Source organism: Copadichromis virginalis, linkage group LG15 (assembly GCF_057382275.1).
Source record: "Copadichromis virginalis isolate Kocher_CV1m ecotype Utaka linkage group LG15, C_Virginalis_male_GT1.1, whole genome shotgun sequence".
In the NCBI taxonomy this organism is placed as follows: Eukaryota; Metazoa; Chordata; class Actinopteri; order Cichliformes; family Cichlidae; genus Copadichromis; species Copadichromis virginalis.
This window is the reverse complement of record NC_140632.1, coordinates 8,394,596-8,625,225: the sequence shown is the minus strand read 5'-3', so window position 1 is coordinate 8,625,225 and position 230,630 is coordinate 8,394,596. Positions and strand designations below refer to the sequence as shown.

The 230,630-nt window shown below is 40.0% G+C and overlaps 11 protein-coding genes, 1 non-coding gene and 1 pseudogene across 18 annotated transcripts; 7 read left to right on the top strand and 6 right to left on the bottom strand.

Moving 5' to 3' along the window:
- Positions 1 to 5,194: 5,194 nt before the first annotated feature.
- fam167ab (family with sequence similarity 167 member Ab) lies at positions 5,195 to 11,260 on the bottom strand. Of its 2 annotated transcripts, none has more exons than XM_085431699.1 (3): positions 11,078 to 11,260; positions 8,434 to 8,963; positions 5,195 to 6,097 (listed from the first exon to the last, which is right to left on the bottom strand). In XM_085431699.1, exons 2-3 carry the CDS (start codon positions 8,776 to 8,778, stop codon positions 5,834 to 5,836), a joined length of 609 nt encoding a protein of 202 aa, XP_085287825.1. In that variant the 5' UTR covers positions 8,779 to 8,963; positions 11,078 to 11,260; the 3' UTR covers positions 5,195 to 5,833. The 2 variants fall into 2 exon arrangements, with proteins under 2 accessions (XP_085287825.1, XP_085287826.1); XM_085431700.1 differs by lacking the exon at positions 11,078 to 11,260 and adding an exon at positions 9,058 to 9,177.
- Positions 11,261 to 12,559: 1,299 nt separating this feature from the next.
- lca5 (lebercilin LCA5) lies at positions 12,560 to 18,274 on the bottom strand. The gene is made up of 9 exons (XM_085431698.1): positions 17,959 to 18,274; positions 16,282 to 16,687; positions 15,832 to 16,073; positions 15,353 to 15,658; positions 14,900 to 15,037; positions 14,667 to 14,763; positions 14,208 to 14,344; positions 13,941 to 14,115; positions 12,560 to 13,831 (listed from the first exon to the last, which is right to left on the bottom strand). Exons 2-9 carry the CDS (start codon positions 16,667 to 16,669, stop codon positions 12,927 to 12,929), a joined length of 2,388 nt encoding a protein of 795 aa, XP_085287824.1. The 5' UTR covers positions 16,670 to 16,687; positions 17,959 to 18,274; the 3' UTR covers positions 12,560 to 12,926.
- A 589-nt stretch (positions 18,275 to 18,863) lies between these two features.
- Positions 18,864 to 29,577, top strand: sh3bgrl2 (SH3 domain binding glutamate-rich protein like 2). The gene is made up of 4 exons (XM_085431697.1): positions 18,864 to 19,166; positions 23,125 to 23,310; positions 25,641 to 25,721; positions 26,438 to 29,577. The coding sequence occupies exons 1-4, from the start codon at positions 19,122 to 19,124 to the stop codon at positions 26,450 to 26,452; spliced, it is 327 nt and encodes a 108-aa protein (XP_085287823.1). The 5' UTR covers positions 18,864 to 19,121; the 3' UTR covers positions 26,453 to 29,577.
- Positions 29,578 to 31,683: 2,106 nt separating this feature from the next.
- Positions 31,684 to 87,050, top strand: LOC146691740 (scavenger receptor cysteine-rich type 1 protein M160-like). Of its 2 annotated transcripts, XM_085431693.1 has the most exons (27): positions 31,684 to 31,743; positions 31,924 to 32,001; positions 32,290 to 32,316; positions 32,440 to 32,751; positions 33,898 to 34,185; positions 34,301 to 34,615; positions 34,691 to 34,981; positions 38,581 to 38,871; positions 40,787 to 41,101; positions 43,264 to 43,578; positions 43,912 to 44,211; positions 45,113 to 45,418; positions 46,756 to 47,070; positions 52,170 to 52,484; positions 52,818 to 53,117; positions 54,026 to 54,331; positions 55,668 to 55,982; positions 65,451 to 65,765; positions 66,167 to 66,466; positions 67,699 to 68,004; positions 69,341 to 69,655; positions 71,926 to 72,240; positions 72,578 to 72,877; positions 73,781 to 74,086; positions 82,933 to 83,247; positions 85,964 to 86,272; positions 86,373 to 87,050. In XM_085431693.1, exons 2-27 carry the CDS (start codon positions 31,950 to 31,952, stop codon positions 86,378 to 86,380), a joined length of 7,152 nt encoding a protein of 2,383 aa, XP_085287819.1. In that variant the 5' UTR covers positions 31,684 to 31,743; positions 31,924 to 31,949; the 3' UTR covers positions 86,381 to 87,050. The 2 variants fall into 2 exon arrangements, with proteins under 2 accessions (XP_085287819.1, XP_085287820.1); XM_085431694.1 differs by lacking the exon at positions 31,684 to 31,743 and having other exon boundaries at positions 31,765 to 32,001.
- On the bottom strand, positions 56,881 to 58,591 carry LOC146691741 (uncharacterized; annotated as a pseudogene).
- Positions 87,051 to 96,472: 9,422 nt separating the features above from the next.
- Positions 96,473 to 108,659, top strand: LOC146691739 (scavenger receptor cysteine-rich domain-containing protein DMBT1-like). Of its 2 annotated transcripts, none has more exons than XM_085431696.1 (17): positions 96,473 to 96,564; positions 97,591 to 97,668; positions 97,984 to 98,010; positions 98,117 to 98,428; positions 99,821 to 100,111; positions 100,223 to 100,537; positions 100,618 to 100,908; positions 102,172 to 102,486; positions 102,699 to 102,998; positions 103,511 to 103,810; positions 104,517 to 104,831; positions 105,396 to 105,704; positions 105,799 to 106,092; positions 106,180 to 106,515; positions 106,607 to 106,714; positions 107,677 to 107,761; positions 107,884 to 108,659. In XM_085431696.1, exons 2-17 carry the CDS (start codon positions 97,617 to 97,619, stop codon positions 108,029 to 108,031), a joined length of 3,798 nt encoding a protein of 1,265 aa, XP_085287822.1. In that variant the 5' UTR covers positions 96,473 to 96,564; positions 97,591 to 97,616; the 3' UTR covers positions 108,032 to 108,659. The 2 variants fall into 2 exon arrangements, with proteins under 2 accessions (XP_085287822.1, XP_085287821.1); XM_085431695.1 differs by lacking the exon at positions 96,473 to 96,564 and adding an exon at positions 97,339 to 97,475.
- Positions 108,660 to 110,793: 2,134 nt separating this feature from the next.
- On the top strand, positions 110,794 to 113,185 carry LOC146691738 (SH3 domain-binding glutamic acid-rich-like protein 3). The gene is made up of 3 exons (XM_085431690.1): positions 110,794 to 110,981; positions 111,208 to 111,375; positions 112,933 to 113,185. The coding sequence occupies exons 1-3, from the start codon at positions 110,937 to 110,939 to the stop codon at positions 112,993 to 112,995; spliced, it is 276 nt and encodes a 91-aa protein (XP_085287816.1). The 5' UTR covers positions 110,794 to 110,936; the 3' UTR covers positions 112,996 to 113,185.
- LOC146691737 (scavenger receptor cysteine-rich domain-containing protein DMBT1-like) lies at positions 113,163 to 123,105 on the bottom strand. The gene is made up of 14 exons (XM_085431691.1): positions 122,996 to 123,105; positions 122,849 to 122,926; positions 122,543 to 122,569; positions 122,111 to 122,422; positions 119,986 to 120,276; positions 119,570 to 119,884; positions 119,202 to 119,489; positions 117,917 to 118,231; positions 117,378 to 117,677; positions 115,971 to 116,270; positions 115,463 to 115,777; positions 114,526 to 114,834; positions 114,134 to 114,427; positions 113,163 to 114,071 (listed from the first exon to the last, which is right to left on the bottom strand). Exons 2-14 carry the CDS (start codon positions 122,898 to 122,900, stop codon positions 113,734 to 113,736), a joined length of 3,456 nt encoding a protein of 1,151 aa, XP_085287817.1. The 5' UTR covers positions 122,901 to 122,926; positions 122,996 to 123,105; the 3' UTR covers positions 113,163 to 113,733.
- A 6,990-nt stretch (positions 123,106 to 130,095) lies between these two features.
- Positions 130,096 to 133,545, top strand: rps12 (ribosomal protein S12). The gene is made up of 6 exons (XM_085431689.1): positions 130,096 to 130,171; positions 130,296 to 130,342; positions 131,567 to 131,683; positions 131,812 to 131,914; positions 132,209 to 132,310; positions 133,458 to 133,545. Exons 2-6 carry the CDS (start codon positions 130,329 to 130,331, stop codon positions 133,518 to 133,520), a joined length of 399 nt encoding a protein of 132 aa, XP_085287815.1. The 5' UTR covers positions 130,096 to 130,171; positions 130,296 to 130,328; the 3' UTR covers positions 133,521 to 133,545.
- Positions 132,018 to 132,101, top strand: LOC146691736 (small nucleolar RNA SNORD100). The gene has a single exon (XR_014915425.1). It is a non-coding gene; the product is annotated as a small nucleolar RNA SNORD100 (small nucleolar RNA).
- Positions 133,546 to 135,985: 2,440 nt separating the features above from the next.
- eya4 (EYA transcriptional coactivator and phosphatase 4) lies at positions 135,986 to 186,029 on the bottom strand. 4 transcript variants are annotated; one of them, XM_085431686.1, is made up of 20 exons: positions 185,675 to 186,029; positions 181,934 to 181,994; positions 163,942 to 163,991; positions 161,130 to 161,251; positions 156,296 to 156,379; positions 155,516 to 155,593; positions 154,345 to 154,411; positions 154,047 to 154,189; positions 151,645 to 151,788; positions 151,478 to 151,560; positions 150,196 to 150,370; positions 148,833 to 148,969; positions 147,446 to 147,529; positions 143,555 to 143,644; positions 142,942 to 143,000; positions 142,501 to 142,661; positions 141,991 to 142,105; positions 141,666 to 141,787; positions 140,208 to 140,308; positions 135,986 to 136,890 (listed from the first exon to the last, which is right to left on the bottom strand). In XM_085431686.1, the coding sequence occupies exons 2-20, from the start codon at positions 181,964 to 181,966 to the stop codon at positions 136,810 to 136,812; spliced, it is 1,929 nt and encodes a 642-aa protein (XP_085287812.1). In that variant the 5' UTR covers positions 181,967 to 181,994; positions 185,675 to 186,029; the 3' UTR covers positions 135,986 to 136,809. The 4 variants fall into 4 exon arrangements, with proteins under 4 accessions (XP_085287812.1, XP_085287811.1, XP_085287813.1 ...); XM_085431685.1 differs by lacking the exon at positions 140,208 to 140,308 and adding an exon at positions 140,027 to 140,127 and having other exon boundaries at positions 185,675 to 186,028; XM_085431687.1 differs by lacking the exons at positions 140,208 to 140,308; positions 156,296 to 156,379 and adding an exon at positions 140,027 to 140,127 and having other exon boundaries at positions 185,675 to 186,028.
- A 7,253-nt stretch (positions 186,030 to 193,282) lies between these two features.
- On the top strand, positions 193,283 to 196,111 carry LOC146691733 (zinc-binding protein A33-like). The gene is made up of 6 exons (XM_085431684.1): positions 193,283 to 193,719; positions 193,854 to 193,949; positions 194,031 to 194,261; positions 194,373 to 194,395; positions 194,572 to 194,690; positions 194,819 to 196,111. Exons 1-6 carry the CDS (start codon positions 193,318 to 193,320, stop codon positions 195,319 to 195,321), a joined length of 1,374 nt encoding a protein of 457 aa, XP_085287810.1. The 5' UTR covers positions 193,283 to 193,317; the 3' UTR covers positions 195,322 to 196,111.
- A 20,165-nt stretch (positions 196,112 to 216,276) lies between these two features.
- On the bottom strand, positions 216,277 to 218,793 carry tcf21 (transcription factor 21). The gene is made up of 2 exons (XM_085433540.1): positions 218,268 to 218,793; positions 216,277 to 217,533 (listed from the first exon to the last, which is right to left on the bottom strand). The coding sequence occupies exons 1-2, from the start codon at positions 218,700 to 218,702 to the stop codon at positions 217,444 to 217,446; spliced, it is 525 nt and encodes a 174-aa protein (XP_085289666.1). The 5' UTR covers positions 218,703 to 218,793; the 3' UTR covers positions 216,277 to 217,443.
- Between the last annotated feature and the right edge of the window lie 11,837 nt (positions 218,794 to 230,630).

Genomic DNA, 230,630 nt, shown 5'->3' with positions numbered 1-230,630 from the left:
GCTCTTCATTTGACCTCTATACATAAGAACTGACACAAGGGGAAGTTTTGTAGTCCAAATATGATCATTTGCTTGGATGCACCTAAGCTGCAGTGGAATTTCATTCAGAGCTTCATCAAAGCAGCCAGGCTGGATGCTGCTGAATGCCCACAAAGTCAGGGATTAGTTTTGTGAGTCTTGGGGACGGGAAATTTTGAGGACAGCACGAGTTGAGCACATTCCGTTCCGTAAAAGCCCATCAGCAGACTTTAACTCGGCTTTTCTCACCCCTCAGTCCTTGAACCTGACCATTTTCACAGGAATATCTTTGTTCTTCAAGCTACTCAACACTGAGCCACAAATCCTTCAAGTGTAAAAAGGGATGCCCAACTCAAGGGATGAACCAGTATTGTCTCCACTTAACAAGTAACTTGCCAAAGAACCAACTATCTTTTAAATTGTTTCTTTAGACACTTTGCTACGAGCAGCCTGCCACAAAAACACAATTTGTTCACATTTCTTTAGTTGAATCAGTCATGGATTGGCCTCCCCAGAGCCTGGAACTCAACTTTATTGAAGCAGTGTTGGATCATCTTGACAGAGAATGTAACAAGAGATGGCCAACATCCAAAGAAGAGTTTTGAATGTCTCTGAATGTCTTTCCTTACTCACTTTATTTCCTTGCACGTTTCAATAAATTGCTGCACCTATTTCACATTTTCCCGTTAAAATGGCTAAAGATTTCTGCACCGTACTATGTTAATTTCTGGAGTCATTCTGTGTCATTTATGGTATTGGAGTAGAGGTACCCATAGTAAAACTACACTTTGGTTCAGATAACATCTTTGGCTTTAGACACTGTTTTCTTTGAACAAAAGAGGGATATAACAAGTACACATTCAGTCTTGTGTCCTAACAAGTGTTCGCTGTATAGCTGTGCTATGATGTCATGCAGAAAGGGAGTACATGCTGTTTTTTTACATCCCCTTTTGATGTAATTGAACTGTTTCCCGGCAGTACTTGGAGGAATACTAATTGGCCGCCAATTTGGACTGAGCAGCACCTCACTGAAGCAAGTAATTATTAAATAGATCAGTTGGACTAATTAAGTCATTAAGAGATCCCATGCTGTTTTATAAAGAGTTTACCAATTAACTGCACACAATGACAGAAGCTCCTGCAGTTCCTCATCAACACTGCATGAGTCACATATAGAAGATGAGATGTGTGCAGCTGCTTGTTTGTAGACAAGTCTCCTTCACTTTTCAGTTTGGGGCTGCTTGATCATTGAATATTTTTCTTTTCTTTTTAAAAATATTAATATATTAACGATTGATTAGCTCACTGAGTACTGATCCGAAACTTCGTGAATGCTTAAATCTAATCCAAAGAATAAAAAAACTTCCAAAATTGATATTTCACAAAGGAAACTGCTGAATGTTTAAGCTCCGGGTTATGTTTTACTCATACCTTAGTTCAAAATCCATTTTCCAAACACCAGCACAGTCAGAATCAGTTTAGCACTCCATGGATTTATTAGTGTGGTCAAACTTAAAACCTTTTGAATTCATCATGTGCCTTCTTACGCATCAAATCCACCTGCTTTAGATCTTATTTTGGAACCAGTTGATACTAAAAATGTCACTACTTGCTAGATATTTCCAGTAAATCTGTTAAAGAAAATTTTTTACAAAGAGTCAAAGTGACCGAGTAGGACTTGTTGTCATCACATTGTGTAAGTCAGCATCCAAGGACAGTCAATTTGATGGGTAACCCATCAATTTCCAAGACTATATGTCCTGTTAAAACTACATTCTTCTCCAAACTGTGGTGGTTTGAAACCATCTCACTCTAGCAGTAAATCTTTGAGATGAGATGTGCTCAGACACTCCTACACAAAGGCTCAGCATGAGATGCAGTCTGGGATCTGCGCCAGTCTCACCCTGTGGTTCACCTTGGTGAGATCTCTGTTAGCTGTTTGTGTTCGAGCGCGCAGTGCCGCTCTGTGGTGTTACATCTGTTACATCCATTTTTGCTAGATTAACTCCTCTTCAGTATGCAGTATACATAAAATCGAAGTGGAAGACAGTATCACAACTTTCTTGAAACAGAACGGAGATCAAACATCTCTCACTCTCTCTCTCCCAAAACACCAGATTATTTAACCCTCAGTGTGGCCTACTTTTTATTGCATACCACACTGGGCCTTTATTCTTGAGATTTTATGCTTCTCAAACTGACAGTGAATGACTGTATGCATGTCATTTTCAATTCAGTTCAATTCAATTTCAATTCATTTTTTAAAGATAGCACCAAATCACAACAACAGTTGCCTCAAGGCGCTTTTTGTCATGTAAATGAGATGGTTTAGGTATGAAATTATTAAAATAACCAACTCTAGGGACAGCTGTTGAACGGAGCGGGAATCCATCCATTTCCTTCCACATGTCCAGTCGAGGGTCATGGTTGGGATATAACCTATCCCAGTTGTTGAGGGCAAGAGGCAAGGTTGCACACTGATGCCCCATTTAACGTCACCTTTTTTAAATTGCTTTATTTTTAACATGCATGTCTTTGGACTATGGGTGGAAGCTGGAGTACTTGGGAGAACACGCAAACTCCAGAGTAAAAAGCTTCCACCAGCTGGTGGATTCAAACCCAAGACCTTCCTGCACTGATGCGATGCTGCTAGACTCCAACACTGGAATCTAAACCGTTTTTTAAAAATATCTGGCTCCAACTGCATTGATTTGTTTCCAGTATTTTACTTTAAAAACATAAAAAATCATGGTAACTACACCTTGATGGCCTGGAACGTTTTAGAAAATGCATGTAATGGCCCCACTGGCAGCCTTTCATGTAGAACGAGTTGTGGCTTTCATCTGCAATAATCCCAAATAAAGCTGGAGCTCATGCATGAAAATCCAGTCTCAGCATAATCATTCACGACTCAGGCCGCTTCAACTGCTTCATAAGGAGAGAGACACGGGGACCAGGAAACGGCGTAAATCAACTCTAGCATGCAAAGCTGACCGTTGTCTTCACATGCACTGTTAGGTGGCAGTTTCACTCGCTTGAAAGAAACAGAAATACATTTTCTGACAGTGATAGATGAGAAAGCGGATGCTATTCTCAAAGCAACCTGTTAGCACAAGCAGACGAATCAGCAGCCTGCCCCTTTTGGAAAGAAATTTTTACACCTCGTGAATGAACTAAATCAATCCAACATGTTAGATGAAGTAATGAGGTGAGAAGGCCTAATTTTCTCCACTTTCTCCCAACTGTTTTTTTAAGTATTTATTTTTTAATTAAGGCTTGATATGAGTAGGGTTGTATCAGAACAAAGAGTTCTGATATTGTCTTGAGTCAAGAACCAAACCCCTCCAACACACTTACCACTGGTGTTTAAATAAGAGCATTAGTGATGTAAACACCATCCTACCTCCATCTGGTTCACTGTGTTTGGGAGACAGGCTTTATAGGGAAAATATAAGATGCTACTGGTAATGATTTTCCTTTAAAGGCAGCAAATTAGACAGTGAGAAAGTAATTTAGTGCATTTAGTGCATCCATCTCTTGATGGACTACTTCTTTCCTTTACATCTTTTGAGAACACTGTTAAATGGGGCAAAGGCTAAGTATTAAGATAATCTAAGCTATAGTAGACACTGTGGTCTTTTTTATTATTTCAGAGGGTGTTACAGGAGGTAATCTGTTCTGCTAATACCACTGCTGAAAACAAATAAAATCCAAGGCATGTGGGAAAGCTTTAAATCTCTGATATTGCATTTGTTATATATCAAAACCATGAGACAAGCTCTTTTTCATTGTGCATTCATTTCCCTTGGACTAAACATGACTAAACAAATTCCATGCACTTATACAGTAATATGTAAAAGTCTTTGACCAACCCACATCTGTAACCTGGCTAGATGGATAGATGGAAATACAGTATAGTAGGAAAGAGCAGAGTTTGTACAATTCTAATGAGCATGAAAATCAATATTTGGTGTGACTCTTAGTCTTCAACACAGACTGAACTCTCTTATGCAAACATTTCTTTTAAGGAGTCTTCAGGAATAGTTCTCCAGGCATCTTGAATGACATTCAAAACTCCTCTTTGGTTGTTGGCTGCTATTTGTTCCATTCTTTCTAAAAATGATCCCACACTGCTTCAATAATGTTGGACTCCGGGTTCTGGGGAGGCCAATCCATGAAGGAGAGTAATCCATTGTGTGTTTTTCTATCCAGGTATGCTTTTACTGTATCTGCAGTGTTTTTTGGGATCATCATGCTCACAAATGAAGCTGCTGCCAATCAAACGCTTTCCAGAGGGTAATGCATAGTAGATCAAAATCTGGTGGTGCATTCAGAATTCCAGCAGTTTTAACAAGACCTCCAGCATCACTACCTGAAATGCAGCCCAAGACCTGCCTGTAGACACTCACTGTTGTACCTCTATCCTGACCTCCTCCATACATATTGATAACAACTGCTCAAACCAACTGAACCGAAAATTTTAATTTTGGATTAATCATTCCAGAAGACCTGTTTGGCACACAACGGCCTTTTCTTCATGTTTCCCTTCCTTAAGAGTAGCTTCTTGACAGCCACCCTTCCACTGAGACAATTTCTGATGGACAGTAGATGCAAAGGCCTAAGGGCCAGATTCATCTCTTACGTAGGTTTTGCGTCAGATCTTTGCTAGATTTGTTTTCCTATTTCTTAAGGACATGACTTTCAGAGACTGTTCATCAGCTGCTGATAATTTTTAGCCCTAAGACTTCTTTTGTCCTTCACTTGTCCAGTGTCCTAATTTTTTAAGAACACACTCCACACAATGCAGAGACACGCCAAGTTTTAGCTCTCTGGGAATCACCTTGTGGGCAAGGTACAAGGAGTTGGACAAAAAACACGTGAAAAAATCCAATGTCTAAAGAAAAACATCTGCACAGTACTGTACTATAGATGCAAACCCGAAGTCAGTGTCTTGTAAAGAAAAGGTTGCCTTCAATTATAGTCAATTATAACTGTGATTCCAGCATAAAAAAGGGGTCATAGCAAGACGCACATAATCATGTCAATGGGCGCTCACAGTGATCTACATGAGTTATAATTTAGTGTTCATCCGCGAAAACAAAGCATGTTTTTGTTTCAGACTGACAAGGGCAACTCACATGATTACTATTAGAGCAAAAGGCAAAGCTCCAGAGACTAAGCTCAGAAAGGAGTGTAATTTGACAATCATTACACCGAATAAACCATTATATCCATGATATTCTACAAACACAAATGAGCATACAGCGCTCAGTCTCTATAATATTAAGGCATCACTTTGAAAACAACAACAACAAAACTTACAAGGTAGAAACAAATCTACTAACTGTGATTGTCACTGAAAATGTCCTAAAGAGGTCTGAATGTGGTGAAAATATATATATAAACATTTAATCTGTGCGTGATAAAGTATGGCAGAAAGTAGATGGTAATACTTAAGGTAATCAGTACTAATATGGTTTAAAAAACAACAGAAGCATGCCTAACACTGCTTTTGCACTGATTCAAAAACTGCATGTACTCTGTTTCAAGTCGTGGAAGGCTAAAAGTATGAAATCTGCTCCAGGGCTGAGTTTAGTGGCAAAAACACCACACTTACTAAAACTCTTCCTAATCTCTTAAATCTCTCTCTTTGATTTCAGTGAGCATAAAAATGGGTGTGATGTGGTTTTATCTCTGAAAACAGAAAAGATCTGATCATTATCTAATCACTGCGGCTGGCCGGCTGCACTCAAGAGAAGTAAGTATATAAAGGGTCTTTTGTATTCAGGATTTTTTTCTTCTTCCGTCGTTACCACTAGCAGAGCGAGAATCGGCGAGAGTTAATGTTCATCTTGGTGACTCCGATCAGTCTCAGCGGGGCAGAGAGGCCGAGGCCCGGGGTGACCGGGCATTCACACAACAGGTCCGACAGCTCATCCCGTTCCTCGAGGCCAAAGGTGGCGTCGTTGAGCATTCGGCGATGCAGATGGCACGTCTGTTCAATCTTCAGCTTGTTGATGTCACTCCGAAGCCGCATGAGCTGCCTCGCCAGCTGCTGGTCCTGCAAGCGCATATCTGTCTGCAAAAGAGAAGACAAAGGTGTCGGGATGGAAGATGAATTTGTTCATTTTATACGAAGCCGAATGGACGCGTCAAAGTGTCATTTTCTAAAAGATTGAAAGCTAAAACTAATCTATTCTAAGCTTAATTATTCTTTTCATTTATGGAGGACTCAATCACACCAACATACTGTGTATAGTCCACCTGTGGAGCTTGACCAGAGGTGCTTCTGTGAGGTCCTTTTTTGTCAAAAGAAGACTCACGGTGGGATACCGTGGTGCTCTTCTTTGTTTGTGTCCAAACATCTACACAAAGATGACAATCATCTTTATTGTTTGTAGCCACGTACTGTGAGTCTGCCTTTTATCAGTGCTTCTTTGTGCGCACAGTCCAAGCATATGAGCTATGGCTGAATGTGCAGAGTACTTGAGCAGAGTAAAAATGATTACAGTTGCAGAAATTGCTCGCAACAAATGCCAGATTCTGCTGCCTGGGGTCACAATCAGTCTCACTCACCAATAAGAATGAATGGGATTCTTCTGCCTGGTGATTAAACATCGCGTGCACTGTTAAACTCTAATTAGCTAAGAAGCGTGAACTTTTCTACTTGAACTTTGAGTGTGGAACAATGCCTCCTAAATTACACAACCAAAAGAAAAATATAAGGAAAAATAAATCAATTGCAGTCATAATCATACAATTGAATTAATCCAAGTATAGTATAAGACTCTATCCTAACTGTACTGTACTAATTACAGGACAACAGAAAGCAGTAGGTACAAGGGAACAAGAACTATTCCCCCTTTATATGTAATCACGAGGACAAAGGGGAAGCATGCTGTATTTTCTGTTTTGTATAGGAATGAAAGTTCTGCACATCTTGGGACTGCTATGCTGATCAAACATGGTCACAAAGGGAGAATAATTACTACAATTCACACTACACTAATTTGTGGAACAAAATATTACTAGAACAAAAATGGCCTGTAAATGGTCTGTATTTGTATAGCGCTTTACTAGTCCCTAAGGACCCCAAAGCGCTTTACACATTCAGTCATCTACCCATTCACACACACATTCACACACTGGTGATGGCAAGCTACATTGTAGCCACAGCCACCCTGGGGCGCACTGACAGAGGCAAGGCTGCCGAACACTGGCGCCACCGGGCCCTCTGACCACCACCAGTAGGCAACAGGTGAAGTGTCTTGCCCAAGGACACAACGACCGAGCCTGTCCAAGCCGGGGCTTGAACCGGCAACCTTCCAATTACAAGGCAAACTCCCAACTCTTTGAATTAAATCAAGCAATAAGGGTGTGATTGAAGTGCAAGCTTTCATTCAATGGCTTTAACAAAAAATAAATAAATTTCAAATTAAAATTAATTTGACAATTAAATGCCCAGCATCTTCATGGTCAGGTGATTTTGACTGCCGAAGCAGACACAATATCTGAAGTTGATTCAGTGTGTTCTGTTTGTATTTTATAGCTTTTGATTGCAACATGACGTCTGAAGAAATGTCAGGCCAAGTCAGGGCTGCGTGATGGCAGAATTATTTCCATGGTAGAGGTCTATAATCAAGACACAACTTCATAAATGGAAATACAGATGCAACAAGAAGGTCAGATTAGACTTTGCTCATGGCGTAAAGCAGACTACAGCAGAATATAGATGGAGGCATTGCTATGGCATGGTTCATGGGCATGGTCCATACATGCCCATATTGCTAATGTGTCTACTGATAGAAGGAGCAGAATGCATCGTGAAGTGTACAGGGCTACACTCTCTGCTCAGATTCAGCCAAATGCTTCAGAACTGATCAGACAGCACTTCACAGTGCAACCAGATAATGACCCAAGGCAAACTGCTGAAGCAACCATTAGTTTCTCAAGAGAAAGAAATGAGATTGTTCAATGGCCAAGTCAACCAACTGATCTCAACTTAATAGAGCATGCTTTTCATGTTACTGAAGACAAACCTGAATGCAGAAAGACCCACAAATAAGCAGCGACTGAAGGTGGGTTCAGAATGGGGCTGACAGAGCACCTCATTGAGAGGAAACAAAGTGTGTGGTGATGTCCATGGGTTCTAGATTTCAGGCAATTACTGACTGCGAAGGATTTTCAACTAAGCAGCCTGAACTTATCAAAAGACCCATGTGTTCCTCTTTTGAACACGTGTAGCCAATATTAAATCCCTCATTATGGCCATGTTCCCTGTTTCCTTAATTCCTTTTATGAAGTGTTAGTACAAAAACATGCTGCAAGCTGTAACCCAAAACATTTCTGAAAATCTATGAGAAATTAGAACAAAATAAAGATTAGATGGTGGTGATAATTTAGACAGTGCCTCACCAGTTCTCTTCTGAGCCAGGTTAGAGCTTCATCAATGTTTTCAAATCCCTTAAGTTCACCTGATGGCAACTTGGGCTGACTCACATCTGGGTCCACTGAAGTCTCCTTGTGTCTAACTACTTTCCCTTTAGTCCCAGTTTCTGAGTCTCTGAAGCGATCTGCCTCAAGCCGGGCTTGCCACTCCAGGTAAGAGGGTCTCCTGGTCTCCAGTCTTAGTTTCTCTGTTAAGGCCTTCAAAGTCATCAGATGGTCATCTGTAGGCAAATCTACACCTTCCCCACAGTCTGCCTCGTCCTGGACATTTGTCCTGTTAACCACGATCTGTGGAGCTGAGTGCGAATTCATTTTTAACCTGTTAAATACAAAAACAAAACAAAAAAAAGCTATCTGGCCTCTTTCGTCGCTATAAGGCTATCAGGCTTCCATTCTGTCTGTCCAGCATTCACTTTTCTGCCCTTTATATTCTTCAGGAGACCCAGTCTTCAGTCTTTAGTGGAATCAGATGCTTCAAATGCAGAATATCTGTAGATCTGTAGAAGAAAAAAGACACAGGTTATGAAACATTTGCTGAGAATAACAAAGGACAAACCTAATGTGCCAACATAGAGAAAAAAATGAGATTACACTCTAGAAAGACCTTCATTGTATTTCTGTAAACTGATCTGGATGAAGCATGTGGCCTCTCTAATATCAGAAATTAGGGGACAGCACACAGAGGGGGATAAAACACCTCCTGGATTTTCATTTAACAGAAACAAACTGTTTCCATAGCAACAACAGAGGTGCTATAAATGAATCAGCAATTTCCGACCTCCTGTCCACGAGGCTTATTGCCTCAATAAACCCAAAGCCACAATGAATGTGAATGTGCTTTTTTAAAAAATAAAATAAATAAAATAAAAACCTTCTCAGGACCTGTTGAGTTGGAATGCAAGACCAGTTACAACTGGTAAAAGGGGCAGCAATAGCAAAAGCACTCTTACTGCTCAGTGTCTTCCTACTGAGTCCATAAGATCTCAATAAGTGGTTGGGGTGTGCTGTTATTCTATAATAGCAGCAGTGAAGTCCCTGCCCCTGGATCTAATGATACAGCCGGCTTGGCTGCTTTGCAATGGAAAATAGACTGTGATGAGTAGCTGACTTTTTAGTAGCCTGGGAATGGATGCTGTCTTCGTTATCTGCATGAATCAGTGCATTGCTGAAGTCCGCACTGTGTAGAGAGAGCATTAAAGCTGGAGGCAGGCATTTTTAACTTTGTAAGGACCGTTCGTGTACAGTGAGGAACTGGTTAGATTGTGAATAGGGACTGCTTATCCAGAACACTTAGAAAGGATGTGGAAAAGTGTGTCTGTATCACATAATGAGCTGTGATCACAATTATAAAGAAATAGAGAGGTTTTTGTTGTTGTTTTTTTTAAAACCCCTCTTTACTGGCTGGTCTGGTGAAGTCAGTGACTTTTTTGAATAGGCCAGCAGGAACTCTGCCTCTCTAGGAAGCCAAGTTTTACATCCTGAATATCAAATTCACCCAGGGCATATAAAAACACTGTCAAATGTTAGATGTCAGGGAGGGGGTGGCAGTGGGGGAAGTCCAGCTGTCCCTATCCAAATGTCCTAAGTGAATCAGCACACATCACCCATACATTCCTCTGGTTTAAACTCCAGTTGCCACACTAATAAAATATATTTTGTGGTGTTGGGACTTCTGTGAGATGCCAAAACCTGGTCTGGCTGAGCAGCTTAGGAAGTCTGGCTCTCCTATCTGGAACATGAGGTCATGTCTACGTAAGAAACACAACCACAGAGTAACTAAATGAAGCTTTAGCGTATAGTCCTCCAATCTATAATAGAACCTGACCCTGAGTAATTTGCAGGGATTTCAATTTCATCTTTGATACTGAGCATAACCGAAAGAAATTATCTCCAGGTTTGTGTTAGTAGTGTAAACACTGCTGCAGCGTATTGATTTTTTCCCCCGTGTTGTGGCAACAGAAGCCCAATAAAGCAGTCTGTAGTTCAAAGTGAACCAATCTTTGCATTTGTAACCCTAAAGTAGACATCGAAGCTCTACAGTTCTGACTGTATTCAGAAAAGAAGCGATTAACTTGATCATAACGCACAATGGAAGTGACAAAGACACTCTTGAGAGTTACAACATTTGAAATATATAGATCCATATAACAGTAATAGTAATAATAAAGGTAAAACAGTACTTGTTATTATATAACTTGAAGTCTTATCTGAAATGGAGAGAACCATTATGATTTTAAGTGCCATTTAGTTCTGACAGTGAAAGCGGGCATGTAATAAAAAAGTGTTTTTTAAATTAATTATTATTTTTTATTTATGAGAAAATAACATACTGATAGTTCTCACAGCATAAAAGAAACAATTGTGATTACTATTGCGCTCACTGGGGAACAAACACCATCTGTAAAGATAACATTTTTCCTTCTAAATCCCCTGGAACATCTTGCACGATGATTTATTTTGCATGTGATTCATTTCAGCCTATTCCTGCTTTTCTGGCAGCGTGCTGCAAGGTGATACCCTGAGGGGGGGGGATCACCTGAAAACTCGGCTACGCACGTAGACTACGACTTCGTTTACCTTTCAGGAACCTCCCAGCAGCGGTCCAACTTACCACGCTGAATCCTGGCAGCCACATCGGCGCAGACCATCACCGCCAGTCTCTCGCTCCCTGATAAGATCCCCTCTATGGCTCTGCGGTGCACTTATTTTTGAGCAGGGAGCTACCGGAGGAGGGGCGGGAAGGTTGCGTCAGGTTGTGGTTGCTTGGAGACGTCCAAGGAATCCGACTTCCCGCTAGATGAATATTACTGCAAGTGCGCCACAGTCTGATGACCAGGAGACAGCGTCACTATTGTACAAACCTTTAATTCATTCAACAATTTTAAACATTAGACGAAATGTAACTGGTTACATGTTTCATATTAAATAAGCTTCACAGAATAAATACAAAGAGTTTCACAAGTAAATAATAGGTATCAACTTTAGACTGAGGGCAGAGACAGCTTTGTGTCACATTTAAAAAGTGCTTTCTGAATGAAGCTCGAGTGTAATAACAAATGATTATTAAAATAAGAGCATTTTGTGTCTTCATTTCATTTCAATAAAGCCATCAGATTGCTTACTACAGGGCTGATTGCCTTTTTGAAAGTAAAGCGCTCCCATCACAAGACATTTAGTGCAGAAAGGAAAAGAGAGAAGGATCTGGCAACATTAGGCTGATGTTACATTTTCTGGTGCAGGGCATGGACTAAGCTGGTATTGGTGGGTTTAATACAGATCATTATTTACACAATCTTGTAGATTAGTGAACATAATGTAAAAAACAAAAAAACAACCAATTAAACAAAAATGGTAATGAGAACTGCTGTGGCTCTAGGGTTAGATGGAGGCTGGTGATTTGCTGTGGCAACCCCTAAATGGGTTGGGCGAAAGGAAGACCTGGGACTTACATGTGCTTAGAGTGCTGGTAAGATTACATATAAAATTGAAAACTCGTTTATCATACAGTAACAGTCAGATGTTGTACAGGCGATCTACACATGGTGTGATTGTCTTGTCATTTAGGGGTACATTTTTATGTCAAAATATCTGCAAAAGAATTAAAGGAGTGGGAAACATATTTTGGCACCACTGGAGAACACATCCCTTATGGCCTTCAAGTGGATTTTAATTCAAGTGATCTGAAAGGGAGAGACTCCTGCATCTCCACAAGGTATTGTTTAAAAATAAATTCAGTTGATGACTGAAAAAACTGGCCAATGACAGATCTAGTGGTTTATTTAAAACTAAATCAAATCTGTGTAGAAAGTGATGATTCAATGCCTTGAGCAGAGGACATTCACCTGATACAGTAGAGTTTAAATCCAGTGTGAAGCCATCTGGTAGGAGGCGTTTTGAACAGAGAAGGGGGAACTGTAGGAAGGGTGCTATTATGTACCATGCATTGTAATTTCTTCCTCCCTACTGCAGCCCTTTCAGATTATGGGAAAATCTATGATTACAAACTATCTGACAAAGACAAAAAATATCCCAAACTATACAAAACCCAGCAAAGCACTAAAATATCTAAATGGAGTAAGAGCTTCAGTCATAGTCTGTCAGAAAAGCTACTCTTTAATTTTCACAGGTGCTACAAATAAAAATCACTGTTATGAGAGTTAAGCTGGTTTTAAAGGAACGTCTAAGAAAAACAATGTAACAAATGTACAAATTGCACATTAACCCATTGATCCTTTTTCTTAACTGCTTGTCCACCTTAGGGGTGTTTTGAGTGACTGATCCAACTGGACAGAGGCAGTTAAAAAGGACTGATGGATGAAACAAATCAGTTTCTGCAAGTTTCGTCTTATTTTGATGTTCTCATATTTTTAATGCTGGGTTGTTCTTATATTTCATAAATAACCTCTCAGATTTGATGGTTTGCCATCAAAGACCCAGACTACTTTCAATCTAAATTAATTTCATAATGTGAGTTCCTCAATCTCGTCTTCGAAGGAGGTGATGGCACGGATGGCAGGTCTGCTATCTGCAACATGGAGGGTGCTAAAGGAGGCTGCTGGAGCAGTGAGAGATCCTGAGTTGAAGTTGAGCAGTCCATCCCTTCTTGAACGCACTCCATTGGTTGTTGGAGGACTATTAAGAAGCTCCAGTTTATTGGAGGTATTCGCACCATCACCAACAGCTGTGGCTTGGGGACCAAACAGCTGGTGCATTAGACTTAACTTCCTGTCCTTTCCCTGAGCTTTTTCTGTCTCCCTCTCCTCTGCCGCACTGATATTAAACACCCCTATTGCTTCTAACGCAGATTCCTTGTCCTCTTTGGGTGGAGGTGGAGGGAAGCCAGAGGAACCACGGAAAGTTGAATGTACAAATGAAGGTGCGTAACCTCCAAATGCCAAGTCATCGCTGGAGATTTGAGACCGGAGCGCTCTCCTCCCTATCCCTGCTGTAACTGCTCCACCCTCTGTGCCTAGTCTCCTCCTTCCACCTTCTTTGCTCCCAGGACGCAAATCATCCGGCTCCTCTGAATTAGTTAGGCTGAAAATCGAAGAGTTATGGTTCCTTTGCTCAGGAGGGCGTGGAGAAGAATGTTCACCGAGACCCTTATTGGACTCAGAAGGACTCGAGGCAAACAAGGAATCCTGGGCCCCCTGTTTCTGACTGTCTATTTCCCGCATCTTTGCCAGCAGCTGCTCTTTTTTGCGCCGCGCTTCTTCTGATGCTTGCTGACAGGCCAGCGCCTCCTGATTCCATCTCTCCACCTCTCCCTGGACATGACCGTGCTTCTTGTAGTTATCATCCCCATTCTGGTTGAACAGGAAACTCGTCCACTTTTGGCCCTCTTCATCCTTTTCTTTCTCCGAGCCTGTTGGGATAGCGTTCCTCAGATTAAAGTACAAACAATGCTGCTTCGACAAGCTTTTTATAAGTGAAGTATATGCTCTACAACTACTCTTAACTAATCTTTGGCTTACCGTTTCTTAAAAACTTTGCCTTAACTTCAAGCGCTTTCTGTTCCTGATCAAGGTACTTTTTGGCCTCTTTCTCTTCCTTCGCCAACTCCTTCTCCTCATGTCTTTCTCTACTCTTTTGTTCCCAGTTTGGTCCCCCGTCTTCTGCCTCTGCTTGATTGACCGCTCTGTTAAGCTCCTGATAGCAGAAATTTGAAAAGTGATGAATGACAACAATTAGTGGTAAAAGATGTGGACAAAGTAAGTACAAGGAAAGAGTAGACATAACACCTTAAGTGATAAATATTCATCAGGTGGATGTTCCCTGTACTCGCTGGCATCTGTGATAGCAGGGGGAGGTGTGGGAAAATCCAGACTCAGCATCCTGCCTTCAGTCTGTATCGCCTTAGAGCTGCTCCTGCTGGGAACTATGTGTGGGAAAAGTATAAAATCACTTTTACTCAACATATTTCTGACCATCCCATTACACAAAGCACTATCATTACTTATAAGCAATCCTGATTGCTTTTTAGCCACCATGCATATTTATTAGTATGGATTCAGACACAGCCAATGAAGTTACAGCAAAAACATGTATCAAATATCAATGTGGGAAAAAAATTCAGGCTTTCCAAAGGATTCTATCCGACACAAAAAGTGAATTTTGTGACTCATGATACCATCTGGCATCCACTTTTTGATATAAAGTCAAATGAACTACACAATAAGCCTCAGCAAGTTAATTGTTACCTTTGTGCTTTGTGTCACTTTCAGTCTCTTTTTTTTGTGAGGGTTTCACCATGCGATTGGCATAAATATTCTTCGCATCGAGTTCTCTCTCCTTTTCCTGAACATTTTAAGAAGAAATAAAAAAAAACAACAACAAAAAATACTGTTTTACACAATGAGCAATCTGCTTTTGATGCACAGTCCTGCTTTCGATGGCAGCGGCTACTTTTTAAGGTTATTTTTTGTACATGTACCTTGAGTTTATTGTTCAGTCGTTCAAGTTCCTCCTGGAGAGCCCTGATCTCTTCCTGGGTACTAAGTGTCTTCTTCTTCTCTGCGACAAGCTGTCTCTGATAACTGCTATTTCTTAGCTCCATGCTACGCTCCACCTCCTTCAAACACAAACACTCATTGAAAGTTGCTGCATTGAAAGGGAACCCATGGTTTAGGATAAAAACAATAAATGAGAATTACAATTTTGAGTGTTCACTGACAAGAGATTGCACATAAATGTGCATCAGTTTGTTATATTGTAAACCAGAAACCCAACATTCAACATGTTCCAGGTTAATCATTCATGCTACAAAGCAGTATGTGGGGCTCTAGAAATCAGGGTTAATAAGACTTAATTTCAGGTCAATAAGTATTTAATCGGAATCCAGAAGATCCAGAAGAAGGTTAGATCTTTTATTCCACTGTCTATTTACCTTAAGCTTACGTTCAGCTTCTTGGGCCCGCAACTTCTCTTCCTCTAGCCTGCGGCTGAGCTCCTCTCTGGCTCCTAAATCCCGCTGCTCGACCAGCTTCTTCAGCCGTGAAATGGTAGCTTGACCCCTCTGAAACCGCTCCTCGGTGTCCCTCAGCTGGCGCTCAGCTTTCCGTTCCCGTTCTTGGGTGCGCCTGAGACGTTCACGCAGCACGTGGATCTCGTTGGAGTGCCGGGATAAGAGCTGGGAGATTTCGCTTTCTGTATCATCGTACCGCTGCAGGGCTTTCTCTTGACGCACCTGAAGCTGAAGCATGGCAAAGGTTGCATTGAGAGTGGTGAAGAAGGAGGAGAATTGTAATTGATTTTCCTGTAAAAAAGTCTGTTTCTTTTTTACTACAAACATGAATAAAAGCCATAAAATTATTTAAGAACACTCTTCCTTCAAAGCATTTAAACCAAATATTGAAACAGGCCTACCTGTCGAAGAATTCGATTTTCTTTCTGCAGTTCGTCTGTGCGCTGCTGCAGCTCAGAAAGAGCATTGCGCAATTCATTGATTTTTAGGAGGCGGGCCGAGAGCATCCGCTTGGTCACCAGGTCCAGGTCTTTAGGTGGTGTGGACTCCTTGCTGTGAGAACGCACCCCCCTTTGATACTGCTGGGTCAGGGGGTGACCACCTGGTCGCTGTGGGCGAGACAAGCCCCGGCGCCCCAAACCACCTGCAAAGCAGAGAAAGACATATCATGTAAAATCTAAAAACATGATGACAAAAGCTCCTATGAAAAGATTTTTTCTAAGTCAATCAGGCAGTCAGAATGTGCCTTACACTGCCATTATCTAAACAGTCAATTTAATCGTCGAATGAATGAGATTTTAGCCTCATTCATCAGTTTAACTGTTTATCCACTTCGTTCCTTCTTCACATACCTGTCTTGTGGAGAGGGCTGCCAGAGATCCTCTTTGCCCGCACCCCTCTATGTGGGGTGGGTGAAGGAGTCCGGGACCGGGAGTACGGTGAGACAGAGCACTCTGAATGAGACTCGTTTTCATAATTCTCAGAATAAAATGACCCACCACTTTTGCTTCCCTCTCCTTCTGACATCCGATCCCGATCAGGATCTGAATGCCAAGTTCTGGTTATAGATCTGACATCACCTGAGTCAACTTTTGTATCCTCGCTGTGCATCTTGTCCCAGAAGTTCTGTTTGTGTTCCTGGACGGATGAAGCCCGAGAATCTTTCTTTGTACTACGGCAGGACTGGCGACTTAAATCCCGGTTGTCTTCATATGGGTGAGCTACTTTTTCAGATTCCATGTCGTCACTTAAGACATGCTGGATTTAAAAAACAAGAACAGAGAAACAAAACAGATTATGAAGTGTAGTGAATTTTGCTCTTTAAAATTTAGGTTGTTACCTTTGAACTGAGCTCTACATTTATAATGAGTAATGTTCAATCAAAAAGAATATTCTTAAAGCTAAAAGAAGCTAAGCTAACTGGTTTCGTTTAGGTTTTTAGTTTTATGTGTCTTGGTCACCAAGCAACAAGATGTGTGAGGCAGAATTTTCCATGAGACTGAATCCCGTATGATATGAGTGGTCTCTGCAGTAGAAAACTAAACGGTACATTGCCTCCATCTGCCCTGGTGACTTATTAACGACTGAATGTAGCACAGTGCACAAAGCTTATCAATTAAATAAATAAAAAAAGATAAAAGAAAAGAAAAAGTAGAATTAAAGTGATGTGAATAAGGGTATCCTTTATTCACACCTTTATTAAGAAGATGTGATTTTACATATTCACATATATTGTATATATAATATTCTCTTAGAAAATAAAATCTTGCTAAAATGTTGGAAAAGGAATATATTTCTGTGAAGAAAGTCAATATCGAGTAAAATTTAGGGACTTCTCACTGCTATTAAAGTATACTTGCTGACAGGACATTAAGAATCGCCAGAAAACAGAAGCAAGTATCTGTGAGGGTCACTTTATATATCAAATTCTAGTCGACTTTGTCCTCATGTCTTCATCGCATCTTTTGCCTCAGGAGGAACCTGGAGGAAATAGCAGCCCATCATTGCCATTTCCTCTAGATTCCTGGTCAGTCTAATAAAATCGAGTCTCAATATTAAGTGAAGAGAAAGGATGCCCTGGCTTACAGCAGCGGCACTGCCCTGCACTTTGTGGATCGAACTGACGGGATTAAAGTAAAGCGTGTGCTGTTCCAGGTACTCTGTTGTTGACAGATTGCCTGTCAATTAAAAACAACGAAATGTATCACCTGGACTTTATCACATAACTCACCGAACCCTCTGTTAGTTTATGTATCTTGCACATTTCAATTATGTGCAAGCAAAAGGCAAACGAAACTTTAAAAAGCTCTTCGACGACATAATATCAGTGTCACTGTAAAGCTAACGGTGCCGCTAGGTGAATAACAGCTAACAACAGCCACTTAATATTAGCATAGCAACACAAAATCACCACCATCATCAACAGGTGGAGTGTGCTGTAGCGTTCGGAATCTTTCAGCATTAAACTGCGCTAACTTACAAATGTATGTTAATGTTGCTCAGTTTCCGCCTGAATGTGCAACACTTACCCGTTTCTTGTTTTGATTGGATCGGCTACTGCAAGCTAAAGAGCTATTAGCAAGGTAGCTTGAACTTTAGCTAACTTAGCTGCCGTTAGATATAAAATAAAGACTATGGGTTGTACACCCGTTTTTGAAATAAACTGTCATGGCTGTCGCTTTATCAATAACAAGAGAAAAACAGCACGTCGTCGGCTAAAAGTAGTCCTTCTCTTTAGTGCCATAGAATTTCTAATAGCATTTTTTCCAGTCCACGCCTAGACGTTTGCTTCAGAGTAGCTGCTGACGCCGTACCATGGCAACCGCAGCTCTCACTGCAATACTACCCTACCACCAGAGTGGCGCTGTTGTACATGTTATGGATGGTCGTGATCATTAAAAATGACCGAAAAAGAACTATTAAGGATTTATCGCAGTTTTGTGTGTGTGTGTGTGTGTGTGTGTGTGTGCGCGCGCGCGCGCTGGGTTGGGGGGGGGGGGGGGGGGGGTTATTGAACAAAAACTATATGTGTTTTTATATGAATATAAAAACTTTTTTATTTGCAGGTGCGTGCATACCAGACGACAAAAGCACAAAACACGCCTAATTTAATCAAGAATTCTCTCAATTAACACAATATTATTTGCATTTTGAGTATTTGGGCCTATAGCTGCATAAAAAATGGTTTTAAAATGGAAATGCTCATAAAATATACTTGATCCATAAAAGCAATGCCTTCAACAGAAAAGTCCTGACCATTATAAAATAATAAATTTCTTTTATGGTGGATCCACCTCAATATGACTCGGGAGTATATTTACAAAAGATATACAAATCAAAAATACTTCGGTATTAACTTCAGTAACTTAACGACATGGTTGTTTTAATTTGAAAGTGAGACCGGAAATGGATGTTGTTTATATATTCCTTTTAATGTAATGACGTGCGTTGAGCTGAGCTGTGAGTGGTGTGGGTGTAACAGTCAGCAGAAGCGCACGCTGTGTTATTGTGATGGCTCAGTTTGAATATTGGAGCCTGGTGTCTTCGCTCATCTAAAGCACATTTGCATAGTTTTCACAAATTTAGCGTTTTTTGTTCTTTTTATTTATTTTTTTTTTGAAGGGTGGCAATAAACGAGGCTCGCTGCCACCAAACTGTTTTGCTGATCGTCTGACAGTAATTCGGGATTAAAATGGTCATCAAGGTTTACGTCGCCTCCTCAACTGGCTCTCTCGCGGTGAGTGTTTGCTAATGTGCCACAGAACTTGTTGACAGGTGCTTGGAAACAGTGCATTCAGAAACGCCGTGCGTAAATTTTCACTGCCACTTTATCGTTTGAACTCAATTATGTAATGGGACTAGGAGTGCGCCTGTTCGCGCTCAGCCACTTCAGACAGGCGCTGAAATCAGTCGGTATCATTTAGACAGGTGAGAAGGCTGCTCGGTAGTTAAGGTGCGCATTTCTGGTTAGGTGGACTTTGAAGTCTTCGTCTGTGCTGTGGACAGATCCTGTTAAAAGCTTTACTTATTTATTTATTCATTTTTAATTCTCTAAAAGCACTGTATATGCACTTGCATCTCAATTGTATTACAATTAGTCTGGCTTGTGGCCTCGTATGAGGTTTAAGGAACACAGCGAAGCTGAAACAAACAAGCCTGTCTCTTCTGTGGGCATAAACAAGCATGATGTTCCCGTTAGGCTTCCTCTAAATGTACTGACAAAATAACAGAAACACCCTACTTCTTATTCTTACGTTAACTATACCCTCAGAAATTCCTGTAAATATCTAGTTTTGTCTGATTGACCCAGCATAAATATAAAGGGCATTTAAGTCCATGTGATTAAGTGGCATCCCAGAATATATTAGAGCGGATATTAAAACTATTATCAGATCAGGTTGATGTATAAACACAAAGAACAGTCTGGTTTTTATGGGATAAACAAATAGTAGACCTGCTGGCAGCTAGAATGTGATTCTTCCCAGTGAGATGTTGAACTGTGGTTCTTCCCAGTGAGATGTTGAACTGTGGTTCATGTCCAGTGTAAGTTTAGTCGGAGTACTTTTTCAGTTTCTTTTTCCTCACAGTTTTCTATTGTAAATATGATTTGTTTCTAACATTTGACAGGTTTTCACAGATTTTTATTAGTCTGTAATGTAGTGCACAATCAGATGAACCAGATGCAGCTGCAGTCCTGCTGCCCCTTTTGGCAAACTGCAGTTGCTTGCCATAGAGAAAGTCCAGCTGATATTGAGTGTGGGCAGAAAAACCATCACACAACACTCCTGCAAGAATGCTAAAAGAGTTAGGTAATGGGACAAATGAGTAATATTTATGTTATCATGCTTCGTCTCTTGAAGAGGGCAGGCCAATCTTTGAGCGTTTACAAAGGAGTTATTTTTAACCCTATGACACATACATTCAAAACAGACAGACTCCCTTTTTTTTTCTCCCCCAGAGACAAGAAAGAGCCATGCTCGGTGGAATAGGTCCACCATTGAACCAGTATTGAGCTCATGTGAATCTAATCCACTTTGAATGCTCTTCAATTGAGTTACATGTGATTGAATAAAGATGAAAGGTGAGGCGTATGTGTGTGTGTGCTGGAAAAATATAGTAGATAATGGCAATGAAAGATGGAGATGGTGGAAGATGACATGAAAAGCTGCAGTTTTAATACATCTGGAGAACGCAAAATACAAATGCTTAGGAAAAACGGTGTGTGTGTCCTCATTGGGTGGGGGGTGCAGCTCATGGTTTAATCTCAGCAAATTAGTGGGGCGGAATCTAATGAGCACAGAATGAATGAGATGTAGATCAGGTTATCCCCCCCCACTCTTTAGTAGATGTGGTATGTGTTAAGTCTCACCCAAATGACCTACTATGATCATAGTTTCTATTAATTAAAACTCTTTGCATTATGTAGCCTAATAACTGTTGAAATGTTGGCTTTGGGCACGCATGGGCAACCATTCTCTTAGGAAAAATCATTGTGTGCCACATGATTTTAGGCATAGTGTGAAGGTTAAAAAAAATGCACATAACCTCCTGATCTTTATCTTAACCAAAAACACAAAACCTAAAACATGCATGTTTTTTTAGAATTAAAAAAATTTCCAATCCCCAACATAGGTGTAATTAATTATCAGTAGCAGTGCTTTTCTATCACATGTCATTTATATTCCCTGTTTGTGACTGAAGGATTAATTCTCTCTTAAACTAATCCCCATGTTTCATTAAGTCCTCTCAAACACAGCGCGTTTACTCTTGTGTGCTTGATTGTTTGTCTTAAATCCTACATGTATGCACGCACACACACAAAATCTGAACTCACCCATTCCACTGATGCACTCTTTCGCTCGCACTCACAGGGGGCACCTCTTTCATTATTTAGGCCCACGCTGCCTGTCTTTCACCTCAAAGGACGACCAACCGTCTCATATATGCCGTGCTGTTTACTAGCACTGTGACAAACTGTATGCTTTTAGGAGTAAAAGTGAAGTGAAGGTTAAACCTGTGACCTGGACAAAAAAACCCCAATTTGTCTCTTTTAAAGATTGCCAGTAACCATCATTTACTGTCCTATAAGTATCCTATCAGTCCAGATAAAGCTGTTTTATGACCACACACAGAGGAGCTTTTAGAGCGAGACAATAGATGACTTGAATCTTTGTTTGGGTGTATGTTTTTGACCAAGTGAGCAGAACAATCCCTTGCTATCTTTTAAGTTGGAACAAAAGGATCATTGTGGCTCCTTAATGTTGAGTAAATGTAAAAACACAGCAAAAATATTTTGCATTAAGACAGATTTTTTGGGGGGAAAAATAAGGAAATGGATAATTGATGGTACATTTGGTCACAAGAAAGCCAATTCATCGTTTTTTTTGTTGTTGTTTTTTTTAGGGGGGGGGGGGGGGGTCTTCTGCCCAAATTGTTTTAATTAATCTGTTTTTTATGATGATAATGAGTGCTCAAGCATGCAGTCCATTGTTATGCTTGCATAAACAACAATGGCCTGCATGAATGTATAAACAAATTGGAAGTGGCAAATAGAATTTAGTATTACATTACGATTGATGTTGCTACCTAAACGGCTTCAAACTCTGAATGATTGCATATTCTGAAACAAGAAAAGGCCGTCCATAAAGGATTGGAGGACAAAGAGACAAACACTCGCCAACAGTTGCGGGTCTGAGACATTTGGACCATGCATCTAAAGTGTGTTTATGACCAAGTGTGGGAGTGTTCTGTCTTCTAAAAATATCCTTGGACTTTTCTTTCCCACAATTCACAAACACACTCTGTCCCAGAGTACTTGGGTCACTACTATAGGGAGTAGTTGCATCCATCCTAGACCATAGCTGAAAAAGTTTGCTCCATAGGGCACTTTTAAGAATGGGGTAAAGTCCTGCATACAGCTGTAGTTGTAGCTTGCCTATATAATGTGAGTGTCGCTTTAAATGTACTTCCACAGTTAAACAGGCGAACATACTTTCTGTACTATCTGTTGCAGTAATGATTGAGTCGTGTCTAAATGATGAGAAATATTCAGATTTGTTACTTTAATAATGGAATAATAATGATTGTAACTGATAGGTTAATTGATGAATAATTATCCTTAAATCCAAATCTTGTAATTTGGCAATCGTATTGATATAAGACAAGACGTACAGTAGAAAAGGATGTTGCGTATTGGATTTCAAATGCAACGCCCTTTACTAATCTAATCAATAATCCTGCTTATTACCAACAAAGTTGATCTTCAGTTAATGCATACACTGTACTCCCTGTGTGTGTGTGTGTGTGTGTGTGTGTGTGTGTGTGTGTGTGTGTGTGTGTGTGTGTGTGTGTGAGAGAGAGAGAGGCAGAGAGCGCTCCACTCACTCTTACTGGTGTCAGTTTACCATTTGTCATTTCAGGACTGCATTAAATACCTGACTGCTTAGCCAGGTGCCAGTGCTCAGAGGCAATGGATATGAAACACACACATAGAAACTACCATTTCTAACTGTACTTAACAACACATATATGGGGCATTTTAACCATGGCAGAGGGAAAGTAGTGTAGTGTAGTTGAGCTTGAGCTTTTTGGTTTTATAAAATCCTCTATTCTTGTGACTTCTCTTTTTTGGATTCTTTTAAGAATTTTTCTATCTTTCTCTGCCCTTTTCTTTCTTTTTATCAATTGCCATCTAGGTAAAGAAACATCAGCAGGCAGTAGTTGGTTTCCTGGAGGCCAACCGAATCGACTTCCAGGAAGTAGACATTACGATGCTGGAGGAGCAACGGCTCTGGATGTACCGCAACATCCCCAGGGATAAGCAACCAGAGAAGTGCAACCCGCTGCCTCCGCAGATTTTCAACGATGATCGCTACTGTGGTGTACGTGGTGGTGATGGGGTTATGTTTATCACATTTTTATAACCAGACACATATTTTGACCACATTTTCCATTCCAGTGTTTAACAAGACTCTCAGTTGTATTTCTTTCCTGTTGTATCTGATAAACATTGGCAATGGTCTGATGATGACTTATCTTGGTTAGATATCTACTGATTACACTGGAATCACCTAAAAACTGCCCTCTGCCCCCAGAGGCATACTTGCATAATGCAGTATGGATTAATCTATGAAAATAATTATCTCCAGCTCAAGCCTTGAAATTATGCCTTGACCTTGTACTTTGCAGGTTGTGGTGGTGGGTGAGTTGTTCCAGGTTAAAAGCAAATGAAAGAAAATCTGCACTACAAAGCTTAGAGGACTGTTGCCCTCCATCTACAGATCAGTGAAACTCTCCTTTCTGTCCGTGTAAAGACATTTACCTGAACATTTAACCATGTCTTAATTAGGGAGGGGAATTGATTCCAATTGCGTTATTGATATCAGTGTTAGCAGCATAATGCAGTTTTGCTGTCTTGGACACAATTTCCATTTTTAAGAAAAAGAAGTGTAATTTCAACAGTACGTCTGAGTTGTTCAAGCATGATAGGTTCAGGTAGCTCATTGCTCATTATGCCCTTTAATTATAAAATAAAAAGTTTTCATTAATTCATTTTTAACAGTGAACCCACACTAGAAAACAGACATTTCTGTAGCAGGTTGTGCGAAATCTCTCATTTAACTGTTAATCTGTCACTTAATTACTTTTGTGTAGTATGAATGGCCATTTGGGGTTAGGTTTTTATCACTAGGAAAAGCTGTAAAACGTGTGAAAATACAGTCAAAAGTTCAAAATAGCTGAAATATCAAAAGGGAAATTTGGCTAGTTGAGTGCTTTGGCTTATATCTCAGAATCACCCAAAACACATGGCTTTTTCTTTCTCCTGTACTCAGTTTCAGATGAAACCTTTTATATAAATGAAGCAAGCAACTGCCAACAAAAGCAAATGATTTCACAGTTCAGTGTGTACTACTCCCTAAGTCTAAGTGAGAAATGGCTCTAATCAGAAAAGAATGAGAACTAGCTAAATTTGCCATTTGCCAGAGACAACCAATGCTTTGTGGGCTAGTATTCTGAAACCTCAAGAATAAAACATTATTCTTATTTTATATAAGTCATGGACAGCTTGACTCTACGTGGATCAGCAAACACAAAATGAATGTTCATAACATGATTTATGGTTCACCAGACTTTTTTTTTTATTACTTTTTATTTTGTATTTTTTCCAAGTTTATAGAACATACAAACAAACCATACTTTTATATCACCAAATCGTTAATAGCAGCCAATATATCGGCCCACAAATATAAATAAATAAATAAATAAATAAATAAATAAATAAATAAATAAATAAATAAATAAATAAATAAATAAATCTATCTATCTATCTATCTATCTATCTATCTATCTATCTATCTATCTATCTATCTATCTATCTATCTATCTATCTATCTATCTATCTATCTATCTATCTATCTATCTATCTATCTATCTATCTATCTATCTATCTATCTATCTATCTATCTATCTATCTATCTATCTATCTATCTATCTATCTATCTATCTATCTATCTATCTATCTATCTATCTATCTATCTATCTATCTATCTATCTATCTATCTATCTATCTATCTATCTATCTATCTATCTATCTATCTATCTATCTATCTATCTATCTATCTATCTATCTATCTATCTATCTATCTATCTATCTATCTATCTATCTATCTATCTATCTATCTATCTATCTATCTATCTATCTATCTATCTATCTATCTATCTATCTATCTATCTATCTATCTATCTATCTATCTATCTATCTATCTATCTATCTATCTATCTATCTATCTATCTATCTATCTATCTATCTATCTATCTATCTATCTATCTATCTCTGCTGAGGTATACTTACAGAATGCTTGATGCATGGATTTCGCCAATTTTAAGTGTATGCCATTAGTTTACACTGATATGTGTCAATACATCAATTTAAGCAATCTACATGATGGTGATTTTGATCAGTTGCCAGTTTACATCCTCCATTGAGATTGCAGGCTGCTCTGTAATCCTGTCGTAATCCGGTTTCACGGATGGGGCAGATTATCTGCTCTGCTTGACATCACTCTGACTGGCCAAGGCTCTCAACACTGATCTACAATGTCAAACAAATATTTTAAAAGGAGACTCAGAAGGCCTGGTTTTCAGGGAAGCGTATAACCACCTTTCAATCTTCCAATTGCTCAAAACCTAACATCCTCCTCTCCTCCAACAGGACTATGAAGACTTCTTCCTGTCTAAAGAGAACAACACTGTATTTGCATTCCTTGGGCTCAGTTCCCAACCCTCTGTTAAAGTAAGTGAATGTGCATACACACGAAGCACATTGTTCTAACTGTAACTCAAACCGCTGACATGGTTTCCAGTCACATTTAACCCCCGGTGTTACTGCTTCATCAGCATCTTTACTCTCTGCAAACTTTGGTTTGTCGCTTATGTACTACATACTTTTAATTTCATGCACATCAGCTTTTTTGAGGAGTTGAAAATAGAGAATTCAGAAAAATCATGAAATCCCGTAGTTGTGGATTCAGTGAGCATATCTCCTCTCCTCAATATTAATCTTTTATGTCTTTCACTTAGATATCCTCTTAGAATTTATTATGTAATGATAGTTCCAATGCTTCTTCAGAAAGAGTTAGCTTTTGTGCTAAGAGTTGCAAGAAAAGTCAGTCCTTACATACAAGACCAGCTATACTGGTTCTTTTGAAAGAATGCAGAATTACAGGACCTATGTATCAAATATGAAAGAGACCTATTTTGAAACCTCACTAAAAAGCATGTATTTGATTTCTCCAAGTCACACCCATCTCTGTTCCTCGCCTAGATCTTGATTGGATAACTGAGTTAGAAGTGATTTGATTAGACCAGCAGTTTTTTTTTTTTTTTTGTTTGTTTGTTTCTTTTGTCTGGTTTTGGAGTACAAAAAAACTGGTGCAGCAGATGTAAGAAATATTTTTTCACACTAAGCAAACTGACTATTGTGCTCTCTCTCTTTTTCCCCCCCAACAGGATTCAGAGTCATAGATCAGACTGCTGGTACTTGTCCAGAATTAGTATCTCTTCCTGGATCTTGCTGCCTCCTTTTCCACACTTCTCTTTACAGGATTTTGCCAAAAGCTGTTACATGTGGACTTACCTCGTGTGACCTCTTCTGACTTGAAAAACTCCTTAAACTCTTTTCCACCATCACCAAGTTTCCAAGTGTCTGACTCTGAAGAAGTCAGAGACTTACTCACTGACACAGGAGATTAGCTTGATGAATCAGTTTCTTTCCTTTTTGTTTAACACACTGTGGCGGCAAACACTGTTTCTGAATAAAGTAGCAAATATTCTGAGCTAGTAGACGATGTAGCAGCTTCTGCCCTTTGGATAACCTAAATGCAGTGAGTAGGGAAGGGAAAGATCATGTGCAGCAGTGTAAAACAGATCATCTGAATATACCGCTGCGGTGTGTCTTTGTGTTTCTGTCTCAATCAGCAGCTGTTAATGACAACCTGAAACAACCTAAGCCTGTGTGTACCTGTGAGAGTGATAGCAGCCATCTAAACAAAAGACTGCAGCTGACAACGTAGCAGATAAGACCCAAGAATCATAATACATAATAAGAATTAATAATAATTCTAAATATTTTTATGCTGAATCACCTTGATCTTGCTCTTATATTAATCCACTGCCAAAGTTTCTGCAAATAATTTGCCTGGTATTATTTTACTTGGCATTGTTTTAAAAAAAAATAAATCAAAATGACAAGTTTCTCAGTGCTTTGTGACCTCCCTACACTGTGTGACGCTCAGCTCCAGCAGTCTTCAGTTGTTGTACAAGTGTACGTATTCTTTTTTAAGCTGTTGATTAATAAACATTTGGTGCTAGTGAGTATTTACAGCAGGATGATGTGGGTTTTGTTAATCTGCAGTTCTGTGGCTCACCAGTGCATTTTTTAAAATAGTCATTAACACTAAAGTCCATATTAGACACAATTAAGCTGTGTCACAATCTGGATTAATTCTGTTCTTTAATCAAATTTTGCTATTGCTAAAACACAATTACCAATAACTGAGCCGTGACAGTGTGTATCATCCTATTACTACACAAGATTGATCATTGATCATCTAGTTATTGGTGAAAGTTTGAGAATTTGTAATGACAACCTGTGCCTCCCCTTCTTTCTATATTTATAAATGTGAAATGTGAGCAAACTACCCTCTGTGTGTTTAAATTTGATATATGTAGCGTTAGCGTATCAGGTCCAGCTCTTTGTCCTTTCCTATTCATCTATATTCTGTGTTACCGCTCCCCAACACCAACGCTGATTATATTATTTACATGACTCCCCCCAGTCAGATGGATTTGGATGGTAGCTGATTTTAGGTTTACAGATGAAGGAAAAACCAGACACGCCATTTTTTTCCCCTAAATGTTGTGCCATTGTGTGTAAAAGGATGTCTGAGTTGCACATATATCAGTCAAACGGCGTTGATCTTATACTTTCATCACTCATGACGATCACAACATTCCCGTTTTGCTGATTTATGTGAAAGAAAATTGTGAAGCTTGTAAATTTTTGTGAAGAATATGTTAAATAACAAAGTCACTGCATGTACTGTGTTTCAACTTTCCCTGCGACTGCTTGTAAGAAGCTTTTTAGATTTGTACTCATGTGACACATTACTGTAAAGCATATTTTGCACAACAATGCTGATTATAATATTGTCAGTTAATTTGCATCTCTGTTTTTCATATGCATGTTATTATTCTATTACAATTTAAAACAATTAAAATAAGAGAATTACCATAGAGTCAGTATTGATTTAAAAGCAAATCAAACTGAGAATAGCAAACTGACAACTGAAGAGAACATTTAGAAAATCCATTTTCAATGGCTCTGTATGTCTTTTCTTGTGTTATGCCAATAATGCAAATTGTATGAACTGCCCTTTGAATTCAGCTTTCTGCTGATAGGTATCAGAGATACATTTCCTGAAAGGTTTCTCAAACAGGAACTTAATGGAAATATAAGATGACATATTGCAAACTCAGGCAGAGAATGAATAGCACCAAGTTGGACCATGTTTGCCTTCAGAACTGCCTAAATTTGTCATAGCAAGGATTCAACAATGTGCTGGAAACATTCCTCTGAGATTCTGGCACATGTGACATGATAACATCACACAGTTCTGCAGACTTGTTGATTGACACCCAGAGGCCCAAAGCTAACTACAGAAAATCCCATACACGATTACACCACCAGCACCAGCCTTGATACAAGAATGGATCCATGCAGAGAACAACCACTCACTGGATATTTTTTCCAAAAATTCTAGAGATGGTTGTGTGAGAAAATTCCCAGAAAACCAACTTGTCTGACACCATTAACCATACCACATTTATAGTCCTTTAAATCATCTTTCTTCCCCATTCTGTTGCTTTTATCTTGTCTACATGCCTAAATGCACTGAGATATTGTCATGTTATTGGCTGATTGGACATTTGGATGGACCAGAAGCCGAACTGGTGTATCTAATGTAGTGGAGGGAAAGTTTATCTGGCTTTTTTTCAGTGGGGAAACAGGAGTGGCCACTAGTGGACCTGTGAAGAATGGCAGAACAATTCAAGCTGAAGCAGGGTGAACAGTTGGATGTTAAAAGTGTTGACGATACAGTGTTGTCTATAAAATATGTAAAAGAAATGGTCAAAATGCCTTAAATTAAAAACAGAAATGTATAAATTTGTGTCCACGGGTGAAGGGATGTTTGTAGGCCTAATTTCACAGCATCAAAGGTACCAGTTTCTCCAATTTCATTAAGTTGTGACTCCCACTATGTATTCCAATAAAGTACTTTTTTAAGGAAGAACAAAAGGCTAATGTTAGCACAAATATGAGCCAACAACATGATAATATACTGCTAGTGCTGAAATTGCTGTTGTAGTTGTAACCCTGGTATATACACGCCTTTCTACTTATTAGACTATTATCCTGTTTGTGACATGATCGGCCTGTTTTTCAGACCACCCACGGTGTTGTCAGGTAGGTTTGTGAGGTAATTTCCCATCAGAGAATCTCAGATTCTATAATGATTTACCCAGATGTCAATATGTGCAATATGTGCTTAACCTACTGTCCTTTCAAACTCCAGTATTCTCTAATGTTAGATCGATTCTCCCAATGATAAAATTTGGAAATAGAAAATTGCGTTGTTTACAATGTCTGGCTCCGTTTGGACACCCTAGACCACGAAGCCACAATCTTTGTGGCTGTGACCCATTTTAGTGAAAGATTGATTACAAGGACATCTTCACTGCATGTAAGATTTTAACAAATAAACCAAACAGCTTCTCAGAGGATTTTTTTTTTTTTTTAGATAAGCAATAAGACTTTGTAAGAAATAATATTAAATTAAGTGAACAGACAGTTTTATATATGCCAGGTCTCATAGAAATCTCTATGAGATTTTATTATCTGGATAAATAAAGGTCTGATGAATATATTATTTTCTTATTACATTATTCTCATGTAGCCAGTTCAAGATACTAAACTCTGGTTTCCTATTACTGTGCTTTATGGTGCTCTCTGTGCAACTAACCAGCAGATTAACTTTAGTTATGCCTGTTATAGATCAACCTGATATCATAGCAAAGCGTGTAATAGAGATGGCGTTCCAATATGTCCATTCCACACTTTGGATCTCTAAAGTGTGAAAATGGATGTTTCTTGAAGGTGTTTCACCTCTCATCCAAGAAGCTTCTTCAGTTCTAAAACCACATGGTGGAGAGTCCCAGGTATTTAATCCCTAGTGGAAGTTGTCCTTTAAGTTGTCCATTATTAATCATGTGTCTCACTACATGTAACTCATCTGTCTCGCCACCAGGGAAGGGATCTCAAAACTGTGTTGTAGGTGGTTGACAATTGGTGCGTAAGCCACCCTCTCTGTTCACGGATGGTCGTTCATAGTGTACATTGATGGCATCTTTCACTCCTTCAGTCTCAGATGCCATCTGAAGGTTTTGGGGCTGCAGTCTGCATTAGTAATGGCCTTAAAATGAAATTAAAGCTGATGTGAATGATAACTACAAGTAGGTTTAGCACAGAAGTAGGTCAGTCGCTAAGTTTACTGACTGATATTTCACAACAAGCAACCACAAAAGCATCCCTTTGACCTTGATTTCCCAATTATCTATGTTGTTGTGAGTAAATAATTACCTCTGCCAAAGGAGATATGTTCTTGGTAGCTGTTGCATGTGTGCATGTTTATGTGTGTCTCATTCTATCTATAAACATGACAGCTTGCAAAGTTTTGAATAAATTGTGCCAACATTTTGTAGGGGTGTAAAGTGGGGTCATCTTAACAATCAATATAAATTTACCTTACATTCAATACGATCTTCAAGGTTAACCTAATGAATGGCTATTGACAAAAACTTAACTGTGTATTGTTAGCATATAAAAAGTACCAAAAAGTACCAATACCAGAAGTAAGAGGTCACATTTGACCTTTGATCTCTCCTTCAAGGTCAAGTGATTGTTCTGAAGGTTATAGTAATGTATATAGAGATCTGACAATGTACTGACAATGTATGTTGTCAGTACATTGCTTGTACTGACAACATATAGGCATATAGGGAATGATATATAAGGATTCAAAACATTGCATTACTTCTTTCTGACCTCTTCTTCAAGGTCAGAAAATGTTAAAATTTCATTCAAAATTATTTTGTTGTTTTTATTGGCAACATTTCCAAAAATAAACATTTAAACAAATTTTATAAACAATGAAATGAATGCTACATATGTAGTATATTCACATAAAAAATGACAACTGTTTATTTTTAAAATTATGGTAAGTATATTAAAATGAGTTTCAAACAGGGCAAATAACGAAAACTTGCACTTTGATTTGTTTATGCTCCATAACATAGTACTCGTGTTTAAAAAGAACAAAGGCAACAAAGTTTTTTTTTTAATTTTATATACTGTACATAAGATATGCTATACAAATACTATTCCTTTCAAAGTAAAAACTGCCAGAGAATGAGCCACCTTGGTGGAGAGCTGCACTATCATTCTTGTTCTTATTGTCTTTCATTATCTTTTGCAACATCATGTAAAATGTTGCTTCTCTTTATGATGAATATGATAACTGTTTAAAAAAATAGTATATGTAGGCTTTAGTGAAAAACAAAATCCACTCATCAACTTGTCTTTAATGATTGATCAAAATGTCGATATCTCTCCAGTTTGCAATCCAAGTCCAGCTAGAGTTTGATTTATAGCAAGGAATTTGTTCATTGGGGTTTTTGTTCATCGGCTCACCCTTAGGGTGAGCAATTTATTACAAATACTGATTTCATTTTTAAAAGATTTCTAGTCGTTGTGAATTTAAAGAGGACTGTATTATCAGCTTTTGGTGAAAACAAAAAGATTAAACAAAGCTTTTCTAAAGACAGGGGGTTCGGAGAGATGTAAAGCCATTTTTCAAATTCACTGTTATGTTTTACAGCATTTGACCAACACTGAAGACACAATATGATCCTCATTTTGGATGAAAAACAACAATTTATTTTTCACTTGTCTCTTGGTGAGTTACTGGAGTTTTTTCTCAGTTTGACTTCATGTGGACATATTTTTTCTTGAGTGGAAACATGGTTTGGTTGTGTGTTAGTATCATGAGTGAGAAGTGGGAGTTTATTTACTGGATCAGTTTAAAACTATCCAGGATCCTTTTGTCTTCCATATTTATAATATATTTAACAAATCATAGGTCTGACTACAGTGTAGACTGTTAACACAGAGTTTTATTTTGTATCTAAGTTCACATCTCCTGTCAGATTTAATCAGACTACTTTGCTATATATTTCTGCTGCAGGCCTGTTGAGTTTGCTGCAGTTTACAGGTCAGTAAATAACCCATGAATATTAAGATAATTGGATTTCTCCATTAAAAAACTGCCTTTATGTTTTTAAGGTCTAGGTAAAACATTGAACATCCTTTGTGGTTTTGTTTTTCTCATATCCAGAATGTGAAAAAATTAGGCTGGTCGGACCTTCGCGTTGCTCTGGCAGAGTGGAGGTCTTCTACCAAGACAGTTGGGGAACTGTCTGTGATGATGAGTGGAGCATGGCCAATGCTGAGGTGGTGTGTCGAGAGCTAAACTGTGGGACAGCTATGGAGGCCAAAAACGATGCTTTCTTTGGACGTGGAAAGGATGAGATCTGGTTGGATGATGTACAGTGTGTTGGGAATGAGTCTTCCATCCTTCAGTGTCAGCACAAACCATTTGGGAAAAATAACTGTGGCCACAGTGAAGATGCAGGAGTGGTCTGTTCAGGTACGTCTAGATAATGTTTGACATATTTTGTTGTACATTACATGTACCCCATGCACAGGGTAAGATATGTATTCATTTATTTATTTTTGTTTATACACACATTTTAAGAACTTTGTCAGTCTAGTATAATATAATATTCTCTTAAGCTAGTGTCGGCAGGTAGAAGCTGAGACTTCTATAAGGATGTGTCAGCTGGAGTCGCAAAGACTGCTTAAACTGTTTTGACTAAAAATTGCTGTCTTGGTCGGTTTGAATAACTCTGGGCAGACCGAATGTTGAGAAAAATCTAAGCAGAGCCTTAGTTATGGTGGGAGCAGTGATCTTCCAAGAGGAATGGCTTCAGGAAAACAAGTTGCAGCACATGTGATTGTCAAGAGAAATTGACTACCAGCTTTTGACAATTGCAGCATAAGGGAGGATTCATTGATGCAGCCCTAACTATACGATTTAGCAAAAAGGAAAGTTTTTAATCTTAAAAGTAGAGATAGTGTCTGTCTCCTGAATCCAAACTGGAACATAACATAACATAACGTAACATAACATAACGTAACATAACGTAACGTAACGTAGCGTAACGTAACGTAGCGTAACGTAACGTAACGTAACGTAACGTAACGTAACCATATGTTTCGCCCCAAGAATAAAGAACTTAAGAATTTGAGCCAGTATATTAAAATGTAGTCAAATGTAATGGGAATTTCTTTATCTTTCCAGTCAACTTTAGTGACATTTCTTCAAACATTAACCCCATTCTTTTTTAATTAAAAAGGCTGCGAGTATAGAACTCTTGCTTTAAAAGTTTAATGTTGATTACAAACAATTATTTTGTGTATTTAATGTCAATTAAAAATACCAGTTTTGATGCTGGTCTTAATTAAACAGGTCCTGCCCAAATAAACCTAAAAATTATCAAAATAATATACTGAAAGACTAACTTCCCCTTAGAGAGGTATTCCCCTTAATTGGAACCAAAAACTGGAAAATATCACTTTTCATAACTGAATTCAGTTTTGCTATAAAATTAGCTATAAATGTTCTCCCTTGTCTATAGTCTTAAGGTTATTAGGAAATACATAGAGTGGATTTCATACTTTTTCACAGTGTTATTTGTCATAGACTAACCATTTAGTTTTATATATTTTATAGGACATGTGCGGCTTGTCAATGGAACTCGTTGCAATGGCAGAGTAGAAATTTACCACGAAGCTCAGTGGAAACGAGTTTGCAGTGATTTGGGCAAACAAGCAGCTCATGTTGTGTGCCAAGAAGCTGGTTGTGGCGATCCACCCACTCAGACTGAGACATTGTATTTTGGAGATGCACGTGCCCTGCCTGCAATCAAAACCATCTGCTCTGGAAATGAGACCTCTGTCTCACAGTGCTCACTTCTAAAAGTCAATGAAAGTTGTGATGATGCTACTGTTGTCTGTGGAAGTAAGTCACACGTGTGCTCACAAAACTATCAGTAATTAATTGTAAAAGTGACACTGTTAGAATCTGCCATTTCTGAAAAAACTTGCCCTTAATTTTTTTTTTTTTTAATTAACAGACAGTCAACCCATTCGGCTGGTGAATGGGACTAATCGCTGCTCTGGTAGAGTGGAAATCTACTATAGTTCACAATGGGGAACAGTCTGTGATGATAGATGGGGAATGCAAGAAGCAACTGTCGCATGTCGAGAGATGAACTGTGGGAATGCTCTCTCAGTCAAATATAAGACTTACTTTGGGAGAGGTCAAGATCAGATTTGGCTGGATAAGATGGAGTGCACTGGTCATGAGATGTTTCTTGCTGACTGCCCTCACAAAGGTTTTGGAGTATATGACTGTAACCACAGTGAATATGCTGGTCTCGTGTGCTCAGGTAAGACAGGATGTATTCTGAGTTTCAAACCTGAGTTTTAATGAAAATCCTAAAAACCCAAATTCTGCTTTGCAGAGACAGTCAGATTGATCAATGGAACTGACAGCTGTTCTGGCAGAGTGGAGGTTTTCCATGATGGCCGATGGGGGAAACTTTGTAGTAATAACTGGGGCCTTAAAGAAGCTGCAGTCCTATGTAAGGAGCTCAACTGTGGAGATCCAAAAAATTCCAAGGACATCTTTTACTTTGGTGACAGCTCACTGCAAGGGTTCACAAGTAGATGCTCTGATAATGTGAACTCTATCAGCCAGTGTCAACTGCAAGAACACAGAGGGTCATGTGAAGGTGTTTCTCTTGTATGTTCAGGTAAGAGACAAAAACTATAGATATGCTCCTCTAGTGCTTTCCAAGAATAACAAAGGTCATGTTTGCTCATTAAGAAAAGACTAGCCTATGTGCATTCTTTAGTTTTACCTTGTGATATGGCAATTATTTAATGCATGGTCACAGAGTTATTTCACTATTAAAATTACCAGCATTTAGCAAATACAACTTTAATGTGAGACAGCAGATAAATATTAACCACTTACAATGCTAAATTCTATTTCATTTGACAATGTACTAATATCAGCCAGCAAGGGTAATACAACCCCTTCGCTTTAACTACTTTTATTATCAACAAAAGTGAAAAATTGTGAAGCGGAAGGAGAAGAAAATATGTAAATGTCTACATCAATCAATCTAGGCTTAATTTTAAGCAGACTGATTATAGAATTCTGCAGACCACTTTGAGTGATAAGCATGTTGAAATTAACTCAATCAAAAGTAGCTGATTTTTTTATGCTAAATAAAACATAAAATAAAGAGCAAAAAAAAAAAAGGACAGCTTCTGTTTAGACCTCAGCCACACATTAAGTCATGAGGTCATATTCACAAACCAGTAGAGTTAGCAGTCAAACATTGTCAACACACTGTTAAATTCTTTTTTTCCTTCATGACTTACTTTGTAGCATTTTTGATACATAGAAGGGGGAACACAGGAGTCCCCTTTTATATGTGCACATTTATACTAACCACCACCATTAGGTTTAATGAAATTTAGAAGAAAAAGGGGGAAAAGGCGCCAGATAATAGACATGGCCTTATCCTTTTTAATAAACAAAATATTAAAGTTATTTTAATTTTTCATTCACAAACTTAACATTTGAGAATGGAAAGAAAAAATCTTGATATTAATATTAATGTTGTTTATTTTTTGTTTATGTTTCTTCATCTTTTGCTTCTTTGTTTTCTTTTTCTCCTTGTTTTTGAAACAATGGGGAGCCAATAGAGATGAGCAAGTTTGAGATCCCAGTCGCTACCAAACTATGCTGATTTTTGGCTTTATGTCTGTGTCATAAACTGTGTGCGGCAGGCAGGAAGGAGGACCGAAATGCAGACTCCAGGATGTGAAATGTAAACTCATAAACAGCTTTATTGCTGAAAAAGGAATGCCAACCAAGTCCAGAAATAAACAAAAACAGAGTTTAACCTCTTAGGACCTGGCACCCACATACGTGGACATCAGATTTTGGGTTGTCTAGACCAAAATATTAAATTTTGCTCTACAAGGGCCTGATATCCACTTACGAGGACATTATGCTGCCACTGTTCCATCAAAATTTTAAACAAATATCCTCATCCTCAGCTCTCATTTTTCTTAGGAACAAAAATCGGGTAAAAGAAAAAATCTGGTGATTCTTTGTTTTTACATTCATTGGGTCCCAATATGCCCAAATATCAAAGAGAAATTAAAAATGCATGCCGTGGAAGAGTTCGGGTCTTAGGAGGTTAAAACAAAAAATGCTGAAGTTTAGGAAAACAGAGTCCACAAAATCAAAATCCCAGCAGCAGAAGTCTAAAACAAAACCGAGGAGCTGGGTCAACCATGAATCCAAAGAGGCACTTTCTTTTCAGCTGGCGGTTGTCTGGAAGTGCTATATAAATAAATTGCTTGCTTGCTAAAGCCAAAAGAAGTTCTGGAAGCCGCAGGTGGTGGTGCGGGTGATGGATGTACGGGCTCACCAGAGGCGTCAGCGGACACAAGGAGATGTTTTTTATGTGCATTAAAGTTATATAAAAATTTAACAGTGCAAATGCAAATTCCTTGCTGACAGTTTAACCAAAAGGCATTTCCAGTGGAAATTGGCCGACATAACCATGTCTAATATCCACAAAACTTAAAAAGACGTTATACACACACAATACAGTAATATTATGTTGCAGCACAGTACGTATCACTCCGCGAGGCTCCTGCCTATGATAGCCGTAATGCTCCGACAATCCATCAAGCTTGTACTAAAACATTTGACAGATTTTCGAGCACCGTGTACCACATAAAATCGTTTCGAGGTCAGTAAACACAACCAGAATTCATACATAAGGCACATGGGATTATAGGGGGCACTGTCAACGATCCGCTTTCGCCCTTCTCATTCTCTGTCACCGCCATGCTTTTTCCACCATGTGCATATGAAAACAAAGGCACTGCGCATGCGCGTTTTACCCATATTCTATCGCGATATTTCATTTTCTTATCGTTGCCCAACATTATACCGGTATTACTGTGAACAGTATGATATGGCCCAGCCCTAGCTGGTTGGCCTTAGAAAATCTGCTGTTCTTAAGCTCTCCAGGTTAGAACTAGCAGTCTTGGGAGAAGTTATCTCAGGAAAGCTGAACTTAGTCTTTGAGGTGGCCTGCTCATGGCTATAAGCCTCCTTGGCTACCTTAACCATCGTTGCTACAGGAGGGTCTTTAGAATTACCACTACTGGTGGTAATTAGTACTTTGCAGTCTGGTTGTGTGTCAGTCAGTTTTATGCTTGATAGGCACACGAGTACAGTCATCACCTGGCACATTAGTGAGCCCTGAGACGCAAACCTCACTGGTTTCCAGGACAGGCACAAAATTACTCTCAGAAACTTCAAGCTTGGAAACACAGGAATCCCTGAAATTACAGTCACTCTCAGAAACACAGTCACAATAACCCTCCGGTGCAGATTTTACAAACTGTCCAGCACTGTTCAACCCATATGAGCTGGAGTCTAGGCATGCTGACTTAAAACTAGTGTTCAATGATGAGGCAGTGTTACTCACAGGACGTGGAGGCTCAGAAGAAAAAATTGTCTTTGGCTGAGACTTGGAACGGCGTGAACACCGCTTCCTCCTGGGAACTGTGCACAAGTGGCGGATGAGCTGGATGGTGCTGTTGAGGCAGAGGCGTTGACGGTGAGATCCTCCCTTTGGAGGGATGGAGGATCAAAACTAGCGGCAAGTGCTATTTTTTTTTTTTCTTTTTTTTTTTTTTTTTTCATTTTTATTTTATTTTATTTTTTTTCAGGTTTTTTTGCCAGGTTGGCTGGAGTCAGGAATGTACCAGGCTGCGGACCTCTTGCTGGCACTCTTCCTTCTCTCCCTCGTGGGTCGGAATGATCCACCGCCCCTGCAGAAAGATGATTTGGCATGCATACTCCTCAAAACTCCCGAACATTAAGTCTGCTGGGTCCATAGTGTGGTCATGATCTTCTGTCATAAACTGGGTGCGGCAGGCAGGAAGGGAGGACCCAAATGCAGACCCCAGGATAGGGCTGCGCTATATCATACCGTTCACAGTAATACCGGTGTAATGTTGGGCAATGATAGGAAAATGAAATATTGCGATAGAATATGGGTAAAACGCGCATGCGCAGTGGTACTATAGAGTAAACTTAAGACCAACAAAGCGGACTTAAATATAATACAAAATGACAAAAACACAAGAAAAACTCCAAACACTGGGTACATTAAACCAAGACCATGACAGTCTGTGTGATAAAAAGAAAAGAAAAGAAAAATTAATGTAATTAAAAAACAAAAGTTAGATTTAATGTATAGTAATATAATATAATAATATTTGTTACACTAATATAACAACTGATTTCCAGGTAATGCGAGATTAACCGGTGGATCCACTCATTGTGATGGAAGAGTAGAGTATTTCAATAAAGGCCAGTGGGGGACTGTGTGTGCTGAATCCTGGGACATGAATGATGCAACAGTGGTGTGCAGACAGTTGGACTGTGGGAAGCCTCATAAGCTTATTCAGCTTGGTCCTGGTACAGGAAACATCTGGACTGATCAAATTAATTGCAATGGAGAAGAGTCTACATTGACTCAGTGTCCAATAGAACCATCTCATTGCAACAACACTGTAGTGGCTGGTGTTTTCTGCACAGGTAAGAAAAACATGGAAACGCAAGTCTGAATTTTTTTTTATGCTGTGTAAAATATGAATAAAAACAGAATGTAATAATTTGGACATCTCATAAACCCATACTTGATTCACAATAGAACATAAAAATACCAAATCTGAAATTTTCTTGGGAAAACATGGAATCTGCGTCCTCCCAAATAAAGAGGAGAGGGATTTGTTATCAGCATTTAGTTCAATTTCTATTAGAAAACAAACTGCACCCTGTTTAGTTCATTATAGAATGAGCGTCAGTATCAATATGAATGCCTGAATGCATGAATGCCTATGAAACTGGCACATGTGGAAGTAGATCAAAAATGGTGAAATGTGTATATAGGTTTTACAGCAACAGGATCCTCCATTAGAGCAGCAGCCAAGGGAGATGGTCCTATAATGGCATGAATATTGTGATGCACGTATTGCCAATTTTACCTTATAAGAAGTATGGTTGAATCATTCCGGTGATGGACAGGAAACAGCAGAAACTCAGGAGGACATCTCCTAATAACTATTACCAATGCTAGTACCAATCCATGAAAAAAAAAAATGACAGAAAGTAGTAGAAATGCATGGAGAGCCATAATAAATAATCTAAAGTAAATGCACATGACTTGAAAGAAGGCAAAATGACTTGACGAAAGAGATTTAGATGGCCAAACAGGGGAGGAAGTTAAAGGATGGGGAGCCCGGAAATTTCAGCAGGATTTTATTATCTAAGATGCCTAAAGTGCCCAGAAACTTGCCACAAGGTGCACAAATTGATTTTTGATCTGAGAGGGGAAAGTTTGAGATGGCTTAAGATGAGTGAAAAGCCTGGATTTGGCTAGTAGAATCAGTAAGCAGACAATTGCCAGTCGCAGAGGCTTGTTAAACTAATGGAAAAGGTTGAGGGTTTTAATTATTAGCATTAGGAACGCTGGTTTGAGCGGGGAGTCAAGAAGACCTAAGGGTACATCTTTCACCATCTTACAATGCTATGATTGCAGCCATTCCCCACCTCTCTGTGAATGGCGCTCATGGCCTTTCATCAATGGTCTTTGATCAATGATCAACGGTCTTTGATCAGTGGTTGTTGATTAATGGTCATGACAATTTGCATACTAATGATCAAGTAACTGACCTCACAACCCATTGTTCTTTCGGTTGGCTAGTTTCAGTCATTGTGCAAATGTACTGTTTATAAGGTTGGGGAAACCTGCAGTCAGCTGAGACTGAAGAAGCCCCTTCAATGAGTGACAAAACGTTTCTCCCACTGAAAATGCCACATCCAGATGAACAGAATCAACCTTTTGGCATTTACTTACCTAGATTATTGAGCATGAATCAAGATGCGAGCATCTAATAGTGTGAACGTGACAAAGACATGGACACGATTGCACGAAGGAGACTGTAAAGGAGAGGTGCAATGAGATTTAAAGTATGCAGCATGAATGCCGACCGGCCTCGAGAAGGCTGGGGAAAAGGTGATCCAACTAGACTAGTGATGTCATGAAGCGCTTGACAGCATGGAAAAGTTGGAGTGATGTGAAGGTTAGATGTAGCTGGCAGCACCTGGGAGCGGAAAGATGTGAGACCATTGGTGTTTCTTATTGAACTTATCAATAAACTTCATTACAACAGCATAGATACTGTTGAATAACTGGCTTGCAATTCAGACAATTCACCAATTGAAAACATTTTAAGCATCACAAAACATGACACAGAAGACTCAGGACGTTTGGAAAGCCAAAACTCTAGCGGGTCCACCAGACCCATGAACACTGGCTGAGTAACAAAAATACGAACACCACACAAGGGTTAAATTCAAATAGTATACAATATACCTAAATACATCACAGTTGTTTGTTGGTCATTCTTCCATACCTGTGGCTACATATTTAGTTTATTTGCCTTCACAGAAAGCTTGGCGGTCCGCTTGGTTAACAGTAATGATGAGTGCTCTGGAAGAGTGGAGGTTCGTCATGATGACCAGTGGCACACAGTGTGTGACACGGACTGGACTCTAAGTAAAGCTGGAGCGGTGTGTGAGTCGCTGCAGTGTGGACGTGCCGTGAAAGCTCATGGTGGTGCTGTTTTTGGCCGTGGCAGTGGGTCAGTGGTGGAGGCTAGCAATTCATGTTTCGGCAGTGTGACATCTCTTCAGCAATGCTCAGTCGAAGGTTTTACAAGAGCAACCTGCGGGCATGAATATGATGCTGGTGTTCTCTGTGCAGGTAAATCCTTATTATTATGTTCAAAATTCAAACATAATTTTTTACGAGATCACAAACAGTATAAATTATTGCTGTGATGTGATGTCACCAACTGTGGTGGTGGGAGGATAACTGGTAAACTACACGCTTATTGGTTAATAATTACAAGTTGTTAGCCACTGATCATACTTTGAAACAGATAATGACTGAGATTTGTGCACTTTTTTTTCTCTTTGTTCCCAAGGGGTCACCAGAGCAGATGAATCTGTATTTTTGATTTGGTACTGACTTCAAAACAGATACTCTTTCAGATTTAACCCTGCCATTTAATCTGTCTTCAAACAGGCACTGGGATTACACTCACCTTCTCTCATTTTCATGGTTTCTGTTTTTTTCCCTAGTTTGGGTTTTTTTTTATGGGTTTATTATTTGGTGGGTTTCTTTCTACATTTTTAGCCTTTTGTGTCAATTAGTATTTTCAAGTGCGTCCTAGTTTAGTTATTCATATTTGTAGTTCTTAGTTCCTTGTCTAATTTTTTAGACATTTCCCTGTATGTAGTCTGTCTCTTCTCCACTTGTTTCCCTTTCTGTTTGTGTGTCTAGTCTGTCTCTCTCTATTCTGTACTTCCCGTCTTATTTTGTAGTCCCTCATCATGTGTGCTGTTTTCTGTCACTCTTTGTGTCCCATTCCCCCTGTGTCAATTCAATTGTCTACAATTGTGGTCGATTGAACATATGTATTTATGGTTTTTATTTTGGAATAGGCAGAACTTACTCTCTTCCTCGCTGACTCTACATCTGTCGTTATGTCACACATTGGCTCACTATTTCTTGCACCAAAACACACCACAAGTCCCACCACTACTAAATATTACATGTTATTGTGCAGCACACAAGACCGACAGTGCACAGTGTGCTTTGAGGTAGCAGCCAAGAAAGATATAGTTTGTCTGTGAGCACCCATGTGTACATGAAGCAGGCATGGAGGAGATCCAGGCCCCAAATATCTAGAGGCCCCCCAGAGCGCGAGAGCCCAAGGAAGACCATTGGAGGGGCAACTGCCCCACCCTCCTGGAAAGAACTGAGGAAAGCCCCAGATGTTGGGTCACCCAGCAGTCCTGGTGCGGAAGCCACGGGGGGCTGCAGTGATGTGCCCACGGGTTCTGCCTGAAACGCACCAACATCTGAGGGCATCAGCCACCGACAGGGAGCTTTGTGGGGGTGATAGGTCCCCACATCTGGGGGGGCCTGAGATATGTCCAGAGAGGTGGAGTCTAAGACCTGACATATAGACACAGACAAACAGGCACACACAGACACAAACATGCATTCCCACCCTCATGCAAACATATACAAATAATTGGCACTCACCCAATGTGGTGTAACGTTTGACCCGTTATGCATACACTGGACACGACTGTGATGACAGCAATACTTTTATTTACAACTGTGGTTTTCACTTTTCACTGGGACACAGACACCCCTTGCCTCTAGAGGGGTAATTTGCCCCTAGACCCAAGAGATGTTACCCTTTTTCCAGGGAGGTGCAGGGAGGCCCAGCATCCCTAGACCCCAATCAGATGGCTAACTCCTCCTCCCAGCCCCCTGCCCTGAGGAGGCACAGAGAACAGCGGTGTGAAGACCCCATACCTTTTTCCACACGCTCATATGTGGTGCTGCTGCGTGCTGTTCTAAAGTGCATTTAAAACACGGGAGGGCCATGGTGCTTTCTGCCAGAGAGCAGCAGATGTCAGCACGGCCCCTCACGAGAAGCTATTGAGTTCTTAATAAACTGCTTAATGGGATCTATTTGACAGCTTGTAATTTATATTGTTAATGCTTGAATGTTTTTCCTCAGTTAAATCAGCAGTAAATGGACCTGAGCTTTAGCACCAAAATTCCCTGGTTACATTTGGTGTAAGACTGTGTTTTGGGTTAAAATACACCTGTTGCTGAAGTTAACCACATTTTAAAGTTTCTTGGACATACGAACTGTCCAGTATGAGCTATTGTCTGAAAAGGGGGACAGCCATTAACATCTTTTGGTTGCATTTCAGATAATGATGGACACTCATCAGCATACAGCATGTTGAAGATATCCTTAAAAATCTGATAATACTGGATTTAAAAAAAGAGTAAGAGATTGAAATATTCATTGCTAATACTTTAACGTGTGCCCTCAGGTAAACCACCAATAAGGCTTGTGAACGGCATTGACCGATGCTCTGGCCGAGTGGAGATTCTGCATGACGGCCGGTGGGGAACAGTGTGTGATGATGACTGGAACTTCAGAGAGGCTGAGGTGGTGTGCAGAGCCATGGACTGTGGAACACCTCAGAGAGCAAAATCTAATGCCTTCTTTGGTGAAGGCCAAGGAGTGATCTGGTATTCTTCTGTCAACTGTTTGGGTAATGAGACGTCCCTTGGGCACTGCAGGTATCGCCCCTCTGGAAGATTTTCGTGCAGACACCGTGAAGATGCAGGAGTGATTTGTTCAGGTAAAAACTATTTTGTCATTAAATATTGTGTCTTTTTTTAATGTTTAGATATGACTTCCAGAGGTTGTTGTTTAAAGCCATCTTTATTATATGTGGCTGCAGCTCTCGGCTGCAACCACACTTACACCAACTTACAACACTGATTCCCCATGTTTTAACACAGATGCATTGCAGATGCCGTGCAGGTACATCTGCACAGCATCACAGTCCACGGCCCACCACAATTTATATCACAGTTATTTCCATGACATCAGTGAGAATATTGTATGGATTTCAACTAATGCAATTTTCAGGCACCAACTAATTGCTGATTTTGTCCTCTTTGCTTTGTAGCTACCATTCGACTCATCAATGGGACTGACATGTGCTCAGGAAGGGTGGAGGTCCACTATGGTGAACACTGGTCACCAGCATTTAATATTAACTGGGGAATGAATGAAGCCACAGTGGTGTGCAGAGAGATAAATTGTGGAGATCCTGTCAAGATTTCAAGGCCATTTGGTCAAGGTGAAGATCTGAGAGGACATGAGATCCACTGTAATGGTAGAGAGAGCTCTGTCACACAGTGCACATTTAGGAACTATACCAGATCTATCACCGAAGGTATTGAAGAGGCCTCTGTGGTATGCTCAGGTAAGACTTGATGTTATATTTCAAAAAGAAAATGAATCCATGAAGTTCTTTATCAAACAGATCAAGTATGATTTTTTCCAATTAAACTGTTGATGCAAACCATCAAATCAATATTTTTGTAGTCTAAACACGTGTTAATCAGGTACAACCCGAGTTATAAATTATGTCACTATCTTGTGTGCTATAGCAGTGCATATACAGAGAGAAGACCAATAGGATTAGGCCAGCCAAAGCACACACAGACTATTCACGAACACACAAAAGAATTGGACCATATAAGATGCTGTAAATAGGCTGTGCTTCAGTGCTGCACATGTTTCAGTCAGCTAGCTGGCCACTACGATTTAGCATGAAGCTGCATCTTTGAACCTTTGTTTTTATATTGTTTTCCTCTCTTCGTCACAGTTCCTTTACACAATTTTGCTATTGAATTGCTCTAAATTATTATTACACATAATTAATCCCTTTACTCATTGAGGTCAACTTGACCTTTTTGATACCTGTAAATGGACAGTCTACTTCTAGGTAGAACAAATGCAATATGGCAAATTATTTTATGCCTAACAAGTGATTTCACCATTACCAGCATTTAGCAAACACAATGTGAGACAACAGATGAATATTAACCACTTACAATGGTAAATGCTATTGATCTGATGATGCACTGATCACCCAGTGAGGGTAATATAGCCAAGGGTCAGCAACATTGAAACTATGAAAAGAGCAATTTCTGAGTCATTTTTGATGCTGTAAAATATATTCCATCTGTATGATGCAGAAATCATAGCTGATTAAGTCTAAAATGGTCTGTTGGTGATATGATTCATTTGTATTTTTTCTTTGCATTTTTCTTTGTATTTATAGATTTATGTTAGATTTATATAACAACTCTGCTTTCCAGGTAATGTGAGATTAGCCGGTGGATCCACTCGTTGTGATGGAAGAGTAGAGTATTTCAATAAAGGCCAGTGGGGGACTGTGTGTGCTGAATCCTGGGACATCGATGATGCAGCAGTGGTGTGCAGACAGTTGGACTGTGGGAGGCCCCATAAGCTTCTTCAGCTTGGCCCTGGTACAGGACAGACCTGGACAGATCAAATTGAATGCAATGGAAAAGAGTCTACATTGAATCAGTGTCAACAAAGACCATATCCATATCCAGACAGGACTTGCAACAACACTGTAGTGGCTGGTGTTTTCTGCACAGGTAAGAAAAACATACAAACCCAGTTCCAAAAACAAAACGTTTGGATCTTTTTAAAAATGTAAGTAAAGAATAAATGCAAAGATTTCCAAATCCATATTTGATTCACAATAGAACATCAAAAAGAATTTAACATCATCAAAAAGTGAAATTCTTTTTGGAAAACAAGCTGTGTCCTGTGAAGTAAAGAGGTGAGGGACCACACTGCTTATCAGTCTTTAGTTCAAGCAACAGCATCAGTATGAGGGTGCATTAATGCCCATGAAACTGCCAGCTTGAAAATCTGGCAAAACACCAAAAATGCTGAAATCCAGATACAAGTTTGAGAGAAACAGATGCTTCCAGCAAGAGGACATCTGTTTCCATGTATATTTCAGTGAGACAGTGCTAAACACCATACTACAGCTAATGTAGTATGCTATTCTTTTGCACATAAGCTTCATTGCTTCCTTCTTCTTCATTCCTTCATTTCTCTCCCAGAAGTCCAGCAACTGGTCTTCCTAGTTTGCAAATGTTTACAGACCGTTCATAGAAGACATGGCCTTGTTCCAACTTGCTCTAGAGTTGTAGTCAAATTTAAAATACACTTGGAATTTCTTAAAATGAGAACTGGTTGCAGGGGTCATTTTGAGCCCCTCCAGCATCAGCAGTAATAATGGTAAATAAATAGTCTTTTCAGTTCAGCTTTCTGTTGCTGAGATCAGCCAGAAACCCAGCCAGTTCTCCACACATTTGGGCACACACTCCCCTGCTCTGTACTATCCTGCTGTACCCTGGCTCTGCATCCCACAGGTGATATGTGGCTACAGGACCCTATATATTTATTTGTCAATCACATCTAGCTAGCTCTGTCTTAATTTAGCTTTCACGACAAAAAGTGTGTAAACAATCATGTTTTTAGACAAACCAGGTGCAGCAGTTGTGATTTTACATTAATTTCTATATGGTCAAAGTGACATCCTCAGCGGTTCCAGGTACTATTAGTACTTTTATTTGACATACTCCAAGTTCTCTACTAATAAAAATGTTTAGATTATAAGTTGTGATGTTAAAATTGTGCATTTTCTCAGGCTAAACATTTGATATTTTCAAGATTGTATTGTGAATAAAATATGAATTAATCACTGAATTCTGTTTTTACATAAATGTTTACAGAATTTTTATATGAAAAATGCCAAAGAGTAATATTGGCAGCTTAAATGTTCTTTATCATTTAAAAAAAAAGTTTAATATTGTCTTCTGAGTTTAACCGGTGTACAATATACCTAAATACATCACAGTTGTTTGTTGGTCATTCTTCCATACCTGTGGCTACATATTTAGTTTATTTGCCTTCACAGAAAGCTTGGCGGTGCGCTTGGTTAACAGTAATGATGAGTGCTCTGGAAGAGTGGAGGTTCGTCATGATGACCAGTGGCACACAGTGTGTGACACGGACTGGACTCTAAGTAAAGCTGGAGCGGTGTGTGAGTCGCTGCAGTGTGGACGTGCCGTGAAAGCTCATGGTGGTGCTGTTTTTGGCCGTGGCAGTGGGTCAGTGGTGGAGGCTAGCAATTCATGTTTCGGCAATGTGACATCTCTTCAGCAATGCTCAGTCAAAGGTTTTACAAGAGCAACCTGCGGGCATGAATATGATGCTGGTGTTCTCTGTGCAGGTAAGTCCTTATTATTATGTTCAAAATTCAAACATAATTTTTTACGAGATCACAAACAGTATAAATTATTGCTGTGATGTGATGTCACCAACTGTGGTGGTGGTGGGAGGGTAACTGGTAAACTACACGCTTATTGGTTAATAATTACAAGTTGTTAGCCACTGATCATACTTTGAAACAGATAATGACTGAGATTTATGCACTTAAATTTTTTTTCTCTTTTTTCCCAAGGGGTCACCAGAGCAGATGAATCTGTATTTTTGATTTGGTACTGACTTCAAAACAGATACTCTTTCACATTTAACCCTGCCATTTAATCTGTCTTCAAAAGGGCACTGGGATTACATTCACTTTCTCTCATTTTCATGGTTTCTGTTTTTTTTCCCTAGTTTGGGTTTTTTTTTTATGGGTTTATTATTTGGTGGGTTTCTTTCTACATTTTTAGCCTTTTGTGTCTATTAGTATTTTCAAGTGCGTCCTAGTTTAGTTATTCATATTTGTAGTTCTTAGTTCCTTGTCTAATTTTTTAGACATTTCCCTGTATGTAGTCTGTCTCTTCTCCATTTGTTTCCCTTTTTGTCTGTGTGTCTAGTCTGTCTCTCTCTATTCTGTACTTCCCGTCTTATTTTGTAGTCCCTCATCATGTGTGCTGTTTTCTGTCACTCTTTGTGTCCCCTTCCCCCTGTGTCAATTCAATTGTCTACGATTGTGGTCGATTGAACATATGTATTTATGTTTTTTATTTTGGAATAGGCAGAACTTGCTCTCTTCCTCGCTGACTCTACATCTGTCGTTATGTCACACATTGGCTCACTATTTCTTGTACCAAAACACACCACAAGTTCCACCACTACTAAATATTACATGTTATTGTGCAGCACACAAGACCGACAGTGCACAATGTGCTTTGAGGTAGCCAAGAAAGATACAGGGAGTGCAGAATTATTAGGCAAGTTGTATTTCTGAGGAATAATTCTATTATTGAACAACAACCATGTTCTCAATGAACCCAAAAAACTCATTAATATCAAAGCTGAATGTTTTTGGAAGTCGTTTTTTGTTTGTTTTTAGTTTTAGCTATTTTAGGGGGATATCTGTGTGTGCAGGTGACTATTACTGTGCATAATTATTAGGCAACTTAACAAAAAACAAATATATACCCATTTCAATTATTTATTTTTACCAGTGACACCAATATAACATCTCCACATTCACAAATATACATTTCTGACGTTCAAAAACAAAACAAAAACAAATCGGCGACCAATATAGCCACCTTTCTTTGCAAGGACACTCAAAAGCCTGCCATCCATGGATTCTGTCAGTGTTTTGATCTGTTCACCATCAACATTGCGTGCAGCAGCAACCACAGCCTCCCAGACACTGTTCAGAGAGGTGTACTGTTTTCCCTCCTTGTAAATCTCACATTTGATGATGGACCACAGGTTCTCAATGGGGTTCAGATCAGGTGAACAAGGAGGCCATGTCATTAGTTTTTCTTCTTTTATACCCTTTCTTGCCAGCCACGCTGTGGAGTACTTGGACGCATGTGATGGAGCATTGTCCTGCATGAAAATCATGTTTTTCTTGAAGGATGCAGACTTCTTCCTGTACCACTGCTTGAAGAAGGTGTCTTCCAGAAACTGGCAGTAGGACTGGGAGTTGAGCTTGACTCCATCCTCAACCCGAAAAGGCCCCACAAGCTCATCTTTGATGATACCAGCCCGAACCAGTACTCCACCTCCACCTTGCTGGCGTCTGAGTTGGACTGGAGCTCTCTGCCCTTTACCAATCCAGCCACGGGCCCATCCATCTGGCCCATCAAGACTCACTCTCATTTCATCAGTCCATAAAACCTTAGAAAAACCAGTCTTGAGATATTTCTTGGCCCAGTCTTGACGTTTCAGCTTGTGTGTCTTGTTCAGTGGTGGTCGTCTTTCAGCCTTTCTTACCTTGGCCATGTCTCTGAGTATTGCACACCTTGTGCTTTTGGGCACTCCAGTGATGTTGCAGCTCTGAAATATGGCCAAACTGGTGGCAAGTGGCATCTTGGCAGCTGCACGCTTGACTTTTCTCAGTTCATGGGCAGTTATTTTGCGCCTTGGTTTTTCCACACGCTTCTTGCGACCCTGTTGACTATTTTGAATGAAACGCTTGATTGTTCGATGATCACGCTTCAGAAGCTCTGCAAGATATCTCACTATTTTTGACTTTTCTGAACCTGTCAAGTCCTTCTTTTGACCCATTTTGCCAAAGGAAAGGACGTTGCCTAATAATTATGCACACCTGATATAGGGTGTTGATGTCATTAGACCACACCCCTTCTCATTACAGAGTTGCACATCACCTAATATGCTTAATTGGTAGTAGGCTTTCGAGCCTATACAGCTTGGAGTAAGACAACATGCATGAAGAGGATGATGTGGACAAAATACTCATTTGCCTAATAATTCTGCACTCCCTGTATAGTTTGTCTGTGAGCACCCGTGTGCAATGTTCCCTCTAATTTTTCATGTGTCTGAACGAACACACAAACTCCCTGAGCGGTCCCTTGGACCACTGTGAGCAACAGCAGACGTGAGCACTGTGGTCACGGCAGCATCGAATCCATCCAAGTTACATGGTTTATTAAAATAATCAAATTACAGCATTTACATTTATGTTAGACTACTTTTAATTAAGTGCTTTATCCCACTTACAATGAAAATTTAAAAAAAATTTCTTGTTCGTGACCCACTCCAAAAAATAATTTCTGTCCACTATGAGATAAAGGAGAACAACAGCCTGATACCTGCAGGCCTGACAACAGGAGATGTATCACTCCTGTAACACCTGTAACATTTAGCAGTCGCCTCATTGTTCTGACACACACAACAAAACTATTGACTACACTACACACTAACTACACAAGATTTGCGCTAAAGGTTGCAAATCTCTCACATCTCAACACCGCCGTCACTCCTAAAACTTCTTCCTGTTTCTTAAAAACTAAATGCCATGTCTTGATTGGGTGCCATGGTACATTTTTCGACCAATGGGAAAGGGTGGGGTGTTTTGGTTTCGTCTTTGCTCACAGGCTTTCGAGCGTTTTCCTTATAAAACGCAGTTTTTACTGTTTCTTTCCGCAGTAAATATAAACAACGACAGTATTCAGGAAGAAAACCAAATAGTGCAAATATTTTTATCATAACTCTGGTTTTACGTGGCTTATCAACACAATTTAAAAACTGGTATAAAGTCCACACTTTTTCCGTTAATTGTTCCGTCTGTCCTGCTCACATCTCCGATGGTTGTACACGTTGTCATTACTCCGCTTTGCTCGCTAAAACACCGGTGTCGGCACATATTTTCTTTAATTTCAATTCAGGTTAGAATTTTTCTTGTGTGCGCAAAGCAGATTTTCTGTGCGCAGAGACCGTCCCAACAGTGCGCAATTGCGCACGTGCGCAGCTTAGAGGGAACATTGCCCATGTGTACATGAAGCAGGCATGGAGGAGATCCAGGCCCCAAATATCTAGAGGCCCCCCACAGCCCGAGAACTCAAGGAGGACCATCGGAGGGGCAACCGCCCCACCCTCTGAAAGAACTGAAGAAAGCCCCAGATGTTGGGTCACCCAGCAGTCCTGGTGCGGAATCCACGGGGGGCTGCAGTGATGTGCCCACGGGTTCAGAACCCGTGCCAGAACGAACCGAACCCTGGGCCAACGGTCCGAGGGCCCCCCACCCGCCGAAGGGACCCTAACGAGCCACGAGCGGCAGGCCCTGCCAAGCAGCCACCAGGAATGAGCCGGTACATACCTGAGCGCCCAGCCCTGGACACCGAGAACCTGCCTGAAACGCACCAACATCTGAGGGCATCAGCCACCGACAGGGAGCGTTGTGGGGGTGATAGGTCCCCACACCTGGGGGGGCCTGAGATATGTCCAGAGAGGTGGAGTCTAAGACCTGACATATAGACACAGACAAACAGGCACACACAGACACAAACATGCATTCCCACCCTCATGCACACATATTTTAATTGGCACTCGCCCAATGTGGTGTAACGTTTGACCCATTATGCATACACTGGACACGACTGTGATGACAGCAATACTTTTATTTACAACTGTGGTTTTCGCTTTTCACTGGGACACAGACACTTCCTCTCTCTACTGTCAGGTCCGCTCTCCTCCTCCTCCGACTGTCACTGTGAACATATAAAGAGTCACAACCACATTCATATCCCAGCACACCTGTTCACCCTGCCCCTGCGCCACCCCAGGAGCTCACTGCGTCACCCCTACTCTGCAGCCGGCCAGAGATCACACCCACGCCACAGTGGAGACAAACAGAAATGGACACTGTACACACACACTCACACTCCCCAAGCATACTCTATACCCCAGGTCCAGGTACCCTTGCATCTAGAGGGGTAATTTGCCCCTAGACCCAAGAGATGTTACCCTTTTTCCAGGGAGGTGCAGGGAGGCCCAGCATCCCTAGACCCCAATCAGATGGCCAACTCCTCCTCCTAGCCCCCTGCCCCGAGGAGGTACAGAGAACAGCGGTGTGAAGACCCCATACCTTTCTCCACACGCTCATATGTGGTGCTGCTGCGTGCTGTTCTAAATAGCATTTAAAACACGGGAGGGCCATGGTGCTTTCTGCCAGAGAGCAGCAGGTGTCAGCACGGCCCCTCATGAGAAGCTATTGAGTTCTTAATAAACTGCTTAATGGGATCTATTTGACAGCTTGTAATTTTTATTGTTAATGCTTGAATGTTTTTCCTCAGTTAAATCAGCAGTAAATGGACCTGAGCTTTAGCACCAAAATTTCCTGGTTACATTTGGTGTAAGACTGTGTTTTGGGTTAAAATACACCTGTTGCTGAAGTTAACCACATTTTAAAGTTTCTTGGACATACGAACTGTCCAGTATGAGCTATTGTCTGAAAAGGGGGACAGCCATTAACATCTTTTGGTTGCATTTCAGATAATGATGGACACTCATCAGCATACAGCATGTTGAAGATATCCTTAAAAATCTGATAATACTGGATTTAAAAAAAGAGTAAGAGATTGAAATATTCATTGCTAATACTTTAACGTGTGCCCTCAGGTAAACCACCAATAAGGCTTGTGAACGGCATTGACCGATGCTCTGGCCGAGTGGAGATTCTGCATGACGGCCGGTGGGGAACAGTGTGTGATGATGGCTGGGACTTCAGAGAGGCTGAGGTGGTGTGCAGAGCCATGGACTGTGGAACACCTCAGAGAGCAAAATCTAATGCCTTCTTTGGTGAAGGCCAAGGAGTGGTCTGGTATTCTTCTGTCAACTGTTTGGGTAATGAGACGTCCCTTGGGCACTGCAGGTATCGCCCCTCTGAAAGCTTTTATTGCAGCCACCGTGAAGATGCAGGAGTGATTTGTTCAGGTAAAAACTATTTTGTCATTAAATATTGTGTCTTTTTTTAATGTTTAGATATGACTTCCAGAGGTTGTTGTTTAAAGCCATCTTTATTATATGTGGCTGCAGCTCTCGGCTGCAACCACACTTACACCAACTTACAACACTGATTCCCCATGTTTTAACACAGATGCATTGCAGATGCCGTGCAGGTACATCTGCACAGCATCACAGTCCACGGCCCACCACAATTTATATCACAGTTATTTCCATGACATCAGTGAGAATATTGTATGGATTTCAATTAATGCAATTTTCAGGCACCAACTAATTGCTGATTTTGTCCTCTTTGCTTTGTAGCTACCATTCGACTCATCAATGGGACTGACATGTGCTCAGGAAGGGTGGAGGTCCACTATGGTGAACACTGGTCACCAGCATTTAATATTAACTGGGGAATGAATGAAGCCACAGTGGTGTGCAGAGAGATAAATTGTGGAGATCCTGTCAAGATTTCAAGGCCATTTGGTCAAGGTGAAGATCTGAGAGGACATGAGATCCACTGTAATGGTAGAGAGAGCTCTGTCACACAGTGCACATTTAGGAACTATACCAGATCTATCACCGAAGGTATTGAAGAGGCCTCTGTGGTATGCTCAGGTAAGACTTGATGCTATATTTCAAAAAGAAAATGAATCCATGAAGTTCTTTATCAAACAGATCAAGTATGATTTTTTCCAATTAAACTGTTGATGCAAACCATCAAATCAATATTTTTGTAGTCTAAACACGTGTTAATCAGGTACAACCCGAGTTATAAATTATGTCACTATCTTCACATATGTGTGCTATAGCAGTGCATATACAGAGAGAAGACCAATAGGATTAGGCCAGCCAAAGCACACACAGACTATTCACAAACACACAAAAGAATTGGACCATATAAGATGCTGTAAATAGGCTGTGCTTCAGTGCTGCACATGTTTCAGTCAGCTAGCTGGCCACTACGATTTAGCATGAAGCTGCATCTTTGAACCTTTGTTTTTATATTGTTTTCCTCTCTTCGTCACCGTTCCTTTACACAATTTTGCTATTGAATTGCTCTAAATTATTATTACACATAATTAATCCCTTTACTCATTGAGGTCAACTTGACCTTTTTGATACCTGTAAATGGACAGTCTACTTCTAGGTAGAACAAATGCAATATGGCAAATTATTTTATGCCTAACAAGTGATTTCACCATTACCAGCATTTAGCAAACACAATATGAGACAACAGATGAATATTAACCACTTACAATGGTAAATGCTATTGATCTGATGATGCACTGATCACCCAGTGAGGGTAATATAGCCAAGGGTCAGCAACATTGAAACTATGAAGAGAGCAATTTCTGAGTCATTTTTGATGCTGTAAAACATATTCCATCTGTATGATGCAGAAATCATAGCTGATTAAGTCTAAAATGGTCTGTTGGTGTTATGATTCATTTGTATTTTTTCTTTGCATTTTTCTTTGTATTTATAGATTTATGTTAGATTTATATAACAACTCTGCTTTCCAGGTAATGTGAGATTAGCCGGTGGATCCACTCGTTGTGATGGAAGAGTAGAGTATTTCAATAAAGGCCAGTGGGGGACTGTGTGTGCTGAATCCTGGGACATGAATGATGCAACAGTGGTGTGCAGACAGTTGGACTGTGGGAGGCCCCATAAGCTTCTTCAGCTTGGCCCTGGTACAGGACAGACCTGGACAGATCAAATTGAATGCAATGGAAAAGAGTCTACATTGAATCAGTGTCAACAAAGACCATATCCATATCGAGACAGGACTTGCAACAACATTGTAGTGGCTGGTGTTTTCTGCACAGGTAAGAAAAACATACAAACCCAGTTCCAAAAACAAAACGTTTGGATCTTTTTAAAAATGTAAGTAAAGAATAAATGCAAAGATTTCCAAATCCATATTTGATTCACAATAGAACATCAAAAAGAATTTAACATCATCAAAAAGTGAAATTCTTTTTGGAAAACAAGCTGTGTCCTGTGAAGTAAAGAGGTGAGGGACCACACTGCTTATCAGTCTTTAGTTCAAGCAACAGCATCAGTATGAGGGTGCATTAATGCCCATGAAACTGCCAGCTTGAAAATCTGGCAAAACACCAAAAATGCTGAAATCCAGATACAAGTTTGAGAGAAACAGATGCTTCCAGCAAGATGACATCTGTTTCCATGTATATTTCAGTGAGACAGTGCTAAACACCATACTACAGCTAATGTAGTATGCTATTCTTTTGCACATAAGCTTCATTGCTTCCTTCTTCTTCGTTCCTTCATTTCTCTCCCAGAAGTCCAGCAACTGGTCTTCCTAGTTTGCAAATGTTTACAGACCGTTCATAGAAGACATGGCCTTGTTCCAACTTGCTCTAGAGTTGTAGTCAAATTTAAAATACACTTGGAATTTCTTAAAATGAGAACTGGTTGCAGGGGTCATTTTGAGCCCCTCCAGCATCAGCAGTAATAATGGTAAATAAATAGTCTTTTCAGTTCAGCTTTCTGTTGCTGAGATCAGCCAGAAACCCAGCCAGTTCTCCACACATTTGGGCACACACTCCCCTGCTCTGTACTATCCTGCTGTACCCTGGCTCTGCATCCCACAGGTGATATGTGGCTACAGGACCCTATATATTTATTTGTCAATCACATCTAGCTAGCTCTGTCTTAATTTAGCTTTCACGACAAAAAGTGTGTAAACAATCATGTTTTTAGACAAACCAGGTGCAGCAGTTGTGATTTTACATTAATTTCTATGTGGTCAAAGTGACATCCTCAGCGGTTCCAGGTACTATTAATACTTTTATTTGACATACTCCAAATTCTATACTAATAATAATTTAGATTACAAGTTGTGATGTCAAAATTGTGCATTTTCTCAGACTGAATATTTGATATTTTCAAGATTGTATTGTGAATAAAATATGAATTAATCACTGAATTCTGTTTTTACATAAATGTTTACAGAATTTTTATATGAAAAATGCCAAAGAGTAATATTGGCAGCTTAAATGTTCTTTATCATTTAAAAAAAAAAGTTTAATATTGTCTTCTGAGTTTAACCGGTGTACAATATACCTAAATACATCACAGTTGTTTGTTGGTCATTCTTCCATACCTGTGGCTACATATTTAGTTTATTTGCCTTCACAGAAAGCTTGGCGGTGCGCTTGGTTAACAGTACTGATGAGTGCTCTGGAAGAGTGGAGGTTCGTCATGATGACCAGTGGCACACAGTGTGTGACACGGACTGGACTCTAAGTAAAGCTGGAGTAGTGTGTGAGTCGCTGCAGTGTGGACGTGCCGTGAAAGCTCATGGTGGTGCTGTTTTTGGCCGTGGCAGTGGGTCAGTGGTGGAGGCTAGCAATTCATGTTTCGGCAATGTGACATCTCTTCAGCAATGCTCAGTCAAAGGTTTTACAAGAGAAACCTGCGGGCATGAATATGATGCTGGTGTTCTCTGTGCAGGTAAGTCCTTATTATTATGTTCAAAATTCAAACATAATTTTTTACGAGATCACAAACAGTATAAATTATTGCTGTGATGTGATGTCACCAACTGTGGTGGTGGTGGGAGGGTAACTGGTAAACTACACGCTTATTGGTTAATAATTACAAGTTGTTAGCCACTGATCATACTTTGAAACAGATAATGACTGAGATTTATGCACTTTTTTTCTCTTTTTTCCCAAGGGGTCACCAGAGCAGATGAATCTGTATTTTTGATTTGGTACTGACTTCAAAACAGATACTCTTTCAGATTTAACCCTGCCATTTAATCTGTCTTCAAAAGGGCACTGGGATTACACTCACTTCCTCTCATTTTCATGGTTTCTGTTTTTTCCTCTAGTTTTTTTTTTTTTTTGTGGGTTTATTATTTGGTGGGTTTCTTTCTACATTTTTAGCCTTTTGTGTCTATTAGTATTTTCTTTTTTTTCTTTTTTTTGTCCCGTTTGGATCTTTAGCCATCAGAATTGTTTTCTTAAGGCCAAGAAAGATGCCAAGCGGATTTATTTTACCAAGTGGATCATCATGGCCTTGCCATATTGGTCCATTTGATTGACCTTTATTATAATTATGTATTTATTTTATTTTATTTTCGGTTGCTACAAACGGGACAGACATGACTGGGGGATAGGACAGGGAGAAAGAATGAAAGAAAGAGAGGGAGAGAAAGAAAGAAAAACAGAGGGGAGAAGAGACAGTGAGGAAGGGGGGAAGAAAGAAAGAAAAACAAACAAAACATCTGGATCACCTGTATGGAGAAAAAAAAACAGAAGAGAAAACATACAAAAAAGAGCAAAATAATAAATACAGCACCATCACAATAAACTAGCTAGCAGTAGATAACAGTAGATACTAAATATTAAACGATATTGTGCAGCACACAAGATAGACAGCGCACAATGTGGTTTGAGGCAGCAGCCAAGAAAGGTGTAGTCCGCGTCTTTGAACACCTGTGTGCACACATGTGTGCACACCTGTGTGGATCAGCATGCTTGTATTCCAAAGGTTTCTCCATGTAATGGTCTGCTAGGGAGTGTGGGGAGCCATAGCCCCGTCCACAAGGGCATCATGAAGCAGGTATGGAGGAGATCCAGGCCCCAGACATCCAGAGGCCCCAGAGTACGAGGACCCGAGGAGGACCACCAAAGGGGGGAACCATGCCACCCTCCTGGGAAGAGCTGAGTAGAGCCCCAAACGAGAGGTCACCCAGCAGCTATGGAGCAGAGGCCAGAGGGGGTTGCAGTGGCGTGCCCGCGGGCTCTGTCAGCCAGCTTTGCCAGAGAGGACCGAGCTTCAGGCCCTGAGGCCAGAAGCCTGAGGGCACACCACCCCCCGGAAGGGGCCCAGCCGGGCCACAGGCGCCAGGCCCCGCCAATCGGCCACCAGGAGTGAGCCGTTACATACATGAGCGCCCAGCCCCAGACGACAAGGACCACCAACACACCAACGTCTGAGGGCATCAGCCACCGGCAGGGAGTGTGGTGAGGGGAGATAGGCCTCCGTTCTTTGGAGGGCCTGAGATGTACCCAGAGAGGTTGAGTCTAAGACCCAACCTGACATATAGACACAGACGAACAGGCGCACGTGGACACAAACGTGCATTCCCACCCCCATATACACAACCAAATACTCGGCACTCACCCAACGTGTAGACAGACACAAATAGACACTGCACAGACAGTCACACTCCCCAAACATGCTTTTTCTGCATCTAAAGAAAATATTATGGTTTCAATGTTTTTACTGCATGAGTAGTCTACGTGTCTAAGTAATCTACGTGTATTTGTTGATGAGTGACTACCTTTTATGAAACCAGTTTGGTCAGGATGAATTAAAAGGGGGGTTATTTTCTCTAATCTTTTTGAGAGAGCTTAGCAGATTATTTTAAGGTCTACATTAATAAGGGATATTGGACGATAGCTTGAAGGAAATACAGGGTCTTTGCCTGGTTTTAGTAAGAGACTGATATTTGCAGAGTTCATATTTGGTGGTAGTCTACCATTTTCTTTGATTTCCTGCAACATCCTGTGAAAAACTGGTGCCAGAATCGTCCAGAATTCTTTGTAAAAATCTGTTGGAAAGCTGTCTTGACCTGGAGCCTTATTATTGAGCATACTTATCAGAGCTTCCTGGAGTTCACCTGGCGTCAGTGGCGAATCCAGTGCCATTGCTTGGGTGTCTAATAATTTTGGAAGATGTAATTAATTAATTATGTTGTCGAGAAATTGATCAATTTCGTTTTTAGATGGGTTTATTTGTGGTGTATATAAAGTTTCATAGAAATCCCTAAAAATTTTGTTCATTTTTTAAGATCATATATTGTATTCCCAGATACATCTTTAACAGCACATATAGTTGTTTTTTCTTTATTGATTTTTAACTGGTTAGCAAGAAATTGTCCGGATTTGTTATCGTGTTCATAATTTTGCAGGTGAAGTCTTTGTAGTAAGAATTTAGTCTTTTTATTAATAATTTCATGGTCCGAGGCCTCCCCCCCCCCGCCGAAGGGGCCCAACCAAGCCACGAGCGGCAGGTCCTGCCAAGCAGCCACCAGGAATGAGCTGGTACATACCTGAGCGCCCAGCCCTGGACACCGAGAACCTGAAACACACCAACATCTGAGGGCATCAGCCAGTGACAGCTGGGGGGGGGGGGGGGGGGGGGGGGGGGGGGGGGGGGGCTGAGATATGTCCAGAGAGGTGGAGTCTAAGACCCGATCTGACATATAGACACAAGCGTGTCTCCCAAGATGTCGGCTGCATCCTCCGGAGGCCGCATTTGGAGTAGTGATGTGCGGATCGATCCTGAAATATAGATTCCTCCGATACCAATCATTTATGTTCTAGAATCGATTCTCACATTAAAATATTGATATTTTAGTAATTTAAGGTAAATTTGTAGTTTATCATTAACAAATGGCTTGCATTTGTATAGCGCTTTTCTAGTCCATAGGACCCCAAAGCGCTTTACACTACATTCAGTCATTCACCCATTCACACACACAAGAACACAGTGGAAAGAAACTATAACATTTGGATTATCTACATTCGAAGGAACTACTTCCTCTTCCGCCTTTCATACTCATGTGTGAAATACGGCTGTATAAATGTCTCGCAGCCCTGGCGTGCGCACTCACAACAATGGCTGAGCGTAATTGGAGTCATGTGCAGACATATTTTACCTCCACAAACAGCTGAGACGTGTTTTGCGACACATGTGGCAAAAAAGTGAAGTGTTGTGGCAACACCACTAACCTTGTCAAACACCTCAGAGTAAATCATATCACAGAATATGACGAGCGTATGTTGTGGTGAACTGAAGAAGAGGAGAGGGACAGGTGCTACTAGGGCGAGACAGACGTCTCTCACGGAGTCCTTTAGTGCTGGCAACGTGTTCAAATAGCGCAGAACTTCAGTTTTTTTATTTCTATATGATGAACTCTGCATTATTAAGTGATAAGAACAAGTAATCTGTTGTCCTGTAATCATTATGACGCTATAATTTGAGATACAATAAATAAAATAAGTGTTTGTACAAAGTATTGGTATCGGATCAGTATCGTCGATACCACCCTGAATTTTACTTGGTATCGGATCGGAAAGGAAATCAGTGGTATCGCACATCACTAATTTGAAGGCGGATTACGTCACAGCCAGGCAACGAAGGCTCTCTCAATTCGTCGACTCCTTCAAATGCTGATAAATGCATCCTTCATTTCCCCGAATTTGAATAGGGGTGGGTTTTAATAATCGATTCATCGATTAAAATCGATTCTGGCTTGGATAACGTGATATCGATTCATTAAAATCCTGAATCGATTTTTTATATAAATGTATTTTGCCCAAAATTCCAGAATCTCAGGTGAAACGTCACAAAATTTTGACAACCACCAAACATTTAAAACAGTAAATGAGAGCAGGTACACGGCTTCTGCACAAAGACGTAAACACAAAGCGCGGACCTGCAGATCAGAATCAGTGAGATGTCGCCTTTCTCACCCGACGGCACGGACACAGTCAGGGCTGAAAGCCGACAGCTCGCTGATTCTGATGTTTCGACGGGTCCGCGCTTTGTGTTTACGCCCTTTTTGTGCTGATTCTAAAGCTGTTAGTTTTATCTCTCTCCAAACAATATTGACCGAACCAGCAGCAAAAGAAGATCCAAACTAAGCTTCACATAAAGATCATCATGAACTCCCTCTTACTTTTGCTGTTTTGCTTCCACCACAATAAAATCACACTTCATGCACAGCCCTCTCTCTCTTTCTCAGTGTACTTCAAGAACAGTTTCCCGCCTATCCCCGAAATCAGTTTTCTGCATTCTTCGCTTGCTTGTTACGCACAAGACTACCGTTATTTACAGCGCTGTCGACCGATGTTTTTTTTCCTTTTACTTACTTCCGAAAAGAAAACCTAATTTCTGCCGTTCAATAGGCTTCTGAACAAATGTAAACTTTTTAAAATTATACAAAATGCAAAACGCTTAGCCGTGTCTCTAATAAAACCGCTGTAACTTCAGAGGTAATGTTCATAAGTTGATTAATGGTTTTCTTTCGTTTGTGATCTACTGCAGAATATTTTTATAAAATCCCAGGCCAGGAAAATCACCTTCATATTTTTTTGTGTTTTATCTTCAGCTACTTTGACAAAAAGGCATCTGCTGTGATGCTTACACCTTTGATAAAGTCTGGAAAATGTCAGCTTCCTTTTTATAGATACAAAAATATGTAAATGTACTGATCTGAATTATAATATTTCTGACTGTCTGAGGCAAAATTTCCCAGATTCAAATCGAATTGATTCGAATCGAATCGAATCGAAACGAATCAATTCAGGACCTTGTGAATCAGAATACAATCGATTCTAGAAATCAGTGACGATACCCAGCCCTAAATTTGAAGGATGGGTCGGGTGTGTCCTTCGTGGCCTACCATATCCCAAAATTCATAGCACGTTTCCGGCCCAGCCAAATTTCAGCTGCCAGCAAGATAGGCTACTACTAAGTTTTAAAATTACTCTATTAATCAAAGGAGCTTGCAAAGAAAAGCGTCTGGACTTCTTTAAGTTACTTGAAGACGTTTCACCTCTCATCCGAGAAGCTTCTTCAGTTCTAAGGTCAAATGGTGGAGAGTCCCAGATATAAACCTAGTGGGAGTAACCCCCCACAGAGGGACAAAAGGACCCCCTGATGATCCTCTAATCGCCTGAGCCAAGGTGTGAAACTGGGTGTGGGTCCCAATCAGCCAGAATTTCGGGTGAGTTCATTGTGAAACCTGGCCCCACCTTATCATGCGAATTCCTGAGATCAGATGGCCCAGGATGTGAGTGGGCGTTAAGGCGTCTGGGAAGGGATCTCAAAACTGGATTATAGATGGCAGACAGTTGGTGTCGTAAACCACCGCCTCTGTTCAAAGATGGTCGCTCACAGTGGACATAGATGGCTTCTTTCACTCCTCTTTCAAACCATCTGTCCTCTCTGTCCAAAATGTGAACATTGGCATCCTCGAAAGAGTGTCCTTTATCCTTAAGATGCAGATGGACTGCTGAGTCTTGTCCTGTGGAGGTGGCTCTTCTATGTTGTGCCATGCGCTTGTGAAGTGGCTGTTTGGTCTCTCCAATGTAGAGGTCTGAGCATTCCTCGCTGCACTGTACAGCATACACCACATTGTTAAGTCTGTGTTTTGGCGTTTTGTCTTTCGGGTGAACCAGTTTTTGTCTGAGCGTGTTGCTGGGTCTGAAATGCACCGGGATGTCATGCTTGGAGAAAACTCTCCTGAGTTTTTCTGATACACCGGCTACATAGGGGATGACAATGTTGTTGCGTCTGTCCTTCTTATCCTCCCTCGCTGGTGTCTGGTCTTCTTTTCTGTGCCTCTTTGCTGACTTTAAGAACGCCCATTTAGGATAGCCGCACGTTTTGAGTGCTTCCTTTACATGTGTGTGTTCCTTCTTTTTTCCTTCAGGCTTAGAGGGAACATGTTCTGCCCGGTGGTGTAGGGTCCTAATTACTCCAAGTTTGTGTTCCAGAGGGTGATGGGAGTCAAAGAGGAGGTACTGGTCGGTGTGTGTGGGCTTCCGGTAAACTTCGATGTTGAGGTTGCCGTTCTCTTCAATGTGCACAGCGCAGTCCAGGAAAGGCAAACAGTTGCCCTTTGTGTCTTCCCTGGTGAACTTGATGTTTTTATCCACAGCGTTAATGTGTGCAGTGAAGGATTCCACTTCTTGTGTCTTGATTTTGACCCAGGTGTCGTCCACATATCTGTACCAGTGGCTGGGTACTCTTCCTTTGAAAGAGCCAAGAGCCTTCCTTTCCACTTCCTCCATGTAAAGGTTGGCTACAATAGGTGACACGGGGGAGCCCATGGCACAGCCATGTTTTTGTCTGTAAAAGCCTTCGTTGTATTTGAAATATGTAGTGGTGAGGCAGAGGTCTAACAGTGTGCAGATCTGATCGGGTGTGAAGTTGGTCCTGTCCTCCAAGGAGCTGTCTTCTTGTAGTTGTTTTCTGACAGTCTCCACGGCCTCCGTGGTGGGTATGCAAGTGAAGAGAGAGACTACATCAAAGGACACCATGGTTTCATCTGGATCCAGGGTAAGTTTCTGGACCTTGTCGGTGAAGTCGGTGGAGTTCTTGATGTGGTGTGGGGTGTTCCCCACGAGAGGAGCAAGGATGGTAGCAAGGTGTTTAGCAATGTTATAAGTGGCTGAGTTTATGCTACTGACTATGGGTCTGAGTGGGACAGCTTCCTTGTGGATTTTAGGAAGTCCGTAAATGCAGGGTATGGCATCCCCTGGGTAAAGGTGGTGATATGTAAGGCGGTCAATAATTTTGTCCTTTTCAAAGTCTTGAAGGCAAGCTATAACTTTCTTTTTGTAGCTGCTTATGGGGTCTCGCTTTAAGGCTTCGTAGGTATTGTTGTCACTGAGGAGAGTAGTGATCTTTGTATGGTAATCTGTAGTGTTTAGGACTCTTATTAATCTTTCTGGGCCACAAAATAAACTTTAAACCTATTTTAAGTAGCTGTGTAAATTACAAATATCTGCTTGGTTTATCAAGACATCGCATATTTGCAAAAGTGTGCTGACGTTTTCGGAGAAGTTACACAACCGCTCAATAGCAAGCGGGGGGATTCAATGGTCACTCCAGCCGGCGGGAGCAGCGGACTCCCGGCTTCATCGTTTTCAGACCCCCACTCTTTCGCTACTCAGGTTAAACATGATATATAAGTCAGTCAGATAACTTAAAAATGTAATTGTTTGCCTTTTTCTGTGTTTTATTTGTTCCGGAGTAAATCGGTTTGGCTGAGATCAAAGTTATTAGATTAAATAAAACTTTATTAATCCATCAGGTGGGTTCCTCCGGGATTTTCACACAGCTGAATGAACGTTAAACAGTGTGAGACAGTCGAGAATTTACGCCAGTGTCCTGTTATATTTTAGATAGCAATGAGCAGACGGCCGAGTTTATTAAACTCCACCGACCGACACAGCGGTGACGCAAATCTGAAGACTAGACCTAGACACATATAAAACTAATTGGCACTTCCCCAATGTGGTATAATGTTTGACCCGTTATGCATACACTGGACACGACTGTGATGACAGCAATACTACAAACAGAAATGGACACTGTACACACACTCACACTCCCCAAGCATACTCTATACCCCAGGTCCAGGTACCCTTGCATCTAGAAGGGTAATTTGCCCCTAGACCCAAGAGATGTTGCCCTTTTTCCAGGGAGGTGCAGGGAGGCCCAGCATCCCTAGACCCCAATCAGATGGCCAACTCCTCCTTTCAGCCCACTCCCCGAGGAGGTACAGAGAACAGCGGTGTGAAGACCCCATACCTTTCTCCACACGGGCACGCTCCGTTTTGTGCAACTATTTTAAAATCCCGGTAGCAGTGCAACCACGTAAGCTAGCGCAATAATTTTTTTTGCATATGAAACCGGAGGAGTTGTACTTACATCTTATGCCATCAGCTTGTCACAGTTTCCTTCCACATATAGCTTTGCAAAAACTGCATAAAAAGCACTTGCAGCAACAAAAACATAATATTCCAGAAACAGGCTTTGCCAATCCGATCAGCTGTTTGTAACACTTCCTATGTCCATCAGCACGAACTATCGCATGTCCGCCATGTCCTGCCCGAAACCGGAAGTGACGTCATTTTGCGGAAATGTAGTTGTGAAATGCACTACACACAGGGACACACACGCACAGGTCTTTGTCTCCAGATGCCACATTTATTTATAGCGTCCTGCGTTATGACCGGCCACAGTCTGACAGCTGTTGGTCTCAGCTGATTTCCCGCTGTTCTCCGCTCCTCTCCCGTCTCACTATAAAAGGGAAGGAAACCATCATCAGTCCAAAACGCCATCAGCTGTTCTCACCTGCGTCTCCAGCACCGCCCCGTTGAGCTCACCGCACCACTCCTCCCCTGCAGCCGCGCCCGGGACCACACCTCCGCCACAGTAGTTTTTTTACCATCAGGGCCTTATGAGCCTATACTGTTGTTTTTAAAAGTAATGTTTGACTTTATGACTTTCTGTGTCATTTCTGGGACGCTTAGGACTCATATTGCACTGCTGGAAATAGTTTATTTTGATGCATATGCTGTTTTTTTGCAAATTTGCATTTATTTTAGTTTTTCCTGCAGTATATAAAGTTGGTGTATTTCAAAAATAAAACTATAAAGACACTTAAAATAAATTTCCTGTGGTGGGAAACTATTTTGTGCAACTTTTTTGTATTTACTGTTTTGGGGGATAAGCCTCTTAAATTTCTCTAACTAGAAATATATGTTAAAAAAACAAAAATATAAAGTTTTTTGTAGTTTATTGCACTTTTTTGCAATTTGTATAATTACTATGAACTTAATGCATACATATTATTAAAATTTGGGCTATAATGGTTGTATTGATGTATATCAACTTGAAATGCTCCCAAAAATGGCACTACAGAATGTAAAAAAATAATATAAGCTCTGGCGGACTTGGTTCTATGGTAGGTCTTAAAGGGTTAAGTTCTTAATAAACTGCTTAATGGGATCTATTTGACAGCTTGTAATTTTTATTGTTAATGCTTGAATGTTTTTCCTCAGTTAAATCAACAGTAAATGGACCTGAGCTTTAGCACCAAAATTTCCTGGTTACATTTGGTGTAAGACTGTGTTTTGGGTTAAAATACACCTGTTGCTGAAGTTAACCACATTTTAAAGTTTCTTGGACATACGAACTGTCCAGTATGAGCTATTGTCTGAAAAGGGGGACAGCCATTAACCTCTTTTGGTTGCATTTCAGATAATGATGGACACTCATCAGCATACAGCATGTTGAAGATATCCTTAAAAATCTGATAATACTGGATTTAAAAAAAGAGTAAGAGATTGAAATATTCATTGCTAATACTTTAACGTGTGCCCTCAGGTAAACCACCAATAAGGCTTGTGAACGGCATTGACCGATGCTCTGGCCGAGTGGAGATTCTGCATGATGGCCGGTGGGGAACAGTGTGTGATGATGACTGGGACTTAAAAGATGCTGCGGTGGTGTGCAGAGCCATGGACTGTGGAACACCTCAGAGAGCAAAATCTAATGCCTTCTTTGGTGAAGGCCAAGGAGTGGTCTGGTATTCTTCTGTCAACTGTTTGGGTAATGAGACGTCCCTTGGGCACTGCAGGTATCGCCCCTCTGAAAGCTTTTATTGCAGCCACCGTGAAGATGCAGGAGTGATTTGTTCAGGTAAAAACTATTTTGTCATTAAATATTTTGTCTTTTTTTAATCTTTAGATATGACTTTGGAATTTTTTTTCTGATCAGAATTTCTGTTTTATTTATGTGGCGTGATTGAGTCATGGCAGGTCCAGAGGTCGTTGTTTAGAGCCATCTTTATTATATGCGGCTGCAGCTCTCGGCTGCAACCACACTTACACCAACTTACAACACTGATTCCCCATGTTTTAACAAAGAGGGCGTGATTGCAGATGCCGTGCAGGCGCATCCGCACGGCACCGCAGTCCACGGCCCACCACAATTTATATCACAGTTATTTCCATGACATCAGTGAGAATATTGTATGGATTTCAATTAATGCAATTTTCAGGCACCAACTAATTGCTGATTTTGTGCTCTTTGCTTTGTAGCTACCATTCGACTCATCAATGGGACTGACATGTGCTCAGGAAGGGTGGAGGTCCACTATGGTGAACACTGGTCACCAGCATTTAATATTAACTGGGGAATGAATGAAGCTACAGTGGTGTGCAGAGAGATAAATTGCGGAGATCCTGTCAAGATTTCAAGGTCATTTGGTCAAGGTGAAGATCTGAGAGGACATGAGATCCACTGTAATGGTAGAGAGAGCTCTGTCACACAGTGTACATTTAGGAACTATACCAGATCTATCACCGAAGGTATTGAAGAGGCCTCTGTGGTATGCTCAGGTAAGACTTGATGTTATATTTCAAAAAGAAAATGAATCCATGAAGTTCTTTATCAAACAGATCAAGTATGATTTTTTCCAATTAAAGTGTTGATGCAAACCATCAAATCAATATTTTTGTAGTCTAAACACGTGTTAATCAGGTACAACCCGAGTTATAAATTATGTCACTATCTTCACATATGTGTGCTATAGCAGTGCATATACAGAGAGAAGACCAATAGGATTAGGCCAGCCAAAGCACACACAGACTATTCACAAACACACAAAAGAATTGGACCATATAAGATATAAGATGCTGTGCTTCAGTGCTGCACATGTTTCAGTCAGCTAGCTGGCCGCTACGATTTAGCATGAAGCTGCATCTTTGAACCTTTGTTTTTATATTGTTTTCCTCTATTCTTCACCCTTCCTTTACACAATTTTGCTATTCAATTGCTCTAAATTATTATTACACATAATAATAATAATGGATTGGATTTATATAGCGCTTTTCAAGGCACCCAAAGCGCTTTACAATGCCACTATTCATTCACTCTCGCATTCACACACTGGTGGAGGCAAGCTACGGTTGTAGCCACAGCTGCCCTGGGGAAGACTGACAGAAGCGAGGCTGCCATATCGCGCCATCGGCCCCTCTGGCCAACACCAGTAGGTAAAGTGTCTTGCCCAAGGACACAACGACAAGGACAGAGAATCAAGGACAGAGAATCGGGAATTGAACCGGCGACCTTCCAGTTACAAATACACTTCCCAACCCCCTGAACCACGGTCGCTCAGGGGGTCAAAGTAATTCCTTTACTCATTGAGGTCAACTTGACCTTTTTGATACCTTTAAATGGACAGTCTACTTCTAGGTAGAACAAATGCAATATGGCAAATTATTTTATGCCTAACAAGTGATTTCACCATTACCAGCATTTAGCAAACACAATGTGAGACAACAGATGAATATTAACCACTTACAATGGTAAATGCTATTGATCTGATGATGCACTGATCACCCAGTGAGGGTAATATAGCCAAGGGTCAGCAACATTGAAACTATGAAGAGAGCAATTTCTGAGTCATTTTTGATGCTGTAAAACATATTCCATCTGTATGATGCAGAAATCATAGCTGATTAAGTCTAAAATGGTCTGTTGGTGATATGATTCATTTGTATTTTTTCTTTGCATTTTTCTTTGTATTTATAGATTTATGTTAGATTTATATAACAACTCTGCTTTCCAGGTAATGTGAGATTAGCCGGTGGATCCACTCGTTGTGATGGAAGAGTAGAGTATTTCAATAAAGGCCAGTGGGGGACTGTGTGTGCTGAATCCTGGGACATCAATGATGCAGCAGTGGTGTGCAGACAGTTGGACTGTGGGAGGCCCCATAAGCTTCTTCAGCTTGGCCCTGGTACAGGACAGACCTGGACAGATCAAATTGAATGCAATGGAAAAGAGTCTACATTGAATCAGTGTCAACAAAGACCATATCCATATCCAGACAGGACTTGCAACAACACTGTAGTGGCTGGTGTTTTCTGCACAGGTAAGAAAAACATACAAACCCAGTTCCAAAAACAAAACGTTTGGATCTTTTTAAAAATGTAAGTAAAGAATAAATGCAAAGATTTCCAAATCCATATTTGATTCACAATAGAACATCAAAAAGAATTTAACATCATCAGTGAAATTCTTTTTGGAAAACAAGCTGTGTCCTGTGAAGTAAAGAGGTGAGGGACCACACTGCTTATCAGTCTTTAGTTCAAGCAACAGCATCAGTATGAGGGTGCATTAATGCCCATGAAACTGCCAGCTTGAAAATCTGGCAAAACACCAAAAATGCTGAAATCCAGATACAAGTTTGAGAGAAACAGATGCTTCCAGCAAGAGGACATCTGTTTCCATGTATATTTCAGTGAGACAGTGCTAAACACCATACTACAGCTAATGTAGTATGCTATTCTTTTGCACATAAGCTTCATTGCTTCCTTCTTCTTCATTCCTTCATTTCTCTCCCAGAAGGCCAGCAACTGGTCTTCCTAGTTTGCAAATGTTTACAGACCGTTCATAGAAGACATGGCCTTGTTCCAACTTGCTCTAGAGTTGTAGTCAAATTTAAAATACACTTGGAATTTCTTAAAATGAGAACTGGTTGCAGGGGTCATTTTGAGCCCCTCCAGCATCAGCAGTAATAATGGTAAATAAATAGTCTTTTCAGTTCAGCTTTCTGTTGCTGAGATCAGCCAGAAACCCAGCCAGTTCTCCACACATTTGGGCACACACTCCCCTGCTCTGTACTATCCTGCTGTACCCTGGCTCTGCATCCCACAGGTGATATGTGGCTACAGGACCCTATATATTTATTTGTCAATCACATCTAGCTAGCTCTGTCTTAATTTTGAGCAGCTTTCATGACAAAAAGTGTGTAAACAATCGTGTTGTTAGACAAACCAGGTGCAGCAGTTGTGATTTTACATTAATTTCTATGTGGTCAAAGTGACATCCTCAGCGGTTCCAGGTACTATTAGTACTTTTATTTGACATACTCCAAATTCTATACTAATAATAATTTAGATTACAAGTTGTGATGTCAAAATTGTGCATTTTCTCAGGCTGAATATTTGATATTTTCAAGATTGTATTGTGAATAAAATATGAATTAATCACTGAATTCTGTTTTTACATAAATTTTAAAAAAAAATTTATATGAAAAATGCCAAAGAGTAATATTGGCAGCTTAAATGTTCTTTATCATTTAAAAAAAAAGTTTAATATTGTCTTCTGAGTTTAACCGGTGTACAATATACCTAAATACATGACAGTTGTTTGTTGGTCATTCTTCCATACCTGTGGCTACATATTTAGTTTATTTGCCTTCACAGAAAGCTTGGCGGTGCGCTTGGTTAACAGTAATGATGAGTGCTCTGGAAGAGTGGAGGTTCGTCATGATGACCAGTGGCACACAGTGTGTGACACGGACTGGACTCTAAGTAAAGCTGGAGCGGTGTGTGAGTCGCTGCAGTGTGGACGTGCCGTGAAAGCTCATGGTGGTGCTGTTTTTGGCCGTGGCAGTGGGTCAGTGGTGGAGGCTAGCAATTCATGTTTCGGCAATGTGACATCTCTTCAGCAATGCTCAGTCGAAGGTTTTACAAGAGCAACCTGCGGGCATGAATATGATGCTGGTGTTCTCTGTGCAGGTAAATCCTTATTATTATGTTCAAAATTCAAACATAATTTTTTACGAGATCACAAACAGTATAAATTATTGCTGTGATGTGATGTCACCAACTGTGGTGGTGGTGGGAGGGTAACTGGTAAACTACACGCTTATTGGTTAATAATTACAAGTTGTTAGCCACTGATCATACTTTGAAACAGATAATGACTGAGATTTATGCACTTAATTTTTTTTCTCTTTTTTCCCAAGGGGTCACCAGAGCAGATGAATCTGTATTTTTGATTTGGTACTGACTTCAAAACAGATATTCTTTCACATTTAACCCTGCCATTTAATCTGTCTTCAAAAGGGCACTGGGATTACACTCACTTTCTCTCATTTTCATAGTTTCTGTTTTTTTCCCTAGTTTGGTTTTTTTTTTATGGGTTTATTATTTGGTGGGTTTCTTTCTACATTTTTAGCCTTTTGTGTCTATTAGTATTTTCAAGTGCGTCCTAGTTTAGTTATTCATATTTGTAGTTCTTAGTTCCTTGTCTAATTTTTTAGACATTTCCCTGTATGTAGTCTGTCTCTTCTCCATTTGTTTCCCTTTTTGTCTGTGTGTCTAGTCTGTCTCTCTCTATTCTGTACTTCCCGTCTTATTTTGTAGTCCCTCATCATGTGTGCTGTTTTCTGTCACTCTTTGTGTCCCCTTCCCCCTGTGTCAATTCCCTTGTCTACGATTGTGGTCGACTGAACATATGCATTTATGTTTTTTATTTTGGAATAGGCAGAACTTGCTCTCTTCCTCGCTGACTCTACATCTGTCGTTATGTCACACATTGACTCACTATTTCTTGCACCAAAACACACACACAATGCACAATGGGCTTTGAGGTAGCAGCCAAGAAAGATATAGTTTGTGTCTGTGAGCACCCATGTGTACACCTGTGTGCACATCTGTGTGCGTGAGTGTGCATGTATTCAAAATGTTTCTCCATTTAACGATCTGCTAGATGGTGTGGGGAGCCATATCCCCGTCCCAGAACAAGAAGCAGGCATGGAGGAGATCCAGGCCCCAAATATCTAGAGGCCCCCCAGAGTCCAAGAGCCCAGGGAGGACCATCGGAGGGGCAACCGCCCCACCCTCCTGGAAAGAACTGAGGAAAGCCACAGATGTTGGGTCACCCAGCAGTCCTGGTGCGGAATCCACAGGGGGCTGCAGTGATGTGTCCACGGGCTCCGCCGGCAGGCAGCCGCACAAGAATGAACCGAGCCCTGGGCCCACGGAACGAGCCCCCCCCCCACCCCTGCCGAAGGGGCCCAACTGAGCCACAAGCGGCAGGTCCTGCCAAGCAGCCACCAGGAATGAGCCGGTACATACCTGAGCGCCCAGCCCTGGACACCGAGAACCTGCCTGAAACGCACCAACATCTGAGGGCATCAGCCACCGACAGGGAGCGTTGTGGGGGTGATAGGTCCCCACACCTGGGGGGGCCTGAGATATGTCCAGAGAGGTGGAGTCTAAGACCTGACATATAGACACAGACAAACAGGCACACACAGACACAAACATGCATTCCCACCCTCATGCACACATATACAAATAATTGGCACTCGCCCAATGTGGTGTAACGTTTGACCCATTATGCATACACTGGACACGACTGTGATGACAGCAATACTTTTATTTACAACTGTGGTTTTCGCTTTTCACTGGGACACAGACACTCCCTCTCTCTACTGTCAGGTCCGCTCTCCTCCTCCTCCGACTGTCACTGTGAACATATAAAGAGTCACAACCACATTCATATCCCAGCACACCTGTTCACCCCGCCCCTGCGCCACCCCAGGATCTCACTGCGTCACCCCTCCTCTGCAGCCGGCCAGAGACCACACCCACGCCACAGTGGAGACAAACAGAAATGGACACTGTACACACACACTCACACTCCCCAAGCATACTCTATCTATGTTTTTCCTCAGTTAAATCAGCAGTAAATGGACCTGAGCTTTAGCACCAAAATTTCCTGGTTACATTTGGTGTAAGACTGTGTTTTGGGTTAAAATACACCTGTTGCTGAAGTTAACCACATTTTAAAGTTTCTTGGACATACGAACTGTCCAGTATGAGCTATTGCCTGAAAAGGGGGACAGCCATTAACATCTTTTGGTTGCATTTCAGATAATGATGGACACTCATCAGCATACAGCATGTTGAAGATATCCTTAAAAATCTGATAATACTGGATTTAAAAAAGAGTAAGAGATTGAAATATTCATTGCTAATACTTTAACGTGTGCCCTCAGGTAAACCACCAATAAGGCTTGTGAACGGCATTGACCGATGCTCTGGCCGAGTGGAGATTCTGCATGACGGCCGGTGGGGAACAGTGTGTGATGATGGCTGGGACTTCAGAGAGGCTGAGGTGGTGTGCAGAGCCATGGACTGTGGAACACCTCAGAGAGCAAAATCTAAGGCCTTCTTTGGTGAAGGCCAAGGAGTAATCTGGTATTCTTCTGTCAACTGTTTGGGTAATGAGACGTCCCTTGGGCACTGCAGGTATCGCCCCTCTGAAAGATTTTCGTGCAGCCACCGTGAAGATGCAGGAGTGATTTGTTCAGGTAAAAACTATTTTGTCATTAAATATTGTGTCTTTTTTTAATCTTTAGATATGACTTCCAGAGGTTGTTGTTTAAAGCCATCTTTATTATATGTGGCTGCAGCTCTCGGCTTCAACCACACTTACACCAACTTACAACACTGATTCCCCATGTTTTAACACAGAGGGCGTGATTGCAGATGACGTGCAGGCGCATCCGCACGGCACCGCAGTCCACGGCCCACCACAATTTATATCACAGTTATTTCCATGACATCAGTGAGAATATTGTATGGATTTCAATTAATGCAATTTTCAGGCACCAACTAATTGCTGATTTTGTCCTCTTTGCTTTGTAGCTACCATTCGACTCATCAATGGGACTGACATGTGCTCAGGAAGGGTGGAGGTCCACTATGGTGAACACTGGTCACCAGCATTTAATATTAACTGGGGAATGAATGAAGCCACAGTGGTGTGCAGAGAGATAAATTGTGGAGATCCTGTCAAGATTTCAAGGTCATTTGGTCAAGGTGAAGATCTGAGAGGACATGAGATCCACTGTAATGGTAGAGAGAGCTCTGTCACACAGTGCACATTTAGGAACTATACCAGATCTATCACCGAAGGTATTGAAGAGGCCTCTGTGGTATGCTCAGGTAAGACTTGATGTTATATTTCAAAAAGAAAATGAATCCATGAAGTTCTTTATCAAACAGATCAAGTATGATTTTTTCCATTTAAAATGTTGATGTAAACCATCAGATCAATATTTTTGTATTCTAAACACGTGTTAATCAGGTACAACCCAAGTTATAAATTATGTCACTATCTTCACATATGTGTGCTATAGCAGTGCATATACAGAGAGAAGACCAATAGGATTAGGCCAGCCAAAGCACACACAGGCTATTCACGAACACACAAAAGAATTGGACCATATAAGATGCTGTAAATAGGCTGTGCTTCAGTGCTGCACATGTTTCAGTCAGCTAGCTGGCCACTACGATTTAGCATGAAGCTGCATCTTTGAACCTTTGTTTTTATATTGTTTTCCTCTCTTCGTCACCGTTCCTTTACACAATTTTGCTATTCAATTGCTCTAAATTATTATTACACATAATTAATCCCTTTACTCATTGAGGTCAACTTTTTGATACCTTTAAATGGACAGTCTACTTCTAGGTAGAACAAATGCAATATGGCAAATTATTTTATGCCTAACAAGTGATTTCACCATTACCAGCATTTAGCAAACACAATGTGAGACCAACAGATGAATATTAACCACTTACAATGGTAAATGCTATTGATCTGATGATGCACTGATCACCCAGTGAGGGTAATATAGCCAAGGGTCAGCAACATTGAAACTATGAAGAGAGCAATTTCTGAGTCATTTTTGATGCTGTAAAACATATTCCATCTGTATGATGCAGAAATCATAGCTGATTAAGTCTAAAATGGTCTGTTGGTGATATGATTCATTTGTATTTTTTCTTTGCATTTTTCTTTGTATTTATAGATTTATGTTAGATTTATATAACAACTCTGCTTTCCAGGTAATGTGAGATTAGCCGGTGGATCCACTCGTTGTGATGGAAGAGTAGAGTATTTCAATAAAGGCCAGTGGGGGACTGTGTGTGCTGAATTCTGGGACATCAATGATGCAGCAGTGGTGTGCAGACAGTTGGACTGTGGGAGGCCCCATAAGCTTCTTCAGCTTGGCCCTGGTACAGGACAGACCTGGACAAATCAAATTGAATGCAATGGAAAAGAGTCTACATTGAATCAGTGTCAACAAAGACCATATCCATATCGAGACAGGACTTGCAACAACACTGTAGTGGCTGGTGTTTTCTGCACAGGTAAGAAAAACATACAAACCCAGTTCCAAAAACAAAACGTTTGGATCTCTCTTTTTTTTTTTTTTAATGTAAGTAAAGAATAAATGCAAAGATTTCCAAATCCATATTTGATTCACAATAGAACATCAAAAAGAATTTAACATCATCAAAAAGTGAAATTCTTTTTGGAAAACAAGCTGTGTCCTGTGAAGTAAAGAGGTGAGGGACCACACTGCTTATCAGTCTTTAGTTCAAGCAACAGCATCAGTATGAGGGTGCATTAATGCCCATGAAACTGCCAGCTTGAAAATCTGGCAAAACACCAAAAATGCTGAAATCCAGATACAAGTTTGAGAGAAACAGATGCTTCCAGCAAGATGACATCTGTTTCCATGTATATTTCAGTGAGACAGTGCTAAACACCATACTACAGCTAATGTAGTATGCTATTCTTTTGCAAATAAGCTTCATTGCTTCCTTCTTCTTCATTCCTTCATTTCTCTCCCAGAAGGCCAGCAACTGGTCTTCCTAGTTTGCAAATGTTTACAGACCGTTCATAGAAGACATGGCCTTGTTCCAACTTGCTCTAGAGTTGTAGTCAAATTTAAAATACACTTGGAATTTCTTAAAATGAGAACTGGTTGCAGGGGTCATTTTGAGCCCCTCCAGCATCAGCAGTAATAATGGTAAATAAATAGTCTTTTCAGTTCAGCTTTCTGTTGCTGAGATCAGCCAGAAACCCAGCCAGTTCTCCACACATTTGGGCACACACTCCCCTGCTCTGTACTATCCTGCTGTACCCTGGCTCTGCATCCCACAGGTGATATGTGGCTACAGGACCCTATATATTTATTTGTCAATCACATCTAGCTAGCTCTGTCTTAATTTAGCTCTCACGACAAAAAGTGTATAAACAATCGTGTTTTTAGACAAACTAGGTGCGCAGCAGTTGTGATTTTACATTAATATCTATATTGTAAAAGTGACATCCTCAGCAGTTCCAGGTACTATTAGTATTTTTATTTGATGCACTCCAGTTCCGTAGTCAAAGGAGCTTGCAAAGAAAGGCGTCTGGACTTCTTTAAGTTGCTTGAAGACGTTTCACTTCTCATCCGAGAAGCTTCTTCAGTTCTAAGGTCAAATGGTGGAGAGTCCCAGATATAAACCTAGTGGGAGTAACCCCCCACAGAGGGACAAAAGGACCCCCTGATGATCCTCTAATCGCCTGAGCCAAGGTATGAAACTGGGTGTGGGTCCCAATCAGCCAGAGTTTCGGGTGAGTTCATTGTGAAGCCTGGCCCCACCTTATCATGCGAATTCCTGAGATCAGATGGCCCAGGATGTGAGTGGGCGTTAAGGCGTCTTGGAAGGGATCTCAAAACTGGATTATAGAAGGCAGAGAGTTGGTGTCGTAAACCACCGCCTCTGTTCAAAGATGGTCGCTCACAGTGGACATAGATGGCTTCTTTCACTCCTCTTTCAAACCATCGCCTTACATATCACCGCCTTTACCCAGGGGATGCCATACCCTGCATCTATGGACTTCCTAAAATCCACAAGGAAGCTGTCCCACTCAGACCCATAGTCAGTAGCATAAACTCAGCCACTTATAACATTGCTAAACACCTTGCTACCATCCTTGCTCCTCTTGTGGGGAACACCCCACACCACATCAAGAACTCCACCGACTTCACCGACAAGGTCCAGAAACTTACCCTGGATCCAGATGAAACCATGGTGTCCTTTGATGTAATCAAATCAAATCAAATCACTTTTATTGTCACATCACATGTGCAGGTACATTGGTACTAGAGATGGCACGATACCACTTTTTTATGTCCGATACCGATACCGATATCATAAATTTGGATATCTGCCGATACCGATATGAATCCGATATAGTGTTTTTTAATCAACAAAACTGTTTTTTAAATATCTTGCTGCATTTTGTATAAGTTCATACTCAAGTTTAAAACAACAACTACACTAAAGCTATTCTGTTATACCTGTATGCAAAAAAAAATATTTCATAGTTCAGCAATACTGATCAATCTAATAAACTTAAACCTACACCATCCTCCCTATTCTGGTATTTTAAAGAGTACTTAGCATAAATATTAAGCAACCTAACTAATAGGGTTCCAACTCCCAGCAACAACAAAAATAAATAAATAAAAAATAGGGAACCACCCCTCACGCTCCACCTCATGATGCTTAATCGACGTAATCAACCTTAATTTGATGCAGTGTGAAAAAAAATGCACAGAAATCAATTATTTTTCAAGAAATATTAAATAGATTCAACATCTTTCTTCAACAAAATTGCAGACTGCACAGATGGTACCTTCCCAAAGGAAAAAGTACTATAGCTTACTAGGGTATATTAGACTTAACAGTTACTATATACAATAATTGACTTCTATACATTTTACATCAGATTAAAACTTTGGGTGTAAGATTCAGATAAATATTAAATAATTAAAAGCTCGACATTTTAAATGAGAATAAGAAAGAAAAGTATGTCTTTGTGCCCCCTTTTCCCTGTTAATGCCCTATCGGCCCCCCTGGCTAAACTTTGCTAGATCCGCCCCTGCACAGTTACCAGCCGTCAGCTACGTAGAAAAAGATCCTGGTGTAGAAAGTAATAATAAATAAATTCTAACAACAGCTGATCAAGCTTAAACGTGCTGCTGTTGTTCAGCCGCTGGTTTCCTCTGTCTGGTGCAAAGTGGGCCAAAAGCAAACAAGAGACACGGACTCGCGACAGAAAAGCCGATCAGCTGATCATTAAGCAGTTTCATGATTGAAGTAGCAGCCGGAGAGCGAGAGGCAGTCGCTCGTTAAGCTTGACGCAGGAATGCTTTACAGACATTCAGAGATGGACTTACACACTTGCGTTACTTCTCTCGGGGATAACTTTGTCGGAGATGAAATGCCGGGTTGCTAGCGAAGCTCCACATGCTATCCAGACCACCGACAGGTCCCGCATGCCACAGCCGCTCTATCACGTGATGCATACTGCTCCGACGTGCTAACGTTCTGAGGTGAGTTACAGCGTGTTGCAAGTTTTGTGAGGTGCTTTCGTGATATTTAATGGATCGGATTACATTTTTTTTTTCTCCGCTATCCGATCCAGTAATTTAGGTCAGTATCGGACCGATACCGATACGTAATATCGGATCGGTCCATCTCTAATTGGTACAGCACATGTGAGTGAAATTCTTGTGTGCGAGCTTCACAAGCAACAGAGTTGTGCAAAATACAATAATGTAAACAAGCAAAATACAAGAATGGCTACATCTGAAACTAATAAATAAATGTACAATATATAATAGTATATGCATTTCTGGATGTGTATACTAAATATTTTTCTACGTGTGTGTGTGTGTGTGTGTGTGTGTGTGTACACACATATTTTACAAATTAAATAGAGTAAACAATAAATAAAATATATAAAAATATACAGAGTTGAGACATGTGCAAAACAGTGGCATTACTGTACAGTATGGAGTGCATAATGTTAAAGTTCCAGTAGTGGAGGTGAGGTGTCTATGACGTGTTCAGCAGTCTGATGGCCTGGTGGAAGAAGCTGTCTCTCAGTCTGCTGGTATGGGACCGGATGCTGCAGAACCTCCTTCCTTCCGTACTACTCGCTGGAGAGCTTTGCAGTTGTAGGCGGTGCTGTTGCCATACCAGGTGGTGATGCATCCAGTGAGGATGCTCTCAATGGCACAGTGATAGAAGGTCCTGAGGATGCGGGGCTCATGCCGAATCTTTTCAGTCTCCTGAGAAAGAAGAGGTGCTGCTGCGCCTTCTTCACTGTTTTGTTTGTGTGTACTGACCACGTAAGATCCTCAGCCAGATGTACACCAAGGAACCGGAAGCTGCTCACTCTCTCCACAGCAGCGCCATTGATGGTGATGGGGGTGTGTACTTCTCTGCACCTCCGGAAGTCCACTATCAACTCCTTTGTCTTTGCGACGTTGAGGGTGAGATGGTTGTCTTGACACCAGTGGGTCAGGGCGCTGACCTCCTCCCTGTAAGCCGTCTCATCACCATTGGTGATAAGACCCACCACTGTAGTGTCGTCCGCAAACTTCACAATGATGTTGGAGTTGTTAGTGGCTGTGCAGTCGTAGGTGTAGAGTGAGTATAGGAGAGGGCTCAGTACACACCCCTGTGGAGCACCAGTGTTCAGTGTGATGGGGGATGAGGTGATGCTGCCCAGTCTGACCACTTGGCGTCTGTCAGACAGGAAGCTAAGGATCCAGCTGCAGAGGGAGCTGCTCAGTTCTAGATCCTGCAGTTTCCTGTCCAGCTTCGAGGGAACGATGGTATTGAATGCTGAGCTATAATCTACAAACAGCATTCTCACATACGTGTCACATGTAGTCTCTCTCTTCACTTGCATACCCACCACGGAGGCCGTGGAGACTGTCAGAAAACGACTACAAGAAGACAGCTCCTTGGAGGACAGGACCAACTTCACACCCGATCAGATTTGCACACTGTTAGACCTCTGCCTCACCACTACATATTTCAAATACAACGAAGGCTTTTACAGACAAAAACATGGCTGTGCCATGGGCTCCCCCGTGTCACCTATTGTAGCCAACCTTTACATGGAGGGAGTGGAAAGGAAGGCCCTTGGCTCTTTCAAAGGAAGAGTACCCAGCCACTGGTACAGATATGTGGACGACACCTGGGTCAAAATCAAAACACAAGAAGTGGAATCCTTCACTGCGCACATTAACGCTGTGGATAAAAACATCAAGTTCACCAGGGAAGACACAAAGGGCAACTGTTTGCCTTTCCTGGACTGCGCTGTGCACATTGAAGAGAACGGCAAACTCAACATCGAAGTTTACCGGAAGCCCACACACACCGACCAGTACCTCCTCTTTGACTCCCATCACCCTTTGGAACACAAACTTGGAGTAATTAGGACCCTACACCACCGGGCAGAACATGTTCCCTCTAAGCCTGAAGGAAAAAAGAAGGAACACACACATGTAAAGGAAGCACTCAAAACGTGCGGCTATCCTAAATGGGCGTTCTTAAAATCAGCAAAGAGGCACAGAAAAGAAGACCAGACACCAGCGAGGGAGGATAAGAAGGACAGACGCAACAACATTGTCATCCCCTATGTAGCCGGTGTATCAGAGAAACTCAGGAGAGTTTTCTCCAAGCATGACATCCCGGTGCATTTCAGACCCAGCAACACGCTCAGACAAAAACTGGTTCACCCGAAAGACAAAACGCCAAAACACAGACTTAACAATGTGGTGTATGCTGTACAGTGCAGCGAGGAATGCTCAGACCTCTACATTGGAGAGACCAAACAGCCACTTCACAAGCGCATGGCACAACACAGAAGAGCCACCTCCACAGGACAAGACTCAGCAGTCCATCTGCATCTTAAGGATAAAGGACACTCTTTCGAGGATGCCAATGTTCACATTTTGGACAGAGAGGACAGATGGTTTGAAAGAGGAGTGAAAGAAGCCATCTATGTCCACTGTGAGCGACCATCTTTGAACAGAGGCGGTGGTTTACGACACCAACTCTCTGCCATCTATAATCCAGTTTTGAGATCCCTTCCAAGACGCCTTAACACCCACTCACATCCTGGGCCATCTGACCTCAGGAATTCACATGATAAGGTGGGGCCAGGTTTCACAATGAACACACCCGAAACTCTGGCTGATTGGGACCCACACCCAGTTTCACACCTTGGCTCAGGCGATTAGAGGATCATCAGGGGGTCCTCTTGTCCCTCTGTGGGGGGTTACTCCCACTAGGTTTATATCTGGGACTCTCCACCATTTGACCTTAGAACTGAAGAAGCTTCTCGGATGAGAAGTGAAACGTCTTCAAGCAACTTAAAGAAGTCCAGACGCCTTTCTTTGCAAGCTCCTTTGACTACGATGACCTGGATGACTGAGAACCTTCACAGACACTCCAGTTCCGTATTAATAATAATGATTAGAAATTACAAGTTGTGATGTTAAAATTGTACATTTTCTCAGGTTGAACATTTGATATGTTCAAGATTGTATTGTGAAAAAAATATGAATTAATCAATGAATTCTGTTCTTGTGTGTAATTAATCAAATTCTGTTTTTTTTTCTTAACTGGATTCTGATTTTACAAAAATGTTTTACTGAATTTTTACATAAAATGCCAAAAAACAATGTTAAACAAATGTTCTTATTAATTTAAAAAAATATATTGTATCTGAATTCAAATAGTGTATAATATACCTAAATACTAGAGATGGCACAATACCACTTTTTTATGTCCAATACCGATACCATAAATTTGGATATCTGCCGATACCGATATGAATCCGATATAGTGTTTTTTAATCAACAAAACTGTTTTTTTAATATCTTGCTGCATTTTGTATAAGTTCATACTCAAGTTTAAAAGAACAACTACACTAAAGCTATTATGTTATACCTGTATGCAAAAAAAAGATTTCATAGTTCAGCAATACTAATCAATCTAATAAACTTAAACCTACACCATCCTCCCTATTCTGGTATTTTAAAGAGTACTTAGCATAAATATTAAGCAACCTAACTAATAGGGTTCCAACTCCCAGCAACAACAAAAATAAATAAATAAAAAATAGGGAACCACCCCTCACGCTCCACCTCATGATGCTTAATCGACGTAATCAACCTTAATTTGATGCAGTGTGAAAAAAAATGCACAGAAATCAATTATTTTTCAAGAAATATTAAATAGATTCAGCATCTTTCTTCAACAAAATTGCAGACTGCACAGATGGTACCTTCCCAAAGGAAAAAGTACTATAACTTACTAGGGTATATATATTAGACTTAAAAGTCACTATATACAGTAATTGACTTCTATTCATTTTAGATCAAATTAAAACTTTGGGTGTCAGATAATTATTTATTAAAAGCTCGACATTTTAAATGAGAATAAGAAAGAAAAGTATGTCTTTGTGCCCCCCCTTTTCCCTGTTAATGCCCTATCGGCCCCCCTGGCTAAACTTTGCTAGATCCGCCCCTGCACAGTTACCAGCGTCAGCTACGTAGAAAAAGATCCTGGTGTAGAAAGTAATATTAAATACATTCTAGCAACAGCTGATCAAGCTTAAACGTGCTGCTGTTATTCAGCCGCTGGTTTCCTCTTTCTGGTGCAAAGTGGGCCAAAAACAAACAAGAGAGACGGACTCGCGACAGAAAAGCCGATCAGCTGATCATTAAGCAGTTTCATGATTGAAGTAGCAGCAAGAAGAGGCAGTCGCTTGTTAAGCTTAGCAGGAATGCTTTACAAACATTCAGAGATGGACTTACACACTTGCTTTACTTCTCTCGGGGATAACTTTGTCGGAGATGAAATGCCGGGTTGCTAGCGAAGCTCCAAATGCTATCCAGACCACCGACAGGTCCCGCATGCCAGAGCCGCTAGTGATGTGCGGATCGATCCTGAAATATCGATTCCTCCGATACCAGTCATTTATGTTCTAGAATCGATTCTCACATTAAAATATCGATATTTTTAGTAATTTAGGGTTAATTTGTAGTTTATCATTAACAGCAACACAGTGGAAAGAAACTATAACATTCGGATTGTCTACATTCAAAGGAACTACTTCCTCTTCCGCCTTTCATAGTCATGTGCGAAATACGGCTGTATAAAGTTTAATTTAATTTAATCTAATCTAATAACTTTAATCTCAGCCAAACCGATTTACTCACGAACAAACAAAACACTGAAAAAGCCAAACAATAACATTTTTAAGTTATCAAAGTGACTTATATATCATGTTTAACCCGAGTAGTGAAAGCCCGCGGGGGTTTGAAGACGATGTGTCGATCGGCTCAGATATTTGAAGTTTACACAGCTACATTCTCACCTGAAAACATGTTAAAAGTTTGGGTTTTTTTGCGACCCACAAAGAGAAATAAGAGTAATATTAAAACTAAGTCGCTGCCGCCATTGTTGGAAACTAGAATTGGCTCGGCCGCGCTATGAATTCTGCAATATGGTTTTTCAATTTTGTTGTCCAGGTGGAAAATTGGGAGAATGGTGGCTCCGGGATTCTCCCGGAAAAATCGGGAGGGTTGGCATGTATGGTTGTGGCAACATCACTAACCTTGTCAAACACCTCAGAGTAAATCATATCACAGAATATGAGGCACGTATGTTGAGACGAACTGAAGAGGAGGAGAGGGACAGGTGCTGCTAGGGCGAGACACACTCTCTCACAGAGTCCTTTAGTGCTGCAGGCAGGCAAGGTATTCAAATAATAATAATAATAATAATGGATTGGATTTATATAGCGCTTTTCAAGGCACCCAAAGCGCTTTACAATACCACTATTCATTCACTGTCACATTCATACACTAGCGCACAACTTCAGTTTTTTTTATTTCTATGTGATGAACTCTGCATTATTAAGTGATAAGAACAAGTAATCTGATGTCCTGTAATCATTATGACGCTATAATTTGAGATACAATAAATAAAATATGTTTTTTTGTATAAAGTATCGGTATCGGATCAGTATCGTCGATACCACCCTGAAAAGTACTTGGTATCGGATCGGAAAGGAAATCAGTGGTATCGCACATCACTAAGAGCCGCTCTATCACGTGATGCATACTGCGCCGACGTGCTAACGTTCTGAGGCGAGTTACGGCGTGTTGCAAGTTTTGTGAGGTGCTTTCGTGATATTTAATGGATCGGATTACATTTTTTATTTTTCTCCGATATCCGATACGCAATATCAGATCGGTCCATCTCTACTAAATACATCACAGTTCTTGTATTTATGTTGTATTCTTCCATATCCTGTGGTTGCATGTGCTCTTTATTTGCCTTCACAGGAAGCTTGACTGTCCGGTTGGTTAACGGTACTCATAAGTGCTCTGGAAGAGTGGAAGTTCGTCATGATTCCCAGTGGCACACAGTGTGTGACACGGACTGGACTCTAAGTAAAGCTGGAGTGGTGTGCGAGACTCTGGAGTGTGGACGTTCCATGAATGCTCCTGGTGCTGCTTTTTACGGCCCAGGCAGTGGACCAGTGGTGGAGGCTAGCTCTTCATGCTTTGAGACTGTGACTTCTATTCAGCAATGCTCGGGCAAAGGTTTTACAAGAGCAACCTGCGGGCATGAACATGATGCTGGTGTTTTCTGTGCAGGTAAAGACTTTTATTATTATATGTTAAAAATTCTGGCACATTTTTTCTTAAGGTCATAGACATTATGAATGATGAGGGTAACCCTAACTTTCATCAACCGCTGCCCTGATGTTCTGTTATGGAGCTTTGAGATAAGTGTTTTCACCATCACCGTCTTGGTTCTTTGATACCCCCAGCGCTGGGTTACACTAACTTGTGACCTTGTTTTGCTGAGTTTGTTATGCGTACCACTCGCAAACTGGGAATATTTCACCTGTAAGGCAAATGTTTTTACCAGTATACCTGAATGACTGATACCATGAATTCAGAATGAAAGTTTTCATAGGCATCAAGTTAGAACTCATTTTCCCTCAAACTTTGGTAGGATAGGGGGCATTTTGCAAACCACAGATGTCACTTTCTGGTGGCTGTTAAAAAGCATGTAGGTTCATTTTTAAGAACCTGAAACTAATTTGATGTTTTGTTTTAACGTATGAGACAATACACAATATAGAGGAAATTCATCAGTATTTGATTCCACAAAAACTGAGGCATGAAAAATTGTGATTTCATTTGCACAATGCAAATAAATGCTTAGTTTGTTATTTTTTGAAAATACAATGTTTTTTACATTATCCTGAACAGATAAAAAAAAGTCTACAGCACTTTCATGCTTGTAAGTTAAGGAAGTAGGTAAAACCAAGAGCTGCTTGGTATAATTTGTTATAAATTGGTATATGTAAGCTGTAGAGGTGCTTACAGGTATGTTTTGTAAAAGCCAGGGTTGGCATTTCTTCCTTCACAGCTACCCTAATGTAGTTCATTATTTTATTATCTTACATACTATATACCTGAGTAGTATACACATTTAATGTTTCATTTTAAATAAAAGTGACTAAATGCTATATAATATCCAAGTAATATTACACGTAAGTAATTGTTATTCGTTGAAAATCGAAAGAGTCTGTTAGCTGCATCTAAGCTATATGATCTACATATTAATGTGAAAATATTGTACAATATATTGTGCGCACATGTACAGCACAGATGTCTTTTGAGAACTACAGTGGGGCAAAAAAGTATTTAGTCAGCCACCAATTGTGCAAGTTCCCCCACTTAAAATGATGACAGAGGTCAGTAATTTGCACCAGAGGTACACTTCAACTGTGAGAGACAGAATGTGAAAGAAAAATCCATGAATCCACATGGTAGGATTTGTAAAGAATTTATTCGTAAATCAGGGTGGAAAATAAGTATTTGGTCAATAACAAAAATACAACTCAATACTTTGTAACATAACCTTTGTTGGCAATAACAGAGGTCAAACGTTTACTATAGGTCTTTACCAGGTTTGCACACACAGTAGCTGGTATTTTGGCCCATTCCTCCATGCAGATCTTCTCGAGAGCAGTGATGTTTTGGGGCTGTCGCCGAGCAACACGGACTTTCAACTCCCGCCACAGATTTTCTATGGGGTTGAGGTCTGGAGACTGGCTAGGCCACTCCAGGACTTTCAAATGCTTCTTACGGAGCCACTCCTTTGTTGCCCGGGCGGTGTGTTTTGGATCATTGTCATGTTGGAAGACCCAGCCTCGTTTCATCTTCAAAGTTCTCACTGATGGAAGGAGGTTTTGGCTCAAAATCTCACGATACATGGCCCCATTCATTCTGTCCTTAACACGGATCAGTCGTCCTGTCCCCTTGGCAGAAAAACAGCCCCATAGCATGATGTTTCCACCCCCATGCTTCACAGTAGGTATGGTGTTCTTGGGATGCAACTCAGTATTCTTCTTCCTCCAAACACGACGAGTTGAGTTTATACCAAAAAGTTCTACTTTGGTTTCATCTGACCACATGACATTCTCCCAATCCTCTGCTGTATCATCCATGTGCTCTCTGGCAAACTTCAGACGGGCCTGGACATGCACTGGCTTCAGCAGCGGAACACGTCTGGCACTGCGGGATTTGATTCCCTGCCGTTGTAGTGTGTTACTGATGGTGACCTTTGTTACTTTGGTCCCAGCTCTCTGCAGGTCATTCACCAGGTCCCCCCGTGTGGTTCTGGGATCTTTGCTCACCGTTCTCATGATCATTTTGACCCCACGGGATGAGATCTTGCGTGGAGCCCCAGATCGAGGGAGATTATCAGTGGTCTTGTATGTCTTCCATTTTCTGATGATTGCTCCCACAGTTGATTTTTTCACACCAAGCTGCTTGCCTATTGTAGATTCACTCTTCCCAGTCTGGTGCAGGTCTACAATACTTTTCCTGGTGTCCTTCGAAAGCTCTTTGGTCTTGGCCATGGCGGAGTTTGGAGTCTGACTGTTTGAGGCTGTGGACAGGTGTCTTTTATACAGATGATGAGTTCAAACAGGTGCCATTCATACAGGTAACGAGTGGGGGACAGAAAAGCTTCTTACAGAAGACGTTACAGGTCTGTGAGAGCCAGAGATTTTCCTTGTTTGAGGTGACCAAATACTTATTTTCCACCCTAATTTACGAATAAATTCTTTACAAATCCTACCATGTGAATTCATGGATTTCTTTTTCACATTCTGTCTCTCACAGTTGAAGTGTACCTCTGGTGCAAATTACTGACCTCTGTCATCATTTTAAGTGGGGGAACTTGCACAATCGGTGGCTGACTAAATACTTTTTTGCCCCACTGTACATGTAGATGTTTGTTTTAAAGATGTCCCTTTGAATTTGTATTCACTCTTTCTGCTCTGTTATGCAGAACAAGTCCGGTTGGTGGGTGGCTCAGGTGAATGCTCCGGCAGAGTGGAGGTCTTCTATAAAGGACAGTGGGGAACTGTGTGTGATGACTTTTGGGAAATGAGAGATGCTGATGTGGTATGCAGACAGCTTGGATGCGGTCATGCCGTTTCAGCACCTGAAAGTGCTCATTTTGGTAGAGGCACTGGCCCTATATGGCTGGATAACGTAGCATGCTCAGGCCAAGAGTCTGCACTTTCACACTGTTCACATCCTGGTTTTGGACAAAATAACTGTGAGCATAATGAAGATGCCAGTGTTATCTGCTTAGGTAAGAGGCATAGCTCATTTTGAACTGACAAATTAGCTCACTGCTTGCCATTTGGTTAATACATAACAAACATTTAATTTCTGTTTCTGTTGCTCTACAGAAGCCTGAAATCACAATGAACCCTGCTCCAGAGGTAAACTGGAGTGACGGAAATGAAATTATCTACATTATAATAAGAGAACACATGTGTTTGATATTTCTCCCATAAATTCTCAGATCACAAATCTTCATCTTCCCTAAAGTAGATATTAGGTCATACTGCTGTGAATATCAAAAGAAAATGGAAATGGAAATCCTCATGGAAATGCTTCTGACTTATATTGACTATAAGTCGATATAAGTACTATAAGTACTATATACTATATTGACTATAGATCAGTAACTTTGTGCTTTGTTTGCTCAGTTTTGTATAATTGTTGATAAATTTAACTATTTCTGATATACATACCATGATAAACAACTTTTTTGCCTTACTGGAAAGGCCCAGCATCTCCCTGGTGTCACCTAGTACAATGGTGATCTAAAGTTGACACAATATCAGTCACTTGAGGCAGCACCTTCACTTGCCTCTGTTCATTTCATACCTGTGAGTTCTGTACAATAGAATATGACACCAAGGAGAGCAGATCTCTCTCTACAGTGTTAGCATCTCCAAAAAGTCCTTCTGTTCTTTTTCAGTTAGGACCCTCTATATCGCTGCAATATAAGCCATTTATTATAGACCTTAGGGTGACTTTTGTGATCTGGCATTATAAAAATAAAATGTAATTGAATTACATATGGTTGTCCTTCCTGATTTTCTTGCTGATGATCAGCCAATAAAGTGCATTTGATTGACTGATTAACATCTGGCTGCCTCTCACACTCTTAATTCCTATGGAAGCAGTAAGAATAAACTTGGAGGCTGCTTCTGCTGTTTGGGTTAGCTTTTGTTAAATAAACGGCACACAGTGTAATATGTCGTGTTCAGCTGAGGTTGAGCCTTCAAATGGAAAGAGAGTGTACTTTATTTTTCATGACTGTTTTTTCAATGCATGTGTGTGTACATACACACACATCATGTGTGTGTATGTACTCCATGAGATGACACAGTACTCATGGAGATTATTTCAGCAGGATGCACTGTGTCTCTGAGGCAAGTGGACAAAATTGAGGCACTTTTTATTATTTATAATAAACCAGATGCATCTTCTGTTCATGCAGCTAACAAAATAGAACAGCATATTAAGGGGGATGCTTTCTCGAAAACAAAGAAAACCAGTCATCCAGTATCAGAATATTCATTGTACTGTGTCCCTGTCCCTGAATCTCTGAGGGAGAGCCCAGCCATCCTTTGGAGGAAGCTCATTTCTGCTGCTTGCATGTAATTTCAAATGTTGCATTAGAAATTACCTGACAGTTAAAAAAGAACAAAACAAACATTGCTTCCTTTATGGTCACTCCTGTTCTGTAATGCTTATCAAATGTTATATGGTACCAAGGCCACAACTTAGGCACACGTGCACTTCTTCCGGACCGGCCCACTAACCAAGAGTAACGAACCTGTATTGAAGAGGAAAGAAGTAGAAAGTACAGATATTAATTTAAAAATGTAGAGAGTAAAAGTAGAAAGTTGTCAGAATAATAACTACTCATGTAAAGTACAGATATCTGTAAATTCCACTTTAGTTCAGTGATGAAGTGCAACCATATCACGGTTAGCCAGCAGTGTGCCCTATAGGTCAGGTCTGGGTGACCATATTTCAGTAATAGCTGCTACAATCATGGGGTTCAGAAATATGCTTCTGTGGGGAGAACTGAAGCCAGGTTTAGAACAATATATCTTTTAACTGACATTTCAAGTAACACGGTGTGATACCAAAGCTAACAGCAGCGAATAGATACATAGTTTTTATCGTAGATAACTCTACAACCTTATTCCAAGATGGATTAAAGTTTACTCAATCGAAAAGAGTAGAGGAGAAAAATCTATTTTTCCATTTTTTAATGGAATGAAAGTGTGTTCCTATTTGTTTTAGAATCATAAAATCAGTGATTGTCCATTTGAAGCTGATGCTCAGGTGTCTCAACCCCCCACCCAAAAAACCCACATTTGGTTCATCTGGTCAGAGTCACGTGAATCCCAGCTGTCTGTTTTAAGTTTTGAGTGTGTACTAAAATAAAAATAAGTATTCTAACATCTTACCGGTTTGTTTTTATTCAGGCATTACATGTATACTATTTTTATTAAGAGAAATTAAGCTTGTGTTTCTGTCACGTAGTGCTTGTGCTTAACTATGAAGCTTATTAGACGTTATGAAGCAGATGATGCGTAAAAGCGAATTTTGTCAGTGTTTAAGATACTTTTTTAAAATTATGTTTTTTCTTCCTTAAAGAAATCTACTGCATCACGTGTATTTTTTTTATATCATGTGTAATGTCCATTGCATTTATTAATCACAATTAAATTAAGAGGGGATGACAGTAAAAAACCCCGGCGAGAAGATGTCATCAAGTACACTGCCATTCGAATAATCGCGCTGCGTCCAGACTCCAGTGTGAACTTACGAAGTCCGGACTGGCGAGAATGCGAGCACGGATAAGGAAGTGATTGTTTGCGGGATTTGTGGTGTTTTGGTGTAAGAAATAGCAAACCAAGGTACGACACACACTGGTTTTTACATAATCACAATGAGGCAGGTACCTCATAGCACAAGCATTACGCCCAACCTATTCTAAGAGTGTAAATATACATTTAGAATTATTTTTTATTTAACTGTTTACAAATGTCAAGGAGTCAGAAACAAAGGGAGAACACAATGACAAATGATAAATTTGATGAATAAACAAATAGACAACATTTTTTTCACTCCAAAATAATACAGCACCACAATGGTAGCCCAGTATTTCACATAACTGTGTGATACTCATGCATTTATTACTTCCAGGCTGGACTACTGCAAATCATTATTATCAGGATGTCCAAAACACTCACTGAAAAGCCTTCAGCTAATCCAAAATGCTGCAGCAAGAGTCCTGACAGGGACTAGAAAGAGAGAGCATATTTCTCCTGTTTTGGCTTCCCTTCATTGGCTTCCTGTTAAATCCAGAATTGAATTCAAAATCTTGCTTTGAATTCAAAATCTTGCTCCTCACATACAAGGTCTTAAATAATCAGGCCCCATCTTATCTTAATGACCTTGTAGTACCATATCACCCTATTAGAGCACTTCGCTCTCGCACTGCAGAACTACTTGTTGTTCCTAGAGTATTTAAAAGTAGAATGGGAGGGAGAGCCTTCAGTTTTCAGGCCCCTCTTCTGTGGAACCAGCTTCCAGTTTGGATTCAGGAGACAGACACTATCTCTACTTTTAAGATTAGGCTTAAAACTTTCCTTTTTGCTAAAGCATATAGTTAGGGCTGGACCAGGTGACCCTGGATCCTCCCTTAGTTATGCTGCAATAGACGTAGGCTGCCGGGGGATTCCCATGATGCATGCACTTTCTCACTCACTATGTGTTGATAGACCTCTCTGCATTGAATCATATCTGTTATTAACCTCTGTATCTCTTCCACAGCATGTCTTTTATCCTGTCTTCCTTCTCTCACCCCAACCGGTTGCAGCAGATGGCCCCGCCCCTCCCTGAGCCTGGTTCCGCCGGAGGTTTCTTCCTGTTAAAAGGGAGTTTTTCCTTCCCACTGTTGCCAAAGTGCTTGCTCATAGGGGGTCATATGATTGTTGGGTTTTTCTCTGTATCTATAAAGCACCTTGAGGCGACTTTTGTTGTGATTTGGTGCTATATAAATAAAATTGAATTGAATTGAATTGAATTGAATTGAATTGAATTGAATAACTGTCACATGGTATTAAACAGAAGCTGTCAACTGAGCTCTTGAGTGGGAATTCATAATGAAGCAGTTTAATTTGTAGAATTAAGATGCTCTTCATGTTTTTGGCCACCAGATGCCACCAAAGAGGACTGTTGAAAACCGTTTAATAATTAACCCCTTTTCAATACAAGCTTCAATGCTTCAGAAAGCTTCATTTGCCCATCACTACTTAAAATGTGATATTGTATAATAGCCTAATCGAACAGAAGTGCTGTAGTTTGAACTTGCCCCCAACCACATCGCAAAGATGCTTGATTACATTACATTACTGAAACCAGTCATCAGAAGATGGGTACACTGAGGTCATAAGGGAATCGTTAGCAGCTACACTCAGGTATTCTTTGGTGTTTGAAAGCTGCACAACCGATGCTAAAGGTCCTAAAGTGTGCCAAAGTTCCCATATACCATTATACTACTAGCACCAGTCTGAACCGTTTATACAAGCAGGATGGATCTATGCAGTGATTTTCTCCTTTTCCCTATACCACATATTTTCCCTATACCACATATTTTCCCTATACCACATATTTTCCCTATACCACAGTAGGGTTTTGTTACAATCCCAGGAGATCAGCAGTTTCCGAAATAGTTAGACCATCCTGTCCGGCACCAACAACCATGTTCAAAGTCATTTAAATCCCCTTTCTTCCACATTCTGGTGCTTGGTTTGAACTTTGGGATGCATGTCTCTTTCCCTAAAATGCACTAAGATGCAGCCATGTCAAAGGCTGATTAGATATTTGGATTGACCAGCAGTTGAACTGGTGTAGCTAACATAGTGATTGGTAAGTGTATCTGACTTTATTTTCTGTGGGGAAACTGCAGTGGCCGCTATTGGACTTGCCAAAAATGTTAGAACAATTCAAGCTGAAGTAGAGTGAGCATTTGAAAGTTAAAAATAGTTGCTAACTGTACAGTATTTCCTTTAATACATAATTTAAGGTCTTCAAAGTATTTGTCTTAAGGAAGTGCAAGGTCCTTACAACAGTCTAATATTAACACAAATCCAAGCCAATAACAAGATAAAAGTACTCCTAGCGCTGCAATTGCTGTTCTAATTATAACTCTGGTATATACACGCATTTCTACTTATTAGACTATTATCTTGTTTGTGACATGACCAGCCTGTTTATCAGACTGCACACAGTGTCTTCTTTTTCAGGTAGCTTTGTGATGTAATTTCCTATCAGAGAACCTCAGATCCTGTAATAATTTACCCAAATGTCAATATGTGTTTAACCTGCTGTCCTTTCAAACTCCAGTATTCTCTAACACTAGTTTCAAATTCGGCCAAGACTCAGTTCAATTCATTGGGCCAGTTAGTACTTTCACGTTATTCACAGCCTCTGGTTGTGCTGGCTACAACCCTTTTTTTTTTTTCTTCAAACAGTCCCTATAAGGACATTTTCACTGCATGCAAGCTTTTAACAGATGAACCAAGTACTTCCCTCTGAGGACTGTTTTATGTGTTACCAAGTCTGAGGCAATAAGACTTTGTAACAAATAATATAAAACTGAATAGACAAACAAATGTATCTATTTTTTTCTATCACTTTATTCCCACACATCCGACTGAAGATGCTAAACTCTGGTTTTGAAGTATAAAGAAATGAATGGAGAGTGTTATAGAAATACACACATGAATTTTAAAGTAATAAACCTACTATGTGATTTCATTTTATGCAATATGTGAAAACATAAGCATAGACTTTGGCCACAAGTCTAAGCACAACCACAAACCAAACAAAGCTGAAATATTTGGCCAGTCATCCACCCATTTTCTTAGCTATCACCAGTCTGTTGCAAAACTAATTAAGAGAGACAGAAAACCATTCTCACAAACACACCTATAGTCAATTTACAATTAACAGTTAACTTAACATGCATGTCTTTGAACTGTGGGAGAAGACCAGAGTACCTCTAGAGAGGACACAAAGGAACATGCAAACTTCAAGATTCAAACCCATAAGTTTATTGCTGTGAGGGGACAATGATAACCTTTGCTAACCACATTGGATTTTTCTGTCTGACAAAAATTGATTCACAGTATATCATAGGATATACAAAAATAAGTCAGTGTGGAAAAGCTCACTGTAGCATCCACAAGTGCAGGTTAAAGCACTGCCATGCTAAGAAGAAGTCATCTATGAACAGTCTTATCTTGGTCAAAGCTCAATTAAAATAGACTAAGACAAAGTGGAATATTGGTCTTTGGTCAAAGGAATCAAAATTTTAAATTATTTTTGGAAAACATGGACAACACGTCCTCCAGACTAAAGAACAGAGGGACCATCCAGCTTGTTATGAACATTTAGTTCAAAAGCCCGCATCCCTGATGGTACAGGTTGCATTAGAGCCTATGGAATTGGCAGCTTGCAATGGAAACTCACCATCCGTGCAGTTAAAAGTAAACACTAGGTTTTAGAGCAACATATGCTCCCACCTAGACAATGTCTTTTTCAGGTAAGGCCTTGCATACAGTGGGGCAAAAAAGTATTTAGTCAGCCACCGATTGTGCAAGTTCCCCCACTTAAAATGATGACAGAGGTCAGTAATTTGCACCAGAGGTACACTTCAACTGTGAGAGACAGAATGTGAAAAAGAAATCCATGAATTCACATGGTAGGATTTGTAAAGAATTTATTCGTAAATTAGGGTGGAAAATAAGTATTTGGTCACCTCAAACAAGGAAAATCTCTGGCTCTCACAGACCTGTAACGCAGAGGTGGGACCAAGTCATTGTTTTGCAAGTCTCAAGTAAGTCTTAAGTCTTTATCCTCAAGTCTCAAGTCAAGTCTCAAGTAATGTCAGGCAAGTCAGAGTCGAGTCTCAAGTCACTGGTGTAAAAGTCCGAGTCAAGTCACAAGTCTGAAACTTTGAATTTCAAGTCCTTTCGAGTCTTTAAAAAAAACAAAACGAAAAAATAATGTTGCAGTTATGCTAAATGTAAATATTAGACCATGTAATTTTAAAATCTGTGTTTTTCTCAACACATGACAAAATAGTGAACTTAGAAAATATACACAAATTGTGAAATTGCACCTCTTTAAAATGCAGCTCAATTAAACCTAGCTCCAAGAATAATTTTCACCGACAGTTCTGAGATAAGCTGCATGTTATTCTTGGATGCGGTTGTAGGACCGGCTTTAAAATCGCATGACAAAAATATCATACACATTAAAAAAAACTGTATCACCAACGTAGCCTGGACAACATTTGCTAGTTAGATGAAGTCAGCTATCTCATCTTAGCATATTTATATGCATATTTATAATCATACGGTTCTTGGAGTGAGTACATACACTCATGAAGTTTAGTAACTTCAGGTCACTGCAACAAGCCCAGGTACAGTTTACCGACGGATGGGTGCAGGACCTTGAAATGCACCCATGTACCATAATAACAGAAGCGAAACGCAATATTGTTTCAGGACAATTCACTATTTATGCACAATAAACAAAGGAGCATAGCGCGACCATTTCTGTTCAGCGCCAGACTTGCTTGTAACCTATATCACCAATTATGTTATGAAAATGACGTATTAACTACTAAAAAACACTGACCTTCGTGTAAATGCTTGGAGCAGACTAACCTGTGAGCTGGAGTGTTCTGGGACGTTATATTTGATCTTTGAATGGCTGCAATCCAGGCCATCCGTCGCGTCTTTGTTACTTCGGAAACATGGCTAGAACAATTTCTCTTCAACGACGTAATCCGATAACAACCGATCTCTTTACCCGTCGGCTTCCCGTGGCTGTCATGCGACCGGCTATTGCAGTTAATAATACAACAGCTTCTTGACATTTTTGTGTTTCTTTTTATCGCTGTATAACTGATTTTAATTGAAAGTCTGCGTGCGCTAGTACCGCTTGCCACGAGTTCCCAGAATCCTTTGCGGTTCTACCCGTGAATGACGTCACATTTTCAATCTCTATATAATATGCATGTTAAATTTTATATTTGGGGTAAAATATCAAGTCTTTTCAAGTAAACCGGTTCAAGTCCAATTCAAGTCCCAAGTCATTGGTGTAAAAGTCCAAGTCAAGTCACAAGTCTTAGAACATTATTTCAAGTCAAGTCTAAAGTCATAAAATTAATGACTCGAGTCTGACTCGAGTCCAAGTCATGTGACTCGAGTCCACACCTCTGCTGTAACGTCTTCTGTAAGAAGCTTTTCTGTCCCCCACTCGTTACCTGTATGAATGGCACCTGTTTGAACTCATCATCTGTATAAAAGACACCTGTCCACAGCCTCAAACAGTCAGACTCCAAACTCCGCCATGGCCAAGACCAAAGAGCTTTCGAAGGACACCAGGAAAAGTATTGTAGACCTGCACCAGACTGGGAAGAGTGAATCTACAATAGGCAAGCAGCTTGGTGTGAAAAAATCAACTGTGGGAGCAATCATCAGAAAATGGAAGACATACAAGACCACTGATAATCTCCCTCGATCTGGGGCTCCACGCAAGATCTCATCCCGTGGGGTCAAAATGATCATGAGAACGGTGAGCAAAGATCCCAGAACCACACGGGGGGACCTGGTGAATGACCTGCAGAGAGCTGGGACCAAAGTAACAAAGGTCACCATCAGTAACACACTACAACGGCAGGGAATCAAATCCCGCAGTGCCAGACGTGTTCCGCTGCTGAAGCCAGTGCATGTCCAGGCCCGTCTGAAGTTTGCCAGAGAGCACATGGATGATACAGCAGAGGATTGGGAGAATGTCATGTGGTCAGATGAAACCAAAGTAGAACTTTTTGGTATAAACTCAACTCGTCGTGTTTGGAGGAAGAAGAATACTGAGTTGCATCCCAAGAACACCATACCTACTGTGAAGCATGGGGGTGGAAACATCATGCTATGGGGCTGTTTTTCTGCCAAGGGGACAGGACGACTGATCCGTGTTAAGGACAGAATGAATGGGGCCATGTATCGTGAGATTTTGAGCCAAAACCTCCTTCCATCAGTGAGAACTTTGAAGATGAAACGAGGCTGGGTCTTCCAACATGACAATGATCCAAAACACACCGCCTGGGCAACAAAGGAGTGGCTCCGTAAGAAGCATTTGAAAGTCCTGGAGTGGCCTAGCCAGTCTCCAGACCTCAACCCCATAGAAAATCTGTGGCGGGAGTTGAAAGTCCGTGTTACTCGGCGACAGCCCCAAAACATCACTGCTCTCGAGAAGATCTGCATGGAGGAATGGGCCAAAATACCAGCTACTGTGTGTGCAAACCTGGTAAAGACCTATAGTAAACGTTTGACCTCTGTTATTGCCAACAAAGGTTATGTTACAAAGTATTGAGTTGTATTTTTGTTATTGACCAAACACTTATTTTCCACCCTGATTTACGAATAAATTCTTTACAAATCCTACCATGTGGATTCATGGATTTTTTTTTTTCACATTCTGTCTCTCACAGTTGAAGTGTACCTCTGGTGCAAATTACTGACCTCTGTCATCATTTTAGGTGGGGGAACTTGCACAATCGGTGGCTGACTAAATACTTTTTTGCCCCACTGTATGCCAGTGAAACACTGCTAAACAGCACGCTGCAACTATTACAACAGCATTGCTTCACTGCAGAAGAGTCCACATGCTGAACTACCTTTCACTACCTGAAAACATTTGAAACACACCATGAAATGAAAACTATAAAGATGACTCATGATTGTTGAGCAGCTATAATCCTATCAGACAAGAATGGGACAACTACTCATCTCCTCTTATTGCTCAATAGTTGCTCACGTCTCAAAAAAGCAGATAGGGCCATTTTTTTGTAGGATCCCCTCTTCTTTGAACAAAAGTATGTAAATGGCAACCCACTGGAAACAAACCATTAACTTTCTTCTCAATATTTGACATTTTCCTTGTTAAAATGTTGTTTTCTTTCAGGAAAGCAAATATGAAGGAAAAGTAAGGAATACATTGAGAAACATAGGCTGGAAAAAGAGGAAGTTAAGATAATGTGACGGAAATTGCTCTGTGTGACTACAGATAACAAAATCAGCCAAAATCAACTTAAATGCTGAATGGACAAATTAATTAGGAAATAGCAAGTAAAGAATGAACACAGCGTTCTTAGAAAACAACAAAACATTTTATCGAAAGGTCATTTTAAAGCAATGATTAGTCATCAATTTCTTATTAATCTGACTAACTAAAGTAATATATGCTTTTAGTATTTACAACAAAAGAAGAACAGATTTATAAGACTGACTGAGACTCAGAGTTTCACAACAGGAAGTGCTTTGCATACCCAATCCCAGATGAGAACGCCTTGAATAATAAAATACAGGACAAGAACTGGGTCTGAACAGTTTAGTGAAGGAACAAACTTCAGCAAGTTGAGATCTGGTATCTCAAACCAGAGTTATTCTTCATTATACTGATGAACAAAACCTACAATAATCTATTTTAAAGGTAAGAACATTATTTGCAAAATATATTCAAATAGCTTATTTAAAGTTTAAAGTTTGGTTCATCTAACATAACAAAATACTTCTTTCTTATGCTGTGTTAGATGTACAGAGAGGAGAATAGAGATATCCTGCACAATAATCCAGGTTCAGAATATCACACTGTAAGCACAAAGTGCCAAATCAGCATTAATATATGATATATATGAAAATTGAAATTCCACTAACATGTGTAAAAGTTATTGTGATACTGAAAACAACTATAATTAAGCTGTGTATTCAAGTCAAATATCTGAAATCAGCTTTTGTCTTGAGGCTTCCTAAGAGAATCTGTGATGTAGAATTTTTTATTTTGTTTTATTAAAAAAAAAGGTTGTATGCACATGAGTTCATCCTGCTTAGTGGAATTAAATAAAAGGATTGTTGCAACATGTACAAATGAAAGATGAAAGCACTGCTGTGAATGATAACCAGAGGTGGGAGGAGGCAGGTAAAGAGGGTGGTCAGTGGTCAAGTTCACCAATCGATATTTCACAAAAATCGTCCCTGTGATCTCTATTTCCCAATTATCTATGTTGCGTGCAAAAATAATTCTTACTGTTATAATTCTTTTCCAGCATAATGTTAAATTGTTGTTTCTCTTTCTGCTCAATTTCACACCTGTTTTTTTTTTAAATAGTAATGTAGGCATTGTGTAAAAAACAAAATCCCCTCTCATCATCTCCCCTTTAATGATTGATCAAAATGTCAACATGGATCCAGTTTGCAGTCCAAGTCCAGGTGGTCCCTTTTGATTCATAACAATTACTGGATATGTTCATGGGGCTTTTATCCTTAGGGTATTTCAAACATGAGCAAGTTCGTTTAAATTTTGATTTCATTTTAACAGTGTTCTAGACATTGTGAATTTAAAAGGTAAGAGGACTATATGATCACCTTCTGGATAAAAACAAAAGGGCTTTAAAAAGCTTTTCTAAACACAGGAGGAGACGTAAAGCCACTGTTTTAATTTTACAAAAATATTTTACAGCATTTGATCAACACTGAAGACCAAATATGATCCTCATTTCGGATGAAAAACGACATTTTGTTTTTTACTTGTCTCTTGGTAAGTTACTGGAGGTTTTTTCTCAGTCTGACTTCTTGTGTTTTTTCTTGAGTGGACATAGTTTGATTGCTTGTTAACATCATAAGTGACCAATGGGAGTTTTAGTGTCTGCACTGAAATACTCCTGGATGACTGAACGTGTTAAATATGCTTTACTGGATCAATTAGAAAATATCCCCGACTGTTCCATATTTATAATATATTTCACATATTATAGCTATGACTGCAGTATAGGCTGTTAACTGAAGGATATATCTAGATTTACATATCAGGCCTGTCAGGCTTAATCACATCATTTTGCTATTTCTGCTGCAGGCCTCTTGAGTTTTCTACAGTTTACTGGTCAGTAAGTAACACACAAATATTAAAAAAAAAAATAATTGTAATGGCTTTATGGCCAAGGCGACACATTGTGCATCCTTTGTGGTTTTGTTTTTCTCATATCCAGAATGTGAGAAAATGAGGCTGGTCGGACCTTCGCGTTGCTCTGGTAGAGTGGAGATCTTCTACCAAGACAGTTGGGGAACTGTCTGTGATGATCAGTGGAGCATGGCCAATGCTGAGGTGGTGTGTCGAGAGCTAAGCTGTGGGGCAGCTATGGAGGCCAAAAAAGGTGCTTTCTTTGGACAAGGAAAAGATGAGATCTGGTTGGATGATGTACAGTGTGTTGGCCATGAGTCTTCCATCCTTAAGTGTCAACACAGACCTTTTGGGCAAAATAACTGTGGCCATAGTGAAGATGCAGGAGTGGTCTGTTCAGGTAAGCCTAAATAATGTTTGACTTCAGATGTGAGGTTTAACTTTATCAAATAGCATTTTCTCAAAGAAGATGTTTGTGTATTTGTTTTTCCTTATACACATGTATTAAGAACTTTACTTTAGCTTCAAAAATAATATCGTTTTGATGAATTCAACATGTTTACATATGATTTTTTTAAAGATGAAACAAGCAACACATGAAATGTTACACTAGTTGAGAAGGTGGATTTTGTCATTCTCGGACAATCTGGCTGTTTCCACTATTCTCTGATTTTTCTGCTAAGCTAAGCAAGCACTGTACTAACCATTATCATTACCACTGACTGCAGTCACGTAGAATTCCTTCATATGAGCAAGGTTTCAGCTCAGCAAAACCCCCAAATGTCCCTCTCCATGAAATGTGGAACTGTAGTTGAAATTGAGAAATACTGCACAACTAAAAAAACAGCTAACACAGCACTTATGTTAGTCTGCGGCATTATAGTATCTCCTGTTTTAAGTTCCTCTGTGATTATATTTCTGTGAAACAAAAATATAACTGATAAAACTGAATTTTACATATTGCTGTAGAAACCATCATAACCCTGTATAAATTGTAACATGCAATCATGTGTTCATGTGTTTGGTATTGAAATACAGACAGCTATCTGTGTATATTATAGAGAAGATTCATTTATTTGCACAAAATATGAGTACAGATTTTATCACACAATCACAAACATCCATTTTTAGTCTTTTGTTCTTGCCATGTCCAACTAAAGAGGTAATAATGTTTTCCTCCAATTTTTTGGACTACTGAAGTAGTTCACACCAGGAATTTGATATTTAATAGATTTATTATGTGTTGATACTTGCTATAAAGATTTAAAGGTTGTGAAGGCCTACATTTAAAGCATATTTTACAGTGTGCAATGTAACATGTACAATATATGCATTCATATACACAAGACTATAATGATATATAATAATAATAATAATAGTACTAATAATAACATATACATTAATATAAACAAAATAAATATTTCTAATCTTTATTACAAACATTTATTTTTGCCCTTAATGTCTAGTGAAAGTGTCAAATGAAAACAGGTAAATTAACAATTTGGCTTACTGGGAAGTACACGTATACCTATTACTGATCACTGATTACTAAGCAAATCAGCTTAAACAAACAAGATAAACCTGTCTGATGGTGATAGCTGACTCCAGTTTTGATTCTGGCCTTAACCAACCAGCTCCTGGCCAAGAAGGCTTTAAAATTAGCAAGCTAACTTAACAAAAAAACTTCCATCCATCCATCCATCCATCATATTATTTAACACCAACTTACCTCTTAGTTTTATATTTAAGAGATATTCGTTATTACATTTTTTTTTATTAACATCATTTACAGAAAATGTGCGGTTTACAAATGGAACCACTCGTTGTAATGGCAGAGCGGAAGTCTACCATGAAGGTCAGTGGAAAAAAGTTTGCAGTGACTGGGGCAAAGAAGCAGCTCAGGTGGTGTGCCGAGAGGGCGGCTGCGGTGATCCTCTCCCTCAGACCGAAACACCCTATTTTGGAGAAGCACGTGACCTCACCGCAGTCAAAACCATCTGCTCTGGAAATGAGACCTCTGTCTCACAGTGCTCAGTTCTAAAAGTCAATGAAAGTTGTGAAGATGCTACTGTTGTCTGTGGAAGTAAGTCACACTTGTGCCCACAAAACTATCACTAATTTGTTGTAAACTGACACTGTTAGACTGTCCCCTTGCTGAATAAACTTACCCTCAACATTTTTTTTAACCCAACAGACAGTCAACCCATTCGGCTTGTGAATGGGACTAATCGCTGCTCTGGTAGAGTGGAAATCTACTATAATTCACAATGGGGAACAGTCTGTGATGACAGATGGGGGATGCAAGAAGCAACTGTGGCATGTCGAGAGATGAACTGTGGCAATGCTCTCGCAGTCAAGTACAAGGCTTACTTCGGGAGAGGCCAGGATCAGGTTTGGTTGGATGATATTGAGTGCACTGGTCATGAGAAGTCCCTTGCTCAATGTCCTCACAGAGGTTTTGGTGAACATGACTGTGACCACAATGAAGATGCTGGTCTCGTGTGCTCAGGTAACACAGGCTCTATTCTGTTTGTTGCTCAAAACTGAGTTTTAAAGAAATTCTTAACAACACCAAATTTTGCTTTGCAGAAACAGTCAGATTGATAAATGGGACTGATGGTTGTTCTGGCAGACTGGAAGTTTTCCATGACGGCCGATGGGGGAAACTTTGTAATAATAACTGGAGCCTTAAAGAAGCTACAGTTGTGTGTAAGGAGCTCAACTGTGGAGTGCCAATAAAATCCCAAAACAACTTCTTTTTTGGTGACAGCTCACTGCGAGGGTTCAGAAGTACATGCACTGGTAATGTGAGCACTATCAGCCAATGTCAACTGCAAGAACACATGGGATCATGTGCAGGTGTTTCTCTCGCATGTGCAGGTAAGAGACTAAAGATACAGATAAATTGTGCCACCATTTTCCAAGGATAGCAAGCCTCATGTTTGATTATTTAAGAAGAATAGCTTTTGTCCATTATCTTTTTTTTACTAATTGTTTACCAGTAAATTAAATTAAAGGTTCGAGGCTCATCAGAAATAATAAATCTACCAACCCAGTGGTAGACACTGACAAGTTAAAGATAACATAATGGTTTCTAGTTATGCATTTAGTAATTTATAAAGGCAAAGGTCATTTGTATTATAAGAAAATATTGAGTGAATAAGAATAGTAGGGAACAGTATAAATGTGGACGTGGCCCAGGTGGATACAAAGTATAACTTTGGATGGATACAAAGTTATACTTTGTATCCATCCAAAGTATAACTTTGTATCCACCTGGGCCACATCCACGTTACATCAAAGTTTCAGGAATTGCTCAGCGATGGAAGTTCATGCCATGAAGCTCCTAGCACACAGTTGTTGTGCTGACTTTAATGCTAGAGGTCTGGAACAGTTATTAAGTCAGCAGAACACATTAAACTATCCTACAACACTATCCTAGCTAATATAACCCTTGGGGTTCATGTGTGGACACTCAGCAAACCTACAGTGGGCTGCCTACATGGGACCACACTGTGGTCAGAACATGTGCCATGTCTCCTCCCATGCCCAAACCAGGAATATTTGCTTTTTAGCAAAACATATAAACCACTACCCTTTGGCGTCACTTGCTCTCAAAGAGAAAAAAGTTCAGATCCTATCAAACAAGTTTGTCTGTCTCTATAAACACATCTAGAGTGAAAAGAAGTGAGTGAAGAAGAAATGGTCAATGCATTATGGGCAACTTCCAGCAGCCCAGGTCTACTGCAACATAACTAAAGAGCATTTAGGCTTACCTGATCTATAACTTTTAACAAAATAGGAAAGCTTTTAGTCCAATCTTAAAAACAGATAGGGTGTCTGTCTCTTGAATCCAAACTGGGAGCTGGTTCCACAGGAGAAAGGGGGCAGAAAGCTGAAGACTCTGCCTCCCATTCTACTTTTAAATATCCTGGAAATCGCAAATAAGCCAGTAGTCTGAGGGAGAAGTGCTTTATTGGGCGGGTATTGTACTATGAGGTCTTTAACATAAGAGGGTCCCTCATTATTCAAAATGAATAATGAGTCTGTTTTTTACAATATGCATGTAACTGCATGTAGCTTAATAGAATCAATTTGAAAGTTTGTAATATTTATTGGTAATGCCTTAATGTGTGCCCTCAGGTCAACCACCACTAAGGCTTGTGAACGGCACTGACCGATGCTCTGGCCGAGTGGAGATTCTGCATGACGGCCAGTGGGGAACAGTGTGTGATGATGAATGGGACTTCAGAGATGCTGAGGTGGTGTGCAGAGCCATGGACTGTGGAACACCTCAGACTGCCAAATCCAGTGCCTTCTTTGGTGAAGGCCAAGGAGTGATCTGGCTTGATGATGTCAACTGTCTAGGTAACGAGACGTCACTTGTGCACTGCAGACGTTCCTCCTTTGGAGAAAATAACTGCGGTCATGGTGAAGATGCAGGAGTGATTTGTTCAGGTACAAACTGTTGATGTTTCATTTCATACAATGCCTTCTTTTTACTTTTAGATGTTACTTTGTTTTGTTTTTTCTGATTAGCATTTTATTATAAATTATACTGTAGTTATTTCTACAACACTAATAAGAATATCACATGGATTTCAATGAATTCACTTTTTCTTTCATATGAACACCAGCTCATTGCTGATTTTCTCCTCTTTGCTTTGTAGCTACCATTCGACTAATCAATGGGACTGACATGTGCTCAGGAAGGGTGGAGGTCCACCATGGTGAACACTGGTCACCAGCACTTAATGTCAACTGGGGGAGGAATGAAGCTACAGTGGTGTGCAGAGAGATGAACTGTGGAGATCCTGTCAAGATGTCAGGGTCATTTGGTCAAGGTGGAGATCTGAGAGGGTACGAGATCCATTGTAATGGTAGAGAGACCTCTCTCACACAGTGCTCATTTAGAGACTATAGCAGATCTGCCACGAACCGTGTTGAAGAAGCCTCTGTGGTATGCTCAGGTAAGACTTTATGTCAAATTAAATTAGAGTTTCAAAATGTAAGTGAATCAATGATAGCCTTCTTAAAAAATATTAAATATAAGTGGTTCCAATTAATGTGTTGATGCAAACAACCAGACAGATATTTTTTCATAGTTGAAACCCATGTGTTGATGCATCTGGTACCAATACCAAAAACATGGTCGCTATGTTCAGACATGTGAGCTATGCCTGAGCATGTACTCTAAGAAGGTCACTAGGATCAGGCAAGCCAACGTACACACAGATGTATAAGCACACAAAATAATTAGCCTGCAACTTTGTAAAGCAACAATGAAATACATAGTTATCTCATCTGTTCAGATGATTAACCTCCTCTTCAAACAGCAGGTGTAAGTATCATGAATTCAGACGCACAGACACTGAAACTTAACAAAGGCTAAGAAAATGTAAACAGGATTTAGTGTTTCTGTTTCTGACCTGGCCCCTAAGTTGGATTTCACGTACATTAATTTGAAAACAATGATTTTCAGGTAACGTGAGATTAAATGGTGGATCCACTCGTTGCGATGGAAGAGTAGAATATTTTGATCAAAACCAGTGGGGGACTGTGTGTGCTGAATCCTGGGACATGAATGATGCAACAGTGGTGTGCAAACAGTTGGATTGTGGGAGGCCCCATAAGCTTCTTCAGCTTGGCCCTGGTACAGGACAGACCTGGAATGATCAAATTGAATGCAATGGAAGAGAGTCTACATTGACTCAGTGTCCACAAAGACCATATCCAGACAGGACTTGCAACAACACTGTATTGGCTGGTGTTTTCTGCACAGGTAAGAGAAAAGCATACAATAAAGGCTGTGAAACTATGTGAAATGTCAATAAAAACAGAATTCAGTAATGTGAGAATCTTATAAATCCATGGTTGATTCACAATAGAACCTAGAAAACACCAAAATTTGACATTCTTCTGGAAAAGCATTGATGACTATGAAATTAGCAGCTTACAAATCTGGAAAGAATCAAAATGCTGCATATAAGTTTTAAAGCAACATGTGTTTCCATGCAAGATGATGTTTATATCTGGGAACGCTTTGAGCAGTTGGAAATATAGCAAATATTTTTCTTACATTTTGTCAGTTGAAATATTAGATTTTTTTTTTCCATGGTTCTATTGTGAATAAAATATTTTCTTACTGAATTCTGTTTTCACTTAGATTTTAAACAGTGTCCCAACTTTTTAGGAATTAGATTTGTACAAAAAATGCGAGAATGTAATGTCGGCAGCTCTTCTGAATTTAAATAATGTACAATATATCCCAAAAGGCTGATTCTGTTCATTTGCACGTAGCGTTTTCAGTGGGAGAAACATTTTGTCACTCATCCAAGTGACTTCTTCAGTCTCAGCAGACTTCAGGTCTCCTCAGCCTTATAAACAGAACATGATGAGGTCCATTCCTTGATCATTAATATGATCAATTGATCATTGATTATTCTTCCACACCTGTGGCTACATTTTTGGTTTACTTGACTTCACAGGAAGCTTGGCTATCCGGGTGGCTAACAGTAACGATGAGTGCTCTGGAAGAGTGGAGGTACGTCATGGCGAGCAGTGGCACACAGTGTGTGACACGGACTGGACTCTAAGTAAAGCTCAAGCAGTTTGCGAGACGCTGGAGTGTGGACGTGCCATGAATGCTCCTGGTGCTGCTTTTCACGGCCCAGGCAGTGGACCAGTGGTGGAGGCTAGCTCTTCATGCTTTGATAATGTGACATCTCTTCAGCAATGCTCAGTCAAAGGTTTTACAAGAGCAACCTGCGGGCATGAACATGATGCTGGTGTTCTCTGTGCAGGTAAAGACTTTTATCATTGTGTGTTCAAAATTCTCAGATATTTTTTCCTAACATCAAAGACAGTATAAAAGATGAATGTAGCTCCAAGTGTCACCAACTGGTTTGTGAAGTCCTATTATGGAGCCTTGAGATTACTCTTTTTTCGTAGTCACCATCTTGGTGTTTTAAACTAGAGGTGATGAGAAACAGGCTGTTTGAACTGGGAAACCACATGCTAATGACATAATTGTAGCTAATGTAATTACCGGATTTGACCAAGTAATGTGTTACATTACCGCGTTACTGGGAAATGTAATGTGATTACAGTTATTTTGAAACCCGTTAAATGAACAGCACTGCTTATCTTACTCTATAGATTAAAAAGCAAAATGTAAAACATATTAAAATGTTAAAGTGACTAATAAACTAATAAACTATATAATATAAGTAATATTATACTTCAGTATTTTGTTATTAGTTGCAAAAGTCTGTATATGAGCTATATGATTCATGTATTAATACAAAAATATTATTTTAAGGACTTTCCTTTGCACTTGTATTCACTCTTTCTGCTCTGTTATGCAGCACAAGTCCAGTTGGTGGGTGGCTCAGGTGAATGCTCCGGCAGAGTGGAGGTCTTCTATAAAGGACAGTGGGGAACTGTGTGTGATGACGATTGGGAAATGAGCGATGCCGATGTAGTATGCAGACAGCTTGGTTGCGGTCATGCCGTTTCAGCACCTGCAAGTGCCCATTTTGGTAGAGGCAGTGGCCCTATATGGCTGGATAACGTGGAATGCTCAGGCCAAGAGTCTGCACTTTCACACTGTTCACATCCTGGTTTTGGACAAAATAACTGTGGGCATGGTGAAGATGCCAGTGTTATCTGCTTAGGTAAGAGACATAGCTCATTTTGAACTAACAAATGATCTCATTGCTTGTAAGAATACCGTGTTGGCAGTTACACAACATTAATTTTCTCTTTTAGGTGCTCTGCAGAAGCCTGAAATCACGATCAACCCTGGGGTAGAGGTAAACTGGGGTGACAAAGTTGAAATTACCTGCACGCTAGTAACAGAACACATGGGCGGTACATTTCTCCTGAAAAAAACCCAAGGGTCATTTCAAATGGAGAAATTCTCAGATCAAGCTTCTGCAACCTTTGTCTTCCCTAAAGTGGACTTTAGTCAGAAGGGTTCATACTACTGTGAATATCAAAAGAAAATGGCCAATCAAATCATCTACTATCCTCAAGGAATTCCTGCTGACCTCTCTGTTGTAGGTCAGTGAATATCATGCACAGTTTTTGTATACTTGTTGGAAATTTGACTTTTTCTAATATATATTTATATATTTATATTGTTTGCAGTTAAACTGGAAAAACCCAGCATCTCCCTGGTGTCCCCCCATGCAATGGTGGTCTACAGTCCCGACAAAGTATCAGTCACCCGAGGCAGCACCTTCTCCGTCACTTGTTCTATTCATTCCATTTACTCTAGAGGTTTCTTCAGTTTGACAAATTTAAACACGAACAATACTGAAACAATGTCAGCATTTGGCTACTCAGTCTTATACCTGGCCACTTTTGAGCTCCCTTCAGTAGATTTTAAAGACCAAGGATCGTACACGTGTCACTACAGCGTTAACATCTCTGCAATGTCCTTCTCTTCTGCTCCTTCAAGGAACCTTTATATCTCCGTTACCTGTAAGATCTGAAATTGAAAACAATAAATATATATTACTTTATATAGTATTTATATGGTTATTGTTGTGTCTAACTCTTTTTATTCTTACAGCAAGCTCATCTTCTTCAGTTGTCGCAGCTGTTGTGGGTGTGCTAGTAGTTTTGCTACTCCTCGTGGTTATTATTTTCCTGGTCTGGAGAAGGAAGTGGGGGGTTTCTGGTAAGAAACAGTTTTTATAACTCCATTATCCTCTTTTTTATGATACATATTGTCTTTGAAAGTGCTCTAAACTATTTTGATGTTATCAATGGATAAATCTACTATGCATAACGTATGAGGTGGCACTTGTAGAGATGAATGTACTCATTATTATTTAGGTATTTTAAAGCAACTTTGGAGTCCTTGTTTTGATTTTATAAACACCAGCATTATTCTCTGGTAAACCCACTGAAATCTTTCAATTGAGCAGTGCTCAGTCACATCAAACTGGTTAAGGAACTACTTTACTACTAAACCTTTTCAACTTTATTTCAGAAAATTCACTAAATTGTACCTTTGGGATTAATAACTCGTAAAAAGTTATAATATCAACAATACCTTCACTTTTCTCAATCACATCTTTAAGGCAGAAAACTGTGAGAAGAGTACGCAAAGTGAAACACTGAAAAGACACAATACACACACAGCTTACTTTTTGTGATTTAAATATCGACATGGCTTAACATGACATATTTTGTAGTTTAGCTGAGGTTGTAGTTAGATCATTTTAAGATCTGATAAAGACTGGATTATTTCCATTATGTCTTGACAAGTAAAACCTTTGAACTAAAAGAAGGTGCACTTTCTTTTTCACATGACTGTAAGTGGCAATATGTTGGCTGTCTCACCTTCATCATTTGTTAGAGATATTTATATTTACCGTACTTTCCAGACCAGTTGGTGTGATATGCATAACTCCTGAGAGTGAATTTACACTGAAACAACAGAATCTCATAACCAGTGCATTGTTGCTCACTGTCTTCTTGAGGTGTAACTGAGCAACTGATTACACTGTTATCAACTTTATTTCTTTATAATGTCAGTGTTGATCCTCAGCAGCACCTTGAATCAGTTCATTGGTTCACTCCAATGTTTAAAAAAAAGGACTGCTAACGTTATGGTGATGTTTGCTCCAATTTCAGAAGTCATTGTTCAGTTTAGTAACAGATTTGGAGCAGCAATAAAACAAGAAATGGAGGACAAAACCACTGTAGCCCTTGATGAAAGGTAAGGGGAAAAAATGAAACATGCATTTCAAACATGCACAAATATTTTGAATTTAAGAAAGTTTAAAAAATATATGATATGATTATAATTGCCAATTTTGTGCTCTTTGTTCTCTCCTTCAGAGAGAGGAATAACCAACTGTATGAGCCATGCACTCCCGGCCCAGAACAGAGTAAAACTGATGCAGATACTGATAGCAATGCTGAGAGAGCACCCGAAGACCTGGCTGGAAAAGTGTGTTATGAGCTTGAACCTCTTGTTGTTTCATGATAACATGTATGAAAACATAACCTCAGTAATGTGGTTTTAGTAAATATAAAGAGGAGTATAACAGTAGGCTAAAAAGCAGACCTTTAGTGAAATATTTGCAAAAAGTTTCATTTCTCTTTTGACATCTAAACCACATCCATAGTGATGTTGCAATGACCTACTCTGAACCATAGTTTTCAACGCAACAGCAAAGTGACTACCAAACTATTTCAGATCAGCAAAATAAACACTTTCATTCTGTGTGAAGTTGCTCTTTAGGACTGTTTAAGGATTGTCGGTTTTTTAAATTCTTTTTTCAACAAATAATTCATAAATCTTCAGACTTTGTTTCATTAAACCTGAGCTGTTTCCAGTCTTTTAAGAGAACTTTAAATGATTTGTTTAAAATAACATGTATGCTTATCCTGTCAGAGTATTCCTCTTTCATGCAAAAGTCTTTTTCACGTGTTTTTATTTGGTAATTTTTGTCTGCACTGAGTGATTCTCACACTTCAAGGTTCAAGGACTTTTACGAAGATGCCTATTATGAATATCTTGTTTGACTTTAACACTGACTATATTTCATGATGAGTTGCTTTTTCTTCTTAATCTTTTCTGGTATAAGAATAAATATGTACTTCATATACAACATGGGTCATTTGTTATACATGGTCCATTTGCACATCATAATTTAATTATCATAATCACAGATTAAATATATACGTTATAGAGGTCCTTCAAGTATCAAAGAGTATCAAAACTGACTATATCAATAGCATATCATTAGTCGATACTGGAAAAATATATAACTTACACATTTCATTAAATATAAATATTTAGGTTGTACATAACTTTTGTGTAAAATTCTCATTGTAATTTAAAAATATCTCAGTAGACCTTTGGTCAAAATACATTTGTAGATTAAATAAGCTACATAAAGTACAATATATTTAGATTAACAAAATTTAAAGTGTCAAATGGAGAAGTCTGAAGAAGTCAGTTTGATAAGTGACGAAATGTTTCTCCCACTGAAAATGCCTCGGTATTTACTGGGATTTACTTACCTGGATGATTGAGCATGCATCAAGACATTTTGGATTTTAGTTTTTAAAGAACATTTTTTTTATTTTGCAATTTTTTTAATGGTGTTTATTCCTGTTTTCCTTCTCTGGGAATAAACCTTTACTGATTGGACCTGCTGAGTCTGTGCCCTGGGTTCTGATTCGCTTGCTCCCCCTTGTGTTAAAGAACCTCCTGGTGTGACATTTAGGCCCACCAGCTTTAGTGTCTACGTACACACTGTACTGCCAAGTATTCAGTCACCTGTCCAAATCATTGAATTCAGGTGTTTCAAACACTTCCATGGCCAGAGGTGAATAAAATCAAGCACCTAGGAATGCACATTGCTTCTACAAAGATTTGTGAAAGAATGGGTGTGAATGAGCTCGGTGCAACAAGTCCATTCATGGAATTTCCTCACTACTAAATATTCCATTCAACTGCTAGTGGTATTATAACAAAGTGGAAGTGATTACAGCAATTAAATTAGGCCATATAAAATCAGAGAGTGGGGTCAGTGGATGCTGAAGTGCACAGAGGTCCCCATTTTTCTGCAGAGTCAATCACTACAGACCTCCAAAGTTCATGTGGCCTTGAGATTAGATCAAGAACATTGCTTAGAAAGTCCCATGGCGTGGGTTTCCATGGTCGAGCTGCACCCACGCTACATATCACCAAGTGAAATGCAAAGCGTCGGTTGCAGTGGTTTAAAGCAGGTCACCGTTGAACTCTAGATCAGTGGAGATGTGTTCTCTGGAGGGACACTTCTACGTCTGGCAAACCAATGGACGAGTCTGGGTTTGACACTTCCCAGGAGAATGGTACTTGTCAAATTGTGCCGAGTGTAAGTTTTGTTGAGTGGGGTTGTTGGTCGAGTTGGTTGGCTCCTTAGTTCCAGTGAAAGGAACTCCTAATGCTTCAGCAAACCAAGACATTTTGGGACTGTGTAATCCTCCCAACTTTGAGGAAAAAGTTTGTGGATGGCCTCTTCCTGTTCCAACATGACTGCACACCAGTGCACAAAGCAAGGTCCGTAAAGACATGGATGAGTAAGTATATGAAGTCAAAGGCTTCATATGTGTGTATAGTTTTCTAGTTGATTAACAATTGTTTTGGGTAAACTCACAAGTGTCCTAGTGACAACCAAGGTGAGCATGCATACAGGGCTAAATGAAATCCTGGCAACTTTTTGTCTGTTATTTAGTGCTTTTACTTTACAAGCCAAAATTTGTCTGTAACACAACTTACGCAGTTGTGTAAAAGGTACAATAGTTACCTGTGAACTTTGATGAAATGAAAGTGCCTAAGGAAATGTAGCAATGTGGTTATCTATCAATCTATGTGTGTGTATACATGTTTAGACATCTTTATGAGGACGGGAAATTGGCTTGCCACTATACTTGTAGGGGGACAAAATGCCTGTCAGTTTGAAGGCATTTTTGAGGCTCAAAATGTAGCTTTAGTGTCAGGGTTACAATTAGTTTATTGTTAGGTTTAGGCTAAGGGTTAGGGCAACACATTCATTCTTGATGGTTACGGTTAGGGTAACCGGCTAGGGAAAGCATTATGTTAAATAGATGTCCTCACTAAGATATGAAATAGAGTGTGTGTGTTTGTGTACTTGACTGGTTTCACAACTGAAGTAGACAGGCCACAACTCGAAGTGCACTCAGTCCTGTAGGTGTGTCCTTGCAGACAGGTAAGAGTTGTCCAAACCTGTTTACTTTGTGTGTGGTTGCACCAGCAGTGCCTGCATATCTAGCACAGGATCACTCTGTGACTTTCCACTTCTCTCTGCGCTTCTGTCATTCCCACTCTGTCATTCAGTGTTTTTCTGTATTGGACTATTCCTGTTAATATAGCAGAAATGCCAGTCAAAGTGTTTTTTACAAGTGTGAGTGGTTCTACACAGGTACAGTACACAATCTTACTTGTCTTGTTCTTTTATTTTTAGCCAGTGATTAATATATATCACTGATACTATCAAAATATTGTGAGATGTGTGTAAAGTATTTACTTTTATAGACAATCTTACTGCTCTCTATGCACAACTCAGCAACTTTTATTATACAAGAAAACTTTTTATAACAAGTCACACAGCTATTAGTCTTGATAACGGATTAAATATGCCTTTTCAGATTAAGAAGAACCAAGAGAGAGTCTTTTCTATCTTAAACGCCAAGAAGATCCCCTTTCAACCTGTGGACATTTCTCAGAGTTCTGATGATAAGGATTTAATGAGGCAGGGAGCAGGAGATCCGACCGCGCTTCCTCCACAAATATTCAATGGAGACGTCTACTGTGGAGTAAGTCTCATAGAATAACTAATAATAAGCTGAACCTGCGATTCAAAACTTAAAATTATGATCAGATGTGTTTTATTTACACGCTTGCTGATGTCGTCACACAAAAAAAGAATAGAAACCATGTGGTTAGTCTAAGGCGTGGACACAGTTTTAAAATCAATATTTACACTGTATGCTAACTACTGGTTGTTCACACAGTTAAGCCAGGGGACAGAAATACATGGAGAAATGCATACATACCAATACTTTGACTTGTACACTCCCTGTTCATTCAATCACTCATCAGATTTCAGCCTTCCAGTTAGACTTAGTGAGACAAACTATTTGCTTGCAGAGTATTCCTTTCATCCTTCCAACTTACAAATGGTATATATACAGTTATATCAGAAAACTGAAAGATAGGAGGAAAGAACCTGATTGGCAGCTTTTGATACAGACATTTATGTACCCACAAGTAATGAAGCATGTTAACGTTTTGCCATAGCAAACTTTAGTTTGTGTAATACTTTAGTTAAGGACCGAATATCTCCAAAACATTGAAACCTTTTAACTGCACTATAGACTGTGTTCAATTTACTTTTTATAACAGATAAAGACTACAAGCATGCAAACAATGAATATTGCCAAAAATACCTGAAGACCCAACCCATCAAAAATAGCCAGAAAATTAAGATTTTTTTGGAACTGAGATGTTTATTAACCCATATAACAAAGGCAATTTTTTTTCCTATGTCATGTTGTGTATGATATATTTTTTTATTATATATTTATTATATATTTTCTGAATCACATTTGATACATTGGCAACTTTTTGTTAACAACAATGTTACTTTTAGTTAAAAAAAAAGAGTTTTGTCCATAATATTTTGAAATTATGGCAAGTATTGATCGTGTTGATGAGATAGAGGTCTCAGACACTCATGAATCGAATATAATACCAAGGGCATTATAGGGTTAAAGCTCAAAAAATGCTGTGGTACAAAGACAACATCAGAAAGAGGTGTGAAACAGTCCAGATAGTCTTTCCCAAAGATATTAATTATTTGACAGCAGTAAGCCAATCAGCCACAGCAGAAGCTGTTTTAAGATTTCAACTTTTTCCTGCCACAAAGCATCTTAATATTGTTTGTTTTTCTCATTCTCTTAAATCTGCCATTTTTTCCTTTTTTATTATCCAGTGCAAGAACAAATTCAACTGAAAGAATTGGGCTATAAAGAAATGCAAAGAAAGATAAAACAAGAAACCCTTATTGGATTAAAAAATGCGTACCCAACAGTAGGGTGCTGTTTTGCGTGTTCATGTGCAGTTGAGTTGTGTTTTTAATGGTTTGTGTCTTTTTGTGGGTTGTGAACATGAACATATGCTTACCCCAGTAAGCATAACTGTAGCTAATGGTGATCTCAGTTATCTGAATGTCTGGCTTGTTGTGTTGTATCATATTGGACAAATGTACAGTACACAGTGCAATATTTTTAAATAGGTTAATAATGCCTTTGTACTAATAGTGTTTTCACTCTGTTTCTCGGAATCCATCATGCATGTCTTCTCTTTTACAGGACATCAGTGCATTTGACAATGCAATAGAGATGGAACAATTGGAGGACTTCCTTAAGCTCTGAAAGGAACAGTGACAACAACTACATTGCCATAACCAACTAAACCTGTTAAAGAGGTGTTTTTTGTTCTTTTTCTTACTTTGTTTTTACCCACACTTGTGTGATAATATATCATGTATTCAAGTTTCCTCAGAGCTAGTCCTAGAAATGCAGTTTTTTTTTAATAAAAAAATGCTCAGAATAGAATTGCAAATGGCCTTCAGTGACATTTTTTATTTGTGAAGTTTATGTGAGACCACATCCTCTGTTCTCTTCGTGTAACACCTTCTGTGGGATTACTTGCATAGTAGCATTCAAGCTGTTGGTGTCCACTTATGCCTTCTTGTTCCAGTAGCCCACTATTGTGTGCTGTGCAGATGCCTCTGATGCTATGCTGGTCCTCATCCCCACAACACATGACCAGCACACCCTCTTTTTACGCATAAAGACACGATGATAAAAACAATCCTCTGGTTCTTGACAGGTCTTTGATAAACACAACCTTGGCTGAACAACTATACATGGCATATTACAATGTGTTTCATTTATTTAACAGGAGCTAACCTTCCAATGTGGCTGAATTAAAACAAGTTTGAAAGAAGAGTGGACCAAAATGGCTCCACAGTAAAGTGAAACACTCATCACCAGTGAGTGATGCAGAAGCAGTGTCCACAACTTACTGCTTCCATGTGGTGCTAATCAAATGCACTTGATTAACTTATTATCAGCAAGAAAAGAAGAAATAACAACGATATAAATGGTTTATATTACATTGATATTAAGAGTCTTTGAAGGAACTGAATTGAAGGATTTTTTGGCGATGCTAACGCTGTAGAGACAGGCATACTCTCCGTGCTGTTCATGACTTATTGCAGCGAGCTCAAAATTGGCCAGGTAGAAGGCTGAGTGGCCAAATGCTGACTTTGATTCAGTAGTGTTTGTGTTTAAATGTGTGAAATAGAAGACGCCTCTAGGGTATATAGAATGAACAGAGCAAGTGACAGTGAGGGTGCTGCCTCGAGAGACAGAAATTGTGTCAGGATTGGTGAGTTCCATTGCATTGGGGGACATCAGGGAGATGTTGGGTTTTTCCACTTTAACTGCAAACAACAATTTCCGATAATTGTGCAAAACAGAGGAAACAATGCACAAAATTACTGACCTACAACGGAAAGGTCAGCAGGATTTCCTTGAGGATAGTAGATGACTTCACTGGCCAACACCTTTTGATATTCACAGTAGTATGAACCCTTCTGACTAAAGTCCACTTTAGGGAAGACAAAGGTTGCAGATGCATGATCTGAGAATTTTTCCATTTGAAATGACCCTTGGGTTTTTTTCAGGAGAAATCTCCCACCCATGCGTTCTGTTACTAGCGTGCAGGTAATTTCAACTTTGTCACCCCACTTAACCTCTGCAGCAGGACTTATTGTGATTTTGGGCTTCTGTTGACCACCTGAAGCAGATAATAAATGGTTTTTGTGTAACAGCCAAAACAACTTTCTCAGGAGCAATGAGATAATTTGTCAGTTCAAAATGAGCTATATCTCTTACCTAAGCAGATAACGCTGGCATCTTCATCGTGCCCACAGTTATTTTCTCCAAATCCATCGTGTGAACAATGAGTAAGTGCAGACTCTTGGCCTGAGCATGCCACATTATCCAGCCATACTGGACCAGAGCCTCTACCAAAATGGGCACTTAGAGGTGCTGAAATGGCATGACCGCAATCAAGCTGTCTGCATACCACATCAGCATCGCTCATTTCCCAATCGTCATCACACACAGTTCCCCACTGTCCTTTATAGAAGACCTCCACTCTGCCGGAGCATTCAACTGAGCCATCCACCAACCGGACTTGTGCTGCATAACAGAGCAGAAAGAGTGAATACAAGTACAATGGAAAGTCCTTAAAACAACCAAAAAGAAGACAAAACTATAAAAGGACTTGAAAGGATTCTTCTCTATATATTTTACAAAATGTTTGTATTAATGCATAAAAAACAAATACCAAAATATAATATTAATTGGATATTATATCGTTTATTAGTCCATTATGTTAGGCAAAAGGAGTATTGCAACAACTGTTTCAAGTCATGGGAAATATGACGTTTTCGCTTTTTAATGGATGAAGTCCATACTACTCAAGTCTATGTAAGATAAATAACTAGTAAGCTAGCTGAGCTTAGCTTAGCTATAAAGAAAGCATTACCTAGACTGGCTTTGTCTAACAGTGGCCTCTACAGCTTTCTGTTTGGCAATACGTAGCAAGCAATAGGCAAAACAGTTGCTGGCTAATCCTACTCCCTAAGCCAGATAGGTGTAAAAAAAAATGTACATTTTCTAAAGAAAAAAAACAAAAACGCGAAAAGAAAATAATTTTGTTAAACATTAATCTGCACATGGCTGACCAAATTAAATACGACAGTTTTACAATCCAGTGTTATAATTTGGAAATTTATGAAACCAACTTTGATATAAAAGGCCTTACCAGCACAGAGAACACCGGCATCATGTTCATGCCCACAGTCTTCTCTTGTAAAACCCTTCACCGAGCATTCTTGAAGAGAAGTCACGCTGTGGAAACAAGAAGTGCTAGCCTCCACCACTGACCCACTGCCTTGGCCAAAAAAAGCAGCACCAGGAGCATTCACGGCGCGTCCACACTCCAGCAGCTCGCACACCACTCCAGCTTTACTTAGAGTCCAGTCTGTGTCACATACTGCGTGCCACTGCTCGCCGTGACGTACCTCCACTCTCCCAGAGCACTCATCAGTACTGTTAACCAACCGCACTGCCAAGCTCCCTGTGAAGTAAACAAAAAATATAGCCACAGGTATATAAGAATATTCTTTTTTAAACTGTGACGTACTTAGTTATATTATACATTATTTAAATTCAGAAGACAATATCTTAAAAAGTAAGCAAAAGAAGAAGAAGAAGCAGAAGAAGAAGCTGCCAAAATTACATTTTGGCATTTTATTTTTGCTTCTTCTTACCTGTGCAGGAAACACCGGCAACTACAATTGTGTCACAGGTTCTGTCCAGACCTGGTCTTTGTGGACACTGATTCAATGTAGGCTCCTTTCCATTGCATTCAATTTGATCATTCCAGGTCTGTCCTGTACCAGGGCCAAGTTGAATAAGCTTATGAGGACTCCCACAGTCCAACTGTCTGCACACCACTGCTGCATCATTCATGTCCCAGGATTCAGCACACACAGTCCCCCACTGGCCTTTGTCATAAATCTCTACTCTTCCATCACAACGAGTGGATCCACCGGTTAATCTCACGTTTCCTGGAAATGATAGCTGTTATATTAATGTACATGAAATACAACTTGACCCACACTGTATATAGTGCACTGTATGACTTTTTTTTGGTTTTGAACTAGGGATGTACTGCTGACTGATTAAGTGGTTAATATTTTTGTGTTGCATCACATTAATTTTGTGCTGGATCCAAACAGCAGTGGACAGTCGAAGCACGTAAAACATCTTTTATGTTGAAAATGTAGCCATACTGTAATATATCGACATGTATGTGATATCTGTAGAAGTTGGTCCAATGGAAATGACAGTTGAGAGAGGAACTCTATGAATGAGTGTGCTTGTTTGATACAAGGAGGACCTGTGGTTACTGGGCTTCTATGTTTTCATTCATGTTTACAGACATTACAGTTATCGTTATGCTTGGCTAGCAAGGCTAAATCCTTTTTTTGGTTTGTGGTTGCCATGCTGAGGAAGATGATCAAATTTGAAGCTTGGAGAAATGTTTCCATTCTTCTGACTGGTGGTTGTCAATAAAGCCAGTCAAAAGCCAGAGTGATGCTATTGGTATTATTGATATATGACGTTAGTTTTGTATATACACAGTGTCTTAGTGTTTGATTATTTTTAGTGACTGTGCTTGTGAAATCTTGATACTTTTGCTTCATGTCTGAGTAGGATGAATTTTTGTGTGGTATGTCGGGACTAAGCCTACTGAGCTTTTGACAGTATACGCAAAAACATAGCACACCTTAAAAACTCAGTATATAAGACTCTTGGAAAGTCTTCAGTTTTTGTGCCTTCTAATCTAACCTTTTAGTTGAATATAGTTTCCATATTTATTCTAGATACTCCATATCTAGATTGGTACCTGACAAATCACTGCTTGGGGTTTCATTGCATAATTATAAATCGGGTGTTTTGCATGAACACGGTGTTTCACTAAATCACTGGTCTTTTTTCTAAAGTTAGTCCAGTTTTCTGCATTTGTTCATGTAACTTGAAGCCCTTCTACCAATATTTAAAGGTTGTGTGAAAGGGCCAGAAACAATTTCCATCTTAGTTTTTTTAAAGAAGAATATAATGGATTCATTTTCTTTTTGAAAGTCTAATTTCAATTTGACATCAGACTTTACCTGAGCATACCACAGAGGCATCTTCAGTACCATCGGTGATAGATCTGGTATGGTCTCTAAACGTGCACTGCGTGAGAGAACTCTCTCTGCCGTTACAGCGAATCTCGTACCCTCTCAGATCTCGACCTTTACCAAATGACTCTGAGATCTTGACAGGATCTCCACAGTTCATCTCTCTGCACACCACAGCAGCTTCATTCATTCCCCAGTTAACATTAAATGCTTGTGACCAGTGTTCCCCATGGTGGACCTCCACTCTTCCTGAGCACAGGTCAGTCCCATTGATTAGTCGAATGGCAGCTACAAAGCACAGTAGAGAAAAAATATCAGCAATTCGTTGGTGTTCATCTGAAAGAATTGTATTAATTGAAGCTTCATCTGATATTGGTGTTGCAGAAATAACTGCTATGTAATCAATAACTGAACATTTTTTGGAGTACAAATATCCAAAGAAAATGCTACATCCAGAACTTTTTGGGATCTAAAGGTAAAAAAAAAAAAAAAGACACTTTGTGAAATGAAACATCAATAGTTTGTACCTGAACAAATCACTCCTGCATCTTCATCATGACCACAGTTATTCTCTCCAAAGGAGCGATGACTGCATTGCCCAAGAGACGTCTCATTACCCAGACAGTTGACATTATCCAGCCAGATCACTCCTTGTCCTTCACCAAAGAAGGCACCAGGTTTAACTCTCTGAGGTGTTCCACAGTCCATGGCTCTGCACACCACCTCAGCCTCTCTTAAGTCCCAGTCATCATCACACACTGTTCCCCACTGGCCGTCATGCAGAATCTCCACTCGGCCAGAGCATCGGTCAATGCCGTTCACAAGCCTTAGCGGTGGTTGACCTGAGGGCACACGTTAAACAAATAACAATAAATATTATAAGCTGTTGCTTTTCTTTGTTTTTTTTTAAGGTTGTCATCAATTTTAAAATTTGTTGTAACAGATTTTTGTCTTGGGGACAGCAGAAACTAGCTTTACAGCAGCATGTTGTGTAGCTTCATATCTATCCATCACACATGAGCAGACTACATGGCTGAGAGCCTGATTCAGAAATCAGTGTTGGCAATGGGAGTAGAACTCAAAGATTAAGAAGTGTTGCCCAATACTTTTCGCCATTTAGTGTATATCATGTAACAATCAGAGTTTGTGGATATAAATAAGACGTTAATGTCTTGAAAGATAATGCTTTTATAACAAGCTCTAGGTGCATAAAGGCAAAAAACAGGTCATTTTAGTCCATTGCTAGTTGGTTCCAGCCTGATGGTGTCATAATGTCAGGAGTAACTGAGATTGTGTAGATATAAATTACGTATTACTGTGGTGAAATAAAACTATACCTGTTGCAGGCAGGCAAACATTAAAAATAGGTCATTTTAACATGTTGCTAGGTGGTTGCCAGGCTACATAGTGATATAATAATATCTGATATAGATAAGAAACTTCAAAGTCTTAAGCTATGCCACGTTTAGTTGCTCAGCTCCTAATTGTAAAGAAGTAGTTGGTGGACAACAAAACAGACAGAAACACAGAGAATGCAGAAATGGCTTTATGAAGCCTTTATAAAAAAAAGTTAAAGTGCAAAACTGTAACCCATTCTATTGTCTTTGACTTGTGAGTGTCTGTCAGTAGACTGAGCCTTCAGGATTTTAGTTTAAATGCTTTTGATGAGCCTCAGACCTTTAAACACATTCACAAGTACATATTAAGTAAAAGAAATACTCCACATGAGCCAACCTTTTCTTTTAAAAGTTGTCCAAACATGACATTTGCTATTTTTGGAAAGCAGGATTGCAGCATGTCTGTATCTTTTACCTGCACATGCGAGAGATACACCTTCACATGACCCTCTGTGTTCTTGCAGTTGACACTGGCTGATAGAGTTCACATTATCAGAGCATCTACTTGTGAGCCCTCGCAGTGAGCTGTCACCAAAGTAGGTGTCTTTGGAATTTTTTGGAGCTCCACAGTCGAGCTCCTTGCATATGACTGTAGCTTCTTTAAGACCCCGGTTATTACTACAAAGTTTCCCCCATTGGCCATCATGGAAAACCTCCACTCTGCCAGAACAAGTGTCACTCCCATTTATCAATCTGACTGTCTCTGCAAAGCAAAATTTGGCATCATTGGGATTGTCATTAAAACTCAGTTTTGAGAAACAAACAGAACAGAGCCTGTGTTACCTGAGCACACAAGACCAGCATCTTCATTGTGGTCACAGACATGTTCTTCAAAATCTTTGTGAGGGCAGTCAGCGAGTAACATTTCATGACCAGTGCACTCCATCTCATCCAACCAAACCTGACCCTGGCCTCTCCCAAAGTAAGCCTTGTACTTGACTGAGAGAGCATTCCCACAGTTCATCTCTTGACAAGCTACAGCTGCATCTTGCATCCCCCATTTGTCATCACAAACTGTTCCCCATTGTCCTTTATAGTAGATTTCCACTCTACCAGAGCAGCGATTAGTCCCATTCACCAGCCGAATGGGTTGACTGTCTGTTAAGAAAAAAAAAAAAAGTTAGGGGCATGGTTTTTCTTTCAGAAAGGGACAATCTAACAGTGTCAGTTTTACTGGCCATGTACCATGGCCAACTTACTTGCACAGACAACAGTAGCATCAACACAGCTTTCTCTGAAATCTTTAAGTTTGCACTGTGAGATTGAGTTCTCATTTCCAGAGCAAGTGGTTTTGATGGCAGACAGTTCATGTGCTTCTCCAAAATATGGTGTTTCATTCTGACCGAGAGGATCGCCGCAGCCGGCTTCTCTGCATGCCACCTGAGCTGCTTCCTTGCCCCAGTCATTGCAAACTCTTTTCCACTGACCCTTGTGGTAGACTTCCACTCTGCCATTACAACGAGTGGTTCCTTTCTCAAACCGCACATGTTCTGCAAATGATGTGGATATTAAACGTAATAAAATAATAATGTGTTTCATAAATAATAATACAATCAGCCAGTGTGTCTGTATTTCCCATAGTCTATATACAATAATACTACTAATTCTAGTGAAGATTTTAACTTTGTCAGAACCAAATTGGAAGAAACTGGCATCTAAAGCATATTACCAAAAGAAAACAAAAGAATGCCTTGGTGCATGCTTAATCATCCGTAAGTAAGTAAATCCCAAAAGGTTTATTCTGTTCATCTGGACGTAACGTTTTCAGTGGGAGAAACGTTTCCTCACTAATCGAAGTGACTTCTTCAGTCTCAGCTGACTGCAGGTCTCCCCAACCTTATAAACAGTATATTTGAACAATAACTGAAACCAGCCTACTGAATGAACAATGGGCTGTGAGGTCAGTTCTTTGATCATTAATATGCAAATTGTCATGATCATTGATCAACAACAACTGGTCAAAGACAACTGATCAATGGCCATAAGTAGCATTCACAGAGAGTTGGGGAATGGCTGCAATCACAGTGCTTTAAGATGGTGAAAGATGCACCCTTAGGCCCCCACCTCGATTCAGAGATGGTCTTTCCCTTTTCACGTAAATGGACTCCTTGACTCCTCGCTCCAATCAGCGTTCCTCCACGATGTGTACATCCTCATCATTGAAAGAGTGTCCACTGGCCTGCAGCGAACTGAGACTGAAGAGGTCACTTGGATGAGTGACAAAACATTTCTCCCACTAAAAACGCTACGTGCAGATGAACAAAATCAACGTTTTGGGAAAGCAAAAGAATGTTAAAGGTCAATTGGAGAAATTAATACTGCTCTCATAAGTATCTGCTGATACCCTCAAGACTAGGAGAATGCTCTTGCCAGTAAAAAAAAAATCTGTCTTCCACTATCTCAAAAGCTCAAGTTTACTTCTCGAGAAGCCAAACTGTTAATTTACCTGTTTTTAATTGATATTAAATTCTTGATAATGCACAAAATAATTGTTTGTAATCAAAGCTAAACTTTTAATGTATCAAGAGTCATACACTGCAAATTGTTTTCAACAGGACTGTGTGCGTAATGTTTGATCAAAATGTTTTTTAGTGTCTGGGCAAGATAAACATACTAATTAATATATCTTAGCACAGTTTAAATACACTTTTTAAATATACTGACTCATGCATAAAAGTATGTGACATCATTTTTCTTTCCACAATAGAAGGAGCAAAAACGAAATTAAATCATAAGACATGTACGTTATCTTTAAATGCTATATGTATAGCACATTTTCTTCTTGCTTCTTTCAAGAAGAACAAATGTGACTCCATGATGGCTGTTCTCAAAGCCTAACAATTGTGGAAATGTTGCAGCAATGAGAAACCTAAACCACATAACATGGTGAGCTAACATAATTGCTGTGTTAGCTGGTTTTCTCTTAGGTTTTTTTTTTTTTTTTTTTTTGGTTTTCTTTGGTTTTCTCTTAGGTTGTACAGGATTTCTCAACTTCAACAACAGTTCCACATTTTACGAAAAGGAGCAGTTTTGACATCTTGCTGATGTGAATGAATTCTGCCTGACTTCTGATAACTTTAACTGTTAATGCAGTGCTAGCTTAGCTTGGCAGAAAGACTGGAAAATGGTAGAATGTGACAAAAAAATCCACCTACCTAACCTAAACATGTTGCATTTGTTAAAGTGATATTATATTGGACTGAGAAAGCTGTTAACATGTGGCAGCAAAAAAATAAATGTCTTAGCACATTTTCTCGAAGAAAAGGTTTTCTATGAAGGTTTGTGAGGGAAAACAAAAATATGTCAAACATCATTGGGGCTTACCTGAGCAGACCACTCCTGCATCTTCATTGTGGCCACAGTTATTTACCCCAAACGGTTTGTGCTGACACTGAAGGATGGAAGACTCGTGCCCAGTACACTGTACGTCATCCAACCAGATCTCATCCTTTCCCTGTCCAAAGAAGGCGTCTTTTTTAGCCTCGATAGCTGTCCCACAGCTTAACTCTCGACACACCACCTCAGCGTTAGCAATGCTCCACTGATCGTGACAGACAGTTCCCCAACTGCCTTTGTGGAAGACCTCCACTCTGCCAGAGCAACGCGAAGGTCCGACCAGCCTAATATTCTCACATTCTGGATATGAAAAAAACAAAACCACAAAGGATGCACAATGTGTAACCTTGTCCTCAACCACATTTCACAATTTTTATCTTTTTAATGTAGAAATCAAAGTCTCATGAGTTACTTACTGACCTGTAAACTGCAGGAAACTCAACAGGCCTGCAGCAAAAATACATATCGCAAAAGTGATCTGATTAAGCCTGACAGCCCAGAGGTTTAGATATAAAACAGCATTCTTAAGTTAAAAGCCTTCACTGTAGTCAATAATTTGTCAAATATTTTACAAATCGGGAACATAAGAGGGTCCCGGATAATTTTAAATTCATCCGTTAAAAAATGTTTAACACTTTTCAATCATCTAAGAATATATCTCACTACACTCAAGAAAACACACGTCCACATGAAGTCAAACTGAGACAAAAGCCTCCAGTAACTCACCAAGAGACAAGTGAAAAAGAAAATGTCGTTTTTCATCAAAAATGAGGATCATATTGTGTCTTCAGTGTTGGCCAGTCACTGTAAAATAATACCATAATACCTTAGTCATTTTGTTTTCACCAAAAGGTGTTTATATAGGCCTCTTACCTTTTTAAATCCTGCAAGACTGCTGCGCTAACAGAAGGACCTCAGAGTCTTTAATAAAAACGTTCTCATGTTCCCCAAGAACAGATCCAGTAACTATTTTAAATGAAAAGGTCCACCTGTATTGGACTGCAACCTGGACACATGTTGACTTTTTGATCAATCATTAAAGATGAGACGATGAGAGGGTTTTATCTTTTTTTTTCCACAACGCCTGTGGAAATATTTAAAAGAAAAAGAAAACATTTAACTTAACTTATTAATGGAAGAAGATTGATGTCATTTTAGTAGAAAACCCCCCCAAATTGGGCCATGAGTTTTCTTCAGAATTCATGCTGTTTTTCTCAAAACGGGATGTTTTGAGAAAAGTCTAGCAGAGATCCTGTATGAATAATATGACCACTTCTGCTTTTCCTCTTGTTACATGTCAGGAAGAAAGAAAAGCCTTTAAGAGAAAGCTACTCTTTTTTGGGTTTTAGATGGTTTACATTTTATGTATTTGTGTAACAGTAAAATTTAAAATAACTTATTATGACATTTGGCAAATCAGACCATTTATTCTTCTTGCAGTGAGCATATGTCCGCATATGAAACTATGCTGTATTTCCTTATGTTTCTATATTGTATATTATTTTAACACACAGTGATACTACACTTCAAAACTGAGCATGTTCAATAGGCTTATGGGATTGAATTAATAGGAAATAAAAACAAAGTTGTTAATTTATCCAACTTTCTAATATTGTATCATCAGCAAGGTATCTATGGAACTCCAGTGTTCAAAATTAAATAAATAAATAGGTCAAGATGAAATAAATAACTATGTGAATAAATAAGACACAGATATGTAATGTGAGAATGATATTGTGAAATCATGGAACACATTTTGAAAACAATGCTCATTATTGTGAAATACATTACATTCTGCTATATAAATGTACTTATTATTGTGAAATATTATTTCATGGTCATTATTTTTCACAATAACAGAGATTATTCCTGAGGCATTTTATTTATTTCCAGCGGTTTATATTCCAAAATGACCTTTTTTCAAAGTCAGTCTTTATTTCAAAATCCCGTTTTTCCCGATGGTCTATTTATTTCATAATGCGACTTTTCAGCAGAAGGACTTTGTCTGTCAATCAATGTAAGTGGGCTGGACCTTTGCACCTATTGGCTTATCGTTTACCATCGACTAGTTTTCCTGGATACAGGTGTTGTGCCAAAAAGTGATTGTCTGCCAGAAACTGATTGCCGTCCGCGGGAGCGCGCGCAGCCGCTTAAAGCTGCAGCGCCCGGATTACTTGCGTTGCCAGCTACTTCCGTGCAACTGATATAACGCGGGGGAAAAAACCCCAAACACATTTATGCCTTTGTTATTAGGCAAAGGTATGCATTTATGGAGCTTTAACGTTTCTTGTAACCGAATTATGACGCTTATCAGAAGGTTGCTTTCAGTGTGTAGCGCAGTCACGAATGACTACACGCATCACGATGGAATAATTAATGCCTACAGGTTTAGTATGTCTACTCTCGTTGTTCATATTTGTTATAAGACTGTCGAATAGTAGTTAAAACAATAAAGACCTATTGTGCCAGTATCACCATGACTCTTTCTTGTTTGTTCAAAATAACGACTGAGAACATGGCATTTTAGCGCTACCAAAAAGTGATTGTGGCCTATAACTTGTCACTGAAACAATATTTCGGCTTCAAACTTGTTGGATATATTCCAGAAGGGTTACATGTGATATATTATATCCCAAAAACTCTCCAAGAACTGCTGAATAACTTGTACAGGAACAATAAGACTGATAATATGCCATTTTCAAGCTGCCAAAAAGTGATTGTGGACTATAACTTGTCACTGAAACAATATTTCTGCTTCAAACTTGGCGGATGTCAATTAGAAGGGTCATATGTCAAATATTACATCTCAAACAGTCCCTTAGAACTGCTGGATAACCTGTAAAGGAACATTAACATTGATAATATGCCATTTTCAGCCTGCCAAAAAGTGATTGTGGCCTATATCTTGTCACTGAAACAATGTTTCTGCTTCAAACTTGGTGGATGTCATTCAGAAGGGTCCTATGTGACATATTATATCTCAAACACCTTCCAAGAACTGCTGAAAAACTTTTAAAATAACATTAATACCGATAATATGTCATTTTCAACCTGCCAAAAAGTGATTGCCACCTATATCTTGTCACTGAAACAATGTTTCTGCTTCAAAATTTTTGGATATCATCCAGAAGGGTCATATGTCAAATATTACATCTCAAACAGTCCCTCAGAACTGCTCAATTACCATTAAGGGAACAATAAAACTGACAATATGCAATTTTCAACCTGCCAAAAAGTGATTGTGGCCTATATCTTGTCACTGAAATACTATTTCTGCTTCAAACTTGCTGCATGTCATTCAGATGGGTAATTTGTCAAATATTATATCTCAAACAGTCCCTTAGAACTGCTGAATAACTTGTACAAGAACAATAACACTGATAATATGCAATTTTCAAGCTGCCAAAAAGTGATTGTGGCCTATAACTTGTCACTGAAACAATATTTCTGCTTCAAACTTGTTGGATATATTCCAGAAGGGTTACATGTGATATATTATATCCCAAAAACTCTCCAAGAGCTGCTGAATAACTTTTAAAAGAACATTAATAACGATAATATGTCATTTTCAACCTGTGCATAAAAAGTCAAATTTCAAAAATGTTAAAAATAATACAAAAAAAGGATAATGGCCAAATGGAAACAGGTGGGAGGAGATCTGCTTAAACACATTAAGAACACCAAGTAATAGGAAAGACAAAACAAACGGTAATAAAAATGTCATTCCAATACAGCACTTATTAATTGAAACGAAAACCAAAAACAAATAACAATTACATCCAATTAAAGAAGAAACCACCAGTTAAAATTTCAAAATGTGTTCCATGATTTCACAATATCATTCTCACATTACATATCTGTGTCTTATTAATTCACATAGTTATTTATTTCATCTTGACCTATTTATTTATTTAATTTTGAACACTTTGGAGTTCCATAGGGTATCATCTTAGGTACACCTTGCTAGTACATGGTTAGACCCCATTTTGCCTTCTGAACTGCCTTAATTCTGTGTGACACATATTCATCTGACATTTTGTCCATGTTGACATGACAGCATCACACAGTTGCTGCAGATTTGTTGGCTGCACAGCCACAATGTGAATCTCCCCATCCTAAAAGTGCACTGCTGGATTGAGATCTGGTGACTGTTGAGGGCATTTAAGGACAGTGAACTGAGTGTCATGTTTGAAGAAACCAGTTTGTGATGATTTGTGCTTTGAGGAATGGAATGGTGCTTTGTCCTGCTGGAAGCAGCCATCAGTACACATCTGCACACTGTGGGATGGACACTGTCAACTGCATTACTCAGGCAGGCTGCGTTCAACTGATCTTCTACCGATGTGGAACTACACTCAAAGGCATCTGGCCCTAACGCTTAACACATTCAATGCCACTTAAATCACCTGTCGTCCCCATTCTGACGCTCAGTTTGAACTTAATGAGGTTGTCTTAGCCATGTCTACCCTACTAAATGCATTGAATTGCTGCCACGTGATTGGTTGATTAGATATTTGAGTGAATGAACAATTGAACAGGTGTACTTTATGAAGTGGCTGGTAGGTATATTTCACTTGCGTGTTAAAGAGTCTTATTACTTTGGAGGCCAGAGGGTCTGAACATTATGAAAACACTTCCTGGCCCGTTGTATTAAATATTGCCTTTTTTCTAACATTAGTGAATATCAGTAACAGAACTAGAAAAGAGAATTAGAGAATACTTATGTTTGTAATGGACAACAAGTTAAGCACATATTGACATCTGGGTAAATCATTGCAGGATTTGAAATTCTCTGATGGGAAATTAGATCACATCTTTATTTGAACAAGAAGGCAACACGCGTGACCTGATAAACAGGGTGATTATGTCACAAGCAGGATAATAGTCTAACAAGTAGATAGGCATAGAAATAGTGTCATTGCATTGCTAGGAACACAGTTATCAGTTAATGCGCAGCTGTTGTGACCTTATGTTCTTGCTTTAAAGCAGTACATATCTAAACTTAGTGGCATTATTAAAAGCGTTTACTTTAATGCATCACTTCTCATGAATGACTAAATTATTTTGACCAACCTTTATTTAAATATTGCATTAATATAATTAAAATTGTGTCTAAGCACTTAAATGTGAGTCTGTCCTTAAGATGTACTTGTTTAAGTTACTGTGTTCGTCTCTGCAAGATATAGTGTGAGGGTAAACTATGATGTTATTTTTGTCATGTTTCGGCTGTGTGCAGGCAGGAGAGGACCCAAACTCACGGGGAATAAACTCAAAAGCACTGCTTTATTGCAGACTCGAGGAAAAGATACAGAATTAAACTATACTGGGAAAATACAAACTAAACTTCACAGTGAGGCACACAAGGGAACGCACAGCATGAGGGACAACGCAACATGGAACAAAGCGAGACTCTGACATAAATACACAGAAGGTAATGAGGGAAGTGGAAGCACATGGGGAACACAGCTGTGTCATGATCCTGGGCCATGTTGGCCCAGTATTCTTAGTTTCATGTATTTTGTTCCTTATTTAGGCCATGTTTCCTGGGTTGCTCTGTTACGTTGTTCCCTAAGTGTTTTCCCCTTGTGAATCTTACCCCCTGTGTGCCCCTCTGTGTATTTGTGAGCCCTAGTCTCTCCTTGTGTTTATTCCATGTTTTCCCCAGCCTGTTATGTCTGTTCTCCCTGTGCTCTCTCTCCTCCTGTCTGAACCTCCGTGTACTTCCTGTTTTACTTTGATAATCTCTCGTCTGTATGCGTCATGTTATGTTCACTCCTGCCCTGTCTCGTTATGGTTATCTGTGTCAGCTGTGTTCCCCGTGTGTTAACCCTCTGTGTATTTATGTCTGCGTCTCCCTCGGTTCGGTGTCGCGTTCTCCCTCATGACTGTGTGCCCCTCCGTGTGTTTCCTTGTAAGTCCGTTCCTTAGTTCTTCCCAGTTTAGTTTCATGTTATTTTGTATCGTTGTCATCTTTATCAGCAATAAAGCTGTATTTTGAGTTCAGCCCTGTTTTCCGTGAGTGTGCGTTTGGGTCCTATTTCCTGCCTGCCACACAGCCAGATCATGACAAGCTGAGGACAATTACACATGACAGCGCGTAGAGGACATGAAACTGAAAATGCTGACACCAAGACACGGACCTTAAACATAACACAGAGAGTACACAGAGAGAACATGACGGAAAGAGGAAAACACAGAACATGAGGAGTATGAACAAAGCACAATAACTCACACCACTATATACACGGTCACACAGAGGGAGACAAAGGGGGATAAAGACATGAGGGGAAATCTAGTAAATTAACCTGAACAACTTAGGACCCATAGAATAACAAATTAACTTAAAATGACACAGGAACACAGGAAAACTAAGAACGCTAGGTAAAATGACCCAGGATCCTGGCAATTTTGCTATCTTGTTTACTTTTTCCCCCTGTCTGAATCCGGAATGACTACATCCCGTACAGAACAGGTGTAAAAAGTATTTTGATTTGTTGTAGTAAAATGAAGAATGGAAACTCACTAACAAATTTCTAAACTAATCATTTATGCGAAATGAAAATTGGTGTGAATTTGAGAGAAAAAGATTCAAAAGACAAATTCAAATTCAAATTTTATTTGTCACGTACACAGTCATACACAGTACGATATGCAGTGAAATGCTTGGACAACTGCTCGTGACCTAAAGAAAACAAAAAAAGGAAAAGGCTATGCATAAGATAGGAAATAAATATGAAAAATTAAAAAGGGTAAATTTTACTAGGAAGGAATAAAATATAAATTAAGGTTAAAAAGGAAATAACTGTACAACACAAATTAGAATGAAGGGTAAATTTAACTGGGAAGGAATAAGATAAAATATATAAATTAAAGTTGAAAACAAAATACACAATATAGAACTATATAAGAATGTATGAAGAAATATAAATAAATATATACACAATAACAGCAGCTGTACAAGTATTAACTGGAAATGAAGAATATAATGTCCAGTGTTGTGCAATCCACATCATGTCTTCTGCAGTGCAAATATGCTTAAATCCAGGCAATTCTTTTTGACTTTAAAGCTGAAATGATAAAATCAGTGTCTAATGTTAAAGCAACAGAGCTCCAATGAAGCTCAAGTACAATAAAATGTGATGCAGTCTTAAATCATGCATTATAAAGTTCTCTGCAGAGCAATTTATTGCTGTAAGTAGACTTTAGAGATGCATAGGGCCCCCGCAGCCACTAGGGGGCAATTTTTTCCACTTCACTAAAAAGCCAGGAAGTAGCACGGTCACGGTTTAATGTGGCTCCTTTAAAAATACAGCATCACTCTTCCTATGAATTTGCTCTGATTATCTACACATCAAAGAAGATGCTTATTTATTGTATTGTATGCTGTTTTGTTTTCTACTCATCTCATGTTGTTGTTTCCATATTCATGTGAGAGCTGGTTAAATGTATTTATTTATTTATTAGTTGGTAGGGGAGATCATATTTTATGTTATTATGTTTTCTATTGAAAAAATCTATTCCCTAAAATTAAAAAAAACAACACATTTCTGAGGAAAATTATGCATCTTTTGCATTTATGGATTATTATTTACGTTTTATCTTTTTTTTTAACGTTTTCTTAAAGTTTAAACTTCTTTGGTTTGCTTGTTTTCCTCTAAACATGTAAAGGAAGAAAATTCCAGTAAGATCAAAATCCACTGTTTCTGAGGAGGATCAGTGTTTACACTGTGAAAATGTCCAATGGGAAATGTTGAATGACATTAAGAAGTACCCCATATGACGAGTTTATCTAACGACATGAATAAATGTGCATCTGTCCTTGAGATGTATTTGTCTGAATTGTGTCTGTGGGTCATAAAACGTGTTTTTCGCCGGTATTGGCAGGCCTGAATAATATCTAGGAGGCAACTTGTAGTTTCAGCTGTTAACTAAAGCTACAACAGGCAACTTAGCTGGCGCCACAGTGAGGCGCAGATGGGGCCTGCTGGTGTTAAATTCGCGTCGCGGGCTTATGACGTCCTCTTTACTCGCTGCTTATCTGCAGGAAAGGTGCGTTCCCTCAACTCCTGACACAATCGTCTGGATTAATCAAACATCCTAAGTTGTACATTCATAAGAGTTGGCGCTTTACAATGGATAATAACTTTTATATCACATTTCTTCTTCATTGCAGAACTTTTAGTTCACCATCCATCGCAAATCTACAATGGCCGAGGAAGGGTGAGCAAGACATTTCTGTATGATGACTTGATAATAAAAGTTACTTAAACGAGCCGTAGTTAAACTACAGCTGAAATTTGTTTAGGAGAGGATAGTGACCTTGTAAACATAAGCTTTTTGGTAACAGTGTGCTTTATAGCATAAAAGAGAATATTTCACATGAGACAAGTTGCTAGCTTAGCAGGGATAGAGGTTCAGTTATACTACCCCCACGCATGTAGCAATTTACTATAAAATTGAATTGAATAGCCCTTTATTGTCATTGTACATGTACAACGCAATTGTACAACACCAACTGTGTAGGAATAAAATGTAACAGGTCACCAGCCAGATAAATTGCAAACAGGAGAAATGTATACAGTCACAAGAAATGTGTGCAAAAATGAGAGAAAGGCACATAATAGAAAGCTCATAGATAAGTCATGTCCATAGTCCGGTCCAGGGGGCTAATGTTTAACAGGTTTATACAATCACACAATAGTAAATCTAGTTTAAAATTAACCTGAGATACTGATATGCGGCAGCTTCACTGACGTTTACAATTCCTCTTCCCTTTAATGATCACTAGTGTAATCACCTTGATCTTTGTTATATTGCTCTTCATATGTGAATACAGTCAAAGGGTTTAGAAGTAGTAGTCCTGCCTTTAGTGCAGCTATGTATGAAAAATATATGTGGAGTCTTAAACAGGCATGTTTTTCAGTAACTTGAAGTCTTCTCACTGATCTGAAGTATTTAAGGGCTTTGACATGCTAGCAGTAACTTATTTGAAACCTAGTGACAGTGTTGTGTAGAACACTGACTCAGTTGGCCTTTCTTCAGCTCAGATTTAAATGATTGAGAAGCCAAACATGTACACCTTGATGGAATATATCATGTCGTCAGCAGTCTGGCTGCAGTATTTACAACTAATTGTAACTTGGCAAGAGAGGAGTTCCAAACCGTCGTAGTCCAGTTTAGATGCAGGAAGGCTTGATAAACCTGGTATAGATTTAGGTTTTTAGTCTGGATATTATTCTGAAATTTCATTATTGTGTTTTTCTGCCAGCTGAGCTTTTGTGCATGACTGATGATCCCATCTTTTGTCGGATACCCCTTCACTCTACAATGAGTGAGACGCTCGCCGCTCTGACATATGCCAAAAGCTCAGCTGAAGAGGCCCCAATTTCTTGTGCTCATCTTCCTCAAAATTTTAAGATTTTTTTTTTATCTTACTTCCAACAGCAGTCCTGCCGGAGGTGTGATGGATGTCAACACCGCTCTCCCTGAAGTGCTCAAGACCGCACTCATCCACGATGGCCTAGCCCGCGGTATCCGTGAGGCTGCCAAGGCTCTGGACAAGTAAGTCTTAAACCTTTTAGAGAGCTTTAACTTAAAACGTCTGAGCCATCCTATCAGTTTAAAGTGTGAATGGTATAATGTAGTAGCCTTTTAATGTGAGTTCTTTTTTTCCCCCTGTTCTTTCATAGACGTCAGGCCCATCTCTGCGTCCTTGCTGCCAACTGCGATGAGCCCATGTACGTCAAGCTGGTGGAGGCCCTCTGCGCCGAGCATCAGATCAATCTCATCAAGGTACTGAATTTGCTTGGGTTTGGTTTGATGTTCATGGACAGTTGGACTGCGTTCTTCTATTTATTTTTTTTAAACCAGTTGCATAAAGTGAATGTAGCACTGCTGTATCGCTGATGACAATTTGGCTCCCTCTACTGAACACTGTGAGGAGATTGCCAATTGTTACCCAATTTCTGTCTGAGATACAGTTGAGCTTGGACTATAATGCACTATTCTACCCGTGCTTATTATTATTTTTACTGTGTTGACTTAAATTCATTCATGAAGTTGAAGTGACCTTTTAAACTCTGGCAGGTTGATGACAACAAGAAGCTTGGTGAGTGGGTTGGTCTGTGCAAGATCGACCGCGAGGGTAAACCACGCAAGGTGGTTGGCTGCAGCTGCGTCGTTGTTAAGGTAATTATGTTGCTTTCTTTCTTTGGCTAGTCTGAATTCACTTGATTAGCCTTTTGATCTATATAGGAAACCTTAAATGGGAATTCAATGAGATCCCTCTAACATAACAGCGAAAGAAACAGAGTTATGAGTTAGGACTATATTTGCCAGTCAAGTGCAGTTGCTGTGCCTCATGCCATGCAGCTGTTTAACTCCTGGCTAGAGAGGAGCCAGCGTACAAGCCCCGTCATCTGCCTGTGGTGTCCGGGGTCCCTAAGGATGGCTACATAGAGTACCAAATGACAGTAGGCAAAAAAGGTGCTATAAAGGCAATCCATGCAATTCCTCTTCCCTTTAATGATCACAATACAACTTTATTTGTCTAGCACATTTAAAACCAGAGGTAGCCAAAGTGCTTCACATCATCCAATAAAACAGTAGTAAAGTACAAAAGCAGATAGCAGAGAAGCTAGCAGGTGGAAGGCATTGATTAACCAAGTATACAAGTACGCAGATAAGCAAGCAAGACTTAACGATAAAAACAATAAAACAATATAGGCAAAGAAAGTGAAGGGCAAGAAAGTACACTTAAAAGGCATGCTGTAGGAGGCCGGGAAGGCTAAGCTAAAAAGGTGGGGTTTCAATTGAGACTTGAAGGTCTGGATTGAATCAGACGTGTGAATAGTATGATAGTATTATAAGTAAGCAGTAGGATTTTGAAATCAATGCAGTGTTTAATTGGAGGCCAGTGAGAAATGGGGTGATAGACTCAAACCTACGATTACCAGTTAGAAGGCGAGCCACGGTGTCATCACTAGTGTAGTTATAAAATCAGGGTTGGTGTATTTAACTCAGTCTAAGCAGCATACCTATACCACAGCTGCAGTAAACATGTGTGCCTGAACTAAATGAAATTCAGAGGTGAGTTGTGTTGACACGGTGTAACAAGCTGATCACCTCCACACTGCATTGAGCCATAATTTATGACAAAGACTGAAACAAGTAGTGTTTAAATATATCTGGAGACATGTTAATTATAGCTCGTTATGTTTCCCTTGCGTAATAAACTTACATTTATTTCCAAATGGCTGTTTAATGTTTGCAGGCATACATGTCTGTGATGTTGGGCTCAGTTGACCTTAATTTTATTTATTTATCCCCCCTACAGGATTATGGCAAGGAGTCCCAGGCCAAGGATGTGATTGAGGAATACTTCAAGTCCAAGAAATGAAGTGTCAATAAAACAATGAAATGAAGCTCTGGAGTGTGTTATTGATTTGAGTTGCTTGGTTGGATATTGAGCATTATTTTACTGTGTACCAATCTTGTTGCTTGGTTAGTGCATCATTTCATGAGCTCTTTCTCCAAATTGAGAATTTCAGATTTATTTATTTATTTATTTTTAATTTTGAAAAAGCTCTTTGCCCTCTGGATAACATTGTTACTGCTTAGCCAGAAAACGTTGATGGTCAAGCAGCATGGATCCCAAATTTGTGAGTATGAACGAGTGAAACTTGAACCGTGCAATGCGCAGTTTTGAAATTCACACCATTGGAGCATCTAGTAAAAGTTCAAATCCTGGTGACCTTAACTTGACCTCAAGTTGAGTCCACTTACTATGATTTAGGCTCCATGGAGTGTTGCTGTCTCTTAGCTGGTTTGACTGAAAACTAAAAAGCCAGTCAGATAATGAACATTGTTGAAGCTTTCAAAACATCTTTAAAAACTTATATAAGTGTAATACTGAATGCCTCCCAATGTATTACATTGAACAGAGCTTTGAAATGTTAAAACGCAAACATCAAATGAACACTTAAATGGAACATTATCCAAGAAAGAATATAAAGGAATAACAGTTACGTAATTGGAGAGAAATGAAATAGTTGAGATGAATACCATCGAAGTAATTGGTTTTCTAGATTGTTCTATTTGCTATAGTACTAGTGTCAAAAAATGACATGAAAACCAGTTCTAATAAACAGCGCTTATGTATTATTATTTATTTATTTTTTACATAAAATGATGCATGTGAAATCCTTTTGCACGAGAAGCTTACCATTTACCTTGTGCAGCTTGGCAGGTTTGCATACGTTTCCTCAGGTTACAATCGAGTACACCAAAAAGCCAGACTATCACGAGTTTGTTGCATAATTCTTTTATCAAGTATGACTTGAAATATTTCAATCCTTTGATTTTGGAATTAATTATAATGGGTTATAACTCAAGGAAATCATACATCAAACCTGATAATTAGAATATTTCCTAAGATCATTAATTTATAATACAGAAATGCCCAGCTTCATTTAAATGGAACTCAATGGAGTCTCCTTTGCCTCAAATTACTGCATCAGTTTGTGGCCTTGCTGAGTTGATAATCAAAGTCCAGTTTGCTTTGACAGCAGCCTTCAGATTGTCTGTATTTTGGAGTCAGATTATTTTTCCATCTCTACAGAGAACACGTGTTCATGTTAGATTCAGTTGGGAAGGTTTGGTATTGCAAGCAGGAGCCAGGTTTTGCTGGAAAAAGGAAATTGGCATCTCTATAAAGATTGTAAGCAAATGGATGCATGAAGTGCTTTAAAATCTCCTGGTAAATGGTTGTATTGACTTTGGACTTGATAAAACATAATGGACCGACTACCATCAACACTAGTATTTGACATGAAAATCCAAATCATCAGACTGAAAAAACTTCACTGGGTGAATCTCCACTCTTCCTCCAGACTCGGGGACCTTAATTTTCAAACGAAAATCCCAAATTTACTTTAATCTGAAAAGATGACTTGAGACCACAGAGCAGCAGTCCATTTCTTTTCCTCCTCAGCTCAAGTAAGATGCCCCTCGCATTTCTGGTTCAGCAGTGGTTTGACATGAGGAATGTGACATTTGTAGCCTCTTTCCATCTGGTGTCTCCTGCACTGACACCAGCCTCGGTCCACTCCTTGTGATGCTCACCCAAGTTGTTGACAATGCCCTCAAGGCAGCGGGCATCCCCATTGCTTGTGCACCTTTTCCTACGACAACTTTCCTTTCCAGTCAGTTTTCCATGAATATCTGTTGATACAGCACTGTGAACCAGCCTTTCAACAGTGACTTTCTGTGGCTTACCCTTCTTATGGAAGGTGTTAATGATCATGACCCGGAGAACTGTCAAGTCAGCCGTCTTCCTTAAGGTTGTGGGTACTTGAGCAGACCAAAAGAGTGTTTATACTGCTTGAAATCAAGTATTCTGATGGTTTTTATGAGCTATAAATAAACCGTAATCAAATTAAAACAAAGGCCTAGAATTCTCCAATGTACATAAAATGGATATTGAATATGGCACAGTTATTATTCTGAATTTAGAAAAAAAAATCAAAATATTCTATTGTTTGTATCTCTCTCAGTACATCAGCAGAATAGGAAATCGTACCTGTGTGGTGTGTGTGTTTGTTTTTTGGGTTTTCATGTTTTTTTAAGCAAAAACCATGAAAATAACCTTAAGAGGAGTCAGGTATGCAGTATAAGGTTCAAAGGCAATCTGTTCAGGTAGAGCACAATTGGGATGTTAAACTCTTTAGGCTCAGTGTGCTCACTAACAGATTGCTCTCCCTTCTTATTATAGCCCTGTCATTTTGTGACTTTAGTTTCAGAGTATCACAGGTTGTGCTAAGGATCTTGTTTCTTTTATGAAAGAAGATGCATAGGTCATGTGGATAAGTTTTCTCCTTTATATCTACATACATAGACATTTCTGAATAAAGAAAAGACATTCAAACACATTAAGGCACAACACATCATGACGCACATCTTCAAGCCCCACCCACCAGAAAGAAAACAAAATACAAAAACCAGAAGGAAAAAACAAAAGAGCCTCAAAATTTCCAATTATTTGACCAAAAAGAAAAAGAAAAACAACCCCAAAACCCTACCACTGTCATGTAAGTTTATTGTAAATAATTTACACAAATTTCTACCACAGACTGCATTCTTTTGTCGTGATTATTATACCACTGGGAACAAAACCCTTACAAAAAAAGCTGTTATCCCAGTATACATGATATGGTCTGTACAGAGAAGCCTTCAAATTAATGCATAGCCAATGATCTTCCCCCCCAAGTGATGCCACAAGTCCTCATTTCCACCTGGGTGCTCTGACCACAAACTAGATCTCAAGGGAAAAAAAATATCCTCCCAGTCCAAGGAAGGTCTTAAGCCTTGACAGTTTTAGCCTGCTACAGCTGCAAGAACAGCAGACTGGATTTTCAGAGGTCTGTCCCCAGCATCAGGACCAGGGGGGCTGAGCAAGGATGTGTCGGATAGCCTTTTCCTAATCCCACTTTCCTCTTCTTTACCTCCTTTAACCTCTTAAGACCGTTACGAGTTTGTAAATCCAGACATTCAAAAACAAGACAGGAAACGAAAGTAATCACAGAAACACTTGCAGTGTCGTGTGTTCTTAAATAGTTATACAAAAGAAAGGGGCTGCCTGGCTGACCGTGTCCATGTGACAATGCAATGAGTCCATATTGCTATAATAGTTACAGGTACTCAAACTCCAGTGCTTGGTGTAATGCCAGCAGGTCAGAGTGACTTGATATCCTCCAGAAAGGCATGTTGTGCTGCGGAGTGGACACACATCATTAAAATCAGACGTACAATTATCACTGTTGCACACCACCACCGCCTAACCACATGCAAGCTACACTACTGTAGCTTGTAGCTGCACTGCAAACAAAAATCCATGCATTTCTAAGGCTTTAAGACAAAGGGTGGCATTTTGGGAATTATGCTTATCCTTCTGTTCAGAAGGTTACATCAGATGACATAATTTATATCACTCATCTCTCCCCTCTTGGTGAAGCTACAGCCAGCGGTTCGTCAGTTTAGCTTAGCATAAAAATTTTAAAAATAGGTACCTTAGCCTTAAAAAAAGCACAAAAATCTACAAAGGGCAATTCTCAATATCACCAACTTAATTGTAACATATATGTATCAGCAATAATATGTACAAAGAACTTTAAAAAATGTATGAAGGATAACAAGATTTGTGCTGATGATGTTAGCCTCTACTTTGACTGATGCTAGCCTCTACTTTGAAACACTCATATAACCCATAGAAAATCCCTGCAGCTGTTGTTTTTGACTTTTGTTTTCATTATAATAAAATCAACAAGATATAACTAAATTGGTGAGCTGTAAAGACTAAGAAATTTTTACTTTTTAAAACACCAGTTTCCCCAATGTTTCCAGCCTTTATGCTAAGGTAATTTAACTTTTTGCTGACTGTAGCTTGAAGTCAATAGTTTCCTAAAAAGCTTTAACAGTAGTGCCAAAATTGTATGTGGGAAGTTTTTACATCCTGTTCTACATTTTATTATGTTTTAGACTAATCTTGAAATGAATTCAGTTTTTTTCTAAACACAGTCTACACATAATACTCCACAATAACAAAACAGAGTTTTCAGAGTCCTGTGATACACATTGTCTTCATGCGTAACCCCAAAAAACTGTTGGGTCACTCTGTGGAATGTGAATAAAAACAGAATGCAATGATTTGCAAATCTCATAAACCCATATTTTAATAAAGATATTAAACTGAGAAAATATACCATTTTATGAGAAATGTTGGCTTATTTGAAGGTGACGGCAGCGGAATATCACAAAAAAGTTTGGATGGGGACAAGAAAAGCCTAAAAGTGGTGCTAAAACAAATATCTAGATGAAGAGTTTGCTACTTATCAGGTTAACTTGAGGCAGGCCATTAAGATGATTGGGTATGAAAAGAGCATCAGGTTGAATTCAGTTTTATTTATAAAGCACCAAATCACAGCAACAGTTGCCTCAAGGTGCTTTTTATTGTACAATATTTAATATGTGCATTGAAGGAGACATCCTGGTCAAAAAAGACTCCAAGACTCATCCCAGTGTTACTGGAGGCCAAGGTAAAGCCATCCAGAGTAAGCATCTGGTTAGACACTGTATCTTTAAGATTTTTAGTACAATAACCTCAGTTTTGGAAGTGGAAAACTGTTCTGCAGTCAGATGAATCAAAATTTTGGTAAAATGGATTTAAGAGTGTTCAGTTCGAAAGCCTGCATTTCTGATGCTATGACACTGGACTGTGTGAAAGGAACAACATTCCTTTCCCAAAGGTCCAGGAGCTGGTTTCCTCAGTTCCCAGACATTTACAGACTGTCGTTAAAAGAAAAGGGGATGCTACAGAGGTAAACATGACCCCTGTGTTGTGAATAGACTGATGACCCAGTGTCAGATAAGTGGCAGAAGATTGATGGATGGATGAATGGATGGATGATAACAAACCTGTTGTTATGACACTCACAGTTGTGGCGCTTCCTACTTTTATTAAATGTTCTCCTTGTTTCAGCCAAACTCCGTAACTGGGACGGAGGCCATGTAACTAAGAACCCAGTAGTCACTATGAATAAAATCCTTTGTAGGGATGGGAGAAACATTCATTAAGACAGTAATCCAATCTGATCTAAAATAAAGACAGACGCATGGAGGAAACTAGGCACTGGGCATCACCTCATTAATTCCAATCCTACAGTCAAAGACAGAGGTGGCAGCATTATGCTCCATCAGTAATTTTCTGTCAAGTACTGGGAAACCAGTAAGGATAGAGGGAATGATGAAGGCAGAAAATATAGAGAAATCCTGAGTGAAAACCTTTGTCAGAGTGCTCAGGATTATATTTCAGCAGGAAAAAAAGGCCCTAGTGCAATGCCAAAAAAGCACAGGAGTGGCTCTGGGAAAACTCCTGGACTGACCCAGCCAGAGTCCAGACCTAAACACCTCTGGAGAGTCCTGAAAATGTCTGACTGAGCTGGCTGATGTTTAACAATTTTGCTAAGGAGAACTGGAGAAATCTTCAAATGAAAGCTTGAAGGTTCATTTCCGCTCGCTGCTGCCAAAGGAGCTTTAACACAAGTGAAGGGTAGTCATGCAAATGGGTTATTCCAGGTTTTTATTCTTAATAACTTGATAAAACACTTCAAAATCCTATTATACTAGGTTCTTGTGGAGTATTGTGTGTAGACTGATGGGGGCCAGGAGGGGGACTGAACCAATTTTAAGATGATGCTAATGTTGAAAACCATCCAAATCCAATGTATTTAGTGCTCAGTAAGAAAGTTAAAAAAAAAAAGAGTATATCCCAAAATGCAAAGCCATCTTTTAACAACCCCAGCACCCAGCACGATGAATGAAACCCAAAGCTGTAGAAGAGAGGATTAAGAAAATATTCTGGTGTAGCAAACTTAAAATAGATCACTACTTATCTCCCTTTTTTTTGTTATACAACTACAACATCAGTTAAAAACACATAACAGGAGACACGTCACAGGATACGGCAGGATCATTGCTCTGAACAAATGAGGCCGTTCACAGCCCAGTCAGCGTGTACATTTACACAGCCATTCATTACACAATTGCAGATGCCAATGTCAATCTAATAAAAATCTGTTATTGACACAAATTTGGAATAGCTGACGCTGAAAAAGCTGGTGCAAAAATATCCATCAGCAGCTGAGGCTCATTCTCAAATTTTCACTCTGACGGCTGCAAAAGTCTCCTGTCACCCCATGAAAAAAACAAAACAAAAACCAAAGCAAGTAGACCAGAAAAAGTAAAGGACCAACACAAAACTGCAGCAGCAAAGAAAGGCGGGCTTCGTCCAATCAGAGCACACGCTGTGCTGAGTAGGCGGGGGTCACGGTGAGGTTGCGGGTCCATTACCTTTTTGGCCGCCTGTTCCTCTTCCACACCGTCCCCAATTACAACATACACTACTTTCCTGCCAAACCTTTGCATTATGCGTTCAAAGCAACTCTCTTTTCCTGCAAAAAACAAATAAACAAGGGGGAGGAAGGAGGGTCACATGGTCAGAGGGGTCAAAGTTCAGGTGTCATTTGTTTACCTGGCTGGCGGCATGCTCTTCATCCTTTCCATCGCCAATCACAACATATGTAATGTTTGTGCCAAAGCGGGAGACTATACGCTCAAAACAGCTTTCTTTGCCTGGAGACAAACAAATGGCTTTCACAGGTTTTTCCTTTGTTTAGATTGAAATAAAACACAGGAAGAGGTAGAGCTGTGCGTACTAGGGTGAAGTGAACACACACACAAACACACAAGATGGTGTCTAGTGATTTAATAGTTAAAAATAGCGTACCCAGAAGTGGCGTGGCATCTGACCTTAAACACTAGTTTTTAAAGATATCAGATTGTTACATCTGTTTGAATCAAGGCATATCACATAGTGACACACACATACATTTCCTGAGTGTTGTATCTTTCTACCCAAACCCCAGTCTGAGTTGTTTTGTTTCCACTCTTCAATAAGTCAGCACTGGCCATGGTTGCGGTACACTGTCACAACCAGCTGAGGTTAGAGTCCGTTCAGAGTGTAGACGTGCAGCCTGAGCGACATGTGTGTCGAGGCCAGATCGGGAACGCACGAGCTGAGTGCGGATATAATGCTGGAAGAATACTGTAAGTGTGGGGATAAGTAAGTCATACTAAAGACACTCAACACCCACACAGGTGACTTCGCCTAATGTGGCAAATGAAACATCTGCTGGGTGGAGCTGTGTTTCGGATTGTGTGACGTCATCCACCTCAAAAAGATCATCTTCCCTTTCAATCAAAATCATTGACATTAGTAGTATAAGAGCACACGTTTAAATTAGTCTTGAGTCACCCCTTACTTGCTTCTATCTATCCAGATTATCTTGCAGTTTGTTTAGCAATGGTCTCGATATTTATTTATTTTTTGCAGCTTTTTCATCATTTTCAGTCGAGTTCTTATATCTGATCATTTTCACAGGGATGATTTTTTTGCTTGTTAAGCCATTTAACATCTTAACACTGACCTATGAGTCATTCAAGCATAAAAAAAGGAAAGGATGCAGTAAAAGCATACCTGGATTTAAAACACCCACACACACACACACTCTATTGACGGAGAGGGGGAGATTTGAATGTCTTTAAGAAGCCTGGAGAACTATTCCTGATGACTGCTCAAGGAATCTACCAGAAAGCCTAAATAAGAGAGTCCAGGCTGTGTATAAAAGTGGTCATATTAAACACTGACTTTCAAACTTGTGTGAATTGTACAAATGGACTGTTTTCCCGTGTGTGTTTACGCATGTTTTAATAAATCATTGCACCTATTTCCCATTTTCCTAGAAAAACAAAGATATGAGGAGTGACTCAAGTCTTTTGCACAGTACTGTATCTATCCAGTTACTATTTTATGACTTCTATTCCACAATATATTGTATTATTTAATTCAGTCCATGAATGAAATCATTAATTTAGTCTTTGTTTTAAATTCATGGACTGTGTACAGATGCGTGTGTTTACGTGTGCTTACCTATTTTTGTTGCACTGTAAATGTTCTCAATAGGAAAAACAGATCCCAGACTATATAAGAGAACTTTGGCCAGCGCTGGTATGAGCTGTGTTGTGGTCACCAACACATTTACACAGTTACTCCTGATGGACAAAGAGAAAGAATAGGCCATATTATGCACAGTGGAGGTGGGTAGGTAAATGCATGAATAGATTCCCGAGTGCCTCTAGTGTCCACTGGTGCTCAGGTCCAACCCTAACTCTTAACCACGGAAATCAAAGGAAGAGAGGACTAGAAGAGACATTGCCATCTGTGTAAATCGTGGAAATAAAATGGAAAGTGGCACCTGGAGCTGATTATGGACAGGGACTTGAGTGCGTGGGTGAGCCAGGAGTCAGTCAGAGCTTCCACCTCAGCTCTGAGCTGCAGCCAGGCGTCTCTCTTAGCAGGACCCAGCAGACCTAAAACACAGCACCAACTTCTTTACTCTATAAGCACTCTACAATGCACTCCAATTTTGTTTGAGCATTAAAAAATAAGCTGTATTTGCTGTATTTGTATCTGTGTCTATACTGTTCCACTATTTCATTGCACAGTGTTCCCTGTGACAGCAAGGGACTATTCTATTCTTCTATTCTGTTATTAATTAACTTTAATATTTAAATAGTCCTATACAAAGTTAACCCCCCCCAAAACAAAACGGTTTTTTAACATCTAATAGATGATCAGGACTGAATGCTCCCCCCTTTCCCAGACAGAGTGTGAATATAATTTTAGAACATTTCAACTCCTGTAGAGTTTAACTAAAGTAAAACTCATTTTCAACTCCGTTCTGAGTCTATTCTGATTGGCTTACCCCCCACATTGTTTTTGTACGTGCTATACAACTCTTTGACTCGTCGGTAGCGGAAGGCCAGTTTCCTCATCCAGTCGACTCCACCGCGGACGCCCGTAGCCAGGCACAGGTTTGCGCTGGTTGCAGCTGCATGGAAGCCATCAGTTGCAAAACTGTAAGTACTGTCAATAATAATAATATGTTTTATTTGGAAATCTGCTCTGGTAGAAAAAAAAACAAGATGGTTATTTGTATTTTGGTATTGGTATCACAAACACAACGGCAAGCATTTATTTGTAAGAATGCAGTTAAGTATCATCTACATACTTTTAAAATTTTAGTCATCAAGTTAATATTAAAACACAAACTGGACAAATGTTGTTAATGTTTATCTGAATATATGATCTACAGAAATGAATGAATACTACAACTTTACACAAAAGTTAATTTTTAAATAATCACCTTAAGTCCTGGCCATTGTCATCTGATGACACGTCATCAATATGCACCTGATCACATTCCTGTATACAGATACACATAAAAATAACAATTATTGCAAGCACAATGTGCCGAAGATAGAATATAGACATGTTGTGACATTTACAGTATGTTAACTTCATTTTCACCACAAGAGGGCAGCAGTTGTATCTAACTGGGTAATGGTTTGGACCTCAGGCTTCCTCCCACAGCCCAAAGTCATTATGTTAATTCAATTCAGTTCTATTCAGATTTTATTCCTATAGCACATTTAAAAGCAACAGAGTTGACCAAAGTGCTTCACAATTAGTTAAGAACAAGAGAAAACAATAGAGAAACAAATACAGATAAACGAGAAGACGATGTATTAACTTAAAAGTCAAAAGTTAAGATAACTGTTGATTGGAAATTGGCTTTAGATGTGACTGTGAGCACGAATTTTGACAGTGGTGTCCCCTACCGTTTGCTCAGTCCAAGCTGGTGTATGATAAGGTGTGTATATCAAATCAGTGGAACAATGACATTCTCAACATTACGCTTTGTGCAAAAGCTAAAGACGGAGCAAAAACTGTTGACAATGTTAACAGCTGTGACTCACCTCCAGGTCATTAAAAAATAAGTGTGTGTCAGCCAAGTTGAAGATCATCTCTTCCATCCTCAGACCCAGTGTTACCGCCATGGGAGGGTCCTAAGAGAAGAGGAAGATAACATCATCATGACATCAACATGACAACAAATTTCCAGAGTTAATACTTACTTCCACCTCAAAAACCATTTTAGACCCCCCACCCTCAACAAACCCCTATTTGTATACTTGGTACGTTCCGCTCATCACTGCAGACGCTGACAGACAGGTTGCACTTGTTCTGTCCCATCAGCATTCCTTACGTTTTGAGGGGGGGGAGAGAGCAAGATTGTGTCCCTCCATGTGTGTGTGTTGCAAATTGTAGGTGCCCTCAAAGGGAGATGCCTGGAGTGTATGTGGTGTGTGAATGGTTTGTGTGTGTCTATGTGTGTGTGTGTGTGTGTGTGTGTGTGTGTGTGTGTGCGGGCGTTCTGGAGAACGCGGCCTGCACTGCCAGGCTAGCGCTCAGCTGCAAAAACTATCATCTGTGATAGGTCAGCAAGGGTCGACAGCTTGCCGCACGATTCGCTGACGCTGTCAGACGACCAGAATAGAAAGAAACTAACAGGAAGGAGAGCGAAAGTGAGCAGGCGAGGTGCTCAGGCACGGAAAGCGAGAGAAACTGGCGGCATTCATGAATGTCAGAAAGTGCAAAAGGATGTGCATCTTAAATCAGAAATTTGCTAACGGTGAGGAAGACTGAGGACGATCGCCTAAAGTCTTTTTCATTTAATCAAAACTGTCACCACATATACTTATGAGTTCTGTACCATAACAACACATGTTACTGAAATTTGTTATCTCTGACACACAGTGAACGACAGAGATTGAAGAGCATCTGTTAAATCTCCACTATGACTCATCACTGGCTATATTCTACGCACATACAAAAGTCAATAACTCCTACTTGTTATTGCTAAATAACTATTATAATATTACTGCACAAAAATCCAGATGGACTCTTCACCTTCGCTGGTATCACTTAAGCTCTGGAAACTCAACACTTCCTCATGATGTGAGCAGCATACTAAGTATAGTAAGAAACAGAGAGTGAGATTGGCTTGTGCGATAAAGACGTCTATGCTTGTATTGACAAAAAGGCAAAACATCATTTGGAGCAGCTGTATCCTCAAAGCTCCATGAGAGGGGCACTTAGGTCTTGTGGTTTCTATGTTAATAGTGTAAACACTATTTTGGGTGAGGTGTGAACAGACACAGCTGCTGCTATATTTCTCAAGGGCAGCGGCAGAAAACGAGGTGAAAAAAATTCTCTCGCAAATATTTTCAGGCAAATATTAGGAGGCATATCCTTTTTTTTTTTAATGCCGATGATTTGCCAGTTGTCATGAGCCATGCGGGTAATCTGACGTGGCGTGCTATGAGAGGGTACATTAAACCCCGATTTGAGTTCTTGGAAACATCTAATTCACTAGTTTGCAAGTCAAGACAAATGCAAAACCTCACTTCTTGATATTACCATTCAATTCAGTGCTTCTCTACAGAAAATACAACACAAAGAGGCTGAATTATCCATCAAGACCACGTGTGCCCTCGCTCTAAACATGGCATTTTACAACTCACCAGGGCCTGTCTTATGCCCATTAAATCCCAATTGCCAAACCTTAAAGTCCACAAATGCAGAACAACTAGGAAGCACATCAATGCCTGCAAACCCTATTTGTAAAAAGCCTGGGCTCCTATGGCTCAATGCAAGTCGGGCTCCAAATTGTGCGTACGCTGTGCCAGCTTTTGTTCGACTGCCAAACAGCAATATCAGAACGGATTTATGATGCAAAGTCCGTACAGGCGGGCTGGTGGCCACGCAGGTGCCCACAGGAAACGACATCACCCAATAAAAATCTGCAGCCTTGGCTACGCGGGACGACCACAGATCAGTTCCAAGAACATTTTTTATTAAAATAAAGGGAACTATAAACAGGGATGCTGTTATGGGAGAAGGAGAGACCACCAAATAAGTTCACAGAGAAAAGCGGAATAAACATCAGCCCAAGTAAGAAATTAGCACATTACATTATCATTCAATTAAAGAAAGCATTGGCAATTTAAAGACTTGTTTTATAATCCATTAGATTATCATCCCAAATTGACCGTAACATTCCTGAAGTGGCTGATGTCATTTTGAAAAATCTACAGAGACAAATGAAGCTTATTCACTTTGCGTGCTCATTGTGAAAATCAAAGTAAGGATGGAAACTCTGGTTTCAGAGATGGTGTATGAAGGTGGAGTATTGGTCCCTAAAAATCTGCTTCACTGATAGATCCTCACTACATTATATAATTTACCAATTTATGGTAACTTACCAATTTTAATCTATGTTGATTGTATCTTTTCAAGAAAACATTAACTTTCAAAGCTAAAATTTAACCTAGCATTTAACGTTATTTTCCACCTGTAAATAAGAAGAGGTGGGATGTGTTTTCAGAATGTGGCCATGTACCACCAAAAAAAAGCTCCACACCTCACTACACCACAGGGCACAGTAGCCTGAACAGTAAACCACCACCATATATTTTCTTCAAGAGAGTAAGTATACCCTTGATTAACTATGCAGCAAGTGTGAGCGCCCTTATAACAGCAGGAATTTTAGCTGTTTAATAGTGCAGATCATTCAGGTGTGCCCAAATCTCCCCAGCAAATTCACCTTAAAGTTATACCGTGAAATGTTCAGACAAATAGCCAAAACCCCAAGAGCTACATCTTAGACTTTACAGGTCTGTGGTAGCATACTAAATGCTCATGACAATGCAATTAGAAAAAATACTGAACAAGAATTGCTAGCTTGGAAGTGTTACCAGAAGAAAGGCTCCCGGGCAGGGTGAACATGGAGGCAGAATTTAGGGATGTAAAGTTGCTTCTGAACAAACCACAGGAACTTTTAGAACAATGTCCTTTGAACAGACGAGACCAAAGTGGAGATGTGTGGCCATAATGTGTGATGTTTAGAGAAAATCAAACACAGAATATCAGCACAAATGCCTCATACCAACTGTCTGCCACAGCGGTTACACAAGGTGATGATTTGGGTTTGTTTTGCAGCTACAGGACCTCGGCACCTTGCAATCATCGAGTTGACCATGAACCGCTCTGTATACTAAAGTGTTCTGGAGTAAAATTTGAGGCCATGTGTCTAGCAGCTAAAGCTGGCCCAAATTGGGTCACAAAAAGGACAATGACCTCAAGCACAGCAGCAAATCGACAACAGAATGACAGAAAAAGGAAAAAGAAAAAACAAACAAACAAACAAGGCAATCAAAGTCCAGATCTAAACGCCACTTAAGTGCTGTGGACATCAAACAATTTAACAAGTTATTGCTGCTAAAGCTAGCTGCACAAACTATCGAATCATTTGGTGTACTTAGGGCTGCGTTACATAGCTGAGGTGCAGCTTAGCAGACAGCTGCTGGGTGCAGCTGCTGGTGTCAGCACCAACACGCCACACCTCTAATAATGCGTAACATTAGGCGTCATCACTTAACTGGGTGAGTTTACCTCCTGTTGTACTGTAACAATTTTCGTTTTCTTTCTGTACCAGATTTTTTAAATGAGTATCCACATGAATAGACTCACTTGGGGAGTTGAAGGTTCAAGAAACAACACTGGCTTTATTTTCATGCCCACCTTTTGTAAAGTTCAAGATTAGGCCCTCCTCTCGATGGCTCAGTTATTATGGATGATCTATTATGAGTTGTGTTAGTAGTCAAACTGATGCTTAAGCTTTAAATCTGGCACGATGTGAAGGTTCATTGCTCGTGAATCCAATGGGCAGTCAAGCGTAGATACATATAGAAGCTTTACGAACAGTAAACTTAACGTAGCAAGTAAACACAGTAAAACAGTCTTACCTTGCCATATTTTTGTGCATAGGAGCCTGTGAGCAGAGAATGGAAGACAATAATCGTCTCATCCAGATCCCAAACAAACACCCTCTGCACATCACAACAAAAAAGACACAATGCAAGAAATTTGAGTCTATTCTTCTGATTTTACAAATGGCCCTTATTTAATAAGTACATTTATTTATTAAGTACAAATGTTCTGATTTATCAACATTTTCATTCCTGAATTTACTTACACTTCATGAACAAATGTAGAAGTGAATCTGTACATGAAAATATTATGATTGTCTAGGTGGAGTTAGGAAACAGACAAACATAGGCTACATCATTATAGTAAGATGATAGCATGATTATTATACTACTATTATTGCCTATTGGTTATTATTTACTGCTTTCAAAAACACCATAAATCAATAAAATGCTCAGAATTACAGTCGGATTTAACCTAAAATTAAATTGTATGTAAAGAAAACAAAGTAGGAGATATAAAGATGCAGACTTTAAAGTGTTTACTTAAACATATCCCAGCATTCCTTTTCTCTTATCTTAAAATATCTGGTCTTCCATTAAAAATGACTTCTATTATTGCTGGATGTCATCACCTACAGTCTAATATCTTGGCACTATCCCACTGGTGCTTTTTATTTATTTTTAATGAGTTTCTCATCACAGGCTGACAGATCATGTTCTCCTTGTCGTCCATCTGTTTTCTTCTTTTTCTTATATTCTGTTAGCCTTTTTTTCACATCAGCTTTGATGTCCAAACCTGAGCCACAGTGAGCGTTCTCAGGAGAAACAATATTCTAAACCTCTGTTATTTCAGCCGGAGCCTCGCTTTATGAAGAGGGCGCCTTTTCTGTCCCCGTCTTTGGACGCGATTGTTTCAGTTTCTTCAGTCTGTCTCCTGCTTTCTTGCTTTAGAGATGCAAGCTCAACTCTCACAACGCTGTCACCACTTCTTTCTTTTTCCCCCCTGCCATCTAATCTAATTCCATCTAACGGTAAATGCTTCCTTATATAGAGAAACTGGGACGGAGCAGGATGCAGATTGCACAACCCTGCTGTTTCACAGTTTGATTTACTAATATAATGCGCAGTAGTACAAATAAAATAGTCCGGTGTACAGATTTTATAAATCTGCTGTTAATATAGCATCTACACTTTTTTGTTTTGTTTTACATATATGCATATTAGCAAATAAGGGCCAATATATACATTCAGGCCTGTATTGACAATGACAATGACTCTAATAGCTTCTGCTTGATTGAATTTGGAGACTAAAGTAAAGAAAATGGACAAAGATCAAAGAAAATACCATGTGTCCATGGAGAATTGAAGGGAGCATTCATTCAGTAATCTCGGTGCTCTCAGTGTATGTTTTCTAGTCTCTTACCTCCAGGTCACTATCAGGAGGAGGGGAGGGGTTGTTCTTGCGGCCCCTGCCCCGAGACTTAGACCCCCCACTCCGGCAGGCTCTGTCATCCAGCTCTTTGATGGGTGTGGAAGGGCTCTGCACTGTATCAAAGTCCCCTGAGAGTGTATATAAACACACACAGGGCTTTTGAAACATTTTAAATTTACATGTGATCAAATATCTGTCTTAAACTGCACAAGCAATCACAAACTAAAGTCACTCCATTAAAAGCAGCACTAATGATGTGGTTTGAGGTGATCCCACAGGTGCTCTGGAGTTGTAGCCACTTCAGGAAAAGCAATAATTCAAACCCTGTACAGTAATAAGCCATGTTGTCAGGTTTAATAATTCAAGGTAATTGGCATGACGGATCAACTTAAAGGCTACCAAGAAACCTAAACAAAAGTACCACCGGTATTCTGACTGATTCATGACAGCGTGCACATGCAAAGATTTAACAGGGGAGTGGGAAGATTGAAGTGTGCAATAAATTAGTTAGGTTAGGTAATGTGATGCTTCTTGCTAAGATACAGTACATACAATTTTCTTGAGGAGAATACATGGGAATGCTCCCAAAGGCTCAAACACACACACACGCACACTTTCCTAACGCCATATGCTCCCACTGCTGCGCGGTAACTAGAACCAGACTCTGAGCTTCGGCTCGCATATTATTATGTCTCAATCAGGGAGAAAAAGGGAGGGGGGGTGGAGAGAGTGAAAGGGGGGGTGGGGGGGGGTGGATAAAGATACTCACACACAAGAAAAAGTTGGTGATAAAATAAAAAAAGACACTCCTGGACAAAGAGCGAAAGAGAAAAAGTGAGAAAGCCAGCGGAAGAAAAAGAGCTAGTGACAGGAAGAATGATAAGCTCCTTTAATCAGGCTTCCTGAATTACAGCCAAAATAAACCAAATAATAATATGGAAAAAACGAAAAGCCGAACACGAATCCATATTCCTGAGCACAAGTGTGCAGTTTAAGTCCTTCTTGCTTCCCACTTTCTCCTCCGGCTTGCCCACCAAAGTGCAATATTTAACGTGACTTGTCTCTAATCAAAGTCTCGGACGTTAATGTAAACACATGTCGATTCTCCAATTAGCCAGCGCAATGCCAGGTAACTATGGCTACAGTCTAAAGTTACTTCCTGTGCTTCATCATCGTAGAAAGAGGGCTTTGAACTCGGTTAACTTAAAACTGTGGAAACAGGATTATGAAACCGCAATCAGAAGTGGTGAAAAATTCTTTTGACATTTGTTTGCATATTTATGAAGTTAGAGCCGGGGTGTGGTGTTGGTAATTCGACTGCTTCTTTCTAAACTATGCCCATGTTAACACAAACCTGGGTGAAGTTCAGCAGCCTGTCCGGTTATGGCGGGGGTGGGATCTTGCAGCTGGTAGGCTGCTGTGGAACCGGTGCCATCCACATTGTTGGAGGTCATGTACGTCCCGTAAGGGGAGGTGGAATAATACTGAGCATACTGGTTTTGGCCAAATGTCGTATATGAGGGATAATCCTGCGGAAAATAACAAGAATTATGAGCACGCAAAGACATACCAAGCAAACAAAAAGAAACAGGGAGACGGAGAGGTTTTCCTGAAAGGACCAGTCTGACTTCTGAGGATAGATTTTACAAGTGTTCCCTCTCATGTCTCTAATCTTTTGTTCCTGCCTTTCTGTATTTTATATCTCTGAAACAATTAAAACCTCGTGCTGCTGCTTTTTACAGACCCAGTGGAGATGGACGTTTTTTATGAGTCAGCTCTCTAAACCTGTCACTACATCCATCTCCAGAAGTCCTTAAACAAAGCCACACACAATAAGAAGGCACAGTTGGTGTGTAGTCATACAGTGCAACACTTGTGCGCACGCTCTGAAGTATCAAAAGGGGTAAAGGAAAAATGTAAACGCAACAGAGTCATAGAAAGTAAGCTTGTTTCTACATAGAGATTTTTACTTTGACTTGCATTTGTTTCCCGGAGACTAACCATGACTTCGACTTTACTTTGCTTACCCAACAAGATTAACCCTAACCTTAAACCAACTTAAATGTTGCAATTCATGCAACTGGATCTTGCTTCTTTGTCCCCAAAAGAGAGGCAGGTCCCCACAGTGTGACTGTTTAAAAAGATTTATGTCCCCACAACATGAGTAATACAAGTACACACACATACGCACACACTATATTCCCCCTTAATCCACCCACATGGGCCAAACCTTGACTTTCTTCCTGTAAACAGCCACATCTATCATAGTGAGACATTAAAATCCCCCTTTAAGCATTTTTACTACCACAATGCAATTCATCATATGGACATAGAGAAATATTCAGACCATAACACTCTTTCACAAAGACTAATTGTCTGTTTCTCTCCCAGAATTTCCCCTGTTGCAAGGTTGCATTGTGATGATGAAAACTGCGTGGGAGCATGCCTGGAAAACCATTTCTGGTCTGAAATCCTAATGCAACTAATATGAAATTCGGATCCTTTTTTCCCTTTCTTTCTGTCTTTCTGCTTTGGAGACAGCATTATAAGATAATCACATTAAATGACAACAAAGAGCTAACACATTAGCTTCGTATGATAGACCAACCTGTGTTCACAAATGCATGCGGTCGTACCTGCTGTGTGGCAGTGTAGTTGGCGGGGTTGGACACTGAGTTGTTGGTGGTGTAGAGGCCTGAGGAAGGAGTGAAACTGGAACCTGTTCAGAAATTAACCCCCCTTTAGCAAGAACTTAAAAACCAAAAATGTTTAAGTTAAATAAAAGGCTGTGTTATAAACAGACCTGGCATTGGATAGGGGGAGTAGGCAGTCTGTCCAGGCTGAGGTGTGGTAAAGCCGGGGCTGTAGCTGAGGCCTGTCTGCAGAGGAGACTGACTCTGGGCTAGGCCGCTTTCTGTTTTTATGCCGGGAAGCATTACACCGAGGTCTATGGCAATTGAAAAAAAAATAATGATATTAAATGTTTCAGCTTTAATTTGCAGAGTTTAACAAAAGTCTCTTCTTCCTCAGAAGACTTGGAGACTTCCACCTGCTACTGAGGGTGCTTAAGAACTTCTGCTCCTGCACCATCAAGAGCGTCCTGACGGGAAACATCTGCACCTGGTTTGGGAACGGCACCAAGCAGGACAGACAAGATCTGCAAAGAGTGGTGCGCTCGGCTGAACTCATCATTCAATCAGAGCTTCCTGACCTGCTGTCCATCTACACCAAGCAGTGCAAGACTAAAGCCAGGAAGATTATGATGGACCTCTCCCATCCCAACAATGGACTCCTCTCATTTCTTTTTATTCATAATTTCTTACGTAAACTGTTATTTGCACATTTTAACTGTAAATTTCTAAGTTAAAATCTGCAAATTTTGTAGTAATCTGTAAATCATTTAATGGTCGGGCATTGCACAGCAATAAGCATTTCACCACGTGTCGTACTGTGTATGGTTGTGTGTGTGACAAATAAAATTTGAATTTGAAAAGTATTGCATTAACTATTTACATATACATTGTCCCCAGTTTTAGAGACTCGAAATAAACTGAACAAACTAACGTAATTTTAATTATAAGGATTATTTTTATAACAATAATCCTTTGCAGTTAATGACTGACTGAAGTCAAGATACTATGGGCATTACTATATGCTCCTTCCATGCTTGAGATGCTCTGCCAGGCCTTTACTTCCACCACCTTCAGTTGCTGCTTGTTTGAGGTTCTCGGTGCATTCAGTTTTGTCATCAGTAACTGCAAAGCATGCTCTGATTGGCTGTGATCAGGTGACTGAAAAGCATATCCCATCAGAAAGAGTCTATTTTTCTTGCTTTCAGAAACTCTAGGTTGCTTTTGCAGTTCGTTTTGGGTCATTAACGTTTGCACTGTGAAGTGCTGTCCAATCAGTTTTGCAGCTGAATCTGAGCAGAGAGTAAAGCCCATAATACTTCACAATTCATCCTGCTACTTCTATCAGCAGTCACATCATCAATAAACACTAGTGACCCAGCTCCACTGGCACCCATACACATTAATCTCAGTTCCATGTGTCCAAAATTTTTTGTCAGAACTGTGCAGACTCTTTTAGATGTTTTCTGGCAAAGTCCACTCTGGCCTTCTTGTTCTTGAGTGTAACCAGCGGTCTGCACTTTGCTGGTCTGCATTTCCATTCATGAAGGTGTTGCTTGATTGTAGGCCTTGACAATGAAACACCTATCTCTGTGAAAGTGTTCCCGACGTGTTTAAATGTTCTGAAGTTGTTTTTCTTAACCACGGAAATAGTTCTGTCCTCATCCACTTTAGTTAGCCTCTGTGTTCTTTCAAGACTTTTGGTGTTGCTGAGATGGGCAGTAACGCCGTAGATTTTTAAGAGTCTACCAGTGATTTGGCCACTGTCTCTCTGATAGCTTTATTTGGGCTTCCCTCACTTACATCAACATCTCTTTAGACCTCATTTTGACAGTTTTAATGAAGAATAACCAAAATGTAATATAAAAACACTTTGAATCAACTCCACATTTTCATCTGCTTAATTTTTCATTGAATAACAAATGAATAGGCCTTACTGGGACACGAAACTGAACAAAAGTCAACTACGCAATTAATTTTGAGCCTCTAAAAATGGGGAGACTGGTATGAAAATGGCTGTAATTTCTAAACAGTTAATACAATACTTTTGTTAATTCAATTTAATTAAAGCTGGAAGTCTGCTCTTCAATCACATCTTGATTGCTTGTTTTAAAATCCAGTGTGGTGGTGTAAAACAGGAAAAGTTACAAGAGATTGTTTCATCGCCTACATACTTATGGATCTAACTGCATATTGTCCTCATTCTGCTACGAGTTCACTTTCAGTTCAGTTTATTCGAATCTTTGGCTGTACCCAGTTGCAATGATTGAATGGGTGAAAATATTTAATTTCTCCCCAAATAGAATACAGCATAATGAGTTTACTTCTAGTTTTTAAAGGGCATCCAAACCAGTCACTCAGCACAAACACATCAACCCAGTTGCATGGGAAAACTTAGGTTTGAGTTTGAACAATGTCTCCTACCACAAAATAATACCATATAAATAAGATTCCTTCTTTCACACAACACTTGCAGTTTAGTTTGTAAATCTTCGAAAAATAATTTTTCTGCAGTTTTTGTATGGAGATGTGTGGGTAGAACTATGTGGCTTATTCAGCGTGTGTTGGTTCACACCATAGGTAGACAATCCGTAGGCCTGGCCTGTCTGCGAATAAGCAGTATAGACGGTTGATTGCTGCATGCTGCTGAACTGAGGTTGGCCGGTGTACGTCGGCATGGAAGGAGCTGCCGGCGTGGAGAGGATGTGAGGGTAGGGCCTATAAGAGAGAGGAAAGTGACAGTGGGAGTAGGTAAATTAGCCACTTGGTATATTATAGCATTTAGGAGTTATTTCGTTGAGTAAAATTCAACTTTAGCTAACCTTACAGAATGTAAACAAAGATGCCTGTTCAGTTTTAAAACTTGGACTTACTTGGATGGGTAGAGAGGGGGAGAGTACTGGTGGGCTGAACGAGGGCTGTAGCCGCTGCTGGTGATTACTAAAAACAGCAAAATAATCAAATACAACAAGGCAAAAACATGTTACGGATGGTGTCAACTCAAATCTGCTGTTTTTCTGAGCATTTACCAAAACCACTCCTGAGCAGGACAATTCGGGGCCTCCAGCTTATTTGAGCCGAGATGCCGTTCCAGTAAACATAATTTGAAGCATTTTGAATGGAGGGGAGCCAAGTTCTTCCTTTAGAGATCACCGCAGTCCCTGAAACCCTTACAGTGGGCCTCATAGCAAAACACAATGTCTGTTTGTGGTCATTGAGATGTCAGAGCTCAGTACTGACAAACACCCTGCTGGGTTTAAACCCCTCTCTCTGTTTTGTAGAATGGCTTTGTGTGTGTGTTACAGTGTGAAAGAGAATGGGGGACGTGTGTGAGTCCAAAAAAAAAAAGAAAAAAGACAAATGTAAAATGTCTCTGCCCCTCTCTTATCCCTCTGCCAGCCTTTGATGATGCAATCCAAGGACAGGCAATATTTCACTGGATTAAAGCTTTCAGCAGGTCTACCAGTGAGCTCAAATGGATGATGGTGATTGTGTGACTTCTGTGCGTCTGAACAAAAACAGACAAGCGGAGACCAGAAGGCATTTATATTTCTGCGTCTATCTATGGCTGATTCAGTTGTCAACTCACTGTACTTTTTTTCCCCATCTACAGTCTTACAGCAACTCCGAGTGCAGAGGGATTTGATTTTTTCAAACCTACACTGTTTTTAAAAAGCAGTGTATTCACCTGAATCACAGAATGTATATTATATATTGATCAGCTTTCTGACCACTATCACAGCTACTTATACAACTACTACATAAAGACAGTCAAAAGGTTAAACTCAAGCCTGCAAATTTAAAATTAGCAATAGCTGTTTTGGGGAAGCAAGTTAAAAACTAACTATAATCTATGCAAAATACACTTCTTCTGGTTTTGTCACAAGTCCACACGCCATTATCCTGCCCATGATGCTTTGCAAATTCCTAGTCTTCCTTTTGGATTCTTAATGCTAGATTAATGAATAAACTCTGACTGACAGGTATGGATTTTGGTGATATTTCTGAATTGTGTGCATATTTATCCAAGGGTCTGTGCTTTACCTGAGCCTGCATATGTATCCAGGGCTGTGTCCCCTGTCGTAGTAACTGTATCGCTGTTGTTCAACGGCTCTGTTTTCACTTAAAGGAAAAGGAAAAGGTCAGTATTAGGGTAAAGCAGTAAAGACTTCCCGCAACACACAGACAGAAACAAACCTTAGTGGGTAAGAGCAGAAAACGTCCATGCAATTCCAGCATGTCAACTTAATGCTGCGTGCAGGGTTCCCATTGCAAGCACTATTTAATTTCACAGTCTTTAAATGGCTCTCTATAACCACTATGCTTGAAGCTTTTTACTTCGTCATTGTTTTCTGATGCTATTTTTAAGATATGGATGACTTTGAAAACTATAAAATGTAAGTAACACATTCAAAAATGAATTAATGCAAAGTGATCCTTAGCAAATGTTTGCGATTTATTGCCCTCCCCCTGCAAATTTATCAAATTCCCCTCTTTTCAGAGGGTCTTTGGTAGGAACCCTGTAAATATACTATAAAAATAAAAAAATAAAAAAGAGAGAAAGAAACTTCACACACAGTAATAAACTGGGATGCAGAAAAACAATGAAGATTCAGAAAGCAGAGAAAAAATTCACAGCAAACCAAAAATCAGTCAGAGCAACTCTGGCAAGAACCAACAAACAAAACCCAAAATAAAAAAAACACAACTAACAACAAGTCAACAACCGTGGCTAGCTAAAACTAAAGAAAGTTCAACGGCTATGCTTTTGCTGTATTGCTGTAAAATCTTTGCTCTGGGATTCACACACATGCACCTCTGTACCATATTCCTTGGAGCCTGTGGCAGGGGATGGGCTGCTGCAGCCCAACAGCCAATCAGCCGTGTTAAGAACGGTCATGCTTTCACCTATAGGGGTGCAAGGTGGGAAGGTGATGAGGATACGACCCACTGAAAACCAGATGCAGGTCAAAGGTATACGGGGTCACATGGTACTGATCTTTTCGTAGACATTTGCGTTGAATATAAAAGAAAAACAAACATTCCCGAAATAGTTATATTGTGGGAATATTTAAAGACTTGTGTTTTTTTCCCCATCGTCTTGCTTTCATGTTTTCTTGCCAAGTTATTAAGACGGTCAGTAACAATTTTGTCTCTATGCTAAATATGAAGCTAGAGTAAGGAAATGGTTAGCTTATAAAACTGGTAGAACAGCTGCTTCCCAGCGCTCCAAAAGCTTAGAAACAAGATGTCAGTAAAGGCATATATAACCCCCAACCTGCTGATTTTTTGTACAGATTAAAACAAACTGATTTCAGAACTCTAGAGGTGCTGGTAGGTGGATTTTGTTACCCTTGGACAAAGCCAGACGTAATTTTCCCACCTGTTAAGTCTAGTTTGAGTCTTAAATCAAAGGTAATATATCCATTTGGGTGTAGGTCAAAATAACCCTTATGTATCTCACACTGGATTTTGGTAAGCCCTTCAAATCATTCTCTGTCTGAATAATTTTCCCTTTAAGTCACCCCATTTATGCAAACATTCTTGTAATTGGCTGCCCCTTAGGGAAAAAGAGAAAAGAAAAATAGCTGGGTGAGTCAATGTGGTGCAAATGGTTGTCTGTCTCTATGTGCTTTCCCCCGCGACAGACTGATGACCTGTCCGGGGTGTACCCTGCCTCTCACCCTAAGACAGCTGAGATAGGCTCCAGCCCACCAGCAACCCTGAATTGGATAAACTGAAGAGAACGGATGGATTGGGCTCCTGTGCTCACATCCATAACCAGAAGGCTGTGATGACCATATTAAGGATATCCCTTCTTTATGATATCAAAGATCCAATAAAAAAACTTTCTGAAACTGAGCATGTTTCAGAAGAAAGAACTGATGCTGCCTCAATTGGTCACACAAAGTCACACAGCAACCCATGTAGTGAGTCTTCATGTCACTTCGGAGGAATTTTGGCCCACTCTTCTTTGCAGAATAGTTTCAATTCAACAACATTAAAGGGTTTTTAAGCATGATCGTCCTGTCATGCCAAAGAATCTCAATCAGAAATCCAGACTATAACTAGGCCACTCCAAAACCTTTTTTCTCTGAGCCATTCAGAGGTGGAATGCTGGTGTTTCAAATTATTGTCCTGCTTGAATATCAGGGCATGAACTGATGGCCGGACATTCTCCTCATTCTCCAGAATTTTCTGGTAGAGAGCAGAATTTATGGTTCCATCAGTTATGGCAAGTCGTCCAGGTCCTGAAACAGCAAAGCAGCCACAAACCATCCCACTACCACCACCATGTTTGAATATTGGTTTTGTATTTTTATGAAATACTGTGTTAGTTTTATGCCAGATAAAACAGAACTCAGATCTTCCCAAAAGTTCAAGTGTTGTCTCATCAGTCCAGAGAATATTTTCCCAGAAGTCTTGGGCATCATCAAGTTTTTTGGCAAATGTGAATCTTTGTGTTCTTTTTGGTCATCAGCGGTTTTCTCCTTGGAACTCTCCAAAGGGTGCCATTTTTGCCCAGTCTTTGTTATTGTTGAATCATGAACACTGACCATAACTGAAGGAACGTATGGCCTTTTAGTTCTTTAGATGTTATTCTCAGTTCTTTTGTGACCTCCTGAATGAATTGTCGATGTGCTCTTGGAGTAATTTTGGTAGCTTGACCGCTCCGGAGAAGGTTCACCATGGTTCCACTTTTTCTCCATTTGTGGAAAATAGCTCTCACCATGCAGTCCCAATGCCTTAGAAATGGCAGTTTCCAACCAGTGACTTTAACCGATTCTAAACAGGTCTTACATTTCTATAGATGGTGGCATGATCTGGGACTTTTTGAGGTCTATAAGCCTATTTCACTTTGTCATACAGATTCTGTTTCAATAAGTTCTTGATTCAACAGGTCTGGTAGTAGCCAGGACTGGTTGTAGCTAATGAAACTGAACTGAATTTTGGTTAAACACATTTAATCCCTGATTCATCCACAAAAAGGCACATTTAGATAGCTTGAGTTAGAGTGAGAAATATAAATACATATACATTCTGGGGACATGTGAGACTAACATTAATATGTCAAAGTAGAAGGATATGCGACTTTTAAGACAGAGCTATTTTATTATAATACATGACAACTGTATCTGCTTTAACAAACAGCTATTAGATTAATCTCCTGATATTTCTGTCTCTACAAATATGTTCTTGCTAAAGTCTCGAGCTATTCTTCTAATTAGCAGCTCATCTATCATCACATGATTGCGCTTTTTAAAAGAAGAGGACACCTGTTAATCAGTTTATCATTCTACATAATGTGTTTCAGGGGCTTCTTTTCTCAAACGCCCATCACTAGCAACCATCTGAAAACTCAATTGAGTTCAGGACAACTTCATTAATCCCCTAAGGGAACAATACAATCCACTGGACAAGCTGTAATGAAGACAAATGAATTGCTATGGAGATGGCCTTTGGGCCTGAGCGTTCGCTGATGTCAGGTGAGGGGAATGTTGAGTATGTAGATTGTTTTGGCTCTCTGTGAAGCCCGAGCTCTGTCTGCTTAAATCATTAACTGTGAGCTCATCAAAAATGATTTAATGTGCTCTAATACAGTCTCGGTGTGCTGTTAGCCCACACTGAGCATGTGTGACTGCGAGTATGTTAACACATCAAAATGACTAAAATACAGCATCTCACTTTTTCCATGACATTATTATTATTATTAGAAGTGGTTTCCACCGCCTGGTAAATCAGCAATAGATCAAACGATGGCCCTCAACAAAAGTACCATGTCCAGGGCTATATCATCAAACTGTCCTGACAGAAATGGTTCCAGAGGACAGAGCATGAGAAAGTGGGAAGATCAAGGGTGAGAGGAGAAAAAAAAGATTAATAGAAAGAAGGAGAAACGCATACGGACTCAGAGTAAAGAAAAAGAAGAAAAAGAGAGGAGCGGGCTCACTGGTGTTGACATATAAGAGGGCAGTGATGCTTTAATGCTCTTGTAGAGGAAATAGTTTCCAGTGGGATTTTGAGCTTGCTCTCCAACACACACATACAGACACTTTGCCAAGCCGTTAGCGGAGGAGTGCAGAAGTGCTTCGCCGTGTGTTTACACACATTCTCCGGTGGTTTATTCAAGAACTCATGCCAGCTTGGAAGTGTGTATGCATGCATTTGTATGTGCGTGTGTCCCCCCATCTCCACAAATTCCTCAAAAAGTATTTATCTCTACATGCTGAAAGGATTTCTGACTGATGATTTTGCAATAAATTTCATTGCATTACATTTTTCTCATCAAATGCTCTTGCCTTAAGTGACTTTCAACATGTGCATTGGACCTCCTTTGGCATTAAGATTATATTAAAAAAAGGAATAAAAGACAATGAGTATTCTGAATGGAGGAGTTTAGACTTTCAACTACATTTTATACAACGTAAAAAAAATAGAAATCAGTAAATTCACTGTTCCTGCATCAATGGCTCTCTCCTTTCTTCAAAGAAATAATTCACCCTTTAACTTTAATACATCATGGACCTTTATGCAGCATTTCAAGTAAACGTACATACTGGCAAATTTGTTTTCTAGCTTAGAGTTAGAAAGGACTAAGAGGGTCAGATTAGTTAGCCTTGAAACACATGAAACTGTTGGCTTTTTCCTGTCCAAATGTAACCAATCTGGCTTACCAGCACCTTTTTAAGCTTAAAAATGAACAAATCTTGTTTGTTTAGTTCAAAAGGGAAACATATAGGTTTTATTTATTTATTTCTTATATAGTATATTTGATATTTATGTATCTGACATACCCCATGTTGGTGTTGTTCCTGGATAAACATTGCATCTGACGGATGATGTTGTCTGAGCAATCAGTTAGCATTAGCCAAGAGGTTAGCTAATGCTATAAAGAAACTATCACTTGTAGCAAAGCAACATTGGTAACCTAAATTTAAATCTAAATGTAACCCAAACAATATTTATCATATTGTATAAATGAATAAAGAAAATGCTTGAAATGCTTAGCATTTGTTCCAGAAGAGAATTTTATACTAACAAAAGCCCCCCCACCCCAACATTACAAAGCTATGACATCACAACATTATTGGTCAGCTGTAACACTCATTCTGGACCAACATTAATATGACGATGTGGGAAAAGCATCCACACAGGGATATTAGGTCATGCCTTTGACTACAGTTGGCCATAGTCAGACAGTGGTTTTGTGACACAGTGGGCAGTCAATAATGCAAAGATCTATTGCAGCAGCATATCGAATGTCCTTTTTCATGGAAGAAGATTGCAAACAAAGAAAGATTCATATAATTTAACGTCAACCTTTATTTTGGAAAAATAAAACTTAATTTTTAAAATTCTTAGTTCTTTTTTTGTGCTTTACTTAAACTGGCATCTTAGAGTGGGAGGGAGCTGATCAGCTACTTGAAAGTAATGTGGGGATGGTGGAGTAGCATTGGGGTTGCCATGAACCCATAAGCCCACTTTTTCTCAGAAAACAACTAAATCTATGCATTTGCCATCATATTGACTTCGTCTGGGAATGTGTGCAGATTTATTAAGCAGTCGAACACATTTTTTTCTTTGAGTTTCAGATACACAGCTGAGTACAAAATACTGGAGCCCCTAAGAAAACCTCCTAAAAATCCCATCTTCTCACCTCCTGTTCCATTGGTGGTGATAGACGGGCTGCCAAGGTTGTTCTTGTCCAGCTTGGAGCCTGTCGAATCTCCACCTCCCACTCGGTTATGAGGACTGGCTAGGTCCTGCATTTCCATAGACCTATTTGGGGAGAGAAGATGGCAAGGAAAAAGAGGTAAACTCTCTTCTACTGTTATGTGCTGTATGTGCTATTTAATGAATAGCAGATCAATGCCAATATGTTCTCACAGGTGGGAATTTACATCGACCATACATTATGTTAAGATCCCACTGTACTGTAGATCCTCACAGTCATAAACTTCATACTTCTCAGCACCAGTTAGCTTACATGAGCATGTGTTCAGAGGGGCTACACCTTGTATGTGGGCCTGCTGGCTCTTTTATGGTGTGGCGGTATGTGTGTGTGTGTGTGTGTGTGTGTGTGTGTGTGTGTATATATATAAATTCTGGGCTCCAATACAAACCCACAGCCTGCCAGCGTGCTTTAGTTTTACAATGTGTTCCACATGCATGACTGGGACGAACCAGCACACAAGGTGGTAATGGTAAAGTGAGAGTGTGTCTGCGTGTGTGCGCGGATGACTGGAAGTGGAAGTAAGTAAGACATGAACAGAGTGCAGATGCACATAGTGGAATAAAAGTCTGCCTTTTGTGTATTACAGTTTATTGTGGCAACAACTGCTCTCTCTATAGGCTCTATAACCCCTAACTAAGAGGTAAAAATCCTATTAATACATTTTTATAGTTCTAGATTTCAAGCAAATGTATATTAAATACTTTATTCAGACTTTTCACCACTGTTACCACAAACCCAGATTTCAGTACATTCGGACCAAGACTATAGTTTCATGTTGAATGGGTCTGTGTGTGGACAATACTTCTTACGAATGTGTGTGTGTGCATATTTCTGAGCACTGACTCATGCAGCCCGCAGGTTGGTCACACTTGTGCTCTTGTGTGAGACATCAAAGCCAGAAATGACAGAGATGGAAGAAGAATAAAACAAATGCGGGCCGCTGCTGCTCGGTGTGTGTTTATGCGCGCACGTGTGTGTGTGTACGAAAAGAGAGCGTGTGCATCTGTGTGGCGGTCTGGCAGAAGGCCATCTCAATGCTATGGGCAGATAGTATCTCCACACATGACTGCAACCCACAGTCGGACTGACGGGTATAAACATATAGCTTTCAGCAAACGAGAAAGACCCTGCTAAACGGTGCAAAATGGGGAATGCGTGAAAGATAAACACTCTAAATCAGCTCTCTCCATTTCGGTCAACTCTTCTTTTTGTTTCCTTATTTACGGCTAAACACTCATTTTGTTCTCCCGTTCATTGCATGGACGTCAACGACAGTTTACGGCGGACAAAATAAACGAGCCAAGTCCTACCTTCAAACAAAGGCCTTAAGTGTATCTGCTACACAAGGGAAAAGTTAAGAACTTTCACAGATTATGTTGCCGCCACCACTTCGTTTCCCACCCCCAACCCGCATTTTTTTTTTCTCTCCATCATGTGCTTAAACCCCTTCATCCATCCTTTTCTTTTGTCTTTCAACAGCAGGAAATGATTCTGTCTCCCCTTCTTGTTTTTTCCTCTTTTCCCTCTGTTTCACTCCTCTCGGGAGGCGATGGCAAGAGTTGTGGTGTTTCATAAACTCTTCTCTGGTTTTCACATCATGGCTCGGTCATTGAAAAAATATGCTCTATATTACCGAGATGCACGGCGCGTTTTGTTAAATTAGCAGATTTAGGCCTGTAGCTGGTTGTTTTTGATTTATCCACTCCTTTCCCCCCTCTTAACTGAATAAGTTGCAGTATATAAACAGAAGCCCATTTCAGAGGATTTTTTTATGCAAGAAAGTGCCTTCTTGTCAATTCCTTCTGAAGGCAAAAAAAAGAAGAAGAAGAAAAAGAAAAATAGTTAGGAGCTGCAATGCAGCTGTTAAGAAGTATAAACTGCTTCATCAATAAGCTACCAAAGGGGGACAAAAGGGGAAAACAGGTAGTAAGAGAAGAATGGCAAAGCTACAGGATCCTGGCATGCAGTAAGTCAAATCTCCAAATTGTCAGGTTGCAGCTACTCTGTTTCTGCAATTTAAGCTATTTCAGACTAGGATAAGTAGTTAAAGTGGATAATTAAAAAAACAAAAACAAAACTGTCTACATTTGCCAGCACTTCAGGCTATCAACAGCTAACTAGACGCAGCATGCTACAGCAGTCTTTTGACACTGTAAAATTTTTTGACTCTCGATGAAGCTCCCAGCGCACAGTTTTTGTGCTGATGTTAATGCCTAAAGCTTTCAGCTGATCGTAGAATTCCCAAGAGGGGAGGAATTCCACAAACTGGAGGGGGCATCGTAGTACAGAGACAGACAGACTGCACTAAGGGTGCTTGATTTTCCTGAATTCAAAGATTCAAAGGTGTAGCATTTTAGTGCATGTAGTTGATTTCCTAATTTGACTAATTGATGTACTGACTGTGTGTAAAGCACATTCCCTTTTTATTGTCTGTTTGATCAAATCAGTACATCTTTTCCTCTTTGTGTGTGTGTGTGTGTGTGTGTGTGTGTGTGTGTGTGTGTGTGTGTGTGTGTGTGTGTGTGTGTGTGTGTGTAGGTGTGCAGTTTTAGGACACAGAGGTCTTGGGGAAGTGTTGATGACCTCATCACTGCTTGCAACTGCAGTGAAACCTCACCTCTCTGCACCATGACTAATGAACTAGGACGGACACACACACACACACACACACACACAGAGTTCTGAAAAAGCACATTCTGTATCTCACATTATGCAAACAGACACATGAGCGTACCTGACGTCTGAAGGGTCTGGAACATGAGATTCAGTGTGTGATTTCTTTACCTGCCGAGACAACAGAGGAAAGGAAATGTTATTAAACACACACACACACACACACACACACACACACACATACAGTTCATGAGAAAACGCATTTAGTGTGTCATAAACAAACCTCATAAATCAGTTTGTAAACAGGACAGATTATATTAGTATTAACACCGAAGTGGCTAACACATTTAACTAACAAATTAAGGTTTGCCAGTTCGATCCTGGGGGGAGACACAAATCCTTTCGGGCTTGCGTTTGGGAAGGGCATGCCGCTTAAAAATCTGTCAATTCCAACATGTGCCACTACCGACCATGTTAATACGTGAGCAGCTGAACACAGATCTTTTTTTCATATACTAGAATCATCACATTTTGAACAACACCAAATACAGAGAAAATTCTGCCAAGTAGGCATTAAAAACCCAAATCGCATCATCAGTTACCTCAACGGGAAATTACATCACATCAAATGTGACTTACAAATGTTCTCATTTTCAAATGTTAAATGTTTAAAAAGAAATAAATCAGGATGTGGTGTCAGTAGCTGTAGCCGCCACTGTGACAGAAGTACTAACTGGCATCTAAGTGACAGATATTAATTTTCCCTTGTTCACCCGTGACCCCACTCCAGCTCACGCTCAAGCCTCATTTTCAACCCTTAAAGAGTTGAAAGGTCACGGCGGGGTCATGTTAGGTCAAAGCACGGGGTTTAGTCTTCGCCGTTAAACAGGTCACCACAGACACTAAAACAAGCCTTAACTTTTTTTGTGTGGGTGGGGGGACATTTGGCCATGTCAGTTAGTGCGCTGGAACTTTTTACTTCTTCACTGATGTAGGGAAGAAAAAAGAATCAAGAAAACACTCTTCAGCCGCAAACTTTCTCCTTGTGCTCACACGCAGGCTGTTGCTGTGTGTGAGGGTATGTGCAGCTAGACTGCAGACCAGTGGTTCTCTATTAAAATTCCTCTGTCTTATTTGCAACAGGAACTAATTAGAACAGTAAATGCAGGGCGGAGCCAGGGCCAATGTGTACCAGCTGCCCTATAATCACTGTGTCAACACACTGCTGAGGTGTAGGGCACGTGTGGGGTGCCAAAGACACACACCCGTACATGGAAATTCGCATACAGACGCACACCCACACCAAATTCAAGCAGTCATTTGCACATTATCGCAATCACAGGTAAGTATACAGAGAAAGTGCATGGCTAAGCAGACTCTGAACTGCAGGTATGTAGACATTTTAATATTTATGTGTGTGTGTGTGTGTGTGTGTGTGTGTGTGTGTGTGTGTGTGTGTGTGTGTGTGTGTGTGTGTGTGTGTGTGGAGAACACACTGTGCTGTTATGGTTCTGATTAGAGGGTCCTGCTGTGAGTGAATAAGAAGCAGCACTTAGCTGTTTAAGACGGGGTTCAAAGGTTAGCCGGTGCCCTAGTATGGATCACTTTACACACGCACACACACACACACACACACACACACACACACACACACACACACACACACAAGCCACTTTCATGTCACGTTTCATGCTTTAGTGAAATTTAACAAGGCTGTCACTCACGACATCAGCGTCATGGCCGTGAGAAACTGCAATGCACATGTAACGTACACATAGGGCTACATACAGCACGCAGGTGTACACACAGCTCTCGTGCGTATACACACACACACACACACACTTGAAAATACACAAGCCGGACTGTTTCTGTCCCGGCATGATCTGTGAAAGCACACGCGGGCTTTGATCCTGAAAAGCTTTTATCGTCGTGCTTTATCCCCGCGCACGCTTTCCCTCCGCGTCAACCGCGGTCTAGAGGCTCTCACCTCTCTTAACATCTCGCCACTTTTATCTTTTTCAGTCGGATCGAGGACAACTAGTTTCACATTTAAACAGATTCCACATATTGATTTTACTCAACTCTCTTACTGATCTAATCACATCACAATTTCTTTTTAACATAATAAAACAATCAAAAGCATTATTTTTCCTGTTTCATCCAGCTTTCATTTGTTCCACTTGTTTTGGCTTTGATCAATACAGACTTTAGCCATTTTCATCGACTATATTATTAAACTACATTATTGATGTCAACTTGCAGCACATTAAAAAAAGCTGCAAATAAATGATGACTAAGCCCCGCATTTAGATAGTCTATGCTATTCTTCCTTTATTTTGTAGTACAATGCACCAATTTTCATTTCTAATACTGAAACGACACACCTCTGAGTCCACTCTTTGGTGGCCACTATGCTCGAAGACCCCAATTGTGTCACCTGAGCCATTTAAATAGGTGACCTTTGACCTGGTTGGCCAGGTGACCGGTCTAGAACACTACCTAGGCAGCCCGAGCACTCCCTACGGGAAAAATACAAGTGCTACAGGTAATTAGAACTAATAACAATGATTTATTAAAGGGAATTATACACTGCTGTGTTTGTGTAACTAATGATGTTTGTTCAATCCAATGGATGTAATAATAACGTGAGGCCTTCTTTGGCCTTAAGAAGCATTAACGCGTATGTGAGAGTCAGAAATAAGCAGAAGCTGCCCTTGGTCTAGTCAGAGTTGTGTTTCCTTCTCTTGCTTGTTCTTCTAAAAAGAAAAGTTCACTACAGAATCCAAAAGTGTTCATAAAAATGGTGCTTGAACGAGTTTTTTGTTATTTTCTTTGATACATTATGGAAGTTCAGTGCAGGAAGACAAAACAGGGATGGAGAATGAAGAACAACACATAATCCAGCACATCAGCAATGAGTGAGTTACACACACACTTAATATTTGATGGTTTTAAAAAACACAATTTCTAAATTTGTCTACAAATAAGATTTTATGGTTCACAATTTTTTAAAAAAAGTTTTTTTTTGTCAATTTCTGTCGCTATCCTACTTTGATCAAAATTGTAATTTTTTTTTAACTTTTTTAAAAACTGGAAAATACAGATGAGGTTATATTTTCTACATTAACATTTAAAAAAACAAGTGGAATATTTTTCAGTATATGTGAAAACAGTACTATGAAGAATAAAACACGCCTTGTATTAAAAGCACAAAGAAAAATGTATTTACACAGAATTACGGTAAAAGCGTGTCTTATTTAAGTAAAACAAATGTTAATCCAGTAACACTGCTGTCACCATACATTTAAAAATTCTCTGAGTGCTGTGTCAAATGATGTCCAACTTACATTTGTTCACAAATGAGCAAACTATGTAAGAATATAGAAAATATCTCAGTTGCTTGAATAAAAATAACTAGCATTACTCTGAGCGTGAAACACACTCACGTCCATACAGACCGAGAGATCCTTTTCTTACCTCAGGGTGTAATCGGGTCCGTTAGCAGTCCTTTACTTCCACAAAGCATTACAGAGCTGTACGATCCACCAGCTTCCCCTTCACAGGCAGGCTCGCTGGTCTCTCACACACTATCGGAAAACACACTGAGCGCTCGTCTCTGTCTACCTGCCTCTCCTCACTTTGCGCTCCAGGTGTTACGTTTATCTAGTTTCTGCTTTAAGGGAGCAAATGACGACTTTTTTCCTGCTTCCTTTTGTGACGCTCCCTTTCACTCAGAAGAAATATCTAGGGGCTAGAAAATGACGACCGCACAAAAACCAAGCGTTTTCTCTTCCTCTCTGTCTCTAAGGTCAATCCATGCTCAGCTTCTGTCTTCTCGACTCCAGTAATGGGGAACATTTCACTCGTCCCATTTCCCTCCTCCTTTGCCTCCACCCCCTCTTTTTCTCTTCTCCTCTTCCTCCTCCTCCTCCTCCTCCTCTCTCCCTCCCTCTCCCTCTCTCAGCTGTCACTCATTACAGGCTCACTCAAGCTTACGTTTAAACCCAAAGAACTTTTTAAATGTAACAGATGTCATTTTTTTTTATGTGTGGGTCCAATCCTAACATAGGCACCGTTAAACTTAATTCCCTAACTCGATTGTGAATGAAAACATAAAAGGAAGAGAATTTAAATGAAAAACAGAAGTAACTAAGTTAGGAAACATCTGAGCTGTACACACGTTTTTAGGATGTTTCCTAAAATCAAAGACATCCACGTATATAAATCCTGCTGATGGCAGCTCTGCCGTGATTACTTCCATGAAGCTGAAATGGTGTGGACGCAGTGTCAATATCTTGCTGTGCAGTAGAAAGTACAGGCCAGACCATAAACTTCACACCATGCAGGAGACCCCCCCCCCCCCACACACACACACCACTACCCCCACACACCCTCCCCCATCTCACCCACTGACTCACATGTGCACCTGAGCACACACGCACACACATACTTTCAATCTGTGTTAACTGGAAACACACGGCTGCACATCTGTCTCATATGTGAAGTCTAACAGAGCTAGCGCAATGGGCTGAGTGTAATATCAAATCACACTCACACACAGACACACAAGCGGCCAGTTTCCTCAGTCTGAAGATGGCACCCTTTCACAACAACAGGGGTCAAAGTGGGCTCGGAATGATCTGGACCGGCGTTCCGGCGCTGTCAACTAACGAGCAATTAACTCCAAAAAGGCATCTTAAGACGTGTTACCGTCAAACGAGTTAATGCTTCATGGAGATACTTGCTCAGTAACAAGAAAATAAAGACATCCCACAGCCTACTTAAACCCTCCACACATCCTTTCCTCTCATCCGTGTGATGCGTTCAAGGTGTAGATATAAACTGCTTCTCAACTAGCTAGAGGCACTGAATGGAGCTATAAGCAGTAACTTTTTTGTCTTTACTTGGGAGATAAATTAAGATGCATCTTTGTGAGCCTCTGAACAAATATCAGCAAGTACACAAACAGGAATATGTTTGTCACAAAATAGAGAAAAATGTAAGAAAGAGGACAGGAGGTACGGAATGCTCAACAAAGCATTGTAGAGCAGGCTAAACAGGTTGGCTTGTGCTATTATGGTGAAGTTCACAGTGATACACTATATGCTGGACTGGTACACAGGAGACACGGCATTCAAGATCAGTGTTAGGTTACATCAAAAGGTAACAAAAATCTGTTTATATTTAAGGTAAAGATGCTGATTAGAATCACTCACTGAATTCTACCTTTTATATTAGCTTCACAGTGTTTATCATACTGGAAAATCAGCCATGGCTCATGAAACATTTGCTTATATCTTGTAGAACCCACAGAGAGCCATAAATCAGGGTAGCAGCTTGGGTCAGCTGATCACAGCTTCACAAGTAATTCTTTTACCCATGCGGTGCCTTTACAACCAATCTTAGGGTTCCCCAACATGCCAAATCCCACTTTAACCCCTGGAGACAGACTCAAACACACATTTGCACACTCACTAGGAGTTAAGCAAACAAAAGTGAATGATTTCACACTCATACATGCGCCTAAACTAGGCCACTGCAAATTTCTGACACTCACTTCTTTACCTAAACGTCACCATAGAACCAATACTGGGATCAGATCGCCCACATTACAAAACTGGCTTTTTTACTTTTCTGTATCAGCACAGGATCATGCGTATAGTTTTGAGATAAATGTTTCTGAGATTTCCCAGTAAACACAAGACGAATGCTATTCTATTTATACTGCTATGGTTAAAATGGGAAAAAAAAATAGAGATCATTACTTTTTTCCCCATGATTTGAAAAAAAAAAAAATCAGAGTTTTAAAGCTGAAAGGACCTAAAAAAAACAACAAAAACACATTTAACACAAAAGCACTTGAGGAGAAAAATATTTCATGAAGCAAACTCTTGACATCTGACTCCCTCAGCACATTTTGGAGAGACGTGGCCCAATTTTAGTCCTGTTTAACCCAGAGGGGAAGAAAATTCAGTGCTCTTCACTAACTTTATATTACATGAAGGTGCCTTGTGAAAAAAATTAATGAATTTAGGCACAACAAAACTCCTCCTGTTTACATTTTAGACCTCATATTGTTGCATATTGCTGGGGAAACCAGTGGATCTTGACTCTTTTAGATTTATGCACACAAAGCATCACATTTCTAAAGTTACTATTAACATTTTAGTTTTAGTTATTGTAATTTTTGCTGTTTCAATATGTGTGTGGATGGGTTTTAATGTCAAAGCACTTAAAATTCTGGAAAATATGAGATGTAAAACATGATGTGTAGGCTTTTTATGCTGGTGATGCCACTTTAAATAGACCAATCAAGAATGAATTGACTGTTAATAGTTGCAAATGGTGGCTAGATACGATTATAACTAAATAGAATTTAATTGGCATGAATGATCCTTCAACAACATTCAGAACATTTTGAATGTTGCTGTGTGTGTACACGGCAATAGAAAATAGCTAAGGGAGCAGTAACAAATCTATACAGGCCTGGAGACCAATCTGGAACAGAGCCACTGTCTCCAACTGTGCTCCAGCCACCTTTAGCTCGCTCACCATAGTGACAGCATGCGGCCCCGTCCCAAAGCATTTATCCCCGGCCCCAATAAACTCCGTGATTGATAGACTGTCTAGAGGACCTGTGTGCACAGATCGTGGCGAATGTCTGTTGAAAGTGTGTTATATGTGGATGCCGACATATAACACACTTGTGTGTGTGTGTACTGGACGTTTGAGAGTGAATGTGGAGGACTGGCTGTCAGAACAGATTAGGGTGTTGCCGAAGCGCTTGACAACTCAAGCACTTTATTATTAGCCAGGCTAGACCCGATCGGGGGGCGGGGGGTCGTCCAAAAACATCCCCGATGAAATATTTTCACAGCAAGTGGAGAAGGGAGCAGGGGAGGCGTCCCAAAACACGCCTGATGAAATGCACTTGCACACACACACACACATACAAAAAGAAAAAAAAAAAACAGGAGTGGGGCATGGGCACATCTGAGCAGTGAACTGAGCAGAGGAAGAGGGCATTATATTAATACAGTCAAATAGCTGCACTTACTTTTGGTTTTTGTTGACTTTAGGAGTGTTTTCAAAGGGCCTGTTGGAGGTGGCTCATTCAATTTGAAGAGGCCCTTGAGAATAACTGTGTTCTTCAAGTGGAACAACAGCAGTTTATCTCTTCACCTCCAACAGGAGGGCTGACTAAGACAGACCCTGCTCCTTTTTTATCTAGCTTTTCATGATTTACTTATATTTTTTTAGCTCCATCATCACACTTTAAAAATCCACTTCTGAGCACTTTGATGTTGATCTAACAAATTTAGAATTGATTTATTAAATCTGGCCTAAGCATAGGCTCATTCACTTCATCAGTTAAAGTTAGACAAGAAGATCAAGTCAAGTCAGATCAAATGTGTTTTATTCATATGGCACATTTAAATCAACAGAAGTTGCACTAAAATGCTTTCCAGACAAAAGCATTAACATTCCAGATCTCCAAAAACCTCATTTCAAGACACAACATTGCACCAGAATTCCCAGTTAAGGCCAGTGTTTGGCTAGGTTTAGTAAGCTAACCTTAGTGGTGTTAAAAGTATTCACATTCTTTATATCCTTAGCACGTCCTTTTACAGAACTAAAGTACCACTACTTTAAAACAGCCCTTACAGGACATTTTAGTTAAAAACACAATGATCCAGGTGGTGCTGTGAGTGAGCAGCTAGCAACAATGGAGAAAAAAACTAAATAAAAACACCCTCCTTTTAACCTGAAAGAGCCAGACCCAAGGAATGTATTACAGAGGGGTGACCAGCTTAATTATGGACTTTTTTCTTCTTCTTTTTCATATGCCTGATTATATGATTTGGATAAAATTCTAAAAAGGGTGAAAAAAAAATAGTCACAACTGCTCTAAATAGTTACTGATGATAATCCTAAAACTTGAAAACTGTAAATGTAAATGGACACTAAATGTTTTTCTGTATTAAATAAATCCTATAGTTTTAATTTAATTGCATTTAAAAAGGCTAAAAAAAACATCAGGATCAGAAAAAGAATGTAGCTGTGTAGTCTTTAGTTGTGTAGTTAATGGGACACAGAGGGACAGTCGTTGCACACGCGCACAAACACGGGCATGCACGCATACACCTGTGCAACACGATCACCCAACCATCCCTGCCTGCGCCATCGGCTGGTGTGTCGACCACAAAACATTCATGAAGAATGTTGCTCACCACACAAACACAAGCTTCATCTCGATCTATACTCTGCATTTTCCCCTCGTGCACGCATATGCACACACACAGAGTCACCCGTTTACCTGTCCCCTGCTCAAAGCTCTCTGCTCTCCACATTTGTATGAGTGGTTATCGGGATGGTAACTCTATCCCCTTCCTTTCATGTAAAATACATTGTGCCGAGCCTCCACCCTCCAGCCCTCCCTCCTCCTACACCCCACAGTTCCCCAAGCCTGGGGAGGTGTAAATCTATCCCTCTCTTTATGCCTCCAAAAATGCCCCTTTTTCAGGTGTAGTAGGAAGCTATAAAGGAGGGGAAAAAAGTGAGGGAGTGAAAGGAGAGAACAGTTTGTGGAGCAGGGAGAAGGAGGAGGTGTTTGGGTGAAATAGGTACTCTCCGAAAACCTCTCTCACTCTCTCTCCCTCCATGTCTTTCTAGCCAGGTATACTTCGCTTCACCTGGCCATGCTTACATAAATTTGCCAGCCTGGTGATGTTCACAACTTTTACTACATAGAAAGAGAGCCTAACTCACAACACCGAGTGACTTGCGATGTCTTCAGCAAACCATGCCAGGAGAATATATTTGTACTAATATGATGAAGTTGGACAGCATAACTAATCGCAGTGAAAGATTTCACCAAATAAATAGTTATTGTTACAACAAGCAGTAGCTACATTATGCTAATCAATTAAAGACATTTAAAAATATAAACAGTTAAATACAAATAAAAATGAAGCCAGCAAAATGTTGCACAATACTGTGTTCTAAGCTGTTCTGTTATCAGCGTCTCCAAAGGTAAACTGGGACTTTTTTAAAATATAAAAATACATAAAAAACAAGTTGTTTTTTTTTTTTTATTATTTCTCCTTTCTAACAAGCTTGCTGACAAAGGTCAGAATGAGCCACTAAAGGCTAAGTGGGCTGCCTACAAGGAATCAATGACTATCGCCCGCCTCGTGGATCTAGTTTTTGTTCCATTCGGCTCGCTGATAAAAGTCACACTTTTACAGTAAAACTGTTTTTCTTTTTCCATTTAAGTCTTATCACAGTATAAATTCTGGGCGTTTATGTTTAAGCAAAACCGCAGATATCATTAGTGCATCTTACTAATCCTGAAGTCCCAAGCGTTTGTTTTTCTTCAGTCGAACTGCGGTAGTAAATCCACGTGTTTGGGGGAGGAAGAGCTACAGAGGGGAACAGACCAATCTCCATGCTGCTCACCGTGCTGGTGGTCTTCATGTCGCCTATTTAAATTGGCTCCTCATTGTCTAAGGGAGTGACGGATCACAGACACGATTTAATGCAGCTTTACTCAGTGGAGACAAATGAAAAGTCAGTGATGGATGTGTGTGTGTGTGTGTGTGTGTGTGTGTGTGTGTGTGTACACTGGTTCTGGGTTGTTAATAGTGCGTTTGGCCTCAACTGGCCCTGCTCAGCTAATCTGATGAGAGTGATTAAAAAAACAACTGGGAGAAACTTAAACCACTCCATGGCTGACTGCGTGCACGGACACACACACATACTGAGCACATCACTCAACTACTTAGTGGTATAGAACCACACTCCAGAACAAACACCTTAATATGAAGTTCTTGAAAGTCTGACAGTAGGTCAGATGAGTGGACAATGAACTGGAAGGATCAGTATAATTTAAAATGCTATTTAATCGACTGTTGGTTAACCTTTTTCAGACATAATGATTAATCAGTGACCCTTAATTGATCTAAATGACAACATAACGTATGCGTCATTAAGTGACTCCCATATCTGCGCTGCATTGCGATTTAGTATGCTGTTTAAAGGACCAATGTTAAATTTTATTAAAAGAAAATTCAGCACAATGGCAAACTAATTTGCAAATTTCCCTGCATGCAAGGTAATATAAGTAATTTTCATGCAATAATTTTTCTTTTGTCATCTTTTCCCCACCTGCATTAGCTTTATCCCCATAAATCGCTGGTTTAGACCCCACGATGCAGTCGTAAAAATTATGACTACAATATATGAAACTCCTGGGAAGTGTGATATGAATGTAAAAGCCTTGAGGTGAAAGAGAAGGAATATGAGTTTTCACAGATTAAGCTTAAAAGTAAGTGAGAAGACTTTTCTGGACCGTGGTGTTATAAGCTGTTCTAAAAGCCTTGATCAAGCAATCTGCCTAACTTGGAACCATTTTACCTGGCCAATATTCCACTTTTACATTTTTTTAATGGTGTTCTATTTAAACATACTGGTGATCCTTTCTCTCGCGTCATGACCTTGGACAGATAGATTGAATTTTAATTATAAATTACATTTTAAACAGAAAATAAAAAGAGGTTTTTAAAGGGCAGAGGTCTTCGGAGTTTTTATTATCTGAACAACATGTGATTGCGGCCCAAGTCATCTAGACTTGGTCGAACCGGGACAACCATCCCGAGGCTTTACTGAGAATGGCCCAATAAAGAGAAAATATCCAGTGAGTTACAGATGTTCGGGTGAAAATGTCTTGTTGATGCCAGAGGTCAGAGGAGAATGCCTTGGAACTTAACTAGTCATTACAACCATGCATAAAAACATCTGTGAATGGACAACATGATAAAGCAGATAGACTACAGTAATAAAAGACCCCACTCCTGACAGCAAAGAACAGGAAACGGAGCCTACTTTTCACACTGGCTCATGAAAATTGGACAACTGAAGATTAGAAAAACTTTGCCCGGTCTGATGAATCTCATTTTCTGCTGCAACGTTCGGATGTTAGGCTCAGAATTTGGGGTACACAACGTGAAAGCATGGATCCATCCTGTCTTGTACCAGAAGTTCAGGGTGGTGCTGGTGTAATAGTGTGGGGGATATTTTCTTAGCACACTGAGCCTTCTAGTACCAACTGAGCATGATCACAGCCTAGCTGATATTTTAGCTGACTGTTATTTTTGCTCTCTTTATAACTACAGTGTACCCATCTTCTCATGGCTACTTGCAGCAGGATAACACACCACGTCACAAAGTTCAAAGAATTTCAAATTCATTTCTTGAACATGACATTGAGTTCACTGCACTCAAATGGCCTCCACAGTCACCGGATCGCAATCCAATAGAGCGCCTTTGGGATGTGGAAGAACAGGAGAATCACATCATGGATGTGAGGTTGATAAATCTGCAGCAATTGTTTGATGCTCTCATATCAACATGACGTAAATCTCTGAGAAATGTTTCCAACACCTTTTTGAATCTATTTCATGAGGAATTATGGCCATCCTGAAAACATTTGGTGGTCCAACCTGACACTAGCAAGGTGTACCTAATAGTGTTCTTCAACGATTAATAAAGGCGACACCAGATCCTTGTTAAAGTTAAAAAGGTTTGGCCTGCTATGATAAGCTACAGCCAGAGTGGAAGAAAATGCTGTCTGGGTCTGGTTCTATACTAATGTTTCATAGTGTGACATGAAGTAAGTTGTTATCACAAGCCATACAAAATATTACCTTCTGCCCAGGCTACAGTATGAAAACCAAGGACTTAACAGAATGGATCCAAAATAAATCCACTGATATGTATGAAAGCGATGAAACTAAGGGGAAAAAAATAAAGCAGCAAGTTCTCTGCTGGTGTGCGAGACCTAAAGAAACTCAACACCAGCCTCAAGCAACACCCCCATCGCCAACCTGACCACAGCTACCGCACCCCCTGCTTGGTCTTCATACCGTAGCCCCCCCCCTCCAAAGCACCTTGACATCCCAAAGGGAAACAAATATCAATGGGATGTGCGTGGGTCTGGGAAGACATCAGGTAGGGAAGAAAAGAACTGAAAAGCAAAAAAAATGTGCATGCAACTACTTGTGTTAAGGCTGAAAGACTAGACGGTCTAAATATCTGTGGTGGTCATCACTGGAGGTGGTGTGTGTGTGGGGCAGCAGCAGCAGCGGCATCAATAATTAAAGCTAATCTCATTAGGCCTCAGATCCCTTTCAGACGCTTTTAATTAAATGATGAATGGCCTCCCAGCTGCCTGTTAAATAATGCTGCTCATGACATCACAGTGTGCATGCATGCGAGAGGTACAACATAAGGTAGATATCCTTAAAAAAAAAAGGGACACAAGGAAAGACTTTCAGTGCAGAGAAAGGTATGGTCTCTCTCGCACACACCCACACATGCAAACACCATCTGCTCGTGGATTCTTTATGCGGCTGATTATTAGAAGTTACGGCTGGCCTATGCACCACGGAGAGCGAACAGGAGTTAAATGTCTCAGAAGTGGCAAGCTGTTCCATCATACCAGGCCTTGAAACACTTCATATCAACTTCCTAATAAAATCACTCACAATACCAGATGTCTACAAAAAAGGAAGACAGATTGAGGGGAGAGAGAGTATGTAAGTGTAAAAAAAAAAAAAAAAAAAAGATGGTCAAGGAGCTTAAAAAAAAGAAAAAAGAAAAAAAGGTCAGTGAGGAGTTCGGTGGGTGTGAGGAGGATAAAGATAAAGGAAAACAAAGAAGGAGAGACACGTAGACTACAGAGTGAACTTGGAGAATGAGAGCAACAGGTAAAGAAGAGGACAGGTAAGGGTGCCAAACCGCCTAGGGCTCGCAATAGCACGGACGCCGCTACGAGAACACCCATAATCCTGTTTCTCATCCCCCCCTGCTCTCTCCCTCTCTCTATCCTTCCATCCACCCCCTCCTCCCTCCCCCCCCACCCTCGCTCTTGGGCTTGCTCTGTATCGGATTGCTGACTTCACAATAGGGCCTGAATCATCACTCTGTAGCCAGAGAGACACAGAGAGAGACGAAGAGGCGGGAAGGCCGGCGGGGAAAGAGAAGGTGGGACAGACAGTCAGTCAGACAGATCGAAGAAAAGGAAAAAAAAATCAAGGACATGGAGCAAAAAAAAAAAAAAGAAGAAGAAGAAGAAGAAGAAGAAGAAGAAGAAGAAGAAGAAAAACACGACAAAACCAAAAACAACAACAACAACAAAAAAAAAGACTTCATTTTTCCAATTCCAAACTGTCAGATTCGATGAAAAACTGAAGATCTTTTGGTTTTAAATGGATTTTTTAAAATATGTGACTTGGCCATGCTCATGACTATGAACACTAATAATATAAGGCATTAATCTCTGCTTAAAACAAGAAACAAAGTGGCAGATAATGAAAACAGCCATTAGTTGTAGCAATAGTCAAGTCAGCACAGAGACACAGGTCACAGCCTCGCCAACCCCTCTCTCCCACCTTTCTGATTCTGCGCTGCTGCAGAGAAAGAAATCCAATCTCCCAGCAGAGCAACAGAGGAAGTTCTTGCGGCAGGCGAGGCAGAAGGTTCCTCCGTTACCAAAGCACAATTGTTGCAATTTCATTTCCTTCCCAGCAAAATGAGGAAATATGCTCCTCTTTTTGGAACCAATGGCAGATGAGCATTAGCCAGAAGTTGGGGCCGAACAAAAGGTGGGCTATATCGACGGCTCTATTTATGGAAGTTACTGCAAACAAAGAAGAAAATGTTTTACTATTTTAATAATGACTTCTTCTTGGGGTTATGCTTTTACATTTTAAACGTGTTTTATCTTTACGGAGCAAATTCAAAGCATCAGTTCAGCACGTCAGTTACAAAAAAAAGAAAAGAAAGAAATAATAACCAACTATGTTAAAATGTCACATCTGGCAATATAGGGATTTTCTTGAGAAGTCTCAGAGTAATCAATAAAGTGATGAGTCTTGGCAAGAAATACATAGCCCTGATTGACTTCCATTAAACAAGCATGGCCACAGTATTAGACAGTCTCCACTCAGATGACCTCAGCCAACCCACACCACAGAGAGTATATGCGTATAACAGAGAAAGAAACACCTACACACTCGTACTCTCACACACCAGACACTAAAGCACACATATCATGTGGTTTCCTGTCTGGTGTGTTCTTCTAGAAAACCCACGCCACTTGCTCTGGCTTCTAGATGGATTCTCCAGTCTGTTTTGGGGGCTTTGACTCTGTCAGGCTTTGAGTGGCTCAGGGACTGTCTGTGACCCGCTGACCTCACACCTAGCTGCCTTTCTCTGGCCAGACAGACTCTCACTCTATTCTCATATACGAGTTATAAATTATCTGTACCAAAGCATGGACTGAAGGGCTTTTGGCGAAAGACAGATGTTTTGGTTGTTTCACACATCTTAAATAATAACAATGTGCAGCACCAGGACGATTCATGTTATGGATGCACTAAGCCAAGGAAAAACACTGTGCTGTGCACTTCCCTACATCTTTATTACAGTAACGCGCAACTATGCATCGCCACATGGGTGGAGCTGTTGGGAATCTGTTGTGAGTCTTATCCATTGTTGCACCAGTGCAACAACAGGTTTAGCTTATTTAGCGGTTCAGGTGCTGATGGGTGATTTAGTGACTGGGGAAAGAAGTCCTTTAGAGATGAAACATGTGTCCAACTGTTTAACACACTTTTCAGTGAATTTTTCCCCCCCACACGCACCATTTAGATCAAACGGTGTTGCCATGGTAAGCCCAATTTAACTCATTGGCCAAAAACTAGCATTTCCCACTAAAATTGTAAGCACTTACCATATTGGGCTCATGCTAAAGTTTGTAGCTTTAACAATATAATGTTTAGTCAACCTGAATACTACATTAATATAAACTTTGGGATGGAGGCTCAGAGTTTGTCGGTCCTTGAAAGGCATTCCTTTAATTAAATATATGTACATATTGAAATTCTGAGCATTCTTCTGCATGCAATCTTAAAACTATCATAACTCCTGCTATTATGCTATGATTTTCTAAATCTGCTCTCATTTGCTTGGTTTTCTTGTCACGGTTTCTCTGCAACTGCATGCAGTTTAATATCATTTAGCATTTATTGTCTACATTGTGCATGCCATATTTCATATCCTGCTCTCCCTACTCCTCTGCCTTCTCCTGTGCTGATCAAAATAATCTGCAGCGTTTCTTGCACAGAGAGAGAAGACTCACTCAGCAACACTCAGCTGTCAGCTACACATAAATCTTACGAGAAGCACTGTACACCAAGCTGAAATTGAAGTGCCCCTCGGTGCCCCAGCTAGGATGCCAGCCTACCAGAGGGATGCCAGTGGGGTAGCTGTTACACTCTACACTTCAGTGATCTGTCCCGTTGCCGGGCAGATTTTGAAACGGCCATCTATGACGCCAGTGCAATCTTAGCAATCAGGGTTGGGCTGTAGTCATATTAAGCTACTGCTGCTGCATGTAAGTTTGTGTGAATGTGTCTGTATGGGGTTGTAGGGGTGAAAGAGGGGTGCAACCTGACCCCTTTCCTTCTCCTACTTGGTCTCTCGCTCTGTGTCTCACGCACATGCACACACACTAGGACAGCTGCCATACTAGGGGCCTCTCCCAGTGCACCAGAGGAAAAGGCTAAAGCTAAAAGAACCCTTTCCCCTCATGTTTCAGACGCTTTTTCTTTCTTCTCCATCTCTCTTACTTTTTTTCCCTTCAGGTGGCTCAACATTTTAAATCCTGCAAAGCTCCCTGGGGTCAACAAATGCTCCTGCTCCCCCATCTCTCACTGCTTCCACCTCCACCAAGCCAAAGACTGGAGACTTCAATCGGAGGTCTGTTGGATCAGGAGCTCTTGAGACTGTGTGTGGAGTTTGCATGCGTTTTCTGTTTTCTGTGTGTGCACTGAATGACTGACGCTGATCTGTCAATCCAATCTCCTTAATGTTCACAGCTGAATTCAAATACAAATCGTTGTATTCGTCGACATCATCTCACAGAGCATCACCTAAAAACAACAGCTTTTCTCCAAAGCGAAACAAAATATGCGACAACAGGTGAAGCGAAACACCTCAAGAAGCTGTAAGCAGCGCTTCGGAGCGAACCATTGCAAGCGCCATCTCAGGCTCCTTTCTAGCGCTCCCAGAGGACCCCAGACGGCAGGCTGGCTCTCGACAGGCAGGCGGCCAGAGAGGACGCCTGACCATAACCCAGATGACGTGCGATGGATGTGGTGGGAAAAGGGCGGGGTGGAGGAAGTAAGGGTACTTTAAAGGGTAAAGAGGAGGAGTGGGGGTATTAAATATCAACAGACAACTCCCCGAAACCTTGTGTGTGAGGTCTGAGTTGTTTTCTTAGTCACCCGAGACACGCCTATTTCAATGAAGGAGTGCGGGGAAAGAATTAGCCAATTTCAGTTTAAAGACTAAAACCAAAAGGAAAGCTTGAAAATTTTTTTACAAGTATAGGATAAGTTTATAATTTAAAATGTTCAGTCAGATGTTAAAGCTGTCATTCATACTTAGAATCAAAGGTTTAAAGGTTCAGCTGTAATCAGACTGAAACAATACGAGCAAAGCTGCAAATTAAATTTCCATTTAAAGCCTTGAAAAAGAGGTTGAATGTATTTGAGGTTGACATATTTTGAACCGTTTTTAAAAGGAAAAAATGGCATATGTCAGCTGTTTTAACAGTTTCAGATGAAACTGCAGTTTTCTTTATCTTTTTGATAAACCTTTGAAATTAGACTGCAGTTCAAAGTTTAGCCATATATCTGAAAACAGTGGCCACCTTATAGTAATTCAGTCTCAGTCCTTAAGTACAGTTACAGCATACTGTCGGGTGTTAGAACTGGAACTAATGACCCCAAATATCACTCAATTTTGCCAATAACTGAAAGTAGTGTTAGTGCAGGGCTATTATATTGACCTGTATTGATTTTAGCTATGTCCACATGTGAAAACCAACACACCTGAATTCTCCGGTTGTCCAAGTTACAAAGTAAGCTTTGGCCCCTTTACAGAAAATGCTGAGCCTGAACATTTTAGAAGTCACAAATCTGAGCCTATAAAACCATCGAACTAATAAAAATCTCTGTCCTTGCTCCGATATCTCATTTCCAACACGAACAATTAATCAATGTCTTTGAGCCGCAGCTCAAATTCACTTATAGATGATATCACTGCCCTATTTAAAGTAGGTGAAGTAACTGTGGAATATGCACATCAATATTTGATGTCGCGATAGCGGCAAGACAAGATGGATGTTTTTCTCTGTTCTCTCTTTATTTCTGTGTTTTTGTGTTCTTTAGTGTGCGTGTCTGTGCGTGTGTGCGCGTGCATTTTATGTATGAGTGACATGTACTCCGCTGGGGTCCGCCTGTAATCCAACCTGAAGTGAGGCTAACAGAGCAGCACAAAAAGTCGGGGGGGAAAAAAAAAAAACAACATACTTCGTGGGCTCTGTCCCACTTTGCGCTATTATTACTGTCGAGGCTGGCAGGTCAGAGAGAGGGAGGGAGAGAGAACGCTGCTTCATGGAGGAGGAGAAGAAGATGAAATTACACCTGTTCTGGTGGCTGACTAACGACTTTGAAATGCGAGTGGCCCTCGCTCGCCGCCAAAATCATTTTCCCAACAATACGGCCTGATCTTTAAACAAGCAGAACTGGGACGCTGCGCTGACGTGACGCAGAGATGGCCCGCTGTCCTGGGACGCTCACAAACCCTCGGGCTCAAGTGTGGTGTGTGTGTGTGTGTGTGCGTTTGTGTGTCTGTGTCAGTGTGTGACTGAAATGTAAAAGATAAAGATAAAAATTACCTCCTTTTTCAATTTAATGAGTGATTTGAATTGCGTTACACACTTCGGCTCACAAAATTCACACACATGATTGTTAAATTGACATCTATGCCCAACATTGTTTCTCCTGAAGTCTCATTCACTCTGACTGGTGCCATATGGTTACTGTACGCTCACTGAAACACAGCTGCTGTGTATTAGCCTGGACACACACACACACACACAATGTATGTCTCTAATGCACCCATTCCTCACACTTGTGTGGCCGATACAAGGTATACTTACTCGCTCAGCCACACACACTTACATACAGTAGCCTTTAACTCACCATCTGTTCGCTGAGGTCCTGTGAGGCCTCCATGGCTCCTCTGGCTTTGATCTGCCACACACTTGAAAGCCAAAAAAGAAAATAGGGAAATAAAATAGATGTCAGAAGCCTAAAAGTGACGCTTTGTTTACTTAAAAGTAAACAAGATCATCTGATAGACTGAGATGTTTTCCACCAAAATCCCAGCAAAAACAAACCACTCTTCTGGGAGTTTCATGGCTTATATCGTGAATGAAATCGCGCACGGTTCAGCATTTAAGTTACTTTGTACGTGTGTGTGCATCTGTCGGTTAGCCCTTCAGTCACTGCGTTTATGTGTGAGCAACAGGAGAGCGAAGGAGGGAAGCGACAGCGTTAACTTCAGCATATCATCTTCAGCCGAGGGTGAAGTGGAGAGATAATTGCAGAAGTAAATATCAACAATGAAAATGGAGAAGTGTAAGTGATAGGGCCGCTTGGCTGCCTCTGGACCACAGACACAGTGGCTGGCTAGCGCACGAAGATAGTGAGTGACCCTATTAATACTAGACAGGAGACAGGTTGGCGGAGGAGTTCGGAGAAGCCTGAGGTGATTGTCTACAAGTTAAGCGAAGATGAGGCGTTGCGATCAGCCAGATGAGGACAGAAGCTACAATGCGTCCTCGTCTTGTTGTCGCTACTGTCATGCACGGAGTGACGCGGCAACAAAGGACTGCAAAAAAACAAAACAAAACAATGGAAAAAGGTGCCATTATCCCAACAGGGTGACACTGAATGGCTCCTTTCTGGTATGTTGCGCAAAAGGCGTCAGAAAAAAGAATAAGCTGCAAAAACACACACACACAACCTGCAAACACAAAGGTCCTCCCCGTCATTAGATCTGTTGTTCCCAGCAATGTGGTAAAGAGTGCCACTAACTGTACCTATCTCAAGTTCTCCATCAAAATACACTTTTTATTTTACTGTAACACTTTTTGACTGTAATCGTGAATACTACAATGTGCATACAAGTGTGTTGCTCTTTCTAAAAGACAGATACAAGGGATTTGTTTACTTTTACCACAAAGACTGATCAGGGTCTAAAATGTTTTTCCCAAAATATGGACAGGTATGAGCACAAAATTGGGGCACTCCCAGTTGTTCTTCAGTCTGCGCAGTGTTTTGTTGCCGAGTGTGTTTGCATGTGTGTGCACTGTGGAGTTTTCTGGCTCGATCCTTTAAACTAACTGGCATCCTTTTAATTTTTCATAGCGCTCAGCTCCTCCTAGCCTGAAACCGAAGACAATAATGCGTCTCTCAGGTGAATTGATTTGTGCCCAAGCCTCCCTGCTTCCCTCAACCCCCACCCTCTCCCTCCCTCCCGCCCTCTCTCTCTCACCTTTGTGGAGGACATAATCAGCCTTCTATTCGAGCTGGCTGGGTTTCACCCTTCCCTTCATGATTTATTCTTCTTTAGCGGAAACGTGATGGGCAGTAAACCCACAAAGAGCAAAGTTTACTTCATGCTTGTAATGGAGCATTTGTCTTAGTTTTCCTTAGTTGTTGTTTTTTTTTATATTAAAGTATAGCACAAATAAGCCACAAGGAGTTTTGCTGATTAAAAGGGGATCTTTTTTTTTTTTTATGTCAGAACTAATTCTTATTAAATGATGCTGTCTATCTGCCCCAGCTGCCCTGCACGGCCCTAAAACCCACCCAGCAGTTACCTGACACTAAACAGGGAATCAATAGTGCCTGCCATTTCCTTCGGCGTCCCAGAAGAGAGAATTATATTTCTCACTATGGCTATTGACAGCGACATAAGAAACACATATGGGACGGCAGAGGGTTAGAAAGTGGACCAAATAGCTACACCGCGGTAATTTCACGCTATAAAAGCCGAAGGAAGGAGAATGTTGAACAAACCGCAGACTGCTGCTGGTCGGAGTGGCTGCAGGGAAAAATCATATGTTAAATTTGAGTTTAACCTCGCTGTCTTAGCAATCGCTTATATGCAGCTATCGATCTTTAAATGACACGAGCAGTTTCCAAGATTACCAGTTAAGGATTAGTCTGTGCAAAATTTAAACTGTTTACACCCCCCCCCAAAAAAAACCCCTAAGGCCTCTGACGTTTAAATGGTCAATATTTACATTTGCTTTTAACCTAAAAAGTTAAAATAAACAAATAAATAAAAATACAATATTTTATTCTGATATGAAGACTCAAATCTTCATATCAGAATAAAATATTTTATGCTAGGCAGGTTTAGGCCTAACGCAACATTTCTATAAACAATGCGATATGCATATACGAGTTCATTTTTTTAAGTACAAAAAAAGATTTGGAAAATGTAAGAGTGCGATGCTGTTCTTTATTCTGGTCATTTTAAAAGGGATAAAACAGTGTGTTTTGCAGCCCTTCCCGTTTCGGGTCAGGGTTAAACAACATAAAACAGTTTCCAGATAATGAAACGGATACTCTTAGAGTTCTCCCACTAGAGGAAAAATAAAATGAATAAATAGAAACAAATGTGACGTGTTAAATACAGTTTATATACGGGATTATTTAATGCCTTAAGGTGGCCTCTAATTAACCGATATTACAAAGAACCAAAAAAACATTTAAACAAAAAATGTAAATATACTAGCAAACGCCAACACCCACTAAAAATCCCCTTTGGCTGCATTAAAATATTTAATCCTAAATATTTCACATTTCTGGTGGGATTATCATCCTTAGACCGAGCCGTAATGTAAAATGAGATAGAAGGCCAGTGCAGGAGTTTACAATTTTCCAAAAATTCTCCACACTCTAAATCTTGCGCATTAATGCGCGTTGTTTAAGTATGAGCCCTTAATGTGAAATTTAATCTGTATGGATTACGGCGCAGTAGGCCCCTATCAGATTTTGAGTCGGCGTGTAACTTGTCATGTTGTTAGAGGCAGGCCAATAGCCGGGGGCCATTCAAGCCCTGAGAGCCCGGCAGTGGTATAAGATTCCCATTTCCTACATATCAAATATAAACACAAACTCCACGTGGGATGAGAGCCGAGATGGAGAGAAAAAGCCATGGACACGCGGAGGGATGAAGACTGAGAACTGAGGGGACACCAAGGGGACTAAACTCCTTCACGTGTCCACAAACTGAGAGGGGAAAAAAGGATGGACCGCACTGACCTGCAGTTAAAGACTGATGTGTGACCAATAACCACCAAAAAATAATCACTGTAATTTTATCATTCTTTTCTTTTTAATAAGAAAACCCTTTTGCACAACTATTCAGTTTTACGGGGAAGGATCTGACGTAATTGTCTGTTCATTTATTGCCATGTTTCAGCAAAAAATTACAGCAACCACTAAATCTTTATTATTATTATTTTTTGTCCACTTGTTTAAGATCAGGTAATCTATCGGTGTGCCGTGATTCCGGGGCTGGGATGAAGTCGGAGAACACACACTTAACACATCAGCGTTATTAACAGGCATGCACTGGCCTTACAACAACAATAACGTAAGGTAAAGACTTATATTAATAATAATATTATAGAAAACTGGACAGAGTCTATCACTCTTTGATGGAGGATAATTCATTTTAATGTTACTGATACATTTTACTGAATTGTTGTTGTTTTTCTTTCATATAAATGTTTTTAAATCGGAATTAATCAAACTCAACAAAACTATAACAGTTTTCTCGCTTCTGCCACCTGACCTACAATTTAAGTGTCTAATAATAAAGCCACAGCCGTCTGGGGAAAACACAAACTAGTTTAAACATACCTGTGTTAAACCTATTGTCGTCCCAGCGAGAAATCAGCTCCCAGATTCTCTTCACTTCTTGCGAGCGCTCATAATCAAGTACTGCGTGATCGCCACACAGCTCTCCCTGCCGTCTGCAGGCTGTCACTGACCGGGATCAAAACACTCAGCTACTGCTTGCCATTATCAGCAAGAGTCCAAAAACAAGCCGATGAGTTATTCAGAGTCCTTAAAACAATTTTACAAACTCAAACACGAGTCCCGAGGCTCGCTTTCGGTGACCGGAACGCTCGCCCCCGCGGGAAACAACATTATTTTCAGTCCGCGTCCAAGTTTGAGCACCAGGCAGTTCAGAGGCATGGGACATTATTGAAGATTGCTCCTGCGCATGCGTCCAGCTGCCATGCGGATACTACCGGGCAAGAGTCCAAAGAAGTAATGGGGTTCAGAGTAGGTTGGGGTGGAGGGGACCAAAATGATTTCTTATTAATAGTTTGGCCCAAATGATGTGCTCACAGTTTTATATATCCCACAGGAGCAAAAACATCTAGCTATCAATCTATCTATCTGGTCTCCAATTAGTCCATTAATCCAGTATTATAAAGGATTCAGAAAAAAATTTGTATAGCAAAAGTATATATAGACTTTTTACTGTATTTTTATATTCAAAAACAACATCCATAGAAAGCCAGCTTTTTAAAAATACACAGTACATATGTAAACATGAAAGGCAAAAATGCAAACTTATGCAAACACGTCAAAGGAAAATGTGGTGGTTAATCTGTATACAGTTACAAGTAGGGGATCAGACAGAGGACAACGATGCCAGAAAACACGCTGGAGATGCAACGAAAAAACAAACAGAAAACAGCATGAGAGTAAAGTCAGACAGGACTGTTTTGGAGACGCCCCAGAAAGATGACAGGCTTGGCCATGGGGTCTGTTTATTTGAAATATTGTTTGTTATGGCTTATAGATTCTCCGACTGTTGGGCCCCGCTGGCTTCGGATCAGCGCTCTTTTACCATGCTGTCATTTATTTAAGATCGTGATGTCAGCGACCACTCTGACTGATCGCTGATTGTTGCTTTAGAGATCCTGTTAATGTTCACACACGCATGCCCACACACACACACACACACACACACACACACACACACACACACACACACACACACAGATACAAGAAAGTGAAAAATGCTTTCCACTACTTTCTTTTACTATCCCTCGCATACACACACTCACAAACACACAATTTTTGTTTATGTGCAAAGTTTTCTTGGTAATATTATGTAAGATGAAAAGAGCCAAAGTTTCTGTGGTTTCAAATGCTTTGCACAAACACTAAAAAACAAAAAAAAATTTCCTTGTTGGACTGGCTGGCAGTTTAACTGGCAATCCCAGAGACAAAAAGTCAAGTCGCCCTAAAGAAAAGGCAGGAAAGTGGGAGCAGCCCTTTACCAAAACTATACCTTCTAATGGAAGTAAATATCTTTCTTTGTGTTTGTGGGTAAGAAAGGAAAGACGTATCTCACATTAAGTTTCATAGCCGCTTTCACGATGTTCATTTTTTACAGTGATCACCAAATGACAGGGCACAGAAATGAGGTCTGTCATCTTCCAAAGTCACACTACTGCACAATTTAACTTTTTCATCATTTATCACATGGAATTGGACAGGATAAGTAGTGCAAAGTCATTTGATGCCATTTGTAGCTGGCATGACATCGCATCATGACTGATATGTGTGTTTTGGCACCGCATTGGGCGGGTCAAATTCAAACCCTTGGCATGGCTTGTGTACAGGAACTTGCATGGCAAATGGTACCCTGATGGCAGAAGAAAGAGAAAGCTGTAGTTGCATTTTCTCTCAAATACACAGCAATTAGAAAAAAATGCTTTATAAAATAGACTTAGAGTGTTATCTTGAAAGGAGGTGAAGCACAGTGCTCTGTGACTAGTACCCCCACTCTCTTTTAATATAAACACTTGGAAATATCAGTCTCATTTTCTTATTTGTCACCTAGTTTAAACTATGTAAACAGCCAACTTGTTGTTGTGCACGTGTCAGTCTGTTTTACCTGTGCTACCCCCTCGCCCCCTCTAACACCCCACCTCTGAAGAAAGTCTATGAATAGCACAGTTTAGCTGAATCCTTGTTTGACTCCTTTAATAAGGCCTAGCCTGTTGTGCCTTCCTGCTTCTCAGTCCAGCAGCAGAACCCGGGCCTGGACCCCGCCGCTAAGTGATTGACACATTCTGGCAGAATGAATTAAAACCTCGTGCTGTGACACATCCCAGAATAGCAAGAAGCTGTTGCTGAACTGCAGTCTCTAGTGCCGCATGTCAGCAAGCTTAAAAAACTTGGCAGAACATTCTGCACAAAGGAAGCATGTACAGGTGTTTGTGTGTTCCTCTTGGTGTGTGTGAGACTGCCTGTGCGTATGAGCCGACATGCGCTGACGTACGGTATGTTAATGCTTCAGCTACATCAGCAGTCTAAAGAGTTAATCCAACAGGCGGCCTAAAGCAGAGCCGCAGTGCCGATATTTGTCATGTTTTACACGATTTTGTGAAGCCCGATTGACGCTTTTTCAATTAAACTGAGACCACTTTGGAATTTGAAGGCAGTGGCAGATGGATCTATTTTTTTGGCCAGCTGTTCTCTGGAGGGTGACGCTGGGGTGGGGTGCGGGGGGGCTAAGCCCCAAGATGTTTCGTGGCGTAGGACTGTGAGTCTGTGTGCCAAGTCACAGAGCTCCCGGTTCTTGCCAAGCAGGGGGTGGGTTGAGAGAAAATGCCATTTAGCTGGCTGGTATTTATAGATATGTGAGGAACTTGTGCTCAGTCCTGGCCGAGGTGCTGACGACGTAAAACGAGAGGACGATTCCAGAAGTCGAGTGTCAGGGCACACAGATAAAAATACCCAGTGAAAGATGGGTCCGGTCATTAGTGGTGCAGTGTGGCATGTGACATGGCAGCATTTCAGAGGTGATTTATGGTTATTACTACAGCTAACCTATACCTCTCCCTTTCCTGCCCCCACCCTACATCTCAAATTGGTTTGCAAAATGGAATGGCAAATGGAGTTTATTTCAGGGGCCGAGTGCCCAGAAAAAAACAGAAGAAGTGTGGAGCAATTTAGACTTTGGCAAGGTGCCACGGCTCGGTGTAAGATTTTACCACAATACTGGGAAAACATGATGATAAATTACACTTCTAACAGCTATTTAAGGTGGAAACGCAGAAGGCAAAAGCTACTTTCATGTTACCACCAACCCCGTGTTACTGCAAGAGCTGATAAAGAGCATATGAAAAGTTTTCCTGCGTCAATCATATCATACTGGACAAAAATGATGTGGGCTGATGATAGGTTGTGGGGGTAATGATCTCACTTCAGGTCACTGCCTTCTGTAATTGCCCGGAGCAAGCTGCCACAGGGAGGAACAAAGGAAACATTTCACACGTCGTAAATTCATGTAATGCCCTGCTGCAGAGCTGCTCCTCTGGTTACATTGCTCCTCAAAATTTCTTTTTGTTTTGTTTTAACTTAGTTAATCATTAAAAAAATAACAGTTTGCATTCAGACAGTGAAAGTTTCTGACACATTTATCTTAAGAATATTTACAGTTATTAAACTCACCTTCTTAATGTGAGTCAAGTCTTTTCTCCCATCTTTCTCTGCTCTTTTCCCCCCTCCTCCCCAACTGGTCATTGCACATGTTGTTCCTCCCTGGTCTTGTTTTATCTGATGTTTCTTCCTCTTAAAAAGGAGTTTTTCTTTCCCACTGTCGCCAAGTGTTTATTCATTTTTGGTCATCTAAAAAGTTTTCTCTTTATTTTTGTTGAGTCTCTACCCTGCAATAATAAAGCACCTTGAGGTGAGTTTTATTGTGCATTGAACAGAAGAAGAAGATATATCCAGGGAGAAAATTTGCACTTGAAAGAAATGTAGTGTGTGATTTGCATGGCCAGGCAGGAGGGGATGGACATGAGGTCTTTTCTCTCCTCTGACCCACCAGAACGGTGCCCTAGCTGGGTTACAGACTTCCTGATTTACTAATAAGGCACTGATAAGGCCTTACTAATAAGGCCCTCTCCCGCTTAACAAAACACACACTTCAGCAGTGTAGCCCACCCCTTTGTCACAAGAGAACTTGTGAGTAGGGTTTACAGAGGCGAGGAATCCATGTTAATGGATTTGCGGATTCTAAATGAGGTCAGTTTACAGTTACACCTTTTTGCATGCATGAAGGTCTAACGTCTAATTATGTCATTTTAATGAGCTGAGATGAGCTTTAGAGGTCTAAAAAAATGCTTTGAGATTTTGTAATATATATATGTATACTGTATCAAAAATGTTCTCCAAAGTCTCCAAACACATTTCAAATATCATACAACACTTTTCTCCAACACTTGGTGTCTCACTGAACTACTTCCCAGTATTTAGTCTTTTGTCCCTGGAGGCAGATGATGGAGCATATGCCTTACTCGCTGAGATGGAGATCAAGTGTGTGTTAGAGCAGCTGAGAAGCAAGATGGAAAGAGCAGGAAAGTGTGTGATTTCGTCCTACATTCAGAGGCTCGAGAGGCTACTCTCATGTGTGAAAGCACAGTGCAGTGTCTGTGTTTCACTTAGAAGCATGTGGTTTGTGTGTGTGTATGTGTGTGTATTGGGTAGGGGTATCAGGCCAACAAAATTAGTTTACCATCAGCTGTGCTCTCGTTCAGTCCCGGCCACCATCCAGTATTTCTTCCAACTCTCTCCATCTAATTGTGGCTCTGGACGGCTTTACAGCACCACCCTTGGGATGCTACTGTGGCCAGATCCAGAACACTAGGCTTTATGTAGATTGAATGTTTTATGGTTATGGACATAATATTTAAGTATAGAAACAGTCGCACCACAGCACCCTGCTCTAATAATTATGCCAGCCTGTAGGTAAGTGGGAAAAGCTGTGTAACTGACCTCACACTGCGTAGTGTGAGAGATGTAGATAACCCAACAGTTGAATCAAATCAATGCCATGTCTCAAGTTGGTTACATTAAGCGGGAGGGGACAGACTCCACATTTTTTTTAAAGTAGAGCGGGGAGAGCGGGAACTGTAGTAGCCACATGGTGGTGAGTGCTGTCATGTTAAAACAGTTAGCCTTTGATAGCTGCTGCAGTGGTCAGAGGACAAATCATTAGAAATTTTCACTGTCTAGAATCTGATGGATGTAGCTTATGTGTGTGCCTTCACGCAAATGCATGGCCATGAGAAAAACGATTGGTGGGGGGAAGAGAATGGAAGAAAAATGATTGGTGGTGTGCTTTTGCTTGTAACAGTGACTTGATGTAAGTTAATCGTCAATTTGGAAAATACGTGATCTCAGATTCTACGTAGCCATACATGACTTTTACCCAGTATGTATCTGCTTCAGAATTTCTAATGTTAAATCACTTCAGTTTTTATATATGTACCACCAAACTGGATCAAGAATCACCTCAAGGCACTTTACATGGCACATGACTTACAATATGAAATAAGTATAAATAAAATGTGGAAGCAAGACAGCGTAGGTAAGGCAAAATTCATGACAGTGTCTTCTTTTGCTCCTGGTTCTGTGAAATTTGCTTAGTAAGGAAACCTGCACTTTTGGAATCTGTGAGATGTCTGCTTGCAGCTCCTGATGGCATGTTCATTGGGTGAAAGATACATGTTTTTTGTTTACATCTTTTGGTGGAATCGGGTTACCTGCTCTTCAATTATTTTAGCTGTTTGGTGGTTGTTGAAATGTTTTAGCCTGGTACCGGGGGTATTAGGGTTCAACAGGTTTTAACTGCTTATTACTTAATTATTTTGTGTAGTATGAATGGAGGTTTTTATCAGTATGAAAAACTCTAAAACAATTAAAAGTCCAAAAAGTCCTTGTGCTTGTTTGTGGTGAGCAGCAGATCAAACAAGTTAAGAATTAGAGACGGATTTAAGTGCCCATTCAGGCCTACAGGTTTTCTCTTAGCCATTGACTAAGCGAAAACCTGTAGTGATCCCGTATGTGTCAGGATTATCGGAGCAGTTGAGACGCATCTTTTCTAAACACCGGGTCTCGGTGGCTTTCAAACCCCAAAACACGCTGCACCAAAAATTGGTCCACCCCAAGGATCGCGTCCCCCGACACAAACAGACTAACATAGTGTACACTGTTAAGTGCCAGGAGGATTGCCAGGATTTATACACCGGAGAAACCAAACAACCTCTGGCGAAGTGGATGGCACAACACAGAAGAGCTACCTTGTCAAGCCAGGACTCTGCAGTCTATCTAAACCTACAGGCCAGTGGACACTCTTTCAATGATGAGGATGTACACATCCTGGACAGGGAGGAACGCTGGTTTGAGTGCAGAGTCAAGGAGGCCATTTACTTGAAAAGGGAAAGACCATCTTTGAATTGAGGAGGGGGCCTAAGGGTACATCTTTCACCATCTTATAATGCTGTGATTGCAGCCATTCCGCAACTCTCTGTGAATGGAATTTGCATAATCATGATGAAGTAACTGACTTCCCAGCCCATTGTTCCCTCAGTGGGCTAGTTTCAGTCATTATGCGAATGTACTGTTTATAAGATTGGGGAAACCTGCAGTCAGCTGAGACTGAAGAAGTCACTTGGATGAGTGACGAAACGTTTCTCCCACTGAAAACGCTACATTCAGATGAACAGAATCAACTTTTGGAGAACACAGATCTCCTTCCTTCTTTCACATAATGGTATGAGCCAACTCTTTCTTTGCATGTGATTGGCCACATGGTGTGCCCCCCATCCCTACCTGCATAGATTCTCAGCAGAGCCAATAACAATTGGGCAATTAACAATTGACATTATTAACTGCCGTATGTGGCCTGCAGGCTGGAAGTCTGGCACCCCTGTTGTAAAATACTTTTTTTTAAAGAAACTCAGGGGAGCGTTATTGTAATACAAGCCTTAAGTGTAGTCTCTCTGTCCCCCTCTCTGTCTTTGCTTAACAGAAACCAACCAGGAAGAAAGTTGTGAGAAGCATTTCACACACACACACACACACACACACACACACACACACACACACACACACACACACAGTTCTTTACTGTCAGGTGCCACGTTTATTTTTAGCTTTCATTTATTGTGACAGTCCGTAATCTGGACAGCTCCGGTCTCAGCTGATCCCCGCTCCCCCTCCGCTCCTATCCTCTCACTAAAAAAGGGGAAGGAAACCGTCATCAGCCCAAACGCCATCAGCTGTTCTCACCTGAGTCTCTAGCACCGCCCCGTTGAGCTCACTGCACCACTCCTCCCCTGCAGCCGCGCCCGGGACCACACCTCCGCTACAAAAGTATTTCCTCCTTCTAGTGCAAATCATGTGATTGTCTCACAGGGTCAAAGAAAGCTCCTCCCCCAGTGTTTTTTTCTTCTTAGTGGACAGGAAGAAAGAAATGACATCTGCACCCACAGCTGTCCTGTATGTAGATTTTCAAAAGAATAACAGGATAGATAATCCATAAAAGATAATCCATTAAATAGTTGTTAAGGTCAGTTAATAAGAGTTTTTGAAGCTGCTTCAACCGTGAGTACTAAATTTGAGCAAACTGGAGTGACTCTTTGAAAGTGAAAGTGAAAGTAAAGCTGCTTAAGGAAAAAAACGACAAAATGGCTTCTAATGTATCACAGTCTGAGCTGGACTGCACCTGCCCTGTTTGTTGTGATATATTTAAGGATCCTGTTATCTTGCTGTGTGGTCACAGCTTCTGTAAGTACTGTCTTGAGGAGTGGTGGAGGCAGAGTAGCCTTCAGGCTTGCCCGGTCTGTAAAGAAATATTTCCTATGTCTCGGGCACCACGTAACCTGGCACTGAAAAATCTCTCTGACAACCTGAGAAGAGAGAGGAGTCAGGCTGCATTAGCATCTAAGGAGCTCTGCAGTCTGCACAAGGAGAAACTCAGACTCTTCTGTCAGGATGACCAGCAGCTCATCTGTGTGGTTTGCAGGGATGCAAAACAACATAAGAAACACAACTGTGTCCCCATCAACGAAGCAGCAGAAGAGCACAGAGTAAGCAGTGCATGGATATTTGTTTTTAATTTGGTAGTTAACAAAAGTTAACAAATGTTTTTTAAATAATCTAAGTGAAACCTAACTAAGTGATCCCCCGTATACTATGTAATAATTATTCACTTTATTTATAGACTAAAATCAAGATTGAGGTGATGCACTTAAAGAGCAAACTGGGGACGTTTGAAGCAGAAAAACTCAGATATGATAAAATGGCTAACCACATTAAGGTAAGTTACAGACATATAATGCTATTGAAGCTAAAGCAAACATTGTATCTTGTCTTCCATCAGAATTGTGTTTCTCCTCAGCTCCAGGCCCAGGATACAGAGAAGACCATCAAAGGAGAGTTTCAGAAGCTTTACCAGTTCCTGAGAGCAGAGGAAGCTGGGAGGATAGATGCAGTGAGGAGGGAGGCAGGACTCAAGAGTCAGACAATGAACCTGAAGATCGTAAACATGACTGCTGAGATCTCCTCACTTAGAGACAAAATCAAAACCTTAGAGGGGGAGATGAAAGCTGGAGACATGGCATTTATGATGGTATGTGTGGTAATCAATACTTTTGATTTAAATTTTGCCATCTAACAAAATCTGAAGCACAGATTTTTAAAAATAATAATTTTATTATAATAATTCCTCTTTATTTGATAGAACATCAAATCCACTATGGAGCGGTAAGTACAAGAAACTGCTGGTTAATGATGTATTCAAGTTTGAAAATCCGTCCATCATAACCACTCACTTCTCTTTGAGTGACTACATGTGAACAAAAAGGCAAAATAAATCACATAAAAATCAACGGCGGTGCATTTGATTTGTTTTGTTTAGTTTTGTTTGGCCATTCTTTTAGATCTCAGTGCACACTCTCAGATCCAGTCACTCCATCAGGAGCTCTGATCGATGGGGCCAAACACCTTGGGAAACTGCTCTTCTCAGTCTGGATAAAAATGACGACTCTAATCCAATACAGTAAGCAAAATATTGTTGTTTCTGACTCACCTTTTTGACCTTATATCTGAAGTTCCCTTTGAACATTTTCATTAAATAAAAGAACAGGGTGTTGTACTAACACCTTCTATTTCTGTTTTTTCCCAAAGCTCCTGTAGTTATGGATCCCAACACTTGCTCCCAGGGAATGACTGTATCAGAACATTTGACTTGTTTAGCATCATGCGATTCTACATTATTTCCTCAAAACCCTGAAAGGCTGCATCAATCAGATATTCTTGGATATGAAAGCTTTAGTTCTGGAAAGCACAGCTGGGATGTAGAGGTAGATGGTTACTGGGCTGTTGGTGTGGCTGCTCAAACCAGTGTTTCTGAAAAGATCTGGGGCATCTATGTGTGTGTTTGCACTAACATTCTGCGTGAACTTACACCAGAAGGTGATTCCAAAGAGGCAATGGAAAGTTCACCTCCCCAAAAGGTCAGAGTGAACTTAAATTATGACAAAGGAATACTATCATTTTTTGACCTTGGCCGGAAAGTGCCCATACATATTATCAGATACACTTTTACCGAAAAACTCTTTCCATACTTTCGCGGTAAGACAAAAATTCTTCCACCTGAATTGTCAGTAGGGATAACACAAGTAAAATAGACATTCTGCAAAACTACAAAGTCCTCATAAAATAAGGACTCATTTGAAACTCTCTTTTTTGTAATGTTGTGGATATTTACAATGTAACCAAAATTTTCAGTGATTGAATGTAATAGATATACAGTATTTCCACAATGCCCCATATTGTGGCTAATATCGGTCTACATGTATACAGAGTACATGAATGAATGGTTATGAGGTAATACCACATGACAATAGTGTACGACAATCTCGCTCTCTTTTTCAGTCTTTTCACCACTAAAACACTCCCATGTATGAATCCACAGCCGTGCTGATACTGAATCTCGGTGGTATTACAGCTGGAATGCCTGCTATGTTTTTTCAACTAATGAAAGAATGAAGAAAAACAAACAGAGGGGCCAAATTAAAAGAGAAAAGGGATCGAGAGAAGAAAACACTGAGGGAGAAAAGGGAAGAATGGAAGAACGGGGCATACGGCTTCATTTAGTCTGGACTCCTCTGCATGTTTTACACGAGTGTGAGTCTGCTTTTGGCAGAGCTAATGAAGGTTCGAGATGGAGAATGACTGACAAGCCTGCTTAACTGTGGTTGTGAGGGAATTATGTTTGAATTACTTTAATTTGAGAAACGTGTATTTTTCAGATTTATATGAAGGGAATTTTGCTTTTGCTATTTTGAAAGTTGTTTTAATCATCAGTATATTGTTCATATTTACTGAGTTAAAATTGATTTGTAAATGTACAAACCTTACTGCAAACTCAATTGTGTCAAATTTCAATTTCTGGAATAAAAATGTGTTTCCTCTATGGTTTGTTGTTGTTGTTGTTGTTGTTGTTTACTCACACTGTTTTCCCTACACAGTCAATTTCTTTAAAAGTGTAGCAACTGTTTTTCTCTCTCAAAATCCCCTTTAAATAATCAATCATTTGATATTTGAACAGAGAACTGAGCCACTGAGCAGAATATGTCAAATGTTATTTTAAATGAATTTCTCTTTAAATCAAATCTGAGAACTTTCAAAGCTCAAGCCGTTGTTTTTGTAAGTTCGTGGACATTAGTGTTGTCCCAAAACATTACAGAGAAAATCAATAATTTTTTTTAGCACCAGTTAATTTCCTTAAATAAATTAAGAGGGACATAAATATAATCGTTGTGTGTATATTGTACATGGGATTCAAACATGTAGGTACTTTATGTGAGTGTGCTGTTCATAAATCACTGCGCACAGGTCAGAGGTAAAGAAGCACCGAACTAATGAAGCAGGACAAAGATATCAAAAGTGGAGCAATGATGTTTATGAGATTGACAACACGGCTCCGAGCAGGAGTGGTAACAGTAAGCAGGTCACAAGTTTAGATGGGAATAGAAAGAAAACAAACGAGACGAGCAAAGGGAGGGGAGAGATGTGCCAACTGCCCTGAGGTTGGAGACATAAGATCTATAGTACTTCGGACCAGCGCCTCTGTAGTCACACTTGGCTTGGCTTCTGAGGAGATGACAGTGTATCTCAGTGTATGTGCTCAGTTGGTGATGAAAGTGTTGCAAATGTGCAATACTGTGCCAATTTTCTAAAGAGCCCTTGTGGAGATTTAGATTATTTATCATGTAATACCATCAGGTATCATTTGAGTGACCTCAGATTCAGTCTGCAACATGGAAATGACCTCAAACATGCAGGTTGGTCCTGAATACACTATATGAATAAAATGCCTTATGAAAGTATTGAAAAGTACTAGGCCACACCTCTTGATCTTTGAATCCTGGTCCTAATGCCACAACATCAAGCACCTAACCATACACTGTGCCTTTACAAATATTTGCAAAAGAATGGGTCATTCTAAAGAGCTCAGCAAATACAAGAGTGATACTGTAATATGATGCTAATATTGCCCGTAGATAATCCATTATCAAGTATCAAGTCGTATTAGTGCAAACTCAGCAACAAAGTTACAGAGCGGGTATTGTTATCAGCATAAAAACTGTGCACTGGGAGCTTCATGGCATGGATTCCATGGCTAGGCAGTTCCTATAAGTGCAATGTAAGTGGTCCACTACTTTTGCCCTTGTAGTGTAGCTTGAGCGACAAGAAGAAGTTCAGCAACAGACAGTATGGTCTCCACAGAGCCGTGTGTAGTCCCAGACTCACTGAGTCAGGCTCAAACTACACAAAGAGAACTAAGACACATAGAAAAAGCCACAGAACAGCTTAATTATATGCACTATAAATGGGAGCAAATATCTGTTTTTCTAATTTTTTCACAGTATTATTAAAACCTGACTTTTTTTTTCATTAAGAGCTTGCAAACCTTTGCTCAGTGTGCACAAATGGATAGATGATGGACATACAAATCAGTTAAAATAAGTGGTGGAATAAGAAAAACAGCTATACGCACAACAACCTGTATGCACACGCTACAGTTACTGAAAACACCACAGCAGTCAGTGTACATAAAGTAATATATAGATAAATGAGCATGAGCATGGAAACACACGTGTGCACTCTTATGCGGTTGTTTTTCCATCTGCTCCTTGTTTTCAGGTCCTTCTTGGTCACTTTTTACTCTTGTTATTGTGGTCTGGATATCTTCAAGAAACAAGACTCCGAGTATAGGATGTTGTCATCTCTCTCTCTCTCCTGCATTATGTTTCGTTTGGAGGCAATCACCGAGAAGAATCTGAGCAGTACGTGTCCTCAGCAATCATAATCATGAACTCCCCACTGGTCTGATACACACACACACACACACACACACACACACACACACACACACACACACACACACACACACACACACACACACACACAGGCCTGATTGCTCCTCAGTCTGGTCTGTATAATGTTATAGATGCAGATTGAACATGCCAGTCAGGACCTCACAGGAGGACACTGGGAGGAAAAGTGATGCAAGAGAGGAAAGTAATAATTTATTAGAAAATCTGAGTAAAATGTAGCAATGAAAGAAAGTTAGTGCCAAATAAAATCTTTCTCTGACTAAAACGATGCTAGACTTTAAGAGACTGGACTTTCACCCCGTAATAAATGATTAACAAACTGTTTTGCAAATGTTGCTTCTTCCTATCTGTAACATAAAGGCGCACACTAATACACACACTTAACGCTCGTTGAGCTGCGATATTCAAGTGCTCTGATAAAGTGCTGTCTGGTGTTCTCTCACTCTCTAAGCCCCCTGAGACTAGATCAATACTCACTCAGCGTCAAGTTACTGCTAATGTCTTCATGTTTTTAACCAGGCAGTGTGTGCGTGTGGTTAGTGAACCTATGTGTGTGTGTGTGTGTGTGTGTGTGTGTATGTCCCCCTGATGTGACCCAAGTTATAATTATCATTAGATGTCAATGAAAGTGAAAGGAAGAGTTAGACTCTCCAAAAAATCCCCAAAGTCCTGACCCACAGCGCCCCCTAAGGACAAGTATTGGAAGCTGCAGCTTTCCTGAAAGATTGATTTACTTCTGTGAGAGGAAAGAAGCTCAGTTAACTTATGAGAAATTCAATGGTTGACTTATATTTGAGAATACCCTTATCTCTTCCATAATTAGCCTACATTCATACCTATAAATTACAGGGTCATACAGAAGAATATTGTAGCAATATATGTCCTGAATCAACAGGTATACATTAGCTCCAACATCCAATATAGTGTGGTTTGCAGGATTTTAAATAAAAGGATGCTCTGTTTGATTAGGTGTCTGCACATCAGACAGGAAACAAATAGAAAAACTTATCAAGAATCCTGGCTATGTAGTCAGGTCTGAAGAGAAGAGAGTCCAGCAGTTTATGGAGAGATGAATGCTCTAGGAGCTGAAATCAGTTATGACCTCCCCTGCACATCTACTTCATACCCTTCAGGTTGTCAACAGTAGCATTTTCAGTCGAAGACTGCAACTCTGAGCATCCCAGGAGGTCCTTCATACCCACTGTGATAAGACTGTTTATAGAAAAATAATTATATATTTTTATCTGCATATTTCCCTGCTGGCAAATATTAGTGATTGACAGTTTTATTCATTTATATGTTACAAACTTTATTGGGAATTTATATTGTTCTGCTGTTTGGGATATGTGGTGTTATGTCCGTGTTGTAGTTGCTGTGGCAATGTAATTTCCTGCAAATGATTAATGAAGGATCGATCTATCTAACGGGCAGAGAAAGCACAATATGCATTCTTACATATCAGGAATAATTTTACATTGCAGTCGAAAGCCACAGAGCAGTAAGCTTGGTAAGTTAGTAATCCTGTGTCCTATAGGTTGCATCTTGTTTACCTACTACAAAGATTACTTTAACAGTATTTCCAGTCCAGGAAGTAGACATAAAGCAATAAAAATGCTTTGGTTCTTTTAAGAGAGATCACTGTGAAGTCAAATGTGAAGCCAAATGTTTAGAAGAATTGACAGAAATGGACAACCTGGATAAAAAATAGAATTAAATTGGGTCGTCGGAGATTGATCAAAACCTCTGTAATGGTCTGATTTTTTTCTAGATTTCAGGAAGTTGGTTGCAAATAATGGCCAAAACAGAAAAAATAATGGCAGGTTGAATGAAAAAGACTGAATATACACTTTCAATCATATTCAGAAGGCAGGTGGAAGTCCTGTACATATACAAGCTTTGACTGTTATAATAAAAAGAAGTGTTTTTCCACATTCAGCCATTCTCTGATCTCACCTCCACCTCTCTTTATCCGTCCCCTCATCTCTTCATCCCAATCAATCTCTCTCTCTCTCTCTCTCTCCCTCTCACTAATGCACTCTTTCATGTGCTCTCCTATTTCTCTCTCTCACTGCTGCCCTCTTTCCCTCACCCTGATGTCTCATGGCTCTTTTGTAGGCCCTCTACATTTTTGGGGGTAATGTGATCTCCCCTATTCCTCCCCAGGGTGGTCCACTCCTCTCATTCAAATAACAAGGTCAGGCTGAATGGAGTTGGTGAACAGAGGAGGGACAGTGAGAGAACAAGTCTCAAAGAGAGAATGGGGAGAAAGTTAGATGACGGATATGTAAAACTGCCATTATATCTCATTTGTGTTCATTCGCAGGTTATGCTACAGGTAGGGTGTGCATAGAGTGTGCAATGTGATGCATTGCATCATGCAAGCAGAGTGTGTGTGTCTTAGCAATGTACCTGTACCATCTGTTAGATCCCATCCAGCAGCTGCTGCTGTTTTCAGCCTAACAAGGCAGGCCGAGTATTTTCCCAAATAAGTATTCCATTAAAATCTACCTTATCTTTATTTACACTTACAGTGTAACAAAACATACTTATTTCATGTAGTCAGTACAATTTTTCATTAGAGTACTAATATCTAGTGCTTCACATTTCAAGCCACACTTAGCCATTCACACATCTCTTTTCACACTCAAACAGATGGATGTATTTAGAGCTCTGCCGATATATCGGTCAATATTAGCTATTTGTTAATATATAAGTATCAGTATTTAAAATCGTGGATGAGAGAGATAAGAAACACCTTGTTCATCAGAGGTAAACTTCCCAACTTCCCTGTTGGCAATAGATCTGTTTGGAATACCGTGAACTAAACAACCGACTGATCGCAGCAGAGCGTAAACAAGTAATGCATGACTTACTTTAACAATAAAGCAGGATTCTTGTTAAAAGCATTTTCACTGTATCTGAAAGAAAAATGAGTCCTGCCTAAGATCACTTCGGTGTGCAGAGACCAAACACCAACCTTGCTATTAATGAACTCTCAGCTTTACTTCCTGAGCAGCAGCTGTTTAGATCTCTAACTGCGCATTATGTCTTTCATTTCTTGTGGTACACCAATGGCATACGATACCTTTCACCCCCCCACCATCCTAGATGCTGGATGAACGCGATGAGAATGATTACAAAACAGTAATGTTACAGGCTATGAAGCCAAATTAGCAATTAGTAAATGCATTCCACATTAAACATTGGTCATCTGATGTACCGCCAATGTAAACATAATAATTTGCGCAGCTTTAAGATTGCTGTCAGAATTAACTTTATTGATGTTTTACCACAATTCAGTAACAAGTTTCTCTTTCTGCAATGTTGTCAACTGTTTTACTTGGATTTCCATATAATGAAACTACAATGAAACAGGAGGATTAAGATGGCATTAGTGAAAGTCGTGCACAGGCCAGTCAGGGTTTAGTATTATTGCCACTCTGTTTATAACAGCAGATCTTACAAATAAGGGTTTTAAGCATACAGAATGAAAGCAAATTTACTTCCAAAAAGAAATAATATGTAGTATTATTCCCTGTGTTTCTGTGCTATTTTTTCTGTTTTTATTTCAGTGCCTTTTTCTTGGTTTGCTCTTACTGTGGGTTACTATCTTTCATATGATAGACTCACATGTTTACCTCTTTTTCTACCACAGGCTGCCATCTTTCTTTCCCCATGCATGAACCACCATGTTTCCTTACCAGGAGATGAGTATGCACATCCACACCCATACACACACCTATGCACACCGCTGCAGTGCCCCAGGCAGCACTCTATAATGTAGATGCCCCAAAGGAGCATGGGTAACTCAGTCCCCTCTATCTGCCAACTGCTGTGACACAAAGAGGCTCGCATTACACACACACACACACACACACACACACACACACACACACACACACACACACACACACACAATTAACCACACAAGCTCATGCATTTATACAAGCACATACTCCATATTTTAGCTCTGGTTGTCATGACGCAGACACATTTCAAGCACATAATCAGCCAAATTTCTTTCATTCAAACCTGAAGCCAAAAGAGCGAGGATTAAGAGAAGAAAAAAGTGAAACCGAGCTAATGTCCTAACACACTGTCAGGAACGCTTTAAGGCATCGTACACACTCACCGCTGCACACTCGCTCACACAACAACACAAACCACCCATTTGCTTTTTTACCAGTGCACACTGAGAAAGTTCCAAGGACAAGTTACCCATAATTAAACGTCAAAAGCTGCGTGTTCAAATGAAAATCATTTTCACCCTCACTTGTCACCTCACAACGTGCAAATGTGTTTAACAAAGTCTGTGTTTGTGTGTCAGTGTGTGTGCGTTTGAGTTTAAAATTGTTGTTATTGGCTGGAGGAATGAAGTTCAGCTCCAGTTTGGCTGCAAGCAAACCTCAAACACACACACACACACACACACACACACACACACACACACACACACACATACACACACATTGGTCTGCTAAAATGTACAGAGGGAATGCTGTGGTCACACCTGGGAATGCTCTTTCAGCTAACCTGCCGAACATTTTCTCTCTCCCCATCATTTCCTCTCTTTTGCGGGGAAAAGTAACATATCAAACTGACTTTACTTATGTTTACTTCTACTTTAAAGCAGAGCTTTAGATGTAGGAAGAAGTGTAAAAAAGGAACCTTTTGTTTGTGGGGAGAGAAAATCAGTTCATGGGCATTCAGATTCTGTCTAATGTATATGCACTAACACATCTAAAAAAAGCATCCATCATGCATGCTATAATATATATTATAGAGCACATATTTTCTACACTGAAATGAGATAGTTTTTTTTTTCAGTTTGTGCTGTTTAATAGAAATATTTTCTCAAATAATGTTCTTAGTTTTTTGTTTGTTTGTTTCGTGCTCTTATTTCTTAGTTCTGTGAAAATTATTAACCCCCGTCAGGAAACTGTCATAACTATGAAGTAAATATTAAATTAAAGCCAGGAGATGGTTGCGTCACAGCATGTGGACTGGAGACAGATTTTCTAACATTTTCTTTGTTCTGTTGTAAGGAAATCACCTGACACTGAGGTTTACACTGAAATGAAACATATAGGAGCAGTACTGATCATCAATGGGAGTTCCCTTTGTTGTGTTATGTACTGTTGTGGTCAGATGTTCACACACACTCATCATAAATGTCATATAGCTTATAATTTGGGGCTTTGAACGATTTCTGCAAACTGTCCTTTTTTGAGGGTGAAACGATTATACAGCATACATCTTTAATTAATTAAAAAAAAACTATAATTGGGTGCACAAGTTTGATTTTTTTATTTAATTTTGCTAACCCACACACAATATATACAGGCTCAAATACATACATACACTCATTTAAATCCTTTAACATGTGGTACAGAAGGTTCTACACTGCCGTGTAGTTCGAAAATGACTATTAACCTCTGATTATTGATCACGACTGACTACAATCGAAAGTTTCTCTTGGCCAACATAAAAGAGACTTGATTGACTCGCTGGATTGAGAAATACTGAGAACAATGGGAAAGTCCAGGAATCTAAGAAGATCTAAGAAGAAGAAATACAAACTACAACAAAACTATTGTATGTAAGTACATTCAAATGTGTCACCACTTTGGAAGAAAGCCCAAACTGATCCTTGGTGGTTCAGGAGGCTATCATGAACAGGATCATGAACCAGTGTTACTATCCACAGTGAAGTGAGTTTTACATTGCCACTGATGGAGACGGTGTTGACCGGGAAATAAGTCCTTGCCCTGAAATCTACATCTTTAGGCTTGACTAAAATTTGCAGCTGCTTTTTATGTTGTTATGCTGCTTTTTAAGTTGTATGACCAGATGAGGCCAAAAATTAAACAGAATGAAAAGAAATATGTTTGGAGGAGTAAAGGTGAGGCTTTCACACCTAAGAACACTCTACCATCAAGCATGGTGGTGGCATTTTTTGCTGCCAGTGGTTCTGGAACATTGCACAAAATGGATTTAATAATGGTTGAAATTTGGACACAGTTTAGACCAATAGAACAATAGTTCATCAGGAACCCAATCACTTAAAATGAACTCTACCAATTCGTCTAAGAGAAGTGGTCAAATATCCACGCAGAACTATACCAAAAGCTTGTTGATGGATACCAGAAATATCTTATCGATGTGCAACTGTCTTAGGAACGTTTAAACAAATATCAGTGGAGGTGTATGTGTATATATGTACTTTTTACCCTCGATTCAAACTTGTGTGCCCCGGGGAAAGGAAAAAAGCTGTTAAAAAAAATTAGGTACCCCAGATTACCATAACACTCATGCCCATAATGAGTGTACGTAAACTTCAGACCATAACTGTATGACCCACACATTTTGTTACAATGGTGAATGTTCATATTAAAATTCGACAAAGTTTCAAATAGTCAAATAAAGTTAAAAGATTGGGACATTGGATGTCAGTAAGAGTGAATATCTTTATTGTGGTTAACTATGAGGCACAGCTCTTGCTGTGAGCACAGAAGCCACACCCACCTCCTATTCAAACCTCTTTCATGTAGGAACAGCCAATCACAACAAACTTGGCTTAAAAGAGAAGCTAAAGCTGCTAGTTTCATGCACAGGATGAGCTAAGGAGCTGCACCAGTGCGCAGTAAATGATACATAAGCATTATTTTAATCTGGAAGGCACGGAAACTAACTGTAGTAGTATTCAGGAATAAAGATCTGGAGCTGGAAATAAGAATAACAGGTCCCCTATAAGATATTACTTCAAATTATTTCCTCCTGTGTTATCTTTAGTTACTTAAATATTAACAAATGTCTTGTTCTTGACCTTTCCCTCTGACCACAACAATTAAATGGAATATCATTGTAATAATAGTGCTGTGGTTTCTGTTAAGTATACCCGGTTATAGATCTCCTATCTCTCTCTCTCTCTCTCTCTCTCTCTCTCTCTCTCTCTCTCTCTCTCACACACACACACACACACACACACACACACACACACACACACACACACATAATTTGACGATTTAGCACATAGCAGACTGCTATCACAGAGTGTAGGATGTACATAATCTCACAAAGTGAATTTTAATTCTGATTTAATTAGAATTAAAGTGGTTTTAAGCCAGAGTTAATGGATTTAGACGGACTCTAATCCTGGTTTAATGAATGCTGGTTTAGTGTGCTGCTCGCCCCTTTCATCATCCTAGACATTGGACCACTGCAGTCCAAGTGGTGAATTAATCAGCCACTTTTTGGTAAGCGGAGGATGAGTGTGTGTGTCTGTATGTGTGGTCTTTGCTTTGGGAAACATGTAAGGAAAGAATCTCTGCTAAATTTCTCTGTATAAATTTGTGAAAATGTTTCATCTTTTTCGACTTTAGTGCAAAGCATTTCTGATTTTCTTTCCTAGTTGTTTCCATGATGTGTGTGCGTGCGCACATTCTTCACCATGTTCTTGTGGGTGTGTGTTGCTCGCTCGCTCTCCATCCCTATGTAACTGGAGCCCACCCTCCCCTGTCAAAAATAAAAATCATTTGTCCGTTGCACGAGTGTGTCCATTAAAAATGCATGGTGGAGGGAACTGGGGGACACTGGGGAAGAAACGTGATACTCGACTCTCCGGAAGGGCATCAGAGTACCACGGTGGACAAATGGCATCTAGAGAGAAAGAATGGGATGGAGAGGGAGAGAAGTGAGGGAGAGAAGGGTGAAGTGAATGGGTAAGTAGGTGGGCATTGTGTTCTTCTCCTGAACAGCTCGCTGCTAATGGGCAGACGTAACGACTTTTGGGGTCCTTTGCTCTTCTTGTAGGTATACAAATAATCACACCACACAGATCCATCACGTCACTGTTATATTATATCATGAATAAGCCAAGGTCTTTGCAGATGTGTTTTTTTTTTTTATTAAACTAGTACAGAAGCTCTTCTAGATTCCAAAACAAATACCAAGTCAAGAGCTCTACAGTAAATTAGAGTTGATTTCTTTCCCCTTATTGCATGTGTCTCTGTAATGAGAGACTGTTTTAAGGCCAAAACACACAACGCATGACAGCAAAACGTAGATTGGGGCTAATTGAACATGCACTGAATGCTGGGAAACCCCAGAGCAAACTAAAAAGTTTGTTAACTACTGTAAGTTGCTGAAAGTGAGGTCAAATAACCCTCTGTTTGACTATAGAGTGTGCAAACTGCTCTGCTTTTGTGCAGGTCCAACTGAGGACACAATGTTCAAGTGGACGGTGCAGTACTTACTCGTTTTAAAATCAAAGGCCAGGGCTGAATAGGTAGGTTACTTTGTGCAAATTTGCCTGTACAAGCTCATGAAAATGGAACATTATCGCTACTGCACATGTCTTATTCAGCACGGCAATACAGTGGGGCAAAAAAGTATTTAGTCAGCCACCAATTGTGCAAGTTCCCCCACTTAAAATGATGACAGAGGTCAGTAATTTGCACCAGAGGTACACTTCAACTGTGAGAGACAGAATGTGAAAAAAAAATCCATGAATCCACATGGTAGGATTTGTAAAGAATTTATTCGTAAATCAGGGTGGAAAATAAGTATTTGGTCAATAACAAAAATACAACTCAATACTTTGTAACATAACCTTTGTTGGCAATAACAGAGGTCAAACGTTTACTATAGGTCTTTACCAGGTTTGCACACACAGTAGCTGGTATTTTGGCCCATTCCTCCATGCAGATCTTCTCGAGAGCAGTGATGTTTTGGGGCTGTCGCCGAGCAACACGGACTTTCAACTCCCGCCACAGATTTTCTATGGGGTTGAGGTCTGGAGACTGGCTAGGCCACTCCAGGACTTTCAAATGCTTCTTACGGAGCCACTCCTTTGTTGCCCGGGCGGTGTGTTTTGGATCATTGTCATGTTGGAAGACCCAGCCTCGTTTCATCTTCAAAGTTCTCACTGATGGAAGGAGGTTTTGGCTCAAAATCTCACGATACATGGCCCCATTCATTCTGTCCTTAACACGGATCAGTCGTCCTGTCCCCTTGGCAGAAAAACAGCCCCATAGCATGATGTTTCCACCCCCATGCTTCACAGTAGGTATGGTGTTCTTGGGATGCAACTCAGTATTCTTCTTCCTCCAAACACGACGAGTTGAGTTTATACCAAAAAGTTCTACTTTGGTTTCATCTGACCACATGACATTCTCCCAATCCTCTGCTGTATCATCCATGTGCTCTCTGGCAAACTTCAGACGGGCCTGGACATGCACTGGCTTCAGCAGCGGAACACGTCTGGCACTGCGGGATTTGATTCCCTGCCGTTGTAGTGTGTTACTGATGGTGACCTTTGTTACTTTGGTCCCAGCTCTCTGCAGGTCATTCACCAGGTCCCCCCGTGTGGTTCTGGGATCTTTGCTCACCGTTCTCATGATCATTTTGACCCCACGGGATGAGATCTTGCGTGGAGCCCCAGATCGAGGGAGATTATCAGTGGTCTTGTATGTCTTCCATTTTCTGATGATTGCTCCCACAGTTGATTTTTTCACACCAAGCTGCTTGCCTATTGTAGATTCACTCTTCCCAGTCTGGTGCAGGTCTACAATACTTTTCCTGGTGTCCTTCGAAAGCTCTTTGGTCTTGGCCATGGCGGAGTTTGGAGTCTGACTGTTTGAGGCTGTGGACAGGTGTCTTTTATACAGATGATGAGTTCAAACAGGTGCCATTCATACAGGTAACGAGTGGGGGACAGAAAAGTTTCCTACAGAAGACGTTACAGGTCTGTGAGAGCCAGAGATTTTCCTTGTTTGAGGTGACCAAATACTTATTTTCCACCCTGATTTACGAATAAATTCTTTACAAATCCTACCATGTGGATTCATGGATTTTTTTTTCACATTCTGTCTCTCACAGTTGAAGTGTACCTCTGGTGCAAATTACTGACCTCTGTCATCATTTTAAGTGGGGGAACTTGCACAATCGGTGGCTGACTAAATACTTTTTTGCCCCACTGTATCTTTGAAACGGATTTATTTCAAGGGTCCTAATTTTAAGTAGTGACAGCATTTGGTTAAACAAGAGAAAAAGAGACCAATATAAAGGAAATGCAGGGAAAGTGTAAATGCGTTCTGAGTCTGAATCTGTGAGTATTTCAGTAGGGTGTCATTATTCTATCTTTAAATTTTACCAAGATAAGAAAGTAAGGCTTTCTATCTGCCATACATGAAATCACTTTGGGGTTCTTTAGAATATGTTGTTTGTTAAGATAAAAATAAATATGAGAGTGAATTAAATGTCGTCTTTTCTGCTTATGTGAACAATAGTCATTTTTTTTTGGGGGGGGGGGGGGGGGTTGTCTTTTGTTTTACTTTTCTTCCCTCAGGGGTGTCTCTCAGCTGTCAGTGCCGATGACGTTCAGGTGTGACTTGCGTCACTAAGCTGTCACTGTGTACGTGACTATGTGTGAATCAGTGAGAGTCTATGGATTTGGGTTTTTTCCCCAAACTTCTGGCCTGGTGTGCTAAACTCATTAAGACAGTAAGCAATCAGATTTGAATGTTCTGTGTACTCTGGTATAAGTCATACATGCACATATTTTGAGGAGTACGGTGAGGCCGTCTTCCCATGTTCACATTGCTTGCTGTCATCTGTCATGCTAACTCTTTCTATATCTTACTGTGAGCCTTACTGTGCCTCTCTTAAGGGACTCTCTGTTTTCTTTCCTTAGTCCGGTCCATCTGCTTCCTATAACACTTGGGCAGTCCAACCTGGCTTTCCAAAAACGCCTTCGACAAAATCAGACATTTATTCACGTACAACCAAAATAGTCCCCCCCCTTCCAACAAAATAAGCCCACTAAAAAAACTGTCCTGGGCCTGTTTCAATAGGGTGGTCGAATCTGGACCCAATTAAAACAGGGGACCCCCTAAATTTCCTTCACACCCAGCTTGAGGAAGACCCCAGATTAGAGGAATATTTTCCTTATTGCCGACTTTCACTTTTCACGGGACGGTAATTGAGCCCATGTGTGCTCGGCATTGCGAGGTGTTCCCTTTTTTGGTGGAGTGTGGATAAAAACGGCTCGTTGTTAAAGCCATCGGGGCCGGTCACAGACTTGATAAATCTGTTCTTTCTTCCTCTTTCCTTTTCTTCTGGGTTTTCGCTACAATCCTAGGAATGTTGTTTGGAATTAATAGGAGAGGGAGATTTTCTTCTTTCTGTGAGACTTGGTCAGACGTCCATGTGGGAAGAGGCCTAGATGTAGATGAGATCAAATAAACAAAGTCACCTGTGAGTGATTCCAGGTTCTAATGAGACACAAGTTTGCCTGTTCAAATGTGCACCCACACACACATACATACTCACACATGCGCGCGAGGCCACACATAGTATGTTCTCGTATGCAATCACAGCCAATTTGATAAGCACGAAAGCAGGTGTTTGTGTCACTGATATCCTGCACATGCCGTATGCCACCGCACCAACATACTGGTATACACATGCACGCTCAGTGAGGATTAGCCACAGCTTCTCATAAACTCCGTGACTCAACAGTGAGAGCTTGTGTTGTGCTCCCCTATGCGGTGACCCATCATTATCCTCACTCCGGCTTTGTGAGTGCTCTGCTCTGACAGAGAATGAATGGGCGCTTGTTAAATAAACTCAGGACATTGCTTAGGTACCACATTTGTCCGCACGATATTATTCTAAGTGCTAATAATAAGAAAAGCATCCGCCTGATTCGTTGCTGTTAAAAAGTCTGATCCGTACCTGCAAGTGCGCTGCGGAGAACTGCACAAGTCAGGCTTTGATTCATGTCTTCCTAATTGTAATAGACCTGAATCCTCTAAAAACAACATGTGGATAACTCTTATGCACACACAGATACCCACATACAGAGGACTGCGTGTATGCACACACATGCACACACTCCACACACAGGTAATTGTGCCCACCTGGGAAAACATAATTTAGTCAGGCGCCCCTTCCTTCTACTAACACTGCTCTAACGGCACGGATGTGTGTTCCTGTGTGTATGTGTGTGTGTGTGTGTGTGTTAGAGTGACCTTTTTTACCCTTTTCTTGCTCTTTGATCCCAGAATGCGTTTGACTATCAAAACTCCCTAAGCCCTAAAAAATCCAATTACAATGCAACACTTCACAAACTTTGCACTTTGCACTTCAACGTTTGAAATGATCAAAATGCTTGTCCGTGCAGGCCCAGCAGCCTAGCTAAATTAAATAATAGTAATAATAATCATTTATTTGTCTTCTACACTGTAAAACTAAGGCCTCCAATTGCAGACTGGTGCATATATAAAAGCAATTTTTAATTGCTGTAACATAAGCACCAAAGTGCAAACTGACAACCACCATGCTTAGCTCGAATTCCTTCACAGTCTGCTGAATGTGAGGCTACATAAATCTGTGCCTTCAGCGAATATCTCAAGGATGAAGACACAAGCATCTACTCGAGCTTATGTTTTGGTTTCACCAGGAAATTTGTTATTTTAAAACTGTGCTCTGTTGGAGGATGGGGATGGTTGAAAGCACCCAGGCTGGATGAATCTTGTTCTAACCATCTCTGAAGGTGTCTGAGGAAAGTGATGCTTAAGTGACCTTACTGGAAAATCTGTGAATTCTGACCATACCCTCTGAATGTTGCAAGAGAAATGGAGTCTCATTAGCCTCAGTTTCCTATTCCGATATAGCTCATCTTCTTCAATATTCAACATGTTGTGTGTTAAGAGATATAGAATAGAATCTCTAGCAAATGGGCTACAGCAACAGAAGTCCACAGCTAAGAACAGGCAACTGTGGCTACAATTCACACAAGCACACCAAAATTCTGCAATAGAGGACTGAAAAATGCAGCAGACTGTGACAGCACTGAGTAGCTCCTTCAGTGGGAGACTGCGGCACCCACGGTGTGGGACGGAGAGATTTCGCAGGTCTTTCCTCCCCACTGCTGTCAGACTCCATAATAAAGACTTTAACTGATCAAGCACACACATCCATACATATGCAATAATACTAAGTGCAATAATCCTTTCTGTCATCGTTTTATTTTTACTCAGTTGTATATAGTATTTGTATTTGTATTCTATTTTTATCTTATTGTATATTTATTTTTATTTTATTCTACTGTATATAGTATTTTATTTTATTCTATTCTGTACAGTTGTGTACTGTATTTATTCTTATTGTATTCTAATTTTTGCCTCATAACTTTTGCACTGTCCACTTCCTGCTGTGACAAAACAAATTTCCCACGTGTGGGACTAATAAAGGTTATCTTATCTTATCTTATCTTATCTTAAAATATTGCCTGGTCTGAGGAGTCTCAATTTCGGATGTAACATTCAAATGGTAGATTCAGAATTTGGCAAAAACAACATGAAAGTATGGATCCATCCTGCCTTGTGTCAACAGTTTAGGTTCTGGTGTTAATAGTTTGAAATGTGTTAACTAACTAACACAGTCTAAGTAACTATTGTTGTGATGTGGTGCTATAAAAAATTTTTTTAATTGAAAATGTAATTCATTTATTGCTGGTCATGTCCACCCCTTTATGAGTACAGTGCACCCATCTTCTGAGGGTTACTTCCATCTATACAGTGAAGAGTTGTCCAACTGGGCACGAGTAAAGTGTAACCAATGAAATGGCCAGTGAGTGTAGCTGTCAATTTTTGTGTGTGAAATAAACTGGCTGTTTAAGCTTTTCATGTCTCATTGAAGTCACTGTTGTTTCTTCGTCTTCTGTGCAGAAATGTCACATATATCTTGAAACAAATACGATATAGAACCCGAAGCACATAATGGCAAAGGTGAAACATAATAAATACCTGCTTTGATTTGAATGCATTTACTATTTAAGAAGTTCTGTCAATCTAAAAAAAGTTTTCCATGATATCAACAATTTCAGGGATGAAGACGTGCTGTTGACTCCATAGATGACACCACTGACGTAAAGGACAGAAGTCTGATGGCAGGCACCTGCTGTGCCTTTTTTAATAATCACAAAGTGATGCCAACAGTGACACACACACACACACACACACACACCAATAAACATGAGCATGAGTCTGATCTGGGCAGGCCCCAGCTATCTTTGGCATCTCCTCTATTCTGGTGGTTGCTGTGCCAGTCTGCTCAGGCAGTGATGTCAGCTGATACAAATTGACACCACTACCAGCTGTTGCCCTGCCTTAATCATGTTAGGATATGTGGCAATTTTTTTTTTTTACAATGCAAGTTGAGCATTGAGTTTTATGTGCATAATTTAAAGCAGCTCGTTTGCACTTACTGTAACCGAGCAGACAACAAATCTTTCAGTAAAACATTTACTCAAATATTGCCTTACACGTCATGAACATTAACAAATTAATGTGCTCATGTGCTAAATTGACATTTAATTGACACAGAACTGAAAAGCAGATTGTCCTACCAAACTTCGTCTTCTTTCTCTTAATTTCTAATTTTGAATAATTAAATTCAAATTAGATTCAAGGCTCAATGAGAGCTTCTTTCTTATTTGAAAACAGAACAACAACACATATTCATTATCGACCATAATAATAAGATCATGCAAGACATGCGATATCGGTGCCATGAACTACTAAATGCTGTCTACTACAGTACTATTCAGGTAACTGCTGCAGTTACTACAGACAGCTAGCACAGTCACTACTGCCTGTTATATGGAAATGTAGTGGCACCTACAGGACATTAGCAGACCTATATAGGTCTGCTTTTTATATAGGTAAAGCAGACCTATATTTTAACACTTGAGGTATGTGTTTAGATCCCAGTGAGAGGGTCCTCATAAATAAAGCTCAATAACTACCTTAGCTTTAGCTCGTCTGGCTTACTGTGCTCCATTTAGTTACTGCTCTACGTTACCATCTGTATAGTTTTTGTAAATGCTGTCCTCTAATTGTGCCCTCAGTGCCTTTCTCAATCGTACTTTTTGTTAAGAAGACTCCTCTGCTGCCATCTACTGGTATAAAAAAGATGCTGCAGGCATCATGAGCAACCCACATCACCCTCTGCATGAGTCTGTGAGTGCGCTGAGCAGTCAGAGACTGAGACACCCTTGCTTCAGGAAGGAGCACTCTTGCAGATTGTTCATCCCGACAGCAGGTAGACTCTATAACTCCTCAACAATGATGTCATGAGTCACTTGGACACTGTGGACATCCAGTGGACTTCCACGGTCACCACTTCATGCATAATGCACCATATATATGTATGGACATGTGCATGTATATGTATATACAGAATATATATATAGATAGATAGATATATATATGTTTAGTGTGTACATGTGTGTATGCATGTACATATCTATACTTAAAGATACTTACTTACATAGTAATAGTAGTAGAATAGTTCAATTTAAATCTTATCTTATTTTATGACAGAATAGTTATCAGAAATAGACAATCAGTAAGAAATAAGCAAATCACAAACCCCACAATCCACCTTTTATGGAAATTCATAAGAGAGACCCTAACTCCCTGATTCATAAGCAACATGCTGAGAGACGTATTAGGTGAGCTGAAGGGGAAGCGTGTGCGGCAGGAGTCACAGATGTGTTCAAGGTGGGGATGGGATTACATCATATCAGCCCTCTCTTGTGTGCAATGGTGACTCCTGCATGACCTCATCTGGTCAGGCAGAATAATAATAATAATAATAATAATAATAATAATAATAATAATAATAATAATAATAATAATAATGATAAAAGTAATAATAAAAAGTAATAATAATAATAATAATAATAATAATAATAATAATAATAATAAAAGTAATAATAAAAAGTAATAATAATAATAATAAAGGTTTGGGATGTGTCATATTTGGTTCGGCATCAAGGATCATCTAATCTGTGGTAAACATTACATTTTTAATACATCATGTCAATCAAATGCAATTTTTAAAAATCCAATAAAATATCAAATTAATTCAAAACTAAGATACGTACTTATTTTAAATCATAGTTTTCCTGAAATATTTTCTTCAATTTATAAAATTTATATCACATGTTCATTATGTTCTAAACCTGATAGTTTCCTTAATAATCTGAGTATTTATCATATCTATGGATATGTGCAGATATTTTAACTGTGGATTATCCAACAAATAAATGTCATTGTAGAAAAGTACAATGTTTTGAAGTGAATTTACTATAACAAACGAGCTTGCAGATTTTGGCCTCACTTAAATTTTGTCCAGGAGATGGCAGTCTGTAGATACTTCATGCATGGCAAATGCAGTATCCAGAGACGGCATTGTGGATAGGCCTGGACAGTAAGAATAGAAAGAACAAAGTTATGTGAGTCATTGGGTTAAATGCTGTTGTTTTCTGCGAGAGTATGTGGTTTGTAGATGGGCTGGTCAGTGCATCAGTCCTTAAAGAGGTTCTAGGAAGTAAAATAAAACATCAGCTTATGCTGTCGTACAGTAGTGATGTACAGCTAAGCCGAGATCAAGTTTTCAAAGAAAAACAAGGGTCATGCAGATGTGAAACATGATGGGATCAGATGGAACAAAATGTGATTTTTTCGTTTCCTCCCCTTAGTGTGTGGACCTTTTCCACACCACAATTTTGGGAAGCCATCCAACAAAACAATTAGCAAGTATGGGAATCCCAGCCCTTCTCTCATACAGTTCCCTCCCTCTCTCCCTCCTCTATCTCTCCTCCTCTCCTGCTCTTTCCCTGCAGCTGGAGCCAGGAGAGAGGCAGCCAAGTTTATTTTCTCCTTGGTGGTCCCTTTGGGGTGGTGGCGAGGCCCCCGCCGTACTCCTGCTGATGTATTAGGTGAGGGTCCTTTAAGAGATGTCGGTGGGACTCTTTTATTACTGCTGCACTTAATCTTATTGTTCCTGTTAAAGGATACTTGTTACTATTCTTATTTTTCTTCTTCCTCTTCTTCTATTTAAGTAACAACTGTGTGTGATTAAACTCACCTACATCCCTGCTGCTAGTTTGAAATGGGAAGTCCTAATCATTAAAGACGATAGTGTAAAAATCGAGGAAACTGAGAATACACCCAGGGGTTAATGTAAGCTTCATTTGGCAATATTTTATAAAATTATTATTTTCCAAATTCACTCATAAAAAAGATGAGCAAAATACAAAACAATGACTGACTGGATTGACTTCATGTTTTTTTGCCTTGCTCTTTTGCTCCCTGATGTAGTATTCAGATCCTTCTCAGATCTTTGTTTTGTCTTAAAACAACTCACAATATCCTAAATGAAAACTCTCAAACTGACTCAAACTGAGAGTTTTTAAATGGAAATGTCCATTTAAAAACAGAAGAGTTCAGAGGATTTCACTGAAAGACTCTGATGAGACATTATGAGCTCACTGGCTGATTCTCACAGCGCTCTGGAGACATAGATAAAAAAGTAAAAGAAAACAAAACATCTTCTTCTATTGAATGGCTAAATCTACAGCAATGTAGCCAATATATCATAAATAGATCAAAAGATATGGATGGAAAATCGGCCAATAATTATACTAGCTATAGCCAAACGACTTGGAAAACAGGCTGATATATATATATATATATATATATATATATATATTTAATATATGTTTAATATATATTTAATATATATATATCATTTATATATATATAAATGAAAAAAATTGCCTAAAAATTCTCTACATTTCTAAAGGTATGAAAACTGCATGTTATTTTTTCTGACTTGAAAGAGTACTTGACCTCCAGAGGTCATATAGGTTATAGCCTAGGTGTTTAGTTAGTTGTTTTTAAGGAGTAAGTGAAAACTAGTGCTTTCTCCCTTTTTTGCGCTCTCTTTTTTTTCATTCCCAATAAACCGCAGTGAGAAAAGTGAGAGAGACAAAGGGGGAGAGGCCTTGTGTCAGAGCGCATAAATAACTGTCGACGTGATGTAAACACAGCGGTCATAACCCGAGCAAATTAAAACAACTGGTCTGGGCGGGATTAAAGCAGGTTTTCTACGTCTAAAAGAAACAAACTCCAGCGTCCGCTGACCTCCAGCGACTGCCTTCTGATTGGCCGAATGCTAATTAGTCAATCCAATCACCGCATGCGCGTGAGTTGATAAGGCAAAATGCAATTAAGCTAACGAAAAACGACGATGGCTGCTTTAGCGGTGTAGCTTCATAAATAAGATAATAAACTGTTATTAAACAGCCCTGACAGTTAGGTTAAAACAATTTTAAAAAAGTAAAAGTCAGTGACAACAATGATACTTCTCAAACTGGCACCCGGTTTATTTACCTTTCTTGCATTTACCCTATCAGCAAAGTTAGCAACGAGATAAACGTGATTTGGCCTATTTGGCCTGTTTACGCCACAAGAAGAGTAACTCCTTTATAACGCCCACATAATCTACCAAGGCAAACGTTTGTTTATGTAACGACAGCTTTGTCCACTGTTATCTTTCAGACACAACAGAGGGAGACTCGGGCTATCTGTACCTACGCTTTGTTGGTGGGCAGGGTCTGCTATTCTGAAGGAATGGAGCGATAAGGCGGGTTGCCAGGTCAAACTATTGGCCCACACAAGAAAAAAATAATAAGGACTGGTTACACAGAGTGTAAAAGTGGTACAAATATATTTCATATACTTCATGTAATCTGTACAACAATTTGAGCAGGTTTCATGTGCCTTATCCAGCCATCCATCAAATCATCCATCCATCATAAGACAATCGCAAAACACAGGCCTGCATCAGTAAAAACGCATCTGCAGATTATTACTGTTTGTTGGAAAAAAAGGAAAAAAGAAAAAAAAAGAAAGAAAAAGAAAAAAGAAAACGAAAAAAAGCAATTTAACCCTTGTGTGGTGTTCGTATTTTTGTTACTCAGCCAGTGTTCATGGGTCTGGTGGACCCGCTAGAGTTTTGGCTTTCCAAATTAACACCATCAAACAATTTTATGTTAAATTACTCAACAGATGTTTACTTCATCCGAATTACAAGACATATGAACAGCAAACATGGTTAATTTTTTCCCTTTACCTTTGTTAGATCACATTTATGAATTAATGTGCTTCTCGTTTTTCTTTTATATAAAATGTTATAAATAAATCAGTTATAATCAAGTGGAGTGAGTGGAAAGACACAACACATTTACACGTGAAAAAATAATTAATTGTTTAATTTTTCTTTTGAAAAAAACTGAACACGGGTCTCACAGACCCGAACACCATACAAGGGTTAAAGTACAAAGTTTATCTTTGAACCAGCAAAGATAAAAGATCACAATGCATTTAAATAAACGATTTTTTTTCTTTACGGGAACGAAGGAGAGTGGGATGCCCTCCCGTTATTCCCACTCAAAGTCTGCAGAGATGAGACTTGCATTTCAGTCACTATAGGATTTTTTTTTTTCATTGTTCCTTTAAAAAGGCAAAGAGCTGCTGCCACTGAGCTGCATCAAGACGCCGTAGTTCCGCACAACCTCGTTGAGTTCAGCATCTCCTTCAAATCGTTCTCCGGTTTACCTGCAACCATGAAAGGCCACGTCTGCGGAGGAAAACGCAACCAGTTAGAGCGTGCACTGTCAAAGAGTTTAGACTAAATCAAACCTAAATTCAAAGCCAGTATGCGTGGAATCACCTTAAACCACTAGGTAAACATAATAAAAACATCATTCATTTGGAGCAAACAGTCTCACTTAGTGCTCTCGGGTGTTATTAAAACAAACATGTTAGTCACAATATAAAGCTTTAACGTGGAACATTTAACGTTTTCTGGCTCCAATATTCATATTTAATTAAGTTCAGTTCTAGCGTTTGATAAATAATTTTGAATTGCAATCCGTTTTTTTTCTCAATTTGCTCCGAAAAGTTATTTTTAAAAAATGACATCACTGCAACATTAATTTCACCTGTCTCCCCAACGAATCACTGCCGGCACTGACGGCCTAACGATGAAATTGCACTTCTTGGTCTGCAGCCTACAGGGATTGTAAACTGTCGGGTATTTATTACGCTTGCACGAGGCTGGCTGTTTGCTTGTTTGTTTTTTACCTCCCTCGTGCACCTGCCTAGTTGAGCGATCGCCCTCCTTTGTCACTTTACTGAGTAATTGAGGCCTATAATTTGGCCTTTGCAGGCCACGTTAAAATAACGAAACAACATTGGATTTTGATTAAAAGTGATTCAGGTATTTCACTACATTATTATATTAAAACTCCAAATTGGAAGTGTGAAAATTTGGGGAGCAAAAAGGTACAAGCCCCTTAAGCCCATTCTCACCAGGTTAACAGGGTGGATATATCCATTTTCGTATTTGTCGTTGGCCAGTATCTGTCGGAGGTGTGCTATGTAGCTAGACGCCAGGCGCAGTGTGTCCAGTTTGGAGAGCTTGGTATCCGGTGGTACCCAGGGTAAGGAGGTCTTAAGCCGGGAGAAGGCTTTGGACAGGACTCTCATCCTGGCTCTTTCCCGGGCGTTGGCCGCGTTCCTCTGCACCTGCTTGCCCTCCTGTTGTGCCACACCCTTGGGCGCCGTTTTCCTGGACGTTGTCTTCCGTTTTTTGCCGGGCGTTTCTCTCCGTTCCTCGTTTGCGCATGAGCCCTCGCAGTTTGAGCTCTCCTCCGTGCTCTCGTTGGAATCTTTACCGGAGGAACCAAACTTCAGGATGCCGTCCAGGAGCTCGTCGTCGACATCGCTGAGAGACCCGGTGGACATATTAGTAGCGTATTCCCACTGAAGCGGGCTCAAAACATGGGAGCAGAATTCTTCGGCTGGACACGATTGAACAGGATGTGCGCTGGATGTTCATGAACAACTAACTGTGCAGAAAGGAACAGACTTTTTTTTTTATCTTTGTGACCAGAGAGGGCGTTACCACATGCAGGGAGGAGACAGCGGTACTGATCTTTCTTGCTGGCTCCCCAAAGGTTTCGAGGATCCCAAGGGACCCTGGATGAGCCCAAGATGTAGGACATGTGTTTTATTTTAATCATTGTTCAACCCGGAACATGTGATTTCCTCATAAAAAAAAGAGAGACAGGTGCATTTATACATAGAATTTCTTTCTTTCTTTCTTGAACCTTTTGTCATAATTACTGAAAAATTACATTGGCAACTACATGCATTGCCCACCAATCAGTTCTGTACATCTACTGTATTTTAAGTTAACCTTTGTCTTGCTTGAGACCTCCAAATTATGTAGTTACAGTGATCACAGCACACAACTGCACTCCTTAAACTATGCAGCCTGAAGTAGGGTTCACAATAAAGTGAGTAATAAAAAATATTTTTTAATGCATTAGTTGTAACATGAATAAAGACGTGCATTCTTAGAAACTGGAAATGAACTAACCATTAGCAAAATACAAATGTAATCTGTGTAGTGATATGTTGTCTCTTAATTACAAGAAAAGGTAGTCTTTTTATTTTTTATTTCATTGAATAATGAATTATGAAATTAGATTTGTGCAAAATAATTGCAATTCAGCTCCAAAAGGATCACAGTTTAGCCAGTTCCGCTTACAGTGTCCACATAACTTTCAGCACATCTTGCCAGTAACAGAATAAAGTGCAAGGACAGTGGGTGTGGGGTTTTTGGAGTGGTGTCACGTCTCAAATGGCAAACTGGCGCCTCAGTCCCCTCTGATGTAATAGATACCTGGCACCCACAATCCCCTGTTTGGCCTTCCACATCATTCCACACTGATGCTCCATGCACTGGCCCACTCAGGCCCAAGTCCAAACAACAGAGGTCTCTGGAGCTCCGGTGGGGTACATTACTGATAATCCCATGCTTCCTGTTCACTTGCTTTTTTTGTTTAAACTGTTCATCATTACACTGAAATATGACGAGTTTGCATGAAGCTTCAGGTCTTTCCTCCTGGGATGCGGGATTGTGTTTGTGGGTTTGTGTTTGTGTGAGCAGATCCGTTGGCTACACAGCTGAAGTGTGCAAGGAAAACAGGTGTGTCTCCTGAGAGCTGACCTTTAGCCCCATAGCTTCCGGTGTCACAGTGCATCCAAACAGGTATTATCTAATTTATCAAAAAGAAACACACAGTGAAATCCTTCCATTTTGGCTGGGCTGCACTTCTTCAAGTGGAAAAGCCTTAAAAAGGATAGAGGAAGAACAAAGCTCTTTGGGAAGAAATACAGGGCAGATGTAAGGAAATGAGTAAGAAAGTAGAGCAAAGAAAAAAAAAAGATAAGTGGGGGGAAAGGAGGGAGAGGGAAGAGAGGAAGAAGGGGGTTTAATCTTCTGGGTGGGCTGGAAATCAAAGCACTTAGTTGAAAAGTAATAATAGAGTCTGTTAGATTGATGATCACCTCTGAGATACATGGATCCACCAGAGAGAAACAGAGAGTGCGAGAGAGAGGGAAAGGGAGTCGAACAAAAATAGCTCACGAAAACCTTTTTTTCTCTGTCCCGTGAGTTGATAAAACACAGTCCCTGATGTAACACTGTCATAAATACAATTTGTACTCTTACTTAAATTCACATATGGCCTATAAGGAAGAGAAACCCTATGTGGTGAGTGGGCATTCCGTTCTTCTTAATAATAATAACAAATAAAGGTCCTGTAAGTGTTTAGGAGAGCCTTTCAGTGAGCATTTTGCCCTCTCAGAGCCTCACTCATACTCACAGTGACATGAGGCAACAGGTGGAGAGGGGGCAGTGAGAAAGATGGAAAGAGAAAAAAAAAAGTGGGGACCCTGGCACTTATGGAGGGACATGCTGCTAATTAGCCGGTTTGGGGCCAAAGGTTAGGCTGGTTGTGTGATGTCACCAGGCAGGGACGGGTTCCAGATGTTGTTCCCAGGGCCACCGAGGGGGACATCTGATCCTGTGTGTCATTATCATCTGTCTCTCTCTCTCCTCATGCACAAGAACACCTCTGTTACATGTTTAAGACAACAGTGTGTTAAAAAAAACAAAACAGCAAATGCTAAAAAAGTCATTTGAAAATTATAAAAAAGAAACAGAAGAAAATGCAATGACCAAGACAATCAGTGTTTTGACTTGTAACATGAATTGGATCAGATAGATATATACTGTTGTCCAAACAGATACTAATGAGGTGAAACTTAAACTAAATTTTAAAATGTTCCATGTGTTCATTGCATTCTATGCAATTTGTCCGATACTTTTAATTAACAGAATATGTAGGTGGAAATGAAAATCCATGATATCCCTGTCTTTGTTTTTACAGGGCAAAGTATAACTGCACAATATGCTGAGCACTTGGTGACAGTGGGAAGGAAAAACTCCTTTTTAACAGGAAGGTGCAGCCATCTGCTGTCACCAGATGAGGGTGAGGGGAGAAACACAGGAAGAGACACACTGTTGAAGAGAGCCAGAGATTAATAATAGCTAATGACTGAATTCAAAGTGGTTTATAAACACATGGAGGTGAGTGAAGAAGAAGCTGTTTCAGAGTCTCACGGCCTTCCACACCACTGTGCTACCCCACCCATACGTAACTGAACCCTCATTGAGAGACTACACAACCCATCATGTTCATATACTATGATGTCTACACTTTTTGTCATAGAAGTTGCCTCTGGAAAGCACAAGTTTTATTCACGGTGGGCATGTAAAGATATGTTCGTGCACCATGACATTGTGCTTCCCCCCCTTGAGGCAGCAGTTTATCTAACACTGCTGCAAGTGTTAATCAAACATGATGAAATAGGTTTTATTTCAGTGTCATTTTGTCTGGCACAAAGTCAAGACAGATGGTTTAGAGGAAAATGCACTGCAAGCTATAGGATTAACCTGACGTTATCAGTAGTTCACGGCATCAGACAAATTTATCGTTTACTGAAAAAGAGTCTGATGTCATTATTGCTTGATTAGCGTCTATGCAGTGACATGAAGTTATCAGTGAGCAATGACAATAGAGATTATTTTTTTCACCTCATTTCAGTTTTTTTACAGAGCAAAGATGAATAAGTGTGGCTTTAGTTTCACTAAAACATGTATCTCTTTTGATTTCTTTACTGAGGTTTCAAACCTTGTGTGTGTTTCCTTAAAAAGGCAAAAAACCTTAAGGCACGGTATGTTGCTGCAAAACAATTGACAAATGAAATCGAAAGGAATCGTGGAATAAAGCGAAAACACTGTTGTGTTTACAGTCCATGCTCATGTTTTTGTGACTCAAAGGGGCTGAATTTAAAAAAAAAATGAAACTAGCTGGTTGATATAGCTGTAAGGGGAGAAACTATAACTCTGGAGTGAGGCTTAGGGCGAGAAAAACATCATCCATCTAAGTCTTAGCACACCAGTTCCCTGTCCCTTATCACAGCTATACTCCCACAAAACACACACACACCACACACATGCATATGCACCTCAGTTCAAGCGTTCCTAAAAAAGAAAATCAAAGAAAAATAATTAAATGAGAGGTTGCAGAGAGTGCAAAGATACAGCGGGGAGAGGAGAAAGCAGGGCAAAAGGATGTTGTGGACAAACTGAGCAATAAGAGAGAATTATGAACATGCTTATGGGAGTGGAAATATCATATTATATTTCAACAAGACAAGACTGCAATCCTTTGATAATCAGTGACAGGAACATCCGGGGGAAGGAAAACAGTGATTTTCTAGAATAAGACTGATATTCTGTCACAGTGTAGGTTAATGACCTGGAAGTCTTGTCCTTATAGTGTGAGGGAGCTGGACTGTAATGGTCTCTGGTATGCAAGTACACTTATCTGTACAAGTGTGTGCATCTGTGGTAAATGGCTTCACAAACAAATGGAAATGGATATGAAGAAAATGAGCGATATCTTGGAGAATTGTGGAATCAGTGAAGTTAAAAATAAATCATTGTCCACTTTATCCGTGTTAAAGTGCAGTGAAAAAGTATTTGTCCCCATCCAGATTTCTTCGCATATTTGTTACACTTAAATGTTTCAGATCATCAAACAAATTTTAATATTGGATATAGGAAATTTAATAAATACAGAGTGCATTTTTTAAAATTAAGATTTCATTCACTAAGAAAAAAAAACCCTGTACAAACCTACCTGGCCCTATTTGAAATAGTGATTTTCCCCTAAACCTAATAACTGGTTGTGCCGCCCTTTGGCAGCAAGAACTGCAAACAAACTGGGATAACTGGCAATGAGTCTTTAGCATCACTGTGCAGGAATTTTGACGCAGTCTTCTTTGAGAGTTGTTTTAATTCAGAGGGTTTTTGAGCATGAATTGCTGCAAAGTCATAATAAAGCATCTCAATAAGATTTAAGTCCGGCATTAACTAGGCCATTCCAAATTTTGTCTTATTTTAACTATTCAGACACTCACTGAAAATGCAAATGGAAATTCATTTACCTGCAAAAATTATTATATGAGACTTTACTTAAAAGGAAAGATCTTCTGGTTTCTGAAAAGTTGAGTATGTGGTTAAAATGAAACCCAACCCTATCTCTAACTAGTTCTATCCCTAGACACAGGTCATGTGAGACCCGCTGGATGCTTAAAGGTTAAGGATAGCACCTGAATCTTGTGACTGATGATGGATATATCCAGTGTGAGTACAGCATCATTTGTTAACATATTATATGTAAAATAATAAAATCTTTCAGCCTTGAGATAGCTGAAATAGGTGAGTTTAAAAAACAAAAGTACCTGAAACAAACTTGTGGATTCAAAGCAAAATTTAATTCAATCTGGTGATTTTGGACAATATCGTGTTCCTGTCTTGAAAGTTGCGTTGCGTGCAGCAGGTTAAGGATAAAAGAACAAGTCGTGTTAGAGTTAGACAGACGGAGGTCGATAACAAAAAAAACCTTTTGATAGAAGCACAAACAGATGTGAGTAAGAAGATGCAGAGTTCAAAGAAAATCACAAATTTGCATAGGGACTGTTTCACAGGCTGTAAGTGAAATGGGAAACGCAGTGATTTCTCTACCCTGGAAACATCTACACATAGTTAATAAAAATGTTGCATCTTTAACTTCAGCTGGCCTGGGTGCCGAGAGCAGTGTGCCGGAAATAAGTGAGACATGATGCAGCTGCAGTTCGAGTGTGTTTGCATGTTTTCTATTACAGCTTACACTTTACTAACCTCTGCTGAAACCTATGACTATGACTTGCACCCCAGTCTGTCTGTGTGTGTATGTATGCACACTCTGACGGTGCACTGGGCAGTATATTACAGAATGGGACCATGCTGGGCTTCAGACGTCTGGTCTCTGTCACTGTGATTGAGGTTACAGTTTATAAACACAGAAAAGGAGAAAAGTCCTGTTCGGTTTTCTGTCTCACACAGTGGTACAGTTTAGATGAGTGTGTGTGCAGGGTAAAAGGCTATGATCTTCTAACAGGGCAGAGATTGCAGACCCCAATGCACCACAGAAGCCATTTGTTCCCCTTCCTACTTCTTCATCTCTTTTACCAAGATTTGTCCTCCATCTCTGTCTGTGCTCACGCCTGACTCCACTCACTGCTGCTGTTTCAGGTCTGGTGAGTTCAGTTTAGCCAAAACAAATAAAGTCAAGATGCAGCCAAACTAGATCAAAAACCAATACCCTTTTTTCCCCACAAAGTAGTACTCAGCCTTAATTCTATAGCGCAGCTTGAATATGGATAACACAAGTAAAGCCGATAAGTACAGTTGGAAAAAGAAAGTTTTCACAGGACTAAGTACACCTTGACTGCTTCCACAGGAATAAAGAGGGCACGTAACATCCAGCTGCTGCTAATCAAATTAATGATTAATTTGATTTGATTTGATTTGATTTATATAGCGCCAAATCACAACACCAGTCATCTCAGAGCTTTATATTGTGAGGTAAAGACGTTACAATAGAACAGAGAAAACCCCAACAATGAAATGACCTGCTGTGAGCAAAAACTTGGTGACAGTGGGAAGGAAAAATTGCCTTTAAAAGGGAAGAACCCTCCAGCAGATGGTTGGAGTGATGCAATTAAAACAGGATAAAAGACAAGCTGTGGAAAAGAGCCAATATCTGATCAGCATGCGTGAGTAATGTTTTAAAATCAATCTGGTCTGGAGCATTCAGGCATTTGTTAATGTTCCATAAACTAATGCCAACAAGTCTTGAGAAATTGAAGCAAGTTCTAAAGAAGAATTGGCAAAAATTCTTCCACAACAATGTGAGAGACTGGCAAATTATAAAGAAAAATACACTTTAAATTATTACAGCTAAAGGTTGATGAGGAAGATATTAAATCATAGAGAGTGTTTCGTTTATCACAGGACTATCATAACTTTTTTTTAGACATAACTGTATATATGTCTTTTATATATAAAGGATGTTGTGGTACGTTACCTCATAAGCCACACTAATAATTATAATTAATGGGATTTTTTTTTTAGATGACTGAAGATACAAGGCAAAGCATCGTCAGAAAAAGCAATCATATCATATTGATAGTTTACAAACAAACTCATTCAACCATGGACTGTAGATTCTGGGTGTTCATTACCAAACAGTGTAGCAGAAAAGCAGGTCTGCCAGCTATGAAGGTCATGAAACTGAAAGAATTTGAGCTCATACAGAGCAGGTATGAGTTCAGAAAGAAAGTCTAAACAAACAAATACCAAATGCAAGTCTTTGCTAACAGAAAGAAGACTCAGGAGTGTTTGAGTGTGACAATGAACAGTCTTATGCCGGTATTCGCTCCAGCCTCCAGTGCTCAGTTCCAGTGGTTTTAGACTAGTAGAACAGAGCAATGTGCAGACACATACTTGGATTTTAATTAGCACTTTGACACTCTTTTGGTATTTCTGTGTTGGTTTTTTTTGTTTGCTTTTAGATATGCTTATATGTTGCTGTTGGTGTTTTGTATAATTACACACTTTGTGTTTTTATGATGTTCCTTTTGTGCATCTTCTCATTCTACATTCTACAACTAATTATATATGTCCTCATGATTTCATGTTCCCTGTGTTCTTCATAAGAGCAAATTAAGAGTACGTTTATTTTTTTCTTTAATTAGTAAAGAAGAAATTCTACTAGATTTGTGTGAGACAAAAAACCCCAAAACAATTCACAACTGGTCCAATAATACCAATACTTAAAGGCATGAAACTAATCTTTTATTATTTATCTATATGAAATGTGTCTGGTACTGCAAAGTTTAAAACAAAGCAACGATATTTGAGATTCAATGGAAGGATTTTGTGATGATCGGCGTTCGTGTGTTCCAAAAGTGCGGCTTATTCAAAACAAACTCTTTGTATAGAGCCGTGCCAGTCTAATCTCCCACTGATCTCTGAATAAAAAGAGATGTAATGTCAGAAATATCATTACACACACCTAATTAAGTGCAAAGCTGGGCCGTCGCTGGTATTATTCACACCTGATTAGTCAGGCTGTTGTTAACACAAAGGGTGATGAAGGAGAGGGATGGTAAACAGTGGTGCGCTCTTATTGGCTGGATCAGATTTTTGTGCTTTGATCTCCTTCCTCCTCATTACTCAGGGGGAAGCGACAGGTGTGTATCTGTAGAAGTTTTTGTAGCATTTTTAAATAATGTGAACAAATTCCTGGGTTGTTACAAAGGGGGAGAAATCTTTTCACTGAGTATGTGTGTTTTATTTATTATCAACATACCTCCTTGCGGATGCTGCAGATGCAGATGCATTTTTATCTTATTGGTCTTTATTCTGAAAGCTTCATCTCTTTTTTTTTCTTACTCTTGCAAATGATCTCACCATCATATCTCTTCTGTCTAAGCAGCCTGGTTAGATCATAGTTGCACAGACCACTGATTCACACACACACAGACACACTTTTTGTGGCATTCACTGGCGATTGCTGGAGCTCGTGGTGCAAAGGGAGACTGAGTACTATCAGACCCCAGGAAGAGAGATAGGAGCAGTCCCTGAAGAGGCCACACAATCAGGCAAAACATGCCCAAACTTCTTCATGAATGCTGTGCGTGTTTTTTCATATATATGTATTTCTCTGCACTCGGTGGAGGGCAGGGTGGGGGGGGGGGGGGGGGGGATGTCAGCCCGCTCTTGTCTGCATGAACAAACTCCAGGCTTGAGTGAGATACACCCACATAACCTGCCGATATCGCCGGATAAACCATCCAGAGCTGCTGATAGCTAGGGATGTGTTGACTGCCCCAGTTGCAGGAAAACTTCTGGCTTCCTGGGCAAAGACATTACACATATCCCTATCCTCCCTGACTGCTTCCTTCCAGTCTAATCTCCCTCCAGAACCCACGAGGAACTGTCATCCCCACCGTATCCACATCTGCTGCTGATACATCCCTATAGGGGTGAATCAGATGGACAACAAGGGAACTTGTACAAACATTGCACATCTGACTTATATGAAGAATCTCTGACGCGCACCCTCTTGCACAAACTCTCGTACACCAGCATAAAGCAAGGCATTAAATTAACATCAACAAATCTCATGCACTCTTGTAATATAAACATGAAAAGCCATCAGTTGTGGTCATGACAGAAAAATTGGATTCGAAAAGGGGAAAAATGGAAAGAAAAGCAAAAAAAATTACAAAATCTGTCTGTCTGTGTTTTATTTGTAATATCGCAGTCTGGATGGCATCTGTCTGTGTATTTGTGTTAAAATGAACAAACCTCAGCAGCACCTTCTCACACTTCATTTCACCCTAATCAGTTTTTGTGCGAGTGTGTCTATTAATTGTCCCACGGGACACAGACATAATGCTACCGGAGGCTAACTGGAGATGATTAAGAGGCGAAATGTGAGATGTGATAAGCATGGCCCTGACACATACATACACACACACACACACACACACACACACACACACACACACACACACAGAGAGAGAGCTCAGATCAAATCTCGAGAGACCCCTGACAACCTATGAACCCCAAGTCCCCGGGCAGGAAGCAGACAAGAGTGTGTGTAAGCTCATTAGTGCACGCACGTGTTTGTTTGTGTACTTGTGAATGTGACCCAAGCTCCGGTGCAGCTCACAGACAATCCCACTTAGAAGCAGAGGACAGACACAACAGCTCCGTACCTTTAATCACAAACAGATGTGTGCTGATCTCTGTGGTTTCGAATTATTGGATGATCACACCTAATGCTCAGTGTGTTCCTGCATACTTCTCTGATGAAACTGCATGTTGTGTAAAAGTTCAGCATGAAAATAAATCTAAAAAAAAGTTGTTAAACAGACTAAAGCATTGGGCTGTTAGCACTTCATAACTTTAACTGTAATAAATATGATAAATATAATACACTTTCTGCCTTGTTCACTAGCAGTTGGACTTGACAATTCAGGTGCCATTCTCTTCATGAGAGAGAATGGCACCTGGAAAAAGCATAGAAAAAAAGGATAGACTTAGGCCTCAGTCTGCAGTTTGAGGAAGGGAATCTCCTTGGTTGATCAGGTCCACAATTACTAATGAGAGGTGTGAGAATTGAGAAAAATGGAAGGGCAGATGGGACACGAAAATGAGAGCAAACAGTCAAAAGTGCAGGAAGACGACATGTAGTCACAAAAACTGGAAGGGAAACGTGTGAGCTATGTCCCGCTCCTGAACTTCAGATAAAGAATTTCGACTGCTGATTAATGTAATTATCTAAACAGCTAATCATATGTAAGCAAATGAGTGCATTTAGGCATGTAAACATGGTCAAGACAACCTGCTGAAGTTCAAACTGAGTGTCAGAATGGTGAAGAAAGGTTTGGTGCCAGATAGGCTGCTCTGAATATTTCACAAACTGCTGATCTACTGGTATTTTCACACACAATCATCTCTGGGGTTTTTAGAGAATGGTTTGAAAAAGAGAAAATATCAAATGAGCGGCAGTTCTCTGGGTGAAAAATGCCTTTACTGATTCTAAAGGTCAGAGGAGAATAGCCAGACTGCTTCAAGCTGATAGGAAGGCAACAGTAAGACAAATAACCACTCGGTGCAACTAAGATATGCAGAAGAGCATCTCTGAAATGCACAACGCTTTAAACCTTGAGGCAGATGGGCTAAAGCAGCAGTAGACCACACCGCGTGGCACTTCTGTGAGCTAAGAACAGGAAACTGAAGCTTAGGTTTGCACTGGCTAACCAACATTGGACAATAGTCGACTGAAAAAAATGTTGGCTGGTCCGACAAGTCTCAGTTTCTGCTACAGAATTTAGATTGAAGGGTCAGAAATTGGCGTAAAGAACATGAAAAATGGATCCATCCTGCCTTGTATCAACACTTCAGTGTGCTGCTGGTGCTGTAATGCTGCGGGGGGATAATTTCCTGGCATACTTTGGGCCCCTTAGTAACAAAGCAGAGATTATCTCAAACTGGTTTCTTGAACATGATAATGAATTCATTGTATTTGAGTGCCCTCGACAGTTCCCAATAGAGCACCTTTAGGATGCCGTAGAACAAGAGATAATGGATGCGTAGCTCACAATTCCACAGCAGCTGTGTGATGCTATCATGTCAAAGTGGAACAAAATCTCTTAACACCTTGTTGAATCTGTGCTATGAATAATTATTGCATTTGTAAACACAACAGAGGCAAGGTGTAACGTAGGATAATGTACACCTTCTGTTTTCCATCCAAAATTATGACAGGTTTTATTTACATAAAAATGAAGATAAATAAAAATAAATAAATAAAGATGCTGGCAAGCCACATTCATGAACGAAAGTGTAAATGTAACCAAAAATGAGATTTATAGCCACTTTCTTGGAAACTGACAGAACAGTCAGTGTTGAAAAATTACAGGAAATGAATGGGGTTATGGGAATGTGTTTGAAAAAAAAAGAAATGTTTTATATATCTACATCACATATGACACCTCTTGAGTGGCAGGAATGTTAGAGATAAAGAATAAACAGAAACCTAGTTAGTGATTTCAGATCCCTCGTGCTATAGATTTGTAAACTGTGAGGATCTTTTTTCCCATGGAAAATGTTAGATGACTCAGAGCTGAAGCAGCTCTCCTATTTAAATCAGTCCAAGGGATTAACAACTGTGTTGCAAAATATCTGGTTCCTTTATAAAAAGCTAAACGTCCAAGCTTCTGTAGATGAAATGTGTTGGAGGGAAATGTTAACTACGACTCCCTAGAAGCCGATCGCTTCTAAGTGATCACTGATTTTGAGATTTTGTCATGTCTGTGCGATCAGGAGAGTCGGGTGAAGATTATGCTGTTCAAAGAACAATTACAAAAAACATAATCTTAATCATTCTTTGTCATGACATATTTTATTACCTGTGGTGCTACAATTTGATAAACTGGAGAGATAAAGCATTTGTAATTGCTGCCATTTCAATTCCTGCCTGTGATGTGACCTCTTGACCAGCCAATCACAGGCCATCTGAATACAAAGGGTGGGATGCTGCCCTTCTAGACCTTTTAGCTTGTCATGCATGTTATCATGTCAAAGCAGGGACTTTGCTGTTTATTCTCCTAGTACGTTAAGTTGCTGTTTCATTTTTCTTCCTTAACATTTTGACTTGCTGCCTGGAAGTGGAGAAAGCTGGGATTTTAGTTATACTCCCTTTTCTCCTTTTCCCCTCGTTGATAAGATGTTATTTTCAAGATTGTAACCTTTCTTTGTGTGTGATTTATTAACTATTGCGATGATTTCATGCTTTCCCCTTCTGTGAAAAACTATTGAAATGTTAAACAAATCTTAATTTTCTCTCCTGCTGC

What these genes read in the sequence shown, in the direction of transcription:
- tcf21 (XM_085433540.1), bottom strand. Translation starts at nt 218,702, where the DNA reads ATGTCCACCGGGTCTCTCAGCGATGTCGACGACGAGCTCCTGGACGGC. An exon ending in ATATCCACCCTGTTAACCTG is followed by an intron (nt 217,534 to 218,267) that starts GTGAGAATGGGC and finishes TTTCCTCCGCAG; the next exon opens with ACGTGGCCTTTCATGGTTGC.
- fam167ab (XM_085431699.1), bottom strand. Translation starts at nt 8,778, where the DNA reads ATGAATTCGCACTCAGCTCCACAGATCGTGGTTAACAGGACAAATGTC. An exon ending in CCTGGCTCAGAAGAGAACTG is followed by an intron (nt 6,098 to 8,433) that starts GTGAGGCACTGT and finishes TCTCTTTTGCAG; the next exon opens with ACAGATATGCGCTTGCAGGA.
- eya4 (XM_085431686.1), bottom strand. Translation starts at nt 181,966, where the DNA reads ATGGAGGCCTCACAGGACCTCAGCGAACAGATG. An exon ending in AGGACCTCAGCGAACAGATG is followed by an intron (nt 163,992 to 181,933) that starts GTGAGTTAAAGG and finishes TTGTCTCGGCAG; the next exon opens with GTAAAGAAATCACACACTGA. An exon ending in TTACAGTGCAACAAAAATAG is followed by an intron (nt 140,309 to 141,665) that starts GTAAGCACACGT and finishes GTTTGTCTCCAG; the next exon opens with GCAAAGAAAGCTGTTTTGAG.
- LOC146691733 (XM_085431684.1), top strand. Translation starts at nt 193,318, where the DNA reads ATGGCTTCTAATGTATCACAGTCTGAGCTGGACTGCACCTGCCCTGTT. An exon ending in AAATGGCTAACCACATTAAG is followed by an intron (nt 193,950 to 194,030) that starts GTAAGTTACAGA and finishes GTTTCTCCTCAG; the next exon opens with CTCCAGGCCCAGGATACAGA. An exon ending in ATCAAATCCACTATGGAGCG is followed by an intron (nt 194,396 to 194,571) that starts GTAAGTACAAGA and finishes CCATTCTTTTAG; the next exon opens with ATCTCAGTGCACACTCTCAG.
- lca5 (XM_085431698.1), bottom strand. Translation starts at nt 16,669, where the DNA reads ATGGAATCTGAAAAAGTAGCTCACCCATATGAAGACAACCGGGATTTA. An exon ending in AAGCTGAACGTAAGCTTAAG is followed by an intron (nt 15,038 to 15,352) that starts GTAAATAGACAG and finishes TTGTGTTTGAAG; the next exon opens with GAGGTGGAGCGTAGCATGGA. An exon ending in AAGTGACACAAAGCACAAAG is followed by an intron (nt 14,345 to 14,666) that starts GTAACAATTAAC and finishes TCCCACACATAG; the next exon opens with TTCCCAGCAGGAGCAGCTCT.
- sh3bgrl2 (XM_085431697.1), top strand. Translation starts at nt 19,122, where the DNA reads ATGGTCATCAAGGTTTACGTCGCCTCCTCAACTGGCTCTCTCGCG. An exon ending in CCTCAACTGGCTCTCTCGCG is followed by an intron (nt 19,167 to 23,124) that starts GTGAGTGTTTGC and finishes ATTGCCATCTAG; the next exon opens with GTAAAGAAACATCAGCAGGC. An exon ending in ACGATGATCGCTACTGTGGT is followed by an intron (nt 23,311 to 25,640) that starts GTACGTGGTGGT and finishes CTCCTCCAACAG; the next exon opens with GACTATGAAGACTTCTTCCT.
- LOC146691738 (XM_085431690.1), top strand. Translation starts at nt 110,937, where the DNA reads ATGCCAGTCAAAGTGTTTTTTACAAGTGTGAGTGGTTCTACACAG. An exon ending in GTGTGAGTGGTTCTACACAG is followed by an intron (nt 110,982 to 111,207) that starts GTACAGTACACA and finishes ATGCCTTTTCAG; the next exon opens with ATTAAGAAGAACCAAGAGAG. An exon ending in ATGGAGACGTCTACTGTGGA is followed by an intron (nt 111,376 to 112,932) that starts GTAAGTCTCATA and finishes TCTCTTTTACAG; the next exon opens with GACATCAGTGCATTTGACAA.
- LOC146691740 (XM_085431693.1), top strand. Translation starts at nt 31,950, where the DNA reads ATGATCCTCATTTTGGATGAAAAACAACAATTTATTTTTCACTTGTCT. An exon ending in GGCTGGTGTTTTCTGCACAG is followed by an intron (nt 68,005 to 69,340) that starts GTAAGAAAAACA and finishes TTGCCTTCACAG; the next exon opens with AAAGCTTGGCGGTGCGCTTG. An exon ending in TGCAGGAGTGATTTGTTCAG is followed by an intron (nt 72,241 to 72,577) that starts GTAAAAACTATT and finishes TTTGCTTTGTAG; the next exon opens with CTACCATTCGACTCATCAAT.
- LOC146691739 (XM_085431696.1), top strand. Translation starts at nt 97,617, where the DNA reads ATGATCCTCATTTCGGATGAAAAACGACATTTTGTTTTTTACTTGTCT. An exon ending in TGCTACTGTTGTCTGTGGAA is followed by an intron (nt 100,112 to 100,222) that starts GTAAGTCACACT and finishes TTAACCCAACAG; the next exon opens with ACAGTCAACCCATTCGGCTT. An exon ending in TGTTTCTCTCGCATGTGCAG is followed by an intron (nt 100,909 to 102,171) that starts GTAAGAGACTAA and finishes GTGTGCCCTCAG; the next exon opens with GTCAACCACCACTAAGGCTT.
- LOC146691737 (XM_085431691.1), bottom strand. Translation starts at nt 122,900, where the DNA reads ATGATCCTCATTTTTGATGAAAAACGACATTTTCTTTTTCACTTGTCT. An exon ending in GAGTTTCCTGCAGTTTACAG is followed by an intron (nt 122,423 to 122,542) that starts GTCAGTAAGTAA and finishes TTTCATATCCAG; the next exon opens with AATGTGAGAATATTAGGCTG. An exon ending in TGCTGACCTTTCCGTTGTAG is followed by an intron (nt 114,072 to 114,133) that starts GTCAGTAATTTT and finishes TGTTGTTTGCAG; the next exon opens with TTAAAGTGGAAAAACCCAAC.
- rps12 (XM_085431689.1), top strand. An exon ending in GCTGCCAAGGCTCTGGACAA is followed by an intron (nt 131,684 to 131,811) that starts GTAAGTCTTAAA and finishes GTTCTTTCATAG; the next exon opens with ACGTCAGGCCCATCTCTGCG. An exon ending in ATCAGATCAATCTCATCAAG is followed by an intron (nt 131,915 to 132,208) that starts GTACTGAATTTG and finishes AAACTCTGGCAG; the next exon opens with GTTGATGACAACAAGAAGCT.